Source organism: Micromys minutus (genome assembly GCF_963924665.1).
Source record: "Micromys minutus genome assembly, chromosome: 2".
In the NCBI taxonomy this organism is placed as follows: Eukaryota; Metazoa; Chordata; class Mammalia; order Rodentia; family Muridae; genus Micromys; species Micromys minutus.
Genome location: NC_137971.1, coordinates 66,086,434 through 66,374,791, shown reverse-complemented (window position 1 = coordinate 66,374,791; position 288,358 = coordinate 66,086,434). Strand labels below are relative to the sequence as shown.

General features: G+C 46.3%; 5 protein-coding genes across 7 annotated transcripts; 2 read left to right on the top strand and 3 right to left on the bottom strand.

Moving 5' to 3' along the window:
* Positions 1–477: 477 nt before the first annotated feature.
* NKX1-2 (NK1 homeobox 2) lies at positions 478–2,899 on the bottom strand (the record flags this gene model as incomplete). Its single annotated transcript, XM_080911789.1, has 2 exons — positions 478–1,181; positions 2,686–2,899. The coding sequence occupies 2 exons, from the start codon at positions 2,897–2,899 to the stop codon at positions 478–480; spliced, it is 918 nt and encodes a 305-aa protein (XP_080767915.1).
* A 13,111-nt stretch (positions 2,900–16,010) lies between these two features.
* Positions 16,011–105,577, top strand: LHPP (phospholysine phosphohistidine inorganic pyrophosphate phosphatase). Its single transcript, XM_080913182.1, has 7 exons — positions 16,011–16,176; positions 32,654–32,841; positions 36,581–36,734; positions 43,620–43,683; positions 44,550–44,642; positions 54,894–54,985; positions 104,711–105,577. Exons 1-7 carry the CDS (start codon positions 16,052–16,054, stop codon positions 104,805–104,807), a joined length of 813 nt encoding a protein of 270 aa, XP_080769308.1. The 5' UTR covers positions 16,011–16,051; the 3' UTR covers positions 104,808–105,577.
* Positions 105,578–110,015: 4,438 nt separating this feature from the next.
* FAM53B (family with sequence similarity 53 member B) lies at positions 110,016–173,457 on the bottom strand. The gene is made up of 4 exons (XM_080912010.1): positions 173,319–173,457; positions 165,970–166,021; positions 153,669–154,447; positions 110,016–113,888 (listed from the first exon to the last, which is right to left on the bottom strand). Exons 1-4 carry the CDS (start codon positions 173,394–173,396, stop codon positions 113,517–113,519), a joined length of 1,281 nt encoding a protein of 426 aa, XP_080768136.1. The 5' UTR covers positions 173,397–173,457; the 3' UTR covers positions 110,016–113,516.
* A 49-nt stretch (positions 173,458–173,506) lies between these two features.
* On the bottom strand, positions 173,507–241,933 carry EEF1AKMT2 (EEF1A lysine methyltransferase 2). 3 transcript variants are annotated; one of them, XR_013974932.1, is made up of 7 exons: positions 241,802–241,933; positions 240,711–240,776; positions 239,857–239,971; positions 229,434–229,541; positions 227,018–227,234; positions 222,246–222,425; positions 173,507–173,577 (listed from the first exon to the last, which is right to left on the bottom strand). XR_013974932.1 is itself a non-coding variant. In XM_080912012.1 (6 exons), the coding sequence occupies exons 1-6, from the start codon at positions 241,909–241,911 to the stop codon at positions 222,307–222,309; spliced, it is 735 nt and encodes a 244-aa protein (XP_080768138.1). In that variant the 5' UTR covers positions 241,912–241,933; the 3' UTR covers positions 222,073–222,306. The 3 variants fall into 3 exon arrangements, 2 of the variants coding, with proteins under 2 accessions (XP_080768138.1, XP_080768139.1); XM_080912012.1 differs by lacking the exon at positions 173,507–173,577 and having other exon boundaries at positions 222,073–222,425; XM_080912013.1 differs by lacking the exons at positions 173,507–173,577; positions 241,802–241,933 and having other exon boundaries at positions 222,073–222,425; positions 239,853–239,971.
* Positions 241,934–248,324: 6,391 nt separating this feature from the next.
* ABRAXAS2 (abraxas 2, BRISC complex subunit) lies at positions 248,325–273,867 on the top strand. Its single transcript, XM_080913297.1, has 9 exons — positions 248,325–248,450; positions 253,773–253,863; positions 257,551–257,587; positions 259,822–259,888; positions 263,207–263,397; positions 264,578–264,697; positions 266,859–266,943; positions 269,537–269,651; positions 271,778–273,867. Exons 1-9 carry the CDS (start codon positions 248,352–248,354, stop codon positions 272,245–272,247), a joined length of 1,275 nt encoding a protein of 424 aa, XP_080769423.1. The 5' UTR covers positions 248,325–248,351; the 3' UTR covers positions 272,248–273,867.
* Positions 273,868–288,358: the final 14,491 nt, after the last annotated feature.

The following is a 288,358-nucleotide window of genomic DNA, read 5'->3' as shown; positions in this document are numbered from 1 at the left end:
TTTGGGGGTACTGTGTTGAGTCACTTCCACCCCCAGGAGGGAAAGTTTCTTTCTCTTTGTAAGTACTGCAACCTTTAAAGATTCAGTGCTTGGTGCTAGCAGCTGGTGCCCGGGGCATCTTGGCTCCCTCCGGTCTCCATCCTTCCTGGGAACCCTTATTAGCCTAGTACTGAATACCCAGACACTTTAAAAACAGAGCCTTCGAAGTAAATGAAAGCGAAGAATGAGGTCCAGAAGCTGGAAGTTTTTTGTTTTTGTTTTTGTTTTTTTAAAAAAACAGCTTGTGCTGGACGCCTTCTGGAGCCCTCAGTGACTTGTGTGGTTGTAGTCCAGCAGGTGGCTTCTCCTCGCCCTCTGGTGGTGTCACCGGCAGCTGGAAGGAAGGGGCACACAAACACCAGCAGGCCAGGAGAGGGCGGTTAGTGCCCCTCTCTCAAGCGGGGACCCGCGTCACTATACTGATCACTAGTACCGGATTCATAGGTGTGGAGCATAGAAAGGGGTCAAGTAGGAGGGCCCAAGGAAAGGAGTGAAGGGATTCCCAGTGGCAGCGGTCGTCAGCGGGAAGGAGGTGGCAGGGAAGAGAACGTTGGTCGCAGGATAAGTGGGGAAAGTCTGAAAGGGCAAAGCGCCGGGAACGGGCGGGCCAGGACTACTCCCAGTGGCACTGCCACCGCCCCCCGCCACCGCGCCGGGCGTCCCAGGCTGAGGCGCACCGCCTCCAGCCTGCACCGCGCCGTCGGCCCCTGGGTTCTGCTTCTTCCACTTGGTCCTGCGGTTCTGGAACCAAATTTTGACCTGCGTCTCCGTGAGGCTGAGCGACAGCGCCAGGTTCAGGCGCTCGCACACCGACAGGTAGCGCGTGGCTCGGAACTTGTTCTCTAGGGCCACTAACTGCTCGTAGGTGAAGGCTGTGCGCGCGCGCCGTGGCTTAGCGCAACTGGACTCCGCTCGCCGGCGTCGGGGCCGCGGGGAACCGGGAGAGCCGGGGGACGCCGGGAGGCCATCCGCGCCGCTCTCCTCCGTTCCCACCGCCATTGCCCGGGCCTCTAGTGAGCCCGCGTGGACCCCCTGCCAGCGCTCTGGCCGCTGCGCGCGCCCCGCATCCTCAGCTTCTTCCTCTTCTTCCGCCTCGGAACCTTCCACCGGGGACGCGGGGTCAGTGCCTCGGCCCACCACATCTAAAAGAGAAGGGGATGATGACCAGAAACCCGCAACACATCTACCCAGTGGCACTCCCAAACCTTCTTTTCCTCTCCCAGAGCACTCAGATTTGCCCTTGATCCAACCCCCAGTTTCTCCCCTCTCCCCACTTTGCCCTTTTCGGTTCTGAATCCACACATCCTAGAAAGCAGATTCAGGAGTACTGCGTCCTCTTCCCCTTTACAAATCTGTCATTAAGAAGGCACACAAGAAGTACATGTTGGATGGCACCCCGTATCAAGAAAGTATAGTGACTTTATCAAGCCGGGAAAAAGAAAGTCTACTGTGCGTTATGACAGAGAATGTCAAGTGCGTTTACTATTGAGTCTCCTAGTCCCTAGAAGCCTATGTTGATGTGCAACTCCTAGCAATTAAAAAAGAAGTTATTAAACCCCCATCCCCCCAAAAAGAGAAATTCCCCCCTTTCCCATCTTCTCTCTCCAGTCGTGTTAATAGAGTTTCAGATTTGTCCGGGGCCTGATCGATAGATGTCATCTATTAAAGGTAAGTTTTAATCGAACAATATTAGGATCAGACAGGGAAAGGGGGTTTGAAGTCAGTACCTGCAAGCTGCGGGCAGGAGATATGCAGGCGCCAGTAATAGAATATCGATCAAGGAGTTAGGGGGAGGGGAGCCCGGCCCCACAGAGAGACCAACCAAACAATTAATCCAGGCACGGGGCCAGGACCGAGCCAGGCCACCAGAGGCTTCCGGGGCCCCAGACAATCACCTCCAAACTTAGAAAGGAGGAGGAGAGAACTGTGCTGCACACAGCCTTCCCTGGGACCTGAGTCCCTAGACCTATGTCTCCTTCAAATTATCAATCCCATGCCAACGTCCCACTCAGCATGATCCTTGCTGTCTTAGGTTCTTCCAGCCACAAACTTTCCAGAAACCTTCCTTTGGTGTCCACCAACTTCAGGGATAGTCTAGAACAGAGCACCAAACGCTTCCTATTGACCCCCAGTCCTCTGTTGGGACCCGGAAAGGAGAAGACATGAGCTCTGAAGATGTTTCTGAGTAATTGAAAATAAGCACCCAATCCGCGGAAAGCCCTAGCCTCGGTTGCCCCATCCATAAAATGGGAGTGGTGTTAATGACACTATATATTTGGAAGGCATTTTCCATAACCTTTATCCCAGCTCCTCGTCCAGGTTCTAGCACGTGGAAAGCACAATACATTTCCGTTAGATCAATGAGACTGAGCTGTACTTTCTGTGAGCCAGTCAGAGTTGTGGCGATCATCCACTGAGCAGGTACTCGGGGGAGAAGCAACTACCTGTCCTGGAATCTCAGCATGTCCCCGCCTCTATCCTCTTCCAAGGAAGGATGCTTCACTTCATACCTGCGCAGGTGCACCTCTAGTTTCCAGGCTACCAACAGACCTTGGCTACACACACACACACACACACACACACACACACACACACACAAACACACACGGGTACCATTTTAGGCTTAAAATCGCCTCACATTCTTACCAGGAGTCTCCTGCGACTCGATTGGATTCCCGGAGCAGGCATCTTCGCCAGCTTCCACCACCTCTAAACTTTTCTTGGCTTCCAGGGCAGCGAGACGCACCGGCGGGAGGGCAGCTCGCGTGAATTTCTGCGGATCCAAGATGTCCAGTACCGAAAAGGAAATCTTGTGGTGAGAGGGGGCCGCCTTGGCCCCGCCGTCCTGCCATGCCAACATGCCCGCCTTCCGCGGGCCGGAGGCCAGCCCCACAGAGTCCGGGATGGATGCGCTCAGCCCTATCTTCAGCAATGGTTCGGCCACAGCTCTCCAGCCGCGAACTGGAATTTCCCCGCCAACTGAAGCTGGAGAGGGGGGCAAGGAGGCGGGGCGGGAGAAGAGCAGCGGGGGGCTGCTTGAGGATTGGCACTTGCGCTGGCCAGACCCCTTCCACGTGCAGTGAGCGCTTGCAGCCGCCACTAAACTATCCTGGGCAGTGGGGGAACAGCTGGCCTGGGCTAGAGGGACCCTCGGGTGCCAATGCGCGCTCTCGGTTCGTGGGGTCACGGTAGCATGCTGCGTGATCGTCCTTCCGTGCTGCGGAGACTCGTGAAGGCCGAGAGAGAGGCTTCTATCTCCGGTACCCCATCTGCACATACATTCACCTAACTGAAGTTTACTTATTTCTCTTGGGGCACTTGCCATCTGCCTTTGACCTGGAGATGCCACAGAGGCCAGGCCTGATGCATGATGCATCTCATGCCCCATCCCTGAACTTCAGGCACAGCTACTTAGAAAATTTAAAGTCTCTGTGCATTTACAGTTTATAAAGCCCTGGGGTTTTCTCACTCTCTTTTGATTTTCTAAGCATCCCCCCTGTGAGGTAGGCGTGGCCTGGGACCACAGTCTGGGTTTCAAAGAGAAGGAAAACGGTTCAGAGAGGAGCGGTGGCACTCCGGATGACTAGAGTATGGACTGGTCGGGGCTTTTCAGCTCACTCTGATGGCTTGGGATACATAGGTATAATAATGATGATAATAATAATAGTAATAGTAATAGTAATAATAATAATAATAATCACCTGCTTGGAGGGGAATCTTTTCTTTTCATCCACAAGGCCAGCAAGCAGGGCCAGAAATTAAAGGGGGTTGAGGCTTGAGGCTAGTGGCTTGGCTAAAGGTGGATATCCCTCCTTTGAGTGACCCAGAGTGCCGTTTTCTTTTTGTTGTCCATCAGGACTTCTTCACAGTCCCAGATTCCACCATTAACATCAGAAATTGACTCTGGGTTTCTGACCCCTGTCCTTTCCCAGCCGCATGAAGGAAAAGGTTAAAAGATGCCCAGTGGTTTGAATTTAAGATCAGAGAAGAGAGCCGATTAAAATGGCCCCATCTGCCCCCAAGTCTCCAGGGAGGACAGCCAGCATCAGCAGTGAGGGAAAGCCTGCACTAGCCACGCCCATGGTAATATTCCTTTTTTTTTTTTTTTTTTTTTTTTTTTTTTTTTGTCACAGCTATGAGCTTTAGGCATTCATGTCAGCGACAGATTTCTGAAGCATTGGCCCCTCTGCCCAGAGCCACCTCAGACCCCGCCGCTCCTTTCTTCTTTGCCCCATGCAGTTCCCAGACAATGTCTTGACAATTAATATTGTCTGAACAGGTAAGAAGTAGGAAGAGGAGGGGACTCCTTCTCACTAAAGTGCTGGGAGCTGCTAATCCAATCTGTTATTAAAGAGGCGTCCTCAGGGGCTAGCTCCTTGTAGCTTTTCTCATTCAAACCTTTTAGCCCCTCCCAGGGGTGGCCAACATATTCCCTGCCGACTTTAAAGCCTTGCCGAAATTCAAGCCAGCTTCAGTCTTGAAGTAAAGACAGATTGTGCTTTTAAAGGGAAGGGAAGGAAGTGCCCAGACCAAGCCCACCAGAACCCCTCCCAACCCCCCACGACCCTCCCCCAAGGGAAGATGCACCATGTGAAACTCAGGGAAAAAACCAGAGGTCCGGCGAAGGGACAATGTGTGCAAATTACAGATTCTTCTGGAATGCACATACTTTGCTTTCTGTTTGGATAACCGTTTCTCACATAGTTCCCACATTTTTTTTAAGTCTTCCGTTTTTGTTTTTTTTTTTCCTTTCTTCTCCCCTACTGACCCCAATTCCTCTGTACCTTTTATATATATGGAAAGGTCTGCCTAAGGTCATTCATTCAGGAATCGATAAAACATTTGTGTTTTTCCATGGTTCCGTGTTCTTACCTTTTTCTCTGGAAGATACACTGAGTCATTTCATAGGAATGGAAGTAGTTTTTCAGGGAACAACACATCCAAAGCAGAGGACGCCCACCACCAGCCACGATCACACAGACTGGGATATTGTATTGTGCCTCGATAGTCTTTTGTTGTTGCTTACATTATATAAAGTGTTTCCTTTCCCAAGGTTCATCTTTCCTTTGAAGTCTATGGTGCTAAACACAGAAAGGGGACAAAATGGAGACACTAACCAGCTAGAGAGAATATCAGGAGCACGGAGCCTCGGTCGGTAGCCTGAAGATCCATCCCTAGGCCTTCTTGTGGTTTTAAACCCTCTCTCCATCTCCTCACAGTGTGAGCCTTCAGGATGTCTGCTCAGTGTTTGGCTCTGGGCAATAAATGAGATGAGAGAAATACCCGATGTGCCTCCTGCAACACAGCCTCACTCGGCCACAGGCAAACACCCAAAGACCCAGGGCACCTTCTTCTGTTGATGGGGGACTGGAAGCTTAAGGGAGTCTTTTTTTTTTTTTTCTGGCTACTTGTTTTGTATGGACCATAAGACAAGGAAACCACCCTTTGGGAACAACTGGGGAAAAGTGCTTGACACACTAACGTTCTGACACATGTGTTATCCAGGATGTTTCTCTACAATACATATGTTTGTATCTGGCACACCATCTCCCCTCTGTGCATGAAGTTGATTTGGATTTCTTTTCTTTCTTTTCTTTCTTTCTTTCTTTCTTTCTTTCTTTCTTTCTTTCTATCTATCTTTCTTTCTTTTCTCCCCTCCCCCCAGCCTGGGCATTAAAATTCCATTGGAGTGCTGTCTTTAAATTGCTTTGATGCTAGGTGGGTTCCAACTCTGACCTGTCCCGATGGCAAGTGATGGCTGTAACAAGCCCAGGATCAATATTCATAGCGGGTGTCCTGGGCTGATAACGCCATCCAAGACAATGTCCGCTATCAGTGTGGACAGCTGAGATATTGCGCCATTAGGGATGTTGTGTTAAATAACCTGATCCATTTCTGGGGCTATTTAATGAATTTCACAGCTTAGATAGTATCTTTAAGGAGATGGCAAAAGGCTATTCCAGAGGCACTGATGCAAATCAACGGTGCCAGGCTTCCCCAGCGACTGTCTAAACAAAGTGGCCTGTAATTCCGGCACAGCCTTGAGAAGCTGCCACCCACCCTGGGAGCTGGATTAACAACGGAAAGAAAGAATGTGCAGTGTATGCAGAGGGAGGGTGGGTGATACTGTGAGCTGCATTAAGGTTCCTAAGATAAAATCATATGTTCCTGAAATAAATACAAGTGGAATTCTCTGTTTGAGCCAGCCCACAGGTTAGGACATACATGCCAAAGAGACAACTTCATCAGACACAACTGAAGGCCAAAGGAAGGCACTGACTGTGGGGACAGCCATGGATACATTCCTCTACTCAGTATTAAAATGACTTTCCCCAACACGTGCTTCTTCAGCCCAAATCACTCTATGATGAGAAAAGAAAAAAAAAAAGACCCTGAATTTTAAGAGGAAGCTGTTGGCAGCAGACTCTAATGGTTTGTTTACCTGACCCCAGGCCCTCATTGCTATCATTTTAACGTTGTTTATATCCTCACTGCAGCTTTGCACTCTGAATGCCAAGAAAAACAAGTACCACTTTAAAAACAAAAAAACAACAACCAAACCAAAACACCTCAGAATCGGGTACAGTTTTAACACTAGGGAGGCAGAGGCAGAAGGACCGTTGCAGATTTGAGGCCTTAAGCTCCTAGTGAGCCAAGGCTGCATAAGAAAACACCATCTGAATTAAAAAAAAAAAATAAGTAAAGAAAACTTAAAAACAACAACAAATAACCACAAAATGCAAAATCATCTTGGAGACTTGATTTGTGAAAGATAAATTCAAAATGTATCCTAGCTTTTGGCTCAGCTGTGAGAGAGCTTGCCTTGCATGTATGAAGTTCTGGTTCGTTACCCAGACCACGTTACTTGATGGTGCACATCTGTAATCTCAGCACTTGGGAAGTGGAAGCAGGAAGATCAGGAATCCAAAGTCACCCTTGGCTACTTATGGGGTTCAGAGTGGCCTGAGCTATGTAAGACTCTGCTTCAAAATATGATTATTTAAAAAAAAAAGAACAAAATAATAATAAAAAAAGTACATCCTGACTGCCTTCCTCAAAACTGCAAAAAAAAAAACATGTTTACATATTTCACTTTAAACAACTAAGTGTGTCTTATGGAAATCTGTAGGTTAATAAAAAAAACAACCTTTTTTTTTTTTTTTTTTGAGACAGGCTTCCTATGTTGTAGCACAGGCTAGTCTGGGGCTCATGGTCCTCCTGCCTCTTTATTCTGAATGCTGAGAATAAAGAATTGACTTCTTTAGCTTGAAAACTTTAGAGGAAACATCAAAGCTTATTAAGCAATAGAGGGTCACATTGGTGAGCAGAACACATATTGATTGGTCCTGATGATAATAATTAATATTAACTGTATCCACTCTTGGCTGGATGCTTGCCCTAGGCCAGGCTGGCAACCAATTCTTGGGACACAGCTCCCCGACTACCACAAACTATGCAGTTGAGTTTCCCCGAATTTGGGGAAATTGCAGGGGTCAGCACATCTGGAGTGCAATGGATAAGCCTCGCCCTGGGAAAACCACCTTTGTGATCACGGTATCTCCCCTGCCAGGTAAGTATGACAACCAAATGCTGGAAGAGGGGTGAGTCAGAACACCCTGTGGGCTGGGAACCCAGAGTAAAAGGAAAAAGGAAGCTGAGCATCCACTTCCATCTCTGCATCCTGGTTTTCATCTCTGTCACTTCCAGTGCAGTGACAGCTGCCTCAGGCTCCTGCTACCATGCTTTCTCTTCCATGATGAACTGTTCCCCCAAACCGTGAGCCCAGACAAACGGAGTTTTCCATAAATTTGCTTCTTGTTAGGTATTTGGTTACAGCAATGAGAAGAGAAACTAAACTATTCCCATGATGTTTCCATGGCGATTTTGGTTCATGTGGTATAGACTAAATATCCTGGCATCAAAGCAAGCTTCTTCCAAATCCCTGGCTCAGATATCACATGAGCCATGTGTTGGTTCCCTGTGTCTGCATGCTACCTCCTGAAAGGCTTCCCCTCAGTGGGACGGATGTAGGGAGGGGGGTCATTTGTACCTGATGAGAGCCCATTCCTGACCTACCTAATAACTAAATCAGCTTCTATCAGCTCTAGCAAGTGAGTTGAACCCACCCAGTGGCCTCAGTCTCCTAAGCGCTGGGATTACAAGTGTGCACACTGTGCCTATCTTCCTTTTGTGAAATGCCAGGATTGTTTCAAACTCCCTCTAAACTTTGTTCATTTGTTTTTGAAATGGGATCTCTCTTTGTAGTCCCGGCAGCTTTCCTGGAACCCAGTGTAGACCAGGTTGACTTTGAACTCACAGAGATCCTTCTGACTCTGCCTCCCAACTCCTGGGGTTAGAGGTGTGCAACACTACACCCTCGCTTTCCTCTAAATTGGTCAGAGTCAGAGAAGCCTTCCTGGCACAGCCTTTGTCACAGCATCTTGTCCTTAGACTGTTTGAAAGTCATTTGTCTTTGTACCACCAATGTCCTTGTCTTCGGTAAGTTGAAGGATTAAAAGGAATAAATGTTAGCCCGATAAATGCAACTCCAGTGCTTCAGGATTGGATGGCGACATATTGTAATGCCTTGAGAAGTGGTGCTAGGGTAGGTTGGGGGGTGGGAAGCCATGGAGAGATGGTTCCGTGGTTAAGAGCATTTACGGATTTTTCGGAGGGCCCTAGTTTGATCCCCAGGGCCTCACATGATGGCTCACCATCACCTGTAACTCCAGTTCCAGTGTATACAGCCCTCTTGTATGGCTTTCTCGGGCACTGCACACATGTGGTACAAATACATACACACAGGAAAATAGTCATACATATAAAATAAAAATAAATAATTCTTTAAGAACGAAAAGGGTGAGGCTAGAGAAATGGCTTAGCCATTAAGAACACTTGCTGCTCTTGGACACAGGTTCATTTCCCAGGACCTAGAGGGCAGCCAACAATAGTCATTAACTCCAGTTAATGGAGATCCTATGCCTCTTCTGACCTCCATGAACTTCCGCACATACAGTGTGTATATGTATACATGCAGGCAAAACACGTATTTGTGTAAAATATTTTTTAAGAGGAAAAGGGTGGTACATGCTAAAGCTAAGGATAAGAGCAATTGGGGGGGGGTATGGATATGTGTTTATAAGTGACCCAACACTGATCAAATGCCATGCCTCTATGGAGTGACTGTATTCTTTAAGGACAGTCATCCACAGAAAGCAACCATGCTCTTTCAAAACAGAAGCACAGGAGGAACAGCAAGAAGTTAACCCAGGGAGGCTGGGGAGGTGGCTCAGAGGTTAAAAGCACAGGCTAATCTCCAAGGGGACCAGGGTTCAATTCAGCACTCAACATGGCAGTTCATGCCTGTACGTTTCCAGTTCCAGGAAATCTGACACCCTCACACAGACACACATGCAGGCAAAACACCAATGCACAGAACAGAGAAATAAATCATTTTTAAAAAATTAGTGCAGCGTGGTATCTCTGCCAGAAGGATGTTGTGGAATTCTCTCTCTACAACAATCACTCTGAATGTGTCCAGTGCTTAGTGTGCCTGACTTGAGTCCCCATTGTGTCTGTGTGAGCAATTCCAGAAGTGACCAACCTAATTCACAAGAAGCCTGCAGACTCAGCCCTGTTCTCTCCAAATGCTTGCTCCCTTGTTTGAGAGAAACTTCTAGTTTGATTTTGGCTGTTATGCTGGGAGGTACTTAAGTCACATGTAGAGGCTATCCTGGACAGCCTTTGTTTTCATAAGTGCTCCAAGTTGTGTAATGTGCACTGAAGTCTGAGAATTGCTTCTAGAGCAATTGTCCAACCCCCCAACACGGATGGTAGCCCATCTCAGAAGACACAAGGTCCCTTTGCTCACATAGGCAATGCTTGGTTTGGTTGTCTCACTTTTCAGGGTAGATAGGCTTTGATAGGAACAAAGCATCCTGTAAGTAGTGGGTGCCTGTATTTCTGAACAGGGACACTTGTTTTTTTCTCTTGTCACCATTGCTCTGCTCTTGGCTGTGGAAGCCCATAACCACAATACCTGCCTGGAGCAACTTGAAGAAAAGTTTATTTTGGCTTTCCCAGTTTTAGAGGTTTTACAGTCTTTGTGGGAGGGAAGGCATGACAAAGCCTCCATATTAGAAATGTGTGTCAGAGGCTGTCCCCGTCACTGTTGCCCATGGAAGCAGAGGGCAAGGGTTGGGTATAACCTTCAAAGACCCATTCTAGTGACTTACTTGTGCCAACTAGACCCAATCTCCTAAAGTTACACACACACACACACACACACACACACACATACACACACACACACACACACACACATACACACACATACACACACATACACACACACACATACACACATACACACACATACACACACACACACACACACACACACACACACACACACACACACACCTTGCCACCACCACCAAACAGCACCACCAGCTAGGAAACAAATGTTCAAAGCATTAATCTGTCTGAGACCCTACAGAGTCAAATTATGGTATCCCTGACTCCACATAGTCATCGTGTGGTTGAACACAACTGTTGTTGCTACAGCCCTGGTAGGACACATGAATGAGTCTTCAAAGTACCGCTTTCCTCTGAATATAGGGAAGTTTCTTCAAGTTGAGAAAAGATTCTTCACTAGGTGGTTAACCTGGCATTTTGTTCCCTGTGAGCTGGTAACAAGCTATTGGTGAAGCTTTTAATTAAATGCCAGGAGGTCAATGAGTTCCTTTGAAATCTAAGGTTCTGGAATTTGTTTTCTGTCACTGGTCACAAGAGTCTTGGTTAATAGGAGTAAATATACACAACTTGTAGTACTTATGAAAATCCAGGCTGTCATTCATACATTCATTATAGTAATTAAGGATTAATGGATTCATATGTAAGCTGAAATGCAGCTATGGTTGTGGGTTTGCTATTCGGAAAAGAACAAAACTGTGCCCAAAGCCTCTGCTAATGGTGTGTGCATTCCTACACACTCCAGGGTTACTGGAGCACTGGAGCTTTGGCCCAAAAGGTGCAAACAATAGTCTTTTGGGGTTAGGAGCCTGGGAAAGGCTTTGTTTCCTCTTGCCCACCCTCTCTGTCTGAAGTGCAGAAGCCACCCCAGGAGTGCAGCAGGCAACTTGAGAACATGAAGGTCAAACCTCTTGCTGGACAGGCAGCCAATGGTGGAGAAAGATGGAAGGAGCCTCCTACCTGCTGCTACTAGAAGCTATTGTACTAACCAAAGTTGCTTTTCTTTTGGTTCCCTGCACAGGAGAAAAACTAACCCTGCCCGGTTATTGCATACGGCTGGATGTGACTCTAAGTCACATTCTTTGCCCATCATTTCCAAACACAGTTCTTGGATTTTTGGATCAGGTGGATAATACTTGGAGACTTGTTGCCATAGACCAATCAGGTCTGGGCTGTTATGCCAGACCTATATCTCTGGATCTATTCCCTGTCTCTGTTGTAAGAGTTCTATGTTCAGTGACTTCAGAAGACAGATTCATTATTTAGTACACATCTAGATATTAGAAGTCCCCAAACCAAAGTGTCAGCTGAGCTGCTTTGCTTTCTTGTAGAGGATTTGGGGATATTCATTTTGTCCCTTTAAGCATCCAGGGGCTGCTTCCTATTTCCCTTGGTCCATGCCCCCTTCTTATTCAAGGTTGAAACTATATTGCACATGTTCGTGTACACACACACACACACACACACACACACACACACATTCAAACACACACATACACACATACACACACAACCATTGCTGTTGGCATGTTTCCTTTGCTTCTATCTCCCCTCTAATTTTTTTAATTGATAACAATTGTGGTTCTGTTGCATTCACCAGATCAGCCAGGCCAGTTTCCCTATAATAGGTATAAGCTCATCTGCAAAGACCCTCTTTCAGCATATATGCCAATGTGTAGCTGGTCTTTGCTACTCTATGGGTTCTTCTTTATCCCAACTTTTATCCCCCCTGTTTTACCCCCATCACTAGATAAGAGAGAAAAAAGGATAGAGGGGAGATAGAGATCCTTGAGTCTAATTTCTTCTTGTGTCTTCTTTGATAATGACTAACAAACTGCAACCAAACGCCCTGAACCACACACAGTTAACCATCAACCCCACCTGTTGGGGCTGTAGCATTTATAAACCCTCTGAAAATTCTCCAGAATTCCAAATGTCACACAATTGCAGAAACCACGCCTCTGCTAGGGCATGAGGCAGATCACAGTCAGCTGCTGCAGACAATCCAAAGCAGCCCCACATCCCACACCTGGGATTGAAAGGAAAGCACATTTTTGTAATATTTGCCTTTTGTTTTGTTTTGTTTTGTTTAAAAAAAAACAAAATTTGGGGCTGGAGAGATGGCTCAGCAGTTAAGAGCACTGGCTGCTCTTCCAGGGGTCCTGAGTTCAATTCCAAGCAACCACATGGTGGTTCAAAATTCGATATAAACCTCTGTTGCTGCTTTATCCTCTTTCTTTCTGAGTTGATAGAGCTCCTGCAAACATGGTGAACATTCCTAAGACTCGTCAGACATTCTGCAAGAAATGTGGGAAGTACTAACCCCATAAGATGGACACAGTACAAGAAGGGCAAGGACTCTTTGTCTGCCCAGGGAAAGAGGATCATGACAAGGAACAGAATGGCTGTGGTGGGCAGACTAAGCCTATTTTCTGCAAAAAGGCTAAACCTACAGAGAAGAGTGTGCTGAGACTGCAGTGCATTGAGTCCAACTGCAGATCTAAGAGGATGTTGGTTAAGAGACGTGAGCATTTTGAACTGGGAGGAGATAAGAAAAGAAAAGGCCACGTGATCCAGCTCTATGATGATTTTGTTATGAAGACAAGAAAATCATGAACTTAAAAGAACCCCAATTTCAGGGCTGGAGAGGTGGCTCAGTGGTTAAGAGCACTGACTGCTCTTCCAGAGGTCCTGAGTTCAAATCCTGACAACCACATGGTGGCTCACAACCATCTGTAATGAGATCTGATGCCCTTTTCTGGTATGAAGACAGCTATGGTGTACTCATATACATAAAATAAATAATTCCTAAAAAAAAGAACCCCAATTTCAGAATTCTCACTACACCAATGTGTTTGCAGGTTCTGGGTATCAAGATGTAGACATTTCAAGGGTCACAGGCCTTTCTGCATTTTTTCCAGAATTCACCCAGAGAGTGACAGTGACTTGTCTGGGTTCATACAGAGCTGGCTGAGAGGATTAAAAACCACACTGATGTGCTCATTACTGGCAGAGGTGCCTTTTATCCTCCTGGGCATGTCTAGAGTCAGACATTCTTTCAAGTCCCACTTCAGACTGTCTGTCTGTGTATAAGCCCCGGAGGCCACCCACAGCCCAGTGTCCATCCTCTTGGCTTTATCTCTGTCACTCATTGTCACTTGGCCCACATCAGCCCAACTGTGCTACAGGATGTCTTATCCTCAAACCATCTTGATATCTAAAGGCAACGATCACATCGTAGGCCAGTTTGTTTAAGAGCCCACTGCAAAGGGCAGACGCTTCTGCCAAATTCTTCAGACTGACGCAGCTCCAACCTGGAAGTCTGGAAAGGTTCAGATTCCTATGCTGATTACACTGGGTGCTATCTAGCTAGATGCTGACAGTCAAGGGGTGGGCACAGGAAATGATTTGGTTCTTCTGCTTCATCGGAGGCAGAGGCTGTTCTAATAGGATACTAATGTCTTACCAATAGGCAGTGGAGTAGGACTGCCAAAGGAGCAGAGCATTTATAATGAGAGGTTCAGAAACCTTGGCAATAAAATATTTTCTTGCCCTGGAAGCATGTGGGGTTCCCCAAAAGGAGCCACTGACAATGGGCCTTTAGTCAATGACGGCTCTGGACCTGAGTCAGGACACCTAGCTGAAGGAGATAACAAAGCCAGACCTGAGCTGGTATCCAAAATTCTTCAAGGTCTCAGCAATTATTAGGAAACTAATTTGGCAACCAATAAAATTTGTACTAATGTCACTGCTTTGCCCCTACCAATCATACTAGAGATTACCTAATCTTTCTAGAAAATCCCTCTAGACCTGCATAAAAGGGGTGTGCAAACCATTTTGATGAATGGTTGACCCCTGCATGCTGGTGATTTCTGCAGAATAAACAATCCTTGTCTTTGCATATATCTGAGTCTGGGGCCTCCCTTCAGCGATTCTTGGACCCTCACACTTATTCACAGACATACAGCTCCTGGTTCTGCAGGACTCTAGCCTGATTCTTCAGCCTCCAGTCTCTAAGCCTCAAATCTGTAAGCTCTCTCTTGCCTGGTGCAAGCAAGCTTTCTCTAGTTGGAGCAGCTTCTCTGGTCTCTCTGTATAGCATAATGCTGACTTAGCACAGTAAACCCATTCAGGGCAGACATTACACCTTTTATTTCTCTCGCAAATGGCTCCTCTGGTAAGTTCGTCAAAAGAATAATGTTCACTTTGTCGAAACAGGTTAAAGTTTTAACATTTGGGACGATGGATAGGTGGCTCAGTGGTTAAGAGCATTGGATGATCCTTCAGCTGAACCAGGGTTTAGTCCCAGCCTCATATAACCATTCACCACCGTGTATAACTCTTGTTCCAGGGGTCAAAACCCTCTTCTGGCCTCCTGAGACAGAAATGTGTTTTCTTCCCTCCCATATTACTGTGATCTTTATTTTTGAAAGCTGTTATCCGCATACAACTTTTGAATTTATGTTTTTCATTTAATATTAGAAGAGTTTTCCAAGGTTCTTACCTGATGTGTCTCTCTCTCCCCCTCTTTCTCTCCAACCCCCTTCTCCTCCTCCACTTTTTTTTTTTTTTTTTTTTTTTTTTTTTTTTTTTTTGAGACAGGTTTTCTCTGTGTAGCTCAGGCTGTCCTCAAACTCAGAGAGCTCCACCTGCTTCTGCCACCATCCCTTGGCTGGTCTTTCTTTTGGCACATTTCTTTTGGGATCTCTGATATGCGATCTGCCTCCTCTACATTAATTTTCTTCATCTTGTCTTGACATTATCATTTATTTACACCGCAGTTGTACTGTTGTTTGCACTCGTTCCTTTAGAGTATTTCCAAGGAATGGATTGTGCCATCTATTTAACTGCCTGCAAGATGTCCCCTCTCTCTTCCACTTTTGGAACAGAGCCTCACTATTGGTCTCCAACACTTAAAACCTCATCGATTTAATTAGTATACGTGTGTGTGCATGCCCTCATGGGGAGCTCTGGGGACACAGGTTTTCTCCTGCTATCTTATGTGTTAGGAAAAAGCTAAAAAGAGTGGGGGCGGGGGATATGCTCCCTGAAGGTGCAGTGAGGCATGGGGCAAGGTCCTCAGGAGGACCTATGTTGGGAATCCATTCCCCCTGTTCATTCAGGGCATGGGGAGGGGAGTAAAGTAGGTAGTAGAGGCAGAGACTGCAGAGAAAAGGAATAGAGAAGTAGAGGCCAGCCGTGAGCAGGTGGAGAGGGGGAAAGGGAATGGGGAGCGGAGGGGCAAGGTGGGAAAAGCAAGGGCAATAGACCTAGAGAGCAGAAGGACAAGAGGCCAAGAGAGGGGGGAGGGCAAGCAGCCCCTTTTATGTTAGGTAACTGGGGTGGAGCATACCTGGCTGTTGCCAGGTAACAGTGAGGTGGGGTTTGCAGAATCCCAACAGTTTGGGTCCTGGGAATTGAATTCAAGTTGTTCAGGTTTTGTGGCAAACAGCACCTTGCTGACCCTGGCCTCACACTTTCAGTCCTACTGGGGATTACAAGTGAAAGCCATCCCTCACGGACTGTTTTACTTTTCATTTCAATTTGCGTCATCCTGACTCTTAGAGGGATGAACTCTTTCCTACGAACGCGTTCACTGCTTTTCCGGGCAGCGGAGCTCCAGGCTGGTCCACGTGGTTCCCAGTTTGCGCCCGGCCCATCGGCCGCCGACTACATTTCCCAGACAGCCCCGCGCGGGAGGCGTGGCTGCAGGATACGAGCGGCCCCAACGCCGGGTTCGGGAGTACAGCTGGACACGATGGCCGCGTGGGCCGAGCGGCTGACGGGCGTGCGGGGGGTGCTGCTTGATATCTCCGGGGTGCTGTATGACAGCGGTGCAGGCGGCGGAGCCGCTATTGCAGGCTCTGTGGAGGCGGTGGCGAGGTTAGTGAGCTCAACGTAGGGGGTGTCGGGCTGTGTTGTTACCGGGGCGGGACGTTCGCGCTAGCCCCACCTTCCCGCGCTCTAGCCCCACCCCTCAGGCTGGCTAGGAATGAGGTGGGGAAGGTTGGGTTGGTCCTAGGCCTTTAAGAGTTGAGCTGTGCTTTGGAAGCAGTTGGTTAACTTTCAGGTGAAATACAGATTCAAAAAGTGTAGACTATCTCATTAATATTGCAATATCTTAGGCCGGTGAGATGGCTTCATGGGTAAAGGCACTCACAGCGAGTTGTGACCTCCTAAGTTCAATCCTTGGGACCCACATGGTAGAAGAACAGTGGCTACTGCAGGTTGCCGCTATCTGCCCTCCATGTATGTGCTCCACCCTAAAAGTAAATAAATGGAAAAGTTACTTTAAAATATTTCATTATGTTGCTTCCATGTCTAAATGGCCAGTTTTAATATAGTAGGCTAAGTAAACTATTTAAGTAATCCACCTGTTTTTCTTAACTTAGAAAACTTTAAATCACATACGTGGCAAGCCATCTAATTCTCTTGTATCTTGATTTGAGGAGGACAAGGGGTCTGGTTCTTCAAGCCTTGCCCATGCAGCATGCCCCAGGGACCACAGTTGGCATTAAACCTGGGCTGTTTGCCTTTGGTTCCCAGATCGCACTGTGTAATGTTGATGAGCAGTTTGTTGGAAGAGACTCATTGTTTAGCATTGAGCCTCCCAGAATCACTAGCTGGGGTACCCTGACCTAGCTAGGACTGTTTATTTATCTGCAGTTAAGTAAGTCCTTTGATCCTGAGAGTCCCTACCTCCCCTGCCCCCCTCCCATCGTGTGTGTGTGTGTGTGTGTGTGTGTGTGTGTGTGTGTGTGTGTGTGGAGAGAGAGAGAGAGAGAGAGAGAGAGAGCATTTGAGCAAGAGAGATGGCCCTGATGTTGTAACAAGGACACAAACTGTGTTTTGTAGCAAAGTGAAAGGGGCTGGTGAGGGACAGCAAGTCCTAGGAAACACCTAGACCCTCTGGGTGAGTGGAAGTCCAGTTTACATGTCTTTCTGGCTTAACATATTCTTCACTAACCCCAGAACTTCGGTCTGGCTTTGTTTCAGTGAGCCTTGGTTGTCGGGCAATTAATTATGTAAAAGTTCCTCTTAGAGTGTATCAGGCCACTGGATGATGTTTTGAAATGAAGTTGCCTCATGTAAGCAGGCAGGACATTATGAGGATCTCATTGAAGGGAAGGTAGACCATATTTTGTGTTCAAATGAATAAATTGAGTCATTACAGATCAGTATATGTGAAGATAGTTCCAAGGCATAGAAGCCAGAGGATGGTACCACCCGTAGGAGGTAACTTCCCACTATAATTAACATCTGAAGATAATCCACCCACAGACACTCCCAAATTCATGTCTTCTAGATGATTCTAGATCTCATCAGGTTGACAATTGAGATTACATGTGTCATACATGCATATCCACACACATGTATACACACACATGTATACATGCACAAATAAATATAATGAAAATGGAGTTTCTTTTGACATCTCGGCAAGAGAGCCTTCACTTCTATGCCTTAGAATACATAGCAACTGAGTGAGAATGTGGACAAAGGACATAATCATTCATCAGGAAAGAGACAACAGTGACCCCCCAAGCATAGCAAAGATGCTTTACCTGGTTGCACTAGAAATGCAAATTATAACTCTACCAATAGTTTTTGATAAAACTGGCCAAAATCTAAAGGTTGGGAACAAATTCAATTTGTTTCTTTTCTTTCTTTCTTTCTTTTTTTTTTTTTTTTGAGACTTTGCAGAAACAAACACTGCCACCTTACGTAAGAAGACATAATTGGCACTGCCTGGCAGTTCTGGGTATTTGTCTTGACATATTTAGTGGGAATAACTGAGCAGGGAGAGCAGTGGTGGTGCATGCCTTTAATCCTAGCAGAGGCAAGAGGGTGTCTGTAAGTTCAAGTCCAGCTTGGTCTACAGAGTGAGTTCCAGGACAGCCAAAGCTACACAAAGAAACCCTGTCTTAAAAGAAAGAAAGAGAAAGAAAGAAAAAGACAGACGAGAAAGAAGTATTTGAAATAAAAGGTGGCTGTGTCTTACGAAATCATAAAAGACCAAGAACGACTACTATTGTCAGGGAAGAATAACTGTCCCTCTCTCCACAGTGGACACCATACAGTGTGAGTGAGCACAGCAATCACATGTATCCTCTTAGGGGTAGAAAAGGCAGAACTTCACATGTTCCTGCTGCTGTATTTACATAAACCCTGGTATTTTGGTATTTTCATAAACTTGCTAGTATTTTGGAGTTTGAGTAAAGAGATAGGGTTGGAGCAGGGAGAAGGGGGTTGGGGAAAAATGGAAGAAAGCCCTTCATTGTCCAACTTTATATATCAACATTTTTAAACCATTTAAAATAAAAGTTATAATATGTGGCTTTCTTCAGCTGCATGTGGAGAATGGTGTTACAAGGGGCATGAAGCCAGGAGGCAGGGGAGGCAGGAGCTGTGGTGGCTATAGGAGGAGGCAGTTGAGTTGGGAAAGGAGAATTAAAGAGATACTTTGGAAGTACGTCTAGTGAGACTTGTTCCCATGTGTATATTGTGGGGCTGAAGAGAACACAGAGTGAAGGGGTCATGTGGCTTTTTCAGTCAAGAAACAGGATGACAAGTGCTTGTACTTGGCTAGCTTCCTGGTTTTTACAAAGCAGGGAGACCCAAGCCTAGGGGATGGTGCTGCCTACTTAGGATGGATCTTCCCATCTCTGTTAACCTAATGAAGAGAACTCCTTCCAGGCATGCTCAGAGGCTTGTCTCCTATGTGATCTTGTCAAGCTGATAATAATTAACTATCACAACATGCCTTTAATATTTTTCTAAAGTCAGAGCCACTTGAAAGTAACTTACTAGTTTAAAAAAAAAAAGTCTGTTGTCCAGGCTGACCTCAAACTCAAGATCTTCCTTCTTCAGCTTCTTAAGTGCTGGGATCACACTGTATCAATATTCCTGGTTTAAAAAATTATTAAAGTAAATTCTACATCTAGAAAACATTTTTACTGTGCATGTATTACCCGATTCATTTCACTCTTGGAAAGCCCAGAGCTTTACCCTCCTCTCCCATAGGTTAGTTTGGCTTTTGACTCTGGATATTGTAGGCTGGAAAGAACATGGAGTGAAGAGAAGTCAGGGCACCAGGACCTTGAGGAGGCAGCTGGTCACATGGCTTCTGCAGTCAAGAAGTCACAGAGTTTTTAAGGGTTCCCTTCAGGTTGCCCTTCTTGCCTGCTGTTACTTTTGAGAGATGTGTTGTGTCTGTGGCATGTGGTTCGTAGATGGCTTGAAGGTGTCACTAAGCATATTTCCATGTAGGGGTGTCTTAGTCACTGCTCTACTGCCATGAAGAGACACTATGGCTAAGACAGTTTATTCAAAAGGCATTTAGTTAGGGGTGGGGGGTTACTTGTTATTTCAGAGGGTGAGTCCGTGACCATCACCATGGGGAATATGGCAGCAGGCAGGCAGGCAGGCAGGCAGGCAGGCAGGCAGGCAGGGAGACAGGCAGGCAGGCAGGCTGGCATGGCACTAGAGCAGTAGCTGAGAGCTCACATCTGATCCACATGCATGACACAGAGACTTCAAACTTCAAAGCCTGCCCCCAGTGACACACCTCCTCAACAAAGCCATACCTTCTAATTCTTCTTAAACAGCTCCACCAACTGCCGGCCAAGCGTTCAAATATATGAGCTTTTGGGGGCTGTTCTTGTTCAAGCCACTACAAACAATGACATCATTTTTCCATCTGGGTTATCGAAAATGGAGCTGCTGTGAATATTCTAGAACATGTGTCTTGGTGAGCATGTGTGTGTGTTTCCATAGGAGCATGGGAGTGTCAGAATGGCATGGCTGAATTACAAGGCAGGAGTGTGTCTGGCTTTGCTAAGTGCTGCCTTGGAGTTCCCCAAAGTGGTTAGGTCATTTGTATCTCAAGACAACAGTGTACAAAAGTCACGGCTGTTCTTTGTCCTCCCCTATGACACTCAACACACTAAACTCATCGGTCCTTCCCTCGAAGTGAGGCAGAGTAGAATACAGGGGAAATCCTGGGAACAGGAGAACTGAGAGGAGCCTTTCACCCCAGAGTCTGGCTGAAGCCTCACACAGAACAGTTCCAGCACAGTTAACTGTTTAAGGCCTTCATCCCTTCCTAGCTGTAAGCCTGCCATTTTCTAGGGATCTCACCAGAAATCCCCTTTACCAGAGATATGTACTACACCCCTTGCAATGTAATTTTAGTGGCTCCTGGCTTTACTTTATCAGACTATAAACCCAACCATGGCACTTTAGAACCCTGTCATCTCTCTTATTAAAAGGGAGAGAAATGGAGAAATAAAAACAAAATAAAATTTTTTAACAACCATCTAAGATGTAACTTGAGAGCTACCAAGTGGTTACAGTTAATGCTGAGACAGTTAGTTGTGCCTAGTGAGAAACACATGCTTACACTTGGGTCTTTCTTATTGCCTGTGACTCTTCAGCGTACATGCGCATCTGGGCATGTCTTACTTCTGTCTGAGTGCCTCTTTCTCTCTTCTCCCTTGTTCTTAAGCCTAAATTAAAATATCCTCAATAAAACTTCCAATTCTGCTTCATAAACTGACCAGTCCTGAAAATACGGTGAGAATTGAAGCCACAACTCCTGTTTTAACCTGAAATGAGGTCTCTGAAACTCTAGCGGAGTTCCTCTGGCTGCTGAGGGTGGCCTTGTGGAGCTATGTCTTTGGCCCCGTCATCATCAACAGTAGCAGGGTCATTTTTACTTTCCAGCCCTGTGAAAAGTAGTGTGAGGTATGGAGCCTCCATCTCTCCGTCTCCATCTTTTGTTTTTGTTTTTCTCCTGTCAGAGGCACAGATGTTGTTGGCAGGAACTGGCAGGAGGAGATACCCCTTGTCTGAGCCTTTGATTTCTAGACAGTAGTGTAGTTCTGGATAGTACACCTCTCAGGTAGGAATGTGTAAGTATCTCCCAGGGACAGCAAGGTAGCTGGCCTTTGTGGGTGAGTGTTCTACCCACAGGGATTTCATCAGTGGCTTTTTTTATAGCTCTCTGACATCCAAGGTGGATGCTATTACCTTTCTTGTTTGGTTGGTTGAATTTTTGTTGTTGTTGTTTTGTTTTGTTTTAAAAGATTTTTATTTATTTCATGTGTGTAGGTACACTGTGCTTTCTACAGACACACCAAAAGAGGGAGCCAGATCCCATTCCAGATGGTTGTGAGCCACCATGTGGTTGCTGAGAATTGAACTCAGGACCTCTGGAAGAGCAGTGAGTGCCCTTAACTACTGAGCCATCTCTCCAGCCCTGGTTGGTTGTTTAATTTTGTTTATTTGAGACAGAATTTCTCTGTGTAACCCTAGCTGTCCTGGAACAAGCTCTGTAGACCAGGCTGACCTTGAACTCAGAGATCAGCTTGCCTCTTCTTCCTGAGCACTGGGATTAAAGATGTGCCAGGCCTGCTGTTACCTTTTTTATCTAGCAGGCCTACTGGAGACTCAGAGTAAGTAAGCTTACTCTGTACCTGAGCTAGGATTGCAAAGAAGACCTCTGAACCTCACTCTGCCAGACCAGAGCAGGGCCTTAACTGCCAACCTAGACCTATGCCTAGACTTTTGAGGAGGAAGAGACTGTAAAGGCTTCCCTCTAAATCAGTGGTTCTCAACCTTCCAAATGTTACAGTAGCTTAATACAATTTCCTCATGCTGTGGTGACACCCCCTAACCATAAAATTATTTTCATTGCTACTTCATAACTGTAATTTTGCTCTTGTTAAGATTAATAATATAAATATTTTTTGGAGATAGAGGTTGGCCAAAGGGGCTCTGACCTATAGGTTGAGAACTGCTGCCCTAAATGTTTGCCTCTGAACTTACATTCCTAGCCTGTCACAGTGTTATCCAAGAAAAGGATGCAAAGACCATTTTAGACCCTGTAGGCTCTGGGCTTGTGTCTTCTGACATGGTTCTAGGAAAACTTTTCTAAGATATACTTTGAGCACTATAGAGATTGCATTTGCTGCTCCTGCAGAGAGCCAGGGTTCAGGTTCTAGCAACTACATCATGGCCCAGTTCCCAACAGCCACCTAGAGGCTTACAGCCATCCATAACACTAGTTCCAGGGGATCTGATGGCCTCTTCTGACCTCTGTGGGCACCAGGCATACATGTGGTGCACAGACATGCATGCTAGCAAAAACACTCATATACACACACACACACAAAAATCTTAAAAAAAATTAAAAAGATCTGTTTTAACCCCTACAGGCTTGAAGCCTGTGAGATTATTCCTGTTGCGGGGACAGGGAACCCAGAGGAATGACATTGGTCTCTCTGAACTCCCTGACCTTTTGCTACTGGATTAAGTTCCTAAATCTGTACCTGGTCTATTAGAGCATCTCAAGTGACCTTTGGCTCTCACTTGACTGACAGTCCTTTTCTTGCCTCATTTCTTCTGTGTTTTGCTGAGAATGCTTTCAAGCAGCCCTGGCCTCTCTACAAGGCCAACCCTTCCCACTCAGGCGTAAGGCAGCCCCACAGGCCCCCCTTCCCCTGTAACAGGTGCCAGAGGCTTGAGTAAGAGGTTTGCCCTCTGCTAAAACACACCTGCTTTTGAAGTTTTGGAGTGGGGTGTTCCTCTCTGGGTGTCGGAGCCAACAGTGGCCCTCCCAGAACCCTTCACAGCTTGCCAAGCTACACTGCTGGGCACCCAGCTGGCTTGTGTGTCCTCTGGGGATCTTTCCACCTTTCCCTCTGTGACCCCTTGAAGTGCAGGGCTTCCTTTGAAGTTCTTTGGGAGCACAAAGGAAGTTCCTGGGGTTGGGCCCTCAGCCTCAGAGGGAGGTGGGGGGTGGGATGGGACCCTGGGGGAATACGCACTTCCCTGTCAGTCACCATGGCCCCCAGGAGGCATCTTTATTTTTGAAGTCTAGGAGGGGATGGCTCATCGTTTAACGTTATTCTCTCTGGATTTTCTGGGGGACAATTTTTTTGACATTTTTCTATAAAGTTCCCACTTATTGGGGGACAGAACACACAGGAAGTGGATAGGAAATGAGATGGAGATCACCTGAAGGAGGCTCGCCAGCCAGCCAGGCACTTACTCCCAACCTCACTTCCACACCTGCCCAGTGAGTCCTTTCCAAGATCAGGGTGGAGGTCCTGAGAAGCAGAAAAGAGGCTGAGTTCTCACTAAAGGCATCCGCCCACACACCCAGCAAACATTAGTAGGACACCTGCAGTACTAGGAACTCTGCTCTAGACCCCGAGAGTTTGATAGTGGAGCCAGGTGACTGGATGCTACTAATGCCCTGGTGGAGTCAGTGTGGCCAGTGTCTGGAGACCAGTAGTGAACAGCTTGTGCTGGATAGGCTAGTGCGTCAAGTAGACAGAGCCTGGACTGTGTGGGTGGCAGTCTAAGGCTGCAGGTGCTCATGGGTGGGGCTGATTGACTGTTGTAGGACCTGTGGGCAGGTGTGGATATCTGTAACCCGCCTGGGTCTTTCTCCACATCCCCCATCCCAAACCGGCCTTTATTGGAGTCCATTTGTGGGCAGATTGCGCTCCCGGAGGGAAGCTATTCAGAGGTAGGCTGGGCACAGCAGGGGCTGTGGCACAAAGGCCCTGGCTGCTGGGCAGGCCCTGGTGATGGCCCTGAGGCATCTGCATGTGAAAGAAGATGAGCATTTACTACATCCTGTCGAAGGCCACTAAAGCGCATCTGGACTAGCCTAGGCCAGACTGGCCTTTTGAGGGCCAGCGGAAGGAACCGGGCTTGGCCTCAGCCCAGTGCAGTCTCATAAAGCAATTCCCACCCAGAATGGTGAGCCAGGCCCTCAGCTTAGCCTTCCAGGTGGCTCCTCTCAATCCTCTGGGTGAATAGAACTCTTAAGAACCCTATGGAAACCCAGATGCCATACAGAAAGTCTAGGTGCAACAGCAAGCGATCAAATCAGGGCAGCTTTGAAATCTGGCCTGTCCTCACCTCTAGGACCTCAGTGCTCAGCTGTCAAGACAGCATCCAGTCATGAGGATAAGGTCCCCAGGAATAGCCATAACAATGCAGAGAGTGGACTGGGCCAAGCTGCTCCTCCCAGTCCCATCTGTGGGCCAGGCTGGCCAGGGAGTCAGCTGGGGAAGGCACTTGCTTGAGTTTGCTTTCCTACCCTACCTACCAGGAGCTCTGGTTGGCTCCACTCTGACCTTGGGCAAGTGCTGGTGGTGATACTGAGAGATCTTATATATTGCCCCTTTCCTGTCCACAGGTGAGCCATGATGAGGGAGGGCATGGACCAGAGCAGCATACTCTTTATCCCAGGTTCTGAGTTTTCTGTTTTGTAATGTCAATACTTGAAGTTTCATAACATAGGTGACTTCCTTCAGTAAACGTCCCTGCCAGCACTTGATTCAGAGAAAAGTCCAAAGTCTTTGCCATCATCACTGCCACAGTACCTGCCTCAAGACTGACCCTGTGGGTCTTTCATCACCTTTCTTTTATGTTCCCCCAAACACAGAGCATTTGTGACACAGCTTCCTCCCTCTCCTGATCTTTGAAGTCCCCAAGGCAGCTAGCTGCCTGTCGCACAGGCACTGTCCTTGCCCTGTCTACCCCTTTCCCCCAACTCTGTAGCCAGAGTAAGGTCTTAACTCTTGTATTACCTTCAGAGCAAATTTTTAAAATTATATTTAGTTATTTGAGCTTGTGTGCACAGGCACACATGGGAAGGCCAGAGAACAGTTTAAAGGAGTTAGTCTCAGGCTTGAACTCAAGTCATCTGGAGCCTTTATCTGCTGCGCTGTCGAGCCAGGCTGCAGCCTCACAGAACGTTTGTTCTTCTACATCTCGTGTGGGGAAGAAAACCGAAATTAAAAAGGAAATCAGAAGCATGTTTGCTGTGAGATCAGTCGGTGAAAAGCCCGAGGGTATTTTGAGGAGTGATGGTGGTGAGGCTGGGTGTATGTGCTGACTTCGTACATCTGATTTGCATGCCAGCAACTACCCAAGTCTGTCAGGAGACAGAGCTCCCCCTGGTTACCAAGTCTCATGTGCTTGACTCACGTGTTTGTCAATTGCTATGAAATCGATGCTCTGGCCTTGGCATGTCCCTGTCATCTGAGCTCAAGCACGTCACAGGGAACAGTGGTTAGGTGTTCTGAGGGCAGGTGATGTAAGCACCAGCACATCGAAGGTGTACTATGTGTTTTGTAAGGGCCCTGGCCGGGGTCCTGTCTGAGTCACATGACCTTCCTGAAAGCACTTGGCCTAATGGCCTTCATCCAGAGGAGCGAAGGCCTGGCCACTGTGTACTGCTGTTCTGCTCTCTGCTCAGAGTTTGGACTCTGACCACACATAGTGTTAGCTACTGCTCAACAGTGTTCATTGGAGCTTGAGGAGGTCTGGGTGGGCCAGCAGATCCGTCAAGTGGGAAGGCTGGGCTGGGAAGGTGCCATGTTTGGTGCCTTCCACCACTGTGGGTCTTCTGCTGATGTCAGTGAGTGAGGAGTTCATGGAGGTCTCAGAGGTGTGTCTCTTCTGTGCCGTCTTGATAGTGTCTCCAGCATGTAGCCTGAGAGCCCTCTTAGTGACAGCTCTGAAATGGGCTGGAGAATCAGGAGTTCAGGTCATCCTTAGCTACATATTGACTTTGAAGCCCACCTGGACTCCTTGGCACCTTCTTTATAAAGAAAGAAACAAGAATGAAAAGCATTTTAGGAGCTGGGCATGGTAGTACATGCTTGAGTCCAGCAGTCAGGAAGCTTGGACAAGAGTTTTTGGTTTTTGGTTTCTTCATTGTTTTTTTTTATTGTTGTTGTTGTTTTGTTAAGGATATCTTGGCCTACTCTGTCTAAAGAAATGAGACGAAACCAAACTAAACCAAAAACCAAACCCATTCTGGTCCCCTCTGACTGCTGAGGACCCCAGGGAGCTGCCCAAATTTTTTAAACAACCCCAGAGGTACTGTTAACATCTTCTTCCTTTGTGATGGTTCATGTAACATGTTAACTGAACAGGAGTTAGAATTACTGTGGAGACAAATCTCTGGGCATGTCTGGGAGGGATTTCTAAAGTGGCTAATAGATGGGGAGACCTGCCTTATATGTGGATGACATCATTCTGTGGGTTAGGGTCTCAGGCTGAATAAGAAGGAGAAAGCTAGCTGAACACCAGCATTCATCTCTCTCTGTGACCACACTTGTGATCAGCTGCCTCAAATGCTGCCATGCCTTCTCCACCATGATGGAATGTGTACCCCTTGAACTGGGAGCCAGAATAGACCCTTCCTACCCTCAAGTTGCTTTACCAGGTATTTTGCCACACCAACAGAAAAATAACTGACTAACACATCCCTCTAGGAAATGGCCTCTCACTGCCCTGCTTCCCATTTCAATAGTATGTGGATTCTATTCAATAGTATGTGAATTCTATTCAATATTATTCTATTCAATATTCTATTCTACTCAATAGTATGTGGATGCCCTCTGTCCCACCCTAGGAGAGGCCTGAGGAGACTAGTGTTAGAGTAGTGAAAGACTGAGGCTTTTCCAGTCTGCTACATGAGTGTCTCTGGAACCAGGTGGGCCTTGGATCCAATTTGGAATTTGAGTCCTAGGTTACTTCCAATAAAGGATCTACAGCACTAGATTTCGGTACCACATCAGACTCACTTTGGACAGGCACCAGGAACCTTTCAAGTAACTACTATGCAAGAATGTGTTGGTCACTCCCTGTCTATTGGGGACCCCAATGAGCCTTTGAACTACCATTTCCCGAGTTTGAGATTACTCCATGGACATCCAGCCTGTAAACACATGGCTCAAACCTTTTGATGGCCTTGTCCTGTAGGGTCCCAATGATCCTGTTCAGTAGTTTCTTATAGTCTTGCGGTCTCCATGATCTCTTTTGGTTTTGGGAACCCTGACTCCTCCCACAGCCCTAGTCTAATCTAGTTGCCCAGAGCTGTAGTCTCTGGAGTTGTCCCCAGGGGTCCTCTGCCCTGTCTGTTCATGTGATACCCATTGAAGCAAAGGACATGACATGCTGAAGTCACAGCTCTGGTTTCCAGGAGCCCAGAGCTGGCAGAGCAACAGGAGGAAGGAGGTCTCAGTGACACGCAGGGGTATAACTCGTGGAAGATGGCCTCTGTGTGAGCCGGGTAAGATGGGGCTGTTGGAGGGAAGAACACTTGGACCTAGCCTTAAAGAAGGACAGGATTCCCATTCAGGGGTCTATGAAGATAAAGACACTGATGATGAGAGGACCTCCAGGCAGAGAAAGACGACAAAAGCCAGGGCTTTGGGAAGAGGAGGAGGGACCCCAGGCAAGCTCCTGGTCCTGCCTTGCCTCCTTTTCTGGTCCCTCTGACGGGACCTCATGACTCTTCAGCTTCTCAGCCCTTGGCAATCTGGAGAGGGCAGGCTTTGAGCTATCCCAAGGTCACTCAGGATGTCCAATAATTGTCCTAACATTTTACCTGCCACGGAACAGTAATGAGAGGGTTTTCATTATTTTCGGGTGAGCGCTCCTGGCAGATGCCCGACAGCCAGCAGATGTGTAAAGTCCGAGGTGATTTGTAAGGGACCGGCTCATCTGATGCACAGTAATTGCACGGGGCGATGTTGTCACTCAGAGGAGCATCCTGGCCTGCTGGCTGAGGTTAAGGTCAGTTCAAAGATCCAGTTGGGTCACAGGAAATAGAACTCTTCGAGGGGTGAGTCAGTAGCTAAGACTGCCTTTAGACCGGCCAGAGACATCCCTCTTCAAGGCTTTTGGGTGTTAGGGTGGACCTGCAACCACTGTCCTTTATCATTGTCTGTCTGGAAGCTGTGCCTTTTGGGGCTTTCTTCATGATCTGGACTCTGTTCTAGACCTCCCAAGGCCAGATCTGTAGCATGTGGCACTGGCCCTCACAGTCACTGTGGTCTCTCGGCTCCCTCTGCCAGGATGCTATCGGGCTGCGGCTTACACTGCATGTTTCTTTCTCCCAGCGCTGGAGGCTGGGTAGGCATGACCAGGGTGCTTGCATGGTTGGGTTCTGGTAGCATTTCTTCCTGACTGATAGGTGACAGCCATTTTACTGTGCATTCACATGATCTCCTTGCTGTGTGAGTGCTGAGAGAGATGGGGGAGCAAGGGAGAAAGGGAAGACAGCTTCACTAGGTTTCTCAGGGGTCTTTCAGTTTTTTGGGAAAGGATCTCTTTATTTCTTGTAGGCCTGAAACTTGCCATGAGAACCAGGCTGGTCTCAGACTCACAGCAATCCTCCTGCCTCTGCCATCAATGTTGGTGTTACAAACATATGTCACTACATCCAGCCCCTGAGGTCTCTGAGGATACCAGGCCTATCATATGGGAACCCCTGTTTTATGATTCTACTTAACCATCATTTGCTGCTTAGGGGCCTTGTCTCCAAGTACATACACACGGGAGGTAGGCATTAGGGTTTCAGTGTAGGAATTTGGTGAGGCATAGTTCAGGCCATAGCTCAGGCCATCCGGGCTTCACATTGGTGCACAGCATCTTGCCCATCTCAGTGTCAGCCCAGGTACACACACAGGTCAGGCCCACACATGTCCCACCCCTCCCTGGAGTAGGATGCCCCAGAGCAGAGAGTTGGGACTGCTAGGCCCTGCCTGGGGCATAGTGTTATATTTGAAGGTCCTGGGCATTTTGCCCTCTTCACACAACTTCATATATAGCTCAGGGCCCCAAAAGCTTTGTGCTCTCTGGCCAGAAGCCCTGGGTCATTTCTCTTTTAGAAGACTTCCCTTCTTCCTCCTGAGTGGGGAATTCATTATGTCACGTTAGCTCATAGGTGGTGAGGGTCACCTATGAGGATGACCTGTCCTGGGGTGTGAAGACAAGATCAGGTCATGGACATTCAGCATAGTGACAGTGCTTCCTGAGAGCCAAGGTTCCATGGAAACCTATATTGGTATTTCATTAGCTTTAAATTAAAAAAGAAATCTAACGTTATATGTATGGGTGTCTGCACCATATGTGTACAGTGCCCACAGAGGCCTGGAGAGGCTGATCCCCTGGAACTGAAGTAACATACAGTTGTGAGCTGCCACATGAGTGCTAGAAACTAAACCTGGGTCCTCTGTAACTGCAGGAAGTGTTCGTAGTCACTGGGACACCTCTCCAGCCCACACTTTATTATCTTAGTAACAGTAGTGACTTCTGTAATGATTCTCAGTGCTTTTAAATAAAGAGCACTCATGAGCTGGCCCCTGGTGGTCACAGGGCCTGAGTTGACATATCAAAAGAGGGGGTAGTGTCAGTGGCACAGAAGGATGGGTGTTCTGCAGCCATAGCTCCAATCCCATTGTCCCCAGACAGATACACTAGCATATGGAAAGTACTGATTTCCAACAAACTCAGGTTGATACCTCAAAAGAGACAAGGAGCTACTCCCTCCCACTCTCATCAGAAGTTGTGTTTGGAGTGACAGATGTGAGCCTCTGCCATCTCGCTGTCACACCAATTGCTCACTGTTCTGAGAAGGTCACATCACCATTCATTAGCAGTAATTAGTCCCCTGAGACCCCTGCACTTCTTCACTCACGTGCTCCATTAACTTGGGTGTGAATCACACATTCCAGGCACCAATCAATGAGGACCCATCCATAATATACAAGGTGATGCTATTAGTCACAATATATTAACTGCCTAATTTAAAAATAAAAAAGCCATCTTTATGAAGGGCAATTAACCACTGAGAGTAATTGGTCATTCATAAACCCCTGATTAGGAAAGACAAATAAGAAAGGGGTGAATCACCTAGGCTGTGGAAGATGTGGTCTGTGCCCGAAGGCTGTAGATTTACAGAGTTCTTCACAAATGGCTGGCTGGTCCCTGAAACTCACCTGCTTCTGTGGGGGCCCAGAGGATCAGAGACAGCCTAAGGGAAGTAGCAGTTGAAGTGTTTTAGGCTTTTCCAAGGACTCCTGTGTGCCCAGCATGGAGATGCCATACAGAATCCAGCAGACCACCTCGCTGGGTTGTAGAGAAGGACTGAAGATACTCGATGTCCTAGAGAAATAGAGGCCATGATGGAGTAGAGTGGAGCGAATATCACAGACGTGGCTGGGTGGGCCAGCAGGTACCTATCTGTCAAGTGAGAAGGTGAAGCAGGTCCAGCCAAGCTTGTGCTGTGTTTGGTGCCTTCCACCACTGAGGGTCTTCTGCTGATGTCAGTGAGTGAGGAGTTCATGGAGGTCTCAGGGGTGTGTTTCTTCTATGCCAGTCTTCTTTTTCTTCTTTTTTTTTTTAAAGATTTATTTTATATATATGAGTACACTGTCGCTGTCTTTAGACACACCAGAAGAGGGCTCTGGATCCCGTTACAGATGGTTGTGAGCCACCATGTGGTTGCTGGGAATTGAACTCGGGACCTCTGGAAGAGCAGTCAGTGCTCTTAACCACTGAGCCATCTCTCCAGCCTTTGAGATGGTGTCTTAATTCTAGCACAGAAACTGGCCTGGAAACTCGTGGCAATCCTTCTGCCTCAGCCTCCTACATCCTGGGATTGCAGACATGGGTTTTTTGTTATTGTTGTTGTTGAGATAGAGTATTATCTATGTAGCCCTGACTGGCTTGGAACTTAAGACTCTCCTGCCTCTTCCTGGAGTTTTTAAAAAGTGCCTCCCTGCTTGTAGGATGTGCTGCCCAGGCTCAGTGTAGGTACCAGATACGGTCAGTTCCACACTTGCTTGGTAAGGCAGCAGGACAGTGTCCATCAGTAACTGCTCGGCACACCCTAGACTCGAACCTGGGCTTCCTGTCTGAGGGGCCTCCTCCTGCACACCGTTCCCTGGTGAGCACCACACCCACAGCTCGCTGTCCCTGTGCAGTCCCTGTACAGTTGGTGTGCTGGTTGCCTCCTAGGACCCACCCCTGCTGCTGGGTGGCCTTTCCTTTGCTTCCTTGCACAGCTGGCTGGTGCTTTCTCCTCAGGGTCTCAGCTCTGGGTTGCTTCCCCAGTGAGGGCCCCCTAAACCTTCCTGCCTATCTAGCCATTATCCCTTCACCCCATGTGGATCCTTCGAGGTCCCTCTCCTCCCAGGTGCACATTGCCTTCTCTGCGATCCTTTTTCACTGCCAGCCAGCCTCCATGCTAGCTGAGAACTGAGGCCAGGGAAGGCCACAACGCATGTCCATTCCTAGCACCCAGGGCCTAGCAAGTGCACAGTGATGATCTGTAGATGGGTTGAATGTCATCTCATTGAGGGCCTCTGGAGGCATCTGTTCTGTGGCTTTGCGTCCAAAGAACTCACCTCAGTGCTGCTGGGATACTCGGAGGGAAGGTTCATGGTGCTGTTTGTTTTGAGTGCTATTAATAACTCTATTAGTTCTTAGTATGATCTAGCCAGCTCCCCCAATAATCAAGGCAGAGTCTTATTGATTTATTTAGTCAGCTTTCGCACAGTTATTGGGTGATTACCCCTAAACTATTTTTCTATGCTAGACTGGCTACTTCTCAGCGGTGCCCCCAAGTTCCTTGCTGTTTGTGTCTCATCCGGGTTGTTCCTGCTCCATCTGTCCTCAGGATACACTTCTGTGGGACACGTGCTCCTGGCTCATCATGTCTGATGGAGACCTGCTATCTCCCCATCTTCTTTCTTTTTCTTTCTCCTGTGTTTTCTCTCCTTGTGATCTGTAGCCTGGTGAGCTAAGCCACACCTACCTGTATTCTTTTGCAGTAACTGACTGTAGCCATTTTTACTTAACTAATAACTTTAAATTGGGGAGCACAACAAGGCCAGGTCTGGGGGTAACTAGATCTTGGGATTCAGAATTTAGCATTTGTATACACAACACTGGACCAGCCCTCAACAGTTGTTGGTTTGCAGCGTATTTCAGTTTTATGGAACCTGGATTCTGGGTTTGTGCAGAGTGGAGCCCCCTGTGTATTGATATTAACGGGAAGTCAGACTTCAGTAAGGTACCCAGAGTTAGTAACTCGTGGACATGGGGAAATGCAAACACTGTGAAGAGGTGGAGAAACAGCTGTGGGCGGGCATTCTGAGGCGGCTTGCAGCTGGGCCGGGTGGATGGTGGAGGGGAGTTGTGTGTCTGGAGTGCCAGATAAAAGTGGGCACAGGTGGAAAGATGACATGTCTGCAGTGGTGGTGGGGTGAAGCATTCCAAGCAGAGGTTAGGGGGAAGCTTGGGGAGTCTCATGACTCAGATCAGGTGCGGATAGACATTTAGAGATGTGGTCTGTTCCAGCTGTGAAACCCTAGCCCGAACACATCTGTGTCTGTCTAGTCCTCCTCATCCACTCATAGTGACTTGACCTGCACTGCTACTTAAACAGCTGCCCTTGCAAAAGTCCCTTTCTGGGTCTCTCCTCAGAAGACCATACTCTTTTGTGCTGAACAAATTCTCGTTTGTTTTCCTGACCTAGACTGAAACGGTCCCCGCTGAAAGTAAGATTCTGCACCAATGAGTCCCAGAAGTCCCGGAGAGAGCTGGTGGGGCTACTTCGGCGGCTGGGGTTTGACATCTCAGAAGGAGAGGTGACTGCCCCTGCACCAGCCACCTGCCAAATGCTGAAGGAGCGAGGCCTGCGGCCACATTTGCTCATCCATGAAGGTAGGCCCGCCTTAGACTTGCTTTTCTTGAGGTGAAGTCTGGGGAGAAGGTCTTCACCCTCCCCCACCTTGGGCCAAATCGTGGGAAACACATGCATGTCAAACCTGACTTTTTTCATGACACGTGTGAGTTTTCAGGGTACAGAATTCATGAGGCTTCCTGCTAGGGGCTGGGGGGAGGGGTAAGACCAGGCCCCAATTCTTCCCCTTTGACCTGAAGCCTCAAGGCTTGAGGTTGCTCCTGGGAGGAAAGCCTGAAGTAATGTTCCTTGATCTAGGCAAGAGGTCAGGGATTCACCTAAGGGATTACCGAGAGAGAGGAAAGGAGGAAGGAAGGGCCGGGGATGACTAGGAGAATATTCAAATTAAGATCACAGTCCATAGCTTTCCAAAAACTGCCATCCATAGCCTCAAACTGCCGCAGTGATACCCAATCCTTCTGTTTGGTGAAATTTGCAGATGGCTTTTGGAGCAAGGTCTGAATCCAGATGATTGGTCTGAATGCAAGACCAGAGATCCTTGAGCCCTCAGTGGGGAGCTTTTGTGGAGCAAAGCAGAGGGAGGGGTTTTCTCTGGTGACTATTTAAAAATGGGGCTCAAATACTTGAGGTCACTTTTTGTCTCCTTCCTTCCTCTTCCCTCCTTGCTTCCCTCCTTCAATCCCGGTTTCATTGTGACAAATCTCTGGGCAGAGGCAGGATGCTCATCTGAGGTGGAGAGTGCTCTCTGGAAGGGTGGAATCCATTGCCCTGGCACCAACTAGGGGAATCATGCTCAGCCTTTAAAAATCTTCTTTCTAACATCCTTTGTCTGTAGTTAGGAACCATGCCAGGGTCTTTAGAAATTCTATCTCTTGTTCCCTGGGGGAAAAGGGTTGTTAGGCATGGAAGAGGGGGTAGTGCCGAATGCAGCATTGGCTCAGAGGTGGCACTAACCAAGAAATCCAGCCTCCATAACAGAAGCTGAGGGGGCTGGAGGAGCAAGTGTCCCTCCTCTGCTGCTCTGCCTGTGTTTACAATAAATGTGCCTGGTTTCAGGCTTTGACTTCCTCTGGGTTCTATTACTGATGTTTCCCCCCTAATACTTTACTATGAAAATCTTCAACTATATAACAGACCTCAGAAACATTTACTTTTGGGGGGCACAGAGATGACTTAGTCAGTAAAGTGTCTGCCACACAAGTACTAGGAGTTGAGTTTGAGCCCCAACAGCCATGTGAAAAACTGGGCATGGTGGTGTACCCCTATAATCCAAGGACTGAGGACGTGAGGATCCCTGGGGGTTACTGGCTATCAGTCTGGACCAATTAGCACACTCCGGGTTCAGTGAGATATGTCTCAACAAACAAGGTGGAGAGCCATTGAGGAAGATACCCAATATTGTCCTAATCTCCACATGCATGTACACACACACACACACACACACACGTACACGTGTACACAGTATTAAAATACTTTTTCTAGCTTCCTGGATATTCTGCAGTCTTTTCTTAGCTCTGGGTCCATTCATGCCTTCATCCTTCGGTTAGTTTTGCTTGCTTTTGAGTCATTCCCCAGGGGATGATGGTACAGTCCCCAGTATTTCATAGAACTCAGTATGTGGTCAGTTTGTTTTCTTTTCTGCTGATACAAGATTTTACGTGCAGTGGGAAGCTCAAACCTCTCTTACACTTTTTTTTTTAAAGATTTATTTATTTATTTTATGTAGGTGAGTACACTGTCACTGTCTTCAGACACACCAGAAAGGGCATCGGATCCTATTACAGATGGTTGTGAGCCTCCACGTGGTTGCTGGGAATTGAATTGTCTGGAAGAGCAGTCAGTGCTCTTAACCTGAGCCATCTCTCTGCGCCGCCCCCCCCCCCCCCGCCCTTTTTTTAAAGACAAGGTTTCTCTGTATATCTCTGGCTGTCCTGAACTTGATATGTAACCCAGGCTGGCCTCCAACTCACAGAGATCCTCTTGCCTCTGCCTCTGCCTCTGCCTCTCTGCCTCTCTGCCTCTCTGCCTCTCTGCCTCTCTGCCTCTCTGCCTCTCTGCCTCTCTCTCTGCCTCTCTGCCTCTCTGCCTCTCTGCCTCTCTGCCTCTGCCTCTCTGCCTCTGCCTCTGCCGTGCTGGGACTAAAGGTGTGCGCCTGGGCTTGACTCTCTACTGCACTTTTGCTGGTCTTAATTTTCATGCCCCTGGAATCCCACACCCCTAGAGATCTCCTGAAGTTTCATGCACACCCTTCACTCAGTCCCCAACCCTACCCCCTTAGTGACAGTCATTAGTGATAATATAAGTAAATGTACCTATTTAGAATTTCATACCAATAGAGTTACACAATGTATAATTGATCCAAAGACCCCAATGACCACCTTAGGTCTCAGTGACTCCCTGGAAGAGCTTGGAGGGACATTGCTCTTGGGATTAAAGATGGGTACAGTGAAAGACCAGTGATAGGGAGGAGCTGCAAGGGGCAAAGGGCAGGAGAAGCCATGTGTGAAATCTCAGTTGTCCCTACATTGGATGTGCTTGGCTGTCTCAGCAGTGAAGTGTGACACTGCAGTTTGGCAGCAGGGAAGCTCACGGGAGCTTTGGTACTTATACTTTTTTGAGAAGGGCTGGTCATCTAAGTATGTAGTCCCCATGTGACTGACCTTAAGGACCCCCGTCTCCATCCACACACTCTACTCAAGATCAAACTGACCCAGTATGAACCAGTTGGTCAGGAGTACAAACCCCTCCTATCAAACAGGATTTTGTAGGTTTCCCAGGGTCCTCCCTAGAGCTGTTAGAGGGCCTGTCTTAAAAGCAGACCTTTCTCTGTAGTGTACAGGATTTGAGCAAACCAGCCTGCTGAGGTAACCCTCTCTCAGTGAGCACACCAGGCCTGCTGAGGTAACCCTCTCTCAGTGAGCACACCAGGCCTACTGAGGTAACCCTCTCTCACAGTGAGCACACCAGGCCTGCTGAGGTAACCCTCTCTCACAGTGAGCACACCAGGCCTACTGAGGTAACCCTCTCTCACAGTGAGCACACCAGGCCTACTGAGGTAACCCTCTCTCACAGTGAGCACACCAGGCCTGCTGAGGTAACCCTCTCTCACAGTGAGCACACCAGGCCTGCTGAGGTAACCCTCTCTCAGTGAGCACACCAGGCCTGCTGAGGTAACCCTTTCTCAGTGAGCACACCAGGCCTACTGAGGTAACCCTCTCTCAGTGAGCACACCAGGCCTGCTGAGGTAACCCTCTCCCTCACAGAAAATCGTCTTCTGTGTAAAGGTCCTCTTGCCAGCCTAGAGGCTCATCATAGGGTTCCTGTACCACTGCGTTCTTGCTCTTAGCCGTGTAGGGAACATACCACAGTATATTTATGCCTGGCTATTTCCCAGCTTCAGGTTTGTCTTAGTTTGGGTTTCTGTTGCTGTAAAGAGACAGGACAAGCATGGTAATTTTTTTTTATTTCCTTTTTTTTTTTTTTTTTTTTCCTGAGTCACGGTTTCTCTGTGTAGCTTCTGTGTAGTCCTGGAACTCACTCTGTAGATCAGGCTGGCCTCGAACTCTGAGAACTTCCTCTGAGTGCTGGGATAATAGTGTGTGCCACTTCCTATGAGCTGTGGGGGCCGTTTTCATTCAAACTATCACAAGGCTGTTCTGAAATATATATTCTGCCCGGCCGACCTGGCAGAGACAAGGTTAGGAGCTAGGAGTAGGCCATATTCTGGGCTTGAGGGCTGTCTGTCTCTCGTTTCTCCAGGAGTCCGCTCAGAATTTGATGACATTGATATGTCCAACCCGAACTGTGTGGTGATTGCGGATGCTGGGGAAGGCTTTTCCTATCAGAATATGAACAGAGCCTTCCAGCTGCTGATGGAACTGGAAAACCCCGTGCTCATATCCCTGGGAAAGGGGTGAGTAGGCAGCAGAGGGCGTGTGCTGGGCAGCTTCGCCCGGTGCTTTGTGGTCCTCTGCGCCGGGATGAAGTAGAGACAGATTCAGACAGGCGATTCGGGAGCGAGCACAGGGCCTCTCCTCCCTTCCTCGACTTTTCTCTTCATTCCTTCTTTACTTCCTCTTTAATTATCTTTCCAGAGCTGCCTGACCAAGTTTCTCTATGAATCTTGGGTCAGGAGAGGGGTGGGGGCTTCAGCCCTGAGGAGACCTCAAAGGCCAGATGTCAACTGTCCAAAGTTTATGTAAAGGATGCAAAGACTCCTTAGCACAGGACATAGCACAGAATGATCAGGAATAGTTTCCAGGGATACTTGATGTAGTAATAGGTGGACTTGGGGTCTGGGAGGATGCTATGGGCTGGGTGCAGGGTGCTGGGTGCCTTCTCTACAGACTTGGGATTTGGTCCCCATGCTTTGCCTGTGTTTTTAGTATACACCTGAACACATGCAGGTCAGCTTTGTCACTCCAGTGATACCTGAGGTAAACAGCAGAAAGGGGAGGGAGGTTCACAGTCTCAGAGGCTTCATGGCGTCTTGCTTTGGCCTGTGGTGAGGGTGGGCATCATGGTGGATGAGTCCAGCTCATCTCCACGGAGGCTGGGAAGCAGAGAAAGAAAGAGGAGTCCTGGTATCCCCTCAGGGGGCCCCCCTTTAGAGACCTAACTTCTTTTTACTAGACCCCCACCTCCTTAAGGATTTACTACCTCTCACTATCAGCTATCAGGATGCAGATGATAGCATCTTCTTTTTCTTTTTTTTTAAAGAAAGCATTGCTTACTTAACATCTTTCTCTCCCCTCCCTTCTTTCTCCCTTATTTACTTTGTTTTGTTTTTTAAATATGTTTTTAATTTGTTTTCTAATTAAAAGAATTTTTGCCTGTTTTTGTTTTTCTCAAGACAGGGTTTCTCTGTGTAGCTCTGGCTGTTCTGGAACTCACTGTGTAGACCAGGCTGGCCTGGAACTCACTGTGTAGACCAGGCTGGCCTGGAACTCAGAGATCCACCTGCCTTTGCCTCCTGAGTTCTGGGATTAAAGGTGTGCACCGCCGTTATTTTTAAAAACAATTTTATATGTATGAGCGTTTTACCTACATATATGTGTGTGCACTACAGATCTACCCTCTCCCCACAGATGTCAGAAAAAGTGTCAGAGTCCTTGGAAGTGGAGTTATGGCTGCTTGTGAGTTGCCATGTGGGTTTTTGGAACTAAACTCGGGTCCTCTGTAAGAACAAGTCCTCTGAACTGCTGAGCTATCTTCCCAACCCTGTTTCACTTTGATACAGGGCCCGGCACTCTCAGGCTGGCCTGCAGCTAGTTATTGGTCTATGTAATTGCAGCTTGTCTTCAACTTCTGATTCCCTTGCCTCTACTTCCTGACTTGGGGAGTTAAAGGCATGTGCCATGGTAGCCAACAAAGCAGTTTTCCACCTCAGCTCAGTACTGGCATTGGGCTCTAGGCTGGACCGCTGAGCTATAGCTCAAGGTCTGCTAGCATCTTTCCTTACCACATGCTCGTGGAAGAAACTTAGAAATCACAGAGCCTAAGAAGAAGAGAAAAAGGTATTTACAGCCTCAGTGCACAGCTCAAACACCAGCATTTGGATGCATTTCCTCAGATGAGTGCTTACAGATGCATACGTTCATCCGATGCTGTGAACATGAGCAGGTTTATAATCATGCAGGGTACACTCTTCTGCTTGTGTCTGTGAGGGTATTTGTAAAGAGGTTTAACTGAAGAGGGAAACTCGCCCTAAATGTGGGCAGCATCCCATGTATGAGTGTCCTGAAGGAAGGGGGAAGAGGAAAAAAGAGGATGCTGACTTGGTACCAGCATTCACCTCTTTCTGCTTCCTCATTGTGATGCAGTTTGACCTGATTGCTTCATGCTTTTGTCACCAGGCCTTCCATACCACGGCGTTCTGTGACCCTCAGACTGTGAGCCCATGTTTCCTTCCTTTCTTAACTTGACCCTGTTTTTTCCTTTCTGTCTTCATGTGTGTATGTACACGTTTAGTGTGTGTGTGTGGTTGTGTGTCTGTGTACTCGAATGCACATGTGTACGGAGGTTCAAGGTTGTCAGGTGTGTATCATCCTCCATCCATCTTCCATCTTATTCAGTGAGGCAGCATCTCTGAAACACAGTTCAAAGGCGTGGCCCGTTTTCAGGAGTCAACTCATTGAGGGTCCTCGGCCTCATCTTTCCAAGGCCATTATGCCCTTCTGGCATTTATATGAGCTAGGGACCTGAACTCCAGTCCTCACCCCTATATAGCAAAGGTTTTAAATACTGAGCAACCCCCAGACCCCTTGGCCTGTTTCTGATGGTCAGCACACCATAGTTTGTGAATGACTTGGTACACAGTGACCGAATATCTCTGTGACTCAGTTGTCTTGTGAGCTGATTTCCAGAAGGCTGTGCATGTCTCGCCCAGTCAACAGAAGCAGCACCACAAGTTCAGAATCTCATACTTTTGAGGTTGCGTGATGCTTTGGAGTTCCTGCCCAGCTTGGTAGGCATCAGGGTCTCCTGCTGGAAGTATTTCCATGCAGTGCTTTGGTGCCTGGGCTCGCATGCCCATTGATCTAGGCACACTTGGGCTGCTTAGCTCACTGATGTGGGCCCTGCCCTTGGATATTTGAGTTGGCAAACCTGCATTAGAAGATGTGCATAATGGAAAAGTCACACGATAGGCCATTTATGTCAGCTCATTTTTCTTGAATGAAGTCTCATCATTGCCAGAGGCCATTCCAGACAAGTAGTGGCCTGAACAAATGCATTGTTGAGAAAGGATGATGAAAATAGTGATCGCTTGCTCTTGGCTGGGTGAGAACTTCTTCCGCACGTAGGTGACGGTTGATTGGGCATCAGCGGGCCTCCAGCCCTCTAGATTCTGACTTGGGGAAAGGTGGGGTGTCCTAGAGAAAGGGCTCTACAGCTTCCAGAGGGTGGCAGCCTCTCCAGGCAGCTCAAAGGCCCAGGAAGAGCTCCTGTCACGACGGTCAAGGCTGGAGTGGCCTTCCCAAGGGTGCGAGAAGGCAGGATGTTCCTCTCCTCGAAATGGAGTGATTTACATTTGGCATCTGTGCGGACCAAGAGAGGGAATTGGCTTTGTAATTTCTCCTGTCATGCCGCCATCAGGAAATTAAGCTGTTTACTCTGCAGACCATGGAGGTTAATGGCTCTTCTGGGAGAGGTCAAGTGGTCATTTTGCAGGGAGGCTGCACCGAGGAATCGGAAACGGCAGGAGAACGAAGCATAAAATCAGATCTGACTGCTCCTCTGGCCTGCTTCTCCCAGTAGCCACAGTGGCCCTCGGTGGCTGGAGGACCCAGGGCCCTCCCAGGCCCGCAGCGGTCCACCCTGGGCCAAAAATAAAAACTATGTCCTGTTGCTAGTGAAGGGACATAAATTAAGATGCCAGTTCGCTACTTCTCTTGAAGGGAACAGTGTTTACGGACAGCATTGGCTTCAGGTGGATTTTTGATTTCGTAAATGAGTAAGAAATAGAAAAAGGTTGTGGGCTCTATAAAAAGCAGCTCAGATTCAGTTTAAAAGAAAGTAAGAAAGAAAATTGGGCTGGGTGAGGGGGGTGTAGCTTACTGTAGGCAGAGCACTTGTGTAGCATGTATGGAACTCTTGGTCTCTGTTGCATTCTCAGCACCACATAAACCGAGGTGCTGGTGCACGCCTGTAATTCCAGGACTTGGGGGTGAAAGCAGAAGGATCTCTCTCACTTGGAGGCCAGCCTGGTCTACATAAGGAATGCCAGGTTAGCCCAGCTACATAGTTGAGAACCTGTTTCAAAAACAAGCCTCTGCTTGTTGAGAGAGAAGGGGAGGTGGAGGCAAGGTTTTCATGTTAATTTCTGAGAATTCATTTCCTCTGGCTCAGAAGGCCAGGCTTTGGTGAATCTAAATAGCCCGAAGTCCATTTTCCTTTAGAATAAACTTCTAGATCCGGGGCCAGCAGAGCTGTGGTTGGAGGACTCCTTAGGGGTGAGATTTCTAACTGAGAGGGGCCTGTTTCTGTCCACCCTGTCTCCTGTCTCCTCCAGCTGGCCCTTTGGCAGCCTGGAAATCCCCAGAATCCTCAGCTGCAAAACAGCCGCACCTGTTCCAGTTTTGCTGTAGACGGTTCTGTTTGCTTTCTGGCAAGCACTTCTGAGCTGAGTTAGGTCTATCCCTGCTCTGTCCTCTGCGAACCCACCTCTACTCACCCTCTCCTTCTCCTGGGAGCTTCCTCTGGACAAGGGTTTGTAGCCTCTGGGCCCTTGTCCAAGGAAGATGGCCCAACTGTGGGTTTGGAGGTGGCCCGGTGTGAAGCCCATCAGGTGCTCTGGTGATCCCCAAGTGCTCCCTGGGTCATCACACGTTCCCCTCGCTCAGAGTGACCACCTTCCCCTCAGACACAGCTTGTTTCTTTATCACTTATTCATGCAGTTCACTATCTTTGCTCTCACAGTTTCTCTGTCAGTCTATTTACTTTTCTTCTATGCTGGGAGGCCAGGGGTGCATGCCACGACTGGACTGAGTCCTGGACCTAGGATAAGTCAGACAGCACAGCTCCAGCACCAAAGGCTCCCTCTGCTGGCCAGATTCTGTTTATCATTCTTCAGTTCAATAAAGGCTGTGTGTGTTTGCGCGCCAGCGTGTGTGTGTGTGTGTGTGTGTGTGTGTGTGTGTGTGTGTGTGTGTGTGTGTGTGTTGCGTGTGCTTTTCCTGCCTCCACTTTCCATCTGCCACAGGAGTGCTGGGATTGCAGACATGTGGAACCACACCTGGCTTTGTGTGGGGAACTGAAGATTCTCAAGCTCACCCCGCAAGTGTTCTACTCACTGAGCCACTCACTGAGCCATATCATCGGCCCCAAGAAGCCTTTGAAGAAAATGTCTTTAGGGCTTTGGAGATGACTTAGTGGTTAGAGCTGTTGGCATGCATGCAAGAGGCCTGGGGTTTGTTCCCCAGAACTCACATATATGCCATCTGGGTGTAGCAGTCTGCCTGAACTTACAGCCTTGTAGAGATGCAATATTCTAAGAGCAAGCCCTGGATTTGATTGAGACACTATTTTCCCCAAAGAATGGGGTGCAAGACTAGCCTGGGGAGTCTGACACTTAGCCCCAGGCCTCTGCATGTATGTGCACACACACACCACACATACATGTCACTGCTCTAGAGGCCATAGGACCTAGGAGGATGGAGAACGAGGCAGACTATAGTCTTGTACAGTTGCCAACATAATTCAGAACATCAGACAATTTATACTCTGAGGTTAAGAGAAGTCACATGAGTAACGTTTTCATGAGCTCAAAAGCTGTATAAAATCACGAGGACAAGCTGCATGTGGCAAAAATACATTTTTCCATAGAGGCATGGGAAGGATAAACATTTAATTGAGTGACAGCAGCAAGCAATAATAAGTATCTGAAGTAACCTCACTTCTCTCCCCTGTACCTGGGAGGAGCACAAAACACTTTCCAAGAATAATTCCCTGTTTTGAAGAAACTGAGGTCACAGACTCTTGTTTTCTTGGAGTTTTCTCACAGACACTTAGAATTCTCACAGGACTCCATTCTTGGACCGAGTTTCAGCACAGGCACATGAAAAGATAAAAGAAAATAAATTCTTGAGATGGGATCTGCTATGTATCCCAGGCTGACCTATATACAATTCACAATCCTCCTGCCTCAGCCTCTTGAGTGCTGGTTTACAGAAGTGTTCCCTACCAGGCCTGGGGCTTGCATTATTTTACCACTGAGCTTCCGTCTCAGGGGCCTCTCTGTCTTAGCTCCCGAGAATTGAGCTCCTGTGAATTTACAGAGGTATTCCCCAGTCTTTTGTTGAGTGGTGTTTGTGTTCTAGGCATCCTGTAAGGAACTTGAAGTGTGTTCTTTTGCCCAAGCTTCACAACAGTCCTAGAAATGGATGGTTTGTTTGCTTTCACAATTTTACAGGTGAGGAAGCTGAGGTCTAAAGGCTTACAGAGACCAAAGGCACTTTTAGAAAGCAGAGAAAGAATTCTAATGTTGAAGCCAGCCTACATCCCTCTTTTCTCTGGTCCGAGGCACTCATAGTTAATGTCCCCTGCTGAACATGGAAGGAAGGGAAAACTGCCAGGGGTGGTCAGACCTCTTACTAATTCTCAACTTAGATCCGCGTACCATCCCTGGGTTTTAGTGAACCTCATCTCTGGTTATGATGGATAAGCCACCTTCTTGCCTCCTTGGTCACATGGCTTTACTCAGAGAGCCCCAGGTATGGATGACTTTATAGCCAGTACTCTAAGTACCTCAAGGCCTTGGTCTGATTGTGGATGGGCTGTGGGCCCTTGGACAACCACTGAGTCTAAACTGAGGAACGTTCTGAGCAGCTGAGCCTGCATTGTCTCTGGGAGGTTGGGAAGACATTCCTGTCTCACAGAAGCAGCTGGTACCCGTGAAACCTGGTACCTTGCCTGACCCCGACTAACAGGAGATGTGACAGGCTGTTGTGGAACTAATGGAGTTCTCTCCTCAGGCAGCAGTTAGGGGTTAATTATTAGCAATCAGGGAGTCAGCACATGCTCTGGGGGCCTGCTGTCCCTTCCCAGAACACGGGTCACTTGTCTTCCTCTGTGTTAGTAACTGGATCCATCTGTCCCCCTTGGGTCCCTGGTTAATCATTGTGGTAGGGTCCCTACAAGCCAGCAGCAGGGGGCTGGTGGCTGAATGACCCATGATGCCCTACTACTGCTAGCCCTCTGCTTCTGCCATGTGGCTTTCATCAGTCACTCTCAGAATGGCATCGGTGCTGACCCGCACCTGTGGCTCCCTGTGTACCTCTTCCCTTCTGTTCTCTTGCAGACGCTATTACAAGGAGACGTCTGGTCTGATGCTGGATGTTGGAGGTTACATGAAGGCACTCGAGGTACCTGCCCTGGTTCTGTCCCATGCCCCCTTCAGGCTTTCTGGAGAAGAAGGTGTACTTTATAGACAAGTTACTTTCATGTTTCTGAGTGGAGCCTCCTGTCTCCTCTGTGGAACTAATGGAGTTCTCTCCTCAGGCAGCAGTTAGGGGCCCATTCCTTTGGTCATCACAGAGTCAGTATGTATGTGTCATTCCCCTGACCCCCAGCCAACCTCTGGGTGCTGTTTCCCAGCATACTCTTTACCACTCTGACTCATGGCTTTGGTGTCTGTGCAGATCACCTGTTTCCTTCCCAGCCCAGTAACACCTCAGGCTGTGTGTCTCCCTGGTTCTTTCCTGAGATGACTTTCCAGGTCATAAAGCCTCCTGTGGCTAGACCTCTTGAGTCCACTTGTGACTGTGGCCTGTCAGTTACCCCTGCCTAGACTCCTATACCATGTACCAGCCCCACAGTAGTGGTAGCCCCTGTCCACCTGTGCCCTGGTGAGAAAGGTGAACAGGCGGGTAGATTGAATCCTAGATCCCTTTAGGAGGGCCTGTGATCTACTTGGAGGTGGGCAGCAGGGAGAAGCAAGAGATAGGATTGTGGCTGAACAGGTGAATGAGAGCCTTGGTCTCCTGTCCCTTGGGGGACTTGTGGCTTTGCTAGATATGGTATGCCACTTGCTGTGGGCAGCTTTGTAGTGGGTGGCAGAGTGGAGGTAGGTGTCCTATTGTGGAGTTGTGACATGCTTGCCTGTGAGATGGTTTGAGGCCTGTAGCATCCTGCTTTGTGAAAGGCTCTGAGCGTCACGAGGCAGTCTTTCCACGTGTGGCCACTCTAGTGTTCCTGATCTGAAACTCATACCGTGTCCTCTCTTTGCCAGTATGCCTGCGGTATCGAGGCTGAGGTGGTGGGGAAACCGTCCCCCGAGTTCTTCAGGTCTGCTCTCCAAGCCATAGGGGTGGAAGCCCACCAGGTAGGCATGACAGAGTTTCCTTTCTTCTTTACATTTTTAAGACGACATTTACTTACTTATTTTGGGTATGAGATTGTGTGAGTTCATTCCCTCCTTCCACCATGTGGGTTCCTGGAACCAAACTCAGATTGACAGGGTCAGCAGCAAGTACCATTGTCCACTGAACCATCTTATTGGCCAGAACTTTTCTCACTGTGAGGAATGAGACAGCTGCTTGCCGTGTATCCGACAACTGCATCACACATATGCCCCCTTTTTATTTAATGATTTTAATATGCTTTACATCACTTTAAAAGCAAAATTATTTATTATATACAGTACACTGCCGCTGTCTTCAGACACACCAGAAGAGGGCATTAGATCCCATTACAGGTGGTTGTGAGCCACCATGTGGTTACTGGGATTTGAACTCAGGACCTCTGGAAGGACAGTCAGTGCTCTTAACCACGGAGCCATCTCTCCAGCCCACATATTCCCCTCTTAAAATGTTTTTTTTTTCTCTTAAAAAACTCATGTTTTTCTTTCTTGTTCTCTGTGTGCCCACACATGTACATGCATGCACATGTGTGGAAGTCACAGGTACTCATGTGCCACAGTGTGCATGTGGAGGGCAGAGGCAACCTTGGCTGTTAGTCCTTGCCTTGCACTCTATTTGAGAGCTTATGTGCTGCTGCGTGTACCAGGCTGGCTAACCTGTGAGCTTCCAGGGATTCTACTTCCCCTATCAACATAGGAGTACCAGGATTACAGATGTATGGGACTGTGCCCATGGGTCTGGGAATTAGAACTCGGAACCTCATGCTTGTGCAGCAGACTCCTTTCAAATAAGCCCTCTTATCTCCTTAGTCCCTGAACTCATTTTTTACTATCATGTTTTTTTGTGGGGTGTTGCAGTAAAAATAAAAAGTGGTAACCTTTTATCCTGAGCCAGTGCTGGTACCACTAGGGCCACATGGCACTGCGGGGTATCTTTATCTCAGCGGCTCCATGCTGCCCCCAAGTACTCTCAGACTTAGGTGGTCCGTAAGCCGTTCTGGTCTCTAGCGTCAGTTCTGGCACCAGAGGGCCATATGGAACTAATCATAATTTATCTCTGGTTAGTATCTCTCCCGGCAGCTCTCTGCTATAGCCACGAACTCTTTGGTTCCAGCTACCCGGTAAAGCCAGGGCTCTAGAAGTGCATCATGGGCTGGCCTATTTCAGCTTCCTGCCACGTACTCTGCTCACACTCCCAACAATTGCCCCTGGGTAGTTAAGGTATTAAACTCCCAACTACCAAGAGAAATCATGACTTAATAATCAATAATTTGTCAGATTTATATGTTAAATTCTCAAAACACAATAAATACACCCACACAATAAGCTTACCATCAATTGATAAAGATATAAACCTCCCACCTAGATAAGACACATTGACCTATAGAAACACTTAAAATTATTCATATCTACAACCTGGATCTAGAGCCTCCTTTTCCAGTTCCATCTTGGTTCCCCTCTTGCTCCTCCTCCTGCTCTCCCTTCTTAGACTTTTCCCCACCTACCATTCCTTCTCATCCAGTAATAGGCTGGGCCTGCCTTGCTGTATAATGACATCATCCTACACATCACTCTTTCTGTTTAATAAGAAAAAAAAAAAAAACCTTTTCATCAAATATAAGCTGTGTACAACTATTACCTTTAGGAAATCTAGATGACTATGTTTTTTCAAAGTTAATTAGCTTGGGTAGGCTATGAGACTAAATTAGTCTTCAACTCCATCAGAAATCAGAGAACGACTAATATTACCTGAGATTATGAGAAGCACAAAGCATACCTTCCAAAACTCAGCCAATTTACAGAGACTGCTGATCACCTGAACAGTCCCTCATTCCTCAAAATTTTGGAGCATCAATCTTCAGCCTCTGGCCCAGGATCGTCTGACAGACCTTTGTGATGCAAATTTTTGAAGGGTGGATAATTCTGGCCCAGCAAAGATTATCAGTCGACTATTCTGCATAATGTGTCTTTTTCTGGACAGTATTTATCTGTATATGAAATAGGCAGTTTTTGCCTAGTGGCTGTCTCACCACAATTAGAACAACTCCATTGATGTTCATTTTCTTCTTAGAATCCAAGAAGGGGTGCTGTCAAGAGCAGATAGGTCTCTAGTCAAATAATCTTTAATAAAAAATGTTCATAAATGTCATATTCTGTGGACTTCTGATGCCTTTGAAGATTATCTATCTATGCAAAGTGATTCTGATAATAGGCCTTGACTATTCAGCCATTTCTAATTGAATTATCTCAAAAACACCCTTTTAATTACTCAGAATCATGAGTTTGCTATCTAGGTCTTAACTTGTATTGCTTAATCATCTAACAACAGTTTATAATAGAAGTTATAGGACTGGGTCTAAACTTTGTACTTTAAAATTTTTTGTAACAAGTAAGTTTTATACCAATGTAAAGATATGCTTTTAGCTTAGTTACCAAATGAGATTATGACTGTACAAATCAATCTAGCTAATTCCTCACTGTTAAAGTATGACCATTTCTAAATTCCTTATGAAAATAACTTTAGAATAACCACCTTCAGCCCTCCCAAAGTTTAGGGAATCGGGGCCATGACTCTTCTTGGCTTCTTCAAGCTGTACATGGGCATTAGATATCCTAGGGTGGGGGGATAGGGGAAATGGGGGCGTTGAATGGCTTTAAACAATTGTTGTGACCTCTGATGTCTGTCTTGACTGGATCAGGAACCGAAGCAGACCAGTTCAGCTTTCTGATGGTGAGCTTCACCATAGCTGCACGTTCTGCTATATATCTCAAAGTTTTAGCATCATCAAGAAATCTTTTTGTTTGATTCTCTTGAATCTAGTTTTCAAGCGGTCTCCCTCTATCAAATCTGATCCATATAACTCTGGAAAGCATCCAGAACCTTATCCTCTTTTCTAATGACGCAAAGAAAAAAACCCTTCCTAATTAGTATAACCCTTAGTCAGCAACCAGAAAAGCTTATATCTTGTAATCTCCCCCAGGGAAATAATATTGTCACACAACTTAAGATCACCCTCATTTTGAAAATTAATTGGCGGGCTAATGCAATCTGAATTTAAACACAGTACCTGTGTATTTCCCTTATGTCATTCTGTCGTGACTCCAGCCTGCCATTGTGCTGAAATACTTGTTAGTGTTATTTGTGTACACATTTTAAGATGTTTCTCTTAACTACATGCATGCACAAGTAATAATTCCTGTGTTATTTTTGCTGTTTTTTAATAAAAATGTCCCCTGAAGGGCCGCAGGCTGTTCACGTGCCAGGCTGTGGCATACCTTGACTGTTCTGAGCTTCCCTAATCAATAAAGTCTTTATTGCCATTCCTTTGGTAATGGTTCTGCAGAGGTGTTTTGAACCTGAGCTCTAGGGGCGGCAGGCCTCTATCCAGTTTTCAACATATTTTTCCCAAACAGCCTAGAAACAGTGGAGGGCTCGGATGACCCTCCACATTGGAAATTCAACCCCTTTAGAGGTAATCAGGCTCTTTCTGGGGTCTAGAAACCTGGAGAAGAATAGCACACCTTACCCATGACTTCTAGGAATTCCTAAGGCTGTGGTAGAAGCTTCCTGCACACTGGGACGGTATTGCAGCCTGCCTGGCCTCCGAACCTGGTTCCCAGACACTGTCCTGGGGAGAACCACTATACCGGGTAAGCATTGGGACCCGACTTTGATCCCTAGAACCTACATAAAGGAGGAAGTAGAGAACTGACTCCTATAGTTACACTGTACACACACACACACACACACACACACAGATACACACAGACACACACACACACACACACACACACACACAGATACACACAGACACACACAGACACACATACACACACACACACACACACACACACACACACACACACACACACGTAATCAAAGGCTGGTAATGGGCTCTGTTATAAAAACACTTGCTCCATAAAAGCCTTTGTTCAAAGCATTGATGATCTGAGTTTGATCTCTGGAACCTACATGAAGGAGGAAGTAGAGAACTGACTCCTATAGTTACACTGTACACACACACACACACACACACACACACACACACACACACACACACAGATACACACACAGAGACACACACACACACACACACACACACACATACACACACACACACACACACACACACCCACACACACACACACACCCACACACACCCACACATGTAATCAAAGGCTGGTGATGGGCTCTGTTATAAAAACACTTGCTCCATAAAAGCCTTTGTTCAAAGCATTGATGATCTGAGTTTGATCTCTGGAACCTACATGATGGAAGGAGATAGCTCATTCATGCAAGTTGCCCTTTGACCTCCATATGTACACAGTGACATGTTCATGCCCACTGCCCACCATATAATAATAAATAAATTAACATTTTAAGAAAAAGAGCAATTGAGGGACAGGCTGGTAGCTGTCTGTGGCAGACTGGCTGTAAGACGAGGCCTGTGCCCTACATTTATTCCTGTTTCGAGGTCAGTCCTATAAGAGTTGGGGCAGTCTGTGCTTCTGGTGAGAGTGCCCACAGTTTGAGGGTCACAACGTTTCCCCTGCAGAAACATCGAAGCCTCCCTTCTGTGGTCACTGAGCCCTGTTTCTAGCTGTTTTCTTTGGGGATGAGGAACCCTAACCTCTGATTGGGATCAGGGGTGTGTGTGTTTAGAAATCCAGGAAAGCAAAAGTCAGGAGTGGATCCAGCCCAGCTGGATTTGGATGTTTTGGCCCTCCATGGAGCCCCCAGCTGCACAGGGTGGGAGTGTTGGAAGTCCAGGCTGAGACTCTTTATCTGTGAGTTAGACAGGCTGCTTCCATACCTCCTGGCTTACAGCTCTTAGGTTTTTTTTTTTTTCTTTAGAGCTCTTTCTAATAGAGTTAACTTTCTTCTCATCAAAACACAAGTTCAGGAGCTGGAGTGGAGAAATGGCCCTAGTGGTTAAGTGCACTGGTTGCTCTTGCAGAGGTTTGGTTCCAGCACCTACATGGTGGGTGGCTCCCAGCCTTGGACCTCCAGGTCTAGCAGAGCCAATGCTGTCTTCTGGCCTCCTTTGGCTCCTGCATGCACATAATGCACGTAAACTCGCACAGGAAAACATGCACATTACAAACAAACAAACCTCCTGTTAATCAAAGGAGATCAAAAATTTCAGAGTAGTTCCAAGCAAAAGGGGGCTGGAGAGATGGCTCAGCTGTTGAGAGCACTAACTGCTCTTCCAGAGGTCCTGAGTTCAATTCCCAGCAACCACATGGTGGCTCACAACCATCTGTGATGGGATCTGATGCCCTTTTCTGGTGTGTCTGAAGACAGCATACTCGAATACATGAAATACATGAAATAAATCTTCTAAAAAAGTACCAAGAAAAACAATACCTCATTCCATTATTCTAGACTAATACGATTTAAGCTTTCTAATCTTTTTCTATAGAAAATGAATAATCCTCTATCTGCTATTTGAAACTTGATATTCCCCCCTAAAAGATCTGTTGAGAAAACTTTCCTAGTGCTTATTTAAGCAGTTTTGTGAAGTAATTTTTGTGACTATGTAGTATTTCACCATATGTACATGCATATTTATATGTACATATTTCTGTGTACACATGTGTGCATATATGTTATCATTCCCGTTATTGAATATTGGGTTGTATCCTCTTTTCTTCTTGTTTATAACCTGGGTATACAGCTTTGTATGTGCATATTTTTGTATCTTTGTTATTATTTTCCAGACATTCTAAATAAGGTTGTAGTGTATAGCATTTATTTTAGTTTGGAAGGGTTGTGTCAGGCTGCCCATCTCTTCACTTCTTTACCAACACAGGTTTTTGTTGTTGTTGTTGTTTTGTTTTGTTTTTGTTTGTTTATTTGTTTGTTGAGGCAGGGTCTCACTATGTACACCTAGTTGGTTTGGAATTCCATATGTAGACCGGGCTGGCCTTGAGATCTACTTCCCTCTGGGGTTGAAGGTGTTCATCATACCCAGCTTCCACCTGCCAGTTGCTGGAATTTTAGGAGTATGTCACTATGCCTGGTTTACTTAGCACTGGGGACTAACCCAGAGCTTCTCTATGCTGGCCAAGCACTTTCCTAAGTAAGCTACATCCCTGACCCAAGTTTTCCTTTAAAAAGGGATGCAGCACTGGATAGATGGCTTAGTGGTTAAGAACATTGCCTGCTCTTCCCCAGGACACGGGTTCCATTCCCAGCATCCATATGGTGGCTCCCAACCAGCTATAACCCAGATCCAGAGGATCCAGCACTTTCTTCAGGCATCCCTGGGCACCAGGCGCAGTGACACAGAGACATTCATGCAGGCAGAACACACATACACGTTTAGAAAAGAAAAAATCAGTGGTCCTTGGCTTTTGCCTTGTTAGTTTTTATAACTGTGTTAGGCCATGGTGGAACCGGCTTAGCAAGTGTCACTTCCAGGTTTCTTAGGTGCCTGGAAGCTGAAGGTGTGAATATCCCTTGAGGACTCCCCTTGTGGGTTGTTTACACTCTGCTCCACTGGGTCCTCCACAGGGAGAGCTGACAGCTCAGAATACACAGGTTTTCTTGGGAAGCTCTTAGTCCCTGAAAGGGTCCAAAGCTTTCACCTGTTCGGCTCCATTCTTCTGAGCACCTCGGCTGGTGAAGGAGCGGCCCTCAGGCAGATAGTGCTGAAGGATTAGAGGAGCTACTCTTTATAGCTCAGACTAGCTTCCACCTCACGGTACCGCCAGCGATGACTTTGAACTTCTGATCCTCCTGCTCCATCTACCAAATTCCAGGATCTCGGGCATGCACTGCCTTGCTTGTTTTATGTGGTGCTGGGAGATTGAATGGAGGCCTTCGTACACTCTAGACAAATGTTGTACCAACTGGCTGACCCGCATGCCCAGCCGCAGGGTCTGCTTTATACATCCAAAGCACAGAATCTGTCTTGGATGGCAACAGCCCCCTGCAGCTCTCTGCATTTCTGGGTTTTCTTGGAGTCTAGCCATCCGGCTCTGAATGTCTGTCTCCCCTCTATCACTTCATAGTCAGAAAGGAGTAAAAAGCCAGGCCTGACAGGTAGAGGTTTTTTTTTTCTTTTTTATTTCCCCCGACAGCGCACCTCTTGACCTCCATCTTCTTGCCAATGATTTTTTAAATCCTAAATGATTTGGCAATAATTGCTCCTCTTGGTGTGATTATTGCCCTTCACTGATGGTAAATCTGTAAATTCCCCAGGGTCCCGAGAGCGTTTTGGTATGCGGAGCCCACAAGCTGGCCCAGACAGGCTTCACTGCACATCCTGCTGGCGCCCATGTCTAGTCCCAGCCCCTGCTACCCTCATCTCTCCTTCCTGCTGCTCTACCCCATGCTGGCATCATGTCATTGTCCCACGCATCCGTCCCGCAGATGCTCTTCCATGGGTGACAGCCTTTCCTCTGAGGGATTAGTTTTTCTTTCTTTTTTCCCCCAGATACCATCTCTCTGGACTACATCAACAAATATCAGTCCAGTAGGTCCCAAGAAAGCAATTTCCACTGTCCAGTTTTGTATGTGTGTGAATGCACATATGTGAGTTGTTTTGAGGCAGTATCTCAGGCCTCCAGGCTGACTTTGAACACACTATGTAGATGAAGATGACCTTGAACGTCTGCTCTTCCTACCTCTAGCTCCTGAGTACTGGGGTTACAGGCATACATCATCCCATACAAGGTATGCAGCTGGGGCTTGAGCCCAAGGCCTTGTGTCAAGAACTCTACTGACTGATGGACACAATGTTACTGTTCCCAGAGCCATAGCAGGACCCAGGCATGACATAGTAGTTGGGATTTACATTCCATTTGTAGGGAGCCCAGTCATAAAAAGGTCCCAGCACCTTGGACAACAGTGGATTCTTGGGTTGAAATCCCTTGAGTGTTTAAGGGCTGAACCAGCAGTTTTAGGACAGCTCCTTGAAAAGGGGCAAGCAAGTCTGACATGAGATGTCTGGCCATCTGTACCTGAGGCCATTCTGTGCAAGTTGTTGGGAAGTCCTGAAGCTTTGGAGTCTCCTGTTCATGTGTGGAGTGCCCCATGCTGTCCCTCTACAATGACTAGATGCTACTGGCTGGATCCTACCAGATGGCTGGGTGGTTTCCACACAGCTCTAATAGGTACATATGATAAATCCAAACCAAACAAACACCTCCAGTCAAGCTCTCAGCAGCGTCCCCAGCACTGTCCTGGAACAAGGCTCCATGTTTCCTCGTTGCTGGGAACCACCACTGGCACCGATATTTGCTCAGGGGTTTCTTTAAATTGACTCTTTAAAATTTGTGTTTTAAAAGAAACTTTGGTTTGTTACTGTAAGTAGATGACCAGAATGTATTGACTTCCCATAATATTCTAAGAGTAAACATCATCTGATTATCTGGGAATATTAATGGGAATCAGTCACTGGTAGTTCTAACACACCTAGGAAAATTCCGGTGAGGATTTTCAAGTGTGCTGGTCTCTGGTGTCCTTTGCCTCTGACTGCTTCCTGTCCTTGCTAGGCAGTCCCTCTCTGCTTTATGGATCCATTGCTGTTTCTACTGCCCACCACCTCGGCCTAGGCCTTTCTTCTCATGATTGCCTTTCTAGTTTCAGGATCTATAAATTGCACACATATCTAAATGGGTGCCCACATACACTCACACTTGGGTGCACTTGCACACACATACAACTTCAACTTGATTCTGCTTGTAAGAGGAAATATGCTATATTTGCCTTTCTAAGTGGCCTGTTTTGCTTCATGTAACAATTTCCAGTTGCATCTATTATAGGTGTCTCCATTGACACTGTCACACTGGAGACCAAGCCTGCAGCACACAAACCTCCAAGGGACACCTCCAAACCATATCCAAACCATGATGGCTGCCCTTTCGCTGTGTCCTCCTGTGGCCTTTGCTGTGCTTGGAGGCAGCTGTGGGGTCTTTTGCTCCTCCAGTGAGGACCCCAGACACATCTGGGGATTAGTACATCTTCTCCACACGTGCACTGGGAAAGCACTGAAGGAAGGAGGCTGTGCTAGGCATGGCTTCCTGAACCTTTCTTAAAAGACACATCCCTTTTGCTGCTTCTGAGAGGTTGCCTGGTCTAGGGGTTGTTTCAGATGGGAGGAGGAATCTACCCCTGTAAGGAAAAGATGACGGGGCACCAATGAAAGGAAAAGTCACTGAAAGGAAAAGTCATGGGGCATCAGTGTTGTTAGAAGATGACGTCCCGGGTTTCGGCACCAATGTTAGGGGAAGGATGAAGAGAGTGGGGGGCATATGGCCCATGGAGGTGCGGCGAGGCCTGAGGGCAGGGGGGATGCCTCTGAGGGACCCATGATGGGAATCCATTCCCCCTGAGGGACCAGCCACACAACGGTATAGTACAGAATAGAGTTCAGGTCATGGGAGAGTTAAGAAGGTGGTAGAGGCAGAGAGAGAGAGAGAGAGAGAGAGAGAGAGAGAGAGAGAGAGAGAGAGAGAGAGAGAGAGTAGAGGAGTAGAGGCCGGCCATGAGCGCGTGGAGGGAGAGGGGGGAAGGGAAGGGAAGGGAAGAAGAGGGGTAGGGGTGGGAGAGCAAGGCTGCAAGAGCACAAGAGCAAGAGAGAGAGGAGGGGTAAAGCAGCTCCTTTTATAGTGTCCGGTCACTGGGGCAGAGCATACCTGGCTACTGCTGGGTAATTGAGGGGTGGGGTATACCTGGCTGTTGCTAGGTAACTGAGGGGTGGGGTTTACAGAATCCCAACAACCCCACTGACTGCTTCTGAAACTCTATCTAGTAGGCAAGGTGTGTGTGTGAATTTTGGTTTTTATAACTCTTCACAATTAAATCAAACCTTTTGACCTGGGGACTGTGAAGACTTGTCAGACACCTGGTCACAAAGTGTTTAACACTGGGTAAAATGCCACCTGCTCTGTGGAGCCAGGTGCTTCTCATGTCCCCGGGTCACTAAATCACTTTGACAGCTGCTGATGAATTTCACATTGCATAACTATATACTGGTAATGTCAGGCAGGGTGAGGTGTTTCGGGTGGGCAGCAGGTGATATATTCAAGGTGGGTTGACTTTAAATCAATACAGTGACGATGTTATCCTATTTAATTCTGACGATGGTGGCTTTAAACATCAAATCAAGTAGTTTATTATGTCAAGGAAAAAAAAGAAAAGAAAGATGAAAACCCAGGAATAAAACTCTCCTGACATAACTTCTGAGCATATTTCACTACTGACAGGCCATCATGATTGGCGATGACATCGTGGGTGACGTTGGCGGTGCCCAGCAGTGCGGAATGAGAGCTCTGCAGGTGCGGACCGGGAAGTTCAGGTCAGTGCCCACAGCTGCTTCATTTATACATGCCCTTCTGTGTACCCTCCCAGGGCAACTGCCTTTTTATTTTGTTCTGTTTCCAAACAAAGGGGCTTTTCTTTCTAAACAGTATGTGGACATTCATAGCTTTGTCTGTAGCTGGCCCACAAGGACCAGTGTGGCTGGCCTTTGTAGTGGGAACCACTGTCCTTAACTGTGTGATAGGGGCGAGGCAGAGCAGCCCTCAGTACAGAGCGTGGACTTCGAGGCAGATGCGAAGCTTCTGCACGCCTAGTGCTGTCTGAACCTCTGCAGTCACTGAGCTTCCGACTGGCCTCATCCTGTCTGACTTCTTTCCTTCTTTTGTTCCACCTTCCCCAGCCTGTGAGAAGCACAGAACCTAGAGATGCAGACAGCAGTCAGGGAGACTCTGGGTCTGAAGTTCATGAACAATTGCTAGGAAGTGAGCAGGTGGCTCTGCCCCGTGGTGACTGGCCTGCTGCTTGCTTTGCCATCGAGGGTGTCTTATGTGTCAGCAGTGCCTTGCTTAGTTATTTGTATATTATTTATTGCTTCGTATTTTTATTTTAATTAAAATATAGCTACACAGTTTCTTCCCTTTCCTCTCCCCAAAACCCTATTTTATATTTTGAGATGGGCTTACATGTAGCCCAGACTTGTCTCAGACTTGCTATGTGGCTAAAATTGACCTGGAACTTTGGAGTCTTCCACCTCTACTTCCTAAGTATTGGGTTATAGGAGCGTGTCACCACACCTGATTGACACTGCGCTGGGGATGAACCAGGTTACCATGCGTTCTAATAAGCACCCCACTGAGCGAGCCATTGTGACCAGGCCATTCAAACAGGCACTGTTTTGTGGATGCTCTAGAGACTTGGTGAAAAACATGGTTATCTGGGTTTGAGGGATGTCAGTCACTCGCCTCTGAATGATTGTCTTAGGTGGGGCTAGAATCCACCAGTGGCCTGCCTTCCTGAGATCCATCCTGGGTGAGAAACTGAGGGAACCCTGAGCTGAGGCAGTCCGTGAGCTCGGCATGTGGGAGGGAGTCTCAGCCACTTGCAGACTCTCCCAGGTTAGAAATGCCTACGAAGCCCCAGCACACCTGAACTACAGACTTTTCTTTCCCAGCCTCAGAGGAGGGTCTTAAAGCTCCATTGGTTATGTCTGGCCCGAGGGAGCCCTGCTCATAAGCTACAGAAGCATTCTTTCCAAGTGGCCAGCCTATCTCTTCCTGGTCTGTTTGCACTGATGTAACACAATACCTTATTGTGAAGACAAAAAAAAAAAAAAAAAAAAAGTCTCTCACAGCTCTGGAGTATCCAAGATAATGGTACCGGATGGTCAGCGACTGATCCCAAGATGGCTCTGGGTGTGTCTTCCTACATTCCCAAAGGAGGAGGGTTAGTGAATCTTTAACCTGTGATCAGAACAGAGGACCCACTCCCTCAAGGCCTTTTCATGCTGTGGTGATAATTATTTGGGGGCTTCTACTCCACCCTTGATCATATAGTTCTCAAACAAGAGACACAAAATATTTCTATTTGTAATAAGTCTTAACAGCATGAGAGCTGGGCAGGTAATCAGCCTTCTATGATATTTTGTCTACTACCCTGTCAATTTCCCCAAGGTATAACTTGCCGTGTTCTGCCTGGGCCACTCCTACTCCAGCCCTCATGGCCGTGTTCTCATGATCCACCTACCCCATGGCATCTTCTCTCCTTGTGGTCTCTGCCCCAGACCCCAAGCCTGGGAACCAAAGCCCCACCTACCTCTCTTCTGCCCAGCTATAGAGTGTAGAAATCTTTATTCAACCAGTAGTTGTAAATTAAGGAGATAGGTTACCTAGCACCACTTGCTGTCTGTAAGGATTTCCTCATCACTAGGGGTAACCAGACCTTGGGGGCTGGTATTAGCATGATGATATATAGCAACAGACCAAATCTCAGCAGATGCTAATCCTCATGACCAAACACCTCTATAGGCCAGCACTTGCACCAGGAATTAAGTTTCCAGCGACAGAATTTAAGGGATACAGCTAGGCCATAGCAGACCTTAAGGGCCCTGATCCCTCCTTTCCCCCAGAGCTGCAAAACCCGATTCTGCTGTGCTCCTGGCCTGAGGCTCCTCATTGGGCACTCAGTGGGACTCAGCACCCTTCGGGGCTGTGCTCTATGTATGGTGGTGCCCCCTACTGCCCACAGTGGGAATCCAGCTAGCACGTACTCAGTGTGTGTTTCAACTTAGTGGTCAAACATGTGAGTGGCACATTTGTGTTTGAAAGCCCAGAAGTAGGGCCACTCTAGTTTATTTAAGGATAAACATGTCTTAATTGAGTTGAGTAATTGTGTCCTTAGTTGGGGCCTATCTGGCCAGTCCAAACCCATGTGTCCAATGTACTCAAAATGTACTGAGCCTTTGCTCTTGGCTGGAACAAGCCTCTAGGCTGCTGAGTCTCTGAGGAAGACCTCACACCGCAGTAGGGAGGTTCCCCTTTGCAGAGATCCGTTGTCTGCGTGCCATTCAGAAGGAAGTGTCAGTGGGGTGGGGTGTAGTTCCATGTAGAGTGCTTACCAAGCATGTGTAAGACTCGACCTCCAGCACCTTAAAAGTCAAAATCAACAAAAGGGAAGTCATGTCCACTGAAGGAGCTTACACTGGAGGGAGAATTCTGTCCAGGGGAGATCACCTTCTTGGTACCCACAAGCACACAGATTCACGTTTTCCTTTATTACAATGGGATTACATTGCACAACATGCTTTTTCCTTGACTGTTTTCTGGCATCTTTCTGTGACTATAAAGCTTTGTCTAGTGCCAGGTCCTCTGCTGATGGCGAGAGGTGGTGACCGTGGTGACTGGGCTTCCAGAACTGTCCCGGTGTTCTACAGGACAGGACTTGTTTGTAAGGAGGCCGATCATCCTTTGCCTGATGGCTGGAGGAATAAGAACCTTAACACTTGCAAGGGAGCAGCACCTGGGCCATCCACAGTGCGGCCGCTCCAGCAGGAGAGGCTCCGTTTGTGCTGCTACATCATTGACAGACAAGGGATCTGGGTTAAAGCCCTAGAGAAACTGCCAGATATGACAGCCATGGTGCTTGAAAAGTGACTTTTCCCAGTGGGAACATGCGAGAAACAGTTTTCAGACCAAGTGGGGAAAGCAAGCCCAGCAAGCTGTTTTTCTACAGTGAGGACAATTTGAAATCCTGATACTTGGTTATACTTACTGTTGGAGACCCACTAGGAAATAGAACCTTAACCCTAACCCTGACCTCTAACCTAACATTTTGTATATTACACTTACCATTAGTGGACTACCTAGTAAATTTTAGTCTAACCCTAGCCCTAACTCTAACCTTAACCCCAACCCTAACCCTAAACTTGTGACTGGAGGTGTGTTTGTTCCTGCACTGTCCCTTCTCACTACAAGGGGACACTCTTAAGTCATAGATGCACCTTTCGGTGACCTGACGGCACACTGGTCATCAAAGGGTGTCCTGTGTTTATCCCTAAGGGGATGTCACCATGGTGGCTGCTGGTAATTCAGCAGCCCCTTTGGCATCCTGCCAAAGAGGGATCATAGAGTCCCCAGACTGCCTCCCTGCAATGTTTGCTCTCAGCATGTGCCAGTGGACGGCCTCTGAATCCAGACAGGCCCAGGTCCCTTTCTTTCCTCCTCGTGTCACTTCCATATGTATCAGGTCTGAGGACCAGCTATCAGTGAGCTGGCTTTACAAAAAGGCCTGGCTGTGGGGGCCTCTGACCCAGAGCAGAGCTTGAAGTGTGTCATTTGGCCTCACCCTTATACCAGGAACGCTTCACCATTGTGCCTGTGGATGGCGCATGAAGGGTCTGGTTTCCAGGCTGTGGGTTCAGAAAGGCCAACAGGAACTCTGTATAGCCTTAAGCTCCTGCTGTGTTCACTCGGAGCTCTGGAAGGGCCCTCGCAGAATTCTCAAGGAAACTGTATCCAGGAAGGTCTACCAGAGCCGTCCCAAAATAGACCCAGCTGCCTGGCTCGGGGTGAGCTCCCTTACCTAGAGTGAACCAGAGGCTGGTGATTGCTCAGCCGGAAGAGCAGAGAACTGAGTGCCAGAGACCTGAGTAAAAGGCCCACGGTGTCTGCCTTAGACTGACACTGGGCTAGCCTCTGGCCTGGCTGAATCAGGTTCTTTCTCTGTTTTCTGGCCCCTAGGACCTCTGGTACTGGAGGCTGGTCCTACTTCCTGCAGATGAATGGGAAGTGGAGCAAAGTCTCAGAGGGTTCCTAGAGTTCCCAATATCACTGCACAACCTTCCTTCTGCAGATGCAGAAACTGAGGCCCAAATAGAGCAGGGCCATCAGCGCTGGGCTGTCCTGCTGCCAACTCCACATGCTCTATGACCAACCCCTTTAGGTCCTAGATTGTCATTGCCAAAGCAGTGGTCAGTGGCCAGGAACAGGGAGCACAGGTGGTGGCTGTGCTGAGTAGAAAGGAGAGGGGCCAAGTGTCAGCAATAAGTGACTTTGACCGCACACCATACCTTCAGGGGTCTCCTGTGCCGGACACTGTTGTAAGAACAAATGATCTTTCAGGGTGCACTTGGCTCGTTCATGATTTGTGAGTTTGGGGCTTCTCAAAAAGGAAAGCCATCTCACCAGAACTAACACCGGCTGGCCCATGCCCAGCCAGGACAGTCCTTGTGGAAGTGACTGGAAACACAACTCTGCCTGCCCCCAGCACAGCCTGGCTGACCCCGTAAGTGAACTTCATGGTACATTCCTGTGCTTTAACTTGTCCTGAGCCCCCTTACTGCCCCCAGACACATCCAGACAAGCACTGTACACTCCAGGCAGGGCTACTCCAGGAGGCAGGGGTGGTGGCTGTGACTGGTAAGGCTGGGGCTGTCACACAGACTATCTTTACAGCGCTCTCGGGTGTAGGGTGGAGAGGGAGAGACGACCTCATTTCATCCCATGCTCATACCCAGGTCCCACATGCCAGCTTCCTTCTGTATGCATGCCACTGACTTCCTTCCTCCTTGTCTGGACAGGGTACTTTGAATATTGGGGAGGGTGCGGCTCAGACAAGATGCAAGGGCACCAGGTGGAGTTCAGCATCCGAGATGCATTGCCTTCTCTAATCTAGTCTCCCCTCCCTGCATTGTTCCATTTCTCCTGAACCCCAGCATTGACCTGGGCCTGGTTCAGGCTCTCTTAACAAGTACTTTCCTTTTCCTCTTTCTTGCTCTGCCTCCTGCTCTGGCCACAAGAGGGCGCTTTGTCACCAGGTTCTGAGAGAGTCAACCCTTCCTGAGTTCAGGACTTGAACACACAGACCACACACAAGCAAGCAGATCAGACCCCAGTGAGCCCTCAAAAGCACTCACAGCCAGCCTCCCCCCTCCCCCGCCCCTCACACTCACATATTCACACCCATGCCCCAGAACTCCCAACTTGCTCCCATGTATGCTCACCCCCTGCTGTTCCCCTGCTGCTGTGTGTCTTTGTCACATCTGTGGACAGGCCGCCTTGCTAGACTCAGGGCAGGCTGTGGTTTAAAGAACCACAGCAGGTTCTGTGACCCATGGAGACTTCCTTTGTGTTCTTCTCCAGCCGGTACCTTCATAGGGGGGGGAACCCAGAGAACTATGTATGCTCTGGGCCTGGGGCCCCTGTGACCCTGTGAAGGGATAGTCCTTGCTCACTAAGTCCCCTACTGTTCCCCTCTCATTCTTTCATTGAGCCTTTTGTCATGCTCTGTTCCTCCACCCCAGTTTCCATGTGTGCCCACCCCCCTTCTGGGCTTTGCCTGGATATATATGAGCTTCCTTTATGACGAAATCTGAGTAGCCTTCCGCCAGCAGGGGGCTCCAATGACTCCGGGTGGGGACTAGAGAGACATGGTGACTTTCAAACACCATGTGGTAACACTAGCTTCCACACCAGGCCTGTCTGTACCCCAGACATGCCTTGCTCCAGGAGCTAGGGAAAATGGCTCAGTGAGTAAAGCATTTGCCTTTCAAACATGAGGACCGGTCTTCACATCCTCAGAACCCACATAAAACCAGATGTCTCAGTGAGTATCTGCAAGCCCTGTGCTCCTGCAGCGAGACAGGCAGACATAGGAGAATCTTGGGCAGTTTACAGGCCAGTGGTGTCTGTAGCAGCAATCAGAGACCCTGCCTTAACACCTAAAGTTGTCCTCTGACTCACACATAGGCACACTCCCATCTCCACAGATGAACACACACACACACACATGTGCATACACAAAAATAACAAAGAATTCCCCCAACCTTCTTGTTTCAACACAATCTTGTAATTTTCCAAATAGATATCTTTATATGCCATTCTATTCCAGAGACAGACCCTGTTCAGGTCTTTCCCCAGAATTCTAGAGAAAGCCATATCTCTTTATGCCCTTGCTCCACCATCTTCTGTCTGAGTGCCCTATGGACTCAGCCTAGGGTGAGAGGTGCCCTCTGAGTGTCTCTCCCGTGTACCACAACCCTCAGTGTGTACTTAGGATGGCATGCCTATCTCTGTGTTCACGTGCATTAGTGAAAGGTGTGAGCCACTGTCAGTGGCACCTGGTTGCAACCTTCCTTTACCTCTTCCCTTCCTCCCCGCTCATGGAGAACTCGACCCCCCTTGCCTCCCCCATCCACTACTCCATCCCTCCCCACTGGCCTTTGTTGGCCATAGACAGCACCAAAGGCGTCCCAGCCGCCCCTTCATGCCCCTCCCTGACTGTAAGGGAAGGAGCTGGTTTGCCTAGGGTTGGCCTGCTAGTAAAGGGTTAGTAATGGGATAGGAGTGCAGTGATAATGCCTGACTAATATCTCTTTTAATTTTATCTGTTTGGTTGTTTTGTCTTTTAGTCTCCTATGTCTAAATTATACAGAGAGCCTTAATAGGAATGGGGCAGTACTTGACAGAAGTGTCAGGTGGCTGGGGTACTGTCAGCCTGCAGGGTGCTGTCCCAACCCTCACAGGGTCTGATGTTTCTGATGACAAGGGCTTGTTGTGGGCTTGGACTCTGTGCGCCACTGCACAGCAGCCCAAAGGGTTCAGATTACAGAACCAAGACGGGCCATTTCAGATTTTCCCAAGCTTTGAATGCCAGGCTCCGATTCTGCCCGACTCACTCAGAACCTGGGGCCATGGTGAAACTCACAAGCCCCTCTCCATGGTGTGTCCTCGGCAGCTCTTTTGACTCTTCCTTACTTTTGATTCTTCTGGACCTGGTAAGGTGGTTATCCTGCCTTAGAAACAGAGCGAGATTGGGGAGTGCTGACCTCTGACCTGTTAAAGAGGGAGGCTGAGCTTGGGGAGTCTGTGAACAGAGGCTCCTCTGTCCCCCAGTTTTACTACACCTTTCTGTCAGCCTAGGCTACCTCACAACTGGGTAAGCTGTTCTGGAATGCTCCACCAGGAGTCTTGGTTCCCAAGGATACAGATGCTCAAGGGCAGGAGGGTTTCCGGCAGTGTGTAGAATTTTGGCTGTCCTTAGTTGTGTTTTTGGGGGTGGGGTAGGGCAGGAGTTAGGCAGCCTGGAAAGGAAGGGGTTAGCCTTTTTAGAACCTACTAGTAAAGAGGAAGCTTAGTTTTTCCACGTGAAATAGTTTAAAATAAACTCTGTGGGGAACTCAGACAGGGCTACTGCAGCCAGATGGAAGAGCCTAGGGTGGGCGTGTGTCCCAGATAGTCATCTCAGCTCCTGCAGCCTTGACTGAGAAGCACCCTGCAAGCCCAGTGGGCTGTGGACTGGAGGTGGGCAAGCCAAGGCTTCAGGCTGGCCCCTGGAATGGAGTCCTGGCGCTGCTGGAGACCGCCAGGTGGCTCAGATTCCCAACAAAAACAATAGCCATCTCTTTAGAAGAATGTAAGGCTCACAGTATGCCAGGAGACAAGCCTCTGCACCACTTCCTGTAACAACCCTAGAGAGTAAATAAAGTAAATTATTTAAACTCTGTGGCCTCTGGGTTTAAATAATTCAGATTCAGGAACAGTAACAACCTAGCAGACCCTGGAGTCCACGTGCGGGTTAAGACCCCACTTTCCCCGTCTTTCCATTGCTTCCCAGCTGCAGAGAACAGTCCAGGGCACATGATGCTATGAGGTACTCCAGGGAGATGTTGGACATCAGACCACTCACTGCCCATGTGATGGGGTCCTCTTGACCAGAAACAGCCCTGGGTATGGAGGCTTCAGTGGTATCATGAATCAAGGCCCCAAGAGTAGGTGGCAGGCATGCCCAGTCTGAAGCTCACCGATGCATGGCTGTAGCCCTGGCAAGATGCCACCCCCCCCCTCGTCCCTTCAGGCCCAGGTAACCATGCTGGCTGGGGTGCTTACTACAGTTGAGCCCCTCCTCTCTGCACCTCTGTTGGGCTGCTCGCCCTGTGTTCTGGGGAAGATGCTGCAGTGGGCAGCTCTGGAGCAGCTCTTTCCCAGGCACTGAGCACCCTGGCAGTGTACTCAGCTTGGCACTCCAGCACAGCACAGCCATGGTTCTCATTCGCCTTGGTGGCTCCTGTGGGTTTTCTGCTGAGGCCTGGGGCTATGTGGGCTGGGCTTGCCGTAGTTCATGAAGATGTTTTCCTTACTTTTGAAACCAGACGGAAAAAGTATCTGTAGTCATTGTGGCTCGGGAAAACGCCTGGGCACAAGTCTGGAGCTCTCGCTGTCCTGCCTGCTCTCCCCTGAACCTTTCCATCTCACTTCTGCCCCCTGACCTCCCTCACCTTCCTCGAGGGTTTCAGAGGGCATACCTACCTGCCCCCACGGCTGCTGCCCAGCTGTGACCTGCACATGTGGAAATCAGCATAGAGCTCTGACCCTGCCTCCTATCCCGTGGTTCTTTCTTTGGCTGTGAAGGAGCCACTCTGTGTCCAGTCTCTTTTGCCCCCGCTGTGCTGCATGTGCCTTAGGGTCTCCCTAGGGTGCCTTCACTGCCACCCAGTACCCATCTCCGGGTATAATGCATCCCAAACTCTCTGTCCAGACCTGTTGGAGGATAGATGCCCAGACACAGGTCCTTGTCTGAGAGGTGAAAGGAGAGAGAATCCCCCCACTCCATCCAGTACTCCACAACCCAGGGGTCAAAGCCATAAGTAGTGGGGATAGGTCACATACCTAAAGAGGTGGGTCCCCCCAAGAGGGGAATCTGTTTTCCCATAAGCTATAGGCTTCTAGCTAGCCCAGGCAGGGGACCCTAGACTCCATCATTCTCCCCTCAGATTTACTCCATTCCAGAGTTGACATTCCTGTGGGCACCTAGGGGGTACCTGTGGCAGCAGTTGCTGTGAGACTCCAATGGGGAGGAGACCTGAAGCTGTACCAGGGCTGAGACTGGGGGAGCCTGGGAGCAGGGATCCCTTGAGAAGGGAGACCTGAGTAACCAGGGCCTCTGCCACAGTGGTGCTGGACTGTGCTCTGCCCTCTGTGGCTGGTCAGGTAGAAGGTTGTGTGGGACCTGCCTAGGCCCAAGCCAGCAGTCGACAGAAAAGCCATTTCCTGCCCTCGAGATTCCATTCCTTCTTCCTGTTTTCACATGTTGGATAGAGGCTGCATTTCTTCTTCTTTTATAGTTAAAGTGATTTTTCTAATTCTGCAAGTAATGCCTGCCCTTTGGAAAATACAGAAAAGCACAGAGGAAATCGTTCACAATCCTGTCTCTCTGGGGAACCCAGTTAGCATGTTTAGCATGTTGTCCTACCTATGTCTTTAAGAAGCAGCAATAACAAAAAGACATAAAATGTGATTATTTAGAAAATGTAGTTTTGTACTCAAATATCATATAATATTTGAGCATCACCATATTTCTGGGGGCATGAACATATCCTGGCAGGTGCACTAGCAGTTGGGGGAGTGGCCCTGGGGGATGCCAGCAGCTGTGTGTGCCCAGGAAGTTGAAAGCTAACAGAGTGGAGGGGAGGTCGGTTACTTTGTCTGGCCTGGGAACCGAGTGCATCCCTCTCCCTGTTCTGTGTGTCAGAGGAGGCCTCCCACCCGTACAGTGCAGTTACCTCTCCCATCTGTGGTGTCTAGGAGGGAGTAGAAGTCCTTCACTTCTTGGGAGTCAAAGGTGGAGAGACTCTGCTTCCCGCTGTGAGCCTTCATCTCAGACAGTTCTGTGTACATTTGTCATGTACCAGCCCTAGAGTTAACCTTCTTTGTGGGGTGGCCTGTGTCTGGCAGTCCTGCAGGCCCAACACCAGGGGTGGATGCCTCTCAGTTACAGAGCCAGTCAGGTTGATAATGAAAAAGGGCTGCCAATATGTATGTCCAGCTGCTTGTGGCCCTTGGGCTGGGGGTTTAGGTCAGAAGGCAGGCGTTAGAAACATTTTGTTTGCTGTGGGCAGGGTTCTTCATGCTTAAATTAATAACACTAATTATTAATGTAGAACATGTAGCAAAAAGCACACAGACCCTAGATGCACACAACTCTGTAAGCTACTGAACGTACTGGCCCTTCTAGCATCTTCCACCCTCCACCCTTCAGTTACGTCTTCCTGATAGCTACTAGCAGAGACAGTTTTGCCTGTCCCGGGACTTTCTATAAATGGAAACAACCCATGTATGCTGTTCTTTCTCATGGTTGGACTTTTAAAGGGGCTTCTGCCAGGCTGGCATTCAGGCCTTGTGATACCATCCTGCCCTGTATTGTGGGGAAGTCCCCCCCCACCTGCAGAAACTAAGAAAGAGTCATGTGCAAACAAGAGTTTCTGGGCTGCCTGGCCCCGGGGGTGGTAGCCACAGGACATTCATCTAACCTAGCTGGTTTCTCCCTGAGAAGATTCTGAAGAGTAGAGAGGAACACCCTTGGAGGAGAGTCAGGAGAAAGGCAAAGCAGGGAAGAACAGGGCCCTGGCCATATTTCTGCCCCATCCTTTTAATGCATGAGGTTCAGGAAGCCTAAATACCAGGGCAGAGACCAGAATAGTACCCACTGCTATCCCACCCCTTAGGGAAACCCATTTATTACCACATGTTCTGCTCTTGGACTAAGCCAGGAGGACTGGCACATGCTGGTTCTGGTAAGTGCAGGAAACAGATACTTGTCCAGACCATGCCCATCTTCTTCCAGTGAATGGAGCTGTTTTTTACCTGGACTCCAAAGGCTTTAAGGAAGAAGAAAGACAGTAATGTAGAATGGAACAGGGGACCGATTACTTGTGGCCCAGCTATGACTTGGCCAGGCCTGTCTCTCAGTGAGTTGCAAGCTTTTCTCCCAGAAGAGGCAAAGTTAGTTGACAGGACTCTGGTGTCTACTAACTCCAATCACTTCCCCAACTAAGGGTCAAGCATCTTAAGGAACACTTGGAAGATCAGTTAGTTAGTGTCCCCAGGCTCGGCCTGGTGCCTTCCTGTAGCAGATCTGGAAGAACAGGAGTGAGGGCAGAGCTGGTGGGGTAGCTCTCAGTTGGGGCTGTAGCTGGGCTTTGGGGACTCTGCAGAAATGGGTCTGTTATGGAGCAGTGTGTTAGAGACAGAGCTCTGAGTTCTGAGTGACTGTTGTAGAGTTCTCTGTGGACCTAGAGCAAGTCCATGGATGGATTTTCACCGTAGCATGTAACTTTAATTTTTTTTCAAATCCTATCTTTAATGGTGGTTCTTCGATGCTTTAACCTTCCTTGTAGCCCACCACCCACCAGAAAAGAAAGGTTATTAGGATATGGGGGAAGTGGACCTGTGTAGAAAGGTTCTTTGGAGCAGCTTCTGTCTGTGTTGTCTGGAATTCGGCAGTTCAGTTCACAGGTTAACAGGTTAGCAGGCAGCGGCAGTTCGATCCACTCAAAAACACTTCACAGATACACCAGCAGTCCGGTTCGGTAGAGTCAGGTCGGCAACAGTGGTGACATGACCCAGCAGAGACAGCCAGGCCTCAGCCTTGGCTCAGGTCAGCAGGAAGGGCCAATAGGAACACCAGAAGTTCTCAGCTGTGCCTCTCAGGGATGCGGAGATGCAAGACCCACAAGCTATGCACAGCAAGCCAAGCCCTGTCTCCATCGCTCTGTGGAGTCCTATTGATACCCTCCAAACTTCTGTGTCCTCCATGTGCTTTGCCTCAGCATGTGCATCCAATTATCCCTTGTCCTCAGAAGCAGCAAGAAACTGCAGCACACCACCAGAAGTTTTTTGGTGTGTTTCTCTCTATAGAGTCCCAACAAATTCGGCTCAACTACACAGTATAAGGCGGGCCAAGACGTGTGTGTTGTCAGCAAAGAGTCCTTCATCACGTGTCCTTTCACATGCTTGCTTTAGCAGAGCATCCTCTCTCGTGTCTGCTTCAGTGAAATGTTTCTTCATGAGTCGGCCTGAACCTTTCACACCTGTGTCCACTTTAACAAAATGTTCCTTTACGTGTCTGCCCCAGCAAAACACCATCCAACTGACTTTCCAAAGAACCCTTAAGTCCCAACTTCAGTGATAGAGGCCAGGAAACAGCCACCCAGTGCCCCCGAGTCAGTCCCAGGTCAGACTGCAGAATTTATGGATTCTGTCCCTGCACAAGCGCAGAGCTCTCCTGACCCACCTGTCTTGGCCCATCTGTAACAGAACCAGGGACAGAAGTCATCGAGCTGTCTACAGCCTTGTCACTGGTTAGGACTGTCATGCTCTGTCCTCACAGGGGAGAACATAGAAAAGCAACCAAGAGAAGGAAAGGTGCCCTTCAAAGCCTCTTTATCCCTAACCCAGTGTCATCACGATGGGGGGAACCTCAGGACTTTATTACCTCCTAATGGCTCCAGCTCTTGAAACTGGCACATGACATGACTATAGGGGACACACTGAAACCCATCTTCAGAGCCCACCTCATCCAAGGATCCATTAGGACAACATCCAGCTTGTCTGGGCCTCTCAGGTCCAGCAGAATTCATGTCACGACCCACAACCCTCCTTGTAGGAAGCAGGAGGCTGTTAATAGCTCACCCCAATGTGGTCTTGTATGCTTCAGCCAAGAATGAGTCTAGCGTCCTGTACAGAGTCCTTTCTGCACTGGCAGAGCGGCTTGTTCCTCACAGGGCATCCCAGGGTTAAATCTGACAGCAGGCGTTATGAATGGGTGTCCAGCAAGCCTGTAGTCAGGCCGTGGGTGTTCTTGGAACATCATGGAAGGCAATCTCTGGAATATATTGACCCATGTGAGCATGACATACATGAGCCACATTGTAGCTAAGCCATGGGGATCCTCAGAGCAGAGAGAGAGGGTTACAACCTCAGTCCTTGTTGGCCCCTCGGTGAGTAAGACCCTCGAGTCCTGGGGAGAGCCACATCCTTGTGGCAACAAAAGATTTGGGTGCTGGGGCCTTGGCTGAGTTCTTCTCTACTTGGCACATCCCTCCTATGGGAGACAGATGTTTGACCATGCCAGCTTCTGGGAGCGTTACAGACTAAATCAGAACATCCCAGTAACCTGGTCAGAATTGCCCCGGAATGTGACTGAGGCTCCACAGTGATGACAACAGGCCCAAGTGATGGTGTCAGTCACGTATCTGCATGCAGTCCCAAGGATGAACATTTGAGCCATTTCTTTTGGACTGGGAGAGGGCTCTCCATTATAAACAAACAAGCTATACTTTCTTATGTCACATTTTACTATATTCCTAATTTCTCACTTAAATATTTAGACTTAAGGTTCACTGATGATTCTGTTAATTCTGTTTATGAATGTCTGTGGACAAAAGACATGTCCTAGGAAAGTCCACAACCTGTCACCCGACATTGTCCATAGGTGGAGTTTGAACAGGCAGAAGGAGTGAGCCTCTGCCACCTTTTCTAGGGCTATTACTGTTCCTGACAGCCTTTGACCTGTGTTGTGGTGCAAAGGCCCTAGGTTTGCCTTCTAAACAGAAAAAAATTCAGGCTGTGGGGAGTGGTGGGCTGGACTAGGAATGGCTGCAGAGGTCCAGGCAGCAGAGGCTGGCGAAGGAGGCAGCATCATGAGAGTTAAGAGCTAACCATGCCTTCATGGCCCTTCCCAGCCTAAAAGCTCCATCTCCCAAGGAGATAGACATATACCCCAGCCCAGTCACTCACAGCCCTTCGGATAAAGATGGTTTTCTCTCCTGATGTGGGGTACGTATATCACTGACCCATTTTCAACTGGGGTGTCATGGAGAAAGGGCACAGCTGCCCCTGTTACAGTAGATTGGCGTGGAAAGGGGACACAGATGTGAGATAGGCCAATGAGTAAGACCAGAGCAGCCAGACTCACAGTGCAGTCCGGTAGTAGGACCGGACTACCTGTGTCAGGTCAAAAGGCTATGTGGCTGTGTCCAAGTGCTTGTGACCGTAAGACACAGCAGGCAGCCTTGCCACAGGGCCTCTGGACATACTGACTTTCTCAGTGGCAAGGCCAGGTGAGAGGGAGCTTCATGTTTCTGAAGCCCAAGCCCTGGACTCCTAACCTCTGACCCCCAGGAGCTAATGTGGAGAGGGCATGCCGATGTGATTTTCTCCATGATTTTTCTTCTCTGTGTCTGTTATAGGTATCAGTCGCTGTCCCATGGTGCCATGTCCCAGCTTGAGCTCATGCTTCTTTGACCCCCCTCCATTACACCCATCACCCGTTCATCCCACCAGCCTCAACCCCAATGTCCCTGTGAGGAGAGAAGGGCAGGCAGGAGAGGCTGCGTGGAGGAGGGTGTCAGATCTGAGTGGGAGTGAGGCTGTGCTGGGGAGGCTGGGCCGTTGGCGTTACAGTGTGACTGACATGTGGGTGGCAGAAGGCTTCGTTGGGGATCTGGGGAGATGGCTCGGGGGTAAAGAGGTTGCTGTGCAAACACAAGGACCTCAAAGTCTCCAGAAACCATATAAAAAGACCTGAGTGGTGTATGATTTTACTCTCAGCAGAGGAGAGGCAGAGACAGGCAAGTCACTGGGTTGCCAGCCTAGCCATTGGGGAATTTGGGACCAAAGTGGGAGAACCCAGATGGTAACACCTGAGGGGTTTGGGTGTGTGTTTACACGTGAGGTGGGGGCTAAAGGTTCGTGTGTGTGAGAGCACACACACACACACACACACACACACACACACAAAATCCAGGGCTTATGCTGATGGCAACCAGCTGGCTTGGGCTTCCAGAGACATGTATTCTGTTCTTCCTCCTTCCTCCCTCCCAACTTCAAAGCCCCTCCGTCTGTATAGTGGGGTAAGGGGTAGGGGGTTGGACAGCTTTCACAATGAAGCCCTAAAGAGCATTTCAGCAGTCTGACCCCGAGGAATCAGAATGATCCCTTGGCTAATTTATATGCTATACATTTGGGGTTTTAGTGGAGCATAATTGTAATCCATATGCCTGTTAAGGTAATTACACTTATAAACCTAATATAATCCATAGATCAATGGGTTTGGAGCTAATTAAGGCGAACATAATTAACATTTACGAAACCCTTGCAATTACTGGATATCCTCTAAGCTGGCCTTCCAAGCTGATAATGAGCCCCATTCAGCACTCTTTATTCTGCACATTGGGACCTTCTGGGGCCCTATGTGAAGAGGGGTCCGCACCTGTGTTACCACCCCCAGGGCTCCGAAGCAGGTCCCTACCAGGCAGCTCTGGGAAGCAGGATTGTGCGCCTTCTTTTCTGGCCAGTTGATTCCCTCAGCAAAGGGCATTTTAAAAAAAGGGAAGGAGAAACGGATGTATAGAGTGAGTTCCAGGATAGCCAGGTCCACACAGAGAAACCCTGTTTAGAAAAAACAAAACCCAAACAACAACAACAAAATCAAAGTGCTCAGTGTAGAGCCTTGTACACAGTACTCTTTCTGTCTACAATGACCAGGAGGGCAGGGTCAAGAGGGATGGGTAGGCATTACCTGGGTCAGTGCCTGTGTCTTGCTGGTGTCTCTGGATCTGGGGTCACTTGGTGGGCCCTCTCCTCTCATCGTTTCTACACTTTCCCATTTCTGGGCTGCACAGTATTTTCAGAGCTTTGCAACTCTCAGAAATTTCCAGCTAGAAGCAGATTCCTTCGATGGAGGGATAGGACAGGGTGCAGAGGGGAGCGTGTATATATGTGAAGGTCACACTCCTATTGGAGAAAATGGCAAGCCCTCGTGATCCATACAGATGCCATGCCCTGATGCCCAGTGACAGCAGTGCAGCTGACATTGCCAGGTATATTTATGGGCAAGGCAACAAGCACAGACAGACTGAGTTGTGGTTCTGAGTTTGTTCAGAAAGTGTGACTGGGCCAGGATTTGAACCCAGGCTTCCATGCCTCACTATAACTTCCACCTCTCCAGGGATCCCTGCCCTATTCTCCTCCTAAGTGAGCTGTGAGGCTGAGTCAGGGTAGAGGTGATGGGACAGGAGGCTGGACAAAGCTGCGGGGTCCAGACAAGATGGGAGGAGATGACCAGCTGAAGGGAAAACCACAGTCTGGAAACCCTGCCCAGGGACACTTGGGTGGTCTGTGCATCTGCCCTGGTTCCACAGAGAACCTACCAACAAAGAGAGGGTACCACAGAGGCCTCCTTACCAAGCCTGCTGTGTTTCCTGCCCAGAGCCCTGCTGAGCCCTGTGTATCAGTGCAGGTGTGCCCCACCCATCTCCATTCAATCACCCTGTCTCTGCCACCTGAGAATGCCATGAGTCCCAACAGAGGTGGGTGTGGCAGGGGCTCCCTTTCCCTGCACAGGGCGTCTATAGGGCTCCCCTATGGACACATTGGATCTCCTTTTCTACTTTCTTTAAGGCAAGAGAACCTCTCTGTCATGACCATCAGCCTCCTTATTAACAACCCCCCCCCAACAAATGAACCAGTCACTGTAGCTGTGCAGTGGTCGTATCCACCTCCCAGCACTTGGGAGGCAGAGGCAGGCAGATCTCGGAGTTTGAGGCTAGCCTGGTCTCAGAGTGAGTTTTAGGACAGCCAGAGCTATACATAGAGAAACCCTGTCTTGACAAAAAACCAACCAAATCAAACCAAGACGCATCTGTAATAGTTGGTTTTTCTTCTGTTAAACGGTTTTTAAAATGTATGTATGCCATGTTCAGAAACCTGTGGGGGCTAGAAGAGGGTGTCAGACCCCAAACTGGCATTTGTGAGCTTCTCTGTGAGGGCTTAGAGCTGAACCTGGTTCCTCTGCAAAAGCAGTAAAAGGGTTCTATCACCCGAACTTGTAGTTCTTATCATAGAGAATAAAGCTGCTGACACCCAGAGCTCTGGATGGAGTTTGGGACCCAGCTCTGCAATGAGCTGTTTCCACATGTTGGCTCTCTGGAGCCATATGCTAAGCCTCAGATATGGAAATATCACTTATCCTGTTTAAAGACAAGTGAAATCCTTGGCTGTCGTGGTACCTCTATGACACACTGGAATCAGGCTGAACAATGGCTGGCTTGCCACCAATAATCAACGTTTGTTTAGTGTTTGCAGGCAGCAACTCATTTTGTCCCTGCAGCCACCAGAGGCCACTACTCTGAGGTGACAAGGGCATTATTTTAAACTCTAGCAGAATTTAGCAAAACTCAAAAAAATAAGCTCTTGACCAGTCCTCTAGCTAGTGGGATTTCTGATAGCATCTGCTGTCCACCTTAAACCTTCCTGCATGCAGAGGCACAGGGCGAGCCCTGTGCTCTGTTTGAAAATGCAGTGAGAGCGCATGCTCTTTCTCTTTCCAGTGACGGTGAAGGACATCCCCACTCACTGAGCCTGTCACCATGGTGCCTTCTCCTGCATGGCCACCCTGTTGTGGGCCTTATATTGTCAGCTGATGCAGCTGTTCTCTGTGCTCTTGTGTGCTTGGTTGGTCTCATTCTGTAGCTTAGGGTACCCTGTAACCCATTCTGTAGTCCTGGCTGATCTTGATCTCATGGCATTCTTCTGCCTCAGCCTTCCAGGCACTGAGATGATGGGCATGAGCCACCATGCCTGACACTAACCCTTATTGGTTGCAGACAGGTCACTGTGGTCATTGCTGTTAACATGGCCTAGTACTTTTTCTTACACAGGAAGTCACTGGGGTCAAAGGGCATGCAGAATTCTAAGATTTGAGTGTTTTTGCAGAATTCTCCCATTGCTTTTACCCTGTCTGTATGATGAACATCTTATTTCTTTGTATTCACGACAACAAAGTGTACCAAGACACAGTGTTGTCCTTTAGAACAGGCCTTCACTGAGGGGAAATGGAGTCATCTTTGATGGTTGAGGAGACTTCCTCCATCCCCATCCCCTGCCCCTACTATAAATCACGTATTCACTTCCTCTCTTGGCCTTTCGTGTGTGTGTGTGTGTGTGTGTGTGTGTGTGTGTGTGTGTGTGTTTTGTTTTGTTTTTGATGAAGGCTTTCTCTTAATGAGAAATCTGCATTTTATCAAAGATGGGACGCAGAATCTGTGGCTTATTTATTCCCTGAAGATGCCTCTTTTTTGTTCTCTAAGCCAATCAGATACTAATGGCTGAAGATGCTGGCAAATTAATTCCAAGCATGTGAGACTGGTCATCGAGCACACAAGGCTCCTGGCCAAGAACCTGCATTGTAGTCATTACTCAACATGGTGAAGCTGTGCAGGCTCAGCACAGACCAGGGTTCAATTTCACATTTACACACTTTCTGTCAGGAGACCAGACACCTCAGCAAGTGCCTGGTAGAGTATGGCCAGTGTGAACAACAGAGTCCTCCCTTCTTGTCAGGGGGAAGGCTCCAGGACATTCCATGAAGGCATGGGCTTAATACGTCCAATTCAGAAGCAGAAACTTCTAGAAGGCTTGTAGGAAATGACTGGGTAGAAATCATGGAGGCAGAACCAGTAGGCAGGTGGCTTTTGCCTTGCTGCTGTGCTCACACACACACACACACACACACACACACACACACACCTGCTCAGCACCTCACAGAATGGGCCGAATGCTCATTTCCATCACTGTGTGAGCCTTTAGTGTTTTCATTTTCCCTCCTGGGCCCAGATGTTGAGCATAAGGATATCAGAAGTCTTGCTAAGAAAAGATGATCAGCCAGAGTAGGGACTTCACAGCAATAGAATAGACAGCCATGTCTTCTGCCAAGCAGCTCCCTGCCTGGCGCTCTCTTTGGGAGGATGTTTGGCGAGAACATTAAGTCCCTTCATTCTTTCTTGACTTTCTTGCTTGGACTTACAGGCCCGTAATGCAGGAAACAAAAGAAGTTATAAATAAAAACTTGGCTACCTTCCTGGGCCTGGAAAGCTCAGTGGCTAGGCCTGTCCCTTTCTCTGATCCCAGCTGGGCTCTCCACAGTGATTCTGAGCACAAGCATCTGACTGGGCCTTACCACTGAAAGGCAGCTAGCCATGGTTTCAGAGAGAAGAGGGGAACTTGAAAAACAAAGGGGCTGTGGAGAGCACTTCAACAGGGTAGCTTCCTTCCAGCAGGATGGGGCCATCTGAAGTGGAGCCTGGACACTGGGATGCTCACCAGCTCTCCTGGACTTCTGAAATATTGGGCCTCTGTTGCCCTCTGGCCCTTGGGAAATACTGACCTGGTGCTGACTGTGGCTGAGTGGGAACTAGGCGCACCTGCTAGGATGTATGCTGGTTGACTCCAGCTGCACTGTGTCCTCTACTTCCTTAGCTGTGGGTTCCAGGCTTCCAGCCAGGGACCTGGCTAGCTTCCCTAGGGCCCACACCCTTCCAGCCAGGTCATAACCCAAGCTGTATTGATAGAATGGCCACCCACCAAGGCAGCAGTGAGCGGGGTAGGGAGGAGGCCTAGTAGAAGGGCACCAAGCTAGAACTATTTTGCACAGGGTCATGAATGGATCCTGGAAGATGCTCTCAGCATCTCTGGACTGGACCATGAGCCCAGAAGGCTGATTCTTAGAGCACTAGCAATCATTGTCCCCTGCACGGTCCTCAAGGGCACCGGTTTGGGGTATGTAATGCCAGTTCTGGATTTCATAGACAGTGGGTACCATGTGTCAGTCTCATCCATGACAATCTAGCACATCAATGTGAGAAGCTGCCAAACCTTAGGCCAACATGAAGCCCATCTTGGCATGCCTGCATCCAGTCATGATGAACCTATATATGCATGTTAATGAGACCCTTTAGCATCATTGTGCTAGCATTTTGTCCCCACAGTTACCTGGCAACAGCCAGGTATGCCTGATTAACTATAAAAGTGGCTGCTTGCTCCCTCTTCTCTCTTTTGCTCTTGTTCTTGTTCCCACTCCCTTGTCACTTACCCCTCTCTCCATACCCTCCCCCATCTCTCCATACCTCCCCCCCCTCCATACCCTCCCTCCTCTCTCCATGTGCTCATGGTCAGCCTCTACTCCTCTAATTCTCTTCTCTCCTCTTCTCTTCTCTCTGCCTTTCACTGCCTCTACTACCCTCTCAACCCCCTTGCCCATGCCCTGAATAAACTCTATTCTATACTATGTCATTGTTTGGCTGGTCCCTTGGGGAAGGGATGTATCAGCGTGGCCCACTGAGGGACCCTCTTTCCCCCATACCTGACTATAAAACATATCCCCTCTCTCTTTACCTTTTTATAACACAACACCAAGTCAACCTAGTTAAGGTGGACAACAAAAAACTAGGGAAATGGACCTCTGTGAATCGGAGCCAAAGGAGAAACCTTGTAAAGCGGTTGATTGCAATTGTGTCCAGAGACTATCAGGCTAAGATGTCATCAAAGAGAACTTCAAATGCAAAAAAGAAACAAATAAAACACATGAATCAAAACCAAAACCAAAACACTTATGGGTTGGAGAGACGGCTCAGTGGTTAAGAGCACGGATTGTTCCTCCAGAGGTCCTGAATTCAACTACATGGTGGCTCACAACTGTCTGTAACGGGATCTGATGCCCTTTTCTGGAGTATCTGAAGGCAGCTACAGTGTATTATATATAATAAATAAATATTAAAAAATAAAACTAAATCTTGAAAAGCAAACCAACTACATAAAGAAAGACACCACGTAAAGAACCTTGGTGCTGGTGAAGGTACTTCCACTCTAGTGACGTCAGCATGTCGGCTTTGGGGGGGATCTGAGTAACGGATTTCTTACAGCTCCACCTGAGTGTACAGGTGGGAATTACTGAAGGAAGAGAATCCTTGCATGCAGCATACTAAAGAGATGGCTTCGGGAACCCAAGGTAGACTTAAGACCGCGGGCCTTAAATAATGCTCCGTGAGGAGGGAGTCTCAGAGCTGCAGAGATAGGGGCTTGGAGTCAGCTGTCTGTCTTTCTGTTTGGACACGGACGTCAGTATCCTTCACACAGACACTTATGGAGTATTTGCTAGGAGTGAATGCTGGACACAAGGCCTGCTTCCCCGGCGGGAGGAGGAAGAGTGGAGCGTGATTCTGGGCTGGGAGGTATGCCCAGCACTGTGGAATCGTGGAGAGCTTTCTTCCTGTTTCTAAACTCCAAACTTTGGTAGTTTTATTGTTTATTAAGGGAAAGGTTGGATGTTGAAAAAGGAAGCCACCTGGCCACTGAGCGGGTGGAGGGGGCCTGGGAAGCCATTTGTCAGCTGCTCTGGGCTGGAAGGCCTGACCTGCCAGGCTGTGGGAGAACTCGTGACTAGTGCTCTGCTAGGCTCTGCCCTGACTTTCCTGACACGCCCTGTACTCCCATCGGGCACCAGACCAGAGAACACTTGAGCGAGGCTGCAGCTGTCGCAGGAGACAGTGCTGGCCCCACAGCTGTGCTGTCACCGTATGGTATGGCTATGCCCTCCTCTACACATCTCTAGAGCCCTGCACTGCTCTCCACAGGCATCGAGTGAAACCCCCCCCTGGGGGGGGGCTGTGAAGAGACTTCCTCCATGCAGACTTTGCTTCTCACAGCCTGTAACATGCCGAGAAACCGTGTAGGTGGGGAGTTTCCAGGTTCGCAGTACCTTTTGGCTGCACTGGAGGGTTTTGTTTGTCTGCCTGCTTGTTCTGTATCTGCCTGCAGAAGGGAGAGCCAGCCTCCCTTGTGGGAGTCTATAAAAGAATGAAGACTCTTGGGCCAGTGAGATGGCTTATCCAGTAAAGGGGCTTGCTGCCAAGCCTGACAACCTGAGTTATAGATCCCCAGGACCTACATGGTAGAAAGAGAGAACCTTTTTTTTTTTTCAAAAGCTGTTCTCTGACCTCCACACACACCCTTGGCATGAGTGCTATGACATATGTACCACTCAATAATTTTAAAAAAACTCTTAGGTATTAAATTAAAATATAATTGCATCATTTTCTCCCTCCCCCTTTTCCTTCTTACACCCCCTGTTGTGTTCACCACCACCCCATCTCAAATGCATGACCTCTTTTCTTAAAAAAGAAAGAAAAATGTTTTTTTAAGATTTATTTATTATATATAAGTACACTGTAGCTGTCCTCAGACACATCAGATCTCATTACAGATAGTTGTGAGCCACCATGTGGTTGCTGGGATTTGAACTCAGGACCTCTGGAAGAGCAGTCATTGCTCTTAACTCTCCAGCAGCCAAAAGAAATGTTTTAACCAAGACTATAGGCACCTTGGGACTCTATGTGCAAGCTGTAATCTCCCCAGATACAACCACCACTGTGTCTCTGCTGCAGATTTTATTTAGGGTTATGGCTTAGTTAGCAGTACTGTTTTAAAATCGGTGTCTAGATATCCAGACTATCACTTTGAACTTGTGTCCTTTGGAGACTGAGGATACAGTGTTGCCAGGTTTGGAGATGGGTAAGTGTAAGCCCAGCACTGAGGAGGCGGTGGGCTGCTTAGCAACCCCGACAAGAAAGTAACAAGAAAGCAAGAAGGGAGGGAGCAGGGTTGAAGCATCCCATTCATTGTCTCCGTGCCATGGAGACCTTGCTGAAGGTCAGGAGACAGCGAAGGAGGATGGCTAACAGAGCCAGGACCAAGGCTGCCTACTCCCGGCTGCATGATCTGGTGACAAGAGTGAAGGAGAGAACCTTTCCTGCCTTCAGAAGCCAAGAAAGCCAAGGCAACAGAGCTGAGGGCGACCTCTGCTGTCCTCAGAGGGCCTCGGTTACCAGGCTCGGAGGCTTGTCCTGTCCCTGGGTGGCCTGGAGCTTCAGCCTTGGCAGCTGTGCAGTGTTTGTTGTGGGCAGTTACCATACCACCCTCTGGTACCTCAGCGAGAGAGGCCCAGGGACAGGTGTGGCTGAGCACAGAGATTCCCAGTCTGCCCTGGCCCTCAGACGCACCTTCTCCTCTTACCCCAGGGGGACAGATCCTCGAGATGACAATGGTATTGAATACTCTCTAGTTCTTGGCACCTTCTCTACGTCTGGTTAGAATGGCCGGGTCCCAGAAGGAACTTTACACTAAGTAGGAGTTATCCTTGCCTCACTGGGACACAAGCCACTTTCTTGTCCCCCAGAGGCCATTAAGCTGGAGACCAGAGAGGTCATTCCTGCTTCTGTGTCCCCTCCCTGGTAACCTAAGTAGTGTGTGGATGACTGTTGTAGGCCTGAGGATATTAGGAGTGGCTTGGTGGTACTGTCCTTCTTCCTGGGTCCTCAGAGTCATGCATGGTTCATTCACAGCTTGGAACATCCACCATGGGAACATTTATACCATGAAAACCGGCTAGTGTGTCAAAGCAGGGGCCCCACCTACAGGAACAATGTACCCCTGCTGAGTCAGGGCTTCTGTGCAGGGTGGTTCTGTGAGGTGGACAGTTAGTTCCTCTCTCGTATGAAGGAGGCCGAGTCTGATGAGCAGCTATCAAGAGGTCTGCTTAAGTTTATCATAACCATACTTACTCTTTCCACTGTATTTCCCCATACTGGTCAGGAGCAGGGTCCTGCTTCCCAGGTCAGGGCTCCATTTCTTCACCGGCAGCACAGGCCTAGAAAAATTTACCCCAGTAGGCATCCAGAGCCTGCATCCAACCAGCACTCCTTCAGATGGTGCCAGTCAGGTGCCAGAACCCCCAGCCCCAGGCAGAGCTCTCTGTCATTGTCCTTGTGACCCAGGCTTCTGCCAAGAGCAGCAGCACATACTAGTGATCTCAGCTCTGGAGAGGCAGAGACGAGAGGTTCCCTGGGACTTGCCAGCAAGTCTTGCCAAATGGTGAGTTCCAGGTTCCGTGAGAGACTCATCAGATGGAGAAGCAGTTTACTAAGCATCGGCATCTGGTACACCCTGTGGTGGGTTGGTCTGATGCTGCTTGTATTCTGATGACACTAGTTTCTCAAGATGTGGTTGCCACCAAAGAACAGATCCTCATGAACACAAAGTGATGTCATGTGAACCTTCTCCCCAATTTAACTGGTCACTAAAAATGCTTGAGCTTGTGATTGGGGGCAGGGGAGGGAGAAAGGTGGGACTGGAGGTTTGAGTGAGGGGGTTGCAAGAAGAGGAAAAGGAGAGGAAGACTGGGTAGAGGAAGCTGCCATGGACCAGGACCACATGGCCAGGGGAAACAGCAAGCACAAGGGACTTTTTATAGTTGGGGAATAAGTTAGTATAGTTCTACCCCAGCCTAAGCTAGGGTTATATTTGTCAATAAAATACCTGGATTTTGTGTCTTTTTTGTCATTTTTAAAAAAGATTGTATTAATATGAATACACTGTAACTCAGACACACCAGAAGAAGCCACCATGTGGTTGCTGGGAATTAAACTCAAGACCTCTGGAAGAGCAGTCAGTGCTATTAGCCAATGAGCCATCTCTCCAGCCTGATTGTGTGTCTTTTATATGGACTTGTTAGGATTATAAATTCCTTCCACAACACACACACATATACACAATCTATCTATCTACCTATCTATCTATCTATCTATCTATCTATCTATCTATCTATCTATCTATCTATCTATCTATCTATCTGGAGCTTATCCAGTTCTCATGGTGAATGTGAACCTTTGCTGCCCTGGTATAAATGGCCCTTCTGAAGGCATGTTCTCTCCATCGAGCTGTTGGACACAGCGCAGAGAAGCCTTGTCATGTTCTTGTGGTGCACTTAGGAACACGTTGTCTCTTGGCAGCAGTCACTGGGTGGCCACACAGCGCACGCCTGAGTGCTGGGATTCCAGGTGTACTCTGTCATGTCTGGCTGTGCTTTTTATAACTTCATATTATTGTTGTTGTTGTTTTTAGACAAGTTCTCACATAGAACTTTCTATAGTATCCTAGAACTCATTACATATATTAGGCTGGTCTCAGAGATCCATCTCCCTTTGCCTCCCCAAATGCTGGGATTAAAGGTGTGCGCCGCTGTGCCCAGCAGTGACTTTGGATTTATTCAAGGTTCCCAAAATAGCCATTGAGCCTGTCACATCTTTTCCTAATTTTCTGGTCACATCTCATGTGCCCAGGTACATTTTTCTCAGCCAGGGAGGTGACATCTTTTGCTTGGTTCTCACTGCAGACTTTAGAATGTTTTGATTATTTGTCAGAAATGAATTCCCTGAAGTGGACTTGCTGGGCCACTGGAGACAGATGCACCGTTCAATTCTTGATTTGCTATCAAGAAAGGGAGGCTGTTTCATTCGCCAGAGTGAACAAGGACCATGTGGCTCCCTCATTCATGGGCCTCTCTGCGTTGTTGGCAAGCTTAGGTGGTATGCTGGGGCCCACTGGGACAGCTCTTCTCCCCTTTTTTTGGAGATAGGTTCTCATATAGCCCAGGCTAGCCTTGAAATTCTGATCCTCCTGTCTCTGCTTCCCAACTTCTGAAATCATGGGAGTGTGCCACCACGTCCAGTTTGTATGGAACCCAGGGCTTGCTAGGCATATACCCATGTTGGCTGAGCTACATTTGTAAATTTGGAAAGTGTGACTGGCATTTCCCGAAGCTGTTCCTGACACAGGAGATTCAAACAGCCGCTTCCCTGACCGGAGGAGAGTGGCATCCACATGCAGGACATCCAAGACCCAGTGCTGGCACCTCCATGGTGTGCGTTCCATATTCCACTCAACGGTGTGCATTGTCTGCATGTACTTGTATGAAACCAGAAAGATAGGCAGATGAGACCTGCCTGCCAAAATATCTGATGCCACACAGAGCAGGAAGCCATGTTTGACACATGGCTCTCAGCACGCAGCCTTGGCAGGCAAGCAAGAGCATCGGGGGTAGTAAGCTTGCTGGGCTGAACGTGCCAGCATCAGGTCCCCAGATAAGTACAGGCTCATGCACTGTCTGGGGTTGTTCCCCAGAGGGAGACCATCAACCCAGGCTGCTTGAATCCCCAACTTTCCTACACTGCCTAGCCATGCTATGTGTCTGTCTGTGGCTTCTGCCTCCAGCTGGCTCCTACCCTGACTTCAGGAAGTGTTGCCCATTCCCTTACACACCACAGAGCCCTTGGGAATATAAACAAATAATATGTTTGTAACCTTTAAAAACACCTGCCCATGACCCAATAGCTAGCCATGACAAGTAGAGGGAAACAGGAAGTTTGCCGTGAAGAACATTAGAAGATACACCGGGGCCAAGTGATGGGAGTCGATGTCCCCATACTGGAGATGAGTTGAAGCAGGGGGACTTGACCTCATGTCAGTGTTCCTCTTGTGACACTCTTGTGGTTCAACACAACACACCTAGAGGTTCCCAACACACTAGGCATGCCTGTCAGCACAAGTGTGGGGGAAACAGTTGAGGTAAACATGCCCTCCTCTCTGTAGGCACCGTTTATCTCCCCTGGAGTGCATCAGCTTCCGACCTTCTAGACTTTTGAAGGTTAAACAACCAACCCTGTCACAGGGGTCACCTAAGACCATTGGAAATACCAGAGAATTACATTACAGTTCATAACAGTATCAGAATTACAGTTATGGAGTAGCAATGAAAGTCATTTTATGGTTGGGGGGGGTCACCACAACATGAGAAATTCTATTAAAGGGTCACAGCAGTAGGACAGTTGACAGTTGCTGCTCTAGACAGTTCCCTTAGATACTCCTCACACCACAGCTGAGACCTCAGGGGGAGTGCCTGCGGGTCCCAGGCCATACCTTTGGTTTTTCTCTCACCCACACCGTCACATCTGTTCCCTCAGCCCTTCCTCTCTCTCAGCCCCCTCGAGCCGACTGCTGTCCATTTCACTCAGCCACCTGCATCCATGTGCCGCCCAGAGGCAGGTCTCGATGCTCTGCTCCCCGGCCCCGAAGGTGCTGTGCATGTGGATGAGTGAGGGAAATATGTTCACAGGAATGCTGAGGCGCACTTTTAATCCCAGCAGTAGGAAGGCAGAGACCAGTGGGTCTTTGTGAGTGTCAGGACGGCCTGGTCTACAGAGCGAGGTCCAGGACAGCCAAAACTACATAGAAACCGTCTCAAAACAAAACAAAACAAAAAGAATTTGCTGAGGATGGAAAGAATTTTCCCAGCCTCACAAGTCTGATGACCCAAAAGTCACACAAAGAAATGACATGCCATCTGTCATCTCAGCCTTCCTACAGTGATGGGAGGTAGAGATAGGACAGTCAGCCCGACACTTGGAAACAGGCAGCTTGGGGTACAAAGAGCAGAAACCAGAGAGACCTTGACTCAGAAACAAGGTGGAAGGGGAAAAGGAAGGGGAAAAGGCTGAAGGAAGCAAGCAAGCCTATAACCTGTGTGTGGGAGTAAGCAGGGAGGGACACTGGAGAGCAGGTGCTTGGGCTGACCAAGGACAGTGGCTGTGCCATGCACACCTCAGTGGCCTGCTCCTGGAGCCCGCTCTGCCAAGACTTCTGTACAGTCACTGGTTTGTGAAACCCAAGGAAAGCGTGGGTTTTGGCAGGAGGGGCCGTTTTCACCTTGTCCAGAGCATTCAGACCTGCTCTGCTGAATCGCCCGCTCCCTGCACACCCGGGGTTTTGTTACCAGTTAAGAAGGGTGACGTCGCTCGGAGACCTTCCTGCTTGATGCAGCACAGGCATGAAACAACAACAGAAACAAAAAACCCACCTGGCAGAACAGGAGTGAAAACAAAGCTTTCCCAGAACTACCCTTAAAGAGACAAACTGTTAGGAGCCCCAGAGCGGAAAGTGCTATTCGGGCGAGGAGGTAGCAAGGGATGGTGGAGAGTTTCACTCGATCAGCCATCCTCAGGTACCAAACCCCACCCCAGGCCTCCCACTGGGCCTGTCCCACTTCCCCAAATTCTACCCCAGGTCCCACTACAGGTCTCCACAGTCTACTTCTACATTCTACCCCAGACCTGCATGGGTGTAGGGACCTCTGCTGTCCCTACTGTACCCACCCACACAAGTCCCCTTGGACAGGGGGACAAAGGACCAGAGGTGCAGTGGGACTGTTCCAGGGTCTGTGGATGTGACAGTAGGACCCACCCTGGAGGAGGAAGCTCCTACAGACTACTGACAGAGGCTGTCTTCCCAACTTCTGTCATGCCCCAGCCTTGCAGGCTCCGTCCTCCATCTGTGCCCAGGTAGACTGCGTGACACCAACCACAGCCGAGTCTCAGTGCGCTTGGCCATTCTGTAAAAGTGATTAGACAGATCTAGTCCTGCTGGACATAGGTAGCCCCTCCCACCCCCAGGCCATCCACCAGCCCTGTCCCCCTGGTGAAGTTGACCTTTTCTGTACAGCAGGTCATCTCCTGGAATGAGCCCGCCCTGAGATTTTATTGATTGTCTTAGTTAAGTTTTTACCGCTGTGAACAGACACCACCAACCAAGGCAACTCTTAAAAAGGACATTTAATTGGGGCTGGCTTACAGGTTCAGAGGGTCAGTCCATTGTCAAGGTGAACATATGGCAACATTCAGGCAGACGTGGTGCTGGAGGAGCCCAGAGTTCTGCACCTTCATAAGAAGGCTGCTAGTGGAAGACTGGCTTCCAGGCAGCTAGGGTGAGGGTCTTAAAGCCCACACCCACTCCAACAAGGCCACACCTAATAGTGCCACGCCATGAGCCAAACATATATAAACCATCACATTGATCCAGAGGAATAGTAATTAGCTTCTTAAACAGCCATTGACAGTCCAGAGAACCTTCTGGCAGTGTTTGGGCTTCTGAGGTGCCAGGGCTAGACCAGATAGCCTATCACCAGTGACCACCATAACTGTGTAGTCACTTAGCACTGATGTAAAGAGGGACTTGGCTTTACCTCATTCCTCATAGGTGTGTGCACACACATGAACATATATCAGCATATGTATGTATATACTGCCTCCTTCTCAGATGGGCATTTCTTCAGGGTGATGTCTCTCTCTCTCTCCCAGTGTAGACTGTTGTTTTTTTTTTCTCCCCATACCACCATTCTCCTTACTATCCTATGTGGTGACTGGCTCTAGGTACTGAGTTCCTTAAGATGGGCCAACCCTTCTTGGTCACAGCCAGATACATGGAAACTTCCTGGCTGCCCCAGTGAAGGATGACAGATGCCATCAGGGCTCCAGGAATATGCCACATGGCTCTTACCCATCTACATTTTCACAGTCTAGCAGGCCCCTCCTGGAGGTTAGAGATGGCCAGTGTTCAGTAGAAGCCCAGAGGCCTCACCAGAGTGGCCTCTGCTCAAAACTTGGCCTCGAAGCCTTGAGGCAGGAGGCCATCCCATCCATACCCAAGATACTCTTCCTTCAGACAGAATTCCAGATTCCATTGTCCTCCCAGCCTCAGCTAGAAGCCACTACTTCTACCCACTCTGGCTCCTGGGCATCTGTAAGGGGCACAGAAAGCATCCTATGAGCCTCCAGGAGTACTGTATGCCTCCTGAGAGATGAGCAGAGCTTAAGGCAGCAAGGTTGAGAAAGGCCGAGGCTGCCAGGCTCTGGACAATAGGGATCCACCGTGGACAGGCTTCTTCAGACTCACAGGATTCATAGTCAGGCAGCTCTGATAGGAAGGGCTCGGGAGACTGGGGGAGCTATAGGACAGTGGGACCCTCAGGAAAGACAGGCCCAAGTCTATACCACACTGCCTGTGATCAGAAGCCTGGTGGCACCGACCAGAAGGACCTTCTTGTAAGAGGGGCTTTAGCTAGCGAGGCCAGAGCAGTGCCTGTGTAGTCTGGTGGTCAGCAGCACTCATTGGGGCGCTTTGCTTTGGTTGTGAGCTTGAAGAGATGCTACCATTACCAAGTACTGTCACAGCACCGCCACTGTCCACTCTCAGGGTGTCAGAGTCCTGGAATGTGGACCAAGAAGGTTCCCAGGAGTGGTTACTTGGGCAGAGGCTTCTGTGAGTAATAAATGTGGGAAGTACTGGAGGCTTTAGGCTAGTGTGCCTGAAGGTCCTCTACCCCTGATCTCCTGCCCCCAGGCTGTTCTAGTCACTGCCAATGTCAGCATCGGGGTCTCCACAGCAAACAGCAGGCATGGTGATGAGGACAGGCTGTGTGGTCCTACCCTCCCTACACTACCCCATCCCTACACTATCCCCACCAGCCAAGGAACTTGTCCATTACCCTACTTTCCAAGGGTATGCTCTGGCCAATGGGAGTCAGTCCTGCAGACAGTCAGTTTCGAGGGAGGGAAAGGCAGTGCTGCTCTGAGCACCAGCCAGTCTCCCTCCGTTGTATTCACACAGCTTGGTACCAGCAGGCCATACACAGCACCTATTCATTACCAGGGCTGGCACATCTTGAAATCAGCATTTCAGCATAGCCAGGAAGGAGGCCAAAGTGACACCATAGTGTTTCCACACACTGCTGCCCTGCTGTTTATATGCCAGGCCTTCGTGGGTAGACATGGAGGTGGATTCTGGGCTCTCGATGTTCATGTGTATAAAAACATACCACTAAAGGGAAGGTTAGGAGTTTTTGTTTGTTTGTTTTTGGTTTTGAGTAGAGTTGAGCATGTTGCATTGTGCTGTTGCACACACATACGCGATAATGGTAATAAATCAGTTGGCCTCATGTTTTGTCTAGACTCCAGGTTCATGTGCCTGTGCCTGTGTAAGCCCAACACTACACAATCACTACTGTGTTTCAAAAGTCGGTGAGCATGAATCTTGACTCTTTCTTCTTTTTCCCAGATTTATATCTGGGTTGGGTCCTTTGCAATGTTGTGTGAATTTTAGAATCACATTGTCAGTTTTTGTGAATTTAGCTGGGATTGAATTGAACCTGTAGCTTAAACTGGGGGGGGGGGGGGATGTTGTGAACTGTGTTGCTGTCACAAAAAACCTGAGACTGGACAGTTTATAAAGGAGAAAAATAAGTCTCCTCAGTTCTGGAGTAGGGTGCTGCCAGATTTAGTGCCTTCTGAGGCTTGTTCTCTGCTTTCAAGATGATGCCCTCTCTGTATCCTCAGAGGGAGGAACAGAACCAGAGAAGGGTCTGGATGCTTCCTTCCAGCCTTTTTATAAAGTCACTAAAAGAGTCCCAAGAACCGCATCCTTTAGTGCTGTCACATTGGCAAGTGGTTTCAACACAGGAATGAGGAGACATTCAGACTATAGCAAGGGTCCCACTGTACTAGGTCTCCCCATCCATGAATATGTCTTCATGTTCACTTGGATCTTCTTTAGTTTATTTTAACAATATTTTGTGTACTTCAGAGTGTAAAGTCTGCACTCCTGGTGTTAAACTTGCTATTTTACTATTAAATTTTTCATTCGTGTGTATTTGTGTGTATGTAGTATATGTAGGTGTGTGGCTGGGCATGCAAGGGTAGAGACCAGAGAAGGACATCGGGTGTCCTGCTCCATCACTCAGGACCTCTGAGACAGAGTCTCTGATGGAACCTGGAGCTAGGCTGGCAGCCAGCGAACCCTGTTGGTTCTTCTGTCTCCACCCCGCACATGGAGGCTACAGGCATGCACTGCCACATTCAGCTTTTAAGGTGGATGCCAGGACGTCAAGTTCTCTTACTGTGCTATCTCTCCAGCCCATATTTTATTATTTCTGATGTGGTTATAAATGGAATTGGATCTCTAACATCATTTTTCTTTAAAGAGAGAGTAATTATTTTACATTTATTTACTGTTTTGTGGGGGGGAGTGTACCACAGTATATATATGGAGGTCAGAAGACAGCATGGGGGATGGGTTCTCTTCTTTTGTCATATGAGTCCCAGGGACCAAACTCTGGCTGTCTGACTTTATGACAGGCCTTTACCCTCTCAGACATCTTGCCATCTAAGGCACAGAAAGTGCAAGTTATCACAGCAGACAAGGGACACACAGGGCTCCTTCCTTTCTGTGTGCGTGACAAGTAGAGAAGGAGGGACATCCGTGAGACAAGCCGATTCTCTCTGCTGGAGCCAGTGGGCAGAGACCAGAAGTGATCCTCCTTCCTGATACAAGGGACAGAATTAGAGGAAATGGTCTGTTCCCCAACACTATAGCAGGTATGAGTCATGGTCAGTTACAAATAAGAGGAAAGCCCCACTCTGAAGGCATCCTAGATTCATAGGGAGAGGACACAGACGGACCCTACCTGGCCTGTGGACAGACTGCCTCAAGGATAGAGTTTGCCAGACAACATGGGACCCAGCAGTGTCTCCTTAATTTGTGTTTGTGAAGAGCATGAAGATGAGGCTCAGAGGAAGAGCAGGCTTTGGCGGACAGAGGCAGGGCCCGCAGAAGCCTACTGGCATAGCAGACGGTGTGCCTATAGACCTCTGGGTGCCTTGCTGTTATCACATGTTTTAATAGCCCAAACATTTTCCTAAATTAAAGTTTGCAAGCCAGCTGGGCATGGTAGCACATAAGCCCAGCATTCAGGAGGCAGAGGCAGGCAGATCTCTGTGAGTTTGAGGCCAGTCTGGTCTACAAAGTGAGTTTCAGGATACCCATGGCTATTGTACAGAGAAACCCAGTCTTAAAAGTACAAAATAAACAAACAAAAAGTTTGCAAACCTGGGATAGTGGATCACACCTATAATCCCAGCACTCAGTAGCCAGCCTGGGCTACCAAATAAGACCCTGTCTCAAAAAAATAAATAAAACCAATCAACTAGTTCCAAAGGCTTGTTCACTTGAAGATACCTTCCCTGGATTAAGTATCCTGCGTTGTTATCATTGTCATGGATGTTGGCTTGCTTTACATCTGTGGGCACAGGCACATTTACATGTGAGCACATGAGTCACTATCACATGGAGTCTTTTTAACCACTAAGAGGAAGTTGGATGCTATCAGATTAAAGTGCTGCCCTGAAGTGTATCAGCCAGTTCTGGGGTTGGAGAGGGGCGCTGACTTGTCATCCTGACACTTCCCAGGATATTACTGCCTCCCTGCCCTGCTTTCCAGCTGCAGCATCCAGTCACTAAACATGCAGCTGGAGAGAGACACACACAGCTGGTCCTTGCTAGCTGATACTACTGTGTGTGACCCATTTGACATGGTCTGACGAATTTCTAGGGGCGGAACTGGATTCAAGAATGAAGACAGTTGCAGCTAGGTGGTGGTCCATGCCCTTGGTCAGCAGAGGCAGATGTGGATCCCTGCGAATTTGAGGCCGTCGTGATCTACAGAGTTCCAGGCAAGCCAGGGCTACACAGTGAAACCTGTTGAGAGAGGTAGAGACACAGACACACAGAGAGAGGAGATAGTTGACTGGGTGTGATAGCACACATCTTTAATCCTAGCACTTGAGAGGCAGAGGAAACAATAGTCAGACTGTCTGTCTGTAATTCCCAGTCAGGAGGATGAGACAGGAGCCCAACACAGCCTGTCTCAAGACCAAAAAACCAACCAAAGCCACATCTGCTAACATCATGTCCAGGTGGATGGTCTTGAGTAAGAACGGGAGACCTGAAGGGGCCGCAGGGAGCCTAGAGAAAGAGGTGGGGACTGCAAGGAAGGTGACAAGGTAGCTCACACCTGCAGTCTCAGCACTTGGAAGGCTGAGGCAGAGGGACAGCCACAAGTTCAAGTAAATCAGTGAAGAACAGAATAGTTCCAGTTGCACACCACCACAGGACATACTCTAGGAAGGTTCTGGGGTAACTTTCACCCCCATCTCAAAGGGCCTTAGCTAGGTGTCTCAACACCCCTGTGGGGAGACCACAAGGGTCTGCAGGTAGGGAGTTCATCCCAAACTGGACCTGTGTTCCTGACCTCTGGCCCCTGGCCTCTCTCAGTATTGCTCCTGTGCACTGGGTAACTGCAAAGCTACCAGCAGGCCTAGGCCGAGGGGTGGTCCCTGTCAGTGCATTGGAAGTGTCTATGAATGCCTGAAGACAGTAGGCCTTCTTCTCTGGAGAGACTTCCTGAGCTGCTCCTACAGGTGTCTACAACTATTTACACAAACACGCCAGTATCTGAGGACTCCACCTCTCCAGGAGCTTAGGGCCCAGCTCCCTAAGGCTGCTTTCTGAGCTCCCTGGCCTGAGCTCACCGTGTCTGCTTCTACGCTGATCCCGAGTGGAGTGAGGGGCTGGGGGCAATGTTGACCATCCTCCACTGAGCGTGTGGTGGTCATGTTACTCTGTCCTAGGCGGAGGAGGGAAGGGCAGAGGTCAGCAAATCTAGATGTCATTCCCTTGACCAGCCGGGTTAGTTATCTGTAAGCACAGACTAGACATAAGTTGTGCTTTTGCCCAGCAGAACAGCCGAGGAGGACTGTGCAGTGATCTCATGGTGCCCTCTGGGAAACAAAGAGAGAGCAGACTTGTCACCCTTAAGAACCAGTGTCCCAAACAGCTTTAGCCAAACCCTTGCAAAACCCTGTTTCTGCCGTCATGGGACAGTCGAGACAGACACTCCATGCAGAAGCAACAACTCCCTGGTCCAGCCTATACCCAATTGCCAGCTTCTTGTCTGTTCTAGACACAGAAGCTGTGGCCATAAGCTAGAGTCTCAGCCACCTCTCGGCACAAATTGGCTTTGACAAAGTGACGGGTTGACAGGGGCCATAGGAGTAGATAGGGCTGAGTTCATGAGGGAAGTCAGAGAGCAGCCATGGAGACTTAGGAAGGTCATGGCACTGCAGTCCCGTCCAGCTGAACTACTGTGATTGCTGGCCTAGCATCCCTGTTCTCAGGCGTCTCCTTGATGTATCTGTGAGTGGCTCAGAGCAAGACTCTGTTCTGTTTGCCCTCAGACTATCCCATTGGCCTCTCTGCCTCTGGGGGACACACAACCACAGAGCTACAATTGGCTCCAACTCAAACCTCTGGGGTCCCTGGTGCTGTGGCCTCTTAAGACTGAAAAGCCCCTGCCCAGCTAAGCTATGAATAACCACATTGTGCCTCAGCCTGACCTGCCACTGGGCCACCGTTATTCAGCCTGGTGGAATCCAGAGGGACCGTGTGCCTGCCAGTTCCAGTTGTTTGACTTCATACTTCAAGGCCAAGTCCTTTCAGGAACGTTTTCTGTAGCACCTCCCATCCCCCCTGCTCAGAAAAATAGATGTGCAATTGACCGGCTTTGCAGGGTTTGGATCTGTCGTTTTTTTCCAAAGAGTAATGCTAACAGCATTCATTCATTGACACTCTGCCCCCCACTGTCTCCCTCCCTCTCTCTGTCCCCCTCTAGCCATGTTTTCTTTTTCTTTCTGTTTTTCCCCCATCCGCCAGCAGCAGGAAGATGTGGTGCGTTTTGGGGTTGGGGTGCAGAACAAACAGTGGCTTTGCCTGAGGCCTGTGGAGGAAAGCATCAATCGCACATCCATGGGAAAGCGCTGGGCCCTTTGAGGGCTGAATGTGGCTGGAGGTCTTTATTGCCTGTGATGCTGTAGAAACCCAGCCCTGTCACCGACACTTCTGCGCATGTTTGTGCCCACACTGAGCAGTGGTCTGCAGATGGTGTCATGCAGCCTTCTGCATGTGGCCATCTGGCTTTTGAGATGGGCATAGGAAGGGCCTGATCAAGGAAGGCTTTCTCCCAACTCAGACACAAGAACACTACCAACCCTAGGTTCCCAGACATGGTCTAATGCTGGCAATGGTGAGTGTGCCCAGCCTGCCCAGAGAAAACCAGTCTGTAGCCCTGTTAGAGAGAGACTTGATTTCCTTGCTTGAAACATCCAGAGCCCCTGCCCGTGCAGAGACGAAACTCATGTAACCACAGCTTTAGGAGGCCAGGTATTCATCTGTCCCCTAGCCCCACGGTAGGGTGGACACAGATAAAGAAGCAAGTAGGTACCATGCCCAGCAGTGCCCACTGCAGACATGGCCCTTTTTTTTTTTTTTTTTTTTTTGTAAAGAAAAGAGCAGATTCACAGCCAACTAATAAGGACAGGATGCATTTCCAGCCATAGCTGGGTTCAGCAAGGCAAGGCACTGACTCCAGGGAAGCAGCCTCTTACAGGAAGTAGGCTCCTTGCCCTAGACAAAAAAAAAAAAAAAAAAAAAAAAGACTGAGGTCATCATTTTTGTTTCTGAGATTTTTTTTTTCCACCAGCCCAAACCTAGGAAATCCCTGCTTCCACATCTCTGTGTAGGGAACACAGAGAGAGCCAGAGTCATCCTTCCAAGAGGCGGGGGAGGAGTTTGCAGAATAGTGGGTCCTGAGTGCTGCTCGGGGCTCCAGATGTGTTGATATGAGCATTTGGCATATAAGAAGTGTTGGCACGCGTGACATTCAGTGGGGAGACCTGTAAATACATCTTGAGCATTTCATTAGGAATAATAGAGAAGGCCCAGCCCAGTGCATGGTGAGGTGTCCTACTAGGTGTTACAGAGCTGGGGCTCATTCACTGGTATAGGACTATTAGCCATCCCCCAGGGGAAGGAAACCCAGAAGGCATGGCGGCGCTGCCCCTGGACTCGTCTGGATGCTCCGGGCTGTGAGCAGCACAGGAAGATGTCTGGTTTGTGGACTGTAGGATGCAGAGACTGGAAGGTGTACAGAAGTAGCTGACATCTTGCTGGTTCCTGTCCCTGCCTGCTCCAGGTCTGTCTTTTTCTCAGTTCCTCTTCCTCCTTTCTTCCTTTTTTCCTTCCTTCCTCCCATCCTCCCTCCCTTCTTCCATCACTCCCCACCTTACTCCACTGAGGTGGGTCTCACTGAATCTGAGAGCTGCTGTTCTGCCTGAGCTGCCTACGATGTTTCTGCCCTGCAGCGGGTGCAGCCATACCAGCTATTTTTACATGGGTCCTAGGAGTTCAAGCCCAGGCTCTTTATGCTTGCACGGCAAGTTTTCCTACTTAGTGAGCCTCCAGCCTTCTGCTTTAATTTAAATTGGGGGGGAGTCATATGTGAGTGCAATATTGATTACATCATTTTCACCCCTTTTCCTCTTCCAACTCTTCCCACATTCCCCCACCTTTTCACATGCATGACCTTTTTCTCTAATTACTATTATATACATACTCACGTATTCTCACATTCTCTCTCTTTCTTTCCCTCCCTCCCTCCCTCCCTCTCTCTCTCTCTCTCTCTCTCTCTCACACACACACACACACACACACACACCACTGAGTCACTTAGTGTTGCTCTTCTGTACATGTTTAGGGCTGACCGTTTTCACCATTTGGGGCTGGATAACCCATCAGGGGCCTCATGGTGGCACGTCCGCTGGTGTCATTGTGTGGGTCCTGGGGTAAGTAGCTGTATTGTTGAGATGTCATGGGTGCAACTTCCTGTCATATCCAGAAGACACCGTGGTCCTCGGGTCCTAACAGCTTTTCCACCCCTCTTCTGTGATGTCCCTGAGCCTTAGGTATAGGGTTACATTATCAGTGCCTCAGTTGTGTCTGGGCATCCGATGGTCACTTCTCTATATTTTGACCAGTTGTGACTCTTTGTAATGGTCTTCATCTTTGATGAGGGCTGAGGGCTGAGTATTACACTTACCTGTGGGCATAAGGATAAGCATTTAGAATAAAGTTAGAAAGTCTACTGGTTTAAGAAAATGGCAGTAGTGGCTAGGTTCTCCCCTCTAGTCCATGACCTCTCCAGCAACAGGCAGCTGGCTAGGTTACAATACTATGTTTGTCAAGTCAGGGTTTCTCTGTGTAGTCCTGGTTTGTACTGGGACTCACTCCATAGACCAGACTGACCTCAAAAGCAGAGATCCTCCTGCCTCCACCTCCCTAGTACTGCACTCCTGCCACCACCCCCAGCCAATACTGTGTTTTGCTTTTTGTTTTTTTATTTTTGTTTTTCTAGTTGCTACTTCTGTAATTGATTCGAGACCCTCTGCTCTTCTATCTGTGCAGGAGTCTGGTGTCTGTTTCCTTCTTCACCCTGCATCAGCTCCTACTTTGATATTGGCATGAATTTTGGTCTGAGCTCCACAGGGGTTCCACTGAACCTCTAAACCAGCTTTTGTCTCTCACCTCTGATCTTGGGCTAACAGCCCTTCCCAAGAGTCCCTGGAGGCAATTAGACTCCCCTGTTGCTTAGGGACAGTTTAAGATAACCACAGGTGCATGCTTTCCTTACCCTGTCCTCCGCTGGTGACTACACTGGAGACAAACACATTTCTCTGGGAGAATAAGCAGATTAAATGAGTCAGGAAGCCAAGTGAGCAGGGAGCGGAAACAAGCCCTGTGGGATGTTAACCCTCAGCAGAAAGTCTCAGGGGCCAGTGAGCTGAGGACCTGACACAGAGCAGGCCCAGAGAGGCTGACAGGTCTTGTGGCCATTCCTCACCAGAAGAGCTAGAATGGGAGATGCCTGGGCCTGCTTTTCAGTGATCGCCCCCACACCCTTTATCACCCAGCCGCCCAACCAGCCCTGTTCATCCTCAAATCGGCAAAGCTGTTTGCTAACACACCAAACTGAAGGTTAAAGGGAGCCTTTCCTCTCGACAGCCATGGAACGGAGCTGGGGGGCGGGGGCAGTAAGAGGAAGCCAACCACTGGGGCCTTCCAAACTGGGGGAAACCTCGACCATGAATCTCAAGCCTTTCCCAGCTTTCCACATCCCCAGCAGTCTTCTGAGGGCCACCGAGTCCTCTGCTGTCCTGCACTCCTAGCATGCAGTGGGCAGTGGGAGGTCCCCAAGCAGGCTCCTCTGGGCTGGCCTTTAGCTTCCTAGGCACAGTGGGATGGTAGTCAGGGCTTTGAGGGTCAAAGGTGCATTGGGTAAATGCTCCCTGGAGCAGCTCAGCCTGCTGGTCAGAGATGAAAACTGGAGAAAACAAGATTCTGTCCAGGAGCCAGCCAGGCAGCCAGCCAGGAGCCCAGGCAGCTTGGACGGGGTCCCCCATGGACACAATTGGCCCAGTGTGGGGTGCACTGCCTCAGACAGGCTGGTTGCTGATTTACAAGCTGCCTTTCCTGGCCTGTGATTAAGGAGGTGGCTTAGTTAGCTTTTGGGGGAGCCCAGTACAGGAGGTGTTAAGTAAATGTAGGTGGGATGCTGGACCTGCTCCCTCTCGGCTTGCCTTAGTTTCTTCGTCTGTACAGAGGAATGGAGGAAAACCACAATGCTTTCCCAGACCTCCTATACATACAGGAGTGGCTAGGGAAGGGATAGAGGGCACTCTTCCTATTCAGGCCCTCACCTAGGGGTGGCAGGGAGGTTCATGTGCTCAAGGCCTGGCTCTGACCTCTCAGGTACAGTCTTCTTAGGAATCCCCCTCTTGACCTCAGTTTCTCCACTTAGAACTTATGGCTGCACCGTAGAGACTCTGTCGGGTTTGGAGGCTTGATAGTTTTCTCCTCTGGTTATTTCCAGTATCAGGGCTATGCTGGGACCTCTACCCCTGTGCTGGCTCCCTGATCAGAGCTCTAAGTGTTTTACCTAGCTTCTATTTGGTGTATGACCTGAGGTTTCCTTGAGGTGCTATGCTGAACTACCATCATGTTGGGCATGCCCCCCCCCAACTCTATCCAGGGGGCAGTGGGTTGGGACCCTGTGACACTTGCTGCAGCCAGTGGCAGGGCAGAGGTGCCTGTGCCCAGGTGGCCTGTGTGTTTGATAGCATATCCCTACGTCAGGGTTACCTGGTCTGAGCCTGTCTGTAATGATTGGATATGGTCTACAGAGCACACGGCATCTGCTGTGCCCAGGCAAGTATTTGCCCTCAGGGCCAGGACTAGCTAATCTCGTGTCTCCTGTAGTTGTGAAGCCACAGGTTCAGAAGGGACTGCTGTGGCCCTGGTTGAGGCTAAAGAATAATCTTGCTAGGTGTAGTAGCACACTCTTTTAGTCCCAGTATCCCGGAGGCAGAGGCAGGCAGATCTCTGTGAATTCGAGGCCAGCCTGGCCTACATAGTGGATTCTAGGCCAAGACCCTGTCTAAACTAACAGTAGTAGCAATATTAGCCATCATCATCTTCTTTCACCAACAAGAGGCTTAAGTGTGCCTTCACAGTGGCCTAGTTGGGACAGTTGTCAATTTCTGAATCTTTGTAACTGTGGTCTCTAACTTTAATTCTTTAAAACCTTACTTTTAATGATGGTTCTTAAATGCTTTAACCTCCCTTGTAGCCCACCACTCACCAAAGGTATTGGAAAAGAAAGGATATGGGGAAGTGGACCTGTTTAGAAAAGTTCTTTGGAACAGATCCTGTCTGTGTTGTCTGAAAATTGGCAGTTCAGTTTGCAGGTTAGCAGGCAGCAGCAGCTCGATCCAGTCGCAAACACGGATACACCAAACAATCAAGTTCGGTAGAGTTGGGATAGCAGACACGAATCAGCAGCGGTGAATGACACTACCTAGCAGAGACAGCCAGGCCTCAGCCTCAGCTCTAGTCAGCAGGAGGGACCGACAGGAACACCAGAAGTTCAGAGCTGTGCCTCTCTCAGGGAAGCAAAGATCAGCAGAGACTTAAAACCCACAAACCTTGCACAGCTAGCTGTACCAGCAAGCCGAGCTCTCTCTTTGTCAGTCCATGGAGTCCTCTTTATACCCTCCAAACATCACGTGTCCTCCACGTTCCTTGCCTCAGCACATGTGTTCAATCATCCCTAGTCCTTGGAAGCTGCAAGAAACTTCAGCACACCACCAGACGTTTTTCGGATGCATTTCTCTCTGTGGAGTCCCAACAAATGCAGCTCAGCTACACAGTGTAAGGACCAATACGTGGGTGCCATTAGCAAAGGATCCTTCATTATGTGTCCTCTCATGTGCATACTTCAGCAGAGCATCCTCTCTCTGCTTCAGTGAAACGTTCCTTCATGCCTTAGTCTCTCACCTGTGCACACTTCAGGAAAACACTCCTTCACACGATCGCCCCAGCAAAACGCCAGCCAACACAACAGAGTCTCCAAAGAGCCCTTAAGTTTCCGCTTCAGTGGTCATGTAACATTGACCTCTTCCCCACTCGCCCTGATCCCTACTCAGAGTTGTGTAGTGTTCTGCCTAGCAGAGATGCCACACTGAACTTACCTGCTACAAGTTAAGTGCCCTCTTAGCTGTGGACTGGAGGGCATGAGATATTCTAAACACCCTTGTCATTCTTTAGCACATTTGTCCTTTAACTCGGCAAGCTTTTACCAAGAGCTTTCTACAAGCTAAACTCCATGTTGCTTTAAGACGAACTCTTAGCAAAGATATCCAGGCCAGAGGTAGAAGTGTGATGTTCCTTTCATAGACTTAAATACTCAAGTAACTGTCACTCCAGCAGAGGTGCTAGTGCATCTGAAATGAGAGACAGGTGAACCGTCATGTCCCTGGGTAGGGTAGAGTCACAAGCAGTCCTTCCTCTGTCCTGCTAGTCAGTGCTGGCTATACCTGTCACTTTCTGTCATCCTTCGTTATTCCTGCTTCAATACCTCAGAGGGGCAGCTTGCTTAGGGTGGGGTTTGGCCCAGGCTTTGTGGAACATGCTGTTGCCTATATCACCTAATGTGTCCTGTGTCCCCCTTGGGTGCTCTGACTCTCTGGATCCCCTGTCTCATGCTCCTCAGTGGAGCAGATATGATAGGGGCAGAGACTGCTCCAGTAGAAGTCCCTGGAGAGCCATGAGGTCAGGAAGCCCGTTTCTAAGCTCCAGTCACATGGGCATGGAGTAGGAACTCCCAGGAGCAAGCATCATCAACATGTTCACCAGCAATGGGCACTGTGAAGGGAGGGGCCCTTCATTGGGACCTGAATGATCAGGACAGAGGCTCCAAGTGTAAGCGCCACCCTGCCACCTGGGCAGGTTGTTTTCAGGAGTATTGGTGTCCCCTCCCACGGTGCTCATCCCCTTGCTCAGTCACTGGGCTCTGTCCATGGCAGTAAAGGTGGCACTAGGTCCTTTAGTGGCAGGATTCAGTGATGCCAACCAGCTGCAAGGCACAGGGAGGGTACCCCCTCTCCATGCCTTTGTTCCCAGAGCTTAGGGGTGCAGCCCCAGGAAGCTGGCTTGAGGAGGGGAGGGCAGAGTAGCTTTTCTGAGACGCCCTGGGTGGGTGGACACTTGGCCCTGTGCCCTGGGTGTGGCAAGTACAGATCTCTTAGGGACTCAACTGTTAGACTGCAAGGGCCGGGACCAGCTTGTTTAAAGCCAGACACACATACCAGGTGCTTACCATTTTTCTATCAAAACATGGACAGCTGTCAGAGCTTCCTCCATCCCAGGCCAGCTGCCAGCCCCAGTAGACCTGCTTTTGCAGCCTTTAGGAGACCATTGCTCACCACCTAACAGCTCAGTCCTGGATCCCCATGGGATCTAGACCAGGCTGCATATGCTTCTAAACCAACCTCTGAACACCAGTTTCATGACCCTGGGCAGTCCACTTACTGTTTCTGAACCTTGGTTTGTCAGCTATAAGGTGGGGGCTCTTCTTAGCTCAATTATGTAAAGAAAGGAAGTTGAGTGTTGTCTGTCCAGGGACACATGGATGAAAAAGCCAGCAACTCCCTTGTCCCAATGTGCTGGCAGAGGACTGAGAGCAGGGAAGGGCCTTGGCTGATACCAAGAAGATGCAGAGGAGTGGAGGATGCTCAGTTTGGGTGCCATGGGCATAGAGTGGGTACCCAAGGAAGGAAGGGAGGACTGGGAGTCGGAAGGGGTCAGAGAAAACTGCCTGGTGCACATGGCATGTTCCTGGGGATTGATTCTCAGTCAAAACTCTGCAGGGGAAGGTTGGAAATGCACTCGAGTGAAGGGTGCCTAGTGTTAAAAATGAGCAGTAGGAGCTGGAGAGATGGTTCAGTAGCTAAGCACACTGACTGTGCTTCCAGAGGTCCTGGGTTCAGTTCCCAGCAACCACACGGTGGCTCACAAGTATCTGAAATGGGATCCTATGCCTTCTTCTGGTGTGTCTGAAGACAGAGACAGTGTATTATATGCATAAAATAAATAAATTTTAGAAGGAGGAGGGGAGGAGGAGAAGGAAGAGGAGGAAGAGGATCGATAGAGCCAGGCAGGGTGGCACACACCTTTAATCCTAGCACTCTGGAGGTAGAGGCAGGTAGGTCTCTGTGAGTTTGTGGCCAGCCTAGTCTACAAAGTGAGTCCTGGACAGCCAGGAATACACAGAAAGACCCTGTCTCAAACAAGCCATGGAGACAGGTGGAGGTGGGACAGGAGCCACTTGCACAGCTGCCTACAGCTTCAGCCCACTCTCAGGTCCACCAGCTTGCTCAGGAAGGCAGATTGTAGCCTCTAGCTTTATTTTTTGTTTGTTTTGGGTTTTTAAAGACAAGGTCTCATTATATAGCCTTAGCTGTCCTAGAACTCACGATGTAGGTCAGGCTGGCCTCAAACTCAAAGAGATCCGCCTATTTCTGTTGGGATTAAAGATGTCTGTCACTATACCTTGCTGGCTTTTAGTTTTGAAAAGCACTTTATAGGTACCAACCAGAAACTCCAAGGATCCTCGGTAGGTTAGTGACTCGTGGACACTTGCTCCATACGCCAGCCACAGCCAGCGACTTCGGAGAGGACTCCTAGGACATCACCATCACACCAATAGCCAGTTCCTGCTCTGCCCACACTTACTGTGCTGCCATCTGGGGTGCTTGGGAACCTCACAGGAAGCTGTTCACTGTGTAGAGTTCAGATGGATCCCTGGGTTGGGTTCTGTCTGGTTGATAGGTGTCATCACTACTAATTCATGAGTAGGCCTGGCCACAGAGTGATCCTGAGCAGTAAGTAACAGTGACCATCGCAAAACCCCTGCCTGCTGGATGCAGCCTTGCTCAGACCTGGTTCTTGGTCCAGCTGATTCTAAGGTACTCTCGGTGGCACTTCCCAGCAGCCCTCAGCCTCCCATCTTTTCAACATTTATGAGCTATGGACTCTTTTCACCTCATGGTCAAAGCTGCAAACACTTTTCAGCTGAGATTTGGTTCTGAGGTGGAAAGGAGGGGGAGAGGAGTCCTAGCCACAGACATCAGGGTCTGACCAGAGGTCAAGAAGTGCAATAGTAACTCCCAGAGAAACCTGGATCTAGGTTAGGTTAATATGTTGCATACCAACTCAGCCATTACCACTGGGACTCTGGGTTGTCTCCACCCCTTAAGCTGTTGTTTCTTGTCTCTGGAGACACAGGCTACAGTTGTTGGACAGAGCTCTTGGGGATTCTCAGCCAGGTTTGTACCCATACAGGTGGAGAACCTCGTGACCTAGAATGCAGCTCATTCTGGCTGACAGTCTTCCCCCCACAATGCAGGGCTGTTATTATCACTTCATAGGGTCAGAGGTAATGAAGCAAAGGGTATCTCTGCTTTGGGGTGGAAGTTGGGGAGATCCGAGACACTCCCAATGAAGACAAGAGAAAAGAGCTTGGAGATCTACCTTCTCTGGCTGTCATTTCAAGATACTCAGAAGTTCTAGGGCCCAGGGGACCAAGCAAGAGGCCAGGATGTCACATGCCCAACTAGCAGCCATTTCTGTGGCCTGAGTCTGTGGTTCTTGAAAGTGTGTGAGACATCTGTTAACTTTCTCCCTCACTTTACCCATCAGGGCTTAGTGCCCTTGAAACTGGCTTGACAAGCGCCATCTCTTACTGGGGGAGACCCCTTATTCCTCCCAGTTGGAGGACAGATCAGCTTGGGATAGGCTCCAGGTTCTTGAGGCCCCTGTGTGCCTCAGGGGAGTTTAGTTAGATGAGTCCTAACCCCACCATAGGTCTTCAGCTATAGATGGAGCTGAGACCACCAGGGACCTCAGGAAGCCATGGTGTAGAACAGGCAACATGACTCTGCCTCTAGGCTGCATGCCCAGCCTCCAGCATATGCTGCCCACATGCTTGGAGGGCGTGTCTCAGTTGTGGGCACAGGCCCCCACCCCTCTCTTAGCTCTGCTGACTTGCTGACAGGTTTTTTGTCCTGGTGAGGTTGGAGTAAGAGTGAGAACAGCCAGCTGGAACCCTGGGAAGGGGGAGGAATTGGGACATAACAGTATTGGAGCTTATCTGGATAGTACTGGGAGTCAGGGCTCCTCACTACTGTACAGAAGGCCGACTAGGAGCTCTGCCCTCTTCCTCAGCCCCCTCACTTCCATGAAGATGTACAAGGGTTGGGGTTTGGGCTGGCCCTCACAGTATATAGCATTTCCAGATGTGCTCTACTTCTGCTAGGGTATCTGGGGAAGCGGTGCTCCCACTGCAGAGCCAAAATGGCGGACCAGACCCTGGACCAGACCCTTGTTTGGTCACCTGTGTTGATTGGAACTCTGACTGCAAGGGAGGTACCAGCCATAGAAGATATTTCCACTCCCTTTAGTAGCTGGAGAGCCATATGTTTTATGTGGTTTGAATGAGAATGGCCCCCATTGGCTCACTTATTTAAATGTCTGGCTCTCAGTAGGTGGACTATTTAGGAAGAATTAGGAGGTGGACTTGTTGGAGGAGATATGTCCCTGAGGATGGGGTTTCAAAAGCTCAGGCTAGCCCCCCCTGCACCCTCCCCCATCTCCATCTTGCCAGTAAGTAGATGTAAGCTCTCGGCTATTGCTTAGCACCATGCCAGCCGCCGTGCTTCCCACCACGATGATCATAGACTAACCTGACACTATGAGGAAGCCACCACTTAAATGCTTTCTTTCTCTTATATTGCTGCTTAGTTATGGGGGTCTCCCCACAGCAATAGAACATCAACTAAGACACCCCCATAGGGGCTTCTTGAAGACTCTTTCAGGCCTGCCATTATCCAGCCTCTCTTGTTGGAGCTTCGTGCTGGGTGATGGCCCTGATGCTTGCATGTGGCCAATTTTCAGATTGTTCCAGGCCTATGAAGAATCTCGATGAAACCTTGTCCTCCGTGGTTTCAGCTGGTGTCAGGTAGAAACATGGCAGGAGATACAGGCTTCAGGCTGAGGGGTCCAAGAGTGCGTGCAGTCATGTGAGGTTAGAGGTTCCATGAACTAAGGGCCTCAGGCAGGCCCAGCTCTCCAAGGGCTGTGACAGGAATAAACCCTTTCTTTGGATGTCTCCTAGCCATACCAGACCTTGAGTACAGTGGATACCAGAAAGGCCTTGGCTAAACAAGGACACGGCTCCATGGGAAGAATGTCTGCCATGGGAAGAATGTCTGCTTAACTATGTTCATTATCAATATGACCCAGTGTTTTCCCCAAGGGACAGGGCAGGGAACCCCCAGATCCAAGAACACTCTTTCCTTCCCCACCTGCAGAACCTAGTGTTACGACAGAACACAGAGGGATAAGCACGTATGCCTGAGAGTTGCGTCCACTGACGCCCACCCAGCTACATCGTGGGAGATCACTGACCCTCAGGCTCCCGCCGGAAGTCCAGCACAGACCTCTCCTCCTTCTGCAACCCAAGAGACAGTCTTGACCATGTGTGCTGTGAACCAGCAGCTAGAGAGCCGGAACCCTTTGTTTAGACTGCATGGCAGTGGACGGTAACCCCTGTACGCTTGAATGTATAGAGCAGAGGAGGCAGGCCTCTCAGCCCCATCCTCCTGGCCCTTGCAGGAGCTGTGGTCTGGTGTCCTGGCTCCTGGGTAGTTCAGAGTCCCATTCCACCCACACTCAAATGTAAAAACGCCCTTTGCATCTGGCCCCTGAAGTGATACCCTCTGTCCTTCCAACTGCGTCAGTGTGGTCTGAAGTTGGCATCACTACCCCATGCTAGTTCCCAGTTCACTGAGTGCTCTTTCTCTGGGCAGCCTCAGGACCTGGCCTCAGCCACCAGGGGCAGCCAGAGAAGTGGACGAGAATGCACACCTCCCCCCAGTCATGAGAGCCCTGTCCTACCTCGTTCTTGGGGAGCAGACAGTGACTGGGAAAAAGCAGGAGGGGGCACCCTAGCAGGGCTGCCCCACGGGAGGTCCTCTGCCATCTGTGGCCCAGAGGTGGAAGTGGCAGGAGACAGTCCTTTATGAACTGCTTTGCTTGGGTCCCAGTGCCATTTTCTTTTACTGGGTACAAAGCCCTCCCTGTAGAGCTGGCCCGTGGGCTGTGTGCACAGAACCGCCTTGTTTCTGCCATTACTCAGTTGCTCCCTACACTCAGCTCCCAGGGCATGTGGGGGAGGAATACCTAATGGCAGGCAGCACCCAGCCTCCCAAGCCCTTTGTTCATTCACTGGGTGATACTTCCTAGGTGCTGCTGAGGGCCAACCCTGCACCGGGGACGCAGAGGGCAAGAAACCTATCCTCTCCTTCTAGAAAGGTCTCCCAGCACCAAATGAAGCGGGTTGTTGTCCAACCACAGAGGGACAGGGACAGGGTCTGTGTGCTCAGAGAGCATGCACTCTATCAACGGCACAGTCGGAAGTAGGGAGCAGTGAGTGGAGTCCTGTGAAGGGTATGTAGGAGTTCCCATGGAACGTTTTAGGAGCACTCTAAAAGGCATTGTAGTTAGTGGATAATGCAGGAGGATTGCTGTAAGTTCAAAGGTAGCCTGGGCTACCAAATGAGAATGTCTTAGGAAGGAAGGAAGGAAGGAAGGAAGGAAGGATTGAATCTAAAGCTCAGCATGGACAGTGGCTTCTAGATATAAAGATGTCAAGCTGGTGGCTGCCATGTGGAGGTGTCTAGGCAAGACGGAGCTCTGCTGTGCTGAGGGTCTAGACTGTGGGCATTTGGGACAGCAGTTTATACCGGGGAGAGGCCAGAGCAGGTGAACATTTCAGGGGGCCCATCCTGACCGGGAGAGAGGGAAGGGACTGAATTGAAGGGGGTCCAGTGGAAGGTCGGAGCAAGATGGAAGGAACCAGTGTGTCCTTGGCAGAAAACACTTCTCTTGTGAGAAACCCACCAGAGAGCAGGATGGCAGCCATGCTGGTAGAGGCGCACCAGATCTTGCAGCTTTTGTGAGACCTACCACAGACTGTTATGCTGGGGCAGGGGAGGTGTTTGGAAGGAATCCCTTTCCTAAGTAGGTCCTCAAGCCCCAGACTCTAACAGTACCCAGGTAAACCCCGCAAAGCTGCTTCCATCCTACTTCCAGCCAGGATCCAAGGGTCAGGGTTGCGGCCGAACACAGACATTCTGCGTCAGGTGGTGGTGGTGGCTCTAACAGACTCCCTGAACTGGCTTCCTATGCCCTTGGCCCCAGGCTGTTTCCTACCCTTTCACTGTGAACATGGAGTGGGGTACTTCCCTGTGGGAAGATGTTCCCCTGGTCCCTTCTAGTGCAGGGTTTTAGCAGATGGAGGGAGGCCAGTCACTCTAGAGTTTTCAGAAGCCAACCTCCAAAAAGGACAGCACAGATTTTAGATGTCGCCAGGCAGTGGAGTCCCTTCCGTCAGGCGGGGTGAGGTTTTGAGGGGTCAGTAATATGGCAGGTAGATATAGTTCCCAGGAAGTGTGAGTCAGGCCTGGGGCATCCCAGCAGCGTGTCCCCCCACAGTAGGAGGGGTGCAGAGGCTGGCCCTCTTCCTGCCACACCCTGGTTGACTGGCTAGTGAAGCCTGGGGCAATAGAAAGGGGCTTTCTGGCTCCCAACCCTGGCAAGGCTGCCCATGGCTCCTGGGATGAGGCCCCCACATCTTCAGAAGATGAACCTACTTTGCCTCCCTAGGCACTGAGGAAGTCACAGGCAGTATCTGGGTTTTGGCACTGGCCTCAGAGCACATTGTCCAGTCTGCAGGCGTGGCTAGTGAATGGGTAAAGGGTTAGACACAATCCTGATCCTCAGCATCCCAGCCAAAAAATGACTTTGCCAAGAGCCCTTGGTGCCCCTAGGAGGCACAGTGGTCTCAAAGGACTGGGCAGCACATGGTATCCCAGAGCATCAGGGAAGAGAGGAGTTCTGATTATTAATGCACCCCAGTTGCTAAGGAGGGTGCTCTCCCTGGGCTACACTTTTGTCAGAGGCAGATGGAGCCAAGGCCAACAGTTACTCTGCCACAGAGTGGTGTGGAGTGGCCGACAGTAGGGGTGTGTGTGTGCCTTATTGGGACTGCAGAGGAGACCTCAGCGGAACTACAGCCCTGCCTGCCAGTCAGTGCAGAGAACATGGAGGTTCCTCAGGGTAAAGCCAGGCTACATGCTGGAAAATAGCTTCGCTGTAGCCAACTGGCAGTGGCTTTAGGAGGCTATTGTAGGGTCACTGGCTGCTAAGGTTTGTGTGTGGTTTGTCCCCAAAGGGCTCATGTGATAGAGGCTTGGTTCCCAGTGTGACCATGTGGGAGCTGCTGAGACCTTGGATGATTTGAGATTCAGGGAAAGGACACTGAGTTACTGTTCTCAGGAGTGTTTGGGGAGGTTCCTTCTCTCCCTCTTCTCCCCTTTTTCTTCCTCTTCTTCCTCTTCTTTTTCTTCCTCCTCTTCCTTCTTCTTTTCAAGACAGGGTTTCTCTACGTTGCCCTGGCTGTCCTAGAACTCACTCTGTAGACTAGGCTGACCTCAAACTCAGAGATCTGTCTGCGTCTGCCTCCGGAGTGCACCACCACGCTCAGCTTGCGAGTGGTTCTTGTGGACACTGAGCAGAAGAACCTGCTTAGTAGTGAGTTCCTAAAGCTCAAGCCTGAGCCCTGAGTTACTCTCCTGTACCGTGCATTGTCCTTATGCTCTCTGTGAGGCCTAATGTAGGATTTTCAGTCTCTAAAGTTGGAGCTACATAAATACCGTTTCTTTATAATGTCCCCTGGGCTCTCGTATATAGTAATAACAAAAATGGACTGATACCCTACTAGACTAACCTATGGTCCTGTCCTCCAGGCCTAGTGATGAGAACCATCCTGAAGTGAAGGCAGACGGGTATGTGAACAACCTTGCGGAGGCTGTGGACCTGCTGCTGCAGCACATGGACAAGTGACCGGCCTTCAGAGACAGTGGACAAGGGCACCACCTGCTCCCATTTCCATCACTGTGCCCTCTTCCCACATACTTCCAGGTCCCAGGCTACACAGGCCTTTGCTAACCCAGCCTGGGCAGGTGCTGAAAGTTCTAGGACGCTTGTCCCTGGGCCAGAGCCAGCCATCCCTTCCTCAGCCTCCCTCTACTGACTCACTGCAACATTCCTCCCTCCCTAGCATCTGGGCAGAGGTTTGTTTTACCTTTATGGCCTGCTCACCTCCCTGGCCCATGCCATGTTTCCCATAGTGACATCCTGGAGAAATGGAAGAGACCAGTCAGGACTCCAGAAAAGGAAACCCTTAGGCTGGCAGGTTGCTCTGAACTCTTTTAGTCACCTTTGACACTTGGTCCTTTAATTGGCACCATCCAATTGGATGAGATGCGTTGCCCCCTCACTGAACTCCCTGCTGTGAGGAGCCTAGAGCTGAGCCAGCCTGCCCACCATCCACGGCCCTATCTGGCCCCAGTCAGAGTTAACTGCTCAGCACTCTGCCCCCTACCCCTGTCCTAGGGAACAATGCCAGCCCACTGTTCTTCCTGTCCCCATAAGTTACCCAGACACAGGCTGGGGCAGCCCTCGGGAAACTGAAGACTACCCTCCCACAGAGCAGCAATGCCCACCTCTACCGTCAAGGTTGCAGGAACAGAAAGCACCTTCGAGACGGGATGGACAGACTTGAATGTGTTGTTTCCTGTGCACAGAGTGAGATAAACTTGGCCTCAACAGCCCCCCTGTTGTTGACTCAGCCTTTGTTAGTAAGGGTCCAGTGTGTAGAGAGAAGGGAGGTCCTAAACAGGGTCTTAGATTTCTACACTACTCAACAGTAGAGGGGTAAGGCTACGGAACGCCCCTGCTCTGACCCCTTTAAGAAATTTAGAAGTGGAGACTGGCAGGGTGTGGTGGCACACGGCTTTAGTCCCAGCACTCAAGTGCCAGAAGCAAGTGGGTCTCTGTGAGTTCAAGGCCAGCCTAGTCCACAAAGGGAATCCAGGACAGCTAGAGCTGCATAGAGAAACCCCGTCTGGGAAAAAAAAAAATAGAGAAAGAAAGAAACAAGCAAAGGAGCATTTCTTCATCTCTGGTGGGAGAAGACAGAGCAGGACAAACACTAGCATTGCCTCCTACATTCATATATTTAAGGATGTAGTTTTAAGTTCTATTTGTGTGTGTGTGTGTGTAAGCATGCCATTGGTACACTTATGGAGGTCAGAGGAACAGCTTGTTTGAGTTGGCTCTCTCCTCTACCTTTCCATAGTTTCTGGGAATCAAATTTGGCTGGTAAAGGTAAGCCCCTTTACCAGCTGAGCCCTCACCAGCCCCGAGTTTTCATTACTGCAATAAAATATCAGAGGCAGGCTTAAGTGTGGTGGGGTCACATGCTTGTCATTTTAGCATGTGGGGTTCAGAAACAGGAAGACTGTCACAAATTCCAGGCCACCTTCACCTACGTGGCAAAAATGTCATAAAATGATACAAAAAAAAAAAGAAAGAAAGAAAGAGAAAAAGGGGGAAAAGAGTGGGTTTTGTATAGCTCAGGTTAGAAGGTTTGGACGAGTCTCATAAAGATGTCATGGAATCTTCCATGATGAGACAGGAAGACAGGAGATGGCCCTTTGAGGACCCCTCCTCTGCCCCCAAGCTGATCTAAGGACTTTACACATTTTAAATGTTCTACTAGCTCCCAATACCACTACCCAGGGGATCAACTCCCCAACTTATGGCTTTGAGGGCAACACAGCCATCTCCAAACATAGTGCTTCACTAGGCCTGGCAGTGGTGACCAGACAAAGGTTCTTCTCCAAGGGACCCCTGAAACAGCACCCACCCCCAGTGTCAAGTTTCCGAATCTGATGAATGGACCGATGCTATTGCTGTTTCTTCTCTAATGGATCCAGAAGCCACTGATGAATCTCTCGGGAGACAACTTCTCATAAAAAGAAGTCGGCTGTGGATTTAGCCCAGTAGGTAAAGAAGTCATCTGGGAGAGCGCTCACTGAAAAGAAAATGGCTGCAGTGTGTTTCAGTCAGTTAATTGTCAGCCATTCAATCATGTATTGACTCCATAGAACTACCAAGCACTTGAGAGGCAGAAGCAGGCAGATCTCTGTGAGTTCGAGGCCAGCCTGGTCTACAGAGTGAGCTCTAGAATATCTAAGGCTACACTGAGAAAACCAATAGCCTGTCTCTGAGAAAACCAAACAACAGAACAACAAAAGGTGTACCAGTATGTACTTTTAAATATATATTTTTAGGTTCCTTGGTGTTTTGCCCATATGTATTTGTGTGTAAGGGTGTCAGAAGCCCTGAAACTAGAATCGCAGTTGTGAGCTGTCATGTGGCTGCTGGGAATTGAACCCCTTGTCTCTAGAACAGCCAGTACTCTTAACTGCTGAGTCATCTCCCCAACCTCTGCAGTGTGTAGTTGTAATCCTGTGCTAGGGAGGTAGAGATAGGAGAATCCTGGGAGCTAGATGGCCAGCTAGCCTGTGAGCTCAGGTTCAGTAAAATACTATCTCAAAAAAATTACAGGCAAGATGGCTCAGTGAGTAGGCATTTGCCACCAAGATTAACAACCTGAGTTTGATCCCTGGGACCCATATGACAAAGGGGAGAATCGACTCCTACAAGTAAATTGTTTTCTGACTACACCCATGATATGGCCTATACACTCACATACTCAAATAAATACAGTGAAAATTAAACCGTAAGGTAGAAAAATTGAGGAAGACATCTGACATTGACCACTGACTTACACACCACACACACACACATATACGCCGTGGGGGGTGGGAGGGAGAGAAAGAGAGGGGCGGGGATAGTCTGAAGACCAAAACTGAGGTTGACATCTGGCCTCCACGTGTGTGCACACATTGGTACAACTGCAAACATGTAAAGGAGTCAGAGGTCCTCTGATATTTCCCTAGACAATGATACTCCCTCTAGCACTGTGAACACGTCAGTGGGGCCTTAGTGGTCAGGCTGAAGAAACTGGCTGAATATCTGCATCAGGAGGAGGGGCCACCAGTCTGGCCAGTGTCATTGACCTTCAAGGGAAGGCCTTTGGCCTCTTAGCTGGATAGACAGAAAGCTCCACTAAAGTGCACAGCAGCTCAGAATGGAGAGGTCACTAGTGCCATTGCAGTGGGCTGTGCTTGCTAATGAGTGTGCCCCATGGGTATTGGAGTTCTCTCTCTCTCTCTCTCTCTCTCTCTCTCTCTCTCTCTCTCTCTCTCTCTCTCTCTCTCTCTCTCTCTCTCTCTCCTGAGCAGTTGCCGCCCTGGCTCTCCCTGGCTGGTTTCTCCAGGTAAGCTGCCAAGGAGTGGGCTGTAGACCCTGTATGATCTGGTCAGAGATCACTTTGTCCTCTGAGCCACAGTGAAGTCAGAGAAATAATCTTTAAACTCATCCGAGGTCCTGGAGTAAAGGGCAGAGTGGAGACTCCGACGCCTAGGCCATGTCTTATGTTCTTTCTGAAGCTGGATTCTGAGATGCTCCCTCCAGCCTTGTCTGCAATCCCATTTAAACAGCCTGTGGTGACATCAGGACTGCAGTCATCCAGTGCCCAGCTGTCCTGTCCCTGCAGAGGCAATGGCCTCCTGGCTGGATGCTTCTCAGGGTGGCAGCACAGCCTCCCTTCTCTTGATCAGTCAGCTACCTAGCAATCAGCTTGTAGGATTACCATAAGGGACCATCTGCCTCTTTAAAATGGGAAGACCCATGCTGAGGCTACAGGGTGCTCAGGGACCCACCTCACAAGCCAGTGTGACTATCATTATGACACCAGCTTTTCTATGGATAATAGATAGACTAAGCAATTTGGGGTCATTGGAGCAATTATTACATAGGGAATACAACCAAAAAGTTTAAAAAGAAACCAGTAGTCACTTGGATGTCTGGTTATTGCCCAGGCTGGGTATATTTGGGGGGATGTGATTTTTTTCTATGCTCATTTTGGGAAGGGCCTGTTCTCACAGAAACCCATTGGGTCACCATCCCATGTACAGGTGGGGGGCCTGCTTAGTGATTGGGGACATCCCTAAATGGGTGGACCCATGAGCCAGCTGAGCTTGGGAGCTACAGAATGCTGAGGTGGCACTGAGGGATGCTGCTGCCTTGGGAACCCAAGCCTGGCTGCAAGCAGGATCCTATTTTCAGCAGACCTCAAACGCAGGGGACACAATGGTGTGGGGAGGCATCAGGACAGAGGCCTGTGCATGCTGTCAGCTTGAGGTAGAGCAGGGCTAGAATGAAGCTGGTACCACTGGGGAGTAGGAGGTGCCGATTAGGAGGCCTCTTGGGTCATTCAGGGCTGTTGTGCCCCTGCCTTTGGTAACCTAAGGACTGCGGTTGGTGGCTTTCCTCTTCTGTCTGCTCTGAGAACTACATACTGTATATGAGAGGCAGAAGACTGGTGTCCTGGGATGACTGCATGGCCAGCCTGGGATCTCACTCACATGCCCTGATTTTACAGTGTATATGGTGTATGCTGTATGGGTGTGTGCCAGTGTGTACGTGATGGTCTTTACCTGCCAAGCTATCCCTAGCCCCAAAAGGTGGCTTTGTGGGGAGTTTTTAGACAGTATCCTGGTATTTAGCCCAAGCTGACCTTGAATACACAATCCTCCTGCTTCGGCTTCCTGAGTGTTGACTGGTGTGACAGGTGTGTGTCACCACTCTGGAACACTTCTTTCTTATTTATGTTTATTTTTGTATATGGATGTTCTGCCTGCATATGTCTGTGTGCCACATGCATTGGATCCCAGATACTATTGGAGCCCCTGGAACTATAGTTACAGATGACATGGCTCTTGTGTGGGCAGAGATTGAATCTGGGTCTTCTGGTTCTTAACAACAGAGCCATCTCTCTGTCCACCACCACCTCCCTGCTTAAGTTACACATTCACATACCATGCCGATGTGTCTCTGGCTCCTCTGCGGCTCCCCGTGATGGCAGCTGTGGCTATGGGAAACCCTCTCTAGCAGTTGCTTCCACAGCCACCCAGCACTTCCTCCTCTCCCTGAGGCATGGGGACATAAGTCCGTCCTGTAGTTCTCCCAGTCCAGGGCCAACACTCCCAGGGACAGAGCGGCTAGGAGAGCTGCTGCTGGTTCACTGCACCCAACAAAAAGCACACAGCTATGCCCAGGCAGCTGGGTGTTGAACCAGGAAGCTTTATTTACACAGTAAAAGTAACAAGCAAATTCCTGAGACTAGAGCGGCTGAAGTGCAAGACAGACAGGGCCTGTGGGGGAGGCAGGCAGTGGGGCGTGGTGCCAGCGAGAAGACCCAGCATGGACTGCTGCCCTGGTCGGGGCCTGACCCATTGCACCAGTCACCACACCGCCTCAAACAGTACCGCTGCTGCCGCCTGCCTGGGACACACACATGGCCCTAGCACGGCCTGCAGGCCCATCTGTCCCTGACCCCTGGGCATCCCCCAACACCAACAATGCAGTTCATCTGCCGATGAGACTGTGCTAAGTCAGGCTCTCCTACCTAGCCTAAAGGAGCTCCATCAGTCTGCAGTTTTAAAGTTACCTTTCTCTTCCTCTTTCGGGGGCCTGGCACCAGGAGGAGGGGTCGGGCCAGCGGCACGGGTATGGCAAGGAGCAGCATCATGGGCCGAACGCAGAAGGTCCCTGAGCCCTGGCATCTGGCTTGCATTTTAAGTGGCCATCATTCAAGTAATTTTAACCACATCAGTGGAAATGGGGGTCAGGATCCAGGGGTGAGTTCTAACGGCTGTGAACATTGAATGAACCTATGGGAAAAGTATGGCCATTGGTCTGAACAGGAGACCTGTCTAAAAACTGGGGTGGGGGCATTTCCTGTTTAATGTGGACCATTCTTTTATTTAACTTTTCCTTCTGCATACAAATTTAGAAAACTTTCCTGCTTACCAAAAAAAAAAAAAAAAAATGTTTTTTTAAAGTAAGGCCTTCTGAGAATACACATCTGCATGTGTGGTCAGAACAAGTTCCATAGACCGACACCACCCATGAGTAAGGCAAGAGTGGGCAGTCTTGTCAATCTAGGCTGCTAACCTAAACTCAGGTCAGGTACCTGGCTGAGAGCAACTGTCGGTTTGGTGGCTTCTGGAGTGTGTGGGATGTCATGTGCTAAGAGGCCCTGTTCCCAGTTGGTTTTGGTGGAGGCTTTAGACCTTCAGGCTGCATAGGCAAGTGAGTGAACAAGCCCACCTTCAGCTTCTGTAGGGGATGACACTCACGGGCAGGCTGAGGAAGGTGATGCTTCTACTGTAGCCTGCACTGAAGCCAGGGATCCCTGTGGGGTGAGCCAATCTGCCGGCTGCCTGTGGTGCCAAGTACATGGGAGCCAGAGCGGACCTCCCAGGTGAACCTTCCTCCAGGATATTTAAGAGGTCTTGAGGCCAGTGAGTGGAGTCGATGAATGGGTTTGTCTGGGTCACATGACTGCTAAAAGCTGACTGAAGACTTAGACAAGGCCTGCTTTGCTTGATGAAAAGAACATCAGCCAATGAGTACACTGGGCAGAAAAAGCTACCACCATCTTTCCTGGCTGCTTTTGCTGGGGGCTTGGACTGAGGCTTAGCTGGACGGGGACAGTCAAGAGAAGCCTGAGGAAGCTGGAAGGGGCCAATCCCTACCCCAGGTTTGGAGCATTTCTGCCAAGGGAACAGTCTCCTGGAGTCAGGAAGGAAAGATGAAGCTGTCATTCAGCAAGTTCCTGTTTGTCCTTCAGCCACCAGCCTCAAGGGAGCTAGTCTAAGGACAAGTCACCACACAACAGCCTTAAGACACACACTTGCCACCAGGAGCTCCTGGTCCCTCAGGAGAGGCAGCTGGCAACAGCTCTATGCTTTGGCCTTAGGAGGGTAAGTGGAGCAGAGCAGGGGACAGGGCCCAGCCTCTCCTTTCCTCGGGGGCATGGCTTTAAGCACTATGAACAGAATCTCTCACTGCATGCTTTCTGGGGAACAGGGCACTGGTGTGTGCTCCCATACCCTCTCAACCATCTTCCTCTGTGACCCACCAGGCAGGGCTGCTGTGTCATGCCTTCACCAGCTTTCTACTTTGCCTTTTCACTGTCCCCAAGGCCAGCTGGACCCCTACCACCACCACATATATCCACTAGGCTACCTGGCCTGAGGTTATAGGAATGGGGCTTCCTGTGCCTTTGGGTCTGATTTTAAAGAAACGTTTCCTATACATCAGAACTTGAGCCTCTGTTCTTCTGGTGAAAAGACAAATTAAAGTTTAAACAAAAGGTTCCCATCAAGGTCTTTCTTTAGGAGAAAGGTAACAACCATTTGGGTTCAGCCAGCAGAGGATGAAACCTCCGAGGGTAGGCAGCAGAGCAACTACAAACGTGCCTAGATCACATGTCCGCGAACCCAAGAGAATGCACTGGTTATTTTTAGCCTTATGGGAAAACAAGCCACTTGTGTAAGCCAGCCCACTTGCTATTGTCTGCAGAAGATGCCAAGTTTGCTAAAAGCCAGAGTCCCAGAGTGCAGAGCCCTGTAGCATGTCTATAGGGAGGACTGAGGGGAGCTGCCTGAACGGATGCCCTCTGGGAATTATGCTGGGAGTGAGGAGCTGCAAGGGGGAGTGTGATTCAAGCCATGCGGTGGCAGGGCCTGCAGAGGAGAGCCTCAGGGCTGGGCTCACATCAGTGGACTTGGAGGGGGATGTCTTGAAGCCTATGCTTTCATTAAAGCCAGCAGTGTCTGTGAACAAGCAGCAATGTGCTAGGAATGCGGTGGAGGCTTCCAGGCCCCCAACATAGACTGCTCCAGAGGGAAGCCTGCAGAGTGGCTAGCCTGCAAAGGAACCAGCAGACATCCCTCTGCCCAGGAATGTGCACAGGGCCGAGACTCCTGCATCTGCTTGTAGATCCTGAGAACACTTTGAAGAGGTTATCTTGTCACTGACATCTCTATACACAACTGAATTCACTGAGCTGAGCACTCAGGGACTGGGGACAGTAGGAAGGCCAATGTCAGGCTTGCCAAGGGAGCCCCTGAGGTGGCAGAGGTGTGAGTGACTCTTGGTGCTGAGGGAGAGCTGATAGGCCCACCTTTCAGTCAACACAACCACCAAATGCCCACCCATATTCTGGTCATCCCTGACCTATCCCCTGATCACAAAAAATGGGACACGGATTATCCCAGAATCCCTGCCAGTGCCCCAAATGGATTAAGGCCACACGGTCTGCTGTCACTATAAGAGGTGTCTCCCGAACCTTCCCAAGCCTGGGCCAGGGAGACCTGGGAGAGAAGGCACGAGTAAACTAAGTAAAGGAGGCTTTGGGTAACTCCCCAGCAGGAACCTGAGCAGGGCTATAAGGTGCTCAGGCCCCTGGCACCCTGATGAAAGATGCAGCTGGCCCCGCCCTACTGAAGAATGGTTACCCAGCACTCCATAAGGAACAAAGAGGAGGAGACCAAACTGAAAACCTGTTTTGGGCTATAGTAGTTCCATGGAACTAGTGGGAGGCCAGCTGCTGCCTGTGAGGTGTGGCCAAGTTGCCTTCACAAATTTGGGCACTGCAGGGTGCTGGCTGGTTCCTTGGAAAATGGCTGGGCTCCTTTTGGGGAAACTTTTTGCCAGACCCAGGATCCCCTTTGGAGTGACCGAAGGCCTGGAGGAAAGCCTGTTCTCCAGACCGTGGCCCTCAGTCCCTCAGTTGTTCTCTATCTGCTCAATGTCCAGCTCGCCGTCCAGAGAGCAGAGGCTGTTTGTGCAGGCTCCCCGGTCCCGCCAGGCGGTGGCCGGCTCCCCCTTCCTGCAGCAATCCTCATCCTGACTGCAGCCATCTGACTCATCACAGGATAGGTCCTCCTGGCAGGTGAACTGGTCATCAAAGGAGTGGGGAACAGGCTCGGGAACAGGCTCAGGAACTGGGGTCCCAGCAGGAGTCCTGCCCCCTGGGCTGGAGGCTGAGAGCAACGCGGTCCAGGATCGGGTACTGCTGACGAGGGCAAAGGGGCTCTGAGAGCTGTGCTCGTCCACCCCCGTGTTCAGGCAACTGAGGCTGCTGAAGGTCTGACAGTTCTGTGAGGAAGAGATACAGTGGTCAGTGAAGAGGCCACATACCCCCACAAAGCCACACAAAGCCTTGTTGGTAATTAATCTGCCAGGCTTGTAACAAGACCACCAGGTCTGAGACTCGTGCATGAAGTACCTCTGGCCACTGAACATAACCAGTAGCCAGTTGCTATATAAAAGGCAAAAACATGATGAGGCCCCACTTGTGGGCAGCTGCGGAGAGATGGACAGACCTCAGACCTCAGCCTGGCAACAAGGTGTCTGATCTAAGGCTACTTCATTCCAGATGTGCCTTGTCTGAGATTGGTTCTAAGACATACTCCCTCTTCAGTGTGTACATCCTTATCTAAAACGATGTATGCCACCAACCCTAAGTTATGGATCACACCTGCTGACATGGAAATGCTCGTCAGTAGCTACGAATACCATGCTAGTCACTCTTTCTGCGCAGATACAATTTCTCCTGGATGTTTAAGATTTATCTATCTATCTATTTAATTTATTTATTCAATGTGTGAGTACACTGTCCCTCTCTTCAGACACACCAGAAGAAGGAATCAGATCCCATTACAGATGGATGTGAGCCACCATGTGGTTGTTGAGAGTTGAACTCAGGACCTGTGGAAGAGCAGCCAGTGCTCTTAACCACGGAGGCTTGAGTCTTCTCTCCAGAATCTGATTTTTTTTTTTTTTTAATCTGAAGTTTTGACTGAGTCTGAGAAGACAGTTTAAGGTATGTGTGAAGAACAGATACAAGACTTTTTACTCAGTGGTTTTGGAGGCTGAACACCCAGAGCCTTCCATGTGCTAACTTTGCTCTCTACCTGAACTACATCCCCAGCCCTATATGAATACCCATGGCCACACTGTATTAAATAAAACCAGTGAATAACCTAGATTCCACATGTCCTTTCAGACACGAAATACAGACTAGGGTGGCAGTGAGCTCACTGCCACATTTCTTACGAGAAGGGGACCAAGTTAGATGGAATCGGCACCAGGTTACTCTGCAGCCATAACTCCTACCCTACTTGGAGATCTTTTCCTGATGTTTTAACTGAGTATTATCAGATTCATCCGGGGCTCTGCATTGCTCCTGAAGCTAAAGAGGCTGCTATCTAGAGGACAGGACTTCTGACCCACAGTGGTCTGTAGCAGGAGGAGCGGGCTCGGACTGCTAGTCTGCTTCTAGCCCTCAGCAGCTCATTGGAAAGAGGCGTTATAGTAACGGCTGCAGAGAGAGGAAGTGTGGCTACACAAGAGCTTCTTCCTGGTGAGGCTCCAGGGATAACTGAAGGCAGCATTGAAGCCAATACTGTCTTAATTCGCTGACCAGTGTCAGGCCTGATACTGTATTGGGGTGCCACCAAACTACAGGTTCAACAACATAGTTCAAATGTGGGGCTCTAAGCAGACGTGGACAGGGACTGTAGCAGCAAGGGGCACTCGTGGCCAGCCTGACTTCCCTCAAAGGCCCCATAGCAATTGGGAAAAGAGGAGCAGGGTTTGGCTTCTCCCCAGTGTACAGGAACTTAATAGCACTTGCTGTCTCTCACCTGCCAATGAAAGGCACAGACCTGTCCCAAGGGCCCCAGTTCTTTCAAAGACCAAAGTGTTTGTGTGTTGCTTTGAAATAAAGATGTCTGCTGCCACAGCAAACAGGCCATTGAAACAGGTTCAACAGACAGAAGATGAAAGGTGTTTTCTCTAGGGAAAGGCAGCTGTACCTATCACAGGCACACACACAGTTCCTGACACTCTACAAAAGACACCCTCCTGATGGGTTCACTTTTCTTGGGTTCTTTCAATTAACAAAGAAAGGAGGGGCCAACAAGATGGCTCAGTGGATAAAGACACTTGCACCAAGCCTGATGACCTGAGTTCAATCCCTAGAGAGCTGACCCCCAAAAGTTGTTCTCTGACTTCCACAAGCTCACCATAGCAAACACCCACACCCATAATTTGCCTAATAAATAAATATCAAAAAATAAACAATAAAAGAGAAACAGGTGCTGAGGGGCTCAGCTCTGGGTTTCCAGAAAGAAGGTTGAGATGCATCCTGAGATGCAGGCCCAGGTCAGAAGAGCCCCCAGCCACCTCTAAGACCCTGCTGATGCTGGGATTTGCTGTCTGGTGTAAACCCACAGTCACAGGATGCATTCCTTCATTCCCACGGCAATGCTTAGGCACACCTCAGAGGTCCCCTTTTGCCTTCCAGGCTACTGGCCTGAGCTCAGTGAGACATCACGGCACAAGAAAGATAGCTCAGTAATGGCAATGCTTTGCCAGGCCAAGCTGTGTGGGTAGAAAAGGCCTAGGGGTGAGGCCAAGACTAGTCAAGAACTCAGGAGCTCAGAGAACCCAACCTCTTCTCCTGCATCCCTGGCTAAGTACTGCATATTTTTGACTGAACAGGTGTGTAAGCGTGAACAGCAATATATAGTTAGCACCTGAATGTCTCAAGTGCTTGCTGATTGTTCTGGGTGATGCCAACAGTACCTGAGTATCACATCTATCTACTGTGCCAGATGCCAGGACATGCCTCACTGTTCTCTGTGAGCTGTAAAGTGAACAAGGGCAGGGGTCTAGGAAAAGATCCCAAAAGAAATCCTCCCTAGTGCTCTAGGACTGTGTTCTTTCTATCTTGCTGGAGTCATCCTGTCTCATCTTGATCTTACCCAAGGTATAGCTAATAGGTACAGCTAATAGGTCCCAATTCTGTGGCTAATGTAACAGCATACGTGGTCAGAGTGTGTGTTCCAAACTCATATGTCAGTGCCTAAAGAATCAAGAAATAGGATCATTGGTGGTGCCCCCAGTGAGTTGAGGGTTAATGCTGTAAGGATGAGGAACCACATCGTCCTCTTTGTCATGTAAGAATCACAAGCAGAGGGTACCATCTGTGAATAAGCAATCCCCAGCAGGTGTGCAGGGATGATGACCTTCCTGGCCTCTAGAACCAGAATCCACTCTGTTGTTCCTAAGTTCCTGGCTATAGGGGCCTCCTATTGCAGTGAAAACACTAGCTGTTATGTTAAAGCATTTGACATAACCCATTTGCTGGACCTAAAAACTACCAAGGCCACTTGGCCATTTCCGAAGTAGGGTCCGCCTCATCATGGCTTCAGGCAAGCTACCTCAACCCCTGAACGTTGGTCTGTCTGTTAAATATGGGTGGCCAAGAGCATCCTGGGGTCATTCCTCCCCCAATAGTCTATGATAACACACTTTCTTCATAGCAGGATGGGAAGCTATGAGGTCTGGGTGATGCATTTTGTCCCAGGCAAACCACAGATCACCACAGAAAACCCCTAGTATTCCTCAGAGTCATCTATGTGTCCCCTGCCTGCAAAGCCAATGTCATTTGGAAAACTTTGATGACTCAGAATTCAGTCACTTGGCCAAAGTGAAAAATGAGAACCACCACTTAATGTTCCATCCGGTGGCATGTCCCACCTGTCAGGGAACACTGTGCCTGCCACAGAGAGGCAGTGAGCCTGCTGTCCAGAATCTCATCCCATTGGTGGGTAAGGGGAGGCAGTCACCCATGGAGTTCACCCACCCTCAGGCCCACCACATCCTCAGCAGGGCCTCCCTCCCTCTCTTATCAGTTCATGTTGCTCCCAGGAAGAATGAATGCTGCACAGGCCTGTTGGTATCCTGGAGGCCTGTGTACCCTCAAAGGTCTGGGGGAAAGCAGAGTCAAAGGGCCACAGGAACATAGCACTCCTTGAAATTGCTACTCTTGGACTTTGCCTCACCCAACAACTTTTGTTCTTGAGGCCGACTTAGAAGACCTGCTCAGCCAACAGACTCAGTGCCCTTATGGCCCTGAGCTAATGACCAGAGACACTGAGCCTACTCTTAGAGTCCACAAGAGGGATTACTGAACAAAGCTGTTCCCAGGGCACTTTTCTATCTAACTGAGCCGACTTTAGCTCTAGCTAGTCCCAGCAGAGCCCACTGACCACGCTGTTGCTCTAGCCTGGGTCTCTAGCTCAGCCCTAGCCCCAGCCTCCTTGGGCTTGCTGGAAAACACAGATGCATCCTCCCCCAGCTGCAGGACCTTTTGGTACACAGACTTATCTCAACATCTTCCTTCTGGGTAGGAGGCTCTGTGTGAGCAGAGATAAAAGTGGCTTGCTCCTGGGTCCTTGCTTTCCTGGTATATGCTGAAACCCAATCCCCCGAGGGAAACACATCAAGTCAACATACCCTCTGCCCTGCTACCTGGACAGGGTAACTGCCCTACCAAGGCGTTGTGCTGGATCAGCTTGTTCTTTTCCCTGTGTGCTATGGGCCAACATGTCAAGCATGATGATGGGACCCCAGAAAGTTCTTCTAAGATACTCAACCATTTGTTTCCTCAGCAGTGACACAGAAGGCCTGAGCACAGCAGGTGACAGCAGAACTCCCAGCCCCCTAGGGAATACTGCCTGGGTGCCAAGGGCCCCAAGCTTATAAGCCCTGTCCCTCATACTTAGAAGTGGACATCTGGGGACACAGACAGACCAGCTGGTGCGGGGGTAGGGTGGGGATGTATGCCTAAGAACATATGGCACAGCATCCTCCTCACCCTGTTGTAGGCCTCAGAGGAGTACAGGCCACCCAGACTCTACAGCCACAGGGTCTGGGCTTCTCTGCTGCCCATGGCATTGCTTCCTGGCTCCTCACCTGAGAAATGCACTGCTGATCTTTGTCCCGCTATTTCAATGGGCTACTTTAAGGACTGCAAAGGCAATGAGGCAAACTGGGCGTGAGGGTGTCTGCTGATGTCTCACCTCTTTCCTTGACCCACAAAAGCACCTACTTGCTTGGCGGCTGCCTGCTAACAGCTGTCCCTTTCACAGTGGCCGGGGGCTAGGAAGCCTGGAGGACAGCTTCCTTACAGAGGCAACCCCAGCTCAAGGTGGACTGTCACAGGTGGAAGGGGTAGTCTCCTGCAGCTGGTGGGATGTCATTTCAAGTGCTAGCCATGCTACCTCGGCCAGAGGCAGAGGCCCAACTCCTGGGTTGCTCTCTACAGGGTCTCTCCTGGTCCTGAGAGGCTTCCCTGCTCTCACCTGTTTCTTTAAAAGCCTCCCTCCTGTTTATCAACCACCCGCCCAACCTTCACCTCAATCTCTGCCTCTTGGAACTGAAACACGGGGCTCAAGATTGGACATGTGTGACCACTTGGCCTATAACAAATTTGTTCCCCAATGCTTCTGTTCCTTCCAGAGTAGGAATGTCAGGCACTGAGCAGCTGCTGGGCCCTGTCAAGAGTCCAGTGATTGGCAGTAGTCACCTTGAGTCTTCCAGGAAGCCATGGCTGCTGGAGACACCACCCTTTGAACAGCCAGTGTGTCCTACGCACAGATGCCACATAAGGATATCTGCAAGCAATGGGCTATGCTCACCAGGTACAAGCATGCTTTCTCTTGGACAAAAAGTATCCCGTGCCCCTGCAGCCACCACTGTTAAAGGCTGCCATGCTTGCCTCTCTTTTTAATGCCACCCCCCCTTTATGAACAAATAAAAACAATGTTAAGGGCAGGGAGATGGCCCAGTCACTAAAATGCTTGCCATACAAGCCTAAGGACCTGCATCAGATCTCCACAATCCCTCTGTTTACCTTTGTGTGTGTGTGTCTTTGTTTTGTTTTTAAAAGCCAGGTGTGTTGTGGCACACTTGTAACCCTAGAGCTAGGAATCAAGAACATGCAGATCTTTGGGGCCTGCTGGCTAGCAAGCACAACCCAAGGTCCAAACCAGAGTGAGGCCCTGTCAAAAAACAAGGTGGGGGGCTGGAGAGATGGCTCAGTGGTTAAGAGCAACTGCTGCTCCTGTAGAATGCTGGGTTTAATTCCAAGTACCCACATGTCAGTTCATAAAACCACCTGCAATTCCAGTTCTAGGGGGAATTTGATGCCCTTTTCAGGCACCCAAAGGCTGCTGCACACATGTGGTGCATACAAATTTATGAAAGCATGCTTACATCCCCAAGAGAATGAACTGAATAAATGAATACATGGGACAGGAACTGAGAAACACCTACCAAGGCTAACCTCTGGCTTCCACATGTGTATACACACACACACACACACACACACACACACACACACACACGAATATGCTCATACAATGTGTACCTGTACATGCACATAAATAAAGATTTAAAAAAAGAACCATTATAGTCCTCTCTCTATGTTCTAGATCTTAGGACCACCTCAATTCTTCCATGAGACACCACCACAACAATGCCAGTCTGTGAGGCCAGGTGGGGAGCCTGGCTCCAACTGGCCTTGCATGAGGCTGGGCCCTTGGATCTGCCTGAGTGGAGCCATTTCCTCCCTAAGTAGACACTGGAACAACAGAACTGTGCAAGCATCTCAAAACAACAGGCCACAAGAGATGTTTTCTATGTCTCCTTTGTGCTGGGGCTGACAAAGCATGTAGTTTCCTGGGTTTGGTTTTGATTTGTTTATTTATTTAAAGACAGAATCTCACTGTGTAGCTCTGCCTAGCCTCAAACTCACAGAGATCCATCTGCCCTGCTTCCTGAGTCTGGGATTAATGGCCACCACTCCTGGCTTTGGACACATACTCTTAAGCAGGGTCAGCAACACCACGCCCAACCCACTTTTTCGTAGTGCTTACCTGTGGGCCTTTTTAAGCCTGGATGTTCTCTTTACCCTCAGGAATGTAGGAAATGCTGACTGGAAAACTAGGTGGGGCCAGGATGCCAAGAACTAAGAACAGGAACTTTTGTCAAGTGTCAGGGACTCTGATAGTACCACTGATTTGTCACTGAGGACTCTGGGCTCTTCCCAGATCACAGGCTGTAGAAGCCAACAGACTAACTGGGGCAGTAAATAGCTGTTGTATGGAAGCCAGGTTCCTACCTTCCTTTGTGGGCTACTGCTTCCCCAATGTCCCTTCGTAGGAACCAGCAAATGTCCTGCTACATGCTGAGATATTGTGGCCACCTCTCCTAGGAGCTATACCAATGAGTGACAGACTACAGGACCCACCTTGGCTCAGGCACTCATCGGTCCTTTCTTATGGGGACAGGGACCGGAAGACATGATGTACTTCAAAACTCTTGCAGTTGCCTCTAGGCCAGAGAGGCCAAGGTACAGTCAAAGCCATGGGTATGCTATATGGCTGCTAAACCATGCCATTCTCAGAACCACCACAGGAAAAGCGCCACAAAACTTTGAGAGGCTCCCTTCAGAAAAATCCTTTCTACCTACAGTCACTCTGGGCCTTGGCTATCTCTGCTCTGGAACTCCCTTGCTGTACCTCTGGGGGCCACCTTCCTGTTGCATTCTACATGCTACGCTCTAATCTTGGGTAATGCTGGAGGCTCCAGGTCCAGATGGCAGAATGGACTAGAAGAAATGACCTAATATAGGGCTTGTCGTTTTAGGAGCAAGTCCACTTACAGGTATAGCCTCCTAAGAACCTAGGACCAAGAAAAACAAACCTAGGGCCAGCAACCTTAGCCTTAGATAGCAGGAACAGATCCACGGAGAATAAAGGCAAGGTCCAACAGAGTCCCTGATATCACCCATCAAATAGAGGGCTGTCAGGGAAGGGCTGCTTCATAACAGGAAGTGCCCAAAGGAACCATGTGACTCAGAGTTCTTAAGGATTGGCCAGAGTGATGCTCATTGGCCCAACCCTCCCAGACAGGCCAGAGCCTGGCCCTACTCCAGTCAACTCATTGCTCCCAACATGTGCTCTGGACCATGCAGTCATGTGAAGCCCCTTTACTGCCAACTGCTCCGGCTACCCAGCTCCTACCTCTCTTCTGTCACTGGCATGCTCGTTCTCCCCAGTGCACACAACCTTGCAAGCCTCGTTTTGGAGCAAACCTCACATTCCTATTTGCACTCTGTTCCTTGCCAACCATACAGGGAACCCTGATCATTCCCCACAACCTAGTTCAGGGACTGCCTCACAGAGTGGCTACTGAAGGACCCCAACCTAGAATGCTGCAGGTAAGAAAAGACCTTGGAGGTCCAGAACCCTGCAGATTTTCTGAATGGCAGTTAGCCAGTGTCCCCTCTCCGCTGGCACCCAACAGGACCCACGAAGGTTACTGTCCCTGCTCTAGGCCCAGGATGGCAGATGGCATGCCTGGACACAGAGGGTGTGGAAGCCAACTTCAAGGGCCTCCTAAGCACTCACAAGTGGAAAACAAACATTCTGTTTCTTCAGTGAACAGTCTACTCAGTGCACACTCAGGAAAGAGTGCCTGAAACCATTTTGCTCAGTTTGGTGTGAAGAGGATTCTTTGCTTAACAAAAGTTAAGGGATCTTTCCAAAGCTCACAGGGATCTGGCTAGGGAGCAAAGCCAATGCTGTCTGAGCCCATAGCCCTCAGGGCAGCACTGGCTAGCAGAAAGTCCAGGATCAGCCTCCACAGCAACTCTGGAGCACAGAGCAGGGCCTAGGCCCTCAGAGAGGAAAATGGGTCCTGGCTGTCTTCAGCTGCTTAGAAGCTGTGTATTCTAAGAGATTGCAACTGGACCCAGGAAGCAGGACTGCTATACATCAGGGCCTCCTCAGCTCTACCCCTGGAGCTGACTATTGCCATTCTACATACTGTGGTCCATGGAATGTAACTCTGGGAATGGAAATCCAAACTGGAAAACTGAGTCTCAGCCCGTGTCAACAATCTCACTCTACAGATGGGCCAATCAAGGCTGAAGGAGGAGACTTGCCCCAGTTTTCACAGCTAATGGATGTGCAATCAGATCTCACAACTTTTGGAACGGGCCCAGGTGTGAGTATGAGTGTGTGTGAGTGTGACAGAGGTGGAGGGAGGGAAAGAAAGGGAGGGAGAGTAGGAGGGAAGGAGTTACAGGGAGAGAGAGAGAGGGAGGGAGCTTGAGGGAGGGAGAGAGACAGACGGGGGGGGGGGGGGGGGAGATGGCTTAAGCTGGACTCTCTGCTATGATATGCCGACTGGGACATAACATTCAGCTTCTCAGCCTCAGATTCTCATTTGTGCCAGGTCAGAGCTTCTGGATGACTACACGAGTGGAGAACAAGTGTGGGAGAGACTAACTGCCCACTCTTCTATGTCTACCCAGCCATGCCTGTGCTTGGAGGACATAGGTGGCACACAGTAGGGCACAGCCAAACACCTAGAAGGTCAGCTTTGGTTCAGAGTCTGTACTCAACAAAATACCCAGCCAAGACCAAGAAGACATGCTAGCCACACACAAGATAAAATGCCCAGAAATAAATGTCTAACAATGAATAAAGCTAATGAGAGAAAACGTAAGGAACGTCCAACAGGAACTAAATGAATGCGCCTCTCTGTACCAGGACAGGACAGGGTGACAATCTGAAAAAAAGGTGTCAGTTTCCCATGAGTCAGTTCACAAGTCTGATGTGAACTCAACCTGATCCACAAGAACACTCCTGCTCCCATGGTCTTAAGTTTTACTATCTTAGAGTTTCTTTTATCCTCCTGCCTCAGTCTCCCAAGTGCTGGAATTACAGGCCTGTATCACTATGCCCAGCTATTCTCCCCCCTCCTTCCTTCCTCCCTCCCTCTCTCTTGTTCATTTGTTTTTATCGAGACTGAATTTCTTTACGTACCCCTGACTATCTTGGGGTTGGCCTTGAACTCATGTATATCCACCTGCCTCTGCTTCCCAAGTGCTGGAACTAAAGATGTGTGCCACCACACCTAGCTCATCAATTTCATTTTTGATAGAAAAATTAACAAATGACATGAGTGAAAAGTTCTGTAGCCGAAATTACAGGTTAATCCTACCAGACCACCCCATAACAAATTATATGTTGAAAGAAAGCCTCAAGAGCTGAAAAGGCCAATGGAGACCAACACAGCAGAAGACGGTGCTCCACGCAGACACAGCACAATATATGCAGGCGGTGGAATCTCAAAGCAGGGAGCAGAAGATGGGTTTCTGCTTGAGATAGATGAGGAGTGTATTAAAAGCAGCGGGGTGGCTCCCCATGCACAGCATGCACAAGACAAACACAGACCAAAGATCCCAACTAAAGCCAGAGACAAACTAGATAAACAGAAGAACTGCTTTATAACCTTGAGGTTGACCGTCCTTTCTAAAACTCAGTATCTACAGCCACTGAAGATATAAATATGATAAAAACATGTGCATGTAAAAAGATGCCCAAAGTCGAGGCACACACAATAATGCTGTCACTAACCAACTGTACAAAGGGGGCTGACAGCTCCTTAAAATGCTAAGCTCAGAGACTCCATGAGATCCCACAATTCAGCTCTGAGGTAGATGTGGAAAGTAAGCCCTGGAGAAACCCATCCCTAGCACCTCTGCATATAATTCATCATGGTCAAAGACAAAAAACTGTGTGAAAGCCATCAGAAACAAGGGACTGGGAATGATACAGTGTGGAAGCTGTGTGCAGAGGGAGAGAAGCCAGGCACAAAAGGATGTGTCCTGTGTGGTTCTGTGCACACATAATGTCATGGATAAAGAAGTCTACAGGTAGAACACAGATCAGCGTTTGCCAGATCTGGGGAATAATGACCAGTAGGCACACCTCTGCTTTAAGAAGCAACAAAGTGTTTTAAAATCAATGTGGTAATGGCTGCAGAGCTCTGTGAATAAGCTGCAAACTACCCACTGTACATGGCAAATGTATGAGTAGTGTGGTATATGAATTATATCCCAGTAAAGTACAAGAATGCCGGAGAGTCTGAAAACAAAGACCAAATTACAAATAAATATTTATAACTCAAACCAAAACCAAAGTTAATCTCCCTAATGTTCAGTTGGGAAGAGAAATACCAGCAGCTGTTTTTAAAAGGGGCAGTGAAAAGAACAGAGAAGTCCACACAAATTGTCTCTTAAATATATGAAAAGACACTCAGTGGTCTGGAAATGTAAACTAAAATCACAGCAGTAAGCTGTGCTGTGGAGGCAGGGCAGGAGAATCCATGCACACGTAAGGCCTGCTCTACATGGTGAGTCCTAGGCCAACCAAAACTACACAGCAAGACCTATCACAAAAGGAGGAAGGGGAGGAGGAAGGAAAGGGAGCACAGAAAAGCAGTTGTTTACCTACCTATCTGCTGGCAAAACCCGTGTTTGAGCAGGAGGGGGCAGAAAGCAGACCATGTAAATGTGGCCAATCACTGCTCTTGTGACATGGATCTTGCAACATTCTCTAGAGCCATGGGCACAGGCCACTTGTGACCCAGCAGTCCTAATGGAGGGAATGTACCCTGTGGAAGAAAAGCTACTATCACCCAAAGGAGTCCCTCATGTTGAAGAGCACAGCTGAAGAAGACTGGAAACGGCTCTGGGCCATGAGTGGGGCCGGGTAAAGCAGGTGGCCCACAAAACGAACAGCCTGATCTAGCTGAAATGTGGAGGAGGCAGCTCATGCTGGCCACAGAAGCACCTGTGGGGTCCTGGGCTACAGACATGGATTAGCTGTTAAGAGCACTAGCTGTTCTTCCAGAGAGTCAGGGTTCAATTCCTAGCACCCACATGGTTCACAACTGTTTGTAACTCCACTTCCAGCCTCCATGGGCACCAGGCATGTACATGATGCATACACACACACACACACACACACACACACACACACACACCGACCAAACACCAATACACATTAGGTACAATTGGGGATGTACAGTTTGAATAGAGAATGATGACCATCGATCTCTGTGTGGCCTCATACACAGCAGCATGATGTAATTTGGATGCTTAATGTCCCCCAATGGTCACATGTTGAAGGCTCAGTCCCTAGCCCATGGCACTATTGGGAGATGGTGAAACTTTGGAGGTGTGTCTAACTTTTTGACAGCGATCCAACACTGACATCTACAAAGTTTGAGAAATGCATAAGTGAGTTACCCAAAAGTAAACAAACTACCCACAAAAATGTCTCATAATGCTTTAGGTAAGTTTATGATTTTTTTGTATTGTGCTATATTCACAGCTAGAGGGAAGAGTTAGACAAACCGCTAGAGGGTAGGGCCTGAGGTTAGCAAGCTAGGCCCTTGGAGGAATCATGTCCTAGCAGGGAAAACTGAGACACTATTACCCCTTTTCTCTTCCCAGTTGCTGTGAGCTAGACAGACCCCCTTCTGCCATGAACTCCAACCATGACAGTCTGTGCTGCCACAGACAGACCAAAGAGACCATGCCTTTATAAGCCCTTCCTCCCTCTAAATTGTCTATTTCTGGTACTTCTGTCACAGGGATAGATAGTTGAGCCTTTGGAAAATATGAGGGCTAGATCTCACCTCACACTCCACATGAAGATGCCACATGATCCTCCTTCTCTCAGTTTGTCTCTAGCTCCTTTCTTGCCCAGCCTCCAAAAAGAAAAGCGAATGTCTCACTTCAAGGCCAAAGGCTTGGTCCACTAGATACTGTGAAGCCTGGTAGCCTCTTGACTGTGCCCTAAAACCACCCTCAGCTTCCTTCTCTAGGCATGCTAAACTCCTTCCTTCCCAGTATGACCTCCTCAGGCAAAAAAATCACCCCTCCACACACACCATGTTCATAAACCTCTCTTACTTTAGAAATTCACTATATTTCATATGCTGGCTAAAATGTCTACCAACTCTGCCTCTGCCCCAAGCCTTCCTGGAGCCTCTCTTCCCAGTAGGGGGTACCCCATGTTCCCCATGCTGAAGCTCCAACACCTGGGCAGGCTGCCAGAATCCTAGTGGGTTCTCTCCTGCATAGTTGTAGACCTCAGCCAGAGAACTAGTATACATTAGTTGACCCTGATACTTGCTAGATCAAAGATGGATGAGTGAGTGGGTGGGTGAAATCAATGAGAGGTTAAAAATGATGGACCAGGAGCTAGGCTTAAGTCCAGTAATAAGCACTTGCCTAATATGTATAAGGCCCCAGAAGGGAAAGGAAGTACATATGGGGTACAACCTGTCTCTAACCTTAGAGTTGGTATCTCTTTACACAAGCTGAGTTTCTCTTTGAAATCTGTAAAATGGGGAAACAAAACTGTATATTTTGAGCTTGTATCCAAGCTCAGATGAGCTCATGTACAATCTTTGACTCAGAAGGGTTTAAATAACACTTGATGGTGCCCAGCTGCAGCAGGTGATGGAAAACAGCCCCCAAAGGAGGTAGAATGAGGGCCCACTCACTCCACTCACAAGTTACCAGGGAGAACCTTTGGCATGCTGTGAAAAGGAAGGGCTACACTGGCTCTCACTGACCACTGGAGCCCTATGAGCATGCCCAGGGCAGCATCCAGCTAGGCTTGGCCAGCATGTTCCAGCATGCCCAAGCAGAGCACATGGCTGGGGATATGCCCTATGGGCAGCGGGTGTGGCAGGACATTCCTGGGCACATTCTGCTTCTCTGGGCTCAGCTGGTTCCCACCGACAGAGCCAGAGGTGAGTGGCAGGCACAGAGTATGGGGCTCTTTGATGATCTCTGAGCCTTGAAAGACCTGTGAGAGAACTGGCTTTCTTGAGACTTTACCTGGAGTGAATAAAGCACTTGCATGGCTTCAGGATCCTGAAGATATGGACAGTCTGAATTCTTGTCCTCCAGGTACCTGCTGGGGACGGCCTGTCCTCTCACATTTTTAATAAAAACAATCTCATTTTTCCAACCTGATCCGATATTGAGAAGGAGACGGTGGTGCCATACTCCTGGGCAGTCTGGATGGGCTTTGCAGTGTGGGGGTTCCACATTGTCTACTTCACCAGGCTGAACCCTGGGCAGATCCCAGCAAGAGGAGGAGATTCTGAACAGGAAGAAAGGTCTCAGGAGAACCTCAAGAGCCTGTTAATGAGGAGGGTTCTTGCCTTAGTGGTGAAGCCTGGTCTAGCCTGGCACATGCTCCTCACAGACCCAGTATAAGTCTTCACAACTCCACTAGAGTGGCTCACAGAAACATGAAGGAAATGGTGCTGCTGACCTTGGGGACGATCAGAGCATGTGCGAGCTCCAAGCTCAAGGTCTCTATGTGCCCCCATTTGCATAAGCCACTATGAGCTCTAGAAGGGCTGCTCGGGGCAGGTCTCTGTTGCTTTGAGTTTCCCAGGGGCACATCTCAATACAACTATGTATTTCCTGGTAGGTTTATTTTTCCCCATTTTGTTCATTTCTGTTTAAATGTTTGGCAAGACCTAAAAACACAGCACCTGCATCCCTGGGCATTTAACAGACCCTAGAGAATCCTGCCCTGTGGGGTGTGGCTGCCACAGACATCTCTCTGGTAAAGCTGGGCTCATGGGGATGAGTCCATGAGGACGGTCTCACTCTCAAGCCAACATTTTCTCTGGCTGTTGTGATTTTTTTTTTTTTAAGGTGGGCTTTGAGGGTAGGGTAGTGGGGGTAGAGTCTCAAAAACTCTACCAGATGCTACCTTCACAAGTCTAAGACCTGGACAGCCTGTCTGGAGTAGAGGCTACCCTGGTGGCCTGACAGATGGGTGTTCAGGCTAATTCACAGTCTTTGTGCTCAGTCACAACCACAGCCAGACTGGCTAACATCCTTTGGTAGCAATGTTCATTCAAACTACGACACTGCAGGCCAGTGCCCTCTAGGGACAAGGATAGACTAGTAACTGGTGCTCACAGTCTACAAAGATGGTAAGGTCAGGGAGACACTGTCTTGGTTCTCGCTGCATAGGAGCCACGGATCTCCATGTAATTATCTGGCAGGCTGGGGTGCATTACAGGAACCCCTTAAAATTGGCACTCATCTCTGACATCCAGGCTGGCTGCTTTTCCACTTCCTGTTTATTCTGTCCTTCCCTGCTAATTTAGACCACTGCCCCCTCTAAGTGAGACTTCATTTCACAGAAGCAAGAAAAACTGGCAGTTCAGAAGGGACTTCTGGGCCTGTCCCACCAGAACCACTTACCGCAGCTCTATTTTTTCACTGCTAGCTTGAGAAGGTATTAGAAAATGAGGGAGAGAAAAAGATATACAAAGGACAGAACTGCCCGCCCCTCCCTCAGTGGCAGACAAGAACATGTGTCTTAAGAGAAACCATCAAAGGTGGCGGCACTCAGAGAGCAACTCCCAAGGATCTAAGGAGAAACATTAGTTGCAGCTTTACAAAACTTTTCTTTGTAGCAAGGCAGGGCCATGGGGCCAAGGAGGTCCAGGCAGCTTCAGCAACTCTGGCTATTCACTACTTGCAGGTGGCTGACCAAGTTCCCAGGGCAGTTCCCAACGGTGACTGCACCCCACTCTTTCAGCATGCCTGCAGGAATCCTTACAGGTCCACTTAAACCAGTCTCAAACTGTGAAAGGCTCCATCTCTCCCCTCCCAGGCCCGGCCGCCCAAACAGAGTCCTAAGAGGACTGGAGGGCCACTGGGAGAATGGTGCCAATTAAAAACCCAGAGCCTGTGGGCCTTTCTCTTTCTTGTTTTTATTCCTACAGCTACATTGTGTCCAGTGGCAGCAGGTTCCAAAGGCGAAGCTGCCCATTCACCTCTCAGAGCTTCTGAGCCTCCATCACTGAACTAAACCAATTAGAGCCATGGTTCCCTCCCTGACAGCTTGAAAGATGGGGTACTACTGTGCATACTAGGAGGATGGGTCCCTTCAACCTCCACCCATTCCACAGAGGCACTGGACACAGGGAGAGGGCAAGGCACGGCCTGGACATCGAATTCTAGACAAACCTGGTCTCTTGAATCTCTCAAAACACTCCAGGGTTGCCTGCATGTACCAGAAGCTTCCAAAGTTAGCAAGAATGGGAGAATGGCTTACACTGCTCCAGGGATGATATGACTCCAGGGACTTCTATCTACTGCCTGCCCCTATTCCTCCTGGTGGACAGTCAGCTGGCTACTACAGAGAATCAAGGTTGAGCAAAGAAAGGACTGGGGCCAGGATGTTTTCCAGCTGCATATCCCTACCCTGGTTACTAAGCATCTTGAGCCTGTTTCTACAACTGGACAGTGGTAAGAAACACGGGCTTGCCAGTTGGCTGGATCAGCATGGTTACAACTTCCTCCAGTGATAGCTAAGACCATAGCCATTAACCTAGCAACTGTAGTAACACAGCCCTGCAGGTGCTCTGTCAGCGAACCAAGGAGCTTTGAGTCTTTGAAGGCCAATGAAAGCCCCCAGGGATTGGGGCTAGCAGGAGGGGGTGCTCACTGGCCTTTCCTCCTTTTTCCCTTTAGAATTCCAGGACAGTTCCTAGCCCAGACATGGATGGAGATGTGGGTGGCAACTCTGTTTTTTCAGCAAAGCACACGTTAATTCCAGCTGACCTGCCTGGCATTCAGCAGCCTTCTGCAAATTAGCAGGGTATCCGAGTTGCTGAATGCAGTCCTCCCACCAGGAATGGCTCCAAAACACTCAGCCCCAAGGTTTCTGCCACAGAGGAGGCCCAGCAGAGACCTCCCTGGTGAACTGGAAGGGCGAGGGGCTCTTGTTCCCAGAGGTTAGTAGGTAGGCTCTGAAGAGATCAGGAAACACCCAGACCTACAGGTAGGGGTAAGGTTAGACTTCAGTGTGGTGGAAAGGTTGGGGAGGGAGATAGGAGGGCTGTGTGTGTCAGCTTTCCCAGCCAGGGCCTCTTCTAGTCTATCTGAGACAGGATGCAGCTTTCCAGAACAACTATCCATTCCTAGGCTGATAAGGGGGAATGCACATTCACTAGCGCCCTGAGGGTCTACTTGGAATACTATGAAATGGAGCCACATGAGCACCACACCTGCAAGGATGAGACCCATGGACAACCATACCAACAGTGGCCCTCTACTATGGGAAGTTGGGGCAGGGGGAAGCAACAAGCAGTGACCACGGTTATCCTTAAGGAGGAGTGCCAGGGTGCCTGTGGCCTGTGTGGAGAGCTGGCTTAAGGCTTCAGTGTGAAAAGAAGCAGCTGGGGCAGCTCAGACCTTTGCTTGGAGGTCCTGGGTACAAGCATTGGCTTCATCACCTCCACCATGTGGTCTGTTCTTCTATTTGTGCTGAGCATCTTAAGGAACAAAGGGACTTACTGACCCAGATTCTTCTTATATCTGGGAAAAACACTAATGGAAAATGAGAGCAATAATCAAAATTATTATGACACTTCCTCGGTTCTTGCTGAGACCTGAAAAGTCTTAGCCCCTAAACCAGGCACCAAGGTTTTGGGGTGGTCCTGCTCTCCTGAAGTCTTCCCAATATGGGGATAGGGCAGTGGAGAACAGCCAGTGCTGTAGACAGAGAGGTGACAGCCATCAAGTAGGGCTCCAGTGAGGGAGTTGCTCAGATTGCTTTGAGAATCCTCAAGTCCTGATTAATGGACAAGATGGCGCTGTGCTTTGCCAGTGGGGCTACGGTGCCTTTTCTTGTGAAAAGCATGGCCACACCCTGCTAGTGGCTGTCTGGCAGAATGCCTGCTTGCCTGACCTCATTGCAAGGGCTCAGGGGAAACACTGGCATTATCCAGGAGCCAACAGGAGTGGGCGGAAAAGCCACTGGACAATGTTACTATCTTTTTTGGACCTTTGGGACAAGGACTCAGAGATGAAAACTGCAGGGACTGTGAGGTCACCAAGGAAGAGAATAAAATGTCCCAGGGACAGAAATCTTTGCAGCAAGCCTGTGTTTCCAGGAAATAGAATGCTCTGCTGACTGGCTCTATCTTACCCTGCATGGCATTTGAGCTGAGTGGGCACCAAGCAGGTGCCTCTCCTCTGCCACTGTCTGACTCGGAAAGATCTGCTTTCCTGATAACAGGGAGGGCGCAGGACCTTAATGGCACCACCTCCAAAGAAGGTCAAGGTCTTTCACTCATCAGTGGCTCTCACATCCGGGCAAGACTGCTTCCAAATAAACATTACCTGTCACAGATGGGGAGTGGGGCACTTCTAACCATGTAAGAGGTCAGAGCAAGAATGCTCCTGTCCATACTACAGAGTACAGGTCCCAATGCCATTAGCATGAAAGCTGGGATCACTCTACTCTGACTCCCATCATACTGGGAAGGGTGAGTATCTTTCTTGTGCATTACAGAATGTTTCCTTTATGGCTTCAAAGCTATGTCTGCTCTGGCTCCACCCTGCACTCATACATCTTTCCCAGGTGTCTCCTCCAATGCCTGGAGGAAGAAGGGAAGAGAAGCAGACAATCCAAAGGCATGTGTGCAAGAAATGAGAGTCAATGAAACTGCTTTCTGAGAACTACCTGTCCCTAAGTGGGGCTATCCATGGCTGTGCCAGCATCTTGTGTCTCCGTATTGTTCCGTGCTTCCAGCCCTGGGCTGTGAGGTCAATGGCTAAAGATACAAGGCACAATACAAGACACACAATGACACTGTGCAAGGTATACATCTCCGAGCACTGGTGCCCCTGTGTCCAGCATGGACGTCAAAGCTGCTGCCTGCTGCTCCTTCCCATCTCTGCCATCTCTGACTGTTAAGGCTGTGGCTGTGGCATGACTGACTGTATTACTTAAGGTTAGCCACCCAAATGTCATTCTCTCTGGGTCCAAAGTTAGGCTCCATTCCCAGTACTCAGGCACCCTTGGAATCAGCCCAGGCGTCATGAATGACAGAGGGCCATCACCAAGCACAGAGCCCATTTTGGCTGACCTAGCACCTGACACTGGGGGCCCAGATCAGGATGTATGTCACTGATTTAGGAACTAGTCCGGGCAAGAGATTTTGGCCTGTACAATTGGCCTGTACAATAATCCCACGTTAAATGGCCTGGCAAGGATGAAGGAAGAACAGAAGGACAGGATTATCTGCTAAGAGCCTCTGTGTGGCAGACCTTCTTCCACAGGGGTACAATTAGGTCCTCCTAACAACCAAGAAAAATAAAGTCATGGTGTGAATGCGTTGCTGAGGTTCTGAGGGGAGAATCTGTCCCCATTACCACAGTGAGGAAGGTAGTAGCAGGGAGGGCCAAGGTCACCCACAAGGGTCCTGTTCATCTTAAGGTCATCCCAGCACCTACCCAGAAGGATGAGCATGAACTCCCAAGACAGAGCTGCCTAGAGTAAGCAGATAAGGTGTCACTAGAGAGACACTCAGTAGGAGCTTTGCCAGCAGTACCACATAGGGCCAATCCTCAGAGAAACAGACTAGGGTATCAAGACAGCACACCCAGCTAGCAGCCAGTAGGGGGCCCAGGGTAGAGACAAAGAGGGGAGAGGAAGTGGGTGCCTGCAAGTAAAGTATCAACAGGAAATGCCCTTGGAACATGCCCTATAGCAGGCTGAGGCCTGGCCACCTCCACCCCCACAGTTCTCTAGTCTCAGTTCTCCCAGAGATGTTGAAAACCTGTTTGCCTCTGCAGGACAAAATGACACGCCCCTCCACCCAAGAGCCCTCTTTCTTGTAGCACTGGGACACCTCAGCTTGCTGAGGAAATAAAGACACAGAGAGAGTCTCAGAAGGTCTAGCAACATCTGTCTGAAAACTCTGAGCTGGAGAACACAGGCAGAGGCATAGCCAAAGGCAAGCCTGTAAGATGGATAAGGACAGACAGGCAGTGGTTGTCTCCACACTCAAGTCCCAGCACCCATGAGCCTGGGACTTCCATGGAGGGTAAAAGCCTCGGGGGTGGGGGTGGGGGAGGGCTGGGGGAAGTCAGCTTCGACTTGCTGTGCCCTAGCCTGCATCTCTTGCCATAGGCCATACAGCCATCTACTTCCCCTCAGAGCTGGGTCTCTCTTACCATTGACAGCCAACAATAGTTCTGTTCAGTCATCCTGGTAGGAGTATAGGGAAAACTGGGAAGGGGTTTGGGGGAGGGTGTCTGATGAAAGGACACTAGTAGTGCCTAAGGCTTCACTCTGACAGGGCTACAGCCTGAGAGAGCTCTGCTTTGCTTTGTTGACTGGCACTCAGTTTCAGAGAGGTTTGGGAACCGAGTCAAAGGCCCTAAGACCCAAAGTCTCAACAGAGAACTAGGCCCAGCTTTCTTGTTCAGTGTGCTCGGGCTCCTCAGCCTCTTACAGCCTCTGTGGGATTACCAAGCGTGGGAAGCTGCCTGCCTGGGAAGAGAAAGCACCGCATGGCCCTGAGGAATGTGCCTAGTCACTGCAGGCCAGGGAAAGCTGTGACAAGTCACTCAGGCAGTGGAGACAGGATGGAACCAGGGAGAGAGATGAGTATGAGAGTGTGCTCTCCATTTGCAGAGTGGCAGAGAACCAGCTGGGAGAACGCCAGGAAGAGGGCAGGCCTGGTTGCTGCCCAGACACCATCTAGCTCACACAGATCTTGAGCAGAGATCCTCACCTCTTTGGGCCTCGGTTTCCTCAGGTACACAGGAAAAATGACATGCCCCTTTGAGCAAGGGCTGATGGGCTCCAGCTGGGCCCTCCTGCACTTTCTTCCTACCTCAAATCTATCCTAAGAAAACCGGCCCTGGTCTTTTACAAATGTCACGCTTTCCTGGTCTCCCATGTGAATAAGCAGGATGGGGATGGGTGGAGAGACTCCTGTGAGGCTAGGGGCCAGGCATGAGCGCGGCGGAGGGAAGGACAGAGCTCAGTCCTGACCCACCTGACACCGTATCAGTTAGCAGCTGCTTCAGCTGGCAGACTTTCCCCCTGGGTATAGTCCACACTTGGCCTTCATGCAACTGCAGGATGCCTGTTGTGAACAATACCCACGTGGAAGTTGGCAGGATCTGTGAGCTGGGCATGTACTCCTCAGAACTTGGAGTGATGCCATCTCTGGTCTTTGGGGTACAATGGGAAGTATGGTTTTCGTTCCTATAGCTGATGCATAACAAATACATGTAGGTCTTAGGAGCTGTGCCACAGGTAGAAGGCAATTACTATCATACCCATTTTGTAGATAAGAAAACTGAGGCCTAGATTACATGCTCAGAGTTCTGTGGCTAAAGAATGGCAGATTTAGTCAGGGGCCCTTGTTTTCTCAGTCCCAGGCTAGCTCCTTTCTCTGTGACCTCAGATCTCCAGTAACCTAATAAGATATTTATAGCAGTTAGAGTTATAACAAGATGATTGGGTGACAGGCACAAAAGACATAATTGCCTACCAGACAACTTTTCTCCCTAATGGAACCATAATATTTTATTCTTAGTACTATAATTTAAGTATTGGTTAATTTTACCATATTGCAGGCTCTGCTTTACTCTCAGGGTAAATGCTAAGAAGACAGGCCTTTTCCTACAAGGATGGACTTTTTACCAGTTGGAGGAGGCCAAAGATGAAGTCGCCTTAGTAAGTGGACAGCCCAGGTCACTAGGGCACCTGAGAAGGTGTGTGTCTGCCATCCTGAGTTCTGCCCATGCCTGAACCTTCAGTGGCTCCAGGGAATCTCTATGCTGAGGAAGGCAATGAGGCATCATGGGACTGTGATGGCAATGGTGACAACAGCAATTCTTTTCCGCCGACCAGATGTGGTAGGTGATTTGCACCCTTTGGCTCATATGGTCTTCATTCCAACCCCATGAGACAAGTTATTATTGTCCTCACTTTGAGGAGAGGAAAAAACAAAACAAAGTCATGCACAGTTACACATGCCCACAGAATCAGGACTAGAGGCTCAAGGCCAGCCTTGGCTACATAGTGAATTTAAGGCTACAGGACATGTCAAGAGATCTCATCTAAAGACAAAAACCAAACTAGGGTGCATACCTGACTAGAGGGGTAAGGCTGAGATCCCAGAGGTTGGCCCAGTGGGCTCCCACTCTCTGCTTCCTTGTGATGCCCAAGTGAGCCATGCCAGGAGGGAAACCACTGCTTTTGTAGACAGTCTGTTTGAGGCCTATTTCCCAGTGCCACAATGCCCCCGTCTCCCTCTCCCATCAAGCACACACCCCTTTGCCCAGCCCTGTAAGAGATGAGCCTTATCTCTCAGGAAAGCATTCTAATCAGAGTGGGCTTCTGTTTTCTGGATTCTCTTGCCTTTACCAATGGCTGCGAAAGCAAAGTATGAAGTGAAGGACGCTGGGAAACAATGGGCACTGGAGGGACTCCGTGCATATGGCTCGGCTGTGCCTGAAACCAAGCGTCTACCCTTCAGAGGCTGGTCTCTGTGTCAAGCTAAAGCAGCAACAGGGAGGCTGTTGACAGAACAGACCAGTTGCACTACAGCATGGAGGCAGAGCCAAATCCCTTTTAGTTACTGACAGACAACTTGTTTCAGACTTGTCATCCTGTGCCCTTCCTGGCATGAACCAGGGACAATGCATGAACAAGGGGCACTCTGGAATTGATGGCTGGGATGGAAAGGCAACTCTAGAGCTGAAGAGTTGCTCCTTCAAACCCTGATGCTGCCTGGTGGTGGGAGACCTCACTCCTTTGTGTTATGCAGATGTGACCAGCTCTGAGGATGGGGATAGCACTGAGTAGGTGCTTTTGACTGTCTTTCTCCCAGTCAAGTCCCTGGGTTTGTGAAGCACCCGCTTAAGAGAAGGGTAAGGAGGCCCTATGTGATACTACTTGCCCTAATCACATTTGGCCTAAGGAGCCCAGTGGGGTGAGTTCACACAAGGCCACTAGCAGGCAGGAACGGCAATGGTGACCATACTGTGCCAACGTGGACCACAGTTCCTAAACCAGCATCTGGGCTATGGGAGCTACAGGCGACATAGGCTTTGAACTTCTGGGGCTTTTTATATCAGCTGACAGAACTACCTTCCCAGGTCCAGTCTAGAAATGATTTATAAGTTCACAACACACTGGATACTTCTGTCATATTCAGGTGACATGGCTAAACTCTGGACATAGTCACCTATCTCTCCACTCGAACCCCAGGTTACTCCCACAGTGACACCTTATCACACCACACCGATGGCTAGAAGGCCTAGTGAGCCTATGCAAATTCAGGCCTGGCACCAAGACCCACTGGCCTGGAAGCAACAGCCCTCTTGGATGGCTGTCAGAAAAACACAAGCTCCTGAAATTAACATGCCATCACCTGACCTCACTTTCTCAACCCAACCAGACATTGCTGAGGAAGAAAAAGAGCCACACTGTTGGGATCCTAGAAGACATCTTGCCAGTGGGCTTTGCTACTCCCAGAGATGAGTGATCAGCATCTAGGAGACCATTTGCTCATAGGAGGGGCTGGATCAGGCAGGAGCCTCCTGGTTCTGGAGAAAGTTGAACTAGCATGAGTGGACATCCAGCTCCTCTAATCCGCTGGGTGCTGTGCCCAGCCATGTTTAGCTACTGCCAGCCTCTGGAGGTTCCTCATGCCATCTTTAATGGAAAGGCCCTCCACCTGAAACCTATCACCCATGGTTCTTGTCTTCACAACACTGTCTGACATGACTGTCTGTGTTGTTTACTATCTATCCACACAGCCATGTAGTTCAACACTGGATCAAACAGAACGGCCCCTGACGAGTCCAGCGAGAGGCTGGGTTATGGCTTCACTGTCCAGCAAAGTAGACTGAACGAGTGACAGAGAGGTGGAGTAGGCCCTTCCTGGGTATAAATGAATTCAAGATGGTTCCTAGATTCTGCCTGCTGGAGCAGGTCCCCAAGACCCTGGGAGATAGACACATAATGTGAGTGTGACTGGGGCCAACTCGTAAAGTACTAGTCTGGCTATGTGTGGCAGTGTGAAGACAGTAGGCACCATGGATCTACAGGCCCTGGATGCCTGTGGGCCAATGGTCTCAGGGTTCTCTGCAGTAGAAAGGACAGAGGTGTTCCTAGGCAGCATGGTTATAACAGAAGAGCTAGCTCAGAGAGTGATCAACTGCAGACTGCAAAAAATAAAAAAATAAACACTGCTTTTGTTTGTGCAGAGTCCTGGTGTAGATACAGCAATGGAAACTACTCTCCTGAATGAGCTGCAAACATCTGGCAAAGCCATTCTCACTGCAGCCCTTCTGAATGAATAGTGGAGTTTTTAAAAGAACACCTGACATGTGGCCTGTTCTGATGGAGTTGTATGGTTTGGAGTTAAAGAAGAAAGAGATCAGCTGCAAACAAGGGTACAACAGCATCAGTGAGTTCATAGAGCTTGACCTAAACAGCCTAAAGAAAGCCAACTTTTTCTGCACATGGCCAAGTGGGGGATATATATCACTGTACCAAGGCTGGAGATATGGTGGCTCAGTAGTTAAGAACACTTACTGCTTTTGCAGAGAGAGGACCCAAGTTTGGCTCCCAGCACCCACAATAAGTGACTCACAACTCCAGCTCCAGGGAATCTGACATCCTCTCTGGTTTCTATAGGCACCTGCACACATGTGGCACACACTTTCTCATGCACATGTACATATCACTAAGAATTACTAAATATGGGCTGGAGAAATGGCTCAGCGGTTAAGAGCACTGGCTGCTCTTCCAAAGGTCCTGGGTTCAATTCCCAGCAACCACATGGTGGCTCACAACCATTTGTAATGGAATCTGACGCCTTCTTCTGGTGTGTCTAAAGACAGTGTTCTTACATAAAACAAATAAATCTTAAAAAAAAAAAGAATTACTAAATATTTGAAAATACATTTTCAAAAAATAAAACAAAAACGTGTGTCTTAACTGCAGAGTGAGAACTGTACACTAATCACCCACATTGTCCAACTGGCTGTTCTTTGTTTTTTTTTTCCCTCTTTGAGGAATAAACTATGTCTCATCACTGTTCCACGTGCAGACAATTTAAAATCAGATCTCGAGTCTGTGGGATCAATGGACTTCTGGAGCTAAAGAGGTTCTCTAGAGTCTCCATTTGATTTTACAATTGTTTAGAAAAAGAATGGTGGGGTCCACCACAAGCTACTCTTGTGGCTTTAGAGGACTTTGACATCCTGTGCTTTGAACTTCACAATGTTCTTTTAGAATCTTTTGAAATGTAAGCTTGTTGAATATGTATATACCCAAGAACAGCAATAAATAACACATTTTTAAAAACTACTATTTCTTTTTTTCTCTTGAGATGGGTCTCGATATACTGGTTAGGCTTGAACTCCTCAGCCTTGTGAGGTATGGAACTGTATGCATGCAGCAACGTATCCAGCTTGGACATTGCTCAAGCTGATGTACCAGAGTGTTAGCATCGACAATGAATAAATGGGCTGCTTGTTTTGACCTATGTTTTACAGCTGAGGAAGCAAAGACTCAGGGAAGTTCACTGTCTTGCCAAAGCCCCACAGCCACACATGCACCAGCTCTACCTGTTCCAATGACCTTGCTCCGAGCCTGTTCTCAGCCTCTTGGCAGCACAGGCTCCTTTCAACCTGCCTTTCTCCTCCTTGGCCACTGAAAGCAGCCTTGATGATATGTAGGTCAGGCTAACCACAAATGCGAAATCTTCAGAACCAAGCGGGCACTGTGGCGGAGTCTAGGTCATAATAGGTGATGTCCTTTTCAGTGAAAATCTGCTGTGTCTAGCCTCACCAAGCAGACAGGCCTGTCCAAGGAAAAGATGGCCAAGGGACCTGGGGTGGGTGTGGGTATGCTCTCAGCCAGACATTGTGCTGAAGAAAACACTGTCTGAGATAAGTATTAGGGATACTGTTGGCTAGTATTCGGTACACTGCACCACCAAATGGCTGCAGATGATCTCAGCAGGAGTCCCAGGCCATGTGCCACCTCCTGCACACTGCCATGTGTTCACCCCTCATAACATACTAACGATGAGAATGGGCAGGTAACTTGGAAACTACCTGTGCATCCCAGCAACCTGGGAAGGAGGTGCCACACTGTGACAAAGGGCTTCATTCCTCAGCCCCCCCCCCCCATACACACTCTGCCTGCCAGGCCTTCTCCAGCCACTGGATCCTCAGCCCCTACAGTTCTCAGTAGCTGTGCTACCCAGGCTCAGCAAATTCTCAGCCACATGGCTTGAGTTCAAACTCTACACCAGCTAAGATGAGCAACTGGTTTCTAGTAACCCATTCTTACACTTCATCCTAGGCAGTAACCTGCCATGCCAACAGCAATGTCTGCAGTAGAGCTAACTTGGAGATTAGCAGGCCATTTTGCATATGGTAGTCAGAGCTCCACAGGAGTGCTTCCATAGGGTTTACAATTCCATTGTTATCACATCCTTTCTCACAGAACCCTGGAATGGTTTTGGTACTTTCTCTCTGCTAACTACTTATGTACCTCTTTCCCAGGAAGGCAGAGAAGTTAGGGCACTCACCAACCCCAGTGTCTGCTACACAGTGAAAGCTTAAAGGATGCATGGAACAGTCTGGTCTTTAAAACTAACTCCCTTTGAAAAACTGCAATTCCTGTTGCTCTCACCTTCAGATTCTGAGCAGATCACAACCCCACTCCCTCTGCACAGCTGCCTCAAAGGGGCCAGGGAAGGAACTGGAAGGATGAGGGGGATGCTACTAAAAACCAGTTCTGAGTGTCCTCATCACTCACCAGCTCAAAGCAGGCCTGTACCAATATCTATGAGTCTACGTGAGAACTTTCCAACTTTATTCCTAGATCCCTGACAATATTCCAGACCCTGACAGTACTTCTGGCTGTAGGCTGGCTGCTGCAGTTTCAACCTGGGCTTGTTCACTGAGCTTGAGGTGGGGCACAGGATAAAATCACAGCCACATGAGGCTTTTAAATGTTGGAGCCAACCATCCCCACCCTTATTTTTATAAAGCTGCCATAAAAACCACCTTTCAGGGCCAAGTTATTTTTCCCACAAATTAATGTCCTCTAGCAACCTCTGAGCTAGCTGTCCGCCTCCATCAGAGAAGACATCAGGTCATCGAGGAGATTTTGAGGTCCCCAGCCCAGGAGTATTTCCGAGAGCTGTCTGAATGATGAGAACCAGTGCTACCCTGGCAAGCTGGGTTTCCTTTCACCATATTGAGTGGCACAGCCCCACCAAAATCCTGTAAGGGACAGGAGGAAGGGAGTGAAAACAAAGGAAATGAACACTCCCTGCTCTTGCCCACATTTTCTCAAGCATGGCAGACTCCAAGGCAGCCTGAAAAGAGCACTACAGAGTAGATGAGCAGCCCAGACAGTACTTGTAGCCAGTATGGGAACATGGGTGCTTTTGTGCAGCAAGAGGCAGTACAGGCAATGCATCCCAAGGCAGGGTGCCCAGGTGCCCCATTTTCACAGCTCCTGATCCAGGAGCATTCTTACTTGCCACTCTGGGAGCATAGGAATGGCTTCATGGAAGCCAGCTTGGGGCGAGGCAGAGCTGGAGGCGACCATAGGGTGGGCCACCTGATATCACTGACATTATTTTTTACTTCCAAGATGATTGTCCTGGGTCCTTTCAAAGACCAGGTTTTGGTGAGAAGTTGCCACATAGTATTTCTAAACAAGGAAACTGAAGCACCAGGCCATCTAGCTCAGGGGCTCCTGTTGGAATGCCCCATCCTTGCCAGGACTCAATCTTGTTGTTGGAGCAGGAAAGCTGCAGATGCCAAATACAGCAAGAGGTACTGATGGGTATAAATAAAACTTCATTACATAATCAGACTCTTAATCTAGAGAGTCTGTGAAGGCCATCACCATCCCTCAAAGATACGTTTTAAAGTCCTTCTTCTCAAAGCACTGGAAGGACAGTACAGAGCCCAGAACACTAGGCTTCATCCACTGTTGAGTGCTCCCAGAGGCCTGCTCTGTGATGAGGCAGTCCCCATGGTCCTCCCTGTACTGTCAGGTCTCTCTAGGCTTCCAGGATGGGATGACTGGGAGGTCTGGGAGGTGACAGATGGAGCCTTTCTCCTATCCTATCCTATCCTATCCTATCCTATCCACCCCCTCAGGTGCCTGTCCCTTCTGAAGGCTGCTAGGCTTCAAACACCATCAGTGTCCCTCTGTCACTGCTTCAAACTTAAGGTTCAAATTTTAGTAGCACTCTTTTAGCCCCTCTTCATCCTAAATGATGGCAAGTGTCACTCCGAATGTCTAGACAGCTCTAACACTGGTACAGCAGAGCCTAGACCATGCAGCCTGAACAACGGCCTGTGAGTTCCCAAGCTGCCATCCTGGGACTGTGAGGAGATCCCTGAGCTTAGCTACTTGAATGTATCCACATTGGGAGCCTGCTGTGGCCCTCTCCCCAGGGAAGCTCTGGCACCCTGAACCTTGCCTAGGCCATGTGATTGGGACTGTAACAAGTGCAACCTTAGAGAAACTCCTGGCCTTGTGACTAGGGCAGTGATTCTAAACTCCAGTCTCTTGTGTGAAACAGCAAGGAGCTGTCTTAAGGGCAACACTATGCAGGTACCTATGTTGCCTATGCCCAGGAGTGGTGTGGTGGTTTGAATAGGTGTGGCCCAAGGAGTGGCACTATAAGGAGGTATGGTTTTATTAGAGGAAGTGTGTCACTGTGGGGTTTGGGTTTTGAGGCTCCTATGCTCAGATCTGCCCACTATGGAATGAGACACTCCTCCTGGGTGCCTTCAGATCAAGATGTAGAACTCTGAGCTCCTTCTCCAGCACCATGTCTGCCTCCACGCTTCATGTTATCATGCTTCCTGCCATGATGATAATGGACCGAATTTCTGAAACTGTTAAGCCAGCCCAATCAAATAGTTTCCTTTTTAAGAGTTGCCTTGGTCATGGTGTCTCTTCACAGAAATGAAACCCTAAGACAAGTGGTAAGTGCCACCCTTGTTGCTAAGTATCAGTGATGTAGCAGCTCATTTATCCATTAAGAAACTAGGCCTTTGCCTTACTTCATCAGTTCACTCATTCATCTAAAATAAATATTCAGTAAACTACTAGCACTTCTGTTATAGATACAGGCCCTCCAGAGCACAAGGAGTAGACAAATATTCACATCTATCACAAAGCTCAGGAGCACCTCCTGACACAGCTAAGTTACTGCACCCCCAACACTGACAGCACTAACAAACAAAGACCAAGAGAAAAATGGTCAGAGAAATAGGATATTTGCAAGACTCACATCCGGACCTGCTCCCTACCCCTGAATGTCATGTGACTATGACCCTCAAAGACCACAAGTCAACCACAACCCCTGGTCTCCACCTGTCTTCTCCTGTGCTGCTGACCTGGGCTTGCCTGACACGCTGTGGATGTTGAGGCTTCCTTCTGAAGCAGGGTCAGGTAGGAGGGTTTGGGTGAGCTAATTCCTTCTGCAGTCTCATCCCCACCCCACAGGGCCCTGATGGGTAACAGGACATACTTGCAAAGTACCTGCTGGAAACCTGAGAGGAAGAGAAGCTGTTGCTTTGCCACTGGTATGTTAATCAGAGTAATAGTGAAAGGTTCCCAAGATGAACCATATCCCCTTATTCCTGGGAAGAAAGGACAGTGGCAGGAGGATGGCCAGGTAGGTGGCCCAAACCATAGAGAACAGAGTTGGTACCAGAGTGAGGTTGACCAGGTAAGGCTCAAACTCAGGGAACCCCCCACCCCGTCCACAGGCCCAGGTATAAGAAAAACCCATCAGATGGGCTGCAGAGTGCCAAAACCAAACCAGAGTGATCTCCCACAGAGACCTCCCACGTCCTTTCAAAACCTAGGGTGACCAAGTTCAAATACATATTCTGATGTGGCAGGCATGGGGTTGAGGCCAAATTCCAAATTTCTACCAAATGGCTGAGCAACGCTAGGCACTACATTGGCGGGAGAACTGACAGCCCACTGTGAGCTGGAAGCTCTCCAGGGCCACTTTCAGGCATCTGACAAGGGTCTGCTATGATCTTAATCTGCTCTAGATCTATACTCTTCTGGAAAGCCTACTAGACTCCCTGCTTCCCCAGATCTCCCTCCACTCCTACCTAAGGACTTTGTAGAAACATAGTTATCTGCCTCAAGCCTGCTGGGTACGCAAAGACCTTTCACTTACCACCTCCCAAGCTAGGAGGCTCTGGGTCAAGTTTCCAAGGTCTCCTGAGTAAGGTATTGAACACCTCTGGGCCCCAGCACATCTCCCAATAAACACCTCACAGGAATACTATGAGGCTAAAATGAACTCAAATCCAAATAGAAGCTGTGATGCTCTCAAGCTGCAGTCTCAGTTCCAGGTTCCCATAGATCTAGGCAAGAATCTCATAAGACTTACATCTTACTTGCCCAAGAAACCACCTCTTCACTTTGGAAAAGGGGCAACTTGAATACACAGAACCCCCTTTCTGAATGGACTCCTAGAGCTGCCTAACACCAGCAAATGAAATGCAGGCTTGTCCAGAGGCTTACTTCCCTTCCTGGAATCCTTGGCATGGCTTGGGGCTCCATTGATCTTTGGAGCCATTGCCCACTCTTTCAACATTCACATTTCTTGAAGCTCCAAAAATGATTCCATGAAGTTCAGGAATATTTGTCTGGTCTTGCCAGGCTCCTCTGACGTGCTGGATGCTCAGTATCCCCAGAAGACAGATCTAACACTGCCCCCAAAAGGGTGAGGGCTAGCGAGATGGCTCAATGGGGAAAGACATCCAGTGCCGAACCTGGGAAGGGAAGAAGTGACACCTACGGCACCCGACTTTAGCAGAAGAACGTCAGGCAAATGGAAGCTGGAGGAAGAGCACTGGCCTCTCCTGACTGTTTCCTGTGCTGGTACAGTCACCCAAACACATGTGACCCCTACCAGAGCAGTCTGCTCCTTTCTCAGCAGCTGCTACAGCATGCTGCTCATCCAGAGTACTCACCTCCCTCCCCTCTCTTCAGGCCTGGCCAGCTTTGGAACTTTCAGACTGTCGGCTGCAAAGCCTCCGGAAGGGCTGTAGGGAGCAGCTTCCTGCAGTTGCTTCTCTGAAATATTGGTTCTTCTAAATCCTACTTACACATACTTTCAGTGACTTCCTTAGACCCAATGGATGGTTTGTCCTGATCAGGCTCTGGCTGATCCAAGAGGCATACCAGACTCCCATGCCACACACTAACAAGGGACAGCTGCCTCCCCACCTGCTCCATGAAAGGCAGATGCATGGTGTGTCCTTTGTACAGTGTCAGGGTAGAACTGGGGGCTTGATGGCCGTTAGAGATACACACTGATGTGAGTTCACTGCTTACAAAGGAAGCCTCTCGAGAGTTGTTCTATATTGTAGAACTGAGCATTTCTTTCATTTTCTAAAAGAGTTGTTTTTTTTAAGCCACCCTTCCCTGCACCCAAAAGGACTACCCAAGAGCTCTAGTCCAACTTTCAAAGGTGACATTATCAATCTTGTGATCAGAAGGAGCAATTAACACACACTTAACTGAGTCAGCTCAAGTCCTGTGGGGAAGGAAGTGCAGCAGAAAGCTAGATCTTCTGTGTGGCACTGGTTTTCTTCAGTTCTTTACTAAGGCTGGAAACTGCACAAGAGAGGCCTAATCCAGATGGCTGAAACCACAGAATGTTGTAGATGAATCACCCCGTCAACAGGGAGAGGCTGCCAATGCAGTGCTTAGGGTGAGAGAGGGGCATATCCTGAAAGGTGTGAGGCCTGAGACTCAGAGCAGTAGCTCCCATAGAACAGCAGCCTACTGGTCTTAGGAATGGACCAGCCGTGGCTGTCAAAATCACATCCAACTCAAGCACACCTCTACGTTTCCTGTGCTGGTCCTTGCTAAGGCTTTCCCAGCTCGGTTGGCACCATGCTACTAAGGGCCTGGTAGTCCTTTAGAGAAGGCATTATTCTGATGGCCTTTGAGGGATCAGGAGCTAGACAAGAAAGGGCAAATTCCTTCCTGCATCTTTCAAGTGTCTTCTTCCCTGCATGCTGAAGTCCACTGAGGTCTACTCAGACCTATGTGAAGATGTGGATGGGACACCACAGACTTCCCCCTCACTTTTGTTTAGGAGAATGCTGCCCCAGCTGTTGTAAGTTGACCAGATACAGCACAGCTGAGATGAGGCCCAGCATGACAAACATTAAAAACCATGGAAGAATCCTCCCGTGGCCCAATGCCAGTCCAGGCCTCCTCCAGCCCTGAGCTTGGAGCTTGGGATAGGGAACCCAGACTCTAATGGACAAGGACTGAAGCTTCAGAAGAAAAAAGTGTCCTGGCTGATAAGCCCCTGTCATGCAGTGACTGGAGCAAGGTGGCTCTATGAATACTTGGTGTACTTCATTTGTGCTAAGAAATGAGCAAGAAGAAACGTGTGGGCTAGGGGGGTGGTCCAGGGGGAGAAACACCTGCTTTTGAGCATGAGGACCTAACATAGATAAGTGCACAGTGTGAGTTTCTGTACTCCCAGTGCTTCTGCAAGAAGCATTCTGAAGAATAAAAGCCAAATGAAATGTATGTATGTAGGTGTGCAAAGCACGTGTGCATGTGTGTGCAACAGGAGACTCTCTAGTGGTCACAGGCCAGACAGCCTGGCATACACAGTGGAAAAACAAGAGACCTGATTTCAAACAAACAAGGCAGAGGTTGTCTTCTGAAATCTACGTGTGCATGCACATGTCCATTTGTGTGGAGACCATAGGTCAACCTTGGGTGTAATTTCTTAAAAGCCAACTACTCTGGGGGTGAGGGCAGACAGAGCCTTACTACATAGCCCTGGTTGTTCCAGAACTCACTAAGTAGATCAAGTTGGCCTTGAACTCAGAGGTCTGCCTGTCTCTGGAGGGCTAAAACCATGTGCCACCACACCCAGCTAATCTTTGTTTTTTGAGACTGGTTCTCTCTGGGATCTGAGGCTCACCAATTCAGCTAGGATGACTGACCAGTGGGACCAAGGATCCACCTCTCCCTACCTCCATAGTGCTACCTTACCCCCTAGACAGGGATACTAAGGTACAGAGAGATGACATAAATTACCTAGTTTGAAAACCTAGCTGCCCTAGATAAAGAGCTCCCTCAGGAAGCTGGTCCTTTCTCCCTCCAGACTCTGTTGTCTTGTTGGGTCCGCTCACACACTCTTACTTCTTCAGCAACCTAGGAATAACATGGGGATTTCTCTAGACTAGTAGGTTTCAACTTTCCCAATGCTGTGACCCTTTAATACAGTTCCTCGTGCTATGGTAACTCCAAACCATAAAATTATTTCCGCTGCTACTTTGTAACTGTAATTTTGCTACTGTTATAAGAGGTAATGCAACCCCTATGGAAGGGTTGTTCTACTCCCCACCCCCACCCCACTCCCACCCCACCCCCACCCCACCCCGGAAGGAGTCAATACCCACAGGTTGAGAACTATTGCTCTAGCACCTCCTCCTCCCAGAGATTTTGAAGGTGAACTAGTTATGCACTAGTAACAATGACCCACAGGCCTTTCCTATAGTGGCGTCTTCTGGCTAGCCCGGAGCTGCCCTGAGGAATGCTCAGACCTCTACAGGAAAGGCTGTCTGCCTTCTGCCTAGAGGCTGCAGGCCCTGGAAGAAAGTGGTTCCCAAGACTGTGTCCATACCATGCAGGTCTGGCAAGCCAAAGGTGGTCCCCGTCTGACCAGAAGCTTCAGGGGCTCTCATCTGCGGAACTGTCCTAGGGAGGAAGACACTGCCGAGCGTCCTAGAGCCTTCAGAGCACTTCTGCCTCTCAAGTGAGGCATGGAAAATCACCAAGTGGCATGTTCCCAGGGGAACTCCTATTTGTTCTCTTCTCCAGGAGATCAAACCTATTAGGTCAACATTGGGCTGTGATTCGAGTGACCTTCAGAAGATGGCTTATTATGTAACCTGAGGATGGAGACTGGGGACAAGAAGGGAATCAGGTGTCTGTGGAGGGTTTTCCTGAAGCATAGATTTCCCCACCAAGGTTCTATGGCATCATGGACACATCCTTCTCTAAAAAATAAAAAGGAAGGCTATGTGCCATCGCTCCAATCCCTGCTGCACAGCTGGCAGGACTTGGCTACCAACAGCACAAGCCCAGCGGCTGACCAGAGTTGCAGAGTCGCTGTGTCAGGAAACTGACCCATGAGCACAGGAGAAAAGCGGCAGACTCTTCGGCTGTAGCCACTTCTTTTGGCAATTATTTTCTCTTAAAATGTGCATGTACTCATGTGTATGAGGATGCACACGTGTGCGAATGCACAGGCCAGAGAAAGGCACAGAATGTCCTCTGTCACTCTGCATCTCATCTTTATTTTTATGTTTTTTTTTTTGTTTTGTTTTGTTTTGTTTTTACATTACATCATACAAGGATCAGATGGGACAGCCTATCTGAAGCATCCATCCCATTTGTGCCGATGGGTTTTGGCTCCCTTTTCATCCAGCACTTCTTTTGTTCCAATACGATCCAGAGCATCACACCAGCCTGCACTCCATGTTGCAGATGCTCCATCACTAAATTCCTCTCCCTACCATCAACATGAGGTGCTTCCCACCTCAGCAGCAAGGCTGACGAGGGGCCAAGGCAATAGTCAAGCAACGGGTGAGGCCCTGAACACCGACAGAGTAGACAAGAGACGACCACAAAGGCTTAGGTCAGCCAGGCCTACAGCCAGGGATCTGGCCAAGAAAATGGAAGGCTGACCCACAACTGCCAAATCCAGCAGCATGAAGAGCCACACCACATGCCAACTAGAAGGACCATTGTCCCCTGTTAAAGGCAGCTCCACTGATACACAGAACAAAGAGAAAGAAGGTTGGCTGGAAGGAGTTTCATCCAAGGGTGACTCTGCCCAGCAAAGAGCCAGGAGTTATCACTAAGCATCTGTTATAACTCCTGCTGACTGCAAGAGCAGCCCACCAATCAGCAAAGCCCTGTGGCTCTGCTCTACCAGGCTCTCTAAACTCACGGGCAGGACCCCAGCTCCCAGTGGCTCCCCTACCATATGCCAGCATGCTTATTTCTACTTCATGCTCTTTCCTGCCCCACAACACCCCAGCCAGCTTTCATGAGTTTCTCAAACATCTGCTAACACAACAGTTGCTGCCTGTTCTGGGGCCTCCTAGGGGAGCTTGAGGGTGCAGTGTGTGGGCAGCTGCAATCAATCAAACCTCTGTTTCGGCATCCTGAGCCCTCCCTATGAATGTCTTGCTTCTGTTTGAAGCTCTGTTGAAAAATACAATTTGTTTTCTCTTTCAAACTGACCAGCCTGGAGTTAAAAACACAGCACCCAGGGGCATGGCATTCATGAGTAATCTTATTAATTGTTGCTTTTCTGAAGTCTTTGCTCATACACATGATCCATGTCTGAATGGTACTGCATAACTAGGGACTTGCTGGGAGACAAGCAGTGTTTGGTGGTCAGGCCAGGTCTCAAATGAAGCAGTTACTATCAACGTCAGGAAAAGTATGGCTGCCAAACAGCTCGGCGCTCGGACCAGCCCTGTACTCAATGCTGTCCACTGGCATTGTATAAACAGGAGGCTGTGGCTTTACAGAATACCACAGACAACCAGGACCTCAGAAGAAACACTCAAGGAAAGCATAGGAAGAGATCCACTAGACCAGACCCACCCAGACAGGACTGGATTGTGTGGACTCCCATGTGTCTTTGAACAGCTCACATCACTGAGCAGAGACCATAACTAAAAATACAGGGAAGGTATTGTTTCCTTTCCAGGGTCTCCTTACTACCATCAACCTTCTGCACTCAAGGTCCAGACAGGTCTGTGAACTGCAGCCTCATTAGGCACCCTGGCCACAATCTTGACACTGGGATTTTAAGACAACACGACCTAAGACAATCAGAAAGCAACTTTTTACTGCAATTTCACCTTCAGTGCTGAGAGGGACAAGGGCCACCGCTGCTGGCTAAGACAGCTATGCCCGAGAGATATGGCAGGAGACAGGGTAGCTGTGGGCTCTGAGGATATTTCAGCCCTGGTTTCAAAAGTGCTTGCTGGATATGGGGAAGGAATGCTCGCTTACAGAGAACTCCCTGTGGAGGGAGATACGTCCTCTTCTGTCACCATTTCACCACCCGTGGCTCTCAACATGGAGTTAAGCAGGCATGCAGGTGGCCAGAGGACTGCCTCCTTACCATTTGCAGGAGAGGATGAAGCAGGAGGATGAATAAACAAGGGGCTAAGACAGAAAGGGGCACTAAGACAGGAGGAAGCAAGAGAAGCAGCATCTACAACAGCAACAGGCTGTACCCTGTAGCTGCTCACACCTCCTCTCTAGCCCTAGCAAGTACAATGTGAACTGTGCCTGTCAGCACTCACCATGCAACAAACAGAACACTGTGTAACATGGGTGTAGTGTGCATGTGTGTATGGACTGATATACAAATGATCATATAAAAACTATAGATATATACACAGAAAGATACAGAGATACACATACATGAATGCATGTACACTATAATGTATATTATGCTGGTGAACTGTAAGGTGCTGGAGACCACTGAAAAAAATGTCTGGGAAGTGGGGTTATTCCCCACTTTCAGACCCAAGAAGGTATATCTCACTATGTGTTCTCCAAGGTGGTTTGTAGTATTGTGCAAAATAACACACAAGTAAAAACATTATGTCCTTTAGAACAAGGTGAACCATTTCCAACAGGGGTCACCATCCTTTACCCTATGATATAAAGGTGCTTGCAGTGGCAATGGGAAGTCTGAAGCTCATCCAGAAATATGAACAGGAATCCCCGCTATCTGCCCACCTGACTTGCCACCTGACTTGATATTTTCTATCTGTTGCTTCTGTCTGTCTGTCTGCTACTGGCTATTTATTGCTTTATTTACTATATGTAATAAATTTACTCATTTAAAAGAAAAAATACAGCTATCAAAACATTCTCTAGATTATATATAGAGCATGCACAAGTGCACGCGCACACACACAATACACATATACACATGAACACTCAAATAAAAGCTCATATTAAATACACACTGGCTATTTTCCCAACTCCCCCCTCACTCCTATGTTGGTGGTGGACCTGCTTCCCAGTAATGTTCAGCAAAGTGCCTAGGGCCCTAACACCACAATCCCCTTTCTGGAGGCCTTCCAATTTGCCAGCACCTCTAGGTAGGGATATAGAAGTTACTACTCTGTCCAAAAAGGGTCTGGCAGGCCTAGGAACCAGTAGAGCCCCTGCTAAACCAAGGGGCAATGAAGATTAGGGCCTCAGGGTCTGGACCCCAGAGATCATCTGTCTCTCAGCTCTCATCCTAACCAGGCTCCTTTTCTATTGGCAGGCTAGAGAGCGCTGGCTCCCACCTGCTGTGTAAAGGTCAAAGGGAAGCCCCACAAGTTCACCACCCTCAGGGTCTGTTCCCAGCCCCAGGGGGCCCCTAAAAGGGAGTTGGTTTATTAGAACACCCAGCTGCTCAAAGGTCTAACCAAAAAGGCACTTTGTACCTTTATCTAAAGAGTTCATACACCTGGCCTCAGTGGCCACATGTAAAGAGGTTCCTTCACAAGAACATGAAAGTAGAACAAATATACTAACCAAGATCAAAGATCTATGAAACAGTTAAGGAGACAACTCAAGGAAGAAAGGGCTGTACCAAGCCTATCCTACAGGTATCTTCCTCACAGACATGCAGACACTGTACTTCTCTAAGCAGCTAAAAGCCTCCAGTAAAGCCACAGCAAGCAGAGGGTACCAGCTTCAACCATCCTCTGGCAAGGTGTAGGTCTCTGTACACTAGTGACGTGCCTGCTTGTTGTAAATCCAGACCCCAGGGACTTACAAAATCCTGGCTGAGTCCAGGACTCTTTAAAAATGTTGTATGGGTGTTTTGCCTAGATGTATATATGCCTATTACATGCATGCCTGATGTTCCTAGAGGCCAAAAGAGGATATCAGACCCTTTGGAACTGGAGTTATAGGCAGTTCTAAGCCACCGTGTAGGTGCTGGGAGCCAGACCCATGTCCTCTACAACAACAAATGTACTTAAACACTGAGACATCTCTCTAGGCCCCTAACTCAGGACTCTTTACAGACACTTAAGGACTGTCTCAGTGACTATCAGGCCCCGGGTAAGTAAGGCCTACTTACTGAGACTGATTACTACTGCATGGAGAGCCGAAACAGGCAGAACCACTGAGTCCCATGGAGAGAGGGCTGGCCAGAAATAGATGTTTGATGGGACATGGGTCAGGATCCACAAACTCCATCCTCAGGGTCTAACCTCTAATGCATAGGGTGGGCATTCCCAGGGCATTTTCTCCTTTCCCTGAGCTTTGTCCCACCTACATGGTCAAGCAGCCAATCAAGGCGACAGGCAGAACCAGGGTGGCTTTCTCAGGCTCCAGTACACCTTCCTGGATTTTGGAGGCCTGCCTGGAACTGATGAGGCAATCCATACATTTGGGCACAACCCTACCAAGCAATGTATTTTAAATGGTGTCTATGTATGTAAGGCCAGAAAATGTCTCCCACAATGCAGTACTGTTACTCCAGCTTGTGGCTAGTGAGATCTAATAACACATGTAAGCTGCTTTTATTACCTCTCTGGCTTGTGCACTAAGAAAACAGCCTTGGTGTTAAAAAGTCAACTGAGGCTATGTATCACACCCAGAACTTAGGGCTCTGTGTCTTCTTTAGAAGTCACCTAAATGCTGTTTCCCTTCAACTTATTGCAGTCTACCTAGAGATAGAAACTTCCTCTTGGCATCCAACATATGTGTTCAGTTACAGTCCCAGGGGGTAAGCCAGAAAGTTCTCTCACACAGAAAGGAGGAAGGGACTCTGGTTGGAGCCAAGATAGAAGTCATGGAACCTGGACATGGAAGGGGGCAGAAACTCTGTCCCAGGCTGACCCATGGGCACAAGCACATCACCAACTTGTATCCAACTGTCCTAGACATGTACTGGACTCATATGTGAAACTGGCTCAAAATTGTGGACTCTGAAACCATCAAAGATAAGGATACCTTGTCTTCAGTGGTAGACTGACAGGCTTGGAGAATTAAAAGAACAAAAGGTAATCCCATGCATAGAAACAGCTTTGTTCTAAGTAGAAAGTTCTACTGCAGAAGTGTGTGTGCATTTGTGTTTGTGTATACACATCTATGCATGTGTGTGTACATGCATGCATGTGTGCATGTCTGTGTAGTATGGAAACTGAAGACTGCTTGCTGGATATACCTGCCTGATATAGAACAGGCACTATGAGCCTGCCTACCTTGGGTCTGCCCATGGCCTGAAGAAGTTGGTCAATTTGCCTGAGAACACTTCCTCATTAGCAAACAGATCTTCATTTCCTCAAACCAAACAATAATCAATGTTTTTATATATAACACCCAAAACTGATATTCGCACCACAGCACTGAGTATGCAGCTCTCCCAGGTAGGCACAGAGCTAACAGTGCCATGTTTTGCCCACCACAGCCATCCATCCTGCAGTTAATGGTCTCAAGGACCTATGTCACACACAGCATAGGCTTCACCATCTTGGTCACATCCTATGGCCTCCATAGCAGGCACCAAATGCAGTCAGCCCTCAGGCTCTGACAACTGTCCTGATGATGGTGTCTAACTCCAAGCCCATCTCCCTCACATAAGTACCCAAGAGAAGTGCTGGTACAATGCTGAACTCCAAGACAAAGAGGACAACGACAAAGGAATGGGAGCACGTGGCAAAGGCTCCTCCCACAACCAGTGCTAGCGACAGTTGCAGAATAACAATTTCTGAGTAGTCCAACTGTTTGACAGTTCAATCAAAGGGAATGATCGTTTCCCACCTTCTTTAAAGCCATTGCCCATGGCCCTGATGTAGGGATCAGCATAATCCAAGTGATACTGAACACTGTGTGTGGGTTCCAGGAGAGGAGGTACCAGCAAAGGACTAGAAGAGAATTAATCAGTGTTTGGTCACACTGGACTCCTAGCCAATGCCTGCCTCTCACCATCTGTCTGCTACTGTTCCACTAGCAATGGCTTAACAGAGAAAGAACATGCCTCAGTTTAAATGGAGAGAACCAGATACTTAAAATTAAAAAAAAAAAAAAAAAAAACCAGAAACAAAAACCTTGAAATTTTTTTTTTTTTGAGACTATGTTCAAAACAACAGAACTGACTCAACATTTCTGAAAGTGTCACTGTGCACTGAACTGGCTGGATCAGGACCAGAATTCCAGAAACACTGAGGTGCTTCTGGAGCCTATTCTAGGCTATTGGGATACTTACCTGTGCCATCTTGGCAAGGTCTAGAGAAGGTCTTTGCTCCTGCACCTCATCCGGACGCCGCCGTTTCACACCAATCTTCTTGTCGTTGAGGACACACGGCTGGGAGCGGCTGCGGGCAAGCCCACTGGAGCGTCTTGCCAGCTCTGGTGTTGAGGCAGGTGTGCTGTTGGCTGAGGGGGGACAGTATTCTGGGAAGGAAAACTGCTCATGTGAGCAAGAGAGGGACCGTTGCAGGTCCAGTCGGCCCCCTCCCACAGGGTGTGGGTCTGAGCTCCAGCCCTCGCCCACCTGTCCACAGTGGGCTGAGCCTGGTGCTCCTTGGCAGGGTTGTCCCCCAAAGCGGTGGTGCAGGCTCGACTGGTGGCAAGGTGAGGAGAGCCCATTGGCCCGGGCAGGGAGGCTGAAGCTAGAGCTCCGCTGCATGGGGCTGACACCATTGGAGTAGCGCTGGACACTGCCTCCACTGTAGCATCGTCTCTTCTCCACGGGAGTCCAGACTTTGGACCCCAAGGGCCGCCATGACGTCCGGCAACTGGACATCTCATCAGAGAAGGATAGTGACCGGCATTGACGTTTGCTGGGAGGAGCTGAGGGGTTCCCATTGTGGTCGTTTATGCTGAGGTCTTTGATTAGGCTGGTCACTGCACAGGCAGTCACTGCCTCCTGGTGCCACAGGGAGCCATCCTGACACTTTTCAGGCAGACATTCCCAGATGCTGGTGCTCGGCTGATCAATCTGAAGAGGGCATTTTCTATCCAGGTCTCGCCATCTGTCATTTTCTGGTGCATAAATACAAAGAGAAAATAGGGTCTGAGAGGCCTTCACAACAGCGCTCTGTTCCTTTACAAACAGCCTGTTTGCAATATAGCACTTTGGCACCAGAAAGGTCTCATAAATCAGCCAGCTCAACCTTTATAGATGAAAACTGAGGCTCAAGACGAGTAAGGCCCAACATGCCAAGTTGGAAGCACAACAAGGCCTGGGGTCCAGACCCGCGCCTGGGGTTTCTGATCCAGGTTTCCCCTCCAACATCCCATGCTGTCTCCCTTGATGGAAGTTGTCCTGTGCTCTGCCTTGGTTGCTGGCTGAGTCGGGGGAGCAGTGTAAGTTAGCACTGGCAGAAGACCATGATCAACACTGAGTCTTGGCCACTTCAGATGGTCAAGGTCAAAATAGGGCTGGGGTTTGCCTTCTACCAAGATATTTAACAATATCAGCACTGACAGTCACAGCACTTTTTAAATATGCAATTGATTTCTTGATGAAACTGAGGATATGTAAAGCAGGTGAAATGGATAAGAGTAACCCTCAGGCCACAGACTGCAGAATGTGATATAAGATTAGTCAACTGATTGAATGCATGAATCCATGGGCTAACCCAACTGTGGAATGCAAGAACTGAACTTGAACTTTTAAAAAAATATTTATTTATTTTATATATGTGAGCACATGGTCTCTGTCTTCAGACACATCAGAAGAGGGCATCGGATCCCATTCCAGATGGTTGTGAGCCACCATGTGGTTGCTGGGAATTGAACTCAGGACCTCTGAAAGAGAAGTTAGTGCTCTTAACTGCTGAGCCATCTCTCCAGCCCTGAACTGAAACTTTATTTCAGTAAAATCTTAACAAATTATTGTTTTTCCACTATAGAATCATCATGCTGGGAATGTTAAGAGATGAAAGTTTCTGTTCAGAAGAAGATCAGAAGCACCTGCTGCCCAGTGAGCCCTATCTTTGCTAATCTGAACATACGTTTTAGTTGGCAAACGTAACTTGAGTCAGGCAGTCAATGGACCTGAAATAAAGCTGGAAATGGCTCACAGTAAGTTATTTAAATGAGACTACTGACAACCAGAGCAATCCAGATCACTCACTGGGCATCCTTCTTGGACCCACACTGCCCAGGGAAATTCAGTTCTAAGGCACAGTGAAAACCCAGGCACTCTAACACTGACCCTGCTTCAAGATACTTAAGATACAGGGACAATGTAGATGGTTCAAAAGATTACTCTAGCTCTAGGTGATGCACACCCCATGTAGCAAGAACTGTGAACCCAGCTCTACAAGTACCACTCTGTTCTGTTTCTTCCAAACCAGGTGCTACTCTGTAGCCTAGGGACTTGAGCCTGTGATAAATCTCCTGCCTCAGCTTCCCAAGTGATGCAATTAGACGTGAGTCACCATGACCATACCTGGCTTACAGGGGTCATTTCTCAAAGGCTACTGAGATACACAGCGCACTGAATGTCACCCAAACAGCACCTAGTCCATTAGGTCAAGGGGGTGAGTAATGCAACCAAAGATGGCATCTATTAACCGGAAGCCAAAAACCAAGGCTTAGTATAAAGTTTCTTCTTCCCAGACACTCTGCTAAGTCATGAGACAGACAACCTGAGGAGCTGCAAGCCAAGCAAAGGACACAGGACGAAACTGTCCAGGGTTATAAATACCGAAAGCTTCAGGAGCTGGAAAGGCAGAAGAAAGGTTTACTGGACATGTAGCAGGCCAGCTGGGAAGGAAGCAGGAGTGTAGCTGAACACCCAAAGGTCTCAACTTAGAATCTTCTTGAGGAGGCAGCTCTGATACCTAGTCCTCTAGGTGAATTTGACAAATTACTTCCACATATAAATCTTACCCCGACCCCAAAATAGCTCTTTGCCAGCTGCTTACATTGTTTAGGTACGTCTTCAATGACTGTGAAAAACATTTCCTTCTGGTATTCTCTTCCTCTTGAGTATTCTTCCTTCCCACAAGTATGTGTGTATTTTGGGGGGTGGGGGTGGAGGAACTCTGTAGACCAGGCTGACCTCGAACTCAGACTGCCTACCTCCACCTCTCTAGTGCTGGGATTAAAGGTGTGCGCCACCACTGCCAGGCTCTGTCTAGCATTTCTGTAGGTTCTGGATCTGAATTAAGGTCCTTAGGCTTGCGCAGTAAGCACTTTACCCACTGACCCATCCCCCTACTCAATGTTTACCATGTTTTGAAGTAGTTTTAATTTGGCATTGGTTCAGTGAATCAAACTCAAAACAAAAGCAATATAAAATAAACTGTGCATGGTGGTATAAATCCAACTTAATCCCAAGAAGCTGAGGCAGGAGGATCACCTTGAATGCATAGTCAGCCTGGGTTACAGAATGGGAAGAAATGCAAATTAACACAGATAGAGTCTGGACTATCTATTATAGAAGGAGAAAAGTAATTCTTTAAAAAAAAAAAAAAACCAAAAAACAACAACAAAAAGAAAAAAATGGAGGGCTGGAGAGATGGCTCAGAGGTTAAGAGTACTGCCGCCTGGACTGACTTCCAGATGTCCTGAGTTCAATTCTCAGCAACCACATGGTGGCTCACAACCATCTGTAACAAAAATATAATACCCTATTCTGGTGTGTCTGAAGAGAGGTACAGTGTACTCATACACATAAAATAAATACATCTTTAAAAAGAAAAAAAGGTGGAAAGTGAATCAAAAGGATAAGAAACGACAGCAAGTTGTATAATAAGGTGTAATTAAATATCTTATAGTAGGTTAAACAGATCACACAACAGTACAGGTTCAAGGACTAGTTCCTGGTGAGGGAAATGCCAGAGATACATTGCTAAAGAAGCTATGTACAGAGCCCCACGATTCTGATTTAGTCAACACATATTACGCTATACATGAAACAAAAAGAAAACAGACCAAATGTTAATGGTTGATTGTCAGATGGCTGATTAATTTATGCTTTCTTAGTTTTGTTTTTCTTGTCTGTACATTTCCTATGAGGAAGGTTTATTAATAAGCATGTGAGAACTGGGGCTGCTGAGCCTATGGTGCTGTGCTCTGGCTTAGTTCTGGGAAGGAGCCACTCTAGGACCAGGGTCTAAACTCATCTTTCCCTGGGTTCTCTCCTGTGGACTTTCAGGAAGTTGCTGAAAATGACTTCATTTGAGGCCAAGACACTGAAAACACCACAGAGCTTAGGAGTGTGGTAGGCTGAGGAAGGAACCTTTGGGCCTAATTCACTGAGCAGTGAGGGACCACTGTGGTACCACAGCTGGTGCTTGGGACAGAATGTGTCCAGGTCATGTGGGGGAAAGCCATTGACTAAGAAGAGGTTGATCCTATATATGCAGGTTTACACTTGCTCTTCATTCTGCTGGGCTACCAGCTTTGAAGTACAACTAGGAGGGCTCTCCATGGTCCTTCCTGGAGTGTGCCACACAGCAGATCTAGCAGGGACTGGGAGGACATGAAAGAAAAGTGGGTGACAAAAATGAAGGCAAAAATTATAGTAGGGACCGTGGGTGTTCGTGAGTTAGTTCTTCTTACCATCCTCAACACATGCAGATTCCATCTGGGCTGGGCCACAAACCCTCCACCCTATTCCGGGCCTTGGATTGGCTGTGTATGAAGAAGGCAGGCAACTAGCTAGGGATAAACGAAAGCTACTTTGCAAAAGAAAAGCACTGCTACATATCGATAGCATCCATGTAGCCACTCGTGTTGTCTGCAGCACAGATTCTAATGGTTTCTAGCCTTATCACTTTGAAAAGTACAAATACAAAAAGTAAAAACAATCAAAGCTATGTTTAGCTCTTGTGTTTCCACCCTTCTCTGAGGGTCCAGAAAGCAAGTCATTGGGTCAGATCTCCAGACAAAAGAACAGGAATAGAAGCTAATTTTTAATGGCAAACTGCCCTATGTGTGAAGCCCCAACTTCATAGAGCACAAAGAGTTCTGAGAAGACAGCGAATACCCCCACCCTGCCATTCAACATTATCACTTCTGCATAAACAATTGGGACTCTTTCCAGAGTGACAAAGGCCACGGATTCGGAGGAGCAATGGTCACTTAATAGGGCTAGAAAGGGCAAGGCCTTGGTTTGAATCACAGTTCTCCACATTTTTTAATCTCTCAGCAAAGTGCCCAGAGCAATTTCTCAAAAGCGGCAACCATAGTGTAATTCTGAAAGGATAACACCGAAGAACATGTTTTTGTTGGGGATCTGCCCTTCTGTACCTGGGTACCAATGTCTGTGGGTGGACTCCGGCTAAAGAAGGAGTCACTATTTTCTGTACTAGGGATTTTCCAAGGTATGGTTCCAGGATTGCATGTTGGATGGGAGAAGGTGGAACTTGGAGGTGGGAAATAGAGATGTAGGATCTTGGTTGCCACAAATTTGATTCTTAAGACTGAAGCTGGTGGGTTTGTTTTGCTTCTGCTTTGGGCAATTAGGGGATAGCAAACTTACAGAAAACAATCTCTTTGCTTTTCAAGTCATTAGAAATCCATGTTTCACAGGCGGGGTGGGAACTCCTGAGCTTCCACCTCAAAAAGCACACGGCCTACATTATGTCATTCCTATTGTATCATAAAAAGCTCCTCGATGTTCCCAGTGCACCCAAAGTGTGAAATTTACACAACAAAAAATGTGTGTAAACACGTGTATGTGTATGTGGGGGGGGGGGGGGGTCAGCATATCACTTTGCCTGTGGATGGAAGGATAAGCCACATAGGCAAGAATATACCACAGGCCCAGCTCTTCCACAAATAAACCACGTGATCAAAATCCCTTCCAAAGCTGAGGCTCAAGGACTAAGCCTGAAGTTTCTGACCAGCTACTCTTTGAGAGACAACGACAAGACAACACGTACTCCAGGTTTACATTTACAGGACCCAGTGCTGTCCTGGCCACAGAGAGGAGAGGCTGCTGGGTACACAGACTTTGAACTTTAAGAAAGAAAAGCACTTGAAGGAACACAAATAGCATTTGACCTCAAATGTTCTTGTTTCCATTTCTGCACTTAGACTGGGAAATTCCCAGGGGCCCAGATTCTTGGGGGACTATAAGACTTCTTATGTTCAAAAGATAGAGGAGTTTTACAGCCCTGGAGATCTCAGTGCTATGTTTTTGATATTCTCTTAAAGTGATACAGTCATAACACAATGAGGTTTTTAGATACGTAGTTACATACAGACTCAAGAAATCTGATTCTTGCAGCCTTCAAAAGCCCAGCAAGCAAGTCACCAGCCAGACCTGTCGTTGACTCATTCCTGGATTTCATACCTGTCTACTTGTGCTGACAGGGAGGTGCAGTTATGTATTGACTCCCCCACCGCTGCCACAGTTGTGGTGTGCTAACTTGGCCTCAGGGCTGCAAAGACTGCCTGTTTGGGGCAGAAGCTCACCAAACCTTTAAGTGTTGAGACTCCAGAGAACCTGGTGTCTTTCTAAAGGCAGCTTTGCTAAACTGATCTGTTGACAAGGACATCAAAGGACAAGCTAGGCAATAACCTGAGCTTCCCCCAAGGTCTTACTGGTTAGTTGTTTGGTTTAGTTTTTATTTTTTAAAAACCAGAGTCTGGCTCTATAGCTCAGGCTGACTTGAAACTCATATTGAAACCCAGACTGGATTTGAACCTGCTACAATCCTCTGCCTGAGCCTCTCAGATAATGGAATCACAGTCATCACATCTGGCTTTCTCATCTCCTTTTAATGAAGTTTAGAGTCTGTCACCAGAATGGAAACTTACTAGAAGCTGAGTCAGGGAGAAAGGCTCCTAGGCTTCTCTCCTTTAGCCTTTGGCCCTGCCATGTCTTAGGGACAGTCACACAAGACACCAAGTTCATTTCACAAGGACCTCATACAGACAAAGGGTTAGGACGGCTGAAGGTGGACATCTCGCTCAGTCTCATCTGGATAAACAGGAAGGCTGACCTGTGGGGCTGTAAAGGGAGGGACAAAGATAAGGGTGTAGAATAGCTACCAGGGCCTTTGCCTCATTAGTAGGGCGGGGACTGCAAATAGCAGCTTTCATTGCTCTGGGCAAGCCTGTGGTCTTGCCAAAAAAAAAAAAAAAAAAAAAAGGGTGAGGGCTGAGACCACTAAGATATAAAAACTGTACCACCCTGAATGTTGAAGGCACAGACCTCTGTTTCTCCATTTGTACAAGGTGGTGTGGAGGCCTGACAACCCTTTAAACCTTGACAAGAGCCTTCATCTCCTCCCGCAAGACCCCAGGAGTACTTACAAATGTCAGTAAACGAGCAGTCTCTATAACAGCAACATTTCAAAGGGCTGGGAAGGGCAATCTGGCTATTTTTTGATCCCTTCATGTTTGGGGTACATATAGTGCATGTGAGACAGACAGTTCTCTAAACCACACACACACACACCAAGGCCAGCTGCATTTGTATTAGATGAGGGACTGGCAGCAAGGGCAGCCCTTCAGAAAGCTGCCAACAGATGTGTCACCTACACATCAGGGCCCTTGTTGAAGCTGAGAGAGAACATGGACATGTGATCTAAGCAACAGTTTATGTCCCGGGCCTTCACAGCAATCCCTGCCCACTGGTGGAACTGGGCTTCAGAACAGCGCCATGTATCCTCTCGGCACACCCAGTTGGCAAACAGCAGACCTGAACATGCTCTGTGGTCCTACAGCCATATTCTTGCGACTAGGACAGGATGTTCCTGACTTGCCCACTGCCCATCCTTTTCCACTCAAGAGACCAACATCCAAAGATAGTGCAGTAGCCATTCCCTGGCCTATGACACCACTGCCTGGCCACCCCCTCCCCCCTGCCTTTGTGAGAGGGCGCCCAGGAGACTCACTAGTCACTACAAACAGCTGTCATGTACCAACTCTATCTTCCATTCTGTACTTCATCCCACACATACTGTCTGGAACCAATAAACGGTACATGAGCTGAAAAGCATCCTGTATGGATTTTAAAAATCACGTACATATGTAACCACAACAAAGATAAATTCAAACTGTAAAAAAGTTTTTGGTTTTTTTTTTTTTAAGCAGACACATGTATGTGGAAGTACTTTCTCACTGGAAACAAATCACGTAATAGTCTGTATTAGTCCATAAGCAATTTCTTCTAGGAGGTCCTGGCTTAAGGATCACGATCAGAATAACACAAAAACCTGGACTGAGTAATACTAGTATTGCTAGTGGTGTTTTTCTGTTTGTTTTGGTCATCTGAATGTAATAGAAACTGTCTAGCCCCGAATGCCAGCTTCTCCGCACAGGTACAATCACAGGCCACTTTTAGTGATCAACTAAGGCTGAGTTAAGAGAATCTCAACATGAAATCTTTTAGCCCTATGCAGCTCAGCACAGACAACTGGTTTCCCGAGGAACTCCATTCAGAGTGTGCCCTGGGGAACAACCCTCTTATGTACAGAGTAGACGTTAACAGCCGAGTAATTAAACACAGAAAGTGAGGCTTATAATTAAAATGCTGACAAACCTGAAGTAGAGCGGCACAAGTCGGCCGCTCTAATGTTTTTACAATTTCTTTTTATACATAATGTATGATCCTTCTGCTCAAGTTTCCTCTATGTTCCTTGCCTGTGAAATAATTTACATTAATAAATAATTTATTACCATAACTCCTGAAGTAATTATGGGTTTTCATCCTTTTTTTTTTTTTTTTTTAAGCATATGAATTGTCTTGTTCTCTGTCCACTGACTTGTATTTACATGATTTTTCCTAGTGGCCTTTTGGGAATAATTGGTGTTGCTCTCACTTTCTCACATTTTATGTGATTTCTAATCCCCTGGCCTGAGTGGTGAGAAAGATGGAGTATGTGGTGTCTACTGTCCTGATGAAATAGGGCTCATTTAATGGCGGCAATTAGCCAGAGGTAATGAATGGGGCCTGCATTCACTCCAGTTTTCCTGTTGTATCAGAAAGAGAAAGAGGAGGAGGAGGAGGAAGAAGGTAGTGGCGGCGGCAGCAGCACACATGTGACCCCAAGTAATCATGAACAAGCATCTCCTGGAGGGTCCCAGGCTCAGGCTCCATGTTCACTGGACCCAGGAGGACATTCCTCCCATACTTCCTGAATACACCAAAGTAGATGTAAGGGAGGGCGCTGCTCTCGGCCCAGATGAAGTAGATGTAAGGAAGGGCGCTGCTCTCGGCCCAGATGGCAGGCTGGGAGCTGCCACACAACTCATATCATGAGTAGATGCCTCCCTGGAAATTCTGTCTTGGCACAGAGGTGGGTGGGAAAGATCTGGAGGTGAGAATGGAACACTGTTTTCTGCTAGAAGGACCTGGCCTGGCACTTTAAGAAGGACCCTTCAACTGGGTACTGAGCAAGTGGACAGGGTTGGGCTTTGTTTTGTCCTGTGTCTTTTTCCATCCACACCTAACCTGGATTTCTTTTCTTTCCCTCACTTTAGAAAAGTGTAAAAATACTCTGTATCACGTTCCCAAATTGAGGTGGGGTACAAGAGTAGGGAAAGGTCTGGTATCCAGTCAAAAATCACAAGAATGAGGTACTTTAAAAAAAATAAATAAAGCAAAGCATACATTGTTAAGAACACTTGACTCTACTGTTGGACTATAAGTGGATACCTGGGTGGCTTAGCCACCCGAAAGTACAGCATTCTGTGAAGCAGCAGCAACCCAGAGCTGCTCTCTGAGCCCTGATGCACTTGCTGGGCCTTCCTTCAGAGTACCTAGGAAACTCCCCACACCGGTTCCCAGCTAGGGCCCTTGGGGATGGAGTTAGGAGGGAAAACCCTGAGTCACAGAGCCTTTGTCTTCAGGAGCTGGGGCTGGGGTGGTGATTATGATCATTGGCATTTTATCTTTGCTCTACATTGTCCAGCCCTGGAAGGGCCAAAACCCTCTTGAAAAGTCTGGCCAGCCCTCCAGGTGTTCTCTTCCCTGCTAATAAAAAGCAGGCACACCCAAGATGAAATCTCTCTGCCTAGGGTGCGACTCCCAGGGAGCCACAGTGACTGCACAAGATGAGCCCAGAAACTCCACCATTCAGAGTAAGTGGGCTGGAGAGCTGATAGAAGCTACCTGCTCCAACCCATAAGGAAGCAGGAAGGCCTCTGGCTGCTGAGACCTCTGGCTCCAAAGCTGTTGGAATGAGACAGAAGGTGGAAGGACCTCCTACCTAGAGCAGCTATACTTTGCCTGAAGAAAAGATCAAGGAATGGGGAAAGTGGTTCTACTGGCCTCCCCAATTTTGGCACACAGAATTTACTGTCTTTGGCTCTTTCTCCTCTACTAGACATAATGGTCCTTGTGGCTAAGACAGGGTCCTTTTCATTCTGCCCTGTACTAAGTGTCTAGCACATGCTAAACACTCAATAAAAATCTATGAGAAGCCCCTATAACCACCTGTGGTGAATGAAAGTCCTGGTAAGGCATGTTGTGACACAGGACATGGACCTCCTGAGTCAAGGAAGCTGAGCAGCAGACGGACAAGGATCATGGAGCTGGACAGCCAGAGTGTACAGGCATGCTGCTGTTCCAACCGTAGGTGTTATCCCTGCATCTACTCTAACTGAGCGCTGGCCTGCAGGAGAGAGCCAGTGGGGAGCTGGTTGAATAGAGACTGCCTGTAAATACAGTTTGGCACTTTCTCTAAGCCCTGTGCCACCCTGGATAGAAAACAGGCATTGGGCTCCAGAGACTCAGGCAGCCAGAGGGCCCTGAACACCTTGAGGTGCTGTTCACTTGCATCTTTCCCCAAGCCTTTACTCTGGCCCTTCGGACAACTCTGTCACACCCACTCCCAAAGGAAGCCACTGTAGTCCCAGTCCTTTGAAACTCCTTCTGCTCTGTGCTCTCCCCTGCTGCTCTTGTCACAAACCGTCTAAGGCTGCCTTCACAAGCCCACTCTGCTATGAGGAAACCAAGGCTCAGAAAAGTTAAGAGGTTCAGTTCTTACAAGACCTGTCACAGACCAGACCCATTAGAGTCAGCTTTAGTATACTGGAAGGCCAGAGAAACCTAACTGAACAGTCTTAAAATGGAGGCCACCATCCTTATGACAGGTTCCTGGTCTGACTCTGTTGGAGCTGAGTTTGGGGTAAAAGTTGGACATTCATAACTGATCCCCAAGATAAAGGAAGGCAGCTCAATTGTGAACCTGTTCCAGGGTGCAGAAGTACAGTAGGAATTTTCACCATGGGACGGTGGTGGTGGAAGAGAAAAGCCACTAACCACCAATGGTCATGTGAGAGTAGGCCACAGAAATGTGTCACCCAGATGATCTCCCTGTTTGGATGTCCTTTGGGTAGTAGTATCAAATAAGACATCTACCATTTCCCCCACGCTATACCATGTACTGAAAAGAAAATAATTGTCCTTCTCTGTTACTGGCCTAATTGTATTTTTCATAAGAGATGGTTCAGAGAGTCAGTGGGCCTCAGTTTCCCCTAGCATGAGCAAGCACCTGCCTGCCTCTGAAGCTGCAAACGATGTGTGTGGTAGAGTCCAACATGACAGGTCTCCACTGCATTCACAGTCTCGTCTATGGGAAGTGCCTTGAAGTTAGAGAAGGAGATTGAGGCACCGAGACTGAAAGCCCACTGTAGCTATTCCATCACTGAGGGCTGGTCTCCAATCCAACCTAGACACCACAGGATCCATCTGCAGGCCAATGCAAAATGCATGTAACCAATGCAACCATCCTTTTTTTCTCTTTACAAGAAACAGCATCACATGTGCACAGAAACATCAGACCAAAGGGCTTATTTGCTGGGACATCTGCCAAATAATAAACCAAGAACCTTAAAAAGGGCCCTGACCTCTGGTCTCTCTAGTTTCTTTTCTAGAACTATCCTGAGAAATAAGACAAAAGACAAAAACTCAGACTGAGAAAAACCCCTGTATATTACAACTGAAAATTTAACGGCCACTTTACCCCATGACTGTAAGAATTACATCCCATAGCACATCCATGCATGGCACACAGCGCAATACTACACAGCATTAAGATACAGGATCTGAGTCATCTGTAGACTACAGGAATTACCATATAATTCTATGTTCATGGTATACTTGGTTATGTAAAAAATTCAAATCCCTATCTCTCCTCCTCTCTCTCTTTTTCTCTCCCTCCCTCCCTCTCCCTCTCCCTCTCTCTCTCTCTCTCTCTCTCTCTCTCTCTCTCTCTCTCTCTCACACACACACACACACACACACACACACACACACACACACACACATCAACAGGAACTATCACTGAGAATTACTAGACTTTAAAGGATTTTTATTTCCTGTCCTACAATAGATTTTCTGAGTGAAAAAAAAAAGATCACCATGAATTACTTATTAATCAGCCAGAACTCAATGCTAGGGTTGGAAATGGTGCCAGTAAACCACACACCAGTGCCCCCGTACCTCATGCCCAGCACCCTGTTGGTCTATTCCAACCCTGCTGGGGACTGAAGTAGGTAAAACCACAGAAGAGAGTCTCTCCAGGGCTCCTCTGAGGTTTCACCTGGCTGGAAGGACTAAAAGAAGATGTCCATAATGTGTAACTACTTACCCATAATTCCACAGGAGAGGAGAGTAGGTCCTTGACTCATCTTTGGCGTGTGCTGAAAACAAGCAGAAAAGCTATTCACTTTTCATATCATCAGGAGAGGGTTTGCAGGGGGATCTGCCCTTGGGCAGCAGCAGGTTGAGTAAAGGAAGAAAGTAACCTAAGAGGCCACATCTGGACAGGACTGAGCTTGGCCTTTGCCTCAAGGCTCCAGAGTCACAGACTGAGCAGACCAAAAGGCTTTTGAGGCACACAAAATGCCTGTGACTACTGGCAAGAGGAAATCTCTCCACAAAGGGATATGGGTAAGTTTGATGCAATGATAGAACCCAAACTTTTTAGGGGCTGGAAAGAGACTTGGAGAGGTGGCCCTCCTAGGATTATAGAGTGGTGCGACTACTCCCTGGTGGCTCCCCAGGCGATACAGAGACAGCATCTCTTTGTCGACCCAGAAAGGAATGATGGCTGATGCCTCGCAGCTGCTTATGGTCATAGTGAAGCTGTCAATCATCCTCGGAAGCCTAAGGCACTCACTGGTTCCGCCAGGTCTCAGCCTGGGAGCTATGGCTTTCAATTCCTGGGCACTTTCCATCCACAGGGCTTCCCACTCCACTCTTTTTGTCTTCCCTCACAATCCACACCTACCTCAGCTGAATAAAGATGAAAAGGAAGCCAAGGATTCACAGCTAGACAGTTAAGTGAGCACAGACTATTCTGGGAGCTCTTGTGTATCTGGCATCTATGTCAAGTTGCCTACTCAGTGAGTGAGGAGCAGTGTCCTAGTCCAGACCCTGAGAAGAAGGTCTGCCTCAAGCATTCCAGGGACTGGCTACCTCACATTCAGTTACAGTATGCTCAGTATACAGGAATTGACAGTTATCTGTATTCAGGCTGTGCTAGGGGTTGGTCATAAATGGAAATGAAGTTCTCAGCTTGTTACACAGGGTTGTATCTTTTGAGAGGAACCCTAGGCTCAACCACATGACAAAAAGAGGCAGGGCTTCTAGGGTGAGAAGTGGGTGGGAGCCTGGGTTGGCTCACAAAGTCCCAGGAGGAGGGTGGGGCCCGACTAGCAACACCTGGCCCACTCAGATAAGACAGCAAGCGCCTGGTACCAGCTTCCTCCCCCATCCCAGTGCCCAACTTGGGGTACCTTTGCACTTGGCGAGCAGTACATTTATCCCATAGGGGTTTACTGGGCAGGATGGCCCTTTCCAGACTTGAGGACACAGAAGAGAAGGGCTCAAACCTCCCAGAAAACATGGTCACACAGACAACTCATTACATTACAGAGAGATGGGACATGGGGTGGGTGTACAGACTGTGTGTGTTAAGGTGAGTAGAGGTCAGACAGTTTCCAGAGGAACGCCTTGGCCAGTGTTGACAGACAAGGTTACTGATGATAAACAACCCTTTTCCAGGCCTCTTCTTGGCTTAAAACAATCCTTAACTACCAGGTCAGGTTACCCTCTGGTATATAACTATCTATAGCCACCTGAAATATCTAGAAAGAGTTCAAAGGGGCTGTGCCCGCCTCCATTGCAGCTAACACGGCTAACGCTTGCAGGATATGCAGCTGAAAGCCACACCAAAGTTACCCAATGGAGACCAGGTGACAAACACAGGAGAGCCTGTCATGAGGACTGTGACACCCACACAACCAATGCAGAAGCCTACAGAACCCAGAGAGGCCCCTTACTCTCCAGGAAAGGGCTGAGCAGGAATGGAGACGGCTTCCTGCCAGGTTGCCTTGCCTGTCAAGGGAAGCACGGTGCTCAGGGGTGCCCAGGCGCAAGGACAACATCCATGTGAGTGGTTCCTAGGTAGCTACACCAAGATAAGGACCACAGAAAGCTGAGAGAACAGGAAGGAAGGCTGGCACAGTGAATGTGCACTACTGACATACAAGTGTCCCAAATGAGGGTTTGGGGCTTCACATGTACAAGCAGGAAGCAAAGTACAGCCTCCTGTGCCTTGTTAGGGGCGAGCTCAAGGTCTGCTCATCTCACTGATAGGGGTGGAGGGCCAAGGGAGGTCCGAGTTGGTCTCGGCATCCTGGCCCTGCCCCTTCTGTGTATGATCTACATCCTCTTCTAAGGCCTGTGGGTTTCCACCTCTATCCAAGCAGCATTCATTCTGTTTGAGCTAATTGGAGATGGCCTCTGTCAAATGGAGAACCCTAAGGTTAGAAATAGCTCAGCTAAAAGCACTGGCTGCTCTTCCATCGGACTAGGGTTCAATCCTAGCACCTAATTGGTTTGCAACCATCTTTAACTCTAGTCCCAAGGATACACTTTCTTTGGTCCCTCATGGACACCAGGCATGTACATGGTACACACACATACATGCTAGCAAAACATCTATATACATCTTTAGAGAGAGAGAGAGAGAGAGGGAGGGAGGAGTGGCTCCATGTTGGATCCCATGTTGGGACCACGGCCCTGACTTGTTTTCTGAGTCCTATTTCTGAAGTGAAGCAGTACTGGAACATCTCATCCTTAACAGCTCCCTGGGTATAAGGGCATAACACATGTTGACCCCAGGCAGGTTTGCCTAAGGATTTCACTTTGGACAAAATGGCATCCAGGAGTTTCTGGCTCAAAGCTGACATAAGCCTTCCTATTCTCTGTCTACCAAGAATACAATAAAATTCCCACTGGCACATGCCATTCCCATTCCTGTAGCTGACTTCTAACTCTTCAAATCCTCTCTTCCCAGAACAAAAAGAGGGGATAAGCAAATCACTGTGCCAAGTCAAAGGGACTCTGGCTGTGAGGCCTCCAGAGACTTCTGGAATCTGCAAGAGTGAGCTCAACTACAGGCTGAGGTCTGCAGGGAAGGAAGCGAAAGCACGCTTCCTTTTAGCACGTCTCCCTCTTTGTGTCTAAACCCACCGAGGTTCAGTCTCAATGAGACAGTTCCCGTCACAAGAGAAGCCTCTGGAATCAGGTTCTGGAAGGAAAGACAATAGCTGGAAATCAAATTGAGGTTTTAGGGACATCTGTCTGACTGAAGAAGGCCTGGACTTCTATAGAGACCTAATTATGGCTCCAAAGAAGAAGCTAGCAAACACAGAAATGCCAGGCCTTACTCATGGTTCTCATAACTTTCTTCAAAGGTTGCTGCCTAAAACAACTGAGCCACTTTTCCCCTTTGCTGACACAGCACACAGAAAGCCACAGTGTGAAGGGGAGATGCTCATACCAAATACCAAGAATAAGCATTATATCATGCCTGCCTCTCAAAAAGAACTCAGTAAGACCCAGCAGCAGGAAACTGAGAAGAATTTGGGTCTAAAAAGATGAAAAGAAGAAGGGAACAGTGCAACAGAGACAGGCACTCAGAGATGCCAAGGCAGCCACAATTTCAAGTCTGAGGATCCCCAGGCACAGAAGTCCCTATGGTACACATATCTTCCCAGGACAAAAGACACCAGACTTCAGCTACTCTGTGGCCAGCCAGAGACCCTGGTTTGGAGCTGTTGAGGCCAAAGTGTCAGATTAGCCTAATAAGAACTATGAGGATTCCCTGTACCTAGGTAACTGGATACAAGGCCTAATGTGGCCACCAATTTCAGAATGGGCAAATACCATAGTTCCAGCCCTCTAATGAGGCTGTGCAGAAGTAGAAGACTGTGCATAGTTTGAGGACAAGTATGCACTCTATACCTATATATACTGTCTTATTCCCTCAGTAACCACTATCCTGTCTTCTCTGGTCTCCAGGATTTAGAGTAGGCTGGGAAAGAAAGTTGGCCTGGCCTAAGGAGATGGTTCCTCTGGAAACAAGAACAGGTTCTTGGCCTGTAGTAGGTGAATGGGCAGGAGCTGGGGGAGTTCAGTGCTCCAGGGTAAATGTCTGGGATGCTTTCCAGCGATGGTGGCTAATCTTAGAACATGAGAAGGAAAAGCCCTCTGAACAGAGGAAAGCAACAAAGCAGACTAGGAAAAGAGGACCAGACATGGCTATCTAGTGTACAAGCCAAGCCAGGGCTGTGAGGATGGCCTATCCCCATACCAATCACTCTCAGAGAAGTGGGCTCTTGTGCCCAGAGAGAATACATACTTGGTTCTTGTTCTTGCTCCTAGCCTCCCTTGGGAGTAAAGACAGTCTACCTTTGCTACCAGAATTAGAGTTTTGCTGTTTTGTCTTGAAACAGCATCTCATGTTGTCCAGGCTGGTCCCTAACTAGCTATGTAGTCAAAGCTGGCCTTGAACTTCTGATCCTCCTACCTCCACCTCCCAGGTACTGCAATTATGCATGTGAGAGTGAAGAACATGAAAGGGCAGAGACCATCACAGGTTTTATAGTTCCTCACCAGGATTCAGGGCAGTATCTAGGGGTGTTCCAGGGTTGAAGGGTCTAGGGAACCTTGAACCTAGGGAGTCCGAGACCTTCCCTCTGTGACTGGGAGGAGCCTCACGTCACACCTACACACCCAGGAAGGCTAGTTCTACCATCCTAAAGACTCTCCTAGCTTCCCTAGAATCCTGCTCCCTTTTAAAATCTCAACTTCCACTTCTGTTATCATTTTGGTCTAATTAGAAACAAAGAAGAAACTGTTTTCCATCTTTCCTGTGTTAACTGGTGGCAGCTTGTATGCTTCATGGACCCCAGAAACTTCCTCTGCAGCTCACAGTGAGGACTGGTTGACCTCAGGCTCTGTCTCAGAGAGCTCATTGCTGGATTGGCACTATTTGGATCTTTCTTCAGGTACATACAGAACTCTTTTCCCCGAGGTAGCCACAACCTTCAGAGGTTCCTCCAAAGCCAAAAGGTCCTGGCTAGCCCATGCACTCCCATACTGAGTTCTCTGAGCCATGGGGCTTGTCTATTAAAAGGCCAGAGATGGATACACCCTTGCCCTTGCCTGAGCACTCTCCATGGAACTCTCCATACCTTCTGTGGCCACTGTACTTCCTCTTATATTAAACCAGGCCCCGAATGTAACAAACAGTCTGTACGTAAGATGTCGACAAACTCATAGACAAGAAAAGCTCTCTCCAAAGAAAGAGAGCTTGCCACTGACCTGCCATCTGGAGCAGAGGGGAGAGGGAGACAGATGGTTCTGGGCCAACATGGGCCAACAGCAAAGAGAGGCAAGAAGGTGCTCTCTGGAAGGGGAGCAGAGGTTGGAAAACTGGAGTGCAGGCTGTGAGCCCTGAGGGACGAATGAATAAACCCCACCCTTCTGTTCTAGGAAGGCAAGGCTCCTCCCCTAGGGAGGCACAAGGCCATGCTCCTCTTGTTAGGGCTCAGGAAGGGCTCCTTCCATGACCTTGGGTCCTGGTACTGGGAACCAGCTCTGTGGCCAGCCCCAGCCCAGTCCTACCTTGACACTAGAAAAGCACAGAGACAGCTATGGAGGCCAATAATACAGCCCAACCCTCAAAAGCACAACTCCTGGGCAGCCCTTCTGCCCAGGATGATTCAAGCACTATCTACAGATCCGCCACCAAAAAACCAGTTAATACTAACAAAAAAGACAAGACAAGCATGACGCATATGTGTGATCCCTCGGCAACACATTAAACGGAGGGGCAGAACAAGGTCAGCGCGGTGGCAAAGGGAAAGGGATGTGTGCACTCACTCTAACTGAACAGCTATTATGCAATAGCCGTGTGTGGCTCCAGGAGAGAAAGGCAAATGCCTGGCTTTCATTAAGTGTCTGTCCTAGCATGAGGAATCACTCGACACACAAGATCCATAGGTAACCTGTTAGAAAGTGGTATGAGCTAAAGAGGGGAATCCTGAGTGGACAAGGGGCAGACCGTCTGAGGAAGGGCAGGACTGAATTTGAGGGTGAGTGGCCATAGAAGGAAGGAAGGAAGACAGTCATTTTAAGGGAAGAGTTCTTGACTATGGAACAAATCCAAAGGTCTTGAGGTTGGCGTATCTGTGCCAGAGGCCAGTATTGGCTGGAATGAGCAGAAAGTTACAGTACTCATGAGGCAGGAAGCCAGTAGAAGGTTCTGAGCAGACGGACAGACTTGACTGGTACTGTGCATGGTTGCTGGGTAAAGAATAGGTTTTAAGAGCCAGAAGCAGAGGCCCAGTTACCACAAGAATCTCCGTGAGAAAAGCCAACTATTAGGATGAGGGTGGCTGCTTGGTGAGGGTGGGGGTAACAGTGGGAAGTGACCAAACTGCAGGTACACATTATATGTGAGTTGGAAGGAAGGTGCAATGGCTGAAGTAGCTCCACCTCTGCTAGGATGACCCAAGTGTCCATCAACCAGATGAACCTTAGCTGCTTCTCTCTGCCCTGTGTCTACAGTGCTGGGGCAGAGAACAGCTAACAGATAGGTGTTCTAATACCAGCCTAAGGGAAGAGGCCTAAACACAGGCCAAGTAGTGGAGCTGATGGGTGGGAATGAGGTGAAGAAGTGGGCAAGCCACTGAGGCAGTCACTACCCTGCTGCAGGTCTCATCTTTGAACTACATGTTTGGAAAATAAGATTGGGCCCAGTGGTTGCTAAGCCGCTTCTTTTCAGCCTCTGAAGCCACACCCAGCACCTCAGTTCTGTGAGGCTCTGATATGCTTATAGACCAGCCAGACTCCTCAGCATACCTGAATCTTAACAGGGTATCAGCTATGAATTAGCATTATTGGCCCTTAAAGGGTCACTGCATACATGCTTGGTGAAGCCTCTCTCTAGACTGCGAACTACTCTACACAGAGCAAGGCTCAGCTCCAAGTCATACTGGTTCCTCAACTCTGCAGGCCTACGCCAGTACACAGGACAGGCACTTGTGAAAGCCTATAGAACACATGCAGGTCCCAAGTATTTCACCAGACTCCCTGGGGGACGGACTTCAGCTGTCACAATGTGGTATTCACTAACTTGAGACAAGGAAAGGAAGCCCACCACCATCTGGTAGAGGGCACACAATTGGGTAGTTCTAAGAGGGTGGGTGACTAGACAGAAGCCTACCATCGTGCAGTCAGAGGGCAGCCACACCTTACTGCCAGACTGTGCTGCCTTTCTCTCTAATCTACCACTCTCCACTCTCACCCTGCACTGCCCTTTGAGAGACAGCCTTATCTTGGCTCCTACTCTGGCATCCTCATCCTGGAAGCCACTGCTCTTTGTAGGTGGCGGTGAGCGGAGTGCTGCGCTAAGCCAAGCCACCTCTGGCGTGACCTTCCTCCCTCATCAAAGTGGCTCTAATCTGGGACCAGCTACTGTCTCCTCTGAGCACCAATCTACACTCTGCTCCTTTGCCACACATCCTCAGCCTTGACAACTTGTTGTTAAGCCCAGATGCCCATCCATAGCCACATCACAAGCCCTCCTGGCACACCACACCACAAAGGAGGAGAAAGAAATGCAGCCCCTGAGGTCCTCACCAGTTCAGGGATGGAGGTCCTGTGTGCTACAGAGTCAGCTCCCTGGTTGATGAGGCTTCTCCTTAGGATCATCACCATGGTAAGAACCTCAGGCACTGGGTTGCATCCCAGGTTGGGCACAGGCCATCTTCAGGTGGGCAGACTTAATTAATAGTGATACTTGAGCATCTCAGGGAGTGATGTCATCAGAAACAGCTCCCCATCAGTTGCTGAGATTGGAAACAAGGCCCTCTGGGAATGATCAAAAGTAGTCAACAACCTGGAAAGACAAAAGACAAGCAACAGGCTCAGGACTAGGAAGGCTTTGGATGGCAAGAGCATAGATCAGCCCTGTAAGTCAGAGAACCCCATGGAGATGGAAACACATTCTTACTAAAGGAGGTATACTCTGGGAGGTCACCAAGGCCTAGAATCACTTTCTTAGATCTCTCTCACACATACACCCCTGCTAGCCTTAGGCATCCAATAGCCAATGCTCTGCTGGACAGAGCAACATTTCTGGATCTAGCCATGAGATATCTTCAAGACCACAGGTTCTGAGATGTTAGCCATATGTGGTTCCTGGTAATAGAGCATCTAATCACTGACTGGGCTGACATATCAAGCTCACATTTGGACAAGTTTAGACTGGCTAAAGAACAATATTCTTCATCCCCATATCTAATATCAAAAGGGGCAGGGGATCCAGAGCTGGGTACTAGCTTACCTCATCTACCTTGTTATGAACAAATGCTACAGACAAATCAGGAAGGTCTATTTAAAGACATGTGCCCTATCCTTAACAGGTGTTCCTTTCCCCAGAGTGGACCAAACCAAGTGGCCTATAAGCTACTACCCAGACCTCCTTAGTACTATCATTTGCCAAAGATCATCACACAGCCTTCTTGTTCATTATGTCCCATTAAGCAAAGACAGAAATCGCACAGGCTTCTGGGCAGGTCTGAAAAGCCATTCTTTACACGGTGACTTCTCTGATCTTAAATCCCCATCCCTATCAGTCTGTGGTTCGACGGTCAAAGGAAAGTTACACGGATATAAGGATCGGAAAGGTCACCATCGAAACCTAAAATATAATGGTAATAATAGCACTAAAGGAAAAGAAAAGCAGCTCCTAATCTATAATTAAAAACGGAATGTTCAGCACAGGAAAATGTTTTAGAAGCTCCTGTATAAAAATTAATTGCACCCTGGTATTTACTTCTCATCCAGCTTGTAAATCATATTTTCCTGTTTACTCCGATTAGACTTTACAGTAGGTGCTATTGAATCTGCTATTATAGGCCAGCTGGTAAGCACAGGAAAATGACCTTCTAACTTCTTCGAAAATAAGGTTCGTCCAAAGTGCAAAATCCAGGATGGGGAGGGGATTAGTCAATGCGTTTATAAAGCTTGACTGTTCAGGAAAGAAGGCGCGGGGGGGGGGGGGGTCAAGAGTCCCTGGGTGGCACTGGGAGACCTGCTTCATGCTTCAGTACCACATCAGTCTACAAACTGCGTCCCAACCAAGTGTGATGTGTTTAAGGAAGGAGTGTCAAACCATTCTGCCTAGTTCTGGCTCAATAGCAGGGCCAGAAGTTCCTGCTGGCCCTCTGCATGCTTGGATCAGGAGCAGACCAGGAGGGGTGCCCCTGGGCTCACCCTTCAAAAGGGCCCTTTGTGCTGCCTCGGCAGGGGAGACCTGATGGCAGCCATCACCTTTCTGGGTGTGAACCTCAATTCAGTTCTAGGGCAGGCAGCCAGTGGCACAAAGCCTGGGAGGTAAACTTACCATTTCCTCCTCTAGGTGACTGGTAGGCTCAGTGGTCATAAACTCAGATCCTAAAACCAGCATGTCTGGGTTGGAATCCCCACTCTTGAAATACTTCCCTGTGGGGCTCAGTTTCCCTCTTTATAAAAAAAGAAATAAAACTGAAAGCAGAGCTCAAGCCTTTTGCTCTGTGCCTGATTCATCTGAGAATCATATAGATAGTAGCTACTACTGTTAGTTTCGTGGGGAAACCTGGGAGTCACAACCCTCTTTCCAGGGATGGACATCCAAACAGTCATTCTCTCCAATATTTAAATGTCATCAGCAGCAGCCTGGCTGTATTGGGGTCTATCCCTCTGGTGAAACTGGGAGACCAGTCAAAGCAATGCTATGGAAATCTATTGCCATGGAAACATGACAGCCCTTCCAGCCACAGCTCTTCACAAAGCTGCAAAATGAACCTCCCCACTCTTACCAGTTTCACCCTCACTGTAGCCCCCACAAAGGGGAGCTGGCAGAGGCAGCACCAGGGGCGGAGCACTGTCAACACCTATGGACCTGAGTGGTCAGTAAATGACCATAGGGCTGGAAAAGGAAGGAGTGTGGCATTGTCTCTGCCCTCACAGCTCTGAAAAGAGGCAGCACCATATACAAGTGGAGAGCAGAGGGAAGGGCAGTGAAGGAGGAGTATTAAAGCCTCCCCTGCACAGGAGCCCAGGGCAGGAACACCCTGGCTGCCCACTCACAGGGGACTGGTTAAATAATCTACAGTAGAGTTGTGTGACGGAAGGCCCTGTGGCCTTTAAAATGGTTTTAATGAAGCAGTCAGAACATGATGTGGGGAATGGTATGCACGCTGGCAGCCATGCACAGGGTACATGGAAGGAGACAGGACAGAGGGCTGGAAACACCCTGAGCTCTGAGAGTCATGCTGAATGCAGACTTTATTCTGCAACTTGGTGGTTCCCAGGAGCTGTGGCTAGGGCCGGCTTCTGGGATCCGCTGGAAGAGTGTTTGCCCTTTAAATGCCCCAGGACAATCCCATGAACATAGTTGAGCTCAGCACTCATTTCTGGAATTAGGCTAAATCACAGCAGCTTCTTTGAGTCTGGGTATATATAGACCCAGAGAGGCTAATCCAGACCAGCAGAGCTTGGTGCAATCTGGAGTTGCCTAGGATTCTTTTGACCAGTAGCACGGCTCAAACAATCCCATTAGGGAATGCAGGTATCTGACCAGTGACCTAGGCCAGTGTAAGAAGACCTCTTTCCAGAGAGAAAGGGAAAGTGCTAGGTGATTCTAGGAGGGTGGTTGACAAACAAGACAGAAGCCTCGCTGTCTTCAAAGCTGTCTTCTGTCTTCAAGGCTGCTGCTTGAGCACAGGCCCTGCTGGACCTGGTTGGTTTTCTCTGTAACCTCTCTTAAAGCAGCTTCTATATACTGAGCACTACTGGTGGTCTGTCACTAAGAATCCGGCAGTTCCCAGTGTAGCCATGTTAAGGGGGTGTGGGGCAGGGGCACAGTCCTTTAGCAAGTGTCATGGGACTGGGTTAATTTAAAAAAAAAAAAAAAAAACTGTTATAAAAGCATTTGCCTGGCCCTGCCCCCCTCACTCCTTTCTCACCGTGTGTTCACACCCTTTTCCACAGAATGTGATACCATTTACCTCAAGCCCTTCAGAGCTAGACCAATTCTTCAATGCCATGAAACCTTCCCTCTGAATAAAGTCTATTTTTTATAAAGCTACCCAGCCTTGGTTATTTTATCATAGCAGCAGAAAATGAACTAACAATTCAGGTATTATAGCTTATGCCTATAATCCCAGAATTTGAGAGGTGGGGGCAGAAGAACTAGCTAGCTTCAAGACCAGCTTCAGACCAGCTTCATACCCCATCTCAAACTAACACTACCCTAAAATAAAATAAATTATACAATCTGCCACTGTGTGTGAGAGCTGCTCCACACACATTAGCTGTAAAGTGGGCACATGTATCCCCGTTGCACAACCACATGAAGCAGCTCTCCAGCACTGAGTCTGAAAGTTGGGATCTCACCCCTGGTGGATCAGCTCCCATGCTTGTGACTTTCCATAGGTGCCCTTCAGAAACCCACTCAGGCAACCATTACAAAGCCTAGCAATCGATCGCATTCCTCAGCATTACTCCTGGAAATTTAAACATGGCCACCATAAACCCTGCTACAAATGCTGTATTCATAACAGCCAAATCAGGAAACCATCCAAATGTCCTTCCGTGGTGAATGGTTAAACAGTGGCTCATCCATTCTAGAGAACACCACTCAGCAGAAAAGGAGGAACTAGTCTTATAATCCACGAGCTCCCAAAGAACTATTCTGGTCTTTTAAGAAAAGTGATTCCCTTAGGATTAAATTGCTGTATGATATTGTAACAAACTCTTGAAATGATAGAATTATAGAATTGAAGACTAGCAGTCGTCAGGAGTTTGGAAGACGGTGGTGTCAGAAAAGCAACACAAGATACACTAGGGAAGATGAAGTGCAATCTTCACTGTTCCATGTCTATTTCCTGTGTCTGATGTTGGGCTTCAGTCTCACAAGCTATTTATTACTTTAGGGAAAAGGGGAAAACACTCACACTTCAAGGCCAGAATAACTTAAGTCCAAACACCTGCCACTACCACAATGCTGACAGGGTAAGGCCAACATTCAAATCCAGGCCTGTTCCTTGGCTGTTTCCCTCCCTAGCACATTCATGTTTTCTTCTCTGCCCCTCTGTTTGGTACAGGGTCTTATCCTATAGACCAGGCTGGCCTCAAACTCATTTTGTTACCCAGGCCAGCCTCAAACTAATGGCCATCCTCTTACCTCGGTCCCTTGAGTTCTATAGCTGTGTACCACACCTAGTCTGGGCCTCTCTGATACTACAGGGACAGGGATGGCTTCGCTCTTTCACACATGTCCTTCCTGACAGGAAACCGTCTCACTTTTTGTCTATACACTTCAGTGAGGTCCGCGGGCTTACACTCCTAAATGCAGCCAGGCCACAGCACTTGGCTCCCAGAGAGTGGTGCTGAGCACACGTAAAACATCTGTGGCAGGATTGCATGCTAAGAGAATTAACATACACAGAAGCTCTGCAAACTACACAATTCCCCATGCATCTTAAGACTGCAAGAGCTCACTGAGGGAAGGTGTCTATCATCCACTTTGAAAGAAACTGACCACCCTGGAAATTGCCGGGATGACTAAACTTTTCTTCCTTTTAGCATCTTTATTCAGTCTGTGTGGTTGTACAGGCAGCAGCACCTCAATGTCTTAAAACAACCCTAACTGGAACCTAAGTGTGGACTTGGCCACAGATACCGACCTTCCTGACAGTGTCTTAGCATTCCACTTCCCCTCTCATTAGGCAAAGGAAGCAGGAGGGGATGGCAAGACCACAAGGCCTTTGTGAAGGTCTTACGCATGTTGTAACATTCGTGACAAGTCATCTGGAGACAGGATCTAGGAACAAACTCATGAACATCTGGGGGGAGTGCATGTCTCCTGGTCACACTGTCTTCCATCAGATTCTCTGACAAGGCAGGAGCATGAGCAGAACGGAAGCAGCTGGGTCCTGCAGCAGTGGAGTGCCCTTCCTCGCTGATGTTTGAAGGATGAGCATGGAAAGCTGCTTAGGGACTTCATCCAGAGCGCTACCTTCCAGACCAAGAGGACACTGGAAAGGTGCTGATAATGTGCAGTCCCACCACAGTACACACTTCAATTCAGCCCAGGCTCCTCAGTACTCACAAAACATTGATTAGAAAAGACAGGAAGAAAAGAGACAAACAAAAACCTGAGTAGTCAGAATTTAAGGATATGTTCAGTACCAATGCTGACTTAAGAAAACCCCACAATGGAAATAGTATCCATGAAAAGCTCTCTCTCTCTCTCTCTCTCTGTGTATGTACATTATTTTTTGAGACTAAACCTGGAGCTTACCTGTTTGACTAGCCTCAACTTTGGTCTACTAAACACAAAGCTTCAATTTATAGCTGCTTGAACTCCGAAAGCTGTCATAGCTACTAGACCCTGTGGAAATGGCTCAGTCAGTAAAGTGTTTGCCTTACAAACATGAAGAACTGAGTTAAATCTCCAGAACTTACTTGAAAAAGAAAGAAGAAAGGAAGAAAGGAAAGAAAGAAGAAAGAAAGAAAGAAAGAAAGAAAGAAAGAAAGAAAGGGAGAGAGGGAGGAAAAGAAAGGAAAGTTTTCTTTACCAAAGAAAGAAAGAAAGAAAGAAAGAAAGGGGAGAAAAGAAAGGAAAGTTTTCTTTACCCAAGAAAGAAAGAAAGAAAGAAAGAAAGGGAGAGAGGGTGGAAAAGAAAGGAAAGTTTTCTTTACCCAAGAAAGAAAGAAAGATAGAAAGGGAGAGAGGGAGAAAAAGAAAGGAAAGTTTTCTTTACCCAAGAAAGAAAGAAAGATAGAAAGGGAGAGAGGGAGGAAAAGAAAGGAAAGTTTTCTTTACCAAAGAAAGAAAGAAAGAAAGAAAGAAAGAAAGATAGAAAGATAGAAAGGGAGAGAGGGAGGAAAAGAAAGGAAAGTTTTCTTTACCAAAGAAAGGAAGGAAGGAAGGAAGGAAGGAAGGAAGGAAGGAAGGAAGGAAGGAAGGAAGGGGAGAAAGAAAGGAAGGAAGGAAGGAAGGGGAGAAAGAAAGGGGAGAAAAGAAAGGAAAGCTTTCTTTACCTATAGCTTTGCCGGTAATCCCAGCACTAAGGAAGCAGAGGCAAGAGGATCCTCTCAGGCACACTGGCTAGAATGGCCTGCTTAGCAAGTTCTGGCTAGTTGAAGAGACCCTGTCTTAAAATACACACACATGCATGCATGCACGTATGCATACACACACTCGAGGGCATAAACACATCTACACCTACCCATATGCACACGAGCATACCCATGCACACATGCACAAAAGCACACATACTGCTTTCATGCCAAGGTGAATATTCCTCTGGAAGGCAGCTCTCCTTATGCAATCTAGAGCAAGTGCCAGTCCTCTAGAATGTAGGTTTGCACAGCAGCACAGGACAGGTGAGGGCTGTCTTGAAGGTGAAAGAGGGACACAAAGACATCACTTCTCATTTTTCTCTGCACAGGTCAGTTACATGCATACAGAAGGTCACATGTCCCAGGCATAGAGGGAGTGACACTAGTCCGGCCAGAATTTGTGCTCATCCACCTTCCCAGTGCCCCTGGGCCTATCTCCCATTGTATGCTGATCACAGCACACTCTACCCTTCTCTCAAAGTTCATGAGTAATGTGTGCAGCTTAGGTGTGGCCCTGCTTCCGCCATCCTCAAACTCAGTACTGAGTGGCACAGCGGGAGCCTCATCAATGTCTACCTGCTAATTAAAACTGAGGATCAGCACCAGAAAGCTGTACTTCCAAGATCAGCCCAAGGTGAGCCATGTGGTCCTGGACAGTGTATCCTATTTTGCTAATACACAGGCAATGCATAAAAACTGTGATTTTTATGATTTAGTGATCTCAGGTGTAAGGTTAGGAAATAACGTCCTATCTGGTGGGAGCATGGAAAAACCCCTAGATCTACTGAAACCCTCGGCACACATTGGAGATTTTAACTGGCTAAAAATAAAAAATCCTGTCACTGTACTGCTGATGCTGGGCACTCAAGGGACAAGGGGGTATTTCCTTCCTGCAATTGCAAAGCATCTGTCATTTGTAAATGAAGAAGTCTGCCTCCCCAACCCCTGTGCCTACTTCAGAATAAGGCGAAGCATAAAAGGTGTTCTCTTCTGACATGGGATGAATACATGCTTTCTGGCCTAGAATTTCGGGTAATCAAAGTCCACTGGAGTCTCATATTTGAAGAAGGCCTTGAAGTTACAGTGCACAGCTAGAAAGGGGCCCAGCCTTTGCCTTCCCCTCTAAATAGAGGGGAGGAAACAAAAGACAATAGTAAATTAAGTTGCTAAACCAACCCAGGACTGTTTTCTAGGACATTCCAATCATTGGCTCAGTGTCACAGAGATTTTCTGTTCTTCTTGAGCAAACATTTCGAGAGGGAAGGGTAGGACATGATTCCAAGACACAGATATGCTGTGATGGACAGCAGAACAAATTTGCACATGGGAACAAGAGAGCCCACACTGTGTCTAGATACTGAGAGCAACAGTACCGTGGCCTGAGCAGCACTTGTTTATCAGTGAGGAATAACAAAGAGCCAGCTCCGAGGTGCACTCCTCCAGTTCTCACTAGCCACTGTGAGAGAGAACTTGCTGCAGCCTGGAGTGTGCAGAGCCCTTTCAAAAGGAAGGAAATGGGAACAGGCCACAGGGGAAGTAGTACTTACTGACAGCATGGAGCTACACAGCACCTTCTCCTCCAAACCAGGATGAAGAGTGGAGTGGGAAGAACAGGGCTATGACAGGACAGCCAGGGCCCTGGGGATAAGCTGCATCAATGTTAAGCCACTTAGCCTAAGATAATCATGACCTACCTGCTCATAGTCAGACCTATTTCTCTTATATCAAATGTAATCAATCCACGATTTACAAAAGAGGTGAGGGGTTAAAAATAAATTAAAGACAAAACTAAAAATGGAGGCATTCAGACAAGAGGCAATGTGAACTGTGAGGGTGGTATGGGGCTTGGGAAGTGTGGACTCTGGACCTAGCAATGCAGCTCACTGGCCAGCAACTCCTTATCTGCCAAGTCACTTCCCCTTAAGCCTAGCTGCCCTCATCTGACACATGGGTGGTTGGGTCAGACTAGCTCTATCTGAAATCCAAGTACAGGAACATATCATGTGGCTCCATGCCACTTTGGATCACAGCTTCCTTACCTGTTACATGCACATGGGAATCCCACCCTGGTCCCAGAACAATGACCATACTGGGGTATGTTTCAGTACCACTCACAGCTGATAGACAGTGTTCAAGGCCCTAGGAAACAGAGCAATAGCAAAAGCCAATTGGTTACCATAGGGCCTAAAATGTGATATATGCACATTAGCATATTTGGGTGAATTTTGAGTTTCTTGAGAAAGGAACAAATTAGCCATTGGCCAATTCTGACACTTCCCAGGACAAGAATTTCCTTCTCTTACAAAACTTAACAGTAACAACAAAAAACCAGCCTGTGTACACATATGAGTGTGCACATTAATATGTAACAATACAAGTGCATGCATGTCATGACATGTGTGGAGGTCAGGTGGCAACTATGGGCATTGGCTTTTACCTGCTTCCTGGTTTCAGACAGGATCTCCTATTGTTCATAACTGTATAGTCTAAGCTGGCTGGCACATAAGCTTCTGGAGATTCTCCCATCTCATCTTGGGCATCCTAGGATTGATGCTATATGCACTATTGTGCTGACTTTAAGTGGTTTTAGAGATCTAAACTCAGCTCCTCACATTTGTATGGCAAGTACTTTACCCACTCAGCAGTCTGCTCAGCCCAGGAAATGCTTATGAGGTCTAAGGCCCTCTGTAGAAATGTTCTTTCCTCTTGTAGGCCAATTCACCTCAGCCCAGGGTACAGCTTTCCTAATAGTATGGCTTCAGTGATCAGCCAAGCAAGGAAAAGCATGCAAGGAAAAACATGCCTGCTGCCCCTGTGCTTGTACCAGACCCAACGCCAAGGCACTAAGCAGGAACAGCCTCTTAACCACTGTCACTTAGGGCGTTGCCAAGATGGCAGCGATCTTTACCACAGAGGCAGAGAGGTGAGTGGCTCCAACATCCTCATGCAAACTAGGATCACACTTTGTGTGTGATCCACTGGGAACAGACCTCCAACCTCTGTAGGAACCACGATAGACAAGAAGGCCACCAGCTTTCCCATCAGCCACCCACACATCCTGACCTCAGTGAACACTTCAAGACTTCCCCTTCCTGATCAGGTAGAATTACACCCAATCAATTTTGCAGAGGTGGTACAGAAATTAATCAGAGTAACCAATAACACTTGCGCTTTCTGTCTTTTCTCCTCCACCCTACATCACTACAAGTTCTAAGATATCTTCAAGTTCAGAAATACCATCAGCTGTCAAAACAACATCTGAGAAGCTCAGAGCTGCCTGGCAGGTCTGTCTATGAGAAACAGACAAGATCCACTAAACTAGCAGCCTTCTTCGGTCACATTGCCAGAACCACCCATCTGGTCCTTAGGATGGGGAAGGTCTCAAAGGGCAGGATCAGCTCCAGGAAGACCACTCCCAGAATCACCTGCAGCATCACAGCAGGGGAGCCTCTATGTATAGCAGCAACCATCTGTTAGCAGACAGACTAAAATATCACCGGACTCTGGCATCTTTAGATAGAGAAGGTGACTCCCACTAAAGGCTTCACTGGGCCTTAATTCTAAACTCAGTCAGGTATTTAGTCTACTGAACAGGCCATGGAATTAACAGGAGAAATTTGGAGGAGCAGCTGCTCACTGGGTCTTCCTTTCTGTTTTACAGGGTGTGGAGTCAGAAGAAAGGACAAGTATCTCATTTGCAAATTCTTCTCCACTTCCTTCTACACCAAGTCTCCAGTAAAAGAGTAGAGACCTGGGGGCGGAATGTGTGGCTGGCTAAAGGGGAAGCAGCCTAGCCAGCCAATCACCCAGGCTAGAAGCAAGGCATCTTGGGAAGCTATCTAGCCTCTTTCAAGCCTCAAACCAATCTCTGCACATCTCTGGAGATTCAACTGAAAGAGTTAACCCAATTCCCAGAAATGACTACACCATCTTCCTCATCAAAAATAACCTATGCCCCAGAAGAGACAGAAATTTCTTCTACTGTTTGTCCAAAACATACCCTAAAGTGCTTGACAAACTGCCAAGGCCGCAGCTGCCGCTGTACTTACCACGCTGTTGCCGTCATCCCCCAGCAGCACCATTGGAACCAGGTTTTGGTGCAGATGTCCTTGCTCTCAGGAAGCCCACTCACTGCGTCAGCAGCAAGGCTCACTGCAGACTCTGAACACTCCACCTCCACACACCTCCCAAACCAAGTAGCTCAGACATGTAGCCATACGGAAGAGGACAGCTCCACAAACCACCACCAGCACCAGCCTGAATCATGAGCTAGTCTAGGGAGGTGCTTTACACCCTCAGACTTAAAAATAATGGCAGGGGTTGGAGAGATGGCTCAGTGGCTAGGAACATTTACTGCTCTTGAAGAAGACCCAAGTTTTGTTCCCAGGATCCACATAGTGGCTCATAATCTTTAACTCCAGTTCCAGGAATCTGACACCTTGTTCAGGCTACCAAGGGCTCTTGCATACCCACAGTGCATAAAAACCCAAGTAGGCTCACAACGTCTGCAGACAAGTAATAAATCGTTAAAATAGTATCACCACAAATGAGGTCAGAACAGATGAAATTTGATACAGAGAGGTGAGAGCCTGGCACTGGGGTACAAAATCCATGCTTAGTAAATGCTATATGGAGGTCCTGTAAAGTCTGTCTGACCAATAAGTGTGTCAGTTGATTCCACCAAGCTTACTGAGCGAGTATTTTGGGTGTGCTGGGACTGTGGTAAGGTAGAAGACACAGGCATCCAGCACCTCATTCTCTGCTCCAGGAAGTGGGAATCAGTAATGACTGATGGGTAAGTAAATGAAATTACTGAGAGGGAAAGCTCACACCTGAGGGACTGGGGACGTGGCCCAGCAGTAAATGCCTACCCCAAGAGCAAGCAGGCCTGAGACTGAGCCCTTAGAACACACAGGAAGAGCTGTGGATGGTGACAGGTCTGTAATCTCATCTCTGGTGAGGCAGGGACAGCAGATCCCTAGGGCTCAGTGGTCAACCAGCCCAGCCTAAGTGGCAAGCTCCAGGTCTCAGGGAAAGAAGCTTGCTCAAAAAACAGGGTGAGAGCTGGAGTTTGATTCCCATCATCTGGTTAAAACATCTGCACACAGTGGTGTGCACTTGTAATCTCAGTGTTGAAGAGAATGAGCCGGGTTCATTGCCCAGGTTAGTCAAATCAGTAAGTCCCAGTACTCAAGGAGGGATTTTGTCTCAAAAAACAAAGTGGATGACTGCTGAGCAACAATACCTAAGGTCACACACACCACACACATACACACTCCACACAAACATAAACATGCATATACACACCAAACATACACATACATATACACACACATACACACACAACACAAACATATACATACATACATATATATATCACATAAACATATACCATGCATATGCATACCACACACATACACACACACCCTACACACATACACACACACACCCCAAACATATACACACATACACCACACATACACACACATATACACATACCACACACATACATGCATACACCACATAAACACACACATACATGCACACACATACAAATATACCACACATACATGTATACCACACACACACACACACACACACACAAAATAATTTTTAAAAAGAGAAAGTCCATGCTTAAAAACAAATAGTGTAACAAACCTGGACTCTGTGAGGTCCAAAACCTTGCACCACAGTGCTATAAGGATTACAAAGTCTTCCCGGATAGTTCCCTCCCATGCCCTTACATGTCCTCTGCCTGAGCAGGCCCTTGTACACTTGACTTATTAACAAACTGGCAAGCAGACACTACAGCTGTGATGTTCCTGTGGCACAAACCTATCAAGTACCCAGAAGGAGCATCTGCTTACTTGAGGTCCCGCCGGGCAGGGCTGGTAGAGCCAGGCTACTTCAGCCTGGCTGGCCTGGTCATGCCTACTACTGGGTGTGGCCCAAGGGTCAGAGTCAGCACAGAAATCTTTGAGCAATACTGACCACACCCCTGGATAAGCCTCGTTCTCTGAGAGCCCACACAGGGGCTTGGGCCCCTTTGCAGAGAAATCACAAAGACAGCTAAGTAACAAAACCGCTTCCTCTAAAATGCAGCAGAACCCAAATGCCACAGAGAGGAGCAGGCCCAATTTGAGATGCATGGAAACACAATTCGCCAGTGTCCTAGTCCCATACCACTGCTACTCTTCATGATATCCCTGTGAACCACAGGGGCTGTGAGTGCCTATCCATCCATCCTACAGACAGCCCTCCGCATGTGCAAGGTACAAGGCCATGTGGTGCTTCCAGGCTGGGAAGTACCCTGACCACCTAACAGAAAAGCAGCATAAACAAGTGTCGAGCTCTTCGTGCTGAGCACAGAGTGCAGTTTGCAAAGGGCTATGAAAGTACAGCCATCTCAACAAAACACCTTCCAGACAGCGCCACGTCAAAAGGAGGGAAACAGAAGAATGGGCACCACAGCTCCCACTGGAGAGAAACTGTATACTATACTAATGAACAGGAGTCCCACAAAGGATATAAAAGAACTAAAATCAGCTATCCACAGGGAGGCCAAATGGGGATCCAGGGGCAGAATACTCACCAAGGAATGTCCTTTGTGTATTGATCTATTCAAAACTACAGAGCATTTTTAGAAACCAATATAAATAAAATATAAGGGCTATGGAGATGGTTTGGCATTCGAGCATGGGGACCTGAATTTGGAACCCTAACACCTATGTAAAAAGTAAGGTGCTGCAGTATGTCTGTAACCTTAGCACAGGATCAGGAGGGGGTATAGAAAAGGTAGAGCCTGGGGCTCGTTGGTCAGCCAGTCTGTAAGCTCTAGGTTCAATGAGAGACTAAAAACAACCCAAAAAGCCTAAGATGGATCAGTGATTAAGGAAGATACCCTCGTCTACCTCTAGACTCCACACACATGCACACATGCATACTCATGCCCCATATGTGTAAAAACAACACAGAAAAATACCAGCTTTACAGAATGGCTTGCACATGCATGGACTAGTTCTGCGAGGTTAACAAAAAATGGGGATCCAGACTGCTTTTCACAGCTGAGCTGGTGCCATGCACATACGCTGCTGTCACTTAATGCACAGGAAGCCCCTACAGTCCCCAAATACTCTTTATTGTTTCATGTCTTGAGACCTCTGCTCACTGTCTGCCTGGGAACTGTTCACCCTCTTCTAACTGCCCTCTTTCACTCCAAACTAACCACCCTCCAGCTCATTCCTCCATCTACAGGAAACCCCCTTTACCCTGAGACAGGTCCCCAGGCTCTGCATCCTTCTGGGCTTCAAAGTTACCTGAGAGCTTCTAGAGGGCATAAACCTAAGTCAGTCTCAGCCCCAGTACCTGGCAGGCAGGGCTACTCAGAAGATGACTGCTGAAAAGAAACAAGGCTGTGACTCTGAGCCCTTGGGAAGCAGCAGCAGAAGGAACACGAGGAGCTGGAGGGCCTCTGGGATACAAGGCACAACCTGGTTTGGTTTTGTGATTTTAGAAATGGTGAACACTACACTCACCACACCATGTCAAGTCTTAGCTTTGCTACCAAAGAGTGCTAAGATGTTTCTTGCTTATGGAGGCTTCCATGCTATCAAAATAGTGTTATCAACACTAACTCAAAACCTTAACCCTCCTCACTCACACCCTGGCACTGAAGCACAAGAGCAGGTTAGAATGCCTACTGGCTAAACTACTCCCCCCCACCCCACCCCCACACATATCCCCCACCTTCTACAACTCAACAGAGTCTTGGGCTTCTAGAGCCAGAGGCCTGCTCACACCCAGTCATAGGCAATCCTAGCACAGAGCCCTTCCCCAAAGCTGTTTCCTGTATGTTCAACTTTTTTAAAATGTGGCTAAAGCAAGAGCAGAGGTAAGGCAGTGCTTACTACAGACTAGCCTTGGGCCAGAGCTATCCCAAGGGGTCAAGCACGCATGTGCTCTGCATTCTGGGTGACTCCGACTGCACAGGCAGATCCCACACACACCCCTCCCCATGTTTCCCCCTTCATTATTTCCTCCTGGTATCACAGTCCTGTCGAAAATCCAACCCTCACTGGACTGACTGTGCTGGGGCCCTAATGTTCACACAAGACAACTACAGACATAATGGATGCCACAAGATGGACTGATAATCCCTAGAAAAGAGATAAAGGGTTGGGATTTCCTGGAGAAGGTGTGTGAGTGTTGGGATGTACAGATGGATAGGAATTCAACAGTCAGTGTTTGACTCAGAGCATTCTAAGAGGAAACTACCAAGTAACATGTCTGATATTCCATCCAGCAAGCTGCAGGAAATCTGGGCGTTTAGGGCTCTCTCTTAGCTCTAGGCAGGCAAGGCTCATACCAGCATTCCATATGAGGCCCAGAGACAAGTGTCTGCTTTACAGGATGGCCAGGGTGCCACCCACTCTCATTACTTTTTTCTGCCCTAACTTGCAGTCTGCCCACCAGACCCCAGCTTGCTTCCTACACAGACTTCCAGACAAATGACCTGAGCTTCAAGGCTGTGGTGTACTCAACTGAACAAAGTCAGGTGGCCCCGAGGTTCCTGGGAGTGTCTCCCAAAACTCCCACATTCATACAATAGCTACATAAGGACTCAAAAGCTGCAAAACAGCTATGCCCATCTTCCAGCACAGCAATCCCGTGCTGACCCACATGGCTCACCCATTACACCACAGACAATACGGCAATTGTACTCTCCCCTGGGGAAGGAGAGTGGCCACACAGAGCCCCATATGAGAACATCACCATGGTCTCAAACACCACAGTCACAAATGTGTGTTCAAGCCATGTGCAGGGCACGTGCTCCCCACGTGTTCTTATAGCTATGAAAGCACAAGGGCCAACGTGCCACAGCTGTTGGAAGCTGGGAACGGACGGCATTGCCTGGGGACAGCAAAGGCAATCAACCAACTGTAATCAACCTGGCACTGGACTAACCTAGTATCTCCCAGCTCTTACGGAGCAGGAGAGGAAGGAAGGACTCCTTATAAAGCAAAACTGAAAGAGATGGCTCAGTGAGTAAAAAGCACTCACTACATGAGAATGGTGACCTACAGTTCAGTTCTTAGAACACACATAAGGTGGAAGGAGAAAACCAACTCTGTAAAGTTGTTCTCTAACTTCTACAAATGTGCGTGCACACACAAACACACACTTTTTTTTAACTGACAAGAAGGTAAAGAGAATCCCTGTTGCCTGCCAGCTAGTCCATCCCTTTCAGTGTACACAGGCAAGCCATGATTTCATACTTGCTCCATTTGGCCTTCAGTTGTCAATCTCAGCAAGCACTAAATCTCCACAGCTACCTTCAATCCAAACACTGGCTGCACTGCATGATTTGAAGTATATACCTTCTTGGCTCTACACCTCCACTCTCCAGTCAATATAGGGGTCTTTCACTTCCAGAAGCTCAGGTAAAAGAATCCCACCACTACCCAGGGTCCCTGAGTTCAGGCCACCTGGGACAATAAAGTTCCAACATGGACTGACAGCTGTTGTGGGAAATCTTGAGCATTCCAGAGAACAAACTCAATGCTTGATGGTTCTGTCAGTCATCCAACCAACCATAGTCTTCCTCTGGGAGAATAGGTCAAATAAACCTCTGAGAAACCCAGGCTTCAAACTCAAAGGCACTACAGCCATTTCCTGTGGCATCCAGGGTCCAGATAAAGAAAGCAGGGGATAGGGATGGAGAGTGGGTGATGCATGCAAGAGAGAACTAACTACAAGGCAGGTGAGAGCCCATAGCTTAGCCTACAGGCTTGGGTTACACACACTTTGGCAGCTGCTTCAACAGCAGCAACAGCTGCATCATCTGAGAGCTCATCAGAAACAGAGTTTCAGTCCTTCGGACCAAAAAAGTCTCAGAAACACTCAGAGGTGGCCAGCAGTCACCATTTAAGTAGATTCAGCCCCAGAACCTAAGCAACAGGAATGGCCATTTGCAAAAGAGAAAACCAGAAGCCATAAAGGTTGCATCTCTTGTAAAAAGTCAAGAGGTCAATAGAGGCAGGAATCCTACAGCCCACCCAGCACTTCCTCTGGACCAGGACCCGAGGCAAAACGTTCCCAACTGTCTCCACAATGTACCCAGGGACAACTCTGGCATTGTCGGGGCCTTTGAGCCCTGACTCCAGAGATTTGGCCTAACAAACTAAGGGACAGAGCCAACCTGAAACTTAAGATTTGTTGACTATTGTGGAAGGTGGGCACAGATGAGAACAAGTTCCTGACAAAAACCAGAGGAGGCAATGTGACACATGCCACACATCTCCCAACTCAGCCGCAAACCAAGGATGACACTGAGAGGTCCGAACAGGACAAAGAGAAATTTGCAGAGGATCTGTAGCCAGAGGAGAAAGTAACAGAACTTAGTGACATAAGAGTAGCTGCTATCAGAAATGTAGAAGAACGTGGAGAGAAAAACACGATTCTTTTTTAATTAAAAAAAAAATCGTATATGTTTGCGTATTTTGCTTACATCTGTCTGTGCGTTAAGCGCACGTAGAGCCCATGGAGGTCAGCAGTGGGTATCAGATACCCTGGCTCCTCTAGAAGAGTGCTCTTAACCACTGAGCCATCTCTCATCCCAAAAAGCTCCCCCACCCCCACCTTTTTTTTTTTTTTCCTGGTTTTGCAAGACTGGGTTTTTCTGTGTAGCCTTGGCTGTCCCAGAATTCAGATATCTGCCTGCCTCTGCCTCCTCAGCATTGGGATTAAATGTATATGCCACCACCACAACAACAGCTTCATTCTTAAACATGCATTGCCACCTGCACTCTTTACTTCAAGTATCACCAAACCTCTGCCAAGAAGCACACACTAGAAGAATTTGCAAGGCACACCGAGTTTATCCTCAGCAGTTCTTCTTTACCACCAGCAGAAATTACCTACTTCACACACGGCAGCTAGACAGCCTGTCAAAAGACCTTAAAGATTAAATCCTTATTTTAGAAGGAATCATGCAGTGTCTGTGAAAATTGTGGAGGTTCTTCTCAGACTGAGAAGATTAAGTGGGGTAAAATACCTCGAGGGACTTTATGAGGGTAAGGGACAAAAGAATCCCTGTCTTGGCCTCAAGAAGTGACCCAGAGACACAACAGAGGTGATGGGTCCGAGGTTAAGACTGGTCCTTGGGATTTAGAGGACCTGCGTGGACTTCCATCAACAGTTACTGAGGGAGCATACAACCTCCAAGCTCCTGTTCACTTGGGAGTTTCCTTACAGGTAGAACAGTTAGGATTATGTCGGCAATGACCTTGAACACCAAAGAAACAATCTGCAGGGCGTTTTTTTTAGCAGCTACCTCCGCCCATCACTGCTAACCCCCGCAGGAAACAGGCTGGTGAAAGAAGCTTTGAATCTCTTCTGAAAGCCTTGACCACTCCAGTAAACTCAAACGCTTTCTGGGGCTGCACAGGGAAGAGATGAGGAGCTAGCTGCACAGGACAGGAATAACACTGTGTTAAGAATACATGCCTACCAACAGCCAAGTGCTTTGGGTACACATAAATGCTGCACAGCTTTGAGGGAGAGGCCACAAACAATAACAAGCACCCTCCAGGTTATTAATAGAAGCCAAAATGCTACATTATACTCTGTGCAATCTTGTGATGTTTAAATCTTGTGGAGCAACTGAAACATTAGTCAGTCATGGTGGCACATGCTTGTAACTGTAGCAACTGGTAGGTATAGGCAGGAAGACTAAGAATTCAAGACCAACTCTGACTACACAACAAATTGAAGGCAGGCCTGGGCTACATGGCCAGCCAGTCTAAAAAAGGGTGGTGGGTAGGGGATATGAGATGGGTCAGTGGGTGAAGGAGTTTGGGTTTGATCCCCAGAATTCATATAAAAGTAGGACAAAGGGGGCTAGAGGAGTGGCTCAATGATTAAGAGTGCTGGCTATTTTTCCAGAGTACCTGGGTTCAATTCCCAGCTCCTACATTGTGGCTTATAACTAACTGTTCCTGGGAACTGAATGTTCACTTTTGGCTTCCATAGGCATTATATGTGTGTGGTGCACAGACATACACATAAGCAAAATACCCATACACACAATAAATATATATACTTTTAATTTTTAGGTGTAGAAAACCAACTCCATAACATTTTGCTCTGACTTCCATAGCATACCCACTAATACATCATCATCATCATCATCATCATCATCATCATCACCACCATCACCAAAATTTTAAGGTAAGTGATTTAAAAAGCAAAGGATGGATCTGGAGAGATGATCAGCAGTTAAGAGAGAATACTACTACTGTAGAGGATCTGAGTTCAGTTCCCAGCACTGATGTCATGTAGTTGACAATTTCCTGAAACTCCAGCTCCACTGGCATCAGACACCTGAACCCATATGTACACACACACACACTGAAAAACAAAACAATTCTTTTTTTGGAAAGCAGGTTGTTGGGGCAACCAGAAGTCCAAACATGGGTAAATCATCATTGGGCCAAACAAACTGTAAGGACATCTAGCCTCCAGAGCATGTGCATACTGTGGTCTTAATGATGGGAACTATTTGGATCCCTAAAGGCATCCCTAAAGTTATGTTTTCATACTGGCTTGAAGAGCCATATGAACTAACTCTGATCTTGGAGATCCACGGGCATGTGGACTCCTCTGCATCACTTCCCAGCTTACTGTGAGTTACCTGAAGGCCTCACACTGACTGTGAAAGTCTGTGCACATCAAAGTTGACTCACAAGACTCCCAATCCCAGAGCAGGCCAGACTCTTCTGACCACAGACTGAAGAGATGGTGATTCCTTTCCAGGATGTGCCATGCCTTCTATGAGTGGGCTTACATTGTGTGAAACAGAGGCATCTAAGATCTGTACCACATGAGTTAGCCATCTTCCTCTGGCCTCTCCTCTAAAGGGGATTTGGGGAAAGAGAGACGTTCCATGTCATCATTTAAGTTGGGCAGATGGGGAAGCCTCTCTAAGCTGCTGGCTTTGTTGTGTCATCCTGAGCAGCTGCCCCCTTGTCCCTGTACTGCAGAGAACAGAGGATTCTACTTTGATGACTTCTGTACAGATATAGAAACATGGGGGGAGTTTCCTTTATTTCAAAATAGCCTAGGACAAATGAAAACTTCTTGTACCACAAAAAAACACAGTCAAAGGGAAATTTGTATGGAGTTCACTTTCTAAAATGCCATCCCACAGAGACCAACCTACATCTCTGCCCAAAGGTCATGATAAAAAAAAAAAATGTGGTTGGCAAAACCATCCAGAATAGCCAGAGTTCTTTCAAATAGCAGTTTGGTACATGACTGGGGACAAAACCAGGTGAGAAAAACAGGTTCCAGCCCAAGGTCTACAATCTCAGGTCTAAGGCTCAAGCTTGGCCTGTCCCTGGGAAGCAGGTCCGACCATAACACAATCTAGTGATGTACACATGAACACTCAACCAATTCTAGCTCTGCAAGGGAAAGCAGGTAAGCCCCACATAGTTAAACCAAGGTTCTTCTTCAGGCTTACAAAATTCACCCCTTCTCTCCGTGTTGGGACAGCATAGTTTTCCATGTTCTCGATAGGCACTGGAAGAGTTGTGGGAGTGGTCAGACAGAGTGGTCAATGTGGGAGACAGGCACTGCCAGAGGTACAGAGTGGTGGTGATAGGAGGGTCTGTGGTCAAGTTTGCCCTTCCAAGGGACCTTTTTTCCTTTGGAAGCATGAAGGAAATTCTTTTTTTCCACATACATTCTCCCAACACCCAACGTCCTCCCTTCCTTCCATGAGAGCACTGTGGGGCTCGCTCGTTCACTCATCAGGCCTTCTCTCCAGCCCAAGGTCCAGAGTCCTCCCTGAATCTTATGTGTTTTATGTTTCCTTCTGATATAAAGAGGGTGGGGACCATCTATGGAGGGAGTGGACACTCACATAGGCTGTATACTTAACAATAGCCTATTTCGGATCATGACCAGTCCTATAGCAGGCAACTATACAGCTTTTCTCCACACTCTGCTCACTAGCCGGTAACAGTATGAAGGAGAGGGTTCTGGTACTCACACCTGAATAGCTGGCTCCAGTGAACTGGGAACCATCTTTATACCTAAAAATGACTCTGCCCCTGATCAGCCTCCCCAGAGATTACTGTGTGAGCACATCTGGGCCAAGCAAAAAAGAACTACCACTTGCTCCCCACCATTCACCAGGATGCCCAGGTGCTTGCCACTGACACATTTTCAGATGGTTCTATGACATCCGCTAGCACAGGAACCACGAACCTGAGTGAATGAAGGAGTCCTTGCCTATGGCAAACCCAGCCAAGGCATCAGGTCAGAGACCCTCCCACCCCAGCTCAGTAGAAAACACTGGTAGATCCTGAAAGGTCCAGACAGAGCAGCAGAGAACACACTCTAAATACAGAAGAGAAATGGCTGCAGATTTCCGGAAAGCCCTGCATGCAAACACACAAGGTTACTGACATGGCTGGGCTAAAGAGGCCAAAGAGCCTGGGGGAGCTCTGAGCTGAGAGGGAGGGGCTGGGGTTACAGTCTGAAGAACAGCAGGGCTATGGACTGCTTGCAGGGGAGAGGTCAGAGGGCAGTGCAGCACATTGGCCTGGGTTCCCTCTGCCTGGACGGTTATTTCCCCATCCCTCAGAGGAAATGAGCTCATTTCCAATTCTGTATCTTTAGGCCAAGGAGCGCTGGAGTCCATCCTCCTACCAGACTCTCTCCTCTGCACTTCTGGTTCTTTGAAATTTCGATTCACGCACACACTGGGGAACAAGACTAGAGCCCTCCAGCCTGATGGAACAGTCCATAGAGAGGACAAAGTTGCATGTCCATGCTTTGCAATGACTCACAGTGGCCACTTTGTACTTAGAATGTGGCCAATGTTTCTGAAGAACTGGATTTCACATTCCATTTAGTTTCATAGGCCCTGTGACTACCACCCTGAACAGCACAATCTGGAGTACGCAGCATCATATAAAGAAAGGATCAGGACTTTCTGTATAGGGCCAGGCAGTAAATAGTTTAGGCCTCACAGACCATCTGGTCTATAAACTACATAGCAACTTAAAGGCAGCCATAGAAATGGGTGTGGCTGGCATTAGAGTGATGGCTCTGTGGTTAAGAGAGCTGCTTTTCCAGGAGTCCTGAGTCTGATGCCCAACAGCCACATCAAATGGCTCACATCTGTCTGTGACTTCTGTTCCAAGGGATCCTCTGGCCTCTGAGAGCAGCTGCTCCTACATGAGCATACCCACCTGTAGACATACATACCAACACACAACCGAAAATAATAAAAATAAAAATTTTAAATGGGCGTGGCTGCCTTACAACATAGCTTTATTTGTAAAAGCAAGCAGGGGGTCAGATTTTGTCATCTGGCTACAGTCTGCCAACTCCTAACCAGAGTACTGGGTTGGGAGTTCAAGCCTCAGGACTACTACCAGCTGGATGAACCTGGACATCTTGCTGAACCTTAAATCCTTTACTTTCTTAAAGGTGTCAATAACACTGGGGGCATGGCTCAATAACACAGCACAGGCTGGCACAAGGGCAAGGCTCTGGGTTGCATCCCCAAACACACACGTGCAACTGCACGCATGCACGCCTCTCCCTCCCTACCCACTTTAAGTGCTGAGTTCCATCATTTGAGACAAGGACCAAAAGGGTCCTTGTAAACTAAATGAAAGCAGCAAAGTCCCGAAGGCGTCTGACTCATACCACCCTGTAACTGCTCGACTGTAGGTTCCCAGTCTGCTGATAGGAAAACTCCAGCCAGAGAAGTAAAGTACAACCAGTGTTCAAGGTCAAATGCAATCCAAGGGCAGGGCTAGGACAAACAGAACTGGGGCTTCTGGTTCTTGGTCAGGCTCTCTTGCTCTCAGTCACCCCAACTGATGGCGGCCCTACCAAAGTGCTGCTTGACCAACTATATCATCTATACCAATCTGACACAGAGTCAGAGCTGGAGAGATGACCGAGTGATTGAGAGCATTTGCTGCTCTTTCGGAGGATGGGGGCTTCAGTTCCCAACAGCTACCTGGCAGCTCACAACCACCTGTAACTCCAATTCCAGGGGATGTGAGGTCCTCTTCTAGCTTACACAGATACCAGGCACACATGTGGTACACACGAGGCAGACACTCATACACATAAAATAAAAGCAGGTTTTTAAAAAGGAAGAGACAATGACATCTTAAGATTCTGACATGTCAAGTGCCCCCTAGGTACTGTTCTCAGCTCCATGCCATTACCAGCAACCACAGGAACACCCTATGTGGTTGCTACCCTCTACCACACAGTATCATGTGACATTTGACATATGAAGAACCAGGTGAATTCAGGCTGTTGAGCACAGCACCACTTTCCCATGAGGCCTCCAAAATGGAAAAGTGCTTTCCTGTTGTTGGCCGTTGCTCTCTGCAACGCCTTCCAGAGTCGCACAACTCTCCACAGGAGGAGGCCAACTTCAACATGAACTGAGTGAAAGCTCGTTTCTTACTCTGCTTGGGACCGGGCTTTAGATTCCACCCGCACACAGTCCTTTTCCTCTTCTCAGTCTATCTGCTGTAGGCATCACTAGGACTACCACCTTCTCCAGAGACACAACACAACCAGCCTGATCCAACTCTGGCACCGGCCACAACAAGGAGCCTGCCTCCACAAATTAAACAAAGGCGAATTCACACAGGCATTCAGCCTCTCAGGAGGCAGCATCGGGGCTCAGCCCTCTCCTCAGCCCCAACTCAACACTGAAAACTAGGCCTCTGTCTTGAGGGGCACTCAAAGCCCAGCAGTGACTGACATCATCAGGTCCCTTCCCAACTTTAATTCCTCCAGAAACTGGACAGGAGTGGCTGTGCTTGGCTGTTCTCTCCCAAACACAAGGGGAGGGCTGGGTTGGGTCAGGCATGTCACATTGGTTCAAAGCCCAGCAGGAAGCCAGTAGGCCAGGAAGCTCTGCAGGGGAAGAGAGCAGACTGCTAGCCACGCACTTCTGTAGCAGAGAACCAGGCCTTGTAAGTGTGCCTTCCGGCAGTCTTTTCTACAACACACAGAGTATGTGTAAGAGTCACACACACTAAAAGGAAGAACAGGTACTTCCTCAAGGCAGGTTACACCCCATTCAGCTGTGGTCCACCTCATTGATCCACACAGGGCCTCACCTTCTATTCTGGCACTGCCAACCTGTTGCATTATCGAAGCTCACCTTTGGGCCAATGTAACCTCAGCCAGGCCCAATCTGTCTTCTCACTTTCCTTGAATGGGTCAAGCCTTTGCCAGCCTTCCTGGGAATTAGATGAACAGGGGGTTCCCTGCCCAATCCCACTGCAGGAGTCAGTGCTGATGAGCAAACCCTACAGGGCTTGGAAGAGATACCCAAAGGACCAAGCTGTGCACTGAGCCTCCTCCTCCTCACAGGTTCTTTATTTTTCTTCCTTCTCTTCCTCTGGGCCAGAGTCACATGCCACACAGTCAACTGGGCCTGGAATTTGGGCTGGCATCTGAAGGCCGTGAGACTCAGGAGGGCCAGCCGCCAGCAGTCAGGTGACCTGGGCAGGCCGCTTCCCAGGCCCTGTGTCAGCAACTCCCCCACCCTCGAAGAACATGCTTTAACAGAGCCCAAGGGGCAGCAAAGCTTTCTGATCACATCAACACGATGAGAAGCTTTTTCCCCTTGGTGCTGGTGGGGTGGGAGTGTTTCACAGTGAGTCAGATCTCTGTAATTCATGTCAGGCTGAAATGCACTGATATAGCACAGGCGCGGGTAAGATGTGAGCTGCTCCTACAAGTCCCAGGTGCCCCACTGAATGCTCCTTGTGACTAAAATAAACTAGATCAAGTCACTCTGGTCACACAGGCAGTGCAGGGATAGCTTTGAGCCTGCTCTAAGGTCAAAGGGCAAGACCCTCCCTTAGTTGTATCACCAACAAGATGGCACCTAGTGGAGCCTACTGGAAAAGATGGACCCTTGCACTCCAGAGTTGCACAGATGTCCATATGGGCAGGCCCAGCTCCCGTGTAAACCAGGTCTTACTCATCAGGTGGACCCTAAGCACCTGATGCTTACTCCTGACCCTCACCTGCCCCTTGCCTTTGTAGACCACATCCTTCCTAGGTCACACAGTGGCCTCCAAGATGTCTGCTCCTAACCTGCCCTGTGCCACCACACCTCAGAAAAAGCCTTCAAACCTGCAAGCATCAGCTTCACATTCCTAGTTCATAACCCTTGGCACTCTGCAGCCAGCCTGGCCTTGACCAGCTTAGTTCTTCCCATCTATACCTATGTCACCTTGCTGTCCAACATCCTGAGTGCCAGAGAGATGGTTTCCTGAGACTGTTGTCCCTTTTGCACAGACAACTGTTCTCTAGGCCTGGCTAGTTCCTTGTCTCCAGCCTTCATCTGTCCACACTCCTCCTTTCCCTAAGGTTCAAGTCAAATGCCCCTTCTTCCAAAGGGGTGGGGCCTGGCCTCTACCCCTTGGCTGGCTTCAAGTGACCTTCCTACAACTTCTGCAGAATTGTGTGACTCTTGCATAACTGTGTCCACACATTTCCACTACAGTAATCACACTGTGTGGGCCTCCGTAAGAAACCTATAAACAACTGCACTGACTACCTACCATAAGCCAAGCCTCCGTGATGTGAAGCTAGGATTTGAGGTTGTCAGCTCCCAGGTCTTTGGGGCCTAATAGTGTATCGAAAGAGGTATTTACCATATATGACAAACTCATTGTAGCTTTTGTACCATCACTATGAGAAGAAAGGTCTATGCTTTCTACAAAACGAGTGACAGGTTGGAAGAAGGAACACAGTAAGACTGAAGACTAAGGCCAGCCCCCAAGGGGAAGGAGCTGCCATAGCACAGAATCAGAGGCCTTCCCAGAAGTCTGTAAGTACATCTTCCTCTGTTGAAGGATGATTCCCAAAACTGCTAAAGTACAGAAGAAATTTTCAGTATGCACGTGGACAGGTAAGGTGGTAGACACCTATAATCCTAGTCTTCTTCCAGGAAGCTGAGATGGGAGGATCATAAAGCCAGCCTCAGTTACATAATGAGTGTGAGGCCATCCCAGGGAAAACTGTCTCACAAAGCAAACAAATGGGAGAAAAAAGGAGAAAAAAAAATGAAAGGGAAGGGAAGGAAACCTGCCTGCTCTGCCCTCCCCACAGGAAGCTGGGTTATGGCTGATAGTGATGTAATACTCCTGAGACACAGAGGTCTGAAGGACTACAAATGGGCAGCCCAGGGACAGCAATATGGCTCAGCCTCAGCTCCATGCTGAGAACACACAAAAAGGTGAAAGAAGAAGTTGTCCTCTCACTTCCTCGTGTACACCATGGCAGCCCGTGCACATGCATGCACACATGTGGATGTGTGTACACACAGGCACATGCACATACATGCCCCCAAAGCAATCAGAACTATGAACAGTGCCTGAGGAACTGTACCCTAGGTTGACCCCTGGCCTCTACATCCATATGAATATGCACATGTGCATACATGGACCCAAACATGGACATGGGGAATGGGCAACCTGCATCAACAGAAGCACTGTGAGCACACAGGCTCTGCCCTGTGTCACTGGATCAAGTTGTCGTCTGACTTCCACACAAGTATCATGGCAGGCCACACACAGTGCAGTTAAACTCTTGCTCCTTGGAGAGACTGCAGTCATGTTCAGGTGGTGGTGGGGTTCTAGAGGAACTGGAAGAGCGCTCCAGCTGAACCACAACCTAACTGAGGAAGTGCCAACCTGTTACCAGTGTCAGAGATGGTGCACCACAGAGAGGGAGTGCCTATAAGTGATACCAACTGCAAACTCTGACACCAAACCTGAGAAGTGATAAATGGGCCCCTCACCCTCTGCCCAGATAGGCACACCCAAGGTTTCTAGAGAATCCAGTCACAGTGGTCAAGCTGAAAGGAGCTGAGAGGAGTCAAGATTCTGAGGCCACATCATCATCCACCCATACATTTAACTTTCTATGAGCCAGATGAATTCACTTTGGGTAAACATAAGATTTAGTTTCTTAAAGAGAAACCTTAGAAGATTTTACTACTTTTTACTCTTGTTTTAAAACACACACTAAAAACTAGATTATAATGTATACTTTCAACTCATCTCCCTGAAAAAGCCATAAGCTCTAAGGTCAGAGTAAAAGCCTGCTCAGACGAGCTCAGTTAAAGGCCTCCCTGCTTTGCACTGTGTCCTATACCAGATGAGCCCAGGAGACCTCCAACTGTTCTCCCGATGACGCATTTGCCACACGAATGGTCACTGGACTCTAGCATACCCAACTCACAGGGTGAAGGTTCATATTCCAGAGGAGGGAAGTCAGGGAGACAGAGACACCTGCTCTAGGGCACACAGTCAGTACATAGCAGACAGTGGGTCTGAACTTGGCACCTGCTTCAGGACATAAGTCGGCACAGAGGAGACTGTGCTCTGAACTTGGTACTGATCCCAGATATGAATGCAGCCTTTGCCTGAAATGATATGGGAATAGTTTCACTTTGCTTTGCTCTAAGTTCCTGTGATAATGAACAGTCCCCACTTCTTCCCACTCTCTGATTGAAAGGTACACTGCCCTGGGCCCATGACAGAAACTCTGTCTGCCAGTCATCTCCTACTGTACATCCCTCCATGTGGCACCACCCTCCTTTTGCCAGGGGCTTCACAAACAAAACAAAACCAACACCAACAAATCAAACAAAATAAAAAACAAAAAACCCTCATCTGATCTTCATGAAATACGGGAGGCATGCAAGCATGCTATGGAACCTGAGGCCTGAGAAAGTAGCAGACAAATTAGGCCTAACTAGGAAGCAGCACGGTACCCAGCACCTTACAACTGAGAAACTGGCTGCTAGAGGGACTTCATAGAAATACAATTCCCAGGGCCCAGCCCCTAGAACTATGCCAGAGAGACCACCCTGTAGTCTCCATTATACCTTTTATAGGCACAGAATCTCAGACACACACCCTACTCACTGGTCTTAAAAGACAGTCCTCCCCTCTTCACCTAGAAGATGGCAAGCAGCACCTAGACATTAGCTTTCACCTCTAAACATGCAGAAAGATTGTTGACAGTCAGCTTGTAGAACCAACCTCTGATTCCAGGCTCTTGGCCAGTGTGAACGCCAGAGCAAGCAAGGCCTCCTCCAGCTAGGTTTTTTGTCTGGCAAGGCACTTTGTGCTTCAGCCTGGGAGGAAAGGTGGCTGAAGTGAACAGAGCCAACAGAAGGAACCTACCATGTGGATATTTAAGCCACCGCCACTGCCGCACCCCCCCCAGGCAGGAGTGCATGCTGCTTGTAGCAAAAAGTCTGTTTCCTTAGCACTGATGGGGAAGGTGCGGCATGATAGAAGGGCTGAGATAAACCCCAACCACGTTCTCAAGAGGACAAGAGATTCCTCTAGGCAATACCATGGGGCCAGTATGCTGAGCAACAAGTAAACTAATAAAGTAAGCTGCCCACCTCCAAGCTGGACACTCAGTAAGACCCAAGCAATGTCTGCAGGATAAACTTGGGAAAACCTGTCTTGGAGAATTTACCCTCTCGCTGCCCTGTACCAGGGCCCAAACTCACCTCACTCACTGTCATAGAGACTAGGGGGCTTAGAGGCCAACACCTTTTTCATGGAGTACATCTTGGCCTGGCTTCTGGCCTTTCCATCCATCCCCATCTCAGTGAGGAACACTAGAGTACTGGCTGAGCACACTGATCCGATTCATCCACCCACCTTTCAGTTGAGGTAAGCATGTGCCTGCTGAGAGGCTCTGCCACTCCCCAAGAGCAAGTGAGTATGCACTGATCAGTTGAAGATCTCTGAGTGGCAGTGATTCGTTCAGCCCAAATGCACCTGTGTGAAAGCAGATGGCCTAAGGCTGGGAAGAGATCCCAAGAAGAGAGATCACAGCGGTGGGGTGAAGACTCAGGAGGTACAGGCCATCTCAGGCATCACCTTACTTCCAGAGTGAACTGGGAAGTCAGAGAAGCTCTCTCTACAGGCCACTGGCCAACCCTACACACTGTAATCCTGTGAATAAATTTGAGCTATGAGGTAAAACCATGTCTGACCCTCATTTGCATAGAAAGATTACTGGGCTGTGTGCCCTGAACCTAAACTGCATCCTGCTTCCCCAGAAGTCCAGAGAAAGCCTGCTAGAGAGAACCACTCTGAAAACACAGCTTGGGCAGCCTCCTGCCCTCTCCAGCTCTGGGGAAGGTAGCTCAGATAGCTCAAGAACCCTGAGCAGCAACTGGGTGGCCACAACAGAAACAGGAACTACCTGAGCGACGTCTACAACGGGCACCTCGCCCAGAGGTGAGTACCTTTCAGATTCTTCTTCACGGAGACAGAGGCAGCGGTGGAAAATTCCAAAGGCTTTGCTCCATGCCTGCACAAGAAGGCCCCTAATCCCCTGCTAAAGAGACCAAAGTATGGTAGGGTCTACCCTGTTCTTCGGTCTCGAATGTCTAACAGAATCAACTCAGGAACATTAGAAATCCCAGTGCTTGAGTCCTTCCCCATCCCCCTACTCCAGACAAGCTTGGAAGTTGTGATATAATCAAGCAACTGGATTTTTTTTTCTAAAACTTCTATGGTAAGTAATTCACAGCCATGCATGAGGACGACTGCCCTGCCATCTAGAAACTCAGCACACAGGGATCTAACACCACACACACACACACACACACACAACTCTTTAAAGAAAGAAAGGTCGCAGACCTAGGCAGGGAGGCCTTGCTAAAGACCACTCCCCCACAGCACATCCATACACTGGGACTAGCCTGCACTGGGGATGAGGAGCCTCTGCCCAGCCCTGGCAGGAGCAGACCCAGTTCCCCTGTGCTGGAAGATGTGTAACTGTGTTCTCTGATTACCTCAGACATGTAAACAAAATATGATACTTGTATGAAGCTGGGGTGGCAAGCACCACAGCATAATTTACTTTGAGACATCTGAACTATAAATGCAAAAAATAAAAAGCTAGATTTAAAAAAAAAAAAAAAGCTCACACGCCTTTGGAAACCCTTTTAACAATCTCTTGAGTGGAAAAAATGGAATCTGAATAAACGGGGAGGCTGGAGCTGCCAAATTTACTTCCTGTTTCCCCCAGAAGGTCACTGGAAATAATTACATTTTCTTGTGAATCTGTCTTTTGTAAAGTTCAAGCAAAACATCTCAGTCTCCCCAGCTAAGGCACTGCCTTTGGGTCTGCAGAAGATAGAACTCAGGAGTTCAATTAAAGAAAAAAAAGGGGGGGTTGGGCACAGGAAAAGGGAGAAGTGTGGAGAAACGGGCAGTTAAAATTTGTAAGTTTTGCTGTTGTACTAAGAAGACTAAACAAAAATTATGCTTTGAGATAAAACAGAACCTGGTGCCTCCAGCTTGTGACACTCAAGACTGATAGCAGGGTGGAGGGAAAAGCAGGCTTTACAGCCAGCCAGACTCAGCAGCTGCTACTGGCTTCTCTGCCTTCCAGCTGTGTGGCCTTAGACCAGGTATCTGGTTTCTCAGAGCCTCAGTTTCCTCTGTAGAAGTGCAGGCTGACAGTGCCCAAGGTGGCCGGGATCAGGAGTGCCCTCCACACCCCATGGGTCTTGTGCTCTCGAGACAGCCTGTATCTATTGGGCTACAGCCCTGGGGACAGCATTACACCAGCTCTGGGAGAGAATCCGCTCCTTTGTATAGTGCAAGGAGGGAAAGAGCGAGAGAGTCAAATGTCGGCGGCCACCCCACCCTGGGGTCAGATGGGCTGTTTACCAACACCATTTGCTGTCACCCTCCTGAGAGTGATACAGTGGAAAAAGCCCCCCTAGAGACTCACAAATGCCTCCGAGATTTGCTCTCCACTCCATGATGTCCTAGCAAGATCTGGTCACACTGCTCCCATCCCCCAAGCAAAAGGCAGCATCCCCTCCAGCCTCCACAGCAGGAGAGAGAGAGAGAGACCAGTTAAAAGAGTGGGGGTGCCTGTCACACTTCTCTGTAACCCCTGACGTGATGTGAAAGTCTACAAGGTAGACCCTTTGAAATGCAAAATCTTCCCGAGTCCTTCAAATGTGTTTTTATTTTCTCGGGTCCCTAAGGCTGCTTGCAGACCCACCCATCAGCACTTTCCCTCTCAATCAATTGGCATTTAACAACGACCATGCCGGGAGGTGGGGGGGAGGACGACCAAGGACATCTCTATTTTTTTCTTTTTCTGAAAAGCTCAAGTGTCTCCATTCACTTAGGGGTAGGGGGACAACTTTGTCCTTGGCTCCAGCCTCCCAGCACCCCGTCCAAAACACCCTGAAGTCAAATCTCTCCCATTTTATTCACAAAGCATTAATTTCTGCTCAGAACCTCAGGGCATTTCACAGACAAGAACACAGATTCCCTCTGACCCAGGTTAAGATTAAGACAGACACCATCAAAACCATAACCGCAAATGTACAAAGGCCAAACCTTCATGCAAAACCACGTGCACTAGAGGTCTGCACTAAGTCAACCCAGTTATCTTTAAAGCAATGTTGTTTGGCAAGGAAAATTACTTCACCATATGAAGAACCCAAAGAGAATGGAAACTGCTTTTGAATATAGACTTTTCAGTGGCGCGGTCATTAATCATGTTAACATAAACTGTACTAAAACAAAAATTTTCTAAGCAACTCTCAGGGCACATCAGCATATCTAAGCCTCCGGGTTTGTTTCCAAAGTTCACAGTCCCAGCAAGCAATGAAGCTACTGTTAATGAGGTCAGCTATCACTAAGCAGTCCCCAACCCTGGAGAATAATAAAGGTGATTGGAGTGTATAGAGAAAAAGTCTTCATAAAGTCAGGCAGGAAACAAACAGAAGTTAATCGGAGGAGACCAAGTGAATGAGTTTTGAAAAAGGGTGTTCAAGGAACAGGCAGGAGCACAAGCCCCTCCGGGATAACGTTTAAGGAGAGCACTCAGCATTTCTGGTCCCTGGGCCATTCTGTTTCACAGCGTGGAGGGCAGGGCAGCAGCTGGACGAAGAGAGAAGAGGAGGAACGGAGCCCAGCAGAGCTAAGCAGCGCTGAGCCCAGCCAACCCAGCCATGTGCTTCGTGTTGGCAATAAACCGGTTCTTTCGAGAGAGGAGGAGTCTGACAAAAAGGACAGCTGCAGCAAAGCAAAAGCAGAGAGGCAATAGGCTTGAGAAAGCCTATAAGTTAAAACAAAAAACAAACCACCTTTGGGGTTTGCAGAACAACTTAATCTATTAACACTCCCTCCCCCCATTGCAGGATCAATTAAACAGAGTCTGTCCACATCTGGTTTCCATCTAAAACCAAAACTTGTACTATCAGCATATTACATAACAAATTATGCCTGCAGGTTTCTTTTATTACACATCAGAGAGGTGAGCATGGTGGTAGTGGTTGTGCTGACCTGAGTGTTTATTTCAGTGCCCCCCCCCCTTTCCGGGCACAAACAAGTTTTCCAAACTATGCATGATTTAACCCTAGAAAGCCTCATGCCTGACACATCAGCTGGGCCAGAGGACGCAGCCCTCAACCCTCAGTGCCAGCAGAAGAGGAGTGGCTGAGAAGGGTGTGCATTTTAAAGAGCTCTGCAGACATCACGTTGCTCCACAGTGTCCCCTGCTGACAATATTTAAACAAAGCTCCCGCCGACGTGGGGTGGGGGAGGAGAGCTAGTTTTTGCTGAGCTCCCATCAGGGGTCAAACACCAGCTCAAGGAACTCACTTAAAATAAACCAGCTTCTACAGTACTACAGGGTGAAGATGATAGGGGATACCAACTAACAAGGGGCAAAAGAAAGATTAGGAGACTGGGACAGAGGAAGCGAGGGAGAGGGTACAGTTTGGGAAGAGAGAGAAGAAAGGAGGCAGGGAGGAAGACAGAGGGAAAGAGAGAGCAAAGGAGCACCAGGAAGGGCTTCCTGCAAAATGTCAGTGAGTGACTCCTCAATGAAGGCCTTGAAGTTTCAATCCAAAAACTCTTTCCATAACACACCTACTACACTGAAAATAAAGGGAAAAGGCTGGTTAGAATCATTATCAATCAAAACAGTGAACTTAGCCCGCCTTGAACAACCTTAAAGTCCATGTCTGCCGAAATGACACAGCCAGCTTTTCCAGCATGCTTGCTTTAATGTTAAAATGAACACACATTACACTCTTGGGGGGTGAGGGCAGCAAGTCCTTGAGTAAAGCTATTTTGATTTGGTCTCAAGAGCATCCTGTTCCCTATGTGGACATTTGAAAGAAAACCATAGGCATTCCCCAAACCTCTTAGATTTCTTGACTTCCACAGCATCCAGAAACTGAATCAGTACACCCCTGGGTCTACAACTACAGTTACTAACCTTATGACTCAAACCTTCTTTCTCTATCTAAAGGGGCCTATCACCTGGAACAAGTTTTCTGCTACTCTAGCGCACAGCAAAAGGGGGAGGGGGAATCTACAGACCTTCAACTCACTGTCAGACTGTAACTGAGATAAGTCCCTGCTAAGTGGACAAATTAAAATGAAACCAAACCCTGGCCCATGAGATTCATGGGTGGGCAGACTCCATTCTTTCCCCGGGGTCTCAAATCAAGTCACATCCAGGATTCAGCAAGAAGGGATTCCCCCTTCCAGGCATGGAGACTGTTGGGAACACATATGCTAGCATGTCATTTGGAGGTCTGCTAATATGCTGAAAGAGCACAAGACATTTGCCTGGCTTCCTGGGCCAATAAACAATGTCATTCCAACTCTTGAAGCAGTCTACAGCAAACAGTCCCTTTTCTTCACCGTCCAATAATTCAACAAACATTTGTTCCTGTTGAACCACCACCAGCCTAGCTCCATCTGCACCAACTCCTGCGAGACAAGCACGGAGGCAGCAGAGGCGGCACAAATGGGGCCAGGACCTGAATGCAACACACAGGGGCCACTTTCCCAACACCAGAGTCCAGATTCTACCGTATGGAAAACTCAAAGAGTGTGGCCTATAGGAGGCAGAATCCCATTCACCAAATGCTGCAAAGAGCTTTTCTTTGTTCGCCATGGTACTAAGTACAGTACGTGTTAATGAACCCGGCGGTCAGAAGGAGCAAGCCTGGCATCAGGGGCATCCGAAGGCGAGGGTCCAGAGCAAGCCTGCCCACGCAGTTCCAGGCCCTTGTCCCACACACCCAAACACTGTTCCCTTGACCCGGGGGTGAAAAAGGAGCTTGTGTATGTGTTGTGTGTGTATTTGTGTGTGTGTGTGTGTGTGTGTGTGTGTGTGTTGGGAGGGGGGGGAAATCGGGAAAACACTTGAGTCAACTCAAACCACCCTTTTCGGATTCTGGGTTTCCAAATTTCGTCTCAGTTCCACCAAGAGAAACCCCTAGCTGGGAACCCGACTCCCACCAGCTCGCTAATCAAGGATTGGCAGAAAGAAAAACAAAATGTGACTAGGCTAGTATCCTATGACGGACGGCCCTCTTCGCCATGTGCAAAACCCACGCCGGCACAGGCGACCCCCCACTCCTCAAGCCCTGGCCGCGGCCACACCGTCTGCTTCCCCTCCCTAAGCAGAGCGCCTTCTCACCCCCATCGACACGGCGCGGGTCACTCAGCAGCCTTGGAGTCGTCCCTGAGCGCCCGCATCCCAGGGGTGGCGGGTGTAAACTTCCGTGAACAAAAGAGTTGTCTGCAAAGGATGCGGAACTTCGGGGCTCAGCGCCTTCGCTGCTGCCACAAGCCAGGGCTCAAGTTGAGCCTCAAAGGGGGCTGCCCAGGACGCAGCCGTCTCCGCGGCCGTCCGCCGGGCCCGCGAAGCGCAGACTTTCCTGCAGCGCTAGGTTTGCTCTTCCCCCGCCAGCGCGCTGACAAGTCTCATGCTTGCACCAGGGCGAGCAAGAGTAGGCGCCGGCAGAAACCACCCCATCCGCCGCCTAACAAGGAGACAGGGAGAAAGAAAGCCAGCAGCATAGCAGCATTAAGGAAGGAAAGAGCGAGTGTATGCGAGCCCAGCTCCCTCCGCCGGCCCTGGGGAGCTCGCACCGACCCCGCTCCGGACCAGCCCCCTGGCGCGGTCGCCCGGCCGGATCGCTTACTGTGCGCGCCGGACGCGAGCCGTCACTGCTAGCGCTCGCCAAGTCGTCCGGGCTGCCGGCCCGCGTCTGCCGTGCGCACGCTCTCCAGCCGGCGCCGAGCGCTTTGTACCGAGCGACTCCTGGGGAGGAGGAAATCGACTTGTCACTTCCTGAACAGTTTGCAACTCGTCCCTTTAACCGACCTCGGCCAGGCCGCCTGTGCCCGCTGCCGCCGCCTGGCCGCCCGACCGCGGCTGCGTGAACTCGGTGGCGCTGTGCGGGCGGCGTCGCGGTCCGGGCACCCGGCGTGCCGCTACGAGGTGCAGTGCGCGCAGCCGCCAGTGGGCGGGGAGTGGGGGGGGTCACAGCGCGCCTCCGTCAGGGCTGCCGGGTGTCCAGTGAACCCGCACGGCGTACCCCTCACGCCTAGAGGCCTGGGAAGTAGCACCGCACAAGTCAGAATTGAAACTCAGGCCTCGTGGGCTTCGGATGGCTAGCTTCCGGGTTTGGCTTCGCAGTTTAAAACAATCTGGCGAACAAGACCGCAAAGAGGGGGCGGGCCCTGGAGCGGCCACACTTTAGGATAATAAAGCACTGTTCCTGACTCTGGGTGCCATCGAAATTGAGGAATTTGTACTTCAGATGCCACATCCAAAATACATGCAACTGGGGAAGGAAGGATTTGCGGTTGCTAAGCAGAGGCAGGGCATGTTTAGTTCTGTAACTTAGGATGTTGACTTAAGTGCAGGAATGTAACCCTGATAGAATAAGCAGAGTATTTTCATTGTGCTGCTCACCTGGGGGAGGGAACAATGTTCCTTGTGAAATAAAGTCCTAGATTTCCCATCACTCCTTCCTGCTGATGTGTGTTATTAACATTCTCCAAAGAGATCTTTTTTTAAGAGTTATGGGTTTTTTTTTTTTTTTTTTTTTTTTTTTTTTTTAGTCCCTATGTCTGTTTTGCGTTCCCCTTTGCCAAAAAAACAAAACACTTCATTACTTTACATAGATTGTGTCTGCACCATTTGTATGGTTCTATTCATAAATCAGGAAACTTTTTCTGTTGCTTCAAGGAACACTTAATTGATCTTAATCCAATGTTGCAATCCTAGTATCAAACATAAATGAACAATTAACTTTTTGAGTTTGTGTGCACTTGGGAAACTGTTAGATTTCATGGCTATTGCTGAAAAACTTTGTCACCACACCAGACCTGCTCTTTTCAGAAAAACATAAGCTAACATCTTTCACACTAACTACAGCTCACTCCAGAGGCTCTGCCATAAGATTAAGATGCTCATCAGAAGAAAAGATGTCTGTTCACCTCAGAGAGATGATGTGAACATAATCAAATCACTTGAAGAAGGCCAAGTGTGCTAATACACAGACTACAAAGATGCTGATATCCATAATACATTACTTCCTTTTAAGAAACGTTTTAAGGGCCTTTTTTTTTTTTTTTTGAAGGAATAAGAACCACATGTTCTGTCAAAAGAAGGAAGGCACATGGGAAAAGCAGAAGCTACTATAATACACTTAAGGTCATTTCCTGAAAGCCACTTTATCACAACACAGCACTACCACCCTAGCAGCAAAGCACTGTAAGAATAGAGTTTTATGCACTAACTCTTTTATTGGGAGGCCTAGAGTGACTCCTGCTGGCAAACATTCCGTTTATCCCTGCAATTACTAGTTCATCAGGTCAACTTAAAAAAATCAAGATGCCAGGGGTCCTATGCCTGGAAACAATTATTGCAACCATTATTCTTGCTGCTTTCAGAACCATGTTAGTCTCATGAAATTCCAAAGATGGGGGTTATGGGCAGCTCCTTTGCTCTAATGCCTCAGTTTCCAACCCTAAACAGTCTGTTTTTCTGGTTCTTAGTCTTTCTTGACCTTGCCTAGAACTAAAATTCCTGCTTAAGGAGCTGGCTAACCAATGGAGTTGTCTAAATCTGAATCTTCAAGACTAAAAAGACACATTAAGTCTTATGCCAGTCTTCATAAATGTTATTACATCTTGGTTTCTTACTGCTAAATGTGATGGCTCTTTATTATAAAAAGTCCTGTCCATTAGGTTGCTGTATTAACATTTTGTTTAGTTCAGAACAGACACAAACCCAGCCAACTGCAGTTAAGACTAGGTAAGCAGCAACTGGGAAGAGAGAGGGGAGCTCAACTGTCTACTTTTTGTCCGTGCCTAAATGGTCAACCAAATCAGAAACAGATTTAGAGTACAACCAAACACCTAAACACAAATTCACAGGCCAATTCAGAAATAAATGCACAAATCTAAAACAACGGCCACCTGTAACTCTGCCATTATCCTCAATAATTACTAACCTGGTTTAGATCATGCAACACCCTGGAAAGTATAAAATGCAGGGATTAGTCTCTTACTCTAAGACCAATATGAGACACAGGGATAAAGCAATCCTGGTTCTTTTGGCATTCCCCCAAAAGGAAGCCTAGCAAATAGAAGGCTGCTTGTGTGTGTAGTATGCATCATGTATCCTTCACTGAGTATCACTGTTACAGCTCCCCAATTCCAAGCTTACAGCTCTTAAGCAACAGGAGACAATAAGGGTGTATTTTATTAAGAAAGGGTGTAACCAACTATAACTTGTATCAACAAGCTAATGAAGTGTTCACCTAAGCACATCTGTGGAGAGGAGGATAAAGGTTGCTTTTGATATGCACTAAGGAGTGTCTAAAGCAGTTAGTGGGTGTTTTATTTCTATGCCTTTAGAACCAGATCAATGTGATGCTCAAACAACAAAGAGCTAAGCTTTGAGGTTTGAGTCAGTGCAAGGAAATGGCCAGTTTTACATCTATCTGTACCTATGTCTAGGAGCACTCCACTAAAACGTAAGAGAATAACCATAGGAATTCATTTAGACTAGCAAAGTGAACTAAACAAATGTCTGATGTATTTGTTACACTGGGCCCACAGAGTATGCAGATGTTCGTGTACCAACCCTTTCATTCAGCTTCTAAAAGCCACTGCGCCTCTTTGTCACACTGTTGTATTAAAAGCCAGTCACTCACATTTCACACTGTTCTTTCTACATCTGAAAAGACTTTTTTTTCCAAGCAAAACCTTTTAAAATTGCTTATAATAGATTATGGAAAGACAGATGTCATCAAATCCACCTGAAATGTCATCAAAGAGATTGGCTTCTGAAAGCAAGTTGATAGAATACATACTTCTTTGGGAAGTATGTAAACTTTCTGGTCAGAGTTAGAGGCCAAACCTCTAAGCCCATCATGGGGCAATTTTCATATATAGATCTTACTCAGAAAAAAGTCTGCAATTTTCTCCACATCTACAATGAATTACAACTAATAGCCCAACCTATTAAACATGTTATAACACATTAATCCTTGGTTCTTTCCTGTGCTTTTACAGACCATGAAAATAAGTTACAAATCTAGGGCTATGACATATGCTTGCTAGATATATAAAACACAGGATACCTATTTAGAAGCATTTTGATTCTTAAAAGAAAAAAAATGTATTTTTGATTCAAAAATAAACCAAATTTATTTCCATTAAAAAATAACCACAGCAGTGAATTTAATGATACCAAGCTCACTCCTTTGATATAGACTAAGAGTTGAAAGCAGCTTGGAGAGGAAATCTGCACATGAGAAGCAGTGCCGCTTTGTAACCGAATGTCTAGCACCATTGAGGTATGAAAGCATGCCAGCTGGGACGGCATTGTGTACCACAAAGTGTGGGTTGTAAGCCTATGTCCTGAGCACAAACCCTGGTTTCCAAGTTGGCAGGTGCTGAAAACACAGCAAATGTCATGCTTGCAACTCATTGGATGGACCTCTGGGTAAGGCAAGCTAAAGGCTAAAAAGAACAGAGCAAGAGTTAAAACTTGAAAACTCAAACAATTTGGTAGTAACTTTTTTTTAAAGTTCCTACTGACTATACTATCAGGTGCTATAAGAAAGCACAGGGATGAAAAGCAGGCCTTAAAGCTTATTCACAGTAAACAAAAAGAAAAAAAGTATAATAAAGGCATTCAGTTACTAGAAAACTGACTAAACCAATCTTACTATTCTAATACTAAACCTCAAAAAAATAAAACCTGGGGTGTTAGAGAGCACTTATTGTTATTGAAAAGGACCTGGATTTGATACCCAGCATTTAATGGTGGCTCACACTATTCATTAACTCTAATTCCAGCAGCTAAGATGCCCTCTTCTGGCCTCTACAGGAACCAAGTACACATGCAGTACAGCATACATACATGTATGCAAAATATTCATACACGTGAAAGTAAATAATTGTAAAAAAATTAATAAAAGCAAACCTTGATGTATTTGTAATAATGGCAAATGAAGTAGATCTTAGTGTCACTACAACTAGCCATCTATAACAGCTTACCTGTTATTATACCAAAAACATAGCTAAAAATAAGGCACAATATTTTCTATGCTTAATTTAGAAAACATTTCAACTGTACTCCTGAACTATACTCACATTCTGATTTCAAGTAAAAAAACAACTTCAAGCCTTTTTTTATTCTTTATATTCATTTAGTATTTGTAACACAAACCCAAACTATTTTTTCTCTGTTGAGTAACTCCATACAAGTCACTGCCTCAAGGCAAACTTATTTTTATTTCACCCTTACTGATATGCTAAAAACTACTGTGACCCTTCCTATTCCCTCCCCAAAGAACATTTTCCTTTCATTAGAGAAGAACCAGGTACAGTTCATTATTTCAGAGCTTAAATGTACAATCCAAATCCTGAATTCTCTGCAATTAAAATATCAAGGGGGAAATGTTGTCTCTGGGTCTACCAGGAGAAGCTGAAGCACCACAGCAGCACTGGCCTGGCCTGCAAGCTCGTGAACCTCTTCAGCAGCGTGTCAATAGGTTATATCCAAAAGCTAAGGTATTTTATTTCAATTCATCCCTGGTTCTGTGTTTTTCTTCCCTGCCAGTTTCCAATGGGTTCTCCAGCAGCTATAGTACAGCCACACCTGAAGCACAGGAGACAGTTATAGCTGCAGTCAGGGATTCGCTTCAGAGGCAGGGTGCTTGACCAGCACACATGAAGTCCTAGGATCAACCCCACTATGAGGAGTGGGGCACCTGACATGAATAAGAAGTTAGCTTCCTATTTTAAAGAATTAATTTATAAGTAAGGGACAAAAGAATAAAAAGTCTCAAGACTTGCTAAAAGCTAGGTGAGTCGATCACTGCTTTATTAAACCATCTTGATCAGTTTGTTCTAAAGAGATCTCAGATTCCATCAAAATTACTTTAAAATGGAACAAATACTTTGGGGCAGGGTAGCAATTACCTATAATTGTACTACATGAAGAATGATGCAGCCAGAACTACAGTGAGCTCATGAAATAAATAAAATAAAGGTTCAAAAGCTACAATTTATTGCACAGGTCTGTAATCCCAGAACTATGAAGGCAGAGGCAAGGAAGCTCTCTGCTGAGCTTGAGGCCAGTCTAATCTATATAGTAATCTTCTAAGCAGTCTGAACTACATAGAAAGACTCTGGGGAGCCAAGGGAGGGATGACTAAAAAGATCTAAAATTTCCTGGGATCAAGGAGTAAAAGCATCAGGGCTGGGGTCTAACAATTCAACAGTCATGCTAGGTCCTCTGAAGATATTCACTTAACCATCAACGAGAAGGCTAAAGACATGTTTTCTAAACTAGCATTAACAAGTGGTTCACTACACTTCTATAAATTCTATTGTCAACTCTAGTATAAACTAAGAACAAATTGGATAAACTACTATTACTCAACATCAAATATAATAAATGGCAGTTAGCTTACAGCAGGGAAAGAAATGTGACTCAAATCAAAGAAATCAAACCTGGATGATACAAACTAGAAACTAGCTATAACATGTCAGTCTACTGTTTCTTAACTAACCAGTAAAATCCAAGTCCAACTCTTCTCATTACACCCAGGGCTACTGAGTCACTGCTCCATGATCTTGTGTCCCTGTTTGGTATAATTGGAACATGCCTCGGCTCAGATCTAATGAAGAAAAGTGCACAGTAATCATGCCCATTTGTTTTCAATTCAAATACACTGTTACATTTTTACCACCACATCTGCATTCCTTACCATTTATTACTAAAAAGATTATGCTCTCAATCTGAGAGGTGTTCTTCCAGGAACTCTGAAACACAGGAATCATCTGAAACTCCAGCATCCTGTCATCTATTCTTCATTCCTTTACTAAAGTGAAAAGGTGCTTCAGTACCAGTTCAAGTCAAACTAAGGAAGGCATTACACAGAGTGATTTTTAAAGATGTTTTGAAAGGCCCAGCTGTTCCAGATGCTCTCTTTTACTTCACAACATTCATTTCATCACTCCTACAATACCTTCAATGGAACTGAACAATTAGCTTCAACAATTCACCTATTAGCTCCAATGGAGAGGAGGATTCTTGAAGGAAAGTATTTATCTGGCACTAAGGCATTTGCCATATATCTGCAATATTCACACCCCTGTTGGGTAAGGGTGCACACCTGATTCTTTCTCCATCTATCAACCTGCTTCAAAAACAGAAAGTAAAGCAGCCTTAACAAGTATCCTGTTAGGTCATTTGCTAGTACCTTTGACAAAGTTCCGTTTCTGAGCTGAGATGGGGTATAGTGCTTGTCTCACATGCACACGGCCCCAGGGCTTATACCACAGCACTACCAGAACAAAAAGGCAAAACAGAACAAAAAGAAACCCTTTTACATCGGCAGGATAAGCAGTTACCGGGCAAACTGACAGGCTGCCAAGGCAAGGGCACAAAAGCACAGACCCACCAATTAGACTCAAGCAGTCTCTGCGACACATAAGAGAAGCATCTCAAAGCCTTAGAGTAACAAAGTGGGTCAGCTGGGAGTATTCTGTTGCATTTTTTGGGACACAGAAGAATCAGAGGAAGATTTTTTAGAGTATCACAATTGTTCATTTGATTTCATCTTAATCTTATCTTTCTACAGATAAGATAGAAACAGACTAAACAAAAGGTGTAAATTCCTAATTTATTGGTCAAGTCATCTCTATGGCTAAATGAATACAAATTTATTTTTATTTTGTATTAATTTTATTAATTTTATTAATGGCTGAATAATCAAATACATATCAGAAACAATCAGTTATCAAGCATAAGTCTTTTCCAATTAAAAATTACTCATTTACTTAGAATATTTTATTGCAGGTGCATATATACCTTCTTAATACACAGATACCTTAAAGAGCTATCAAATGACCCAATAGCTCTAACACTTAGCAAATTCATATATATTAGAAACCTATTTTTTAGGCTTTATTCATTAAATTTCGATTTTCAGGAATTTTTTCCTAGTTCCTTTCCCTACACCATCCATTGAAGTCCTAAGCCCTAATGCAATAGTAGTAGATGAGGCATCTATGTCACACAGGAGATCACACAGCCTCTCACGTAGAGGCTCCTGGGAGTCTGTGTGTGTTCGTTCTCTCCTGCCTTCCTTTCCCCAGCACACACAAAGAGATTATGTGAACACATAAATGGCAGCCACCTAAACGCTAGAGAACAAGGCTACAAAATTAAACATACTTGGGGACAGGCATGGTGATAGACAGTAGGCAAAGGTGTCTGCCACCAAGCCAGATAATCTGAATCCAATCCTGGGGACCCACATGATAGAAGGAAAAAACTAAGCTTACAAGTTCTTTTTAACCTCATCATGCACATAATAAATAAATAAATGTAAAAAAAAATAGTGATCTTGACACCCTAACAACACTTTGGTCCTAAAATTCCACCTTCCAGATCTCTGAGAAAAAAATACCTGCAGTTTTATGCCCCCCAGTTTATGGTATTATGGAATCTGAGCTTCATGGGTAGGAAGAAACTTTGATTCAGTGCAAAAATTTCTGAAATCAACCCTGAGAAGCATAGTTTGATCTCTGGGGCCCACATGGTAGTTGAGACAGAATTAACTCCTGAAAGTTATTCTGACCTCCACACACTTGCCACAGCACATCCATACCAACATGTATATACACATACATGTATATGCATGTTCCAAATAAACAATCCAGAACCTTAAACATGCCATATAAGAATTCTACCAATAGGGCTGGAGAGATGGCTCAGCGGTTAAGACCACTGACTGCTCTTCTAGAGGTCCCGAGTTCAAATCCCAGCAACCACATGGTGACTCACAACCATCTGTAACAGAATCCAATACCTTCTTCTGGTATGTCTTAAGAGAGCAACAGTGTGCTCACATATATGAAATAAAATAAATAAATCTTAAAAAAAAGAATTCTACCAATAAGTTCAATTAAACAATCTGCAATTATTCAATGAAAGGAACCAAGACAAGCCAACTAAATTTCAAGTTCAAAAATAACCTATTTCATTTGTTGCAAATCATTAGGCAAACAGAATTAGCAAAATGATCTCTTCTGTGTAGCATCTTTACCATAGGATACCTCACTAAATGACTAAACCTTTGGAAAGACAGCTTACTTCAAAGTGAGGTAAGATACTTGGAGTTTGGTCTTTTAGTTTAATCTAGTTAATTACTTTAAAAATAAACAATAACCTTAATAACTGGCACAACTATAAGTCTATGTGGGACTTTATTTTACTTCCTGAGCAAACTTTATCAGCTATGTGACCCAATAATTATCAATTATTAGACCTCCATAGAAGGCTTTTCTTCTAAGCCTGCTGTGGTCTGCGAACAGATAAAACACATCATAACTGTGTTTTACTCTAATTACTTCTCAACAATAACGACTATTACTATCACTAACTTAACAGCATAAAAGCAGGCTCACTGAAACCCTCAGACATACTATTTGTAAATCCCACAAGATGCGAGTTATCCCTCACAACTCTAGATCCCTACCAAAGCTTGTGCATGACTCTCTATCTCAGACAATGAGATAGTCTATTAAATACCATTCTATAATTTCCCCCATTCAAACTCCAGTGAGACTTCTACAGAAGACACAGAAGGAAACTCTAAAACTACTGCTTCAGTGCATCTAAAATTATTTCCTCAGTAAATCAGATTAAGGGCTAGCTGCTGTCACGAAGGCAGGCGGACATGGAATATAAACTGTTCTTTCCTCCATTCTTCCTCCCTGTGTCCCGCCTCTCCAAGTTCCATGGTTGGAAATCATCCTGATATTTTTTTAGCCAGGATATACTAAAATTAGATGGGAACAAAGGCCTGACATTTTCATATTAGCAAGGGGGTTAGGAAGCAAATCTGAACTTGAAGCACCCACACTCGTCTACATTTAGCCTCTTCCTCATGAGGCTTTCCTTTCTAAAATATCAAGAAAGGCAAGAGTAGGAACCAGCCAGTTTCTACTGTGCTGCTGTCCCTGACAACAAACTACTTCACTGACAGCGCAGCAGCAAAGACCCCAATCAAATGAAGTATTACATATTTCTTTCTAAGCTACCCTGGTATTATCCAGGATATATAATTGCTGAATTATGTGTCAATGCTTATGGCCTGAGGGAAATGGAGAGATGAGTCTCACTTTTAAAAAAGAAGCTTCCAGATACCATACAAAATAAAGATCAATCACTGAAGTATTTATCATTTACTGATACAGTAATAACAATAACATGTAAAAATATTAACATGTAAAATATAACTCAGGGGTTGTAAGAGTGGCTCAGCAGTCAAGAGCACTTGCAGCTCTTTCAGGGATTTGGTTCCAGGCTCACAACTGCCTGCAACTCCAGTTTAGGGGATTGAACATTCTCTTTTGACCTATATGGGCACTCCCTCCCCTAAATGGCATATTTTTACAGAGACACACAAATAATAAATCAAAAGTTGTTTTTTTTTTTTTTTTTAATGTGCGATTTCTTCAGAAACACAAGAAAATAGTTTCCTCTACAAAAGGAAAACGGTAGATTTGTGCGGGAGGGGGGTGGTGAGCAGGGTTGTGGCTTGCTCTAAAAAGCCAGGCAGTAATTTACAAACACTTTAAGATACCCGGTTTTCAGTCTTTCTCACAACAGTATCAGCATGATAAAAGTTCATTCTACCAGCTCACACATCCCTGTTTTTGAAGTCCTACTGCACAAAAGCAGAATAATGATACATTCATGTCTTAAGAATTATTCCTATATTTTAAATTTGGCTTCCCTGGACCTAAGCTACAAGTCCATACAGTTGTAGCTTGAAATTCCACTAGAGAAGCCTTTTTAATGATTAGTCTAACTCACCATGTTATAAAGATTTTTAAAACCTAGTAAGTACCCACTCAAACACTCTTTCTCTCCTGGTTACTAGAGCCCATCTTGACATGTAAGCTGGAAATGAATGATCTTTCAACAACACTCCAGGGATTGTGCTAAGGTCATATTCAATCATTCATTAGGCTTGGTACCCAGTGCTTTTCAGAGTTCCATTGTAGAGCTGGTTTTATTCAGCATTTATGTAGCCTGCGGGCTTGAGTATTTGTCTGCTTAATGTTGAGTTTCATTTCTATGGCCCTAACATAGGAATCCATCAATTGACCAAAGAATGTCAAACTATTCCTTTGCTTTCTAACAAATTGCATGGTGTGTATGAAGAATAAATTAGCATTAATTTTCTTCCATTAACTGTTAATAAGACATGTTCCCAAATTCTCCCTTCATGTAAGAACATCTCTGTTTCCTGTTCAACCAAATGAAATGATAATGATGTTGTAATTTTCCCCTAGTATGTCTTTAAGTCTACCATGTTCTTGTTTCCTACAATCAAGCTCTAGGTTGTAGCAGTCTTCTTCCAGTAAAACATACCAGACAAAACTCCTTTTAGAGGCCATCCATACACACTACAATTAGCTGGAGTGGTTACTACTGTGCAAAACAAGACACTTGGTCTCTTGCCCTGAAAGCTAAGCAGTTTCTGCAGCAGACAGATCCCAGTTCACAGAGGCAAAACCAGAAAGTCAAAACTCAGGTCTCTCTCCTAGAGACAAACTGATTATTCATATTTGTCCTTATTTTCAGTGTAGGCTACTAGACAGAGAAAAAGTCTGACACATTAACATACACACACACACACACACACACACACACACACACACACACACACACACACACACGATACCATGAAATCATACAGGTTTGACCTGGTGACCTGGGTGTGATGGTCAACTACAACTCTGGGCTCTGCAGGCTCCCTACAGACACCACCTGTTGTGCTACAGCAGCCTCACCAGGAAAAGCCTCAGTCTCGTTTGCATTTCAAACAAGTTTCCTCAAAATGTCTTTTCATTAAATTAAATTGCAATTCCAGTTTCTCAGCTGCAGAGTACAGTCATCCTTACATCATGTGTGGTTCCCTTTTGGTAACTGCACCATTTCATCCACGTGCCCAAATATTTTAAGAGTTAACATTATTAAGCCTTAAAGTATTTATAGTTTATTTCATTAACGTAGGGATATTTAATAACCAGGCTTTTGGCTGTTTGGTATTATTTGAAAATATTAATTTCTTGTTAGCATTTTTAGACCTTCAATTTGTTCTGATTTCAATCCTTAAAGGGTTGGCTTCTAGAAAGATTAAAGTGCTGAGAAAAAATGACAGCTTTTGTATTTTTTTTTAAAACCTTATCAACAGCTCAACAATGGATTCAGGAAAAGCCTCTACCTTTGCAAAATGAACAAACATGTCCCATATAGGAGGGTCTGAATCAACTTCAATAGACATATCCCAGGCTAACTGAGAGCTACAAGCCAGCTTATACAGAAAGAGATTTATTGGGTTGGTGCTTGTAACACTTAAAACTTACCCACTCAAAGCTCTAAGAGTACTTACCATATTTGAGCCGAGGGTGGTGCTGCAGGTCTGTAATCACAGTGCCTGATCAGGGAGGCAGAGGCAGGCAGATCTCTGGGTTCGAATCTCAGTGTTTACATAGTTAGTGAGTTACAAGACAGCCAGCACTAAGCAGAGAAATCCTGTCTCAAGAAACAACAGAAAGATACTAGAAGTCTTCCTTTGGCCTCCCTGTGTGTGTCTATATACTTGCATGTATGTGTTCATACACTCAAGAAAGATCCTATGTCCCATGAAGCACAATTTCTGAAAAGCTTAAATTACATATATTTTAAAGCAATTTCTTATTTTTTTTTCATGTTAAAATAAAAGCTATTCCAAGTTCATTATTTTTGCTCAAAGTCCACGTAATTATCTCCAGATCAAATGACAAGTGGTAGCCCTAATGGCCATGCTGATCTGTCTTCTATTCTCAAAACAGAAAACTGTATAATGCTAGACTAGGTTAACTACTGGAAAAATATTTACCATGAAAAAAAAGTTTGTTTTGAAAACCAATAGACCCAAAAAACTGAAAATAATCAAAAATCATACAACTTTTAAGGGTTTATCTTTACTTTATGTATGCAGATGTTTTTCTTACATGCATGTCTGTATACTACATGCCTGTCTTGTGCCAATGAGGTCAGAAGAAAAGGTATTGGACCCCTACAAACTAGAGGGAGAGTTAATGTGAACCACATTGAGGTCCTCTTGTAGGAGCAGCAAGTGCTCTTGACTGCTGAAGCCATCTCTCCAGTTCCCCAAAAGTTATATAATTAAAAAAAAAAAAAAAAAACCAACAGAATAAAACTTAAGCTCCCAACCCTAAAATACTGTCCTAAATACAGTTTTACTAAATTTTAGGTATTTATATAAGATACAGTTTAACTTTCCAAAGTAATATATAAACAGTCTCTAGATAAGCTCCCAGATTTTGAGCCTTTGCCTCTACATGCCTGAAAGTTTATAAAACTGACAACCTCCTTCCACAGAAAAAAGAATGACAAAATTCAGTTTCACTTTTCTTCTGTATGTGCATGTTCACACATGTGCACACTATCCATGGATGGGTGTGTGTCTTAGCCAAAGGTCTTCAGGTTATCTTTCTCAATTGCTTTCAACTTTATTTTTTGAGACAGGATCCCTGAATGAACCTGGAGCCAGTTGATTCACAACTAGACTACTTGACCATCAAGCTTCAGGGAATCCTTGTCTCTGCCTCACAAGCACTGAGACTCTAAATGCAGGTTGCTACACACAGCATTTTACATAAGTACTAGGGATCTGAACTTGGGTCTGCATGTTTGTATGGCCATTTCCCCCAGCTTTCCACCCCACCCCACGACACAGCTCCTCCTCCTACTTTACCCTGAGTGCTAAAATTACAATGTGTCATGCCTTACTTAAAATTCAGTTCCTATTAAAGCAAAGTCTTTCAAAACAAATAGATGATAAAAAGTAATAAAGGATATCATGAAACTTGGGTGTTTTCAAAGTCCACAAAGAGGACTAGCCAATTGGTTTAGTGATCAGCAATGACAAAGGGTTATAGAGCTCCTAGAGCTAAGTGCCCACCTGAATTGTATATGTAGCCCTGACTTACAGGTGCTACAAAACAGAGATCTGGCACCTGGAAGGTAGACTGTTAGAAGAAGAAGGATTCTAGACTCAGCCAGACTCAATCTTGGCTCCATCTAGTACTATTTGACCTTGTAAAAGTGTCTTCTCTCTCAGCTGCAGGTCTATTATAAATAAACTAATACATATACCTAATACTACATCGTATTATTTTATATACATAATATTATGTATATACATAATATTTCATGAAAGTAGCAGAAGGATTCAATGATTTAGTAAATATCACTACTTAACATGGGGCTAAGCATTTAACAATATTCCTTAATTTTCCTTCCTTACTCTACCCATTTATCCTTCACAGGGTATAGACTATAGTTACCAGTGTGGTAGTGCATGCCTTTAATCTCAGCACTGAGGAGGCAGAGGCAGGTGGACCTCTGTGAATTCTAGGCCAAATAGGGCTCATAGTGAGACATTATCTCTAATTAAATAAATAAATGTATTTAATCAATTTCTCTGATTTTGCTTAAAACACATGACAATCGGGGTGCTCTCTCAGCTATAAACCCAAAATGGCATTATTTATCAAAATTTAACTATTCTGGCCTTGAAACAATTTAGTCAAGTCTTCATAAATAGCCATATTCAACTGTATCAAAGTACAAAAGCCAAAAACAGATGCTTTCTATAAATCCATTTACTGCTTTGAAGTTTTTAACTGATTAACAGCTACAGAAAACTGTCATGAATCACAATAAAAATATTTATATTTCAAATACAAAAGAAAATCTTAAATTACTCTTAGTTGATATCTAAGTACTGATTCCCATGCTTGTGGCTTCCCAACAACCCATTATCAGTAGTCAGTCTATGTAGCCTGGGTACTTACTAAACACTATTTGCACTTACTAAGCCTGGGTACTTACTAAGCACTATTTGCTCTTGCTTCTTCTGTATCAGGTTTAATTTGCAGTTTCTTCTAGAAAGCTAACTGACTTGGTCCAAGGAAGTCTCCCTCTTTTGAAAAACCAAAGCTGCTACAGTGTTTCCAGATCTACCTCCAAAGCTGAACTTGGGTGTTGGCAGCTCTTCGAAAAGTTCAAATCCTATAAAACAAAATTAAAATGATCTGTGTTAGGGATATTTGTACTAACAATGTTCTTACAAATCCTTTCTAAACTTAATCCTTTTGCTTTTTTTTTCCTGCTTACCCCCCAAATCTTTTAAAAATAAACAGGAAACACAAAGGACCAAACACAACTGGCAGGGAAGTCTTTTCCTCACCTCCTGTAGTCCTGCTTGCCATTGCTTCCCCTCCATCTCCCTTACTCTATTTCACTATCTCCTTGGTAGGAAGTAGCTGTGACACACACTGTCACATGCCAGCACTGCTGTGGCTTTATATGTAGCAACTCAATCACATCAGAAATATAAAGCCATGTAGTACAGATAGGTTAAACTACTTAGAATAAAAGTGATTTTGTAAATAATGAGGACGTTCTAGAGGACAGAGTTCTGATGGTTATATTACAATATAGATGAGGTTTCTAAACTGCTCACTTAATCACTATCTATTTACGGGTTTAGTTTTATTTGTTTTTTCTAAGATGGGGCCTTATACCCTATACTTCTTATATACCTAAAGATCTTCCTAATAAGTACTAAAATTAAAGGTGAACACTGCCATGTGCAGTCTGAATTGTACAATTAAAAATGGTTACAAGAATAAAAAAATCTATGGGTGTTTTATCACAATTTTTAGAAAAGAAGATTAAACTACTAACTCTCTTAAAAGAAAAAAAACCTTCAAAACAAAGCATGCTTAATGGTGGGGGGGGGGTGTTGGAGAGATGGCTCAGTGGTTAAGAGAACTGATTGCTCTTCCAGAGGTCCTGAGGTCAAATCCCAGCAACCACATGGTGGCTCACAACCATCTGTAATGAGATCTGATGCCTTCTTCTGGTGTGTCTGAAGACAGCTACAGTATACTCATATATAATAAATAAATATCTAAAAAAACAAAAAACAAAAAGCCTCACTTGAAACCCAATGTACTAGTAGGTTCAAGTCTCAGCTTTCCCACTTCTAAGAGATACCCTTCTCAAGGAAGCTTCTCCATGATCCAATTCTATACAAAGACGGTAGATAGCAAAGCCTCCAGATAACTTTGTAAAGATTCAAATAAAACAACTATTGCTTCCCTAAACTATAAAGATATAGATATATAGATATAAAGCAGATTTGGAGAGATGGCTCAGTACTCAGCAGGTAAAGCAGTGGTTGTTAACCTGTGGTCTGCAACTCCTTTGAGAGGGTACTGAGTGGTCCTGTCACAGGAATCATCTAAGACCATCTGCACATCAGACATTTACAGTATAATTCATAACAGTAGTAAAATTAGTTATGAAGTAGCAACAAAAATCATTTTGTGATTGGGGATTACTACAACATGGGAACTATATAAAGGGGAGCGGCATTAGGAAGGCTGAGAACCACTAAGGTAAAGGGTTTTTCAGCATCTTTGCATCAATCCCTGAAGCCTATATAAGAGTGGAAGGAGAGAAGAGACTACTAAGTTGTCTTCACATAACATATTGTACCCCACACCTATGCATGCATCATGCATACTTTGGGTTTTGGGGTTTTTGGGTTGTTTTTTTTGTTTGTTTGTTTGTTTTTTTGTTTTTTTTGTTTTTCTGAGACAGGTTTTCTCTGTGTAGCCCTGGCTGTCCTGGAACTTAATATGTAGACTAGGCTGGCCTTGAATTCAAAGATCCACCTGTCTCTCAGCCTCTCTGCACCTCTGCCTCTCTGCCTCTGCCTGTGGGCACCACCTCCATCACCACCTGACATGATTTTCTTTTATTAAAAATAAAAGAGGGAAGCAAGGCAGTGGTGGTGCATGTTTTTAATCCCAGAACTTGGGAGGTAAAAGCAGGCAGATCTCTGAGTTCGATGCTAGTATGGTCAATACAGTGAGTTTCAACTAGGGCTATACAGGGAAACCCTATCTCAAAAACAAAACAAAATACAAAACCCATCAGAGCATTTCAGTGGTAGAACACTCGCCTCCTATGTATAAAGCTTGAATCTGGACTAAATAAAACGAAGAAGGTCACTAAACAAATAGCATAAAAACATTTACATTTATGGGCAGGACTACCAAGGAAAACTGCATGATTCATTTAAATATGGAAAAACAAAAAGACAAAGACCCTTAAAAAGACTGGTGAAGTGAGGCAGATGAACTCACAGATACTGTGGCAGCACGCACACAGGCCCTCAACGGGTTCAAGCCAGACAGTCTCAGCACTGAGAGGCTGAAGTAGACACAAGAAGCTACCTGTAGTTGATACCCACTGGCAAAGAAAAACTCAATCCTCACCAATGGACTGTCAATGGACTTCAGGACAAGTCCCATGCCCAGGAGTAGTTGGTCAACACAAAACATATTCAACAGTATTTTTGTAGTTTTGTGCTACTGTTTTGTTTTGTCTTGTCTTGTTTTGTTTTTGTCTTGGTTTTTTCGTGTAACCTTCACTGTTCTGGAACCCACTCTGTAGACCAAGTTGACTCAAACTCAGACATCTGCCTGCTCTGCCTCTGGAGTGGAGTATCAAAGGCTGTGCCATTGCCTGGCAACTTTTTGTCTCATTATGCTCTGTTTAGGCATTTCTGCTTTCTTATTTCTATTTCTATTTTTGTACTGATTTTTGCTGTTGTTTTGTTGTTGTTGTATGTTTCTTGGTGGTTTTTTTTTTCTTCTGATTTTTATTTTTGTCTTGTTTATTTTTTAAGAAAAAAAAAAGAACAAAGTTGGGTGGATAAGGTGGTGGGGAGAACCTAGGAAAAGTTAGAGAAGGGGAGGAAGTGTGATCAAAATACATGGTATGAAAAAAATTTTCAATAAAAAAGAAAAAGACTGGTGAGGTAAATTTCATTCTAAGCCAATGGACTGTAGCAGCCAATCTAGGCAGCTGATTAGGAGGCCTTCAGCAGGCTCTGCAGCAGAGCCCTCCGCTGCTGTCTTGCATCTAAGTCCAAGCACCATTTTCTAAGTGGATCAATCCTTAAAACTCTCTAATGCTATGCAATTGTTTCTTTAACACTTCCTATTATAACAGTTTCTTTATTTTAATTCTCTATTTAGTTCTAAAACGGAATATAATATAAAGAGTTTACTCAACAATTCTCAGACGCATTCCCATTTTAAAGCATGGTATGCCAGGATAAAGCCTGTTCTTCATTACCTAAGACAGAGAAATGTGTTTCTGTCTACAGGTTCCAGGGGTAAAAGAGAACACCTGCATTTAAGAACCAGGAAAGAAACTTGTTCTACACAGCAGAACTCTTGACCATTTATTAAAACCATTGAGCTTTGGAAAAAAAGAAAGGATTATTACTAGAACCAAACTGTTCTATGAAGAAAAAAGGTAACAAATAAAATGAATGACTAAATAAAACAGTAAATCACACAGAATTCTTGTTTTCTAAAAGTAACAGTAATGAAGCCAAAAGTTTGTATTTTCAGAAATAAATACCTACCAAGACCACTGCATGTACACAAGAGAACACAATATGTTCTCTCTACCTAGTCCTTCAATACTAAAAAGAAGACAGAAATCTAAGATAGGTGCGTTCAATATGATACAACACGGTTACAGAAAACAGTGTGCAGGATAATCTCTTGAGGTAGCTCATCTCTCATCAGCTTGTGACAAATAATGTAACAAAATATTTAGTGTAGAATCATTTACTTAATACTTCATCCCAAAAATTCCTTCCATTCCTCTATAAAATAATTAGTACTAACCCTGAAAAAGACTCTAAGGGAAAGGCAAACAAATACCAAAAAAACAAAAAAACAAAAAAAAAAAAAAAACCAAAAAACAAAACAAAACAAACAAAAAAAAAAAACCCAAAAAGCTACTTTTCTGGGAATGCCTGTGTGCTACGTGAGTAAACTAGAAGGTAAAATACTTCTTAAGGTGTCCAAGGAAGAGTCTGAGAAAACATCAAATGCTCTCTGTACAGATATAAATTCTCAGTGCTCACAGCTCACAAGACTCCCCATTAGCAGTAGAATCCTAATTACCTTTGGCTAATAAGACAGGAAAAAGTCCTGCCTTGCATAAAAAAGAAGAGGACTTCCTTAAGAGCCAGTATACTGCTATACATTCCCCATTTCATTTCTGTGCAATGTTATAAATAATTGCTCCATATATACTATAAACAAAAAGACAAACCCTAAATACTTAAATGACCCCTAAAACAAACCACGTAAACTACATATAAAATTAAAATATTGGTCATGCACTTCCATTTGTATGATTATAGATTCACAAATAAATTAGTGCACTGAAGTCAAAAGCATGACAATGTGCTCTAAGTCTCTGGATAACAGATCATACAGCTTAAATAAAAGATTGCATTGCTTAAATAAAAAGCTTGATCTTTACAAGCTCATAAATTTTAGTACTTAACTGCCAGGATTTCTGGGAAAAATGTTAAAAAAGCCTCAGGATCCCAACCAATTTACTTTTCTGTGCTTTGTATACATAGTTCAAAGTTATTACCAAGGTCATTAACAGAAGAAAAGCAGGCAATTCCCACAACCAGAAATGTAAAATATTGTACCCACAGGGGAGCCGAGCACGGGTATAAAAACCTAAGGAAGCACACAATTCAAAACAGTTACCTTTACTGAACGCTTCTAGTAACTCTGCCTTGGTCCAATTACACGAGGTTATTAGAAAAAAGCCTTTTACTTCCAACACCCTGGAGAGAGACATCACATATTGCTTCCTCTTCTCAACTGCATTGTCAGGATTAAGACTTATGGCATCGTAAGTCCCTTTGTCAACACAAACATGAAATCCAGACAGTTTTGTGGAAAGATTCAAAAAGTCTTCTACCTATATTCAAAATGAATGTCCATATGAGAACAATTAACACAATTTTTATATAACTTAAGTGACAACATATAAAAGTTTAAAGATAAAAGGGCCCATTATAATGGTACTTTACATATAATAAACATATTTTCAGCTTTATAGCTAACTTTCATGTGCTTAATTTCCTAGGTCATTAAAGTCAAAACTAAAAGAAAGGTTGATAGTGTTTCCTGGACATTTCAAATCTCTACAAATTTGGAAACAAATCAAAGCCAGGAATATTGGGTCAAAAGCCCAGTTTATGAAAAGTTATTTCTTATGAAAACATTTAACATATTTATCAAAATGACAAAATTTATTTGGAACCCAGGTCATTGTAAATAATACTTATGGTTTATACTACTACTTGAGTAGCCTAAAGTAAACAAAGAATTATCAGAAGGTCCTTTGATTTAGCAGTTCACAAAGCTTCTAACAGCTATAAAAAAAGACATGAAGCTTAAGAAATTAAAGGACTAAACTATGACTACTTAACTCAGTAAATGCCTTGCACTTTAGCTTTAATAACTCATCAGCATCCTGTTTTTAATAACCTAATACACTGCAATATTTGAAATTGAGATGTGCCTCCGTTTTATAGTACAAAAATTTACCAATGAATTTAATTCTAAAATACTTTTAAAATCAAGCAATTAGCCAATCATCTTTCATATAACTTTAATAAGGTAAGTAACTATCAGAAACAATTCCTTTAAAATGGATACTATATGTTGGTATTGAGCTTCTTCTTTGGGTGACAGAGTCTCGCACATGTAGCCCAGGATCTCCAAAATCTGCTAAAACTGAAGGTGTATACCAACACACCATACTCAGCAAGTACTTCTACTAAAAGATGGGATTTCCTGCTCTCCATATCCAAATTCATTACATTTGAATCAAAACAAAGACTACATGAAGAGCTTATTCAGTGGGAACATCCTCAACCTAAACACCTGTATAAAACATTCTTGTATTCCAAAGGTAATTCCTGACACTTGTACTTATTAAATATAGAATATAGCAGTAAGTAAGAGAGTAAAGAAATCTATGTTAGAATATAGCAACCTTGTGTTTTAAACGGGGAGAGATAAACAAAAAATAAGCTGCTACTGTTTAAGAGCATCCTCCAGAATACACACATTGGAAAGTGAAGTAAACACAGTCACATGTTAGTGGTATCACGAAAACATCACTGGAAGGTGACTGAGTCATGAAGTCTCTCTCCTCATGAACAGATTAATGGGCTAATGAGGGATTGGCATTGTTATAAAGGAAAACTTTCTTTGACTTACTTCCTCTGCTATGATGCAGGAAGAAGGCCCCTTATCACATCTAACATTTCCAGGTTGTAGTCCAGGAAGTGTGGGCAGGAACTCAAAGCAGGAATGTGAAGTTAGCTCACTTTCTGACTTCCCTACAGTCTTATGCTTAACAAGTAGCTTCCTTTTATTGCCCAGGAATACTAGGGATGGTACCCCTCACAGTGGACTGAGCCTTCCTGTATCAATTAGTAACCAAGACAATGCCCAAAGATATGCCCACAGGCCAATCTGATCTAGAGAATTCTTCAGTTGAGGCTATTATTGCTGATAACTTTAGGCTATATAAATTGACAAAGCTAACTAGGACATAGAATTAAATAACAATGTTTGGCAGAACATCAGCTGACTTTTTAAAAATATAAGTCATTTTATTTGAGAAATAAATATAACCAATTCCTGCCATCCTCACAGTTGCTATAACCTCCACGTCTAAGTGAAACCTCAGACAGAAATAAGTACCACGGGGACATCCAGAATTTATAACATTTTGATTTGATTAATCTAGAGTCAGCTACTATATGATTTTGCAAACATACATGGAAGATGTTATATAAACACACATATACACAAAGAAGAACACTTTCCCACAAAGCATAGTGTTACATGCCTATTATCCTGCTAGACTGAAGCAAAGGCTAGCTTGAGACTGGCCTGGAATACATAGTAGGACTCTGCCACACAAAAATAAATAATTTCCCTAAACTAGACTAATATTTTAATATTTACTTTTAAATGTTTCAGTTTGTATTATTTACAATTGATCCTTAATTTATGAGTGCAAAAAGGTAAGCAGATCAACATACTTTAGTAACATCTAAACATTATAGTGTATTTTAAAATATTAATGTAAATAAGTTACCTTCAAGTTAATGTTAGATAGCCCTTCTTTCTCTAAAATTCTTGCAGAAAGCTTAATTGCAGAAGGAGAATAATCAATCCCAGTTACATTAGAAAAACCATGTTTCACCTAGAAACAGAGAAATAATAATTTCATAATTTAGTTTAAAACTTAATTTTTTGCTTATAAACTATCATTCTTTGAATGAGTTATGTTAACTTTGTTGTATACCAAATGTCATAGAATATTCAATTATTCACATACTTAAAACTTTTATTATATTCTACGTAGAAAGCAAAAGCTTAAATCCATGACAATTTTTTTTTCTTTTGTAATAGCTGATTTCTTTTAAAAAAATTATTTTCTCTTGGGCTGAAAATGTGATATTAATTTCTGATGCTGTTATGCTCAAATTTACACAGGAATTTATCTCACATTTTACTTAACTCAATTATGTTGTATGAATAAATTAAATACATATGTAGTGAGTTGGTTTTAAGTTATTTCCCTTTGGCAAATTATAAATTATTTAATTCTCTTCCACCACATAATTTACAAATAATATATTTGTTTAGTACTTTTCAGCTATTTCACATATTCTGTTAGATCTTTGTGAAAGGCTATGGTATAGGCTTGGTGGGTACCAGTTTCTGCAGGGAACTTGAGAAGGATGACTAGGCTTGAGGGCTTACTATCTGCTGGGCATGAACCCTCTTCAGATGTGTAGTGCCATCTGTGATGGGATCCAATGCCTTCTGGTGTTTCTGAAGATATCGACAGTGTTCTCACATACATAAAATAAATAAATAGTTCTTTGGCCTAGAGAGATGGGTCAGTGAGTCAAGTGATTGCTGCACCAGGGATGAAGACCTAAGTTCAGAACCTCAGAACCACACGAATCTCAAACAAACAGTCTGTAATCCTAGTATCCTAGAGCAGCAATTCCAATCCTATGTAAATACTCCTCAAAAGAATGAAAACTTATCTACATCTCCATACAAACTTAAACACAAAGTTTTACAAAATAAAGCAAGTAGAAAAAAACTAAAATCCAGCAATGAGTGGATACACATGCAGTGGTATAGCCATATGATGAAATATTTTTCATCCACATAAAGGAATAAAGTCCTGACACACTATAATGTAGATGGGTCTTTTTTTAATTATGCCAATAAAAGAAGTCCGACACAAAGGCTACATGTGAAATATCCAAAACAGACAAATCAGCTAACACAGTGGCAACATCTGTAACTTCAGCACTTGGGAGGCTAAGGCAGGAAGATCCCAGCAAGTTCCAGAATAGCTTAATCTACACAGTGAATATACTAGATCATCTAAAATACATAACTTTATCTCTAAAAACAACAAGGGGCTGGAGAGATGGCTCAGCAGTTAAGAGCACCGACTACTCTTGCACAGGTCCTGAGTTCAATTCCCAGCAACTACATGGTGGCTCAGAACCATCTATATTAGGATCCAGTGCCCTCTTCTGGTGCAAGTGAAAATAGCTACAATGTACACATCACATATATATAAAAAAAATAAATAAAATTTTTAAAAAATTTTTTAAAAACCAAGTTCTCAAAGTAATCTAGTGATTTCCAGAGACTTGGAAAAAACAAAAAGAGTATGCAGAGTCAATGCTGGCTGACGAAGGACTCATTTCTGGAATGACAGATGAATTTATTATTAATACCAGAGTAAAACTCAAAGCAAACTATACTACAAAGATTAAAAGGCACATCATGCCACGCATGGTGGTATACACCTTTAACCCCAGCACTTGAGAGGCTGAGGCAAAGGTAGACAGAGCTCTGAGTTCAAGAGCAGCATGCTCTATAGAGCTAGTTCCAGGACAGTCAGGGTTACACAGAAAAACCCTGTCTCTAAAAACAAAACAAAGCAAAAATAAAGAAACAGAGAAAGAGTATACAGTAATAAATCAGGGAAAAAAAGAATTCAGTTCATCAGTTCATTCACAAAAAATACAATTTTAACTTATAAATGCTCTTAATAAAACTTTAAAGTTCATATAGCAAAAACTGAAAAAAACTAAGAAAATATAAATTCACAACTATGGTTGTACACTGTTTCAGCAACTAATGAAATAGTAGAAACCAACAAAAAATACAGAACTAAATACCACCAAAATACTATATGCATCTAACATTTATAGAATATTCTAATAACCACAATCCACACTCCCAAGTGCACATCATCTGAGACAGGCTATGTGCTGGAGGACAAAAAACAAACCATAACAAACTTAAAAACATTGAAATCCACTAAGTATGTGCCCTGCTAATAAGTGCATTAGGACTATAGTTCTGTAACAATAACATAATAGAAAAAGTTGCTGTATTAAAAGTGAAACAAGATTCTAAATTGATGGTTAAAAGTTAGAAAAATAAATAGAAAATACAGTGAGTGATAAAACCAAATATAATGTCAGAACAGTCCCCGTTTCCTACATCCAAACCAGCATCTGCTTACAGATAAATTAACGAGCATTTATTGCTTTTAGTGAGTATAGTGCAGGTCTTAAATCAATAATCTAAACTCCTAGGGTCAGACAAATGGCTCAACAGTTAAGAGCACTTGTTACTCTTTCAATCCCCAGCACCCACATGGTGGTTCACAACTGTTTGTAACTCCAGTACTAGAAGGTCAGCTGCATTCTTATGACCTGCTTGGGTATATGACGCATAGATATATATTCAGGCAAAACCCTTATACACTTAAGTGAATCTTAAATAATAATAATAATCTAAACTCCTACCATAAGAAGATTTTAAGTAAGGCAAATCAAAGAACCCAGATGGGATGACTCCTGCCTGTACTTCAGTGCTCAGGAATCTGAGGCAGAACTGTCATAAAGTCCAAGCTACACTATAAACTCTAGCCTGAGCTACAAAGCAAGACTCTTCTCAAAAATAAAGCATAAAGAAAGTGAGTGGATGGATAAATGAGACACAACCATGTAACAGAATGCTCAGCAGTAACAAACACATCCCATATCTAAGCACCCCAGCACTGGGGAGGCAAAAATCTAGGATTGTAGGCTGGAGGTTATATATCTGGCTATGAGCAGTTTCTAGGGCATCCTGAGATCCAGAGACCTTAGCCAAACAAACAAAAGCGTGACTTTTTAGGGGACTAGAGAGATAAGTCAGTTGGTACAGTGTTTGTTGCACAAACATGAAGATCTGAGTTGAATATCCAGCACCCAGGAAAAAGTATCACACATCTATATATAACCCAGCACTGAGAAGGAAAAAGCAGGAGGGTCTCTGGAGCCACACAGTAGATGAATCAGTAAGCTCCAAAGTCAGTGAGAGGCTATCTCAAAAAAAGAAAAAAAAAAAAAGTGGAAAGGGCAAGCAGGATGGTTTAACAGGCACAGGTGCCTCCTAACCAGCCTAACAACCTGAACTGATCCCCAGAACCAACCAACTCCACAAAGTTGTCCTCTGACCTCCACATGCACACCCCCAAATACATACATAGTATACAGAAACACAAACACACATAAACAAAATAAATGATAGAATTAAAAAAAATAAGATACTGATTGAGAAAGATACCCATTGTTAACTTTTGGCCTACATATACACATATACATTCACATGAACACATATGTACACATCAAGAGAGAAGTAATAAAAGATTTAAAAAGGAAAACTAAAATTACCATTTACCACAAAGCTCAAAATTACAGACAGAGAAAAACCTAACAGAATCTTTAATCTCAAGGGTAAACCAGTAGCTTCTACAAGTAAACTATAGCAACTCAAAAGAAGGTTTAGACAATGGCTCAGAGATAAGAATGAGTGTCCAGCATGCACAAGACCCTGGATTGAATCCCTGAACCACAAAACAGAGTAAGTAAAATCCAAAACTATCTACAGTAAAATGAACAGGGAATAAATATGCATATGAGATGTCTATAGGAAGAATCTTACACAGCCAGACAATGAAAATAACCAACTAATGCAATCAGCATCAGAATCTTCCAGAATGTTATATGGAAACCTAAATTCTACTGACACTCAAAAACTGGCTAATCAATTTAGGAAGTGAAGACCAATTTGGCTAACCTGCAGAGGACAGTGGTTACTTTTACTGAAGAAGAAACTTGACCACAGTGACCAGTGTGTGGGTGTTCACTTTGTGACAATTCACTGAACTGCAAATATTTTATTCCTGAGCTCTAATGAACATGTTTGTCTTGTCTTGATGTTTCAAACTGTTTCAAGAAATGTTACTCCGCCTCTCTCCTTGCTATCCCTAAAAAGGAAAACTCAGCTCTTAAACAATGCAAACCACAATATGGTGGCCAACTTGAACTTAATCTTCATCTCTATCCTTATTCCACACCAATTCTATTTTGCCAATTACTTAAAGGCACAAGACTACGTTGCTTCAACTTTCATGTATTTAGTTCTCATTATCCAGTATTTTCTCTCTGTAATTACACTCTACCCACATTCACTTAGATTCCCACCCAATTTAAAAATTAATTCCTCAAGCCCTTTCCTCATATCCCACACCCCTTTCTAATGCTAACTGCTTCCTCTTTTATACTCAGTGTATCCAATATCACATATGAGCTACAACTTAACTGTCAGCCCATCCTCTACTAAACTATAATCCAAGTACAAGATCCACACTTTCAAGCTTCCAGTACCAATATTAGCGGTCACTAGTAAATTTCAATCTTACATGTACAACATAAGTGGATCAGTTAGTAAAGGCACTTGCTGCCAAGCCTGATGTCCAGAGGTTAATCCCTGAAACTCACATGATAGAAAGAAAAAACTAACTCCCTCAAGTTGTCCTCTGACTTCCATATGGGCACTGTGATAACACATGCACATACATATGCACACATGCACACATGCAACACACAAATAAGAAATATAAAATTTTTTTAAAATAAGAAATAACAGTAAGCTAGGTGATGGTGGCACATGTTCTTAATCCCAGCACTCAAAAGGCAGAGGCAAGTGGATCTCTGAGTTCAAGGCCAGGCTGGTCTAGTGTGTTCCGGAACAGCATAGACTAGCCCAGAGAAGTCCTGTCTCAGAGAGAGAGACAGAGGGGGGAGGAGAGGTGTAGAGGAGGAGAGGGAGGAAATGGTAAAACCACCTAAGATGAACTTCCATCTTATATTTCCTGCACACCAATGACCACTACAAACACAGGATAATACTGATAGAAGAGAAACTTATCAAACCTTGGGCACATGAACAATATATTTTTGTTAAGCCATAGAATTACCTAAACAAAGAAGACATGCCCTATTAGAATTGCAAACATCTCCTTTTAAACTATTTTTTTAATTTATATACATAAATGTTTTCCCTACATGTATGTACACTACAAACATGTCTGGTGCCTATGGAAGCTAGAAAACTTAAATAATCCCCTGACCCTGAACTGGAGTTGCAGTGGTTTTGAGTGAGTCCATGTTAGAACTGAACCCGGGTCCTCTGCAAGAGTAGCAATCAACGACTCTTAAGCAATGAGCTACCTCTCCAGTTCTCTCTATACAGATTTCTAGACCTCTGAACTGTGAGAGATGCTAATATAGATCACCCAGCCTACACCCTCAAGAGTAACTGAAGCCTAGAAAAATTAAGTGGGCTTGTTCAGTGGAAAGACTGTAACCAAAAGAACCAAGACTAGAACTTTAATCCCCTGGGGCTTCTCACTTAGGGCATTAGGTCCTAATCACCAAAAACACAATCTCAAACACCATAATCTCAAATGATGAAGCCTCAAAAGACCAAAATCACTAAATATTAAATCCTACAAGATCAAGAATCTCAAAAATAACTCTGGAAAAAATAATTTAAAAAACCATCTAAGCCAGGCATAGTGATGTACATCTGTAATCTCAGCACTTGAGAAGGGAAAGAAGGAATATAAGAAGTTCAGAAAATCCTTAGCTACAGAGTAAGCTAGGGGACAACCTGAGCTACATGAGACTATTTCCAAAGAACAATAATAAACAAAATAAAAATGTTTAAAAGTCATTTACTTAAGGGCTGGATACATAACTTAATGTTAGACAAACTTTATCCATGAAAAAACAGGTCATCCAGCATGTGGCACACACATGTAATCCCAGCACTCAGGATGCAAAAGCTAGCGAATCTGAGTTAGGAGGCCAGTCTGGATAACACAGTAAGACCTTACTTCAAAAACAACAGGGACTGGTCATGATAACATAGTCCTTTAAATCCCAGAACTTGGGAGACAGAGTCAAGTGGTTCTCTTGTGAGTTCAAGACTAGCCTAGTCTACAAATCAACATCCAGGCCATCCAGAGCTACACACTGACCGTCTCAAAGGACAAAAATATAAACACAAGCTGGAGAGATGGCTCAGCAGTTAAAAGCAAATTCTGCTCTTGCAGAAGATGTAAGTCAAGTTCCCAGTACCCACATAATGGCTCACAACCATCTCTAACTCTACATAAACTTATGTAGATAAAACACCCATTTATATAAAGCAAATAAAAATTAATGTTTAAAAATAAACCCACAATAGTTTTCTTGATAATTTGCAAACAAAGAAAAATAAACTTTCTGAAACTTTTACAAATGCCAAAAAAAAAAAAAAAAAAAAAAAAAAAAAATCCCAACTCTTCATTGGCTAGTATGGGTATCTCCATGCACAAGCTGTTTACCACATCACCTACAACACTGTGATAACTCAAATCTGCAAAAAGTATAAAAACAACTATTATTCTGGTTTTGTTGCTGTTTGGTTATTGTTTTTGAAAGAGGTTTTACTGTACATCCTTGGCTGGCCTGGAATTCTCAGAGTAGACCAGATGCCTTGAACTCACCTGCCTCTGCCTGTGAGTGCTCAATTAAAGGTCTATCATCTCATCATGATTTCCTTACAATAAAGTCTTTACACAATTTATACAAAATGGTGCAAATTAAACATATAACAGAGGAAATGCATAATTATAAAAACCTGATGATTTAAAATACTAAGAATAAACAAAAAGAAAAAAAAGACACAAAAACCCAACACATAAGAACAGAGTAGTCCCTAAGTACTAACATTCAGAAGTCTCACATCAAGGTGAGTTTTTGCTTTAATAAGAGAAATAAACTTATTTATTTTCTTGGGTAATATTCTTCTCAAATTCTATGGCTTATATAAAGCAACATAATAACTTCCTATCAAAAAGTTTTATATTGGACTGCATCCTTGGCTGAGATGTTTAGCGTGCTTTCTGTTCTTCTAGGGAAACTGAATTTAGCTCATAGCACCCACCTAGGGAAGCTCACAACTGCCCGCAACTCCAACTCCAGGGGCTCTAACAATCTCTTCTGGCTTCTGTAGGCATTTTCATACATACAGCAAACACAGACATACAACACAATAAAAAATAAATCTTTTAAAACAGTAATAAAAAGTGTCATCTTCAGCATCATGCCTGTGTTGTTTTGGGAACTTAGCGATTTTCTTCCTTATGCATTCAGACACAGGCCACAAATTCAACACACAAAACTGGTGAACAAACACCCTGACTGGGCACCTAAGTATCTTCAAACCACTCAGCACTATCACTGTCTTCATCATGCAAACATGCCTCCAATTCATCAAAAGCTCCTAGAACCCACCAATTTCAATGCCAATGACAACAAATGGTATTTTTGTGTATGAATACGTGGATACAGGTGCACAAGTGTTCTTGTGTGTGTTTGTGCATGGGTGGATACAGGTGCACAAGTGTTCTTGTGTGTGTTTGTGCATGGGTGGATACAGGTGCACAAGTGTTCTTATGTGTGTTTGTGCATGGGTGGATACAGGTGCACAAGTGTTCTTATGTGTGTGTGCATGGGTGGATACAGGTGCACAAGTGTTCTTATGTGTGTGTATATGAGTATAGAAGCCGAAGATCAACACCAGGAACACTAGGTAACTTGCTTAAATGTTCACCTTTTTCTTTTTTCTTTTTGAGCTAGGATCTCTCATTAAATATGTAGCTCAAAGCTCAAATGACACTTGTTTTTAAATATGTATTGGTGTTTGCCCATATGCATATCTGTGTATAATAACCTGGGTGCCCGGTGTCCACCTGGCCATCATATCTTCTAAAACTAGAGTTACAGACAGTTATAAGCCACAATTCCTGGGAACAAGATTACAGAGGGTTATGAGCTTCCATGAGGGTACTAGGAATTAAACCAAATCTCCTAAAGAGCAGCCAGAGATAGTTAATTGCTGAAGCATCTCCCCAGGAAAAATAAATAAGTAGATAAATAACATTTTAAACCAGATTTCATCAGTACTGTGTTGCACTGCCAATGTACTCACCACCTGCATATTCTGTTGTCTGAGCCTCTACCACTGAAAGCACTTAATCATAACTGAATTTTGTCACAAATGCACTGGGTGAGTGGAGGAAACAAAACACTTTACTGGTCATACTTTAAAATTCACTCCCTAAAGGCTGGACTGCACCTAAACCCTCATTCATCTGTCACTGCTGTCTTGGGATGTAATTTAAAGTCATTTTCCAAAGCTTCACTTTTCCAGATATTAGTATACAACAGAACATTAAGTTTGAAAACCTTTAACCCTGACAGAAGGGTGATTTTTGTATCTTTGTTTAATGGAGATAGTTTCAAAACACCGTGAGGTATTTTCCTGTTAGACTTGATAAATATGTGTCTTCTTCAGTAGGCAAACTAAGTTCTTGTTCAGAAGGCCAGTTAGCTTCTCAAGCTTCTTCTGACAGGGGCATTCTTTGCAAGGAGCAGAGTGAAATGCAGGAGTGTCGAAAATACACACCTGAGTAATCCCAGAAGGAAGAATTTCTTGCATTCTTTCATTCATTTATGTGCATTGGTGTTTCCTTTTTATAATGTCTGTGTGAAGGTGTCAGATCTGCTGGAACTGGAGTTACAGACAGTTGTGAGCTGCTATATGGGTGCTGGGAACTGAACTTGGGTTGGAATTGAACTTGGAAGAGCAGCCAATGATCTTAACTGCTGAATCTCTAGACCCCTAAATATTTTTGGTCCCCCAGACAAAAAATTTTTTGTTCAGAGCTGAGGACTGAACCCAAGGCCTTTCTACTACTAAGCTGAAGCCCCCAACCCTTGTTTTCCTGCATTTTAAATGACCACTTTCATGGCCATCTCTGCAACACTGCACTGTCATTTGAAAACCACTTCAGTTGCTAAATTCTGTTAAGCATATATGTCTGTTTGAAGCTCTGGTTTTGTTTGGTTGTTGCAAGTAAAGAGTTTCCACAGTACCAGTAATTAGCTTTAATTTTTTTTTTTTTTTTAACTTGCTGGGCATGGTCACATACTCAGGAGGCAGCGGCAGGCAGACCTCTGTGTTTGTGGTCAGCCTGATCTAAATAGAGAATTCCAGGACAGCTAGGGCCACACAAAAACACTGTCTCAATTTAAAAAAAAAAAAAAATTGACTGGAAAAAAATGTTTACACTTGGGCTGGAGAGATGGCTCAGCGGTTAAGAGCACTGATTGCTCTTCCAGAGGTCCTGAGTTCAATTCCCAGCAACCACATGGTGCCTCACAACCATCTGTAATGGGATCTGATGCCCTCTTCTGGTGTGTCTGAGGACAGTGACAGTGTACTCATATACATGAAATAAATAATTCTTAAAAAAAAATGTTTACACTTATTTTACCTGTTTGTGTTAAGTGCATGGGTAGCCCTGTAGAGGTCAGCAGGTAAGTATCTAACACTACTCAATCAGTTCTCTCCTTCCACATGTGGATTTCAGGAATCAAACTCAGACAAACAGGCTTGGGAGCAAGCATCCTCACCCACGGAGCTATCTCACTGACCCTAGCTTTAAAACATTTATCTTTAACCATTAAGTAGCTCTATACAATTAAATTATCAAAGCCTTGGGGATAGTATAAGAGTTCAGCAGGTAAAGGTACTTGGCTACCAATCCTAATATATATATATACACAAACAAATACTCAAAATTAAAATATTGCAAAATTTGCTTGTGAGGGAACAATTTTTCAGATTTCTTCCATTGTGTTCTAAGGAATACATTGAGAAGGAATTATGCTGTTTCCCCAATACTAAATTATTAGTAGAAAAATATCTAGAGACAAAAGCCAGTAGAAGATATAGACTTGAGAGGGGTTTATTGGAGGAAGTGATTCACACAATTATTGTGACTAAGAAGTCTCACAGGCTGTCTGTAAGAGAATGTCAGTAGCATGACTTAGTTCAAGCCTAAATGCCTAGGAAGCAGTGAAGCTAAAGATGCAATGCTCAGTCTGTGGTTCAAAGCCTAAAAATCTAAGATCACTGATGTAATCACTAAGGTCCCAAGGCCAAGAGTTTCAAAACATACAACAGCAACAGTTCATTAAACTTCCATCTTAGAAATTGGCTCAAACATAAATACTAAAAGTACCAACAAGTTCAACCAGGAAAACACCATTTCCAGTTCCAATATCAAGCACTGAGGCATCCAGTGGGATCTTGTGTTTCTGCATCCACCGTATTAGTCGGTACATACTCTCTTCCCCAAACCTATTAGAACAGAATACAAAGAGCAGATAGACAGAAAAAGTTACAACTACACTCCACTTAAGCTACTTATACCATATGCTCACTTATGCCCTTTTTGAAAAGTGTTAAGTAGCACTTCTAAGTGTTTAAACTTTATCTTCATTGTTATTTAGAAGGTTACACTTCTAAAAATGAAATACCCAAGGCATGTGTGTATTACACATATTTACATATATACCCACATATAATACAGAAGTATAATATATCTATAAACACATATATTCTATCTACATCAACACTAATCCTTAAACATGGTATCCTAATAACTGCCTTGTCAGACATCACCAAATGCTAGTTCTTACTTACTGAGAAATGACAACTGTGGAACAAAAGCAACTTCCTAGCACTATGGTCCATTTAAATCTGGGCCATTAAAAAAGAAAAGACATATTTTCAAGCTGTCAGTGGAGCCAGATTTAGGCAGAGGCAGGTGGATCTCTGAGTTCCAGACTAGCCTGGTAACAAAGTGAGTTCCAGGACAGCCCAGGCTACACATAGAAACCTTGTCTCAAAAAATAAAAAAAAAACAAGATGGGATGGGGGGGGGGGGGGGGATTGAGATTGTAAAGCTGCAACAGAAGTCAGATTCAACCCAAGCTTCTGAAGAACTCTAGGCTGCTTTGTTGTTTTAAGTTCACATGTTCATATTTTCTCTTTTACACACACACACACACACAAACAACTCCTCAGCTTAACTTACCAGATTTCTCCTGTATCTCCATATTCTTGGAATGTTTTCAGCTCTCTCTCATACACAGCATCCCAACTACATAAACAATGAAATGTGAAGCAAGAATCTCAAATTAAACTGTCTTTTGTGAATTAAACAAATATTTCTAATGAAGTTTGTGGCTCCTTCCAATGGCCTTAAACATTATTAGTGTTATCAATAAGTACATATAGTTCATTTTTTAAAAAACATCCTTGGGTTAAAAAGAATCAAAATTATGGACAAGCAGGATGAATTATACAAGTACTTAAACTCATCTGATGAATAATCCTTTATACATTTTATCTTAAATAAAAAGAGGCAATTGTCCAAGAATCTCTATGTCCCAGTCCCAAGTCCAAAACTGAACTGTACAAACTGAGTGTGTTACTCCAAAGTTGGTCTTCAATGTGTAGATACAGGATTTTCTAATCAGTAGATCGGTCTGTGGGTTGCTCACAATGAACGCAGCCAAGACAAAATGGACTTAAAATTAAGTGCTAAACAGTCTCTGCCTCTCCCTATATTCTAGCTCTCCCATTAAATCTTCTCATAATCCTTAAAACTGAAACCCCTTCCCATTATCATTTGCTTTCTCTTCCTATTTCATCTCTAAACTCCCTGCTCCCTCCTCCGAAATTTCCTCTCATCTTAATGCCTACCCCCCACACTCCTCTATATCCTGATCCATTAATTTCTGAAATTCAACTTTCCTTCCCCAGAACTCCTACCATCGATTTCCCTAGCTCCCAGTTTAGAGCATCTTCCAATCCGACTACCTCCAGCTCCCAGATCTCACAGTTCCGCGGGGTCCTCCCTCGGGCCTTTGTATAGTTTGTCACCCCACCCCTACCCCTTTTTCCTAAGCCAGAGTCCAGACCCCCACAGAGGCTCTCCAAGGACCTCGGGTGGGCTTGAATCCCTTGAAAGAAGGTTGACCGCCCCCTAGGGAATGCTTGAGATCTTGCCCCTTAAGCCACCACAGGCTGCCTCCTCCCGCTTCCCTCAGGCTCCGTTCAGGAGAGGGCGCCATCTCCTTTCGGGGGCCTCAGGCGCCCTCTCACCCTCCCTGCCACACTCACTGCTCTCGTGTCCCCAGCGCCGACGGGACGAAGTCCTCCGCCGCGGGACTGCCCTCTCGAGACTGCGCGGAGACCACAGCACCGCTGTTGCCCTCAGCATTAGCGTTCATGTCGCTCTGCGCCGAGTGGGCTGTCGGGGCCGCCATAGAGACGCGACTCGAGCAGAGGGGATGCGCGGGCCATGCCTCTCTAGGCAATGGGAGGCTGTTTCTCTCTAATGCTCCAGACCCGGCCTTGGGAGACCAACCACAGTGGAGAAGCGAGGTTGCTTAAAGGCAGCCTAAGTGTGCACTGCAGGCTAGAAAAGCCAAGATAGCCTTCCAGCCAACATTACATGCACCCCTTACTCTCTAGCTCTCAAAGTGACCAAATCCGGGGAAATACTGCACTTTGGAAAACAAGCTGTCGGAAACCACAAAAACCGTCCGAAACAGACACCACTCAGTCCAAATGTATGTCATCTCTCTCTTTCGAAGCGTATCTGGAAAGTGGATAGGCCAGCCTCGTTGCATTGCTGGCTTCCCGACCAAAAAAACTAATTTCATTTGTGGCTAGACTTATGGAAAGTGAATTGATATAATCGGCTGACCGTTTAAGAGTTTATGGCCAAGGAACTGAATGCCTTAGGGCTACCCAGAGTACACCACCAGCCATGGGATTATGATAAAATGAGTAACCGAATGCTAGAGGGCCTCAGTAGTTCTTGATCTGTCCGTGAGCCTGTCCAAGTCTCAACCTCTGTAAGCTTTAGTTTGTTCACTGTTAGTTTGCTCAAACTAAAAAGTTACTTGTTCTTCAAGACTGGGTGAGCCTTAGATATCTTCTGACTAATGTCTGACTACAGTTCTGCAATGTAATTAAAATGATCTTACACGTCAGGGGCCTGGTATCTTTTCTGTACTAGCCGTGACATACTCAAACAAGCATGGTTCACTGTCTAAGGCAAGGATCTCAGAGGTCCCTAGCACGCTGCCTTCCAACAAAAACTTGTTTCCAGGGCTACATGTCTGTTGACTGCGAAGACAGAAGCCCAATAACAAGTCCCTTAAGGCAAATGGCAACAACAGCTGCCCTCCTGGTTCCCAGTTCATCTGCTCATATACATAGTGTCCCAAGATCTTCTGGCAATAAAGAATAAAGTAAAGGGCAGATATAAATCCATGTACATAGTGATTAAAGAACTCAAGAAAGAGCGTAAGTAACCTTATTACAGAGCAATAAAACCACCGGATACCACAGCCAATTAGTGCTGCCCTGGGCAAGTAGCTGTTTTGATCTTTCTAGACTCTAGATGTTACAGAAAGAAAGCCTGAGTGTGACAGACTGGATCTTTAAAAGTTTTAGGTTTTAATTAAGAAGCGTCCATGAAAGATAAGCCCATCTTCAGCCTCACGTCTTGCCAACACTTAAGATGTTTTTGCTGTGTGTGATGAAAGCTATAAACAGTTGTCCGTATGGAGCCCTGTGGGGGGGGAGGGGGGCATGGTTTATACCAAGTTTCTTCCCTGGCTCCAGGAAGGATTATTCTGACTGCTTAGTGCTGAGGACCATGGGGCACCACCTCTGATCACCCAGGGAAACAGGATTCTGGCTGGGGGAGAAGTTCCACTGGGTAAGCTGCCTAGCACCAGGGAGAAGCAAAACTATATGAGGGACACACCCCTCTTACTGAGCACCAGTTATAGGAGGCCAAAGGCAGACTTAGGGAACATGAGGTTGCCAGCCTAGGGATTGTTTGTTTTGTTTTGTTTTTTTATTTTACCCGTGCACAGTGTCCACCTACAGCTCCTCTGAACTATGCTTCCCCGAGCCCTCAAGCACTTCACGATTGACAAATCCATGTTCACAGAACAGAGCTTTTCCTTTTCTGACCATGCAACACTCAGTACCAGAGAACACACTTTTAGAAAAAAAGCCTTCCTTATCTGCTCCCATCGCTTACTTTTGCTTTGATGTAAGCTTTTGAAAGGGGACGGTGGGCATTTGGTTCCTGAGTTAGACCCCCGTGTTTTGAAGCATGACTGCGGGAAAGTTCTTGAATTTCCCCAGATCAGATTGTGGAGCCTGTGTTACAGAAGTATAATAGTAGCACTTGTCACACAAGACACCCTGAGAATGCATATGAGATTAGTCCAGCCAAATACTACCTGTCTGACACGTGAGAAATGGTTCTGCAACTATAAAATGGGGCTTAAAAATGATGCCACTTCAGAGAGATGTCAGGAATGGCAAGTGAATACACTGCATGTTTATAAAGCCTGGCATACAGTCAGGGTTCAGAAAATGTCCTATCTTTATACGACTTGAGCATCTTTGCTCTAGTTGGCTTTCCTTGTCCTGTGATAAAACACTGACCAAGAGCATCTCATCGAGGAAAGGGTCTATTCGGCATCCAAATTATATAGCCCATCACTGAGGGAAGACAAGGCAAGAATGCAAGCAGAGTCCATGAAGAAACACTCACTGGTTGCTCCCCATGCCTAGCTCATGTAGTAGTCGTAGCAGAAGTAATAACAATACATAATAAGCGTATAATAAAAGTTTTAAAGAGCGTCTATTTGGGTGGTGGGTAGCCCATGCCTTTAATCCCAGCACTCTGGAGGTAGGGGCAGGCAGATCTCTGAGTGTAAGCAAGGCCAGCCTGATCTACAGAGTGAGTTTCAGGGCAGCCAAGAATACACAGAGAAACCTTGTCTGGAAAAACCTACACAGACACACACACGGGGGGGGGGGTGAGTTTTGTTTCACTAAACTTAAGATATAAAGGGAAATTCAGGCAGCTAGAAGCAAAAATTGGAGCTGTGGATAGATGTTAAATAACCCTAACCCATGTGCCCAAGGATGGCACTGCCCAGAGTGGGTTGAAGCCTCACACTTCAGCTAGCAATCAAGAAAACGTCCCACAATCATGTTCAGAGGCCAGTCTGGTGGAGGAAGTTTCTCAGTTGTGATTCCCTTTCCCCAGGTTAAGTCCAGGTTTGTGTTGAGATGACAAAAACTAACTGGCCCAATCAACAATACAAAAATCTAAAATTCAAACAGCTCCAAAATCTGAAAGACTTGTGGTTTTAAGTATACTAGGTGAAGGGCCCCGAGCACAGCTGTTCTCAACCTTCCTAATGCTGTGACCCTTTAGTACAGTTCCTCATGTGTGGTGACCCCAACCACTAAATTATTTTGTTACCATTTTATAACTGTAATCCCGCTACTGTTATGAACTGTAATGTAAACATCTGATATGCAGAATATCTAAGATTTGACCCCCAAAGGGGTCACAATCCACAGGTTAAGAACTGCTGCCCCGAGTCTATAATGACTTCCAGTTTAAACTCTTGTCTGATCTCCACTTTTTTCTTCTAGCTGCCTGGCTTTCACTTGATACCTCAAATTCAATGAAACTAAACTCATGCTCACCCCCATGCCCTCAGACCACTTTTGTTTGTTTGTTTGTTTGTTTGTCTTCCTTTGGTTTTGAGACAGCATTTCTCTGTGTATCGATGGCCGTCCAGAACTCACTCTGTAGACCAGGCTGGCCTCAAAATCAGAGATCTGTCTGCCTCTGCCTCCCAAGTGCTGGGAGTAAAGGCATGGACCAACACTGCCTGGCCAGACCATCTCTTTAAAGATATTATTATATACTTGTTTTGTATGCAAGAATCATATACACGCACACCTTCATTGTGTGTGTAGAGGTCAGAGAACTACCCTCAAGAGTCAGTTTTCTTCTCTCACCATGTGGGGTCCAGGGATTGAACTTTGTATTGGGCTAGTGGTGCCTACCTATACCTCCCAAGGATTAAGATTAAAGGCAAACACCACCAAGCCAGCATATTTCCATATTCCTACAGCAACCTGCTGATAGAATAAAGCCATCTTCCTTTGAACTCCACATCTTTACATACAACATTTACTCAACAGTTACAAACTGGGCAGTCTCTGCAAGCCTGGCGTTATTCCATAGAACTGCAGCTGCAAGCAACTAAAACTTCAGTCCTTCATGAATTTCCAAATAGGCTAGAAGAGAAAAAATAATAAAGAAAAATGGATTTTAAAAGTACAAACAATGCTAGATAGTGTTGAGAGTCTGTCTTGGTTAGCTTTGCCAACTTTACACATTCTACAATTATCTGGGAAGAGAACCTAAATTGAGAAATTGTCTAGATCAGATTGGCTTGGTGGGCTGTAATTTTGCTACTGTTATGAACTGTAATGTAAATATTTGATGTGCACAATATCTGATATGTGACCTCCAAAGGGGGTCACAACCCACAGGTTGGGAATCTGTGGGCACAACTATGGAAGACTGTCTCAATCCTGTCAGAAACAACAGTCCTCACTTCATAATAAGAATACTGGAGGGCTGGAGAGATGGCTCAGCCCTTGCTCTTCCAGAGGTCCTGAGTTCAATTCCCAGTGACCACATGGTGGCTCACAACCATCTGTAATGAGATCCAATGCCCTCTCCTGGTGCATCTGAAGACAGCAATAGTGTACTCATATACATAAAATGAATAAATCTTTTTAAAAAAAGAGTATTGGAAACTTAGAATAGAAGCAGTTTATTTTGCAACCTGGAAAACTTCTGTGTCAGCCTGGGATGGCAAACCTAGGAGTACAAAACATTGTCTATAAACCTTAAGGAATTATCCTTTCTTATTTTTTTTTTAACAATTATGAGGATACAATCCTAACACCAAAAACCATGTATGGATCTATCTCCAAGTTTTACATACTGTGTATTTTAAAGCTTATCAAAACCATGACTTTGTAAACAGGTCTGGATATTTGTGATGTTTTTTTTTTTCTTACTCTAAACTTACAGTTTGGGAGGGTTGCTTATTAATGTGTGGGAGAGGGGTACTTAGCTAGACTATCAAGCATTAGTAAGGGTCTACTATTTTCTGTTCATGATTAGCTGGACCTAAGCTGGCTCGAGACATCTTTGAAAAGCGAGCATTCAGATTTTAGTTCTAGCAATTGCTAATTGATGTAGGAAGGTCCAGCTCTTTGTGGGTGGCACTTAGGCAGGTGGTCCTGAACTGTATAAGCAAACAAGCTGAGCTGGAAAAGACTGCTGTTGCAAAATTAGGTTGTCTCTCTCAGGGAATAGTTCTAGGAGATGTGAGCTGGGAACTATCGATGGAAAACCTCTTTGGCAGCCAGGCTAAACTAATCAGTCCTGCAAGAAGAGGTCTGGGTGGCCTTTCAGAGCACCCAGGGCAGGCATAAAACAGTCAGCTATACAGTAATCCAAGAGACCAGCATTCCAGGCAGAAGAAACAGGGCAAAAGTAAAGGCACCAGGATCTGATGAACTTTCAGTACTTCCAGAAAGCAAAAAGGCTACTGCTGTAGCTGATGCCAAGTACACCAGAGTAGCAGAAGCAGGAAATAATGATCAGAAATGGAGGGGGGAGTTATGTCAGTGTAGGATTTGGAGATTTGCCAAGTATAATTGACACCTTATATTTAAACATTAACGTGACAATTTCACTGGCTGTGTTAAGAATGTATTTGGCAGGTTAACAGCACCACTTCATTACCTTGACATTTTGGACTAGTTAATTCTGCCTTTCCTGAGCTTAGCTTCTTCCCCTAGGGTTGGCATTGGAAAACAAAATCTCCTAATAACATCAAGTGTCCCTTAAGGGTAAAATTGCCACCAACTGGGACTCTCTCTGAGAAGTTGCTATAACCAGGAGAGAGATAATGGTGCTTTGAATCAGGGTGGCAGATGAGCTGGTAGTCAGTTGTAGAACTCTGCATGTTTTGAAGATCGTTTTAGCTGATATGATGTAGGGAACAAGAGAAAAGAAGTTGTCAATACTTGAGCAATTGTCATAAACAGTTTTATTTGCTGAATTTGGAAAAGGAGCGAGAAGCAGCTTTATAGGGAAATCGGGAGCCCAGCTTGGAATTCTGAAGTCTTAAGACGTTGCAGAAGAATTAGTTACTTCCCTGAGATCCTTTTTTATTAAGTTTGATAGTTTATGCATTGCTTCTTGTTGTTGTGTTTTATGATTTTTGTCAAACTTGTAGGTTTTTGTCTTTGCTGTTGTTTGTTGAAACTGGTCTATGTAGCATTGGCTTGCAACCCTTCTAAATAGTTTTTGGACCCAGAATTCAATCGTTTTATCAGCTCCACTACTTCTGACCAAAATTCTTCTGTCACTACACCAGTCAGGGATTATTACAGATCTCCTTCCCTTCCATTTCTCCTAGGCATTAGTCTCACTCAACCAAGCAGGCAAAGTGGTCTGTTCAAGTTAAAGTTACATCATGCTGTTCCCGAGTCAAATCTCAACTGTTCAATTGCTTGAAACATCTCCGACCTTTCATCCCTTGATTTCATTTGCAGAACGGACAAACTGGATTATAACAAGGCTATACAGACAGGCCGCTGTCTGAGAGACCCACAGACAGAAGGTGATGGCTCTCTTTGATCTGGAATCCTTTACTTCCCTGTCCTAGCTTGAGGTAGCTTGGACGACTTCATTTCCCAGGATGCTTAGCGGCGGGGCGCCCGGAAGGCTGTGCACCCTCCGCGGGGCATGATGGGGGAGGTAGAGAATTCCATCATGGCGGCTTCCATTTCGGGCTACACCTTCAGCGCTGTGTGTTTCCACAGCGCCAACAGCAACGCCGACCACGTAGGTGCCGGGCCCCTTGCCGTGGCCGCTGAGGCCTTCGGCTTCCTCCTCAGGCCATCACTAGCGGCCAAACGATGACCGCTGGAGCCTTGGCCCTCATTCCCGGGGACAAACCGATGAGCTGGTGACCCAGGCGGCTCCCGCCCCCTTCCAGCTCCTGCACTCCTTTCGAGCCCTTCTCTTGGCGCTCTCGGCCTCGGGCGGGTCCTGGGCACAGCTGTTCTCAGTCCAACGGACCTAAAGGGCCCGGCCCCGTTGGTGTCAGGAATCGCGTAGCCGAAACTGGGTGCCTACCCCTCGCTGAGAGTCGGGCTTCCAGACTTGAGGAGCCTTGGGTCGGGATGGAGTTCAGAGGTTGTAATCTATAAGAGGATCCAAGTCCTGACCTCGGCCCCACGGGGTCTTCGTGTCTGTCACGGTTCATACTTACCAGATGTGGCTGTAGTTTTGTTTTTTTTTTTGTTTTTTTTTTTTTTTTTGTTTTTTTTCACTCCAGTGGAAAATGGAGGGTGTGAATAGGCATGTTAGATGCAGAGTCTTGTTTGCACTTCCTCAAAGTTGCCTGTTTAGTTCCACAGCAAGTGTTCTAATCCCCGGAACTAGTCCTAGTAGGGAAGTGACAGGTCCACATATGAGTGATCAGAAATGTATATAGGCCATGGAGTTCATAATTCATGGAGCAAAGTCTTTCTTCAATATCTTTATTTTACAAATTGCCTTTCAATGCCAGTGACCTGTGCCTGGAAATTCTTTATGATATAGGTGCTTTTACAGGACATGATTAATTTGCCCACCAACTGGCGATTTGTGTGTGTGTGTGTGTTATTGGTGAACGATTTAAATTTATTAAATAAGAGATTTGGCCTTTTGTGGTTGACATTACAAAACAACAGTAGTTGAAGGGGAAATTGGATTTGGTTTGATGTCAGCAGTCTTCGATTCCATTAATAAAGACTGATTCTGAAAGTTGACTCCATTAGTAAATTGAGTGGAATGAATTTACTGTTCTTTTCATCTCTGCAGTGTTGATGGTAGAGATCACTGATAGGAATATATTATAGCATAGTTTGTTTGTTTTTCTCCCCTAGCCCCAAAGACAGCTCCTAACAACCTTTAATAATGTAAGTGGTTGTAATGTTCCTAGTGTCCATGGACCGCAGTTATGGGTTCAGGGTGCTTATTTATTCTGTTTTATAGAGTACCTAGGAATATCATAGTTTATATATAAGGCAAGATTATTATAAAAGTTGGGCAGTATTTCTAGAAACTGCCATAAGTTCTGTTTCTTCATTTGTTATTCATTCTGTGTTTTGAGATAGTGTCATATAATCAAGCCCTGAACTCCTGATCCTCCTACTTCCAACCTCCTAAGTGCAGGGATTTCAGGGGTATGCCATTAACCCCAGCTCTAGATTTTTAGACATTTAATAGCAATCTCCTTAATATTTACCTCTTATTTGGCATGAGGGAAGAAATTTTATACAAGGCCAGTAGTTTGCATTGTGTTTTGTATGATTATACACTTTTGTATTAACCTAACCACAGTTTTGGATGTGGAATACTTAAAAGTAATGTCAGTTTTAAAGTTGAAGAACCAAGAATTTACTTTTGTTTGTTTGGTCTTAGAGCTAAGGTTAGCAAACATTTTTTTTTCTTAATTTTTGAGATTATAATTACATTATTTCTCCCTTTTTCTCCCTCCAGACTCCTCCCCCCCATACTCCTCCTTGCTCTCTTTCAAATTTGTGTTCTCTTTTTTATTAATCACTATTACATGCTTATAAATGTATACATATATATCCCTAAATATAACCTGCTTAGTCAGTATAATGCACCTCATATGTATGGTTTCAGGGCTGCCCATTTGTTTTGTATACCCAATTTGGTTTGCTCTTCCTTGGGGAAGACTTTCTCCCACTCTCAGCGTTTCTTAGTTGCCTGTAGTTTTGTTTTGTTTTTGTAGGGTTGAGGCCTTGTGGGCGTTTGCCTGTCCACTTTGGCCTGTCTATCAGTGTCACCCTTGCTCAGCTCGTGTTTAGGCAGTCATGTTTGTGAGATGTTATGGGAATAGCTTCTGACAATCTCACAGCAAACATGATCCTATGGCTTTTATGGTCTTTCTGCCTCTCTTCTGCAGTGTTCCCTGAGCCTTAGGTATGGGAGAGTTTTGTAAATATATTCATTGGAACTGCAACTCACAACTCTGCCTTTGGTTATGGTTTTCTGTAATGTTTCCACTTGTTGCACAGAGATGTTTCCTTGATGAGGAGTGAGGACTGCACTCATCTGTGAGTATAAGGACAAATGTTTAGATTGTTGTTAGGGATCATGCTGGTATAGTAAAGTGATGGTTGTAGGTTCTCCAAGGTCCATGACTTCACTAGCATGAAAGAGTTGGTTAGGTATCTGGAATCGGCCATGGTTTTCCTCTTCTTGAGCAGATTTTCAGTCCAATTGGAGAGCTGGTGATTACTGGCAAGGTGTGTGTACCACTACTGCAGTCTTGGCATTAGTGTGACATGCTGGTCATTGATGTGGTTTATAGTATTATAGCTGGGAAGAACAGTTGGTTGCTTCCTTCCTTTGGAAGCTTGAATGGTGCCTTCTGGTACCATAAAAGCTAGTCCTCAGGGAGGGTGGATTCAGTTCAGTTCCAGCTCTGGGCCTCTGGGCTCCATTTTCTGAAGTTCATGGTATGTCTTCCAGCAATAGGAACTTCTACCTTTTGGAGGCTACCCAAGGGCAATAGCAATTAGATGGTTGGTTTGTAGAGTCTCTCGGATAGCCCTGAATAACATCTCAAAAGAAAGTTTTTGTTAGGTAGGTGCTTTTTTTTTTTTTTTTTTTTTGGCTCTTGAAAGCAGACATTTTTCTGAAGAGGATCAAATAATAAAAGATAGTACTTTTTTTCTTTTTAAAGAGTTTAAAGAGTTTCTTTTTAAAAAGTTTTAGAGTCATATGTCTCTTTAACACCTTTTCAGTTCTACTGTTGTAAGGAGAGAACAAGGGTAGACCATGAACAAATGAGGTGACTGTGTTCTAATAAGAACTTATTTATAGCACTGAAATTTGAGTGCCCAATGATTTTTAACAGTTCATGAAACATCTGTTTTAATTTTTGCAACCATTTGAACATGTAGAAACCATTCTTACCTTACAGGCTGTGCACTAACAAAGTTGGGCCTGTGGTTTGCCTCTTCCTGCTATAATGCAATACAGTGGTTTCAACCTTCCTAATGCTGTGACCCCTTAATACAGTTCCTCATGTTGTGGTGACCCCCAACCATACAGTCATTTTTGTTGCTACTTCATAACTGTTTTGCTACTGATATGAGTTGTAAATAACTGATATGCAGGGTATCTGATATGTGACCCCTGTAAAAGTGTCATTCAACCTCCTTAAGAGGTTGTGAACCATAGGTTGAGAACCACTGATGTAATAGTTACTCAGATAATCTAAACCAGGGATAAATAAACATTCCTATTTAGCTTCAGAATGGTTTAATGTCATATAAAGTTTTGTTTGCTCTCTCTTTTTCTTTTTCTTTTTTTTTCTTTTTTTTTTTTTTGAGACAGGGTCTTTCTATGTGGCCTTGGCTATACTGGAACTCCCTATATAGACCAGGCTACCAGCAACTACCCCCCCACCATGCCTGCTAAAAAGTTCCCAGAATTCCAGATGTCACACATTGACTATTAAAACCATGCCTCTGCTAGAGCATGAGTCAAATCATAGTTATCTGCTGTGGACATTCCAAAGCAGTCCTAATTCCCACACCTGGGATTAAAATGAAAACACATTCTTATAATATTTTCATGTTTTTTTTTTTAAATAAACCAAGTTTTAAAGAATTCCAGAATTCTCAAAAATGTCACTATACTACTGTCCTGGACCATCAGAACCAGTTAGTCAGTATTTCTAGTGGTCATAGTCATCTGAGTCTGAGGAATTCTTGTCTTTTTCCTTGCAGTTCTAGGAATTGAACTACTGATCTACATGCATCTCTAGCCCAACATTTGTTTTTGCAAAGGAATTCTGGCCATTAGTCAGATTTAAGACTGCTGAGTTGGGTAGTTGGGAAGTTTGAAATACTTCTTCTCTTTTGGGGTTACTGGCAGTACTGTGGGTGGAACTGAGGGCAGCCCATCTCCCAGCAAGTTCTCTGCACACGTACCAAACACTCCCTCTAGTCCAGTACAGAAGTGAGGCCACAAAACATTTTTTTGCCCTCTCTACTCACAGATGTAGACTAGCAACTAAAATGTTTTTTAAACCGAGGGTTTCTGTGGCTGGGTTGAGCAGAGAATGGAGGATTATGTAGAGCCAGGCCTGGTTGCAGTGGAATTTATGAAATTAGTATCTGATGCACAGTAAGTGTTGGGTGTGCCGTTAAGTGCAACAGTCCTATCAGTAAACAAGCACAGTGCCTGCCAAGCTTACATTTTAGCCAGAGTAGGCATTGATGATCCTATAAGTCATGGTAGATGATGAGAAGACAAATGGAGACAGGGATAGGGGACAAAATGCCTGGCAGGTGTTATTTCTTATATGTTAGAACCTTAACTTGGGCAGAACCTCCAAGTTAAGATGCCATTTGAACAAAGGAAAGGAGTAAGTCTTGGGTCATTCAGGAGAGAGATTACAAGACAGTGGATCAATTTGTTCTCTCTGCAGGAGTGTTATTTTGGCTTGTAGGATATATCCTCACCAGCCATACTTGTACTGAGCAATACTACAAATGCTCAAACTGGTAATTTGCAAAGGAATTCTGTGTTGATTGTGTTAATAGATGTTCTCCACAAGTGCAAATAAGCTTTGGTTTATTAGATGGCAGCAAGTATGTTGGCTGGAATCCTGATTTCTCATTCTAGCCTATCCTGCCATTATCTTTATTGTTCGCTATTAGTGGTAGTTTTACAGCAATAAAATAAGTTATATGAAGTTATAACTTCATATAAGCAACATGAAGTTATATATATATAACTTTATATGAGCAACCCTGACACAGTTCTGCTTCTTGTGATTATCTGAGCATGCTATGGGACTGTCTAGGATTTAAATAATGAACTCACCTAAAAACAAGAAGACTTGTTGATTTACACTAATATGTCATTTTGGAATATTTTCTTACATATGATCCTATTAATAGATTAGACCAGCTTGATATGGTCCAGTCAGTGGTTTATAAAACAGCATTTTATATGCCAAGCTTATTTGGATTATTGTTAAAATTGATATAAACTAGTACATCCTAATTTCCTTTTAGCTTTAATAAAAAATCATCTTTAAGTTTAACCAGCTATTTTCTTCTATTATTTTAGGAAGGATTTTTGCTGGGAGAGGTAAGACAAGAGGAAACTTTTAGCATCAGTGACTCGCAAATCAGCAACACAGAGTTTCTGCAAGTAATTGGTAAGCTTATTGTCTGTAGAAAACAATTAAAAAAAAAAAAAAGAATGTCCTACAGGCTTGCCGACAGCCTGAATTTATGGTGCTATTTTTTTCTCATTAAAAAAAATTTATGTATTTTATGTATATGAGTACACTGTAGGCTGTTTTTCAGACACACCAGAAGAGGGCATCAGATCTCATTACAGATGGTTGTGAGCTACCATGTGGTTGCTGGAAATTGAACTCAGGACCTCTGGAAGAGCAGTCAGTGCTCTTAACTGCGAGCCATCTCTCCAGCTCTAGAAACAAATTTTAAATATATAACTTTAATTTTATGTATATGAGTATTTTACCTGTATGTATGTCTGTGTGCCAAATGTGTGCCTGGTGGTGCCCTTAGAAGTCTGGCGACCTAGAAGCTAGAAAAGGGTTTCAGATACCTTGGAATTGGAGTTATACACAGTTGTGAGCCACTGTATGATTCTTGGGAATCAAACCCAGGTCCTCTAGAAAAGCAGCCTTAACTACTGGGCTATCTCTCCAGCTCCAGGAAAACCCTTTTCAAAATGTGGACTAGTTTGTTTTATTCTTCGGCTCCTAACTGGAAGTATAGTTCACTTAGATAGGGTTTCTTTGTGTAGCCCTGATTGGCTGTTCTGAACTTACTTTGTAGATCAGGCTGTCCTCAAAAAAGATTGCCTGCTCCCATCTCCTGAGCAATGGGGTTAAAGGCATGTGCCAGCATGCCAGGCCTAAAGTAAATCTTTTAAATTTTGATTTTACTTACTTAATTTTAGTTTTTATGTGTATGGGTGGCTTGCCTAATGTATGTGTGAGAATTATATTTGTGTCAGAAGAAGTTGTTGTAGCTCCTAGAATTAGAGTTATAGTTATAAGCCATCATGTAGATGCTGGGAATTGAACACAGTTCCTGTGGACAATCAGCCTTAACCTCTTAACTGCTGAGCAATCCCTCTAGCCCCTAAAGTAAATATTTTCTTTAAAAACAAGCTATAAAAGATGTCACTTAGAGCGCACAGCTGTAGTGTGGGTCGTTTCTAAGGCTGTTACTCAGCAGCTGACTCGATAGTGTCTTCAAAAACCACAGTGAAGCTGAAGCCTATGGCTCAGTCTGTTGTCGTTGCTTAGTTCACCTTGTGCTATAATGAATGAAAGTGTTGGTGTTCGTCTTAGTCTTTTCAAGGATTGGCAAAGACACAGCTCCACATGTTCCTAAGATAGTTGCTAGACCTCCACAGGAGTCCAAGTTACTCAACAGTTACTCTGGGGAAAATGCTGAGAAGGAGGAAGGGGGGTATGAATGTATTCTCTCCCTTTTATCTAGTTTCCTTTTGATAAATAGCATAGTCTTTTCAGAAATACCTTAAACATATCATTCAGATCATTCAGTGGCAGTCTTCATAAGCAGAATAGAGCAAGGGATGCTTTGTTCATTTATATAGCAAATGTGTTAAAGAGCACACACTCTCTCATAGGTATATGTGAATATAGGTGCCTGGATCAGCTCCCTGCTACAAGTAGTTGTGAGCTCTTTGGTGTGGGTACTGGGATCTGAGTTCCCACTCTTGGGTTCTTGAACCTGGGTCCTCTAGAAAAGCAGACAGTGCTCTTAACCACTGAGCCATCTCTCCAACCCCAAAACACAGAATTTAAAGTAAAGATGAGTGGGGCCTGGGTTGTCACACTGGAACCAAATCATCAATTCCATTCTAATGGCCTTCTAGTACAGAGAATAAGAGCTAGGGTAAAGATTGCAGTGGAGTTAGAACGGAGGGAACAGCTGATCTGTCTGCAGGAATAAAGACTATAAGAGCTTCCACACATCCCTTCCCTGCCATGCAGAGACATGTTTTGTAAGGGCTTTTCATCCAGAAGTTTGGGGTTTCATTTTGCTTAACTCTTTAAAATCCTAAAAAATGGGCTAGCAAGATGGCTTACCAAGTGTGAAGGCTTGCAATAAGCCCAAAAACCTGAGCTTGATTCTTGAAGTCCACATAGTAGAAGGAGAGAACCAGCTCCTAAAAGTTGTTCTTTGACTTCCACACCTATGCCATAGCACATATAAGTGCACACAGAGACACAAATACATTTTAAAATTCTAAATAGTAGAATTTTACTTCTTAAGCCATCTGTGTATATAGTTATTTATTATTTGCACCTAGGATTTTAAAATTCATCTAGTAAATAAAGGTTGAATTGATGGATGGAAGGCCAGTGAGCTAATTCAGTAGACAAAGACACTTCTTGTCATAAGGTCCTGAGACTTACCCACATAGTGGAAGGAAAGACTAAATTGTCCTCTGACCTCCACACATGTGCCTTGGTGGCTGCTAGCATACACATTGATGTTTGTAAAAATCTAAATTGCCAGATGTAGTTAAGTGACTGCAAAAATCGCACTCCCAGTGTACATTCCAGTGTGGCTGTCAAATCCAGGCCTTCCACACAGACATTCCCCCCATGAGTTATCCCCTAGGTCATGTCTGTAGTGTGTCTCTAATCTGGTTTGTAAATTAAGAAGGAAACTGTTGGACAGTTTAGCTTGAGGACTACTACTTGTTCAGACTTCAAAACTTGCTCTAGGACTTTCAGTAAGCAAAATAGTGTTACCCTTATGTGAAAGATAAGTTTTCTTTATTCCAAATTCTAAGTAATTTTTGCTACCCATGCTCCACATCTCAGTGACCACCAGTGCCTGACGTAACTCAGGGTTGTGTGCTGCATCATTTTAAGCATCAAAAAAAGGGACTTTTGTAGATGATGTTTTCTCATTGTGTCATGAGTTGGTGCCATAGTGAGGCAAATAAACTCTTTAAAATCCCAAGGCTATCTCTATTTAAGTAGCAAGTGATGAGTCATTCTCTGGGAGAATATGGTAAATAGAATTGACAGGTCAATTAGTCTCATGCTCTTCTAAAAAGTCAGTTCATGGCCCCCTGGTGAGCTTGAAGAAATTGTTCATTCTGCTTAATCCCAGCATCTTTTCAGAAGCCGTTAGGATCAGTCTTATAAATGATTGTTTCCCTTAATACCAACTAGCTTTGAAAGAGTTAATGGACATCCAGTATTCTAAACACCTGGCCCAAGTTGCCAGGCATCGTTAGATGGTTATTAATGGTAGGAAAGTTGAGGCCCTTCTCTTCCAAAGCTGTCCCCACAGCTTTTATCCAGTTTGATTAAATGCTTCCAGTCAGTGGCTACTTTTTCTTATGATGCTTTGTTTAAATAGGTAAGATTGAGTAAGCTGTACAATAGCTGTCAGCTGTGCACTCACCACACAGGGACACAGGAAGCAGACCTCTCAGTCTCCACTCTCCTTTGTTCTGAGACTCTATTTCTGGCTATAATGGGAAGCAGCAGCTCTTCCTAGCACACACATGGTACCTGTTTACAAGGACAGAATGGTCTTGGTTATCTTAAAGTTTGGTTTAAAAAAGTCCTGCAATAGGGGTTGAAGAGATGGCTCAACGATTAAGAGAACTTCCAAAGGTCCTGAGTTTAATTTCTAGCAACCACATGGTAACTTAACACCATTTGCAATGCAGTTTGATCCTGTCTTCCGGTGTGCATGAAAACAGAGCACTTATATACATAAGATAAATACAGAAATTTAAAAACCCTGAACTATTTTTTAGTTGCTTGTGCCTTACGTGATTAACTGAGTTGATTTCCTTTGTCTGATTACAGAGATTCATAACCATCAGCCCTGTTCAAAACTCTTTAGGTAAGATACATTTGGTTTCAGAATTTTGGGTCCTCATTGAAAACATTGTTTGAGATCAGTAAATTTAGGCCTGTAACTGATTATAAGTTTAATTAAGAGTACTCATCTATTCACATTTTTTTTGTTTGTTAATTTTGGGATTTTGTGTGTGTGAGTGTGTTTTCGTTGTTGTTTGGTTGCTTGAGAAAAGATCTTGCTAGACTTGAATTTGTGATCTTCCTTCTCAAGTGAGCTGTCATGCTTAGCTCCTAGTTGAGAGTTCTTTACTTAGAGAGGAAAGTTAATCAAAGATCAGATTTAGATAAAATTGTTTATAGGAATCACATATAAACATACATTTAATTTTCAGTGATCAGCTTTAAAATAAAAGGAGCTAGGAGCTAGGTAGTGGTGATGCACATCTTTAATTCCACCACTTGAGAGGTAGAGGCAGGTGGATTTCTCTGAGTTCAAAGCCTACACAGAGAGGCCTTATCTTAAAGTACAATAAGAAATAGAGATGTTTCTTCCAGTGTTTGAGTTAATAAGCACCAGTTTTGTAATATGGCCATGGAAGGACAGAACCTAATGGCAGAGAAGCAGTCTGAAGAAGAAAAGCAGCAGGAGAGGGACACCTGGAGTGAAGAGTAGTTAATCCCACACTCCTCCAGGCCACGCTGTCAACATGGCCAGATGATGGGGGTCTTCACTACTAAGCAACCCTTTACTACTGAGCTACATCTTCAGTCCTCTGTCTTCTTTCTTAACCCATACCCTTCCACCTGAGGACTGAGCTGTGTGTTTCAGAAAATTCCCCTGCCTCTGCTTCTTCCCCTCCCAGACCCCAGGCCAGTGATTTCCTTCCAGTGTGCCCACATAAACATCAGTCATTGTTCTTTGACACAGGATCTCAAAGGATTATGTAGTCCTGGCTGACTTGGAACTAACTATAGACCAGGTTAGTTTCAGACAAATAGAGATCCCCCCTGCCTCTGCCCACCAAGTACTGGTATTAAAGATATGTGCCATCATGCCCATCTTTTCTTTAGTGTTCTTGATAGCCCTGTCCTTCCTTCATCCCTTCTGGTCACTTTGCATGGTTCTTCTTGCTGTTTTTCCCTTTGACCCGTCTGCAAGCACCTAGTACTCGTGGGGATTTCTATCATTCTCACCCTACACATATACCCTCATTTCTTAGTTATTTCAAAGGATTACCAGCAGGGTGGCTTCCTATAAGTGAGTCCACAAAGTAGCCAAGGACCTCAAGTTTTTCCATTTCCACATAACTGAAAGAGGAGCAAGGAAGCCAGGTGAGCAGCCATGGTTTACCTGGAAAGAGCATCATGTTTTGGACCAGACATTGCAAGTGCAGAACTTTCAGAACAAGAATTTGACTCATACTTAGAATTGAAAGAAATCTTAGAAATCATCTTTGTACTTCAGGCTTCTTGCTTTGCAAAGCAGGAAAGAAGAGCAGGTAGGATAAGTTGTTTGTCCTGCAGTGAGAGATGCGTCTGGGCTGGAGCTGGGATCTCCTGTTCTCTGAGTCATTTTGCCTGTGAGGTGTGTGGTGGGAAGCATTTCTAAGACTATAACCAAGAACAAGGAAGGACCCTCCTGTCAGTACTTTTGACTGCCCACATTAGTTTGTTTTAGAAGTGAGCACATTGTTAGAAGCTAGTCAGACTTGGCATCCAGTCCAGTATGCCTGTCCCCTTAGCTGTGCAGTTTGGACCATGCTTAGCATGTGCAAGACCCTCCATCATCCAGTTGTCTAGTTTTGCTGTCTTTTACAAAAACAGCAGAAAGCCTTGTTGAATTGGGATGAACTTGTACCTCAGCACTGTGGCTAAAACATGTAATAGAAAAGCATCCAGCTGAGAGTCTGTTAAACATACCACAGATGTTCATTTCCTCTCATTTCTCAGAAAATGAGTTGCTGTTATCTTTTTTTCATAAGTAATTGATACTTAGAAACAAAGTAGTGGAGCCATTTGAAACCACACATTTTGTAATTACTTGATTACTTTCCACACATGAAAGGAATGTCTTTTGAATGAAGCAATCTCTTCAGTGGTATTTAAAACAAAATGTGGCGTCCCATCAAGAAAGCACTTAGGCTGATTCTCTGTTTACCAACCTTGGAGTAGAAGCAGTGCATCTATTAGGGTTAGATGCTCTGTAGGCCCTGTGGTTATGTCTATTCACAGTACAATGGCATTTTAATTATTTTTTTTTCTTCTTTAAAAAAACAGTTTTTATGATTATGCAAGCAAAGTAAATGAAGAGAGTTTGGACAGAATTCTTAAAGATCGGAGGAAGGTATGTTTTCTGTATTACTTGCTCCAATTTGGAAATCACATCCTAGCATGAAAAAAAACAGCTAAGGCCCATGATATCTGCTGTGTGTTAGGTATTCTCTCTTGGTGCTGGAGATGAAATCCAGTGCCCTGCCACTTAGCTACACCTGTGAGTAGTTTTTAAAGGTAAATTATGGACTTGAAATAATGTGGACTATATCATTGGGAGTCTTTATAATGTGATCTCATTTACTTAAAGTTTGGGGGGAGGTGAATTTTATACAGAAAACTAACACTAGTCCATGTGATGGTTTGTATATGTTTTGCCCAGGGATTGGTACATTAGAAGGTGTGGCTCTGATGGAGTAGGTTTGTCACTGTGAGTGTGGGCTTTAAGACCTTCATCCTAGCTGCCTGGAAGCCACTAGCAGCCTTCAGATGAAAATGTAGAACTCTCAGCTCTGCCTGCACCATGCCTACCTAGATGTTGCCATGCTCCTGCCTTGATGAAAATGGACTGAACCTCTGAACCTGTAAGGCAGCCCCAATTAAATGTTGTCTTTTATAAGACTTGCCTTGGTCATGGTATCTATTCACAGCAGTAAAACCCTAATTGACAGTCCAAATGACTTTGGATGGTTCATTCTCTTTAGTTTATAATTTGAAAAATAATTTTGTAGATTTTTAATTTTAAAAATATTTTAAACTTATTTAACAGTTTGATACATATGTAGTGTATTTCTTGATTCTATCTACCTCCAACTCCCTCTGCTCCTTTTGGACCTCTCCTTAACATTTGTCTCCTTCATCTTCATGCCTACTTTTTGTTTTTTAACTCACTGCGTCCAGTTGGTGCTGCCTACATGTACATGAGTAACCTACCAGTGTCCACACACCCAGGAAAAACAGCCTGCCCTCCTCCAGCAGCACTCAGTTGCTGTAGCTCCTCAGCTTCAGGTGGAAACCTCATAAACATGTACTAATTGTATAGTCAAAACAATAATCCTGAAAAATGTAAATTATGCTGGGCGAGGAAGCATATGCCTATAATAATCTCAGGACCTAAGAAGGGGAGAGACTGCAGGATCTGGAGCTACAGGTTCTCATTGGCTACATTGTGAATTGAAGGCCATTCTAGGCTACTTGACATTCTGTCTCAATACAGCAACATCTACCCATCTATGCCCTCAAATATGTAGGAACTGGAAAAATGGCTCATTAGCTAAGAGTGCTTGCTCCCTTTCCACAGTACTCATGGCCAATTCCTAACACCTATGCTGGGCAACTCACAACTGCCTGTAACTTCAGCTCCAAGGTATCTGATGTTCTCTTCTGGCCTCCAGTGACATCTGTACACACAATGCATACACATATGTACAGATCAATTTTTAAGAAATAAATCTTTTTAATTTTTTAGAAATGAATGAAGGGGTGAAAATATGACTCAATGGTTAAGAACACATCTACCATTGCAGACGACCTGAGTTCTATTCCCAGAACCCACCTGACAAGTGTTTAGTTAGGATTTCTATTGCTGTAACTAAAACACCGTGACCAAGCCAATCACAGAAAGGGCTTATAGTTCTAGAGGGTCAGAGTCTGCGATGGCTGGACAGCATGGCAGGCAGGCATGGAAGCTAACGGCTGAGAGTTCACATCTCAAATCAAGCAGGAAACGGGATTGGAGTGGCATGTGGCTTTTGAAACCTCAAAGCCCCCAGTGACACACTTCCTTCAGCAAGGCCATATACTCACTAAGCCTCTCCAAACAGCAGCTGCTGAGTAAGTATTCAAGTGTGTGAAACTTACGGGGGACAGCTCATCCAGCTATCTATCACACATGGGTTCTAGGGTTTGGGGTGCATGGCTTACATAGCAAGGTACTTTACCTACTGTGTCATCTCACTAGCCTTGACACAAATACTCTTTTAAAAGGAGGGAAGAAAGAAAAAAAAAGGGTTAGATAACAAGCAAGTTACAAGATGTATAAAGAAGTCTATAATAGCCAGGACACACATGAAAGGAATTCTTCCTCAATCAAAACCACAAACTGAAATGGGGTGCCATTGCTTGCCCATTGCTCTGGCACAGAATTGGAAGCACTGACAGTATGGGAGGAATGAGGGAGGAGTGGCTGGTGAGAAAGTAATGCAGTGCAGCATTGGGAGTAGGTGCAGCCACACACATCTCAGGTTCACTGTGCATTTACCTGAGTGTCACACACTCATTGGACAGTCATTTTGAGCCATGTCACAGATGTGGAGGTCAGAGGGTAACCTGTGTGAGTCCTTTTAGTTATCACACTCACGTCAGTAGTTTTGGTGGCAATCCCCTTTACCTGTTGAGCCATCTTGCAAGCCCTGCATACTGAATTTTGAATTAATTTTTGATAATTTCACATTTAGAAACTTTTTACTGTTACCAATTTTTTAGTCATGTGACTCTATGGGGTCACGACACAGTGTAGGAAGCTATGCTATATGTCACTGTAAATTCATTTTCTAGAATTTTATACTATAAGATTCTTCAGCATCTATTTTCTACACCCTGCAACTGGCTTCTTGTAGATTTATGTTAAAGCGTTACATGATTGGACTGGGAGAGGTAGGCAGAGAAAAGGGAGGAAATCAGAAGAGGAGGGGAGAGAGAAAAGAAAGGACTAAAATGGAGATCAGGAAGGATGAATTGGATCCAGGTGGACTTAATTGGCGTTAGGTAGCTATGAACATTTTAAGGATTATAGGACTTATATCTCATATAGAAGGGCGGTTTGTATCTTCGTCTATTTGATGTAATCTTATTGTGTAGAGGGTTTGTGAATTGAGAGTTTATATATAAACCTGTCTGAAAAGCTATCAGGCCCTAGAGTCATGTTTGTACTGGGCGGGGTGGTAATTCCACCCTGGACAGAGGCAGTAGGGCAGGCAGAGTAAACCAACAGGGAAGGGAGCCATGTGAAAGATACTGCTTGCAGACCGAGTGACAAGAGTCCATGTGCCCAGCTCCATGCTAGAAGCAGCACCCATGGAGTGAAACCTCGGGGCTGATAAGAGATAGCTATTCCTTGTTTAATATTTACTGCAACAGCTTCTTTCTCAAAGCATAGTTATTTTGAGATTCCTCCATGGTGATTTGTTCCTCTATTACTGCATATGATTCCAATATACAGGTGTACCACAGTTTACCCAGTTTATCCATTCACTTGTTGACAGAAAGATTGTTCTTAGTTCTGGGCTAACCAACATAGAGTGGTCATGAACATTTGTTTACAGGTGCTCATTTGGATGCATTCTGAATTGAGTGAGCTCTTAATACTTTCTTGTCTTCTGTTTTGTTGCAGAAAGTTATCGGATGGTACAGATTCCGGCGAAACACCCAGCAGCAGATGTCCTACAGAGAGCAGGTCATCCACAAACAGCTCACCCGCATCCTCGGTGTGCCAGACCTTGTCTTCCTTCTCTTCAGCTTCATCTCTACCGCCAACAATTCTACTCATGCTTTAGAATATGTTCTCTTTAGACCAAATCGCAGGTAAAGACAGCTTCCCACCAGCCGTGCATAAAAAGAGAGACACCAGGCCTGAGGGAAGGGCTCAGTGGGTAAAGCAAGCATGAGGGCTAAATTCTGGCTCCCTAGCACCTATGCAAAAGTTGGGCATCACGGCCTGCATTGGTAACCCTCGCACTCACTCAGCAGGCAAAAACAAGTGGTTCCCAGGGGCTTGCTTGCCAATTAAATGAGTTAAAGTGGTTTGGGGATCAGTAAGTATCACTTAGATATGTTTGCTTTTCTTACAGGTGTACACTTATTTACTTCTTCATGACCCATTATGCAAAAATAGTTCTGCAACATTTGGAGTCTAATTGTAACTTTAGAACACACAAGGCAAAGACAGAAATTGTAAAAATGATCCATTATTGGTGATGAGGGTTTTGCATTGTGACCTTGTGAAAACATTATGTGACTACATTTTGTGTTTGGGAGTTGCAGAAAGCTGTCCTTCTGGGAATGTGTTCATAGGATTAGTAGGCAACATCAGTGAAATAGAGTTTGGTAACTAAGGATTTCATTAATTATCCTCTAAGTATTTCTTAAGGATTCGTCAATCATTGACATGCAGGCAATGTAGAGCCAGAGCTACTGCCCTCAAGGAATGTGCAGAATATTGCTTTAAGGGAAAGGAAGTTGCTGACTATTCATCCACGATGGCCACAGCCCTTTGGAGGCCTACAGCTTCCAATCCCAACTCTTTAAATTTTTTTAAAAAATGTTACGTATTTGGGTATCTTGCCCTCACATGTTTCTTTATACTACATGTGTGCCTGATGCTAGCGCCACCAGAAGAGGGTATTTGGATCCCCTGGAACTGGAGTTACAGATGTTAGTGAGCCATCATGTGGATGTTGGGAATCAAACTCTGTCATCCCAATTCTTAAAGGAATACTTTAAAACTTGGGGATGATGATACATACCTGTTAGCCCAGCAGTGAAGTACTGAGGTGAGCAGACGACTTGAGTCCACATCTTTAACACTTAGCCAGGCAACATAGCAATAGAGCCAGGTATGGAGGCTTATGATTTTAATCCCAGCACATGGGAGGCTGAAGCCGGCAGAGTGTACATTTGAAGCCAGTGTGAGCTGTATAGTGAGACCCTGCCTCAAAGGAGAAATGTACTTATTACATGCTGTTTTTCTTAATTCTCCTCATAGGTATAATCAAAGGATATCACTTGCTATTCCCAATCTAGGCAATACTAGCCAGCAAGAGTACAAAGTGTCTTCAGTGCCAAACACGTCTCAGAGTTATGCCAAAGTTATTAAAGAGCATGGGTAAGTTGAAAGGTAAACTGGGTTCTTTGGGGAATGGTATTATCTCTGTCGATATTTTTCAAAGTGTAAGGAAAATGTAAAGTCAAGTTTGTTTTAACTGAAACTGAAGAAAACAGAAAGTTCCCTAGGCTACCACCATATATCAGAATTTGATCTTTTTTTTTTTTTTTTTTTTTTTTTTTTTTTCAAGATTTATTTATTTTGTGTATGAGTACACTGTAACTATCTTCAGACACACCAGAAGAGGGCATGAGATCCCATGATAGATGGTCGTGTGCCACCATGTGGTTGCTGGGAATTGAACTTGGGACCTGGGCAAGAACAGTCAGTGCTCTTAACCACTGAGCCATCTCTCCAGCCCCAGAATTCGTTCTTAATAAACTGTAGAAAGGATTCCTAGAGTTAAGTGTGGTGACTCACACTGCAATCCCAGGACCTGAGAGGCTGAAGCTGGAGGTGGTCATAAGTTCAAGACCCTTCCTCAAAACAACAACAGAAATACCCCAGCAAAACAAACCTGCTCTGTAGGACATGGTAGTGCATGCTTGTAATCCTAGCAGCACCCAGGAAAAAGAAGCAGCAGATTTCTGTTGACTTCCATGCTAGCCTCTGCTACATAGTAAAACCTTGTATCAGAAAATTAAATAAATCTAAAAAACTGAGGCTGGAGAGACATTTCAGTGAGTACTTGCTATGCAAGCATGAGACCTGAATTTGGATTCTCATCCTGTTAAAAAAAAACTGAGTGAGAGGCTGGAGAAAGGGAGCTCAGTGATTAAGTGTTGCTCTTGCAGAGGACCTGGGTTCTATTCCCAGCACCTGCATAGTGGCTCACAACCATTGTAACTCCAGTCCTAGGAGACCAAGTACCCACTTCTGGATTCTGCAGTTACCAGGTGTACATGTGGTTCACAGACATGCATGTAAATAAAACATTTATACACATAGAAAAATTAATTACTTAAAAATAAAAGGCTGGCCTGGGCATAGTACATTTATGACTCTTGCACCAGGAGCACACAAATAGGCAGGTGCATGGGACATGCCAGTCAGCTAGCAAAACAGCCAAAATGGAGAAGACCAGGTTCTGTGAGAGACTCTGTCTCAAACAATAAGATAAGCAGACACCTGACAATGAACTCTGGCCCCTACACAAGCATACACATTGGAGCTCACTTTTATACACACATGAACAAACATACATGTGTATCTTTACATACCCATGCATACATGCACTATACAAACTTAGGCAAACACAGACTTACAAATAATCCCTAAAAGTACTAATTTTTTTATACTTACAAAAAAGATAATTTAATTTTACTGCATCTTTCCTCAAGTTTTATATATTATGTTTTTAAAGATTTGTTTTACATTTTATTGTATGTATGTAACTGTTTGCCTGGGTGTATGCATGTCCACGAAGTGTATATGCAGTGCCTGAGGAGAGAGAAGAGAGCACTGGATCCTCTGGAATTCGAGTGATGGATGCTCTGATTAGTGCTGGCACCTGAGCCCAGGTCCTCTGCAAGAGCAGCCAGTGCTTTTAACCTCTGAGCCATCTCTCAAGCTGCTTTCCCTAGGTTTTAAAAAGTACAACAGCCAGATGTGGTCACACACACCTTTAATCCCAGCTCTTGGGAGGCAGAGGTGGGTGGATTGTCATGATGTCCACACCAATGTGGACTTAGTGGTGAGTTTCAGACCAGCCACGGGTACATAGAAAGATTTTATCTAAAAATAAAGATAGTAAAAAAAAAAAAAAAAAAAAAAAAAAAAAAGGATAAACATAGAAAAAAAATATTCTGTTTCGGGTTTTGTCGTTTTGTTTTCTTTAAGATTTTGTTTACTTATTTTATATATATGGTGAGTACGCTGTAGCTGTCTCCAGACACACCAGAAGAGGGCACCAGATCTTATTACAGATGGTTGTGAGCCACCATGTGGTTGCTGGGAACTGAACTCAGGACTCCTGGAAGAGTAGTCAGTGCTCTTAACTGTTGAGCCATCTCTCCAGCCCCAAATAGTCTGGTGTTAATTAGTTTTTTTTTTTTTCTTTTCTGTATCACTATCAGGATAAGCATTTTATTGCTTAGACATCCCCTTTGAACCATAGCACATAATTAATACTAACTCTGACATCTTTTTTTCTGTCTTCTAGTACTGACTTTTTTGATAAGGATGGAGTCATGAAGGACATCAGGGCAATTTATCAGGTTTATAATGCACTTCAGGAGAAAGTACAGGTAACTGGCATTTCCAACTTGTTCAGATTGCTCAAATCCTACTTTTGTATAAATGAATGAATGAATGAATGAATGAATGAGTGAATGAATGAATGATCTTTTAGCTTACAAATGAATGAGCAGTGATTCAAAGTCAGAATGGACTTTGCTAGGATAACTTATGTCAGATATCAGCTGAGATCCTGCCGCCTCATGTGCTGAGGGAGAAACACTACAATACTTTTTATTGCTGCTGCTTAGAACATGCAGGACCCCTTTGCAGTGGTGCTTTTTCTGGGAGTGTAATCTCCAAGGTAAGTTTGAAGAGGGATGCTGAGAACAGTCTCTGTCAGTTGTGTTTTAGGGGGACACAGTGTCAAAAGCTGACACCTAGTCCAGCTCTGCTTCCATCTATCTAATCAGTTCATTTTGCCCCGGCCGCCACTGTGGAGTGGGAGGATTGCAGTCTCTTTCCAGTCCATCATGAACAAGTGCTTATGGAACCACTCCAGGTGCCAGCCACTCGCTGACAGTCCTTCCCACTGCACTTACATTTGAGAATGAGAAGAAAAGTGGCAAAGTTGGAACTCTCCTAGGCGTGGAAAAGACCCCAGCAGATAGAGGGAGGAGTGAAGGTAGAATCTAAGATGGGGAAAGCCCTGGGCATGGTGGCATATACTTTTAATCCCAACCACTTAGGAGGCAGAAGTAGGTGGATCTCTGAATTTGAGGACTGACTGGACTACTAAGTGAGTACTAGGACAGCCAGGGCTACACAGAGAACCAAAGACTACAATAAGATTTAATGGGGAAAGTCTCAGTAAGGGGCAACTAGTACAGAATAGTTTCCAGGGCCTGTGTTCACAGCACACTAGGATGTGGAGGGAATGCTATTCACACTCATTTGTGCCAAATTTCTTTCCTGGAAGTTTCTAGTATTTCTGCTATGGGAGGAATGTGCAGTGGAAAACAACTTTTTGTCCTAAATTCATTACCATACCCTTTCAGACCATTTATACAAGCCAAACAGCTTCTAAATCGTTTCACACATTACCTGTGTATCAAAGAAGGCCAGCTCTCATAGTGGTTATTGGTAGCTGAATTACATACATTCAAATCTCAACTTTGGATCTTACTTTCTTTTCCAGATTTCCTTTATCATAGTTATTTTCAGTTAGGTAAATCTGTCTTATCTGTTTCTTAATTTTTATTTTATGTATGTAGATATTTTGCCTGTAAATATGGATGTTTTGCCTGTGTATAGATGTGCGCCATATGTATGCAGTGCCTGTGGAGGCCAGACAATGGCATCAGATTCCCTGGAGTTTGAGTTTGATCCCTGGAACCTACTTAAAGGTGGAAGGAGAGAACTGATTCCACCAAGATTCTCTCTGACCTCCACATGTGGTCATGGCACACCCCCAGTCATACATATACATGCTAATTCTGCACTTGTTAATTTTTAAAATGTATTAAATATGCATGTGTGCACACACACATGTGCTTGTCTGAGAGTGCATGCATATGAATGCAAGTACCCACAGGCCAGATAATTCCATTGAGCTAAAGCTACAGGTAGTTATGAGTCACACAATATGGGTGGTAGGAATTAAACTCAGGTCATCTTCAAGAATAGTCCTGCTCTTAATCACTGGGCCATCTCTCTAGCCCCTAATGATATATTTTTTTAAATAATGACTAAAATTAATCATTGTATTGATTAATATAATATAGCTTCCAGTATACACCCTTTAAAAAAATCAAGCTGGAGATGGTGGCTCAGTGGTTAGAGGATGCTTGCTATTAAAGCATGAGGACTAGCGTTCAGATGCCAATATCTATGTAACAAGCTGGGCGTGGTCCTGTGCATGCCCATAATCCTAGCACTGAGTGGGCAGAGACAGAGTCAGTAGATTCTAGTCTAGCTTCCAGCTTTCAATCTAGCCATAAACCTCATGAACTCCATGTTAGGGAGAGAAACTTTCTTAAAGGCATAAAGCAGGGAGTGGTAGAGGAGAACACCTGATGTTTTCCTCTCATCTTTGTGTGTGCACCTCAACACACAGACATTTTTTAAAATGTTTAAATGGTGAGTGGTTTTTAAGGATAGACACTCAAAGTTGACTTCTGGCTTCCATATGTACCTGTATGCCCCATAAACATTGCATATGAGCACACAGAAGAAAAGCAATTCTGATCAGGCATGGTAGCATACTCCTATAATCCTAGTACTCAGGAAGCTTTGAGGGACAGGTCTCCAGTTGAAGGCTAACCTGGACTACATAGGGCAGTCTTGTCTCAAAGGGAAAGCTCTGCTTTCATGAGCACTCAAGATTGCTCTACTTTATATGTCTGCGTTTAACTTGGATGACTTCAGTGTCTGGTAACCTTGGAAGCCAGAATAAGGTGTGGATCCCGTGGAACCGGAGTTACAGGTAGTTGTGAGCCTGCTGGGAATTGTACGTGGGTCTTCTGGAAAGGCAGTTAATGCTCTTAATTTAACTGCTGAGCCATCTCTCCAGTCCCGTTTTTCCATTGTAATGAGGCTGAACTAGTAGATTACCTCTTGCCTGGGTTTGAAGCTAATCTTTTTTTCTTGTGTTTTTCCCTTCAGGCAGTGTGTGCCGATGTAGAAAAGAGTGAACGAGTTGTTGAATCTTGTCAGGCAGAAGTGAACAAATTGAGAAGACAAATCGCTCAGAAGAAAAATGAAAAGGAACAAGAAAGAAGTAAGCACCTAGAGATGAACCTCTCATTCAGTATGAGAGACTGGCTCTGTTCACTGTGTGGGGGACTGTGCCTGAACGTAGGGTTCCCAGGCTGGGCACATGCTCCATCACTAACCTACGTTCCAGCCCTTACATTATTCTATTTTATTGCACCTTTATTTTATACTTACTCTATACATTATCTCACTATGTATCCTCAGTGGGCTTGGAACTTACTCTGTAGCCCAAGCTGGCCTCTAACTTGAGATCTGACCCCCAAAGCCTCCCAAGTACTAGGATTACAGGTGTATGCTACTGTGCCTGATAAAGATTCTTTTTCCGAGAGATCCACATGGCTCTACCTCCTGGGTGCTGGAATTAAGGTCATGTGCTTACTATGCCCAGCTTTCCTTTTTGTTTTGTTTTTGTTCATTCGTCTGTTTGTTTGCTTTTATTTACTTATTATGAACACCAGTGGGAGGTCAGTTTGCAGGAATTGGTTCTCTTCTTCTACTGTGTAAGCCCCAGGGATTGAACTGAGGTTGTCAAGTTTGGAGACCAGGTCCTTAATCTACTGCTATACCATCTCACTGGTCCTACTTTTTATTTTTGAGACAGTGTTCATAAGTTGCCAGGCCAGCTTTGAACTTGCTGTATAGTTCAGGCAGGCCTCTGACTTGTGATCTTCTTGCCTTAATCTCCAAAGTACTAGAATTTGTTTGTTTTTAGAGACAAAGGTTCTCTGTGTAGCCCTGGCTGTCCTGGAACTCTGCTCTGTAGATCAGGGTGGCCTCAAACTGCCTCTACTGGAATTAAAGGCATATGCCACCATGTCTAGCTAAAAGTAGCTAGAATTACAGGTCATGTTACCCAGTTAAACTATTTGTTACTTTATTATCAAGTTATCTATTAAATGACTTGAGACTATTTTTGAAAACCCTCCCTTAATCCCCACAATTGTAAGGAAGAGTCTCATATATCGTAGACTGTCCTTGAACTTTCTCTGTAGTTCAAGTAGAGGAGTAGAGGCTAGCCATGAGCATGTAGAGAGAGGAGGAAGGGAATGGCGAGAGGAGGGACAAGGTGGTGGAGCAAGAGAGTGTAAGAAAGGGCAAGAGGACCTAGAATTTCTGATTCTCCTGATTTTTCTTCCCAAGTGCTGGGAATTAGAACAAGTACCACCATACTTTTACGTAGTGATGGAAACTGAATCCCAGGCTTTGTCCATGTTAGGCAAACTTTTTTACCCACTGAGTCGTGTTTTCAGTTTGGCAAGAATCCTGCACTATGCAAACACCAGAGAGGGAAGGTGTTCCCTTGTCTTTAAGCGTTTCCTAGTGAGAAATGCTGCTTTTATGCTATTCCTCACGTTCCCAAAACTGAAATAAGAGGACCAAAGAGAAAAGCTGAAGCAGATAGAAGTCAGAAAATATCTAAGAAATTTAGTGCAGATTTTTGTGTGTATTGACAATATCATCTGTTTCTAGCAACTAAATTCTTGGAGGCTAGAGAGATGGCTTAAGAGGTCTAGCTGTTGCTGGAGAGGACTAAGTTTGATTCCTAGCAACCTCTGTAGAGAAACTCAAAACCACATGTAAATCTCGTTCCAGAGGACCACAGTGCCCTTTTCTGGTCTCATTGGGCCCTTTTATACAAATGGTAGGCACAAACATAAATACACATTAAAAGAAAAGCAGTATGGCATTTGATAGGACACTGCAAGGACTAGTCCCTGTTCATGTGACTTGTAAAGGTTTTAAGAATGGTTCTCAGTGTCAGCTGGTAGTTCCAAGTTTTTAGCACAGTAGACAACAGGTGGGTAAAATAGCTCCAAATCTGGAGTTACAAGCTTAGGTTGTGCATCGTTGGGCTGTACTTCTTTCAGATTATCTGGACTTTCAACTTTGGTTTCTTTTTTGTTTGTTTTTGTTTTTTTGGGATGAGGGTCTCACTGTGTAACTGGTTAGTCTGATGCTTGATATGCAAAGAAATTGATGTATAGAGAAACCATTTGTAAAATATTAGCAATGATCAGTTCACAGTGTTGCTACTCATTTCCAGAACATTCAAGTTGACCATTTAACTAGTGGAGGTAAGAGCTATGTAGATACAGAACTTGTTGAGACGTTCTTCCTGTTTCTGTGCAGGATTACAGCAGGCCCTGTTAAGCAGACAGATGTCATCTGAAAATCTGGAGCCAGCGTTCAGCCCTCGGATGTCCTATTCTGGGTTTTCAGCCGAAGGGAGAAGTACTCTATCAGATACCGAGCCCTCTGATCCTCCGCCCCCTTACTCTGATTTTCACCCAAACAATCAAGAAAGTACTCTGAGCCATTCTCGCATGGAAAGAAGTGTCTTCATGCCCCGGCCTCAGGCTGTGGGCTCTTCCAACTATGCTTCCACCAGTGCCAGACTGAAGTTCACTGGAAGTGGAACAGATCTTCTTCCTTCCCAGAGTGCAGCTGGAGACAGTGGGGAGGAGTCAGATGACAGTGATTATGAAAATTTGATTGACCCTGCAGAGTCCCCTCATAGCGAATACTCACATTCAAAGAATTCACAGCCCTCAACACATCCTGACGAGGACCCCAGGAACACTCAGACCTCCCAGATTTAAGTAAACAAATGACACTCTCCACTTGGCACTACTTTTTTTAATGGCTTATTGAGTGTTGTTGAGGACTTAATCTGTGGGGAGACCTGCTTTCTCAGATGCCGTGGCTCCTGAGTGGAGCATCCTGTGCACAAAACTCCCAGAATCCTCTGTCCGCTGGTCCTCACCTCTGAGTACAGTGCACGGGTTCACAACAAAATCATTATGATAATCAAATTGTCCTAATTCTGGTGCGATTCATGGATGTACTAGTAAATTTAGGCAGAGTGAAACTCCTCAGTGTAGTCTGTTCTTTAAGATAAATCAGAGATCAGAGACTAAGCACAATTAGTCTATAAATGCTCTCTAAGTCAGAAACTTACCTCTGCACTATCATGCCTTGAAATTTGCTTTTTCAAAGGGAAATGAATTTAGCAGCAGCCTTCAAAGAACTTTCTATGATGAGCCAAATTCATCTTTGCCAGAAAAGAAATTTTGTTAATTCCAAGAAGCCTAATTGGAACAAGTCAGACATTCCTTCTCTCGTCTGCATGGTTTTGTAAGATGGGAAGAAAGGACTTTGTTTCAACTTTTTTCTACTAGCCTGATATGTATTGTCACTTAAAATGGTTGCCTTTTTAAAAATGTAGGAATACTAATCCCCAGTGAGTACTCATCTGGATCAGTGTCATGAAGTCAGTTCCTTGACTTTTGGTACACAGCAGTGGCTGCTGTGCTGCACCAACAGAGTTTGCTTCTGTGGGAGTCTTAGAGGAAGGCCACACACCAGTGGATGACAGAAGGGAGGAACTAGGCCGAAGTTCCTGTGTAACAGTTGTCATGTACTTAGGTGTGGCAGATTCCGGGCTAGAGTTGTAGAGGAAAGACATTTTTATGAAAATATCCAGGAATCTTGGTGACTACAGATCCACTTCAAGTATGAATAACCATGTTTTTTCTTTTTTCCTAAAGTTGCCATTTAGGAGATAATTGCAAATGTGTGGAGACCATTGGGATGCACTTATGCTTTTATTTAATTACTGATTATTTTCTAGTTTTGCCCAAAATGTGTGAAGCCACTAAAAACCATTGAGTATGTTGGGCTACTGGATTGGAAATGGCAAGACCTACCATTTATGGCAATCAATCAGCCCATGATGCTTGGCGCTGAACTGCCTTTCCTTGGACTAGTTAAAACATGTAAGGATAAAGACACCATTAAAAGGCTTACAGTCTGGTTTCAAAGGATTAATTTCACTTTATAGTGATATTTACTCATGAGCTCCGGCTCCCAGTCTCAGACAGTGGATACAGGCTTAGAAATAAGATGCTGGACTGCCCTGCTTGGGTTGTATCCCAGGGTCTACATTATAACTCCTGTCCTGATTTCTCTGGTCTCATACCACTTCCGTTTGATTTGAATGCCGAGGGTCACTTTATCTGCAGCGCGTTCCAGCTTTTATCAGCTACCTACTAGCAGCTTCAGCACGGTATGAATTCCAGTTTGTTAAAGTGCCATCGCCATCTCCTCTGTTCAGATTTTGACATTCAGGAAAATATTCTTATTTTTATGCCATACTGAAATATACAGTGTATATCTGACAAAGCAGTTAAATGTGACAATAAAAACTTATTTAATCATGATACATTATTTTAGTGTCTGAGCACCAGCAAGTTCTTGTCTCAGTAGATGTTGCCTATTGGGTAGGGTTTTTTTCTAATACTTTATTTTTATGTGTATGTGTATGTATGTCAGTGTATACATTTGGGTATACAGGTACTAGTGAAGTCCAGAAGAAGACATTGGGTGTCCTGGAGGTGGACTTACAGATGATTGGTAGCCTCCAGTATTGGAACTAGGAACTAAAGTGATTCTTTTGTAAGAGCAGCAAGTGCTCCTAACCATTGAGCCATCTCTCTAGCCATAGTAGGTAGTTTTTAAAGGGCATTAAAACTTGTTCTCAATCTTCATAGGGACTTGTCTGTCTGGTTCAAGAGGAATCTAAGAGTACAACTAACCAAAACACTCATGCTGATTTCAAGGATGGTGTGGTAAGAACTATCTAGAGAAGTACCCGTAGTGAACAGAGCTGAAGCATGGGAGGAGGCCTCTAATGGCACCTGCCCAGAAGACCACTCTGGTCGCCCAATAACTGGGAAGCAGAACTGGTGCTCTGAGAGTATCTTAGGACGTGTGGGCTCTCAGAACAGGGCCAGCAAATGTGTTCTGAACTCAGTAGAGCTGTGGCAGTTGAGTGACGTGGAAAACAATTAAATGTGTGTCTGGAGTAGTGTCGAAACATAAAATTGGAAATCTCATCCCTAAATAATCAGCATATAGATTTTTAAACGCCAGTCCACAGGGCAGGTGGCACTAGTTACTTTAACAAAATAATTTAACTGTATTAAGGAGGGTTTTTTGTTGTTGTTATTGTTTTTGTTTTTTTTTTAAGGTTAGTGAGATTGCTCAGCAGGAGAAAGTATTTGCTTACAAAGTGTGACAACCTGAGTTCAGTCCCCAGATTCCATACAAAGGTAGAGAGAGTGAATTTTACAAAATTGTCCCCTAACCTGAACACATACACCATGGCCCGGGTGTCTACACATCATACACACAGGAAATAGTAGTATTTTATATTTTAAGAAGTGGTCAAGAGGGCTCAATGAGTAAAGTGTTTACTATCAAAATGAGGACCCAAGTGTAGATCCTCAGCACCAACATAAATGCCAGGTATGGTGATGCTTATCTATAATCCCAGTGCTGGGGAGGGACTGGAAGATCCCTGGGGCTTATAAAGCATCTATTTAAGCCCAGTCATTAAACTCTAGGGTCAGCAAGACCCTGTCTCACAAAAAAAAAAAAAAAAAAAAGGTTCAGGGACTGGAGAGATGGCTCAGCTGATAAAGATCTGAGTTCATTTCTAGAATCTACATGGTAGAAAGAGAAAAGAGATAACCAATTCCAGTAACTGGTTCTCTGACCTCCCGTTGTGTGCCGTGGCATACATAAACACACACACATATTAATTAGTAAGGCAAGGTAGCTAATGACCTCTGTTCTCTACATGTGTAAGCATAGGCAAATATACACACAATGTACACACAGACACATAAAAATGACCCCACAATAAAAAAAGATTTTTTATGTCAGTGTAAATAAAAACTTAGGAGAAAGCAACAGTTGTGAGCTGTGTCCTGGATCTATTTTGTATTGGTTGCAAGTTCCATTCAATCATTGGCAGCCTCACTCTTAACAAGGTTCTGTCCACACTGATTTTCCCCCAATAAACCTGAAGCTAAGTTAACTTTTCTTAGCTCAGAATCTGTTTCCTACAGGTCCAAAAGTCCCAGGGAACAAAGCCATGAGGCCAGACTCCAAGGCAGAAGCCAGAAAGTGCTACAACATGGATTTGGGAGACCTATAGTGTAGGAACAATTCTTCGGGGTGTGTGTGTGTGTGTCTACCCAAGATTATACACATACATGCACATGTGAGGACCCACAAGCATTTTCTTGATCATGGGGATACTCTCTGCACAACTCTGCCCACTGCTTATTGTTCCTTAACATCAGGAAACGAAGAGTGTCTGGTTAGTCTAGTCCCCATACATACAAACAAGCCTGGAAGGTGTTTGATTCCAAAACAAACATTTCCTTGTTAGGAATATTTGCTGTGGCCAGTGGTACAGCTGGGGCATTAGGTCTCAATGACAAACAGATGTGGTTTAGTTGTATTAAAACAGGGATCACCCAAAAGACCTTTCTGAAAGTTTCGAACCAGGTGTGTCAGAGGAGTAAAGGAACAGTAGTCTCTCCTTAGCATTAAGCACTGGACCCCGGGCTTTCAGGAGATGGAAAGTTAAGAATCAGAGTTTATGCAACTTGACCCTTTCAAAGAGTTTTCAGTCTGGGACAAGGCTTCCCATTGTTGGGGACCAGCTCATATGTCTCCTTTAGAAAACCCTTCTGAGTGCCTGGGGAGAACTCTGTAACCCAAGTGCTGTGCATTTGTTGTGATGCAGTCAGTACCCAACACAAGGCAGACTGAGACTTAAACCCCACTCTGCTGGTAGGTGGTGATGCCCTAGAGGGCAGAATAGTAACGAAAGCACCTCAGAATCCCCAGGAACTGGTGCAGACTGGGTACCAGGAAATATGGGTTGAGTAAAGGAAGACAGTTACTGTGTTAAAAAAAGGAGTTAAATAAAAGTCTGCAGATACACTTGCTTAGAAGAATGACAGAGGTTAGTTAGCCCTGGGAGGTGCTGGCAAGAACTCTGACTAGGCTGTGAGATGGCTCAGTAAGGGCACATGTCACACAAAACCGGGGACCAACATTTGAGCAAAGTTCTCTGACCTCCACTGTGTGTGTGCAGTGACACTTGCAAATACACAAATGCATACACCACACATACCTGCAGCTGTATTTTCTTTACCATGATGGGTCCATGCCATGGGACTGGCCTCCTCACCACTTCCCATAGGGTTTTTTCCCCAAGATATTTTCTAACTGAAGATATGTTGAGGTATGTTTATTTCTTGTCATCAATAAAGCCTATAAAACAATGTGTTCAACACAGTTTTTCTAACCCTGTTTGGTCCACAGTGCCAAAATTTCCCCAGCCTCTCCGAAGGAAGAATAGGCTATTGAAGTGGGTGAGGAGGCCAAAGAAGGTAGTACTGGCCTTCTCGCCAGTGTCCTAAGCCAATGGGTTCCCCAGGTAACTGAGACCATCTCATCTGCCCCAGGTATAAGCAGGGCCATTCTCTTTCTGTTAACTATCATGCCCATCTCCCCCTTCCCCATTCCCCTGCTATCAGCTTTAAAACTTCCTTGTCTCCTCAGTCCTGGCTCCTCTCCCAAATTCCCTGCTCCCACACCCACCAGCTGACCCTGAGAGAACATCAAGAATTTTTATGATGAAACAGAGACCTCAGAGACTGCCTGACCACCTCGTCACCTAACCCAGACCTAGGAAGTAGCCTAAAGAGAGTCAGACTCTAGTTGGAATCCTAGCCATGTTTTCCCTAATTACACACCCAGGGCTAACAGCCCCTGTCTGAGCCCCATCTGTAGGTATAGCTGGGTGATGACATTTACCTCCGAAGGCTGTGTTAAGGGTTAAGTGGCAGAGCATAAGAGCTTGCAAACAAAGCCTATAGAACAGTATGCTGAGGTTACTATTGTCCAGAATTAAGTTCTGCTCCATAATGGCCAGTTTCACAGACCAGGACTGGCTGGTGTAGGTGCCAAGAATCCTGTCCTCACATCTCCTGCACAAAATGGGCTATGAAGAAACATGGGGTAAATGTGGGAGATGGATAGGAAGAAGAATAGGTGCCTTTCCTAAATCTTATTGGTTGGTTAGATTGGTCTTTGAGCAGAACAAAAAAGGAAATATATCTGAATCCCCAGAACCACAGTGCAAGGAGAGGACCAACTCTTGAAAGTTGTATTCTGCACTGGAGAGATGGCTCAGTGGTTAAGAGCACTGACTGCTCTTCTAGACATCCTGAGTTCAAATCCCAGCAACCACATGGTGACTCACAACCATCTGTAATGGGATCTGATTCCCTCTTCTGGTGTGTCTGAAGACAGCTATATACAATAAATAAACCTAAATTCTGACTCATGCATGCACACACCACCACCACCACCAACAACAATAATGATAAAGTAGAATATAGCAATATAAGTCCAGATGGGCTAGGCCAGCACCATCCAGTAGAACCTTCTGTCCTAATGTTCTGTTTAGTGCAGCTGACCTCAGGTCACATGGGCTCAGAAATGTGCCTGGCAGTTCTAAAGAAATGAATTTTATCAGGTGGTGGTGGTGCATGCCTGTGCAAACTTAGGAGTAAGAGGCAGGTGGATTTCTGAGTTCAAGGCCAACTTGGTCTACAGAGTGAAGTTCTAGGACAGCCAGGGCTACATAGAGACACCTTGCTTCAAAAAAACAAATCAAAACAACAACCAACCAACCACAACAACGAATAATTGAGTTTTAGGAGGGGTAAGGGTAGAGTACTTGAACAGAATTTAGGAAGCCCATGGCTCATAGTGGTAATGCCTATAATCCCAGTACTCTGGAGGTAGAAGAAGAAAGGTCAAAAGTTTAAATTCAGCTACATGGCCAAGTGGAGGATGGCCTGGGATATGTGAAAGACACTGTCGAAACAAGAGAGAGAGAGAGAAAGAGAGAGAGAGAGAGAGAGAGAGAGAGAGAGAGAGAGAGAGAGAGCCTTGGGAGGTAGCCCAGTGGGTAAGAGCACTTGCTGAGCAAGCATGAGGGCCTGAGTTCTGACCCCCAAAGCCATGACAGTAAATATTAAAAAATAAAAAATGGTTTATCTCTTTACCAGCCCTGAGGTTTCAGTCCTCAGCACAACCTTGATACGGAGCCCCTACGCACCTCTGGAGCCCAGTCTGAGCCGCCAACATGGCCAAACTCATCCGTGAAACTCCCTTCCCATGGCAGTTTTCTACCATGTTCTCTGCTTCTGTCCTGGGGTGTTTCTCTACCCCAAAATCCCACACAAGCACAACTCTAAGGCCTGATAGCTTTTCATACAGGTTTAGATATTCAACTCTGAATCCACAAACCCTCTACACAACAAGATTGCATCAAATAGACAAAGATACAAACTGCCCTTCCATATGATATATTAGACCTGTAAAATCCTTAATGTTCATAAATTTTTAACACCAATAAATCCCACCTGGGTCCAGCTGGTCTTTGGGAAGCTCCATGTAGCCAGGACCTCTAACCCTATCCTCTGACATTCTTCAGATCTCTCAGCCCTCTCTAATTCATTCGCCCCGCCCAGTCACTGGCTTTCCTTTATTTTACTAATTAAAATGGGAAGGTTCAGTTGGAGTCATATGACTAGCCAACCCTTCTTGGCGAAGTGGAATTAACATTAAAATACAAACAGCTTCAGGACAACCTACACTCGTGTACACCTGTAACCCAAAGTTGGGGAGGCAGAGACAGGAGATCATGAGGCTTGCTGGCTATGAGCCTAGCCCAAAAGTAAGCTCCAGATTCAATGAGAGACCTAGTCTCTAGGTGATAAGGTGGAGAGTCATGGAGTAAGATGCCTAATGTCTTTCTCTGGCCTCTATGTATATAACTGTACACTCACACATACTTTAAAATGTGATACAAGTTTCCTTAAATAGCCATGTGGCTACAACACTAGGCAGCCAGAGATGCTAAGTGCATGTCTCTTAGGGGCACCAGAGATGCTGGCATGCATTATGATGTACCCAGTGTCCCAAAGCTGCTGAAAAATCCAGGAAGACGAGTTCTGCCTCCCCTACAGCTGCTCCCAATCAACACAGGCTCAGCGAATACTAGCCTGGGAAAGGATAGATTCTGCCCTAGACAGACATAAACAAAGAGCAGAAATCTTCACATGTTCTGGAAGCCCCACAGGGTTTGGCAGCCAGTTTAGGAAGTGCCGCTGTCCTTGCCCAACCTGAGATGCTCTTCACAATGTCCTGGCACTTCCACTGTATGTAGGCAAAAGCCAGACAAGGGCAAAGGGATCATACCTGGGGCAGCTGCAACCTCTGGGACCCTCCTTCTGTCCAGCACAGTCACTCTCTCCCCCCACTAGCCCAGCTTGGTGGGGGAAGGCCATCTCAGCAGCTTAACCCAGATTTCCCTGAACATTCCCTCAGCCTGCCCACACACACACACACCCAGGTGGAGGATCAGATTAATCCAGCTCTATGTTCAGGGGCTGGCACTCATATCTTCATCCACCAGGGGGAGTGGGCTGAGTCATGGGCAAGGCTGATGACATCCAAGCCCTCAGGAGCAGAGGTGGGTGGGAGAGAATCCTGGCACCTTTTCCAAACCATCTGCTCCCAATCAAACCACGTGAGCACACCAGAGTGTTCCAGGTGCCCTGAGTCCAGGCGGGAGCAGCTCCATTCCTTACCCCCATGCCTCTTTATTCTCCACCCCTTCCTGATCTCTTCCTTTTTTCCCCTTTCTTTTGTTCAGTTAAGTTTTTAATTGAGGCATAATAAGCACAGGAAAGGACATGAATCATGAACATTCTGAATCTTCCCAGTCGCCTTGGCTAGGTAACTGGCCTGAAGATCAAGAAATAAAACACAGGGGTGGAGAGGGTTCAACAGTAAAGAGCACTAGTTCATCCAGAAAATCCCAACACTCACGTGGTGACTCATAACCATCCAATACCCTCATCTGTCCTCTCTGTGCACTAGGCACATATGTGGTTCACATAGGTACATGTAGGCAAAACACTCATACATATACAAATAAATAAGTAAACGATAAAAGAAGTAAATGCACTGTGCTTGAGAATTCCCCCTTCCTGTCCTTTATTGGCCATTACCAGAATCTTGGGGTTACTATCGCTATGACAAAGCATCATGACCAGAAGCAGCTTGGGAAGGAAAGGGTTTATCTCAGATTCTGTTCCACATTACAGTGGATCATCACAGGAAGTCAAGGCAGGAAACTGAAAGAAGGCACAGAAGCAGTTAGCATGGAAGAATGCTGCTCACTGGTTTGCTCTCCATGGCTTGTTCAGCCTGCTTTCTTATACCATCCAGGACTACTTGCTAGATTAGCACCAACCACAATGGGCAGTGCCCTTTTTTGTAGCAATTCTGTCAGACAGAAGAAGTCAATTTTCTATAAGCCTACCTCTAGTTTAAAAATTATTTATTTTTTAAATTGTCTATTACTTTAATTTTATGTATTTATTTATTTAGTTAGTTCTATGTGTAGGGGTGTTTTGTCTGCACTACATGTATTCAATGCCCTCAAAGACATTGGGTGTCCAATCCCATAGACTGGAGTTGTAGTTTGTTGTAAGCTGACATGTGGGTGCTGAGACTCAAACTTGGGTTTTCTGGAAGAGCAGCCAATATTCTTAACACCGAGATGTCTCTCTAACCCCCAAATTGTTATTTGTTTAATAATTTATTTTTATTATCTTGTGTGCATTGATGTTTTATATGTGTGTATGTCTAAGAGTGTCAGATCCCCTGGAACTGGAGTTATAGACAGTTGTGAACTGCTGTGTGGGTGCTGGGAATTGAACCTGGGCCCTCTGGAGGAGCACCCAGTGCTCTTAACTGCTAAGCCATCACTTCATCCCCCATCATTGATGTGCTGTTGTTATTTAATTTTATTTGTGTGGGTGTTTACATATACACATGTCTGTTTACCATGTGCATGCCTCATGTCCTCAAAAATCGGAAAAGGGCATCAGATTCCCTGGGGCTGGAGTTGCAGACAGTGTGAGCTTCTATGTGGGTGCTTGAAATTGAACCTGGGATCTCTTAACTACTGAGCCAGATGAGGTGGTTTGAATGCCCCCCCATAGGCACATATATTTCAATATTTAGTCTCCAGGGAGTGACACTATTTGAAAGGATTAGAAGGACTAGGAGGTGTGGCCTTGTTGGAAGAAGTATGTCACATTTTTTTTGAGGTTTCCAAAGCTCATTCAAGGCCCAGTCTCTCTCTCAACTACTTCTCCAACATCTTGTCTCCCCATCGTGATGATAATGGGCTAACCTCTGAAGCTGTAGGAAAGCCCACTATTAAATCCTTTCTTTTATAAAAGTTTTCTTACTCATTGTGTCTCTTCACAGCAATAGAACAGTGACTAAGAAACCATTTCTCTACCCCTTATTTTATTTTTATTTATGTGTATTTCTGTGTACATTCCACATAAATGTGTACAGGTACCCATAAAGGCCAGAGGACATCTGGTCCTCTGGAGCTGGAGTTACAGGTGACTATAAGCTGCCCATCATGGGTGCTGGGACACAAACTCAGGTCCTCTCCAAAAGCAGATGGCTCTTCACCATTAAGCCATCTGCCTAGTCCCCCATTTGTTTTCTTAAACTGAAAGTGTTCTTTTGTGCCGTACTTGGAGTGGAGTGCAGAGAATATTCTTGTAAAGGTCACATATATGTGCACTTTTGTTTGTTCACCTTGTTTCCTGTTAGGCTGAGAAAAGGTCCTGTGAATCCTGACCTGGAAGTTAGAGATTGGCTTATGGTGTAAGAAAGCCTGCCAAGCAAGCCTGATGGTGTAAATGTGGTACCAGCACTACAAGAGAAGAGCTCTTCACCCAGCCCATCCTTCCTAATACCTTGGGGAGTTTTAGCCAATACCTCCACCAAGTCTCCCTCTGTAGAACTCAATCTGATTGGTTTAGGCAAGCTGGGTCCTGTAGTGCTCAAGAGGGGATCTCGGTGAGCAGGCGAAGTTGAGACGGCCAGTCTGTCTTCATAGTGATTGAAGGGCATGACATAGTGAGAGGGCCAGGGGCCTCTGAGTACCTCCATTACTGCCTCTGTCTTACACAGGAGAATGAGAGCTGAGGGAGCCTACGGGCTGATGAGAACAGGCTGTTCATTCAGCCCTTATGACTTCTCATTCTGTTTAGAAAGCGCAGACAGCCCGTATCTCAGCCCTCACAACAGGTTAGTGGCAAGAGTCCAGGCCTGGGTGACCATAGCTTCTGCCATGCTTGACACACCCGATGCCTACCAGACTATGTGGGCATTCTTCAGGCAACCCACAGGTGTTATTTTGCATGCTGCGTGGTAACAATAGTGGGGTTTAGTTTGCCCAAGCAACACAGGATGAAGTGAGCCATCCCGGAAGCATTCAGAGCTGCCAGTGAGGTCTGTAAGTATCTCATTAGTTCTTTCTGTTCCTTCTGTCTCAGAGAAGGAGGCCAGCAACACCCAAGCCAGCTAACAGGGGCCCTTCCGTAGGCAAAGCCATATTCCTTTAGCCTCAGCGTCTCTGGAAACCAAATGCCATCTGGTAACTGGTACAGAAAATATTTCCAAGAACCCTTCCCTATTTCCATCATGGCCCAGCTTCTTCTGCAGCGTCACCTCTGGACTCCTGCATATTCATCAGCAAATGTCTGCCATTGAAGGCATGTTTGCTGTTTGACATCCATATGTTCCCTCCCTAAAGGACACACTGATGCTTGTTCTGCTCCAGAAAAGAGTGAACTTCATACAGATGGCTGAATGTCTGTCCTCCTGACTTGCAGGGGGATCTTCATACGGATGGCTGAATGTCCGTCCTCCTGACTTGCAGGGGGACAGGCTGTTCTGAAAGGTCTCAGTCCCTTTAGTAGGCTCTCTGTCCAGGTCCAGCATCATGAAGATTCCTTTCTTTTTCTTTTTTTTTTAAAGATTTTTTAAAAATATGAGTAGACTGTCACTTTCATCAGACATATCAGAAGAATCCATTGGATCCTATTACAGATGGTTGTGAGCCACCATGTGGTTGCTGGAATTTGAACTCAGGACCTCTGGAAAAGCAGTCAGTGCTCTTAACCACTGAGCCATCTCTCCAGCCCAAAGATTCCTTTCTTTAAAAGAAAATGTTTAAATATGCCAGCAGGAAAAATATCTCTCTTTCCAACCCTCCCCTCACCTCCAGCCACTTATAAACCTCCCCCTAGAGATGCAACTCAGCTGGTCAAAGAAAAAAAAAAAAATCACACTTCTCCCTTCTGAGTTGGAGAAACAAAACCCCTTGGGCTCATTCAGTCAAATGCTTGCTGTGAAAATACAAGGACTTGAGTTAGAGCCATCCAAATCTATGTGGAAAAGCCAGGCATGCTAAAATAAATTCATAACCTCAGTGCTAGAGAGAGAGAGAGAAACAGAGAATGGCCTTCCCCAAAGCAGCCATGTGTCACCTGACCATGTGCATTTTCTTGCCTTCTAAAAAGTGCAGGGACCTTACTGGGTCTCTGATGCGGTAACCATCACAAGTTCCCCCAACATCCTAGCTCCTGTGAACTGGACCAGTCACCTGTGACTTCCTTCTTCTTTGCCACTGGAAAAGCTTATTCTGGAAAGCTCCAGTTAAGTGTCCTAGGACTGTGAGGGGCATGGCACATATCATGTGACTTGGCAGAAAAGACCTGTTGGCAGCCATTACTTCCTGCATCCTGACCTTTGTCTCTTTCAGGGGCATGGCAAGGCTCCTCCACCAACGGGAACCACACAGGTCATCTTGCAGCCTAGGTCCCTTCAACTCTTTGTGACTTTCAGAGCATTCAAGGACTCTGATTTCCACGCTATGACTGATTTTCTTCTCTCTCTCTCTCTCTCTCTCTCTCTGGTTTTTCTAAGCTGCAACCAGTTCATCGTGGAAGTGGGAGTCCTTCCAGTACCAGTCTGTCTGGATCCATGTGTCCCAGTGAAGAAACAGCTAAACAGACAGGCTTCATGTTGCTACTTCAGGAAGGGGGTGGAGAATCAGCTTTAAATACCAGGGAAGCCAGGGCATAGTGGCGCAGAGGCAGGGGCAGGTGGATCTCTGTCAGTCTGAGGCCAGTCCAGTCTACATAAAGAGTTCTAGGACAGTCAGTGAGTTTTAGAATAGCTACACAGTAAGACCCCATCCTTAAAAACAGTAACAGCTTTATACCCCAGCGACAGAACAAGGAGACCCAGCACTCTGAAATGGTTCTTTACTAATATGCTCCGTGTTCAGATGATTTTAGGCACACTCAGCCCCAGCCATACTTTTTTTTCTTTTCTTTTTCCTCGTGGAATTTGCCATGAATTGGTTAAATGTGAATATGCATGGGGACACGTTCCTAAGAGGTACTACCCCAAGACCTGTCCATACAGAAATACTTTCTTTTTTAAGAATTTATTTATTTATTATATATGTGTACACCGTAGCCGTCTTCAGACACACCAGAAGAGGGCATCAGATCTCATTACAGATGGTTGTGAGCCACCATGTGGTTGCCGGGATTTGAACTCAGGACCTCTGGAAGAGCAGTCAGTGTTCTTAACCACTGAGCCATCTCTCCAGCCTCAGAAATGCTTTTTCAAGGCCACTTTTTCTTTCCTGTGGGTTTTGCAGGATAATAAGTGATAAAAAACAGAACAAACGGCTGAAGTAATAGCCCAACAATCAAGAGTGCTTGCTGCACTTGCTAAGTTTGGTTCCCAGCATCCACACTGAGTGGCTCCTAAGGTAACTCTAGATCCAGGGGATCTGACCTCCTCTTCTGGCACCTTCAGCACCAGCACACACATTAATTTAAAAACAAAATACGAAGAACTTTTTTGTACACACATATAGAATCTTTCTTTTCTTGCCAACTTAATTTTTCAAACACTGCCCTGAAAAGCAAGTCTTGGTTCCTGAGAGAGGTAGTAATAAACTCCATGGGGTACAAAGGTAAGAGATGGAAGAAGAGGGCTGGAGAAATGGCTCAGCGGTTGAGAATACTCACTGGCTATACTTTCAGAGGATCAGGGTTCGATTCCTACCACCCACTTGGTAACTCACGACCATGTGTGAGTTCAGTTTCAGGGCATCCCAAGGCACTGCACTGCACACGTCTGCCGCACTCACATGCAGACAGAACACTCAAGCCATAAAAACAAGCAGGTCTTAAGAGGTGAAAGAAGTCTTCATTCAGGCTAAAAAAACTGCATGTGATGGGGTGCCCCCACCATGTAAGGTGAAAGTCAAATTTGTTTTTTTCTGTACATGGTGGCTCACACTTGCAATCCTAAGAACCTGAGGCAGGAGGACCATTGTGTGTTCAAGGCCAGTCTGGGATACATGGCAAGATCATGTTTAAAAAACACAAACAAGGGCTTGAGAAATCGCTCAGTAGTTAAGACAGTTAGACTGCTTTCAAAGAAGACATGAACTTGATTCCCAGCTCTACTGCAGGTGGCCCACAAACCTCCTGAAAGGCCAAATCCAAGGGATGCACTGCCATCTACTGGTCTCTATGGGCACTGCCCCCACATACACAAATTACATTTAGAGACACATAATTTAAATAAATTAAATAAATAGAGCCCCGTGGTGATGGTATATGCCTTTAATTTCAGCATTTGGGAGGCAGAGGCAGGCAGATCTCTGTGTTCAAGGCTAGCCTGGTCTACAGAGAGAGCTCTAGGAGAGCCCAAACTATACTGAGAAATTTTTTTCTGGAACAACCCCCACTTTCCCCCCCACATACACCAAAAAGTTGGGTGTGGTGATCTATGGACTAGGGAGGCAGAGGCATGAAGAACTTTGTGAGTTCAAGGTTGGCCTCATCTTCATCTCATTGAAAAGTAAGTTCTGGTTTTCAAGACAAGGTTCCACTGTGTAGCCCTGGAACTTGCTCTGTAGACCAGGCTAGCCCTCACATTTACAGAGATCTGCCTGCCTGTCTCTCAAGTACAGAGATGCTAAGATTAGCTCATCTCTCAGCTTTGGGTTGAGGTTTGTTTTTGTTTGTTGTTGTCTTTGCAGTAGGCAAAACTTAATGCAAAGACTTATCTTAATGCTGAGAATAAATGCTTGCTGAATGCTCAAGATATCCATATGACCTCCAAGGCTCAGGGGAGCCCCTGAATAACGGAGAGAAAAGATGTAAGAGCCAGAGATCCGAAGAAGTCTTGGGAAACACTATTTTCTTAAGGTGACATGCAGCTGCACATATGGCCTCTAACAGCTGTTGTTACCTGCACAATACTAGGCCCATCATAGGCAAAGTGGGATCCACCCTTCTCTGAGGAGTGTAGAGAGTTGATGGATGCTGGGGAGGGGGAGTCATGGTCCTCAGGGTACAGCCATTAGTAAGTTGCTCCAGTAAGTAACCCCACAGTCATGCTCCTGCAGGGAGCCCCCATTAAGTGCAGTGGACACAGAAGCAAAACAGTTCAGTAGGAGAAGGATTTGTTTGGAAGAAGGTTTCAGTGTGGAGGAAGGGAGATGAGAGAGGGAAATGGGGGTATGTGATCAAAGAACATTGTATATATGAAACTGTGTGAGAATAAAAATGGAAGTCTCCAATATTACCAAAGTTTTCATGTATTTGCTTCAAAATTCATGAGTTAAATAAAATTCATAAAATAAATGAAAATTCAAAACTAAAACCGAGTGTAACACGTGCCTTTATCCCAGCACTCAGGAGACAGAATCAGGAGGATCTCTATGAATTTGTGGGAAACTAGAAGCCCATCTATATAGCAAGTTCCAGTACAGGCAGGGTATAGTGAGACCCTGTCTCAGAAATAAACCAGTCCTCCAAAACCCAAAGTTCACTTCAGAAATAAAGTCTTTTTTGTTGCTGTTGTTGTTTAAAGATTTATTTATTTTATATAAGTACACTGTAGCTGTCTCAGACACACCAGAAGAGGGCATCAGATCTCATTACAGATGGTTGTGAGCCACCATGTGATTGCCAAGATTTGAACTCAGGACCTCTGAAAGAGCAGTCAGTGTTCCTAACCACCGAGCCATCTCTCCAGCCCTCATCTTTGTTTTTCAAGAGAGGGTTTCTCTTTGTAGACCTGTCTATCCTGGAACTGACTATGTTGGAGGTCAGGCTGGCCTCCAACTCACAGAGATGCACCTGCCTCTGCCTCCTGAGTGCTGGGATTAAAGGTGTGCACAGCCTTGCTGAGCAAAAGTCTTATTTCATCTGCAAAGTAGTTCTGTAAGTTTTCTTCTCTGGGGCCTGGAGAGATGGCTCAGTGGTTACCAGCACTTGTTGCTTTTGTACAGAACCTGAGTTATGTTCCCAGCACCCACAGTTGAGGTTCACAATTGTCACTTCAGTTCCAGAGGATCTGACACTCCCCTCTGGCCTCTGTAAGCACCTGTTCCACATAGTGAGCATATGTACATTTAGGTACAAAAACATACACATGAAATAAAATGAATAGGTACAAATGCATATATACACACAAAATGAGTAAATCTTTTAAAAATGTTTTCTCCTCCTCCTCCCCCTCCATCTTCTTTTTCTTCCTTCTTTGACAGTGTCTGCTATGAATATTGGGCAGGTCTGGAACTCATGATGATCCTTCTGTCTGTCCACAGGCCCTGCCCCTCTGTGAGTACTCCTTGAAGGCCCTGCCTCCTGGATTCTTGGCACAAAGGCCCTTAGTCATCACCAGCCATCCCTAAGAGATCAGCTGTACCTGCAGGGCAGGTCTAACCCTGCCCATCTGGCTCCTTATACTTCCTTAATTCTTAAAACAAAATCTGGGGCTGGTGACCATGCAGCCAGGGGAGCTGATGTAGGTCCTCTACTCCTGATTGTTTTCCTGTGTTCAGTTGCTATGAGGCCA

Bases quoted from the DNA above. Each gene is read 5' to 3' on its own strand.
- EEF1AKMT2 (XM_080912012.1), bottom strand. From the start codon at position 241,911: ATGAACGCTAATGCTGAGGGCAACAGCGGTGCTGTGGTCTCCGCGCAG. The intron at 239,972-240,710 runs GTAAGTTAAGCT...CTGTTCTAATAG, and splicing joins GGAGATACAGGAGAAATCTG to GTTTGGGGAAGAGAGTATGT. The intron at 222,426-227,017 runs GTAACTGTTTTG...TTTGTTTTATAG, and splicing joins ACTAGAAGCGTTCAGTAAAG to GATTTGAACTTTTCGAAGAG.
- ABRAXAS2 (XM_080913297.1), top strand. From the start codon at position 248,352: ATGATGGGGGAGGTAGAGAATTCCATCATGGCGGCTTCCATTTCGGGC. The intron at 257,588-259,821 runs GTAAGATACATT...TTAAAAAAACAG, and splicing joins CCCTGTTCAAAACTCTTTAG to TTTTTATGATTATGCAAGCA. The intron at 266,944-269,536 runs GTAACTGGCATT...TTTTCCCTTCAG, and splicing joins CACTTCAGGAGAAAGTACAG to GCAGTGTGTGCCGATGTAGA.
- LHPP (XM_080913182.1), top strand. From the start codon at position 16,052: ATGGCCGCGTGGGCCGAGCGGCTGACGGGCGTGCGGGGGGTGCTGCTT. The intron at 32,842-36,580 runs GTAGGCCCGCCT...TCGTTTCTCCAG, and splicing joins ACATTTGCTCATCCATGAAG to GAGTCCGCTCAGAATTTGAT. The intron at 36,735-43,619 runs GTGAGTAGGCAG...GTTCTCTTGCAG, and splicing joins CTCATATCCCTGGGAAAGGG to ACGCTATTACAAGGAGACGT.
- FAM53B (XM_080912010.1), bottom strand. From the start codon at position 173,396: ATGGTGATGATCCTAAGGAGAAGCCTCATCAACCAGGGAGCTGACTCT. The intron at 166,022-173,318 runs GTGAGGACCTCA...GCTTGTTTTCAG, and splicing joins GGACCTCCATCCCTGAACTG to CACACGCCAAAGATGAGTCA. The intron at 113,889-153,668 runs GTAAGTATCCCA...TCTTCCTCACAG, and splicing joins ACCTTGCCAAGATGGCACAG to AACTGTCAGACCTTCAGCAG.